At 36.0% G+C, this 266596-nt stretch overlaps 1 protein-coding gene and 1 pseudogene across 2 annotated transcripts; both read right to left on the bottom strand.

Annotated features, from left to right (window-relative positions):
• Positions 1-23684: 23684 nt before the first annotated feature.
• Positions 23685-179124, bottom strand: HMGCLL1 (3-hydroxymethyl-3-methylglutaryl-CoA lyase like 1). Of its 2 annotated transcripts, XM_037843441.1 has the most exons (10): positions 178933-179124; positions 129631-129711; positions 129288-129395; positions 100882-100977; positions 98769-98917; positions 88510-88573; positions 84922-85110; positions 27589-27714; positions 24733-25021; positions 23685-23952 (listed from the first exon to the last, which is right to left on the bottom strand). In XM_037843441.1, the coding sequence occupies exons 1-9, from the start codon at positions 179038-179040 to the stop codon at positions 24920-24922; spliced, it is 1023 nt and encodes a 340-aa protein (XP_037699369.1). In that variant the 5' UTR covers positions 179041-179124; the 3' UTR covers positions 23685-23952; positions 24733-24919. The 2 variants fall into 2 exon arrangements, with proteins under 2 accessions (XP_037699369.1, XP_037699370.1); XM_037843442.1 differs by lacking the exons at positions 23685-23952; positions 24733-25021; positions 27589-27714 and adding an exon at positions 36699-36815.
• LOC119539615 lies at positions 103582-106033 on the bottom strand (annotated as a pseudogene).
• Positions 179125-266596: the final 87472 nt, after the last annotated feature.

Below are 266596 nucleotides of genomic sequence, written 5' to 3'. Positions count from 1 at the left end.
TCGTGTCACTGCTTTCCGACCTTCCGGGTATATACCGAGAAGTGCAATCGCTGGATCGAATGGTAACTCTATATCTAGTTTTCTACGGAACTGCCAGACTGACTTCCAGAGTGGCTGAACCATTATACAGTCCCACCAACAATGAATAAGACTTCCAATTTCTCCACATCCCCTCCAGCATTTGTAGTTTCCTGTTTGTTTAATGGCAGCCATTCTAACCGGTGTTAGATGGTATCTCATTGTGGTCTTAATTTGCATCTCTCTAATAGCTAGTGAAGCTGAACATTTTTTCATGTGTTTCTTGGCCATTTGTATTTCCTCTTCAGCGAACTGTCTTTTCATATCTTTTGCCCATTTTATACTTGGGCTGTCTGTACTATTGTCATTGAGTTGTAGGATTTCTTTATATATGCAAGATATCAGTCTTTTGTCAGATACATGGTTTCCAAAAATTTTTTCCCATTGAGTTGGCTGCCTCTTTACCTTTTTGAGAAATTCCTTTGAGGTGCAGAAACTTCTAAGCTTGAGGAGTTCCCATTTATCTATTTTCTCTTTTGTTGCTTGTGCTTTGGGTGTAAAGTCTAGGAAGTGGCCGCCTAATACAAGGTCTTGAAGATGTTTTCCTACATTATCTTCTAGGAGTTTTATGGTACTTTCTTTTATATTGAGATCTTTCGTCCATTTTGAGTTAATTTTTGTGTAGGGGGTGAGGTAGGGGTCCTCTTTCATTCTTTTGGATATGGATATCCAACTCTCCCAGCCCCATTTGTTGAAAAGACCATTATGACTCAGTTCAGTGACTTTGGGGGCCTTATCAAAGATCAGTCGGCCATAGATCTGAGGGTCTATCTCTGAATTCTCAATTTGATTCCATTGATCTATAGGTCTATCTTTGTGCCAGTACCATGCTGTTTTGGCAACTGTGGCTTTATAATAAGCTTCAAAGTCAGGGAGTGTAAGTCCTCCCACTTCGTTTTTCTTTTTTAGAGTGTCTTTAGCAATTCGAGGCATCTTCCCTTTCCAAATAAATTTGATAACTAGCTTTTCCAAGTCTGCAAAGTAGGTTGTTGGAATTTTGATTGGGATTGCATTGAATCTGTAGATGAGTTTGGGTAGAATTGACATCTTAATGACATTTAGCCTTCCTATCCATGAACATGGAATATTTTTCCATCTTTTAAGGTCCCCTTCTATTTCTTTTAGTAGAGTTATGTAGTTTTCTTTGTATAGGTCTTTTACATCTTTGGTTAAGTTTATTCCTAGGTACTTGATTTTTTTAGTTGCTATTGAAAATGGTATCTTTTTCTTGAGTGTCTCTTCAGTTTGTTCATTTCTAGCAAATAGAAACATTACTGACTTATGTGCATTAATCTTGTATCCCGCTACTTTGCTAAATTTGTTTATTAGCTCTAGTAGCTGTATCGTCGATTTCTCAGGGTTTTCTAGATATAAGATCATATCATCTGCAAACAATGACAGTTTTACTTCTTCTTTTCCAATTTGGATGCCTTTTATTTCTTTGTCTTGCCGGATTGCCCTGGCTAGCACTTCCAGCACAATGTTGAATAACAGTGGTGACAGCGGGCATCCTTGTCTTGTTCCTGATCTTAGAGGGAAGGCTTTCAGTCTCTCACCATTGAGTACTATGCTGGCTGTGGGTTTTTCATATATGCTCTTTATCATGTTGAGGAAGTTTCCTTCAATTCCTACCTTTTGAAGTGTTTTTATCAAAAAGGCATGTTGGATTTTGTCAAATGCTTTTTCAGCATCTATTGAGATGATCAATTGATTTTTCCCTTTTGACTTGTTAATGTGTTGTAATACATTGATTGATTTTCTTATGTTGAACCATCCTTGCATGCCTGGAATGAACCCCACTTGGTCATGGTCTATGATTTTTTTAATGTGTCTTTGGATTCGATTTGCAAGTATTTTGTTGAGGATTTTTGCATCTATATTCATTAGGGAGATTGGCCGGTAGTTTTCCTTTTTTGTAGCATCTTTGCCTGGTTTTGGTATTAGATTGATGTTAGCTTCATAAAATGAGTTAGGTAGTGTTCCATTTTCTTCAATGTTTTGAAAGAGTTTGAGTAAGATTGGTGTCAGTTCTTTCTGGAAAGTTTGGTAGAATTCCCCTGTGAAGCCATCTGGCCCTGGGCATTTATTTGTGGGAAGATTTTTGATGACTGATTGGATCTCTTTGCTTGTGATGGGTTGGTTGAGGTCTTCTATTTCTTCTCTGGTCAGTCTAGGTTGTTCATATGTTTCCAGGAAATTGTCCATTTCCTCTACATTATCCAGTTTGTTGCCATACAGTTGTTCATAGTATCCTCTTATAATTTTTTTAATTTCTTCAGGATCTGCAGTTATGTCACCTTTTTCATTCATTATTTTGTTTATATGGGTCTTCTCTCTTTTTGATTTTGTCAGTCTAGCTAGGGGCTTGTCAATCTTGTTGATCTTCTCAAAGAACCAACTTTTGGTGATATTTATCCTCTCTATTGTTTTTTTGTTCTCTATGTCATTTATTTCTGCTTTAATCCTTGTTATTTCTTTTCTTCTACTTGGTTTAGAATTGGTTTGCTGTTCATTTTCTAGCTTCTTCAGTTGATCCATTAGTTCTTTGATTTTGGCTCTTTCTTCCTTTTTAATATATGCGTTTAGTGCTATAAATTTCCCCCTCAGCACTGCTTTTGCTGCATCCCATAGGTTTTGGTATGTTGTGTTCTCATTTTCATTCGTCTCTATATATTTAGCAATTTCTCTTGCTATTTCTTCTTTAACCCACTGATTGTTTAGGAGTGTGTTGTTTAACCTCCAGGTATTTGTGAATTTTCTAAGTCTCTGATGGTTATTGACTTCTAATTGTATTCCATTGTGGTCAGAGAATGTGCTTTGAGTAATTTCAATCTTTTTAAATTTATTGAGGCTTGTTTTATGTCCCAGCATATGATCTATTCTGGAGAAAGTTCCGTGAGCACTAGAGAAGTATGTGTATCCTGGTGATTTGGGATGTAATGTCCTGTATATGTCTGTTAAATCTAATTCATTTATCAGATTGTTTAGGTTTTCAATTTCCTTATTGGTCTTCTGTCTGGTTGATCTATCTATAGAAGAGAGTGATGTGTTGAAGTCTCCCACAATTATTGTGGAAACATCAATTGCTTCCTTTAGTTTTGCCAGTGTTTCTCTCATGTATTTTGTGGCACCTTGATTGGGTGCATAGACATTTACGATTGTTATTTCTTCTTGCTGAATTGCCCCTTTTATTAGTATGTAGTGGCCTTCTTTGTCTCTCAAAACATCCCTGCATTTGAAGTCTATTTTATCTGAGATTAATATTGCTACACCTGCTTTCTTTTGGCTGTAGCTTGCATGAAATATTTTTTTCCATCCTTTCACTTTCAGTTTCTTTGTGTCCCTGTGTCTAAGATGAGTCTCTTGTATGCAACATATTGATGGTTCATTTTTTTTGATCCATTCTGTGAATCTATATCTTTTAATTGGGGAGTTTAATCCATTTGCATTCAATGTTATAACCGTGAAGGCATTTCTTGAATCAGCCATCTTATCCTTTGGTTTATGTTTGTCATATTTTTCCCCTCTGTCTATTAATATCCTTTATTGTACCCATACCGAATCTCTTTAGTACTGAACCTTTCTCCAAGTCTCTCTGTCCTGTCTTTGTTTCTCTGTCTGTAGGGCTCCCTTTAGTATCTCCAGTAGGGCAGGTCTCTTGTTAGCAAATTCTCTCAGCATTTGTTTGTCTGTGAAAAATTTAAGCTCTCCCTCAAATTTGAAGGAGAGCTTTGCTGGATAAAGTATTCTTGGCTGGAAATTTTTCTCACTCAGAATTTTAAATATATCGTGCCACTGCCTTCTCGCCTCCATGGTGGCTGCTGAGTAGTCACTACTTAGTCTTATGCTGTTTCCTTTGTATGTGGTGAATTGCTTTTCTCTTGCTGCTTTCAGAACTTGCTCCTTCTCTTCTGTGTTTGACAGTGTGATCAGAATATGTCTCGGAGTGGGTTTATTTGGATTTATTCTATTTGGAGTTCGCTGAGCATTTATGATTTGTGTATTTATGTTGTTTAGAAGATTTGGGAAGTTTTCCCCAACAATTTCTTTGAATACTCTTCCTAGACCTTTACCCTTTTCTTCCCCTTCTGGGACACCAATGAGTCTTATATTCGGACGTTTCATATTATCTATCATATCCCTGAGGTCCATTTCGATTTTTTCAATTTTTTTCCCCATTCTTTCTTTTATGCTTTCATTTTCCATTCTGTCATCTTCCAGGTCACTGATTCATTGTTCAACTTCCTCTAGTCTTGTACTATGAGTGTCCAGAATCTTTTTAATTTGGTCAACAGTTTCTTTAATTTCCATAAGATCATCCATTTTTTTATTTATTCTTGCAATGTCTTCTTTATGCTCTTCTAGGGTCTTCTTGATTTCCTTTGTATTCCGTACTATGGTCTCATTGTTCATCTTTAGTTCTTTGTGTAGCTGCTCTAGGTGCTGTGTCTCTTCTGGTCTTTTGATTTGGGTGCTTGGGCTTGGATTATCCATATCGTCTGGTTTTTTCATATGCTTTATAATTTTCTGTTGTTTTTGGCCTCATGGCATTTGCTGAACTTGATAGGCTTCTTTTAGGATTTGTGGACCAATTGAAGTCCTTATCTCTAATTCATCAGATCTACAGCTTCGTGGAGTACACTTTCTCTAACTAACCAGCAGGTGGCGTCCACGAGCCACCTGTTCTCCACGAGCCAGTTCTCCCCTGCTTAGCCTTTTTGGTGAGTGGGGGAGTGAGTCTTGTGGGGTCCAATTGGTGTACCAAGCTTGCGTGTGTAGTTGGTGTTGCCTGCCCTGTATATGGGGCGTGTTTCTTGGCAGTCAGGGAGGGGGGGTGGCCCTAACAATCAAATATCCCTGGTGATCCTAGAGTTTTAAAGCTGCTGCAATAGTCTAATCCTTCAGTTCAGTCCTGCCACAGTTTGTCTCTGCCACTGACCCACAAGTCCTTGGTATTGGCGTATGGCTCCTGAGACTTGCAAGTGGGCCCCTCTTCCAGGCTGTGCACCCCGGGTCCTCTGTTGAGGGATGACTGTGCTATGTCACAGGTGAGTGCCGTCCCCCCAGGGCAGTTCTGGGCTGCTGGGCTGTGTAGGGAGGCTCCCAGTCTGCTGAAATGATGGCTGAATGGGGCTTTGTTAATTCACACTGCTCCACCTTCCCAGCTCTGGGACAATCAGCTGAGGTTGCAGGGAAGGCTAATGTCCACGCCCAGTTTTGTGGTGTGTGCCTGTTATTTGAAGCACTTCCGTCACACTGGGTTGTCTGGGGCAGCTCTGGTCTATGGGGCTGGCGATGGGCAGGAATGTTTCCTGTCCACCAGGACGATGGCTGTGAGCGGACACCCCCCTTTTCTTGGGAAGTTGTGGTGTTTAGTGAATTTTCTCGGCCACTGGATTATTGCCTTTTGTCTCAGAGCTCTCTTAGTTCTGCTCTTGACTTGACCTGCCCAAATTGCAAGTCTTTGAAGCTTTCTGTATTGGGCTTCTTAGAGTAATTGTTTTAGAAAAAGAAAAAAGGATTTAAAAAAAAAAAAAAAAAGGGCCCTCCTCAGAGATCTAATGGGTTATTGAAATGCTAAGAGACAAAGCAACCAGGGCCATTAAGGAAAGGTCCACAGGGCAGAGAGATCAGCTTTTCTTCAGGATTTGCATATGCGCCTCAGGGCCTGAGCTCTGCCCTTCCCCCTTCTATGTTCACCAGAACTCCAGAAATCCTCCGCTTTTATTTTGGAGTTTTTCGTGTTGTTTTTTTTCTATGCCTGTCTCCTCTCTGCTGGGCTGGCTGCTCTCAGATTCTCTGGTGTCTGGTCTCAGTCTATCTATGGTTGGAGTTTGGATCAGTAGAATGAGTTTCCGATAAGGGCTGCCACTGCAGTTCTCCCTTCTCCTTCTCGGCACTGACAGCCCCTCCTCCCACGGGACTGAGCCTGGCAGGGATGGGCGCGGGTCCCTGGCCGCAAAGACTTACAGATTTCACTGATCTCAGCAGTTCCATGTTTTCATGAGTGTTGTATGAATTATGCCCAAAGTCAGATTGCTCTGTGGTGTCCAGTCCACGCAGTTCCTGGCTTTCTACCTACTTTCCTGGAGGAGTAACTAAAACATACAGCTCACCAGTCCGCCATCTTCGAGACTTTTCTGCTTATTTTAATAAGCATTTTTAAAGCCTGGAACTATATAGAAAAAAAAAAAAAGATTCTTCTCATTGGTGATCACTACCTTTTTCACAAGGGAAAAAAAAAAAGTGTTAAACAGAGTTGTAGTTTAAACAGGAACTTAGGTCAAGTTTCTATCATCTATTATTTGGGTTAATACAATAACCTCCTAATTTGCCTGCACATATACATGCTTGCACCCTCCAAATCTGAACCACTATGTGTCCACCTATTGCTTAAAATGCTTGAATGGCTCCTCAGTGATTTCAGTGTAACCATGATTAGGAACACAGGCACTGGAGCAAGCCTGCCTGCGATAGAGCATGACTCCATAAGGATTAGCTATTTGATCTTGGGCAAGTTACTTAAACTCTCTGTGCCTCAACTGGCTTATCTATAATAAAGGAATCATGAAATAAAAGGTTCTCTTTCTTAAAGTTGTGAAGATTGAATTATTTGGAATATATAAAGTGCTTAGAATAGTGTTGGCATGCATTAAGAGCTCAATAAATGTTAACTATTAGTGTTGTTGCTCCTAGCAGATCACATACGAGCACCCCTGACTACCTCCCCCAGCCTCATTTCCCATGAGACTCCCACTCAATCACTCTATGTGTTCTAGCCACAATGGTCTTGTTTTGATTCCTTAGCAACTGCTATGTTCCTTCCCAGCAGCACATATTTGTGTTAGCTCTAACCTCCATCTAGAATCCTCTTTCCTCCCCTTTTCCCTAAGCTAACTCCCATGAATCATTAAGATTTCAGATGGTCACTTCCTCAGAGAAGTTGTCACTGGCCTCTGTGACTAGGTTGGCAGCCCTTCTTATAGCATCATTTGATGAAATTATTACATATACGATCTCACATTTTTTTGCATTGATTATTTAGTTAAGTCCTTTTCCCCCTCTTCAGCATTCAAACTGCATGAAGCCAGACACTAGTTCTGCTTTGCTCACAAGTATGTCAGCAATGCCTAGTGCAGTTCCCGTTACATAGTTAAATGTACGGTTTTACATCATTGAATGAGATAAATAAATTTTAAAATGATTATAAAATGTACCACTTCTAGAATTGAATGAACTTGAATTAAATTCCTAAGTATGTGACAAATGTTTTAAAAAGAATTGACCTTGCTTTGCAATCATATCCAAAAATATATTCTATGTGTTTGAGTCTGATTCAGCAGAAAAGTCATGAAAAGTAAACAGAAAGAATTATTAGAAAATAAATTATATATGTATGTATATATTTAGAAAATTCTGATTATGTTCACTATAATCAGATTTTGATTAATAGTCCACCAAATACAGAGACCATGTGTTAAGGTTGATGGAACACCATTCAGCTATGGATGTTTGAAGTGATGCACATTTGGACAGGCAGCACTTGAAGAAGTTAACTTTTGCCATTTGCATTTTGTCACTATTTACCCACCCTCCTTGGGTGACTGGAGGCAAAAACATACAAAGAATAAAAGATGAAAAATTAAAAAAAATTTCTTAGAGGTAGAGGCAGAACTTTATGAATAGATCATCTTAACATGTTAGGGTATGAATCCTCATCCTCTGCTGCTCTAAGTATATGACTTAGGCACATTCTTTATTTAAGACTCTAAACGTACTGTAGTGGGAACCCTAATATTTCAACTCATGGCTCATCTAATACAAGGACATCTGAGATCTTAGTAATCAAAGTAACTTATAAACATGTAATGGATCAAAAAGTTATATTACCTTACAACATATTACAAGATGTATGAAAAGATACTAAACATTTGTTTATTTATTCATTGTCTGATCTCTGAATCCTCTATTCCCAATGACGGCAAGCATATTTAAAATTGCCAAATGTGTATTCAGATTAACTCGGTCCCTCTGTGATAACTAATCAACTCTTTTAACTTTAAACTCCCAATTGGAGGACCTTCTCATCTCTTTTCCTTATCTCCCCTACCGAGAAGGAGCCTTTGTGCATGGAAGTGCACTTGAGCATGCACATGGCTGTCTGTGTCTTTGCAGATGCCTGCTGTGCAGTGACTGTCTTATCTGGTCTCTGGTCTTACTGCAGCAGAGTCTCCACCCTAATACTTTGGGTTCCTTGTCATGACTTCTGATTGTCTCTGTACATTGCTATATTAAGTAGTACTTGCTTGATTTTAACTTCCAATCCCTTCCTCAGCCATGCCTGCCTTCCTCTAGTGTTCCAGTGCCATGTTGATTTGGCAATATAATCAATGCAGACCTTTACTGAGAGACAAGAAAGAAGGCCCCATCCTGGAGTTTCCCCCAAACTTTAATGGCTGTGGGTATTGTTCCTCAATTCTGCCCGAGGGGATCAACCATGCACGGGATGGACAGTAATACTACTGTCACCCCAAAGAAGGTAGATACTAAAAAGATTTATTTGAGAGGCTTATTATAAAAGCTTTATTTACATCTGATTGGTTTACATGAATACTTTTGAAATAAGTTTAATCTTTAAAACAAAAACATAACACGTGAAAAAGTTGAACGACTTATTGTTATTAAATGTTAATAAAGTTTCCAAGAAAAAAATTTTTTAATCTACATCTTTAATATATCAAGTATCAAGGAACAATATTAGTATTTTATTCGTCAAGACTGTTTAAATAATATTTACAACTTTATGGGCACATTTATCTACATTTGTACATCAACATATTTTTGGAAAGGAAAGCCAAAAATATACACAGAAACATAAGAGAAGAGCAAATACACCCTGGGCCATAATTATATCACTTCTAAATTCTCCTCATTTTCCTTAAACAGTGAGGATAACATAATTCACTATTGTTTTCTAATATGTTCTAACCAATTTGTTGCAATATAGTAAAACTAAACTTTCACAATGCTGGTTTAAGAATTTCAAAGGGAGCAGTTCTTGGGAAGGGGTTGGCAGCATGACAAATTGGACCTCTTGCCTCTGCCTTTCTCTCCCCTCTACCTCTCCAAGATGAAAGTTCCTATCTAATGGGAACATTTATTGCGGTAAATCCTCCATCTTTTTTATGCCATAACTTTAATACAGCTGTAAGACTCAAGTTTACCAGAGTTGGATCTCGTTATACACAAGGAAGTTTTAGAACTTCTAAAACACTACAAAGTCTGGCTTTCCAATGCGGTTGTTTCTTTTATGGGCTTGAAAATGTCAGCTTTTAAGCTCAAACTGAACAATGATTTTTTTGTTCTAGGACCAAACCCAACTTTTCTTAGGAATCAATGAATACTGTTGATTCATTGGTTTTGGAACCATAGAACACCATAATTTAAGGGAAATGAAAAAACTCAGTGCTTTAAGATTTTCCATTATTTTCCTATTACATACATAAAATGGTAAAACTAAAAGCTAGAGTCAACAAGGAGGAAAGGATAAATGAGGTCAAGGGGAATAAGAAGAAAATAAATGAGATGAAGGGAAGTAAGAAGAGAAAAAGGAAAAAAAAGTGGAACTGGGTGTTAGACCTCTCTCCTCTATTGCCGTTTCATATTATCTCATCTATAGTACATGTGGAAGACAAGAGAATTATTATGGCTGGGGCATCCCAACAATAAAATCTACAAAGATTTTGCAGAGCAGCTACTATTCTGATTAGGCCTGCTGTGGCCTGAGTTGCCTCATTGTTGTTTTGCAGGTCACTGTCATTACCATTACCAGGAATCAATCAGGGAAGAAGAAACGCAAATTAAACAATTTCCCCCCAATGGATTCCATTTGCTGGTCAAATGTAAACTCTTTTAATATTAAAGATCCAAGGGACACAGTTCTAGATTTGTGAACTAGAAATAGTTTTTATTCTCCCTAGTACCTGATGTATTTGCACAGCATGGACACTGAATCTATCACCTAACCACATCCCCCTTTATGGTGTGGCTGCACCAGAGTTTCATTTGCACCTGACCCTTAGACAGTATTCTTGATTGTGTGAGTTTTAATGCTATTTCTGTTTTCTCATACCTATTTGGTTTGTCTTCAATATCTCCCTTATTTATAGTAAGAACAGTAATAATAATAGGTGTATCCAACAGGAAAGTTTGGATTATTCTACAGTAACAAGTGATTATGAAATACCAGTAAATTGCAATAACAAATGTTTATTTCTTGCATTACAAGTCCATTGCAATTAAGCTCTGTATATGCTCTGTTGTCTTTTCTCAGAGGCCCAGCCCAACAAAATAACTTTCCTGTGCAAGATTACCAGAGGGAAATTATGACAGAGGGAATGGGGACCCAAAACTTCCATTTAGGTGTAATAGATTATTTCTGCTCACATGTCATTACTATGCCTATCCTTGAGTATCTTGAAGTACACAGTGCACGTTGGCATAAAAGTAACAGCCCCTCTAACAGGTGGATAACATAATTTTAATTTTCCTAATGTATACCAGAATCTAAATTGCATCTTGCCTTTGTTTGAAACTCAACCATTAAGTTTTGGCAAACTGAGTTGATGCAAATTTTATCTTAAGCCTTATTTAATCTTCGCCCCATGTGTATCATGATATTTGGGAAATACATTTTCTGGGGATAACATATGGTAAAACAATCTTTCAGGTTACCTGTTGTGACCCTGATTTTGTATGATGGGGGGCAAATGTGCTTCCGATTAAAAATGTCCTAGGGGGATGCTATTCTTTATGAATTCAGGGTGAAGAATAGCTAAAGAGTCTGCTCTGTGTCTGACAGCTGGTACAAAGCACCTTGAATCAATAAAACGCTTATTCATTCCATCTAAAGTTTTTGCTATTGGTTCACACTGACACGATTCTACAAAGAATTATAGATTTGAAAGCCTCTAATACAGGTTATCTTCTCAAACAGGGCCCAATTTTTCTGGAAAAAAAAAAAGGCCTACATGCTGGCAAATGTCATATAAAATGCATAAATAATTGCACAACAGCTATGTGTGGGCTCTGTTTTAGATGCTTTGAGGGTCATAAAGAAAGCTTAAAGGCATGATTTCTCTCCCTAAATAAAGTTTACACAAAACAAGACATACACATAAGATAGCTTAACATTTAACTTAAGGCTTTGCAGACTAAGGCTTATGGAAGTTCTTCTCAACTTCATAAATTCACTTTCTTTGGAAAATGAGCCAACCACTCACAAACTATCTCCTAGGTTTAAAACTGCATAATGCTAAGCCTAATAAATAGTTCATTAGAGTCAAGTAAAATCTGATTAGAAGGTAATTTATCTTTTATTTTTTTCTTACCCTTCCCTCAACCATAGTCTTTCAGATTCCTCCTTATTCAGTTTATAATCTGGCATCAAGCAGAACAGCATAAAATAATGTTTATTATTCCCTAATTAGCTTTTATTATACATCTCTAGTTTGTTACTGTATCATTTTCTTTTTCTGGAACTTATTTTACAACTTTACTTTCTGATTCATGTATGCACATCCTGATGCACAGGGACAGTTACTACAGAACCCTGTCTCTGGTAGAACATCAACGCTATGGCCAATACTGGGAAATAAGTTGATCCTTCATATTTCCTCTCTCCTATGTCAAAGTAAACAGCGCAGTAGTAAAATATGATATGGTTCTCATTCCAAAGGTTCCTCAGCAGCCAGTCTCAGGAGGAAAAAGTCTGTCCTTTCTTCATATTTATTTAGTCCTAGAGAATCAGGGTGTTGTTTGAGAAACATTTATTGGGGTTAATTACATCACATGATAATATAAATTACTGTTAAATAGTTTAGTCATTTTCATTTCTGTCTTCTTCAACTGAACAAAAGTATAGGTGGAGATGGGGAGGGACCACTTTGTCTCAAGTACTAGACACACGATGTAGAAGAACTCACTTGAGACTAAAGAGGTTGGAGCCTGTAAACACAACTCCCAACCATCTGCCAGAAGGAGCCCCCTATTAACCAACTTGTGTCCACACATCCATATTTCCCTGTGTTTCAGCCCCATTAGCCTTCTTGGAGTTTCCCAGATGCATCACGCTCCCTCCTTCCAGAGGGTTCTGTTTCTACACATGAAATGGTTGTTTCCCCTACTCTTCTGTTTAGCACCCTTACTCTTCCTTCAGATCATGCTCTCTCTGTAGTCACCTTTGGCAAGGTCATAACCTCTGTCATAACTCTTAAAGAATGGTGAACCTTTACTTCATGAAACTTGTTACAAGTGTAATTGTCATTTGAAGATAATTTATGTGATTATTCAATTATCTCCCTCCCCTATTAGTCAGTTCCAAGAGGAACCACTGGTGATTTTACTCATCATAATACCCACCAGCAGTAGTAGAACCTGGACTGTTTGGTGTGGCTGATATAGGTAGTTGCTTTTCCAGGATCCAGTCTCATCCTTAGGTAGAATTACGATTTTGTTTGGGGTGGCAATATGCCCAAATAAAATATTTGAATTCCCAGACTCTTGAATAACTAAATATGATAATGTGACAGTTCTGGCCACTGGCCACTGATACTTGGGGTTTATGGAAAAGGTGAAGTTTTCCTGATAAAAGAAGAAAACACAGCAGGACTGCTATTGACCCTTCTTCCAGCTTTGCATGTGAATGTGAATTTTGTAGCTATACTAGCTATTTTGTGACCATGAGGAAACGATCATAAAGATGAATGCTAATATGCCAAGGATGGTGGAGTGGAAAGAAGGAAAGGGTAGATAGATGATATTATAGTATTTTGTGGTCTCCCTAGGAGGGGATGGACTCTCAATCCAAATTCATTCAGATGTTGAGACTGATGATGCCATTTACACACATACACACCAAAAGGGTATGCAAAGATGTGTTACGCACATATTGAAGCTTTCTGGGAAAAGTATTCAGATACCCAAGCAGGAGGTCAAAAATGGACTTAGGAAGGAAGTAAGGAAGGGGTGATTGATCCTGGGTTTTACTGTGGTTAGGGGGCAGGGCTAGGAGGAAGATTTCTGCTTGATTTAAACTTCCCCACTTCAGTTGTTATCATTTGAACTTCCCCACCAATACCAAGGAAGGAAAGGCCTGGGTTTTTGATCAGCTTTCCCACAAGTGACAAAGAATAAAGGTGTTTGTGGGTGGGGAGATAGGGCTTGAAAGCTGCCAACAATCAAACATCAAAAATGAGGTCAGTTTTTTTTACACGTGTTTTAAATTATATAGGTTATGAGAATAATAACCACAGTCATATACCTCTGCATTTTTGCTGCCTGCAGAGAAACACAATTCTAACTCTACAGAAGGTGCCCAATTCGTATAAATACTGGTTGAATTATGAAGAAATGGATGGGACTTTATAAGATATCCAAAGACTTAGCTTTATAGGACTTTCAGTGTATGCCCTTAAACTTGGACATTGTGACAAAGAGGTGAGAACAGACGTGATAAGCAGATTCATGAAGTGATCCATGATTGTCTATGGATGCTGGAGGTTGACAACAGGTAGTGACAAAAACCAGGATAAGTCATCTGGAGCTACGGGGAATGATGAAGGTAAAGGGTGGGCATAAAATAAACAAGGAGACCAAAGAAGATAGTTTATAAGAAAGGCTTAAAATTGAGATGAGCCTCACCTCATAGAGAAATTCCTTTATAGTTTTCCTCAAGGTATCAATATGGAAAAATTACATCAATTCATGTATTTAGTCAACAAATACTTATAAGATGCTACAATGTGTCAGACACAGAAGCAGCCTTTGTATTTCAGAAGCCCACAGTCCGAGAAAGAGTAACACATAGCAAATAACCACACTGCAGAGTGATGAAGAACGAATAATTTGCCAGGGGAACACGCTGGATGAGTAGCAGCTACCCAAAGGGGGAACAACATCTGAGGCCAAGAAACGAACATGAGGGAAGTCAGGACCTTTGGGAGTGGTGACTAGTTTTGACTAGTTTTGAAGAGGTGTGAACAGAAGCAGTGGAGGGTGAGGTAGGAAGCAACAACAGGAAACCATGCTAGAAAACCAGATTAAATTCATATGAGGAAGGTCCTCATGGGCTATGAAGACTGTAAACTGGGGAACAAATAAATCATGTTTGCCTTAAAATAAGATAAATCTGGCCATAACGATAATTCTGACAAAATATTTCTTATTTAAATAGCTGAAGTAGAAAGGGGAAGCCTTCACTCACGTAGGAAATCATGTGTCTTTAATAATTCATCTCCAATTCAACTAGATAAATTAAGTTGTTCTATATACGAGGTATGAGCAATGAAAGTGAATACAATTTTTTAAAGAAACAACTTAAAGATAGTGATTTACCCTTCAAATTTCTGCCTTGCAATACTTAACACTTATTCAAACATTCTGATAGTGAAGCAGATGTGCTTGTTTATGGCTCACTGAAATTGTCTAATACATGATACTTTCTACTGAAGTGTAAGGTAGAAAATGTCTTTCGTTTCAGCCTGCCTTTGATTTATATAAATAATCGAATAAAATCTGGGTAAAAATCTAGTGAATAAAATGGATAACTGAACAAGTTAATATCATATTTGTTAACAATATGAAACAAAACAAAAACAAAATGTGGTTAATAGTTAAAATATCAACACAATAGAAAAAACATAATATGACTATAAAGTAGTGAAATTTAATTTCATATATGGAAGGGACTCCATGTAATTCCAACTCTAAGAAGATAATGTCATTGACATGGATGCATTGCTCCCAAAATGGCAAATTTGAAGGACAACTTCACTGGCACACATCAAATACCTGATGGTGTCATAATGTTAAGGAAGAAAAATGGGTTCAGGTCAATCCAGTTCTGGGCAGGACAGTAGAGTTTATGTGTATATACAAATTCCTCAGAGGAAGACACACGTTACCCTTTCATCCTAACAAACACACATCCACACACTCCCAACACTTGTCTTCACATATGTCTTCCTTCTTCCTTATTGTCCATAATTCTAACTTGAACTCTTCCAGTTCTCAATACTTATGATGACCTTAGGAGTCAGTAAAATCTAAAACATACTGAGCTTTGTTTAAAGGAAAGTCCACAGGTATGTTTCTCTTTATAACAAATGTGATATTTGTTACCACCTGAGTACAGGTGCTGCTATAACAAAGAATTAGACAGCATTCCACTGCTTTTCCTCATCTCTGGAGTTCACACACGTTCACAGTCTGGATTTTGTGAGCTGACTCCAAGATGATCCAGTTTCATCTGGATTAAATTCCTGGGAAAATCAGACGGTGTTTCCTTGTAATGCTGTAGGCCTCCCTGAATTCCTCTAGAATGTCTGCCCAACAGACCAATACATCGGCATGTACAGTTAGACAGAGGCCACTGATTGACAGGCAGCTTTTTCAGGATCCACATGATTCAAGATAACGGTCTGGCTATCTGTGAGGTGTTGGCCTACCTTACTCCTGACAGGGATCTTAAAAAACCAGCCGGAGAAAGGAAAGTTCAGATCAAACAGTCACCAGAATTTATTGTTTCTTCTCCATTCCTAGAAGGGGATAAGCTATGGCTCGATTAGGTCTCAGGAGAGAAAACTTCCATGGCAGAAAAGAATGGTCACCCCCAACAAAGCACATAACTTCATGATTGGAGGAAAAAGTAGAAGTCTGCCTAGCAGATAGCCAGTCCTAACAAAAAAAAAAAAAAAAAAAAAAAAAAAATAGTGGCAACTCCTGAGACAAAAGATATAAAAATTTAGCTGATCACTTATTCAACTGCCAAAAGAGTGGGACAAATTCCTAATGTTCCTGGAATTTCTGATTTTAGGAGATACAGTATATGGAGACTGAACCTATTATGATTCTTCTTAGACTAATTTATTCAGAGAAAGTTTTATAGTGAGTTCCTACAACAAACTATAGTCAAATGAAATGCTGAAAAGAATTTGCACAGAATATATAGTTGAATGATACAGCACAATAAAGCACGAGGGCTCTTGTGCCAAATTAAAACTATGTAGTTCTAGAGTATGATGGTGAGCTGTCTCTGGGTATCACGCAGGCCCTTTAAGATAATGTACTCTTTAAATGGAAGAGGATAAAGAATGATATGTTATGAGAGCTTCCCTGAGGGTTAAACAAGTCATAATGGAAGAGAAGTTCCACTCCAGGGTAGTGCCATAGAAAGAAATAATAAAAACTGATAGTTAACATTTATTGACCACTTACTAAACGACAGACATTTTGCCAAAAACGTAGAAGCATTGTTTCATGAAATCCTTCCAACAGCTGTATAAATAATGCTTATTATTATCCAAGTTTTACAGGTGAAGGAAGTGAAGTCTAAAGTGAGGATTAAAGATATTAGGTAAATTGACGAAGTCTGCATAGCCATTGAGGCACAGAGCCAAGACTCAAAATCAGGCTCCTAACTCCAGAGCCTGAGAGTAAATGGTGCCAAAGAAGACACAAGACTGACAAATACACATTAAGTCCATTAAATCTCCTCTCTCACTGGGGCAAGGTTGTTTGATGACAATTTCTCTTTCCCTTGACTGATGGATTACTTTTAATCCCCTCTTTTGACTATCCCTAGTGCTCCCTAGTGCTCACTTTAACTTTTTACCCTTATAATAAGCGTGAGGGATGATGTATGTAGCCAGAAACCTGGTGGGATTTTTCTCATACCCAAGCCTCCTGGGGAAATTCTGATGATGAGCCTTTTTGCAGGGTTCTTGCACCTTATGGAGCTGGGGTATGGAGACAAGGGGAGGAATATGCAAGAGGTTGTTGACATTTGCTTTTCATATTCTGTTTCTCCCTTATAAGTCCTAGTTAGGTTGGAATTTGTGGAATGATATGGCTGCCTTAGGTACTCTGGGTGTTAATTTGAAATGATGCTTTGTGGTATGGATGTAAGACATGCAATAAACTGAGTCTTGTACATTTTGCTCCTCAGCCAATTACAAACCTGGTAAACCATTGTTTTGGAAGGTGATTTGCTCTAGAGCAGTGATCCTTAAACTTCAGGGTGCCTGAGAATCACCTGAAGGGCCTGGGAAAACACAGATTGCTGGGCCTCAACCCAGATTTTCTGACTCAGAAGATCTGGATGGGGGCCCAAGGATTTGCATTTCTAATGAAATTGCCAGGTAATGCTGCTGGTCCTGGGGCCACACTTTTAAAACTTCTGTTCTAGAACAGAACTTCTCAACTCTGGCTGCAAAAGAATTTCCTGTTGTACAGTTTTAAAAATGCCAGTTCTTTAATCTCACCCCCCAGATGAATAAAATTGGAATCTCTGGGGATGAAGCTCAGGCACCAGTATTTAAGCTCCCCTTTTTCTCTTCCCCAGTGAATCTAATGTGCAGCCTAGATTGAGACCACAGAGAGAAAGCTTCTATGTTAGGCATGGAGAACTGAGGGTTATATCTATCCTCAAACTTAACCCTGAAATACTTATGAATGAGAAATACTTAAGAACTACTCCAATTGATGAGGCCTTGATACCAACTCATTATGAAATTTCTTATGTCTCTTAATCCTGTAGATGCCAGCTGGTTTAACAGGCTTGCTTTCCTTGATGACATGTTCTAGTGCACTTTTGAATATGCAATGCAGTGCTGGTTCCTGGGATAGCGAGACTAGACAAGTTCCAGGAACTCTAGATGACAAAACTGAGTTTTACTGGCCATAAGTGGAATGATGTGTTATGCATGTGTGCGTGCACCTATGTGTGTGTGTGTAAGTGTCTGTGTGTCAAAGAAAGATACAGAGATAGAAAGGAATCACATGTACTTCATGCCCATAGCAAAGCTGCTTTAATTGCTTATTGTACCTATTGCTTTTTCTCCACTGCAGGACGATTTTTGTTTTTATTGATATTGTTTTCTTGTATTGATTCTGATGCCTTCATTTTGGCTTGATTCATGATTAAACGGATATTTGTTTCTCTTACAATTCTGATTTCTCTAACATTTCCTAACTACTCCTTTTACATGTTTGCATCCACCCTTTAAATCCAACCATTCAACATATATTTTAAGGACTGTCAATAAGCATTTGCTCCCCAACTATTATAGACCAATAAACCCTAAAAAGCTATTAAGAGTTCAGGAAATTTTTTTTTTTAATGCAAAAAAACAAAATATTCAGGGGGAATTTGATACATTTCTTAAATTCCCAAATGTTTGGATTAAACTCATTTCTAATTTTATTCTTCCTTCCAACCAAACTTTATTGGATAGCTACCTGTAGGCCCTAGCACTATGTTCTGGGTCCAAAGGTGAGAGAGAACAACACAGCAATGCCTTGGCTTTCATGGAGCATATATTATGGTGGGGAAAGAAAGAAAAGAAACAACTAAATAGGCAAGAAAATCAAGTTAAAAATAGTATAATGAAAATTAAAATTAAGTTGATGTGAGAGAAAGAGTAACTGAGGACTGAGTTTGGATTGAGGTTTCTAGGAAGACTCACTAAGGAGGTGACATTTATGCTGAGACTTGACTGACAAGAAGGAGCCAGTCAAGCCCAAGCCTAGGGAAAGATCATTTCAGGCAGAGTAAAGGTATGTCCAAGTCCTAACACCCAGTATCTGTGAATGTGATCTATTTGGAAATAGGGTCTTTGCAAATATAATTAAGGACGTTGAGATGCAATCATTCTGGAATTGGTATGGGCACTAAATCTAATAACTGTTGTCATTATAAAAGAAGGAAGAGGAAGATTTGACACAGAGACACACAGAGGAGAAGGCCATGTGAAGATAGGCAGAAATTTGAGTGATGCTGCCACAAGCCAAGGGATGCCAGGGGCCACCAGAAGATGCAAGGAAGGATTCTCACCCAGAGAATTCAGAGTGTGACCCTGCACACTTCTTGGTTTTAACTTCCAGTCTCCAAAGCTGTGATATCACAAAGTTTGTGATAATGTTTTATGGTAGCCCTAGATGGGTCTGAATCTGACTTGTTCCAGGAAGAGAAGCAAGGCAATTGGGCTTAAGAATAAGCCCTCTTAAAAAGGGGTACAAGGTATTTTGAACACACAGAGCCACAGATACCTATTAGAAACTTAACAGAAGGTATCAAATAGTCAAGCACTTCTGAAACTTTTAAAATCTGCAGATGATGTCAACAGATCTAGAGTAGAGCCAAGGGTTCTGCATTTCTCAACAGGTCCCAGGTGAAGCCTCCCTGGTCCTAGACTACACTTTGTGAGCAATTATGATTTGTGAGTCAGAAGTTAAATATAAAGGCAGAGAGGAAGAGCCAGTGAGGAAGCAGCACCCCAAAACAGGGCAGTGTCACAAAAGGCAAAAAATGCTTCAAGTAGGTGGAAGTTGTCAGACACTAAGTGGTAAAGTTAGCATGAGGACTGAGAAATGGACTTGGATTTAGCACACAACCACTACTAGAAACCTTTAATAGAGTAAGTTCACTTCTGAAACCACTCTGGGACTGTTATTATCCATTCCGCATAAGGCAGGTTTCAAATTTCATTCTTCTCTAGCCCTCACACACAGACTCTGATGTGTTAGAACCTCACTTCCCACTTCCCTGAAAAAAAAATAGAGGTCAATTAGCTGGTTCAACTGCTTCAACCACAAATCATCTACCCCTCAAATTAAAAGCAAAAACAAAAACATAGTTCCATCATTTACTCCTGTCTCAGAGAAACTGGACATGGACTCCTTCCTTAGAGTTGTTAAATTATCTGCCTTCAATCCCTTTACACTGTCTCACTGTATGATGTACCCCAAACAAGTTATTTCACCCCATTATTTTGCAGACCTTTATTAGGTTTCCAACAACCTACACCTGGGCTAAATCCTAATCCCAGCACCTAGTGAGAGTCATGATTGGTCTCCCCTAGTGTGACTAAAGATTAAGGAAAGGGCATATGATGATATCCTGGCCAAGGAAACACAGAGGAAATCTGGGATGGGAGTGGGGAGATACTCATCATTGACTAAAAACGATGTGCAGATGGTTACACAGTTCATCCATGCTGAAGCGTGCAACAGAGCTCCATTCCTTTTTGTGGCCAAATAATAACCTACTGTATGCATTTACCACCTTTTGTTTATCCATTCATTTGTAGGGGGAAGTTATGTTGCTTCCATCTTTTGACTACTGTCCATAAGGCTACTCTGAACATTGGTGTACAAATACCTGTTTGAGTCTGTTTTCAATTCTTTGGGGTGTATACCTAGGAGTGGAATTGAAGTTTCTTAGACCTCTTTGAGTATTCAGTGACTTTCATAAAATAAGTGTTTTTATAATTTGAAAGAAAATAAAAGACATGCAGACATGTAAGAAGAAGAAAGCCCCCTGCTGCTGCTGGGCATCCTGTGTGGAACGTGAGGCCTGGAAGTGCTAAAGATCTGGCATCTACAAGGAGCACAAGCCTGAGAGTGAGCCAATATCCTGCGGATGGAAAAGCGGGAAAATGCCCAAACCTATTCCTTAAAACCTTATTCAAGCACTGAGTGCATCAATGCTGCAACTGAAATACCTTTGAAATACTTGCCATGTGATTTAATTTTTGTTGTTTCAGACTATTGGATTAAGCTTTTCTGTTACCTGCTGTTTAAAACAGCTTAACCGAAACACTCCATCATAGAAGAACTTGCCCTTCTACTAAACTGTGAGCTGCTTAAGGACAGGAAATACACTTTTACACATGGCTCCTTTCTCTCTGTCCCTCCCTGCCTCTCTCTCTTTTCCTTCCTCCTTCACTCACACTTCCCTCCCTCCATCCCTGCTTCCCTCCTCGTGGTCTCCTTTCCTGGCCTAATCCTTTCCTCCCTATCTCTCTATTATCTCCAAAACTACTTTTTAAACTCTTGTCACACAAGCAGAAAAACTGTATCTTCTAGTCCAAGAAAGCAATTTGTAAATGACCACTGACATTGACTTGCTTTCTATTACTTTAATTTAGATTTCCGTCTGGTTGCCAGCCCTCAGTTTTATCTCTTCTTTACAATTGTGATAGGGATGATATTTATGGCTTATTTATTCAACACATTTTATTCCTAGATAATCTGGTGACTCTTATATCTGGAGTTAATCATTTCAGAGGTACAGATTACAGGATGCATATATACAGAAATGAATAACCACATAACTGCAGTGAAGATGGAGCTTAAATGTATTAAGTATTACAGTGATCAGAATAAATACAAAAATAAAGGCATTCTGGATTTTTGCAGAAAGTCATAGCCAGCTACCATTTATTTGCTTTGTGAACTTCATGAATCCAGAATTTGCAAAATTTCTAATTTTCAGAGAACTTAGTCTTAAGATCTTTATCTGTAAAGGGTCAGCAATACATACATATGATAAAATACACAACAATTTCTAGAACACAGAAAGGACATTTCTCTTGACTTAAGGGCAGATGTTATAAAAGATTACTTAAACTTGTATTTTAATAAGTCATAATTGCTTTGGAATTCCTAAGCCCTTTCCCCAAGAAGCCTGGCATGGATATATGCATGGGTGGTTGGTTGGATGGGTCCTGAAATGATTCCAAGATTTCCTCATTAGTTGAAATATAGCTTTAGAGTTTTCTGCCTATAGACTCCAGACAACTTTCTGTAATTATCTGATTTTTTTTTTCAAAAGCAGAAAAACAACTGTCATTAAGCTAGCAGAGAGTTTTAGACTGTTTTGGATGGAGGAAGGATACCAAATACCTAAAACACGACCTTTCTGTGGTGAGTATGACCGAGTAGCATCAGAGTGGTAAGTCAGCAGTAAATCTGTATTCTGATCTGGCGCTGGTTCAGCATGTATCCGATGGAACCTGGAGTTTCTGACTACTTGCTCTCTACCTTCTGAAGAATCCGTGGTTTTGTTCCTGTTTGTTTAATTTTAAACTTTTTCTTTTGAAATACTTTCAAACTTAGAGGACAGTTAGGAAAATAATTCAAAACCCTTACAGAGAACTCCAACATACCCTTTTCCCCCCAGATACACGGATCTACTGATTGTAACATTTTGCCACATTTGACATATTCTATCTATCCATCAATAATCAAACCATCGATCTATCCATCTATCTGCCGATATGTATTTCTATCTATTTATCTATCCATTTTCTCAACACTTGAATTCAGATTGTATACATCATGCTCCTTGGACACAAAACTTCCATGTACATTTCCTAAGAACAAGCATGCTCAAAGATCCATCGTTAAGTGCAGTTATCAAGTAAAAGAAATTTAACATTGATATAAATCTTCAGTCCATATTCATATTTTTCATATACCCAAATCATGTCCTTTTGAGCCTTCTCTCTTCCCTTGTCAGAGCCTATCCAGTATCATGTTTTGCCTTTAATTGCCATTATCTATTTAGTTTCTCTTTCCTTCTCCTTTTTAAAATCATGGAAACATATACACAACATAAATTTTTCAATCCCAACCCCTCCCAAGCATACCATTCCATGGGATTTAATTGTCTTCACAGTATTACCCTCCCCACCATCCATTACTAGAACTTTCCCTTCACCCCAAACTGAAACCCTGCACTCATTTTGCAGTAACTCCTCATTGCCCCTGCCCCCCCCCCCACCCTTGGTAAGCTGTACTCTAATTTCTGTCTCTATGAGATTGTAAATTCTCCAGCATTTTCTTTGTGGTTAACATGGAGTTTAAGTTTAACATCTTTTATCTGTAACAATCTCATTTGCCCTGGCCGGCCCATTCTGCACCGCTCACCAGCTCGGCATGGAGCTGCCCTGCAGGCCCAGGGTGGATCCCTGGTCCCCAGTGTGGATTACTCTGGAGGGAACAGAGTGACTCTGGTGGACACACCTACCACTTTAAAGTAGACTTTTTCTTGATTTGTTATTCGCCCTGTTACTGCAGTCCTTTAACTGTTTCTGGAGCTTTGAGAAAGATGTTTCTGCCAGTTTGTGTGGTTGTTCAAAGCTACGGGGTGGGGGTGGGGGGCGGGGTCCTGAAGTGTCTCACTCCACGATCTAGCCAGGGCCAAGTCCATGATTTTATTTCAAAACAGCAACATTTTCCCCTTAGCTTTTTCTCTAAACAGTTTTCATCAACAGATGTTTTCCCAAATATTTCAAAACTGAGAACTCCACAGTTCTATTAGATATGAGAAAAGTCAGTCTTCTCAGAAGATGGGGTGCGTACCCTGCTGTGTGCACTTAGAGGCAAGTGTACTGTTAACTGCCCCAGTATGCAGGAGCATGTACTTTGTGAAGAGATACACAAAGGAGATTTAACTGAGGTAGATCCATTACCAAATGCTATTATCCTTGCTTCCTGCACTACCTGCCCCACCACACTAACACACCAAACGCAAAGACTCGCACTCAGGACTCCAAGACAAATTTGCCGCTACAGGACCTGCTTCCACACCACTTCCAATCTGATGAAATGGCCTCTTTCATAGGAATTTAGTTGGTTTTTGTCAGTTACCAATATGTTTCCCTGTGATTCTTCTTATTGTTGTAATCAGTACCTCTATTATTTTCTTGAGTTTATTTTTACCAAAACAGGAATAATGAATATTTAATAGGAAATTCACAATGCTCACTTTTACATACCAAGTTGCATCCAAATTTATTCAAAGATAAGATAACCCAGTATTAGTGGGTGGGTGCGTGGGGGTCTACATAAATAACAGAGCTGACATTTCAAACCTACAAGTACTAATTCTGACCCACATGATTTGCATAGGATACAGAAATGTTTTTGTTGACATGTCCTCTTTTTCCTCTTCTCAATCTCTAATATTTCAATTTTTTCTATTTCTGGAAATGCTTTCCAGTTCAATAGGTAGAATGTGAACCATCTCAACTTTCAAAACAGCCAGAAAAAAAGTCAAACAAACAAAAAAAAGCAATTTGTTGAAAGTGCCCTGAATCAATGGAAAATAGATTATTTCATGAATTAAAAGCTGTCTTAATATTCTTAGGATCACAATGATATTTCTTTGGGCAATTATAAAAGTGAATTCTGGTACATGTATCAATCTATTCCTATTACTGCAACTTAGACAGCAGGAGGAAAATAGTACCTTATATTTCTCAATCATTGAGAAATACCATGCTGGTTTTTGCTATAATTGATGAAAGGGAAAATATGGTAAACTAAATGCATGTAACAAACATGGGAATTCATATGTTTCCAGTATATGGCATATTGCCATTGACCACAACCTCTTGGAACAAGATAAAGTCATTGAAATAGTTAACAGATGTTAGCCATACTTGAAATATAAAAGTTCTATTGCTAAAAATTATGTAGGGTCAGATGGAGATTTGGCTCTTGGTCCATAACTTAACTGATCTGGCAAATGGAAAGCTGAGATGCAGAGGTATAACACATAATATTCAGGCCACACACTTTGCACACTGTGCAGAAGCTCATAAACTACTGACAATATGCACACTGTGCTAAGCCAGCTTGATTAAGTATTAACACAGTATTTGATGCTTAGGGAAATCTGAAGTCAATTTTCATGTCTACTAAATTAAAAAGTTATTTTTATAAGAGAAAAAAAAAAGAGTACCCCCTTTTTCCAAATTCAAACGCATGTCTGCAAGTTGTACTATTTATTCATAGGTTGTAATTTACCTGATGACTGGTACTGCTTTCCGTTGACTTCATAATCTATCCAGCTACATTCTTTTTAAAAAGTATTTCTTTTTTCCATTCTTGTCTATTACTTCGCATTTCCAAACAAGTTGACAGTAATGATTATCAGATGAATACATGTAGCAGAAACGGATCTTCTCAACCTTAAGTCACAAATTCATTCAAGTCAAGCACTGAAGGAGGCTTGTGCTACTTTAGAGTTTGTGGTTTTATTCACAGCTTTGCAAATAAAGTCACCAGCTTCCATCACTTTGTAAAGATTCACTCCCTGGTGAGGGAAAGAAGGGATACCAAGTAGGAAGAAGGATTAGGGAGAAAGAAGACAAAACAGATTCCTTTCACTGTTATGACGTGTTACTTAACCATTTAATAATCCTAACAAAATGTTGCTCATTACAGACTTTGGGCAACACTGAATCATGTGGCCAACACTTTAGATTTTTCTGCTTTATTATAGCATATCTTTCATCGGACCTCCATATAAAATCACAGGAAAAACTCAATTTAATTCAGGTTGGTATGTAAACTCTAGGAATGGAACTCAAAACAATCTACAAAACATCAACAAAGGACAGTTAAGCTGGTAATGATTTAGAGGAGTTTAAATAAGAACTGATGGGGAAAAAAAACCCATCTTTACACTATAAAGAAACAAACTTGAAAAAGCCATAAGGAATGTAGAAAAGATAAATACATATTTATTTACCATATTCAGAAACACTGAATACAGAGGTAGTTGTAGGTCAAATAAAATGAAGTAGTACTTAGCACACATCTGGATCATGTTTGCTGAGAGGTTGCACCACATGAAAGCATAAATAGGATCAACAAAAGCTTAGGCAAATCCATGGATGACAGATACACAGTTGGGTATCAAGGCCAAGTTCAGGACATGTTCCTCTGTGCTCGGGCTGGGTGCAAGAGGTAAGTCACCACTGAAGTCTTCTCCTAGTGCATCTGCTGTCACCATTAGAAGCAGATAATTAAGTAGGTTAACAGGAGATTTGGCCCTCCTGTAACATATCATAAACTCCTATGTCCTCCCCTCAATATGGACTAGAAAAACTGTGAGTTTAAAGCTTAACAGACTTATGTTTCTTTAAGGATGATCAAGAAAAATATTTTGTAAACTGATACTTGTAAATGATTTTTATAATTTCTTTTTATTACAAAATTGTTCTCAGGATACTAACATTTGCTTTGGTTTGCAACATTTAGTTTTGTTATGGTAATGGTCATAGGTGAAAAATCTGCTAGGCAAATTTTAGTTTAATATCCTTAACTGACGTATTTAAATTTTAAAAATAATTAGCTACATGTATCTTTCAATTCCGAATTAGCATCTGGCAAAGGATCATAGGAGGAGATTGGTTATCTGATGCTGAAGGAGTATAGGATGTTCAACCAGATTGATTGTATAGGTCCAGAAATGGATAGCACAATACTGTGTGATGGTAGCACAATAATGTAAATACACTGAATAAAGATGAGTGAGAGTACGGTTGGAGGCTAGGGGCATATATGACACCAGAAGGAAAGATAGATGATAAAGACTGGGATTGTATAACTTAGCAAAACTTAAGAGTGGTCATATATTTGGGACAGAAATGATTAAGCCACTTTATAAAAGAAATAACATTTATTCCTAACCAGAGAAGATAAGAAGATAGTAAATACCTTTTGGTATTCAGTGACAAGTAAAATCATTATTTCTATAAACATTTATTGAACATCTCTATGGAACAGGCACTGAGATATGAATAAGCTGTAATAATTGTTCTTTGGCTGCAGGGGTAGCTAAACACATAAATTTGATAATTATAAAATTTTGTGGTAGGGTCAGATGTATAGACACTGTAGTGAGCATGAGAATACTGAGGAGAAGCACCTAATAGTTGGGGGCTGGGAGTTAGGGAGAGACTAGAAGATTTTTTGGAACTAGTAGTACTTTACTTGAGTCTTAAAGACTGCCAGATAGAGTAGAGTACGGGGTGTAAGGCCATTCCAAGTGGTGGTGAAAGTATGAGCAAGGATAGAAGACAAACATTAGAATGGTGCAGAAATGGAGTCGAATTAAATTACACTCAACTATAAGTAGAATGAAGCAAAAGGAAAGACAAGAGAGGAAGTGATGGAAAAATCCATTTTTTATCAAGACAATGCTTTTACATTTTAGAAGACATTTTAAGTGTTGAATCACCTGTGGATAGTTTGCTTGTCTTTTATGTTTCTCCTACAAATCTACCCTCCAGAATAACAGGTTATTTTAATAAGTATGTTGCAAAACGAGGTGCTGATTTAGATGGATGTTGTTATAAAGCACTTGACTTCAGGTACTACTTGTAAAGAAGCTTTGCCTGCAGTTCAATGTCTCACATGCTAAGTAGTATTAAGCTCTGTTCTTCCTCTGACTATTTCAAAAGTCCCCTGGGCTCTTTTCCAGAAGCCCTAGTTGTCATTGTGAGGAAATAAAGATCTCATTTTCCTCCTAATCAAGCATCCATACAGGAAAACAAACAACAAAAAACAACGGTAAAATTCAGCAATCACAACAACAAAGACATAGGCTCTAGCTCACAAAGCAGGTAATATATGAAGGCCTTTGGATGTCATGAAGCACTATAAAAATGTTAGATGATAGCATTATTGGTGATTGTGCTATAACCTTAGAACACCCACTAAAGAATTCCCACGGTATTTTCCCACTGTGCATTTTTGGAAATAGCAAAAGTATAATACAATTTTGACCTCAAAATTGCTTCCCAAATCTTAGAAACATTCCAAATTGGAGCTGCAAGGAATCCATGAATATTAAAATATGCTAAAGTAACTTACTGTATTAAGCCCCAGACCATTAAGCATATATATCAAATCCTCAGTGGCTACATTCCCAGAAGCACCTTTTGCATAAGGACATCCACCTAATCCGGATACTGCAGAGTCCACCACGTTAATCCCCATCTGGAAAACAAACGAAAATACCTAAGGCTTGTGTATTTATGGCATGTAAATTGTTGCATTTCTATTTAACCTGTGGCAAAGAGCAAATAAGCAAAAGCTGAACCCTCTATCCAAACATTCCCTTACCCACCTGCTGCTGCCATACTCCCTGGGGTGCTGATTCTTTGCCTGGCTAATCTTGTCTCTAAGGTTTATGGAAACTCTGCTAAAGACCTTCGGAAATGGAATAATAATGGATTAAAATTAAATGGTGTTATTTGTTGATACTAGCACAGCTGTAGGTGGTGAAGCTTGATGAAAGATAAATTCACTCCCAGATTTTATATATTTTCCAACCAATTCTCTAGGATTATCCTGAAAGCACTGCACAAACAACACAAAATAGCTCCAATATCAAACTCAAAGTCAAGGTGCCTTAGAAGACTGATGTCTGTGGCGGGGTAGAGAGCACTGTGTTTATAAACAGGATTTTGTAGACTCAGTTCACCCACTCAATTCACTCAGTCTTTATTGGTCCACTGTTTTGCACACAAAACTCAACCCTGCTGCTTTGGGAGAAGAGAAGAAATATTGAAGGGGCAAGACACCCACCATTAACAATAGTAACAGTTCACATTTACAGGTTCTCACTATGTGCTGGATACTGCTCACTATATTGTATGTGTATTAACTCACAATCCTAAACAAAATCCCCTGAGGTAGATACTATTATATCATCTCCAAATCACAGATTAGAAAACTCAGAGAAGAGGGGTCAAGCAATTTGCCCAAGCTCAAAATCTGGTAAACAGAGTCCCCTCATTCAAGAGAGTTCACACTCCACCATGATATATGGCCTCTGGAGATGTGCAAGTTGGAATATGATATGTGCTTGGGGATATCAGAGTTGGGGGAGAGCTGTGTGAGCGGAAGGAGCTGTGGAAGACATGAACACAAAGGGTCTGAGAAGGGCCCTGGAGGTCAGATTTGGATAATACATGAAGAAGAGAGGTAGGGCACATCATTCCTCAACTGAGAACATGAAAACTTTGGTCATCAGAAGCTATCGAGAGGTCTATTCTTTTTCATTCCTGGCCACTGAAGAAAAAGTAACATAACTTCATCTGGAAGCAGAGACCTTGGCCAATCTTCAAGATCAGTGGTTCTTAAGATTTAGCTGTGTCAGAATCACACATTGCTGGGCCACATCCCCAGAGTATCTAATTCAGGAAGTCTGGGTTGGAACCCAGAAATTTGAAATTTTAACAAGATACCAGGTCATGCTGCTGCTGCAAAAGGGATCGCACATCTATTTTTATAAAATTTTTATTTCAGAAGTTTCTGATTTTCAGAAAATTTGTGAGGATAGAACAACATTTTTCTGCTTATTTCATACCCAGTTTGCCCATTACTTACTTACATTACTGTAAGTAATGTAATTGTCCCATTATTTACATTACTGTTGTACATTTGCCATAACTAATGAACTAATATTGATACATTATTGTTAACTAAAGTCCATACTTTATTCAGATTTCCTTAGTTTTTAATCTAATGTCCTTTTTCTGTTCCAAGATCCCATCTAAGACACCAGATTCCTTTTAGAAACTCATGTTTCCTTAGGCTCCACTGGGCTGTGACAGTTTATCAGACTTTCTTTGTTTTTAATGACTTTGACACTCTTAAGGAGTATGTGTCATATTTGGTAGACTGTCCTTCAATTTGCTTTTGTCTGAGGTTCTTCTCATGGTTAAACTAGTGTTACAGGTTTTTGGGAGGAAGACTGTAGAGATGAAGTGCCATTCTCAACATATAGTATGTAGGGGACATTCTTGTGACATGAGTTTTGACTGATGATATTAAACTTGACAACCGAGCTGAGACAACTTTGAGAGGGTTCTCCACTATAAAGTTATCTACCCTCTTTCCATACTGTCCTTTTTGGAAGGAAGTCACTATGTGCAGCCCACATTTTAAGGGGTGGGGAGTACTTACGTATATTATTTGGAATTCTTCTTATGTGAGATTTGTCTGTTTCCCCCATTTGTTTATTCAATCAATCATTTTTATTTGTATCAGAAGAAACTCATGGATACTTATTTTTTGTTTATAATCTAATACTACTTTATATGTTTTGTTGCTCAAATTGTTTGAGCTTTGGCCATTGGGAACACTTTCAGTTGGTTCCTCTGTTCATTTGACATGCCAAATGGGCCATACTATTTGAACTACTCCTGTTGATTTTCCCTTGCCAGACTGGAGAGGATGTTTTTCAAGGATCACGGGGACAGAATTACAGTCCAACTAACACTGGGATTCTTTGGGACCTATGGCAGGTTTACAAAATGTAGACTGCTTGCACACCTCCATAACACCTCATCATACTCCTCAACATGGGAAGCTCCCAACAGTGCTCCTTCTATTACCAGACCTTTCTTAATCGTGTTCAGGTATAGCCAGAATTGAGAGCTGCTGCATTTTCTGTCTCTTTGGGTGATAGAATCAATTCCATCAAATGGATGTTTTCACCTATAAATGGAGAATGTTTCTGCCTATTTGATATGTCCCAGCGGTGGGCCAATGTTTTAATATTTGTCTTTTCCAACTACTGGATAATAACAGAAATGTCACTACTACAGGGTAATTCCTTATACTTACTATTTTGATTCATAGCAAGTATAAATTGCCATGAATGGGCTAGTACTTTAGCTGGTCAAATATTAACACCTGAGTATGATTGAGCTTGTCAGATCATTATTTGAGAAAGTTCTGATAATGGAAAGAGAACTGGTGAGAGCTTTCCACATTGATGAATGAGGAGAAAGTGGGCATATAGCGGTGCTTCTGTGTGCTGGCAACATTTCATTTCTCAAACTGAGTTGGTTACACAAGTAGCATCAGTTTGTGAAAATTCATTGAACCATATAACTTTACAATTTGTGCACTTTTCTGTATATTCACTCTGCTTCAACAACTTTCAACAACCTAAAAGCAGTGTTGGTGGAGTTGAAGGTAAACAGAAAAACAAACTGGCAGGAGTATAATTGGAAATTATTTTTCTTGTTAGGAACTAGTTAGTAATTGGCCTTAAATTGCAAATATCCATTGACCCCAGCCATTCCTTTTCCAAAAGTTCCTTTCTAGGACTATTTCATGAATCCTAAGTACATAATTAGACAAGAAAAAAAAAAAAAAAGAAATACATATAGGAGGGTGTATATAAATTACTTATGATACATACACACTCACACATCTATATATAGAGTCATCACAGTATTGTTTATAAGAATAAAATTTGAAAACATTCCTAATGTCTCACAATGGGGAATTATGTTAAAAATTACAATGGAATGATAAAATGGAATGATAAAAAGTTATGTTAAGTGCACAGTTAAGGGGAAACAATAGGTTAGAGGATACTATAATAGTATATAGAGTTTTTAATCCCATTTTCCAAAAAAAAGAAAAACAAAATTTAGATAATATACCAAAATGCTAACAGACCTGACCACTGGGTGGTATCATTATAGGTAATTTATTTTATTTTCATTCTTTGTTTTCTAATGCTCCCACAATTATATCAATTACATATATAAATGGAAAGATAAAACAAAAGGTTTCTGTAAAATTTTGCCTGTGGTCAAATGATAGTAAATACATGAAAGAGTGAGTAAATAAATCCAATACTCTGACTTTCTTGGTTAACATCATTATTTTCCAACTAATTGATTTTACAAGGGTCTAAGACAGCAGGGCTTAAATGCAGACATAATCTAGCCAAGGTTACTCCTACTTAGAAAGTGGTCTTTCCTTCATTCCTAGTATCAGATTAGCTCTACACAGGGATAATCTTTCAGTAAATTCTTTGCTCAAATTGCTTGAATCATTTCTAAGTGCAACATATGGGTTAAAGTTTAAACAAGGACATTTAAAGAGAGTTTTTCAAGTATACATTGCCTGTAAAATAGAATATTAAGATATTAGTTCCTTTTAAAATCTCTTTTAAAAAATTACAATACATCTTTAATATTTCCTTTTTTTAAATTCATTTTTATTGAGATATATTCATAATTTTTCCTTTCATACAAAGTCCTCTAGTGAATGTATAATTCTCTTCCTCATAAAGACAGAACTCAATGGAAAATGTCACCGATATGCTAAGTTATTATGCTCTCAATTCTAAACAAGCTCCTTTGGAAGTTTCCATTTGTAACTGTCTAATAAACATTTATTTTAATATGTATATTTCCTTAACATCTACCTTCCTATCCCATTAAAAATATGTAATATGATATAAACCAGTTCTTAACAAGTGCCTAGGAAAGAAAACATTTTTTCTCCTCATCAGTTCTTTATGGTAATTGTAGGGAAAAGATTTGTAAAATTGAAATTATGGCATTGTAGTAAATATCATTACATTTACTATAGCTTGACCATATATTTGAAGAATAATGTTGGTCTACTTCAGCTGACTTTATCATATTTGAGATTATCTGCATTAAAAGATTACTCTTAGACGCTTCCTATCTTTTCTCACCAAACACAAACATTATATTTAGCTTCCTGGTATGTGTGTGTGTGTGTAAGCATGCAAATTAAAGTGTTTGTTGCTCTTTATATCACAAGCACAAAGCATCAATGGTTTTTTGTTTTTTTCAAGAAAAGTCTATAGATGAGTAACCACAAGGTGGCAATATACTACCAAAATCCACTAAATTAAAGCCCAGAGTTTGCATTCCCACTGTGTTCCAGCTGAAGAAAATGGCAAACACATAAATAAATATCTTTATATTAGTCCAATATTCTTTTAAAATAAGGAAGCTTTTAATAATGGTGTAGAGCACATGAAACTGTGGTTCAATATATTCAGTGTATCTATGTTTATTCTTCCTTTGACTTCAAAGTGTTTATAAGCACAATGTGTCTGCTAGGGACTTGGAATACATAAAGTCCTGCCATTCATGGAGCTCAGCATCAGAAATTAAAATTACTAAGTAATTTGTCACTGAGAGGTAGCTTGCCAATATCCAATGAGAAACACTTCTTTCTAGAGTGCAGAGAACTAATGTTCCCTAAAGTAAAACAAACCTGTAACTCAAAAGATCAAGGTGTCCTTGGCTCTTACTTTTACTTGAAGCTCATAATTAAAGCTACCAACCTAGGAGCCCAGCATAGGATCAAACTTTTGAGTTCGATTCCATGTGCTGCTTCCATTGGAGCTTTCCAGATATGTGCCTGAACTTAAAGAGCTGAAGAAAACAGGTAAAATATTAATGATCAGTTTTCTGGAAAATAGTCAGTTGGCTGTAGATATATCATAAGTATCTCACTTCTGTACTACTATCTTAGATGAGTTCTGAGGAATATTAATTTTGCATAGTGCTTGGATGTCTAGATTGTGCTGATACGCTAACTGAAAGAAAAGTAGTATCTTGACTTCTTGGCATTATAAAATATTCCACAAATGAAAGTGAGAAATACAAGAAGAATAAGACTGGTAAATAATTCTGCAAAATGTATCAGCCTCTATCTAGTCATGATTCTGAAATATTGCAAGAATCTAAAATTCTAGGAGTTAAGGTTAACGAGGTCTCAAGAAACAGAATTTTGGTAATGCTACTTTTTTTTTTAAATTCAGTTTTATTGAGATATATTCACATATCATACAATCATCCATGGTGTATAATCATCTGTTCACAGTACCATCATATAGTCATGCCTTCATCACCCCAATCCATTTTTGAACATTTTCTTTACCCCATGAAGAATAAAAATAAGAATAAAAAACAAAAGTAAAAAAGAACACCCAAATCATCCCCCCCCATCCCATCCAAATCTTCATTTAGTCCCTGTCCCCATTTTTCTACTCATCCATTCATACACTGGGTAAAGGGGGTGTGGTCCACAAGGTTTTCACTATCACACTGACACTCCTTGTAAGCTACATAGTTATTCAATCGTCTTCAAGAGTCAAGGCCACTGGGTTGGAGTTTGATAGTTTCAGGTATTTACTGCTAGCTATTCCAGTACACTAAAACCTAAAAAGGGATATCTATATAGTGCATAAGAGTGCTCACCAGAGTGACTTCTCAGCCAGTGTATTTCATTTTGCATCCCCCTTTTGGTTAAGAAGATGTTCTCAATCCCAGGAGGCCGGGTCCAGGTTCATCCCCGGGAGTCATATCCCATGTTGCCAGGGAGATTTACACACCTGGGAGTCAGGTCCCACGGGGGGTGGGGGGGGAGGCAGTGAGTTCACCTGCCTAGTTGGCTTAGCTAGAGAGAGAGGGCCACATCTGAGCTACAAAGAGGCCCTCAGGAGGAGACTCTTAGGCACAGTTATAAGCAAGTTTAGCCTCAGTAATGCTAGTTTTTGAAAAGAACCATTTAAGATAAAAATTACCTTTAAAAATCCTTTATAATATTAGATTTAATTTAAAATAACATGAAAATCACTGATAGAAATGAGGTTACTCTATGAGATTTTACTCAAGGGGAAGAAATAAAGGAAGTGTGTGTGTGTGTGTATATATATGTATACATACACACACACACACATAGATTTAAAATACACTCATTTTCCCAACATTTTCTCTCCTCAGTTTGTTCCTCAAAGCCAATGTTTGTCCAGACAAAGGATGGCAATTACCCATGCTGGAGATGTTACTCTTGTGGCAGGCCAGACATGACTAATGGATCACAGCCCGCTTTCCAAAAAGTCCTGATCTTTGCTTTAAGATGCTTTTCAACCAGTACTCTAAATAGTGACTATATGTCTCACTCTTTCTAGCCTTAGCACATTTAATGAGATTGATTATATTCTTATTTAATTTACCAAACTTCAGTTTGAGATTGAAATGATAACACGTACAAAGAAGGGGATAAGAAAATGGCAAAACAGATAGCAAGCAAATTCTCAATTTCACTAAGACCTGAGAAAGTGATAAAGGATGTTAGCTAACATTTATTGAATGCCTATTTTGTCACAGATATTGTGCCATAAACTTCACATAAACTCAGTGTGAAGAGGGTAGTAATGAATGGAGAAGCTGAGGCTCAGAGCAGGTGAGCAGTAAGTCCTGCCTCACACGGCTAGTATGAGGTGGAGAAAGAATTCAAACCCAGGTCTAAGCTGCAGCACTTAACTACTATGCTCTTCTGCCTAAAATTAATACTAAATATTCAATAAGCAGTGACTATGCACTAGCATGTTGCTACACATTTTGCATGTACTGTTTCACTTAGTCCACACAACTCCTAGGGGAAGGTGTGATGTGGAAGAGAGCACTGACCAGTCAAAAGACTTCATTTTCTTATGAGACTTTCTTCAATATTCTGAAAAGTTTCTACATAACATAGGGAAGTCAATAAGAGACTAGAGAAAGGAAGTGTTTCTTGTCCCAGTAATTGTATTTCCAGCAGGTTAGCCCAAGGAAATAGCAAATATAGGAAAAGATAATATAGAGTATGTTCAAAGATGAAGAGTCTTTGACATTTTCCTGTCCTTGAGTGATTATTATCCCTATTACTTCACTTCTTCAGTAGACATCCATTCTCTCTAATCTACTGACACAAAATAATTAGATCTGTGCTTCTCAAACTTTGATGAGCCTATTACTTTATTTAACAGGTCTGAAGTGGGGCCTGAGATTCAGCATTTCTAAAAACTCTCATGCTGAAGCTGTGGGGCCCCAGATCACACGTGACTGGCAAGAGACTTGAGTTCTTCCTGGAAACAACACATGCCGGTTTCCTGCTCCAGTTACAACAATGGCTTTCTGTTGCTTTGTGCAGTGTTCTTGGAATGAGATCAGCTGAATGCCAGAATCGTCCAAGGTTCTACTTAGAAAAGCAAATTTCTTTGCTCTACTCTAAAACCTGATATTTGTTTCCTTATAGAGTCCAATTATATATTGTTGCAAACTCCAAGATAACTTTTGTGGACAATAAAATTTGAAAATCTCTAGCCTTTTGATTTAGATAGTCACATGTAACAAATAGTGCTGGCTCTACCAAAACTTTGTTCCCTCTTCTTTTGGGACTCTCCGCTAGATGACTTACCAAGCTGCCCTTGTGGTCAGATGCACCCATATGACTGTATGTTAGTCAACAGTGTGTGAACAAAGTGATGCAGGCTATTTCTAAAACAAATCTTTTCAGAAACTAAATGCTCCCTTCCTATTTCATAGTCAAATGCAGATGATGATGAGACCCTAGGGAAAGGTGACTCACAAAGTGAAGAGCCTGGGTCCCTGAATGACCACATGGAGAAGATATGCTCGCTGACAAGAACATGTGCAGTGAACTCTAAATGAGTGATAAACAAACATCCCTGTGTTTGAACCATAATTCATTTATGGGTGTAATATAGCAGTATGGCCAGTTATAACTAATATACCATCTGATATGATGGGATTAAAATCTTGTTTTCCCTCTTTTTCTGCCTTCTCTTTTTTTTTTTTTTTTAATGATTCCACTTATTCTCTTCTATTGGCTTTTTGTATACGTCTTTCTTAAATTGTTTAAGTAATTGCCCTAGGGTTTATAATATCCATATTTAATTATTCATAATCTCCCTTCAAATAATATTGTACTATGTCATATGTGGTATAAGGACCTTGGGACAATTTATTCCCAATTTGTTTCACACATCCTTTATGCTATTGTTTCTTTACCTTTTGCTTTTACATAGGCTGAGCCCACAATACATCATTTCTGTTTTTGCTATAGACAGCCAGATATCTCTTAGAGCAATTATAAATAAGAAAAAAAAACACATCAGATTTTAGCTTCATTTATTCCATTTCTGAGTTCTCTGAAGAAAGCTGTCTACAATAGGACTAGCAGAGAGTCAAGTCATATTTTTTGATGAACACTAACTTTTTGGAGGTAGGAGGAGAAAGATAAGTTAGTGAGAGTGACAAGCAGTTCAGGAGGAAGGAAGCCCAATGTCACAAACTACTGGGGAAAGTTTTCCTAAACACTTAAAACCTTAATGTTGAATGCTGCAGGTGATTAAGGAAAATGACAGCGGAGAACATCCATTGGTTTTACACCACAGACAAATGTTGAAAAGGGTCCTTTCAGCAGAGTGGCCGGTCAGGGGAGGGTTGCCAAAAGATCTGAAAACAAATGGAGAGTTTATAGCTAAGTGCTTAAGAGATGCATTTCAGGAAACCAACTCCGGTTTGAACCTGCTATGCCACTTGTAAGCTGTCTGATATTGATGCTGTTACTTTACCCCTCTGTTTCCCCAACTGTGAAATGAGTATAAATTACAGATGTACAGGCTTTTGAGGATTCATTGAGATTGTTCATGCAAAAGTGCTATCACAGGACTTGGTACACTGTTTGCATTCAACAAATGCTGACTTTAAAAAACATATGGCAAGGATATAGAGGCAGACAGAAAGACATGGCAATAAAATGAAGAAGACAGGGCGGATGTTGGAAGGGATATGCAAATGAAGAAATATCAGGGATATGTGAGACATTGAAATCTGAATTCATAAAGGACAGAGATAATTGAATGGGAGTAAAGAACAATGTTGCACATAGAAGAAAGAAGTGACAGTGGGAAAAAAATCTTACAGTGGTGGGGATGAGGATGGGATTAGGGCAGACATGGGGAGGTGAACCAGGAAATTGATAGGAAAAAAACTGTCCTTTGAGGTAGGGTGAAAGGAGGGGACAGACTGTGGTATGGAGATATCTTAAAGGAATAAGACCAATGAAGTATCTGAAGAAAATAAATTACCAGTCATCTCAGAAACCTAGTAATTGAGTTCATCTGCTGAGAATCCAGCAAAGTGTTGGTCATCTCATTTCTAGCTCCCTGATAATTGCTTATTTCAGCTCCAGCCCCATCCTGTTCTCACAATACTCTTCAATGTGTGCACAAGGGATAGATGGAAATGGTCATGGGGCTGATGTGAAAAGGGAGGGGCCTATCGATAAACCAAACTGTGTAAACAATGTCTATACAGGTAGAATTCACCATTTGTTTTCCGTAAGAATCTGAAAATCATAGATTTTTACAACTATATAATTTAGTCAAAATCCTTTACATGATTCCTTATTTAGAAAGAAATAAGCTCCAGAACTCTTTGGGAGTTTGCCCAAGGTCACATAGGTAGTCAGTTATAGAGGTGGAAATAAAACTTAGGCCTTTTTGTTTCTGGATTTTCATTGGTAGGGAGTTAATTATTTCCAGCATCAAAATGGATGTTAGTGGGAGGCCTATCTAATCTTACAACTAAATATTAATAAATAAAAGAACTAAAAGAACTAAAAGCATGGTGATGCCGACAAAGAATGAACAGTGACATCAATACTCAAAACCATTTGAGAATGTGAAGATCAAGTTACTGAACAAAATTATAGCAGCAAACAACATGTATTAACTTCATTCTGGCATATACCCTTAGTATTTGGCATAATACTTAGACTATACTTTATATTCAAATATTTTGGAAAAATGATTGAACAAATTTTATGCACAGAACAATAATTAATGCAACATCAAGGCCTGGGTTCAGGTATTACTATGTATGGTGATAAATAAACTCGATATATTTTAATTGAAAGCACAATACTAAGTACTACAGATATGAAAATAAATAAAATATTTTAGTGATTACTACCTATATTTTCTCCCTAAACCTCCTCTGGGAAGTAGTTTGTCATAAGGTGGATTTTTAGAGAGTTGTTAGTTTGTTTGCTGGGTCTCTTTATTAATTCTGGCTGCAGATGACTGGACCTAACTTGAGTCAGTCTTCTCCCCTAAATTTGGAACAGAGACAAAGAATCCATTTTTCTATGTGGTGGGATGTTGCGCATATGCGCTATGGGTAGATACTTTTTTCCACAAGCAATGGAGAGTAGAAAAACTCAGTCTATAGTGAGGGGAAAATGTAGCATAGTTGAATCAGAGAAACACACCCTGATTAATGCCTGACATTTTCCTGAGGTTCAGCTTCATTCCTCCCCCCCGCTTTGTTTTTTAACTAACATTTAATGATTGCTGAGTTAAGTGCTTTAAACTACACAATAATCCAAGGAAGTAAGTACTAGCATTTTCCTTCTCTTTTTATGAATGAGGAAACTTAGGTGCAGAATGTTTAATGCAAAGCGCAAAATGTATTTGATAAGACAGAAAGTTGAGATTCAAAATCAGGTGATTCCGCATCTTCTTGACCAAAAGGGGGATGCAAAATGAAATGAAACAAAGTATCAGTGTTTGAGAGATTTCAAATGGAGTAGAGAGGTCACTCTGGTGGGCACTCTACGCACTATACAGATAACCCTTTTTAGGTTTTAGTGCAGTGAAACAGCTAGAAATAAATACCTGAAACTATCAAACTGCAACCCAGTAGCCTTGACTCGTGAAGACGATTGTATAGCAATGTAGCTTACAAAGGATGACAGTGTGATTGTGAAAGCCTTGTGGATCGCAGTCCTTTTATCCAGTGTATGGATGGATGAGTAGAAAAATGGCAGCAAAAAACAAAACGAAAAATGGGGGGGGGCAGGATTTGAGTTTTCTTTTTTACTTCTATTTTTTACTCTTTCTTTCACTTTTTGTGGTACAAGGAAAATGTTCAAAAAATAGATTGGGGTGATGAATGCAAAACTATATGATGGTAATATGAACAACTGCACACTTTGGATGATTGTATGGTATCTGAATATATCTCAATAAAAATGAATCAAAAAAAAAATCAGATGGTTCTGAATCTCAGCCCTTGACCTGTATTCATATTTCCTCCCAGAGGTTTCCATGAGACACCACTGTATCTTCCAAATAAAGGCATCTTTTTGCTTAAGCTGCCTTGAGTTGGCAACCAAGTAGTTACTAATACACCATCAAAGTAATGATGTGGCAGAGAAGATATTCATAAATACAAACAACTATAATTAAAGTGGAATGTCATTATTATTATGAGAAATATTTTAAAAACACAACTATTCAGAAACACCAGTGAGATGGTCTGTATATTTTGTAGTGGAGTAAGTAATGGCATGGGGAGGATGAAGAGGCTTGATGAATAGTTTGAGCCTTGAAGTATGTTGGCAAGGGGGACAGGATGGTGAGGAAGGGATATTCTACAGAGAGGGAGGAGTCTGAGAACAGACATATATGATGAGACTTTTACTGTAGAGGCTGTTGAAGTATGGATGGAAATATAGTTTCTAATCATGGTAGGCCCTGAATGCCTTTCTAATTGGTATGAACTTTACTCTCTAAAATTAAGACCTATTTAAGGTTTATGAACAAGCATACCATCATCAGAATTTTCTGTTTTATTCATATTTCACTAACAAGGGAACAATAACAGAGATGGATAGAAGGTTGAAGAATGTGTAAGTGGAGATAGTAGTTAGAATATTACAACAATTCATCAAGTTAATAGTGATTAAGCAGAAGGAAAAAAGAATGTTTGCTAAGGAACAAATCTGAGATAAATTTAAGAGGTAAAATGTCTTAATGAATGAAGAATGATGGCAGGAAGAGGTGGAATTAAAAGCACTGTGATTTCTAGATTACCCTAATGGGGAGGGTGATCCCTTAACTGGGGTGGGAGATAGCATCAACTCTGGTGAAAGGTAGAAGTTGCCTTCTTGAAAATCATTATAGACATAGAAAACTGGATATTTACCAGATGATGTTTCTTAAAGCATTCCTGATTGTTCAAAACTACCTAATTCATTTTTATCTTCTATTATATCCTCACTTCCACTTGCTCATTTGTATCTGGAATGATTTCGTGGTTCTGGTAATACTCACATTCATGGATAAGCTTTCTTTTAACCCAAAGCAAGGGTCTCCATTGAGCAGTAAAATAATTTCAAAAAGATATGACAAGTGCTTGGTGCTTACTGGGTCCCTGAGAAGAGCCCAACTATCCCCCTTTTGGCTGAGTTCCCAGGGAGCACTGGAAGTAATGAATGACAGAAGTTCCAGATAGGTTTACGGAAGCTCCAGAGCAGAGAGACCTGGGTCCCAGCTTCCCCAGGTGTAGGCTGGAGGCATCACAAGACTCTCAGAATCTCCCCATCCAGGTGGATGGGATGCCAGGGCAGCAGGGCCTGAGTGATGGGCCTGGCATGTGGGACTTAAGGTGGTCTCACAAATAATAAAGTACTCAAATCCCAAGAAGGGATGAGAGAGTGCTGGTGGGCATGAAGCATCTAGGATCATGACCTGGAAGGTGCAGAGAATAAGGGCCATCAACCACAGACCATGGCTGGTGCAATATCACAAGGGCAGAAGCTGAATGAGCTGAATAACCGCATCTCAGACTGGGTGCCCCTCCCCACGAATTACAGGATGGTACTTAAACCCCATTCAAACTTAGCTCACTCACAGGAAGAAGAGGAATAGATGGTCAGAAGAAAATTGAGATACTGCATTTCAAATGAGAAGTGAATGAGATAATTTATATGTATATTTAGCCATTTAACAGGAGACACGCATTTTGGGACATGTAAATCGCAAAATCTGTTAAACTTGTCATTGCCATATATTTACCTCTATATAGCATATTATTACATATGCTAAAAGTATAAAATATTTTATAATATTATCTCACTGTATGAATATTATCACTGACATCCTTGTTGTTCAGTTCAAATAGCTCAGTCAACTTGAATTCTAAATAACTTACCAAGGACCTTGCTAACTCATGAAGATATTATATTGATCAAAATATCTAACAAGATATTTATAGTAGCAATAATATTAAATTTTCTAAGCAGTGGGTACATCTTGAAAAAAGAGAAAAGGCTGAGTACCATGAAATCAGAATGAGTTTTTCTACTACCAGAAACAGCCCAGTTGATGCCAGTTATTCAAGGAAATTAGGAAAACAAAAAGTATGTACAATTATAGTTAAGTATATAGGAGATGAAGCAAGTTTGGAGCAAATCAATGTATCTGGGAAGCATGATATAACCAACGGTTGAGGCAGTTGTGGGTATTTACCTTGGAAAAGACTCAGAGGTACAGGATAGTTGTAGTCACATAGTTCAAGATTATTATGTGGTCAAGAAAGTAGACACATTTTGCCTGATTCCAGAGGAAAGTAGACAGCAGTAGACTTTGGTTGATTATGAGGAAAAACTCTCTAGCCATTGACCACTTCCCAAACTTAAAGGGTTTGGCTCTCAGAAAAATTATCTCTCTGCCTCTGAAAGCACTCAAAGACAATCTAAAGGTTGCTGAGGAGTCCTGGCACTGAGTGAAAAGTCATTGACTTTGATCCAATCTTAAGACTTTCTAAAAATGCTTGGTAAATTGAGCTTGCTCAAGCACATCTAATTCTTTCATAATGTTGTGAACATAGGCAAAGTTCAATTAAGATGTTGAGGGTTTCTGGTATCATAGTTTGGGGCAACACTATTACTGTGGTAGGTACATTCCTTGGCAGCTGAAGATTTCAGAGGCCAATTCTGAGCAAGGATACGGTGCCTTTTTGGGAAGGCCACATGCACATAAACCTCCAGATGTCATACAATTGCAATACCCAGTGCTAACTGCCAAGTAAAAGTCATATAAAACATAATTTTAAAAGAAAAACACTTGTTGAAGATTCTCCTGAGGCGTGCCAAACCCACACATATTTGGTATTTGTGGAAAAGCTGCCAAACACCACTGGTCTTACAAAAGCTTCAATGTGATCTGTAACATATTTTAGGACTTTTTTTTGAACCTAACACATTCAAGCATCTAAAATTCAATGTTACCATTAGTTAAGAATCAAAACAAATATTAAAATAGGAATCTTTAGATCTGAGTCAAATTAGACTATTATTTCCCTCACTAGCTAGATAATTTTCTGGGAAAAAAAAATACCATGTATGAGGTGTGCGAGAAAATATATCAAACACCAGTCATGGAGACAACCAGATTAATATGGTCAAAATATCCTATGTGAGCAAGAATATAGGTCAGGCTTCTCAACTTTCCCAGCAGAATGTGAATGGTTCCATCTGCTCTTATGATTTCCAAGGGACATACCCTGTGATAAGCAAGAGGCTGCTTTGAGAGCACTTCGTTGTCTGTTTTTTCTCTGCTCTTTATCACAGGAACTGACCCCTGCAGCCTGCCTTGCCCAAGCTTCCATATCAGCTGGATTCCTGCTGGATTTAGTCTGAGCTGGAAGAAGCCAAGATCTATCATCCTCTCCGACTGCTTTGGTGGTGTCTCCAGCAGAGCCTGTGTTTCTCTGTGGCTCCAACTCTTCTCAGTTGACCACAAGGCAGGCTCACCATGATTACAGCTCCCCCCCTGGTGTTTCTGGACATTAGGTTCCAGTAACACTGTCCTCTTCCTTTGTTCATTCAGCCTAGGGGCCTCACTGCTGTTGACAGTCTTGATTTCCTACTGTGGTTAATAGCCACAAGTGCCTTCTAAAGAATGAGGTGCTCAAGCACATAATCTAAGAAGACATTCACTTCAGGGCCATGTAAGTAGAAGCTCAGCACCTGAGAGTGAGTGTCTCTTAAATATGGTGCCCTACGTAGCTGGCTTGCTTCATCTTAATCCAAATGCTGCTAATCTCTGGTTGGTTCACTGCCCCATATTTAGTTTTATAATTCTGTCATAGCCTGTGTAACTAATTCCTATATTCAATTCCTTTTGTGTCTTTGGTTATCTTGCTGACCCCTACAAATCCCAGCACCCTCTTCAAGGAGTTGAACATAAATTGTCATCTGCCTAGCCCTCGTCAAAGGCATACAGAGATAAGTGACATTCAAGGAAGACACTTTAAGGAACATGTTGTCCATCCACTTCAAAGTATCTAAGTCCTAGTCTTATATCAATTTGGTTCACCAGAAAGGCCTATATTGGATCTCATTAGCTCAGATTCCGGCAGAGATAGCTTCCCTGAATCCTATTTTGAAGTTATTCTCTTGACATTTATTAATAGCCCTTACAACAATAAAATAAAAGCCATATGAAGGGGAATTTTTTCACATTCATCCTTAAAAAAAACCCCACTGGAAACATTCTTTATTAATTTTACTACATTGCATCCTGTTTTAATCAGGACAATAAGGTTGAATCATTTAACCCAAAAGAAAGGGCAGAAACGTATTGGTCCATTTAACTACACTGTAGAAAGAGTTTAGAAAAGCTAATCTTGGGATAAACCGGAACCAGGCAACATTAGTCTCTCTATATATACCTATCCTCTCTCTCTTTTCCCCCAGTCCTGCATCATTTCTTCTCTCTGTGTGTTGGCTTTATAATTTCATGTCTGACATGTCCAAAAGTCACAGGGTGTTATATAAGAAAAGATGTTTTACATAAGAAAAGAGAGCTCTTTTTCATGAACTCTAGCCAGAAAACTCCTGGGGAAGGAATCTTTTATTAAACCACCTTGAGTCATATGTCCATTCCTGAGCCAATTATTGAAACAAACTAGAGTACAAAGGTTTCCTGAGCTAGGTCCCAAGTTCACCCTTACAGCTAGGAGATGAAGTATGTGTGTGTTGAGGGTGGGGGTCACAATTTCTAGGCCCTCACAAGAATCACATAGTTAGAATGGTGGAGGAATAGTTTCCTAGAAGCATATAGAAGTTATTTTGGGCAGACAATAACTATTCATTAGATGTCTATTGTAGAGGCCACTCAATATGTTCCATTTAAAGGCCCAATACCAAAAAAAGATGAATTAATGTTAAGCTATCATATGTCTCCTTAACTTCTGTTTTTAAGAAACTTAAAACAATGTTTACTGCTAGTTAATGGCAAGTGATCATCCCATCATTAAACAGGTATTTACTGAGTTCCTTCATTTTTCTGGGTGCCAGGTATACAACAATGGATACAAGCATAAAAAATCTGTGGTCTCATGGAGACACACACAGACACACACACAGGTATCCCTCTATCTACTGCTTACGAAGGTTATGCAACATGATAATGTCAGTGATGCAGGATGCAGGAAAGCAAGTTACATGGGGACAGGTGCTAATTTAGACCATTCTTTCAAGGAACACTGCTCTGATGAAGTGGCACTTATCTAAAGTTATAGTGTTCTAGGTAAAATGAACAAGATCAGAACAAGTGCCTTGAGAAGTGAGGGTGTTTGGTGTGTTTGAAGAGCAGGAAAGAGGCCCCTGTAAGTTGAGCAGAGGGAGCCCGGGAGACAGAGATAAAAAACAAGATCAGACACGTAGTCAAGCCATATTTTGTGAACTGGCATTTTTTAAATTATGTTGCTATCATTAGTGCATCAGTTTGGAGACTCAATCAGCTTTTCCTTCCCAATGTTATAGAATAGAATAGCAAAGATCTTTGTGCATTGCACTCTTTTCCATATCACAAACTAGTTTGCTGTTTGATTTGGATAAGTAATCTACAATGTACTTGGGAGCATATTATGAGCCAAAAATCATATGAGGTTATTAAATTCATTGGGATCATATTTATGCTTTCACATAAATTAAAGTGTTTACTTTAATGAAAATATCCTGTAAATGATTATCAGAGATTTCAGTTTATTACTGGCAATACAATACGAACTTCATAAAAGTCTACTTGTTGAACAAGATGTAATTTGACAGTACAGCCTCTTCTCTCAGAACTACTATGGAATAACAGCTCTTAGCAGAGCACTTAGTTTTATGTAAGCTAAAGAATAAATATTGCAATCATCCAATATTTATTGGTTATTGTAGACAAGAAATGGCATGCCAATATATTTAAGATAATGTCTTAAAAAACAATAATCTAATAGAAAAGATATGATGCATATGGAAATACTGAATATAAAAGAGAGGTTGTGAGCAGTTCTACTAAAGATCTGTGGTAGACTGAATTGTGTATCCTGACATAGACGTGTTCCTAATCTTAATCCACCTTCCTGTGGGTGTGCATCCATTGTAATAGGACCTCTTGAAGATATCATTTTCAGTTAAGGTGATGGGCCAACTGAATGAGAATGGATCTTAATCTAGATTACTGGTAGTCTTACAAAGGGAACCAGAAGTAGAAAGTCACAGAAGTAGAAAAAGAAGAGGACATCATCCTATGACATGAGACAGAGATGCAAACTAAGGAACCTCAAGGACTGTGGTAATTCATCACAAGAATGCTACACAACCCAGGAGAATGCAAGCCTTCTAGCCTTTGAAACCATTAAACAACAAATCCCCACTGTTTAAGCCAACCCACTGTGTGGTATCTGTCATAACAGCCTGGCAAACTAAGACAAGATCAATTAGGAAAATATTATAAGAGCTCAAGGAGGAAGAAAATTATTTCAGGCTGTTTAATCAAGGCAGGATTCATGAAGGAAATGTCACTTGAGCTTGAGCTTGAAGAGTAAGAAGATTCTACAAGCAGAGACTGAGGCTTAAGGAGCAGTCCTTAAAAATCAACAAAAATGGTGTTTATGACTGAAGTTTTTAATAACCGTTTCTTTTTTACTGGCCTTTTACATTATCCATGACATAATGCTGGATTCCTGCTGCTCGTAGCACAATTCAATAGAAGAATCCCAAAATATTATCCATGCATTATTTATCAAAACATATTTAAGTGGCTTCTACATGCAAGTCATGGTGCAGGACACAAATAAGAGTAAGAGACATCATTATAAATAATTCTAGCTGCTAAATAGAATGAATTTTATGATAGCATTATGCATATACACTCACACACACATATATAATATATGTATTATAGCATTATATATAGCATTATGCATATATACTTACACATATTATATAACATATAAAACATTATTTTTAAATTTTACTAAAATGCTATATTATTGAATATGTTTTGGGTATCTATAGATAGATCTATAGATATATATATATATCTATCTGTGTGTGTATGTGTGTATTTTTGCATTATTATGTAGTAGCTCCTTTCACTTTCAGGGAATCTTCTTTATAGCTTTATAGCTAAGGTATCTGGGACATCTATAAGTACTACTACATATCTTAATAGAAATATGTGTGTTCTTGCTCAGTATTTCAGGCTAAGACCTCATCTTTTATCAATTACTCACATCTCACATGCCCAGAAGGAATTTATATCAAAGTTTGTGATCCATCTAACAAATGCACACTTGCTTCTGTGATATATAGCTGTACTTTAGAAATTTTACAGAGGCTGAATTCCCAGGCAGTTTATCTCACAAAGGATAACAGAAATCCAAAACTTTAAACAAAATTAAGAACATAGTATAAATATATATGCAAAAAGTGGTATTATTTATTTCAATGAATATTACACCAAAAACATTATTTTCAAGTTGGCATTTAGCTCTAAATGGAATCATTTATATACACAAACAACTCTTCATGTTCACTTTACTTGGGGCAATTGACAGACAATTGAAATTCATAGGAATCATTAAAGTTTCACTTTAACTATGTTTTTTCCTCTTTTTACCAACCACATCATTATAAACATTACATAACACCGGACAAGGCCTGCAGACACAAACATAGGAGCATAGGCTTTTGGCTTTACTTTCAGCTCTTCATTAACTGGATATCTGATTGAGGAAAAGACATTTTTACTGCTTTGGGCACCAGTTTCCAATTTGAAAAGAGAGCAATTGAAGTAGCTCCCTTCTTAATCTTACTTCCAGGGTCTATAAAAATATTCTAAAAAGAAAGGAAAAATGGAATTCATGGTTGCTCTCCTAATTAGAAATGAAATGAGCTGCTTAAGAGCTCTTTATAAAGGCTTAGTAAAATGACATCCAAAGTGCCAGTATTTACACCTGCCAAATATTTTTAGTATACATTTATTGCAGAGACAGGTATGATGTGTTTTGATTAAGTGAATGTATATGATGCTTCAGACATTTTATTCTATTGACAAAAATATGAAAAAAATGTATATTCACCATAAAGGAAAGAGCATTTCATTGTGCTATAAATTTTCATGCTCTTCAGGAGAAAAAATATCCTCTTCTAAATCACAGTTCTAAATGTTTTCAAAGTTATAGACTACTCTGAAAACCTGAAGAAAACTTTATATCCTTTTGCTAGAAAAATTTACACACACATTCAGAATTGTATCTATTGATCTGACCTCTGGAAAGAACACTTTTCTAAAAGAAATCTATTGAATTCACTTAATTGTGGCCCTTCTCCAAAGAGGAAAAAATATTCTATTCTTACTTGTGTGTTCTGAAGTAAATGTGTATCAACATTTTTGTGTCAGTCATTATTCATTAACCCAGTGATTGCTGAAATTTCATACAAAGATAAGTCTTAATGTCAGTGTTCTTTATTGACTGTTACAACACTGGCATCATTTAAACATTTATCTGACCAAATGAAGTTAAGTGGGAAATCTCTGTGAGACGTATAAAATATAAGACATTATATGTTCTCAGGAGAAACAACTTAATGTATTTTAGTAAGACTTTTGCCCTTATGGTGCTGCTACAGGATTTGTAAACAAAATAATTTAACTCTATGTCCTGAAAATGAAAATCCAATAAAGATAAAAATAAAAATCCTCCATTTGTAGAATCTATTCTGTGGTGTTTTTTGGAAAGCAGTGTAAACATCCCCCAAATTATGATCCATTATATCTTTTTACACATCTAGACATTCTTTTAAGGTAGTAAAGGTTTTTTGTTTTTTTTTTAAAGAGTAAAAGGTTTTCTGGAGAGCCAAAGGAAGAATATGTAGAACACATTCTTAAGCTTTCTGAAATCTCCAACTGTGAGTGACACATGTATTGTACTTTGCAAGATTTTTAAAAAATGAAATAAGAAAGATAAATCACATTGCAATTCTCCAAATAAAATAATATTATAACAACCAAATTCTGCTGGTATTAAAAAGGTTTGGTTAGTTTTTTTAATGCCTACTAATCAATTGTGGGGAGGTATGCAGTCACCTACAAGAAAATATTGCTAATATTGGAGTACAGTAAGGGTTAGGGAGAATGGTAAGAACAGACATAATAAGTGAACATGGTAAGAACAAAAATTTAACTAATTTGTTACTTCATGTTATGGTGACTAATAAATTCACTTATTAAAAACTGACTTGTATTGGTATTTAATGAAAATGAAAATCACCCTTCAAACAAGAAAAGGTTTTCATAATTTTATTAGAACTTAAAATAAATATCGCCACAAAAGTAGAGTAACATATCTACAAAGTAGCAATTTATATTTAAATGTAGGTACACTTGATTTGACTATTTGGACTGAGATAAACTCTAGAAATACTCAAGGAATTCATTAAAAATTTGGACACTCTGACTGCCCCAACACACACAGCTGTGTAGAACTATCCAGAAATGCATACTTATGGAATCAACAATAATATCTGACTTGGCATGATAGAAATTAAATAGCAGCATAATCAAAGAAGAATGTAATTCAGGCTGCTGTTTACTAATACAGCAGAAGGCATATATGATTCTTTATGATTGATATGAGTGACGTCCCTGTCAAATATAGCAAATCAAGACCACACAGTCTTTTGGTCCCATTAGATCTGTCACATATACATGTGATGATGGGGTCTTTGGGCCATCCTAATCCAAACTTCAGTCAAAAATTAGAGGCAACAAAAAATGAAGACTACGTGAAATAAAAGATGTGAAAAGAAAAACAGCTTTGCTTCTCTATGCTTTCTTTTTGAAAACATGAGTTAATTCTTGCCTAAATGCCTCAATCTGCTCTTTTGGAATCTTGCCTTCCTCAAAACTCTCATCTTTATCTGCTACAACTATATACAAAATCATTTCCTCCTTTCCTATGCTGATCTGTGTATTCTCACCTCTTAAATCCTGTATTTTTGGCCTCTCTCAATTATACTGTATCTTAACTTCCCTCCTCCCCTTCAATACCTCCAGAGTCCCCTGCCCCCATCACATATCTGCCTTCAACCCCTACATCGAGAATAACAATTATCTGATTTCAATTTCATGTAGGTATTTTAATTTCACAGCATAAACAATTCATATTGTGCCTACAGAATCTTCTTAAACTAAAGCATGCGAATAGTCAATGAAAATGCCAGCTATCTTTACCTATGCTTGATTATTTTGAACATCACCTAAGATTATGTGATCTTCCACATTGTAGGCATGCCTCAGATACATGTGTTATGCAGATCTTATTTACTGCCCTACATTTCAGCTGATAGCTTTCCCAGAAGTGCTTAACTGCAGAATGTATACACAACACTGACTCCATCACAACTAAAAACACTGTTTATGAAAAGAAAAATCATACATGGAAGGCACAAAGAATTTCTCCCCAACTGGAATAATAAATGTGGTCAAAATTCACACAGAAATTATATTCAGTTTGGGGCATATAAAGTCCATACAGTCTTTACTTGAGAAGAGAGATAATGGAGATGTGGTACAAGTGGCCCTTACAATGTGAAAAATTGTACAGACGTTTTAAAATGAATGTTAAAAAAAGAGAAGTAATCATTTATCATTCACTTTCATGCCTCAGTTTTATTTCCTTAGAATTCTCTGTCTACTAAGTGGAAAATTATAGAAGGTTTATGTCCTTGGAATACACAAATTTTCAAAGAGCTCTTATAAGACAATATATTTTTATATTCTGACATGTGTTGCAAAATAAAACAATAAAAGCAGACAGGTGCAACTGAAGACTTTCAAGTATCGCAAACAAAATACCTGCTTTTATTTTATTTTTCTAAATCTAGTAACCCTGAGGCACCTCTCCAGATGGAAACATCACTGAAATAAAGTGAGCTTTGTCTTTTCTTTTTTCTGTTTCTGAATGAATTGTTCCTTTTCCTACTTTTCATACCCTTGCTTTCCTGAGAGAACATTTGAGATATACTATCAGGATAAAATATATACAAGCTTCTTTGAATGTTTTTGAGTCTCATTCCAAGGCTAATGTAGAGGTTTTCTTTTTTAAAAAATGAGAATACAACACAGTGGAAATCAGGAAGCATGCAAGGCTTTAGACTAAATTATTTTATTTTATTTTGATTGTAACTTGACTCATCCTTCATTTTTTGGTTACTTTAAATTTTAAATATTAAATTGGTAATGCGGCTCTGGCACAACTATCTAGAATTAAAGTTTAATAAATTTTTTGTTAAGATATACATTTCTAGGAACAATGACTTAAATGATATTAACTGTTAAATTCCAAAATAATTTAATTCTTTTGACTAGCTAATGTGTATTACCAACTGAAAACATAAGTAAATATCTCTATGTCATTAGAGTTTCAAGAAGGTAACACTGATTTTTTTAAAAATCTCACAATATTATTAAAAATAAATTTAGACTCCTGGTTGCAAGTAGAGATCAAATTAAAGCAGGAAAGAAGTGAAAGACATATACATTTGCATTTTGCTTTCTGCAACATTAAGGCTGGTTAGTGTGATTTTTAATGATTTAGCTACTTCGTTGAGTTTAAGAAAATGTTCTACTTCTAGAAAATGTTCTACTTTGTGTAGGATAATGACCTAAAGGATATTTATAATAAACATAACCTATAAACAAAGTTCATCAAAATACAACGCAATCATATGGCAATAGTTGGGCTTGACACGCTCTTCTGAATGTGACTCAAACACATGCAGATTAATGACCTGGGCAAGATTAACAATTGCATAAAGTTTCCCCTGTGTGGATACCCACAAGCCCTCCTAAAATTTACCATTGGTAAAACCAAATTTCTAACAGTGTCAGAGCTTCGACCCTCAGAACACGGACCTTCCCCTCCCCCTCCCCTCCCCCTCCCCGTTCCCCTCCCCCTCCCCCACCTTCCCACCTTCGAGAATGAATTGTTCTTCATCATCTCAGGTGCTGTGATCCCGCCTACGATTTGGGAATATAATCAGCCCTGGAAGCTGTTTATAAGTCTTTCAACCTGCTACGGCAAATCTTCCCGTCTTGTTCTAAAATTTTTTCTTGTTTACTCTTTGCCTTTTACTCCTCTTTCTGAATTTTAGATTTGGTTATCAAGTTCCATGAACAGGCTGTTAGGGTTTTGTTTGAAGGAACACTGAGTTCACAAATCAAACCTAGGACATCTGCCATGTTTAAGATCTTGAGTCCTCTCATCTGTGAGCATTCCAATTTCTTATTCTTTCCTCTCAGTAATATCTTGTAATTTGATCTAAAGATTTTACATCCAAGCTTTAACATACACTTCACTAGCCTTATGTGGGAAACAGTTGAACAGGAAGTTTGAAGACAGATGAAACCTTGGAAGAGTGGTAACTGAGGGGAATAAATGAGGCAGCAAATCAAGACAAGAGCTTTGTCATCAAGTACCTAAGAAAGTGATGACTGAGTCCCACTTCTTTGAGCCATTTTGACATTCTGAAATGACTTTTTGTGCTTTACGTCTTCTTCTCCATTGTTCCATTACCCCCTGGCATAGTTATAAGCCCAAGTGTTCTCTGTTCTGGAGTACAGTTACTGTAGATTAACAAAGGATCACCATGACACTGATTGACACTGTCCATCCAGTCATTCATACTAAAAGCATGGGAATCTATCATGTATTTTCCCTTTCTCTCACATCAGTCAATCATGAGATCCTACTGACATGACCTCCTAAACAAATTTCAAATCTGTCCTCTTCTCAACTCTATTATGCATGCCCTACAAAAGGCTTCTAACATTTCTTGCTTGAGTCACTAAAAGAGCCTACAGTCTGATTTGCTTTGGCCTATGCCCCTTAAATCCACCTTCTACTGAGCTGCCAGAAAAATCTTCATAAAATAAAAATCCTAAGCACAAATGTAACTTTCCTGCTCAAAACCCTTTGCAGTTTTCCATCACCTACTGGATGAAGTCCAAAATTCCTACCATTGCTAGCAAATCCCTTCATGTTTTGGCATCAGCATATGTCCTCCACATCATTTTCTACCATGTCTCAACTTGAACTTTATATTTCAGCAAACAAAATTTCTTATAGATTCACCCACACTGTTTCTAGGCAGAAAAGGAATTATTTTAAGGAGGTTGGAATCTTTGCCCTTCACCTCCTGATTTTACCTAATTCTTCCTCATCCTTGAAGGTATTGCCTCCTCTAAGGGGCCATGTTACTGGAATGAAAGGATGGCTTCAAATAAAAAAAAAAGGTCTCATTTTAAGGAGCTCTTATACACATGTAAGTTATTTATTCTATTGATTTACATGCCTGCAGTTCAATTCTACAGTCTCCTTATAATATGGAACATATTTTTTCTGTGTGGATGTTTTCATCAAATATTCTACAACTGTTTCAACCATTTGTTTCATTCAGGCTTCTTGTGCACAGGCATCTAGGACTAAGTTGCCATTCTACCTGACTTCATATTATCGAATTCCTGTTTCAACTTACATCCAACTCCAACAAGAATAAACTTACAGAGCACAACCAGAGCCCACTTAAGGAAAACTGGCAGACTTAAGACCAAAAAGCTTCTGAACTTGAAATAACCTTGATTGGTTGATCACTTTGCTCACCATGCTGCTTCCTGAGTGTTCCCTCATAAAGTGCAGGAGTGCCACTCTTTTTGTATCCTTAGATACTGTGGTATCTAGTACTCATCTAATTTCCCACAGGAGAATCAAGTAAGTAAAAAATTCCTCATTAATGTAAGAAATAGTGTCCTTATACTGGAACTGAATATTTTAACAATATTTAATCATTCCTCAAAGGCAGGTAATGAACGCTGAGCATCTACTATGTGCTAGACCCTGTGCTAGAAGCTCTGACAAGCCATGGCACACTCCTCATTAATAAGTGAATGTGTAAATAAGCAATGGAGACACTGTGTGATCAGCACTATGACAGGGGATGTGTCATGTGGATTGGCACACAGCCCAGAAACCCCTCCTGAAGAAATCATTCTAAATTGTGACTTAAAAGACAAATAGGGTTGTCTAGAAGTATAGAACAGCAAGGCATACCACACAGAAGAGTCTGTGTGAAGGCCCCCAAACCAGAGAGTGTGGGAGTGTGACAAGAGATGAGGCTCAAGTGACAGGGTGAGGGCAGCCTAATACAGGGTTTGGAGTCTATTTTGAGAACCTGATTATAAGGTGCAAGGGAGTCACTAAAGACTTTAAGCAGAACTTAAGTCCCTCTGTCCAATGATGTACATCATAAAGTAACAACGAATTCAGATTTAATGATTCTGGAACTGTCTGAAAATGAATGACCTGTTACTCTCTCACAGATACATAAATCTACAAATATACAAAGACTATCAAGTTAAAACAACCAGTCAAGGCTAGCACCTAGCAAAGGACAGTGCCTTACAGAAGTTGCCCAATAACTGTTTGTTGAATTCCTGTGAGGAATATAGAAAATTTCTCTCATAATATGATGTTACCACACTCAATTCAAATACCCATATTTTATTTTATTTTTAATTCATTTTTATTGAGATATATTCACATACCATGCAGTCATACAAAGCATACATTCAATTGTTCACAGTACCGTTATATAGTTGTGCATTCATCACCAAAATTAATTTTTGAACATTTTCATTACCACACACACAAAAATAATAAGAATAAAAATTGAAGTGAAAAAGAATAAGTAAAGTAAAAAAGAACACTGGGTGTTTTTTTTTGCCCCCATTTTTCTACTCATCCATACACTGGACAAAGAGGAGTGTGGTCCATATGGCTTTCCCAATTACATTGTCACCCCTCATAAGCTACATTTTATACAATCGTCTTCAAGATTCAAGGGTTCTGGTTTGTAGTTTGATGGTTTCAGGTATTTACTGCTAGCTATTCCAACTCATTAGAACCTGAAAAGGGTTGTCTATATTGTGCGTCTAAGAGTGCCCACCAGAGTGACCTCTCGGCTCCTTCTAGAATCTCTCTGCCACTGAAGCTTATTTCTTTTCCTTTCACATCCCCCTTTTGGTCAAGAAGATGTTCTCCATCCCATGATGCCAGGTCTACATTCCTCCCTGGGAATCATTTTCCATGTTGTCAGGGAGATTCACTCCCCTGGATGTCAGATCCCACGTAGTGGGGAGGGCAGTGATTTCACCCACCAAGTTGGCTTAGCTAGAGAGAGAGGGACACATCTGAGCAACAAAGAGGCATTCACAAGGAGGCTCTTAGGCACAATTACAGGCAGTCCTCCTTTGCAGCAACTGTCTTGCCAAGGGCAAGTCCCATGGTAGAGGGCTCAGCCCATCAAACCACCAGTCCCCTATGTCTGTGAGCACATCAGCAACCATCGAGGTGGGTAAGTCCAACTCCCTTGCATTCTCCACCAGCTCCTCAAGGGGGCTCTGCATATTTTTTTCATTTTTTTTAATTAACTCTTTTTTTTAAAAAGTAACTATATCAAAAAAAAATTTTTTTTAAACATACAACAAAAAAAGAAAAAACATTTCAAACAAACCATAACAAGGGAGTAAGAAAAAGACAAACTAACCTAAAATAACTACTTTACTTCCAACATGTTCCTACTCTACCCCAAGAAAATAACCTAATATAGCAACATTTCTATGAACTTGTTCCTACCATACCCATCAGAAATTTAACAAACCATAGTCATTCCTGGGCAATTCCAGAGACATTAAATTTACCCACAATAGCTTATCTATTCTTATTGGGTTATTGTTCCCCCCTCATTGATTGATCTCTATCACTAGTTCCCCCTACATTCTACATTACAAACCATTTATTTTATACTTTCAATGCTCACATTAGTGGTAGCATATAATATTCTCTTTTTCTGCCTGGCTTATTTCACTCAGCATTATGGCTTCAAGGTTCATCCAATGTTGTCATAATGTTTCACGACATCGTTTCTTCTTACTCTTTACTGTACGGCGGCCGTCGTAGTATTCCATCGTGTGTATATACCACAGTTTTATTTATCCACTCATCTGTTGAAGGACATTTGAGGTTGTTTCATCTCTTGGCAATTGTGAATAATGCTGCTATGAACATTGGCATGCAGATATCTGTTCATGTCACTGCTTTCAGATCTTCCGGGTATACACCAAGAAGAGCAATTGCTGGATCAAAGGGTATCTCTATATCCAGTTTTTTAAGGAACTGCCAGCCTGACTTCCAGAGTGGCTGAACCCATTATACAGTCCCATCAACAATGAATAAGAGTTCCAATTTCTTCACATTCTCTCCAGCATTTGTAGTTTCCTGTTTGTGTAATGGCAGCCATTCTAATTGGTGTGAGATGGTATGTCATTGTGGTTTTAATTTGCATCTCTCTAGTAGCTAATGAAGCTGAACATTTTTTCATGTGTTTCTTGGCCATTTGTATTTCTTCTTCAGAGAACTGTCTTTTCATATGTTTTGCCCATTTCACAATTGGGCTGTCTGTACTATTGTCATTGAGTTGTAGGATTTCTTTATATATGCAAGATATCAGTCTTTTGTCAGATACACAGTTTCCAAAATTTTTTTCCCCAGAGTTGGCTGCCTCTTCACCTTTTTGACAAATTCCTTTGAGGTACAGAAACTTCTAAGCTTGAGGGGTTCCTTTTATCTATTTTTTCTTTCTTTTGTTGCTTGTGCTTTTGGTGCAAGGTCTAGGAAGTGGCCACCTAATACAAGGTCTTGAAGATGTTTCCCTACATTATCTTCTAGGAATTTTAGGAGTTTTATGGTACTATCTTTTATATTGAGATCTTTGATTCACTTTGAGTTAATTTTTGTGTAGGCTGTGAGGTAGGGGTCCTCTTTCATTCTTCTGGGTATGGATATCCAACTCTCCCAGCCCCATTTGTTGAAAAGACTCTTATGTCCCAGTTCAGTGGCTTTGGGTGCCTTACCAAAGATCAGTCGGCCATAGATCTGGGGGTCTATCTCTGAATTCTCAATTCGATTCCATTGCTCAATATGTCTATCTTTGTGCCAATACCATGCTGTTTTGACTACTGTGGCTTTATAATAATAAGCTTCAAAGTCAGAGTGTGTAAATCCTCCCACTTCGTTTTTCCTTTTTACAGTGGTTTTAGCAATTCAAGACATGTCTCCTTTCCAAATAAATTTGATAACTAGCTTTTCCAAGTCTGCAAAGTAGGGTGTTGGAATTTTGATTGGGATTGCATTGAATCTGTAGATAAGTTTGGGTAGAATTGACTTCTTAATGGCATTTAGCCTTCCTATCCATGAACATGGAATATTTTTCCATCTTTTAAGGTCCCTTTCTATTTCTTTTAGTAAAGTTATGTAGTTTTCTTTGTATAGGTCTTTTACATCTTTGGTTAAGTTTATTCCTAGGTACTTGATTTTTTTAGTTGCTATTGAAAATGGTATCTTTGAGTGTCTCTTCACTTTGTTCATTTCTAGCACATAGAAACATTACTGACCTATGTGCATTAATCTTGTATCCCGCTACTTTGCTAAATTTGTTTATTAGCTCTAGTAGCTGTATCATTGATTTCTCAGGGTTTTCCAGATATAAGATCATATCATCTGTAAATAATGACAGTTTTATTTCTTCCTTTCCAATCTGGATGCCTTTTATTTCTTTGTCTTGCTGGATTACCCTGGCTAGCACTTCCAGAACAATGTTGAATAACAGTGGTGACAGCGGGTGTCCTTGTCTTGTTCCTGATCTTAGAGGGAAGGCTTTCATTCTCTTACCATTGATGCTGGCTGTGGGTTTTCTCTATTTGCTCTTTATCATATTGAGGAAGTTTCCTTCAATTCCTACCTTTTGAAGTGTTTTTATTAAAAAAAAAAAAAAAAAACAAAAAACCATATTTTAATCTTAGGATTTAAAGTAGAAACTAACTTTCCAGTGGAAAGGTGGAATAATTGAGTGATATTCCTTATTCTGATATGAAGGCTAGAAAGACGAATAGCTGAACATTTGAACCAATAGGGAAGGTCAAGAAAATATAATATTTACAGTGCATAATATGTGCCCAGCAAGCATTTAATCCTCACAAGAAATCTGAAGTAGAGTAGTACCATTAATATTCCAGATTTACAGATGAGGAAACATACACATAGAAAAGTTATGTAACCTACCTAAGGCCACAGAGTCAAAAAGGAGGGGGGTGAAGGGGAGGAGGAAGAGAAGAAATGACTTGTTACTGTTTGCTAATTTTCAGCGGACAAAACAGACCCAAAGTAAAGGAGTACAAATTACAAAATCCAACTGAAAACAAAGAATCTAGGAGCTTCTTTGTCATGGGGTTGACACAGGTGTATTTTCATATTTTGACACACTTGGGAAATGAAAATTCTATTCCTTATTCAAATACCATTAAGTTATTTGCAACTAGATCTGGAGGTTTCATATTCATCATCACAAAGTATAAAGCCAAATGTCCCGTTTTTCAGGAGCACCAGAGATTAACAGATTAGAATGTTTTCCACATGTCCATTTTTACTGTCAAGAGAATTTTAAAGAAGTTTTCTGGCTTCCACAGCTGAGCCAGATGTCAGTGGATCCCACAGCGAAATGAAATTGGCAGAGGAGCCTTCTCATGACCCTGGGGTTGTTTTATCAGGGATCAGTTTAATGTCTAAGAGCCGTTTCTTGCTAAAGACTATAAAGTTTTGGGGGGCCCAATCTCCCACAATTACACAAAACTGCTGACTTGGTTGAACCACTGAAACCCAGCAGTATTTCTTACAACTTTTCTCATGTGGTGCTATAATTCTTGTTTTTGTTGGCACAAGGAAAGTAAAGGGTCTCATTTTCCCTGTATATGTCCGGTCTCTGGTTTCAGAAACATCGGGAGAGAATATTTTACCAGCCACATTTTTTGTTGTTTACACAAGTTGTTTATAACTTGTGTAAACAAGTCTTGGTGATTTACCTTATGGGTCTTTCCACTGTGTTTTCAAATGACCGTGGTATGAAAGATATCTGACGGACACTCTCTGAAACAGCTTTAGTAGTTAACACAATGACTTTTTTTTTTTATTAAATAATTGCTTTGATTCAGGAAATCATGGCCAAAAGTCTAGCTTTAGTTATAATGATATATTTCATTCCTTTCTCTTTAACTTTGAATTTCTGTTACTGTTAATGCAAAAAGTATATTTAATATAGACCTAGAGTTTAAATAAAATTATAAAATTAGCATCCTTGTACTCACTGCATAGTTTAAGAAATAGAGCATTACCAATATCTTTGAAGCTCCCTGTTAATGCTTTGCTTGACTGCCTATCTCCACACCCCAGAAAATTTTGCCAATCATTCTCTCCTTTTTCTTTATAGTGTTACAATATACTATGATTGCTGGTTTTATATGTTTTTGAACATTACATGTAACTGGAATATTATTATATGTACTCTTCAGCAACTTGCTTTTCTCCAGCCATTATATGATATTTTAGGTCAGTGTGATTGCTCTTAGTTCATTCCTCCTTATTGCCTGTATAGTATGTCATTGTGTCTATATGCCACACTAAGCTTCCAGCAATTCACCAAAATTACCATTTAAATGTTCCCACCAGGATATCACGCCAGGAGCTTCTGCTCCAGGTAAGGAAATTTCTCCCGTGAGTCTCTAGTTTTGCCTCTCTGCAGATTTTGGGGTGGATGTTTGCCCTGCAACCTCAGTACTCTAATGAATCCGAGAAAAGTCATTTTCAGTTTGTCCAGATTTTTTTTTGTTTTGAGACTGGGACTGATGACTTCCAAGCTGTTTCCATATTGGAGCTACAACTGGAAGTTCAGAATGTATCTTTTTATGTGAAGAAAATCCTAATTTTAATGTTGCTCATCAATCTTTTCCTATCTTTTTTTTGTCCTCTTCATGTTTTATATAAATCTGTTAAGTATTTGCTAAAATAAATGAAAAACATTTTCTGTTATGTTATTTACTTTCACATTTAGACTTACAATCCACCAAGAATTAATTCTGAATACGGTGTGAGTTAAGGTTTAAGATTCTTTCTATTTCTCCCCTATATGAACATCCAGTTGAATTACACCATTTATATGAAAAAAATCATGCTTTTCCCACTGAACCGTAGAGAAGCCTTTGTTATATATCAAGTGACTATATACTTGCGTCTCTAACTAGCTTTCTATTTTGTCCTCTCAGTCTTATATTTATCTTTGTATTGATACTGTGGTGTTTTATGTATCCTACCATTATAGTAAGATTTGTTACCTGGTAGTGTAAGTTCCTCAGACTTGAACTTCTTCCCCAAGATTGTCTTGGATATTTTAGATCATTTTCACTCTCACATTTATTTTAGAATACATTTGTCAATTTCCACTGACAAAAAATCCTGCTGGGAATTTTACTGGGATTGTATTAAAGCTAAAGATCAATTTGAAGAAAACTGATGTGTACCTTACTGAATTTTCCAAGTCAGACACAACAAATATCAACATTTATTCAAATTTTTAAAACTTCTCTCCATAATATTATGCTATTTTTTTCAACACACTATTGCATTTCTCCTTTTAAAATTAATGCTCTGTTTCTTGGTATCTTGAGGATACTGCAATTGTCATTTGTTATAGCATTTTGTAATGAATTTTTTTTACTAGCATATATAGATATACAATTTATTTTTGCGTGCTGTGCTTATATTCTGCTATGTGATAAATTCATTTATCTATTTTAATAGTTTATCTAAAAGTTGTTTGGGATTTTTTGAATAGACAATTATGGCATGTAAAATGATAGTTTTATTTCATGGATAGTACCTTGAATAAAATATTGAATACATATCTTTGTTTTATGCTCAATCTCAGTGGGAAACCTTGGAATATTTTACCATTGATTTGATTTTACTGTAGGTTCTTTGAAGATATATATTATCAGATTTAAAGATTCCTAGTTTGCTAAGTGTATCAGGGTCCTAGTACTGCTGTAACAAAGTACCAGAGACTTGCTGACTTAAAACAAAGAGAAATTTATTCTCTCACAATTCTAGACATGATTTCTAGATGTCAGAAATCATGGGCCATCGTCTCTTCCGTGACTAGGGAAGAAACCTTCCTTGCCTCTTCCAAACTTCTGGTGGCCAGCACTTCCTGGCATTCTGTGACTTGTAGCTGCATGACTCTACTCTTTGCCTCCATCTCTGCCTCTTCTCCTCTTTTTATATGGACCTCATTTTAACTTGATTGCATCTGCAAAGACCCTATTTCCAAATAAGGTCACAGTTACAGGCACCAGGGATTGGTATTTCCAACAGGGACATAATTCAACCTATAACACTATCCATCATATCAAATTTTTTCCACATATTTTGAGATAGTTATATGATTTTTCTTCTTTATTTTATTAATCTGATTAATTACACTGATTCATTTTAGAATATCTAACTAGAATTCCTGGAATAAACCTCAACCAAATTTAGTTGAAATGGATTAGTCTTTTTATATGTCACTGGATTCCATCCAAAAATTTTTATTTAGGTTATCATGAAATAGACTGGCATGTGATTTTTCTTTACTGTACTGTCCATGTAGGATTTGTGATCAAAGTTACACTGGACCAAGAAAATGAACTGGTAGAGTGAAAATTGTGCGACCAGCATGGCTGCATCAAACAAATCACTGGGACCCCAACAGAAACAGCTGCTCCTGGAGCACCTTAAGAATTTGCTACACTTGTGTATAAGCCCTTTTAAAATTATAGGCAAGAAAGAAATGAGGAGAGAAAATATCCCATGGTGGGATAATAGGCATTCTAGTTTGCTAATGCTGTCAGAATGCAAAACACCAGAAATGGATTGGTTTTTATAAAAGGGGGTTTATTTGGTTACACAGTTATAGTCTTAAGGCCTCCTTCACTGGAGGATGGCCAATGGCATCTGGAAAACCTCTCTGTTAGCTGGGAAGGCACGTGGCTGGCGTCTGCTCTGAAGTTCTGATTTCAAAATGGCTTTCTCCCAGGACATTCCTCTCTAGACTTCAGCTCCTCAAAAATGTCACTCTTAGTTGCTCTTGGGACATTTGTCTTCTCTTAGCTTCTCTGGAGCAAAAGTCTGCTTTCAAAGACCATCTCCAAAATGTCTCTGTAAGCTGAAGCTCCTCTCTCGGCTCCTGTGCATTCTTCCCTCTTGGCTCTAGCAAGCGTGATCCTTCTGTCTGAGCTTTTATAGTGCTCCAGTAATTTAATTCAGATGCACCCTGAATGGGTGGAGCAACACCTCCATGGAAACTATCCAACCAAAGGTCCTGTCCACAGTTGATTGAATCATATCTCTATGGAAACACCTAAAGGATTCCAAAATCTAATCAACACTAATATGTCTGCCGATAAAAGATTGCATTAAAGATAATGGTGCTTTCGGGGACATAATACATTGAACTGGCACAATAGGTTACACAAGTTATACAGTCATTTAAAAATATGTTTTCAAGAGTTCCAATTTCTGGAATGATGGATTAAGGACATCTGAAAAATTTGAACCAAGAACACTAGGAAGAACTATAAAATGCAACTTCTTCATAATTCTGGAAATTAAATGTTTGCAACAGTTCTAGAAGTGTTACTTTAAGAAAAATACCTGAATCTCAGTAAGAACTGTGAGCTTTGTCACGTTTTCACTTGCCCTATTCCCATTATCCTTTCTCTAGCTCTGTAGTAACCTTGTAAACTTACAGCCTCACAAACTATGGTAGATGTGAAAGCCAGCATCTTAACAGGCTCTGCAGGGGACAGGACTGATGTGGAACCTCCTTAAAGCCCTATCTGAATAGGATCCTTACTATTTGACCTGCCTAGTAGCTTGCTTAAGTGCTATATGCTCAGAGATTTTCATTATTTAACCTGGTTCAGGGATCATTCAATATATATATAGGGTTATTTATCAAAAAAAAAAAAACAAAACAATTGTTTAACATTGAAGCTGTCTGTGTTGGTGTTACCAGTTTGGGTTAACAAGAGGCTTACCAGAAACCTTAAAAGGAAAAACTGGGGAAGGAAAAAGCCATAGGGATCTTTGAAAAACCCAGCACATCCTTGGAAATCATGAAGGCCACACACAAGTCCAAAGACATGCACTTGCCCAGCAAAAACCTGAGAAGGCCATGATATCTAACCTCTGACTGATATTTTGGCTCTGTGAAAGCAGGAAGTGAAGCTAATGTAGAATTGTAAACTTCTAGATGCAGCTTTGAAAACATGCCCCCAAATGCAAATTGAGGCCCTTGCCAAAGACTGAGAGACTTATACTAATAAGTCTTTTAAGAAAATCTTTGCCCAATCATTAGACTACTACCAACCCAACTGAGCACAGATAGCAATGTCAGTACATAACAAAGAATACATAATTAATACAGGAAAATCATTAAAGAAATAAATAGCAACAACAGCAAACAACAGCAATCAGTGGGGGTATCTGATATACAAAGTTGCCACATTATATTATATGAAACCTTCAATTTTCAATGAAAAAAATATGAGTCACACAAAGAATCAGGAAAGTGTGATTCATACACAGGAAAACAAGCAGTCAGTAAAAACTGTCCATTAGGAAGCTTAGACATGAGACTTGCTACACAAAGACTTTAAATAAGATATTAAAATGTGTTCAAATAACTAAAGGAAACCATGTTTAAAGAACTAAGGAAAAATATGGGGACAATGTTGCTCTAAATACAGAATATCAATAAAGATACAGACATTATAAAAAAAGAGGCAAATAGGAATTCTGGAGTTGAAAGTACAACTGAAATGCAAAATTCACTAGAGGTTTCAATATCAGATTTGAACAGACAGAAAAAATGACCAGCAAGCTTGAAGACAGGCTCACTGATACTATCCAGTCTCAGGAACATAAAGAAAAAAAATGATGACAAATGAACTGACCTTTAGAGACCTGTGAACACCATTGAGCATACCAACATATGCATAAAAGGAGTGACAGAAGGAGAGGAGAAAGGGGCAGTAAAACCATTTGAAGAAATAATGGCAGAAAACTCTAATTCAGTGAAAACATTAGTCTGCATATCCAAGAAACTTGAACTCCATATAGGATAAACTAAAAGGAGTCTATACCTAGACAGTCACAATCAAATTGTCCAAAGAGAAATAGAAAGAAACAACATTGAAAGCAGCAAAGGAAAACTGACTCATAACGTACAATGTAGCTAGCCTCTGAAAGACTTAGATGACTTCTCATTAGAATCCATGGACCAGAAGGCAATGGTATGCTATGTTCAAAGTGCTGTCAACCAAGAATTCTATATCCAGAAAATGCAGCCGTCATGAAATGAAGGAGAAATTAAGACATTCCCAGGTAAACAAAAACTTAGAGAATTAGTGGTAGTGGACCTATCCTATAAGAAATACTAAATGATGTGTTTTAGGCTGAAATGAAAGGAAACTAGCTTATAACGTGAATGCATGCAAAGAAAGAACACCAGCTAAGGTAAGTAAGTATGTATGTGTGTGTGTGTGTGTGTGTGTATATGTGTGTGTGTGTGTGTGTGTGTATATATATATATAAAATTATATAAATTATATATATATATATAATTTTTGTTAACACTTGTCTTCTCCTATCTGATTAAAACAAATATTATAAAACTGTGTTGATGGAATTACAAGGAAAAAGATATAGCCTTTAAGGCAATAACAGTATAAAGGAAATGGGAGGGAATGGCAGTAAATCGGTGCAAATTTTTTGTATATTATTGACATTAAGGTTTTATTAATCCAGCTAGTTGGTTTAAGCTGAGATATTAATTGTAATTCTTAGGGCAATCACTAGGAAAGTAATACAAACAAATATACAACAAGGAAATTAAAATAGTAGGCTAGAAAAAAATCTATGTAACACAAAAGAAGGCAATAACAGAGGAATGGAGGGACAAAAAAAGAAAAAAACAAATAGCAAAATTGCAGATATAAATCCTACGTTAACAGTAATTGCATTAACTGTAAGTAAGATAAAACATTAATCAAAAGGCAAAGATAGGCAGAATGGATTTAAAAAAATAATCCAACTATATGCTGTCACCAAGACACACACTTTATCTATAAAGGCATAATAAGTGGAAAGCTAAAAGATGGAAAATGATATATCATGCAAGAAGACCCAAAGACAGCTGGAGAAGACATGCCAATAACAGACAAACTACTTATTTTTTTTTCAAAATTATTACTAGAGGCAAAGAAGGACATTTTTCAATGATAAAAGGAAAAGGTATATCCATGAAGACATAACAATTATGACCTAACATAATTCACCTAACAACAGAATCTTAAAATACACGATGCGATAACTGACAAAAGTGAAAGAAACAGAAATTCAACAATAGTTGGAGACTTCTATACTTCATTTTCAATAATAGGTAGAAAAACTAAGCAGAAAATCAGCAAGAAATTAAAGGACTTTGACAACACAAAACAACTAGACCTAACAGACATCTATAGAACACTATCCAACAAGAGCAGAATAAGCATTCTTTTTGATATGACACAGTATCATATATTGTATGATTCTATATACATAAATTGTCCATAATAGACATATCCACAGGGAGAGAAAGTTAATTGGTGGTTGCCAGGGGCTGGAGGGGGGGCTGATGGGGGAAATTAGGAGTGACTATTAATATGTATGGCATTTCTTTTGGGGATGATCAAAATAATCAAAGGGAATTTGATGGATGATGGATACATAACTTTGAGAATATACTAAAGGCCAGTGAACTGTACACTTTAAAGGGGTGAACTTTATGGTTCAATAAAACTATTAAAAAATGAATTGAGAAGTTTCCATCTTTTCATATTCTCTAGAGACATTTGTACAATGTTAGTATTATTTCTATCTTAAATATTTTGAATAATTGATGAAATAATCAAAGCAAGGAGTTTTCTCTTTGGGAAGGTTTTTAATTACAGATTCAATTCCTTTAACATTTATAGGACTTCACAGATCTCCTATTTCACCCTGCATAAATTTGTAAGAGTATTTTTAGAAAATTTGTCCATTTCATGTCATTAAAATATTGGCATAATGTTAATATTGTCTTATCTTCAACTAAAAATCTCTAGATTCTATATAAATGTCCCTCTTTTCCACTCTTGTATTTTGTAATTATTTTAAAATTTTTTATTTTTCTAAATCAATCTCACAGTGGGTCAATCAGTTCTATTAATATTTTCAAAATAACAATTTTGGATTTTCTTTGCTGTATAATTGCTTTCTTCCTATTTTAAAAACAGCTTTATTGAGATATAATTGAATACAACTGCATATATTTAAAGTGTGCAATCTGACTGCAGGCAACATCAGATAATGAATATACACATGCCCCCCCAAATTTCATTTTGCCCCTTTTAATTTCTCACTCTTGCTCATCTGCCTCCTCTTCTTCCTTCTTCTCCTACTCCTCATTCTCTTTTTACTTCGCAGCTATCCTTCATAAATTTAAGGCAGTTCTCTTCTTTTCTTAGTGTGCTAAGGATTTCTTTGTTATCCTGGAGGAACACTGAGTTTTACCAAAACATTTCTGTATGCAATGAGACAAAATATTTTCCCTTTTAATCCTTTAATTTGGTGATTCCTAATAAATTTTCTAATATTGAACCAAACTTGAATTCCTGTTATAAGACAAATTTCTGTGTCATGTGTTATATTTTTATATATTACTAGAGTTGGTTTGCTAATATTTTGTTTAGGATTTGACATGAATAATCGCAAGTGAAATGGGCCATAATTTTCCTTTTCACACATTGCCCTTATCTGATATGGGAACTGCGAGTTTATTACTCATAAAATACATTGGTAAACTGTGTATTTTAATATTCTCTGAAAGTGTTTGGGTAATTCTGGCATTATCTGCTTCTTTTATGATCAATGTAACTCACCCATAAAAAGGATCTGGGTCCGATATTTTCACTGTGTGAAAAAAATAATCTACTGATTAGATGAGGCTCTATTTCTCCTTTTTTTTTCATTTCGAGTAATTTGTATCATTCTACAAATTTATATTTTCCCCTAAGTTTTCAAATATTTTAGTGTAAGTTGATCATAATTATCTCTTATCACGCCTTAATCTCTGCTACATCTATAACGTTGCTCCCTTTTTCATTCCAAGTACCTTCTTACCTTTCTGTATGGCATGAAAAATAAGATAATGTGAAGCATTTAAATTAACAACTCAAAATTTCATGGAAACTAATAAAAAAACATCTTACAGAAGTGGGAAAGAAATGTGAACTTCCACATAGGGTTTAGACTGGAGGAGAAAAGTGAAAGAGCAAATAAAATAGAGAGCATGTATGAATGACCTTGTAAGATTGATCTGTCAGGTTTGGTAAAGAGAAATCTTACACATTTAAGCACAGTGACTTCTTTCTCTTTGGGTGAATGAATTTAAAATAATAAATATGTTTTGAAAATAATTCTAAATTATTACCAAAATAGTGTGTTTAATGGAAAAAATAGTACTTAAAAGATGAAAATATTATGTAGAGGAAATCCAAACAAACATGGATGCAGCTTTGGAATCACATAGTTGTCCAAACACTATATATTTGCTTAATTTTTCAATGGTATAGCGAAAGTCACAAAAGCATTAGTAAGGGACCATCAAAGGAGGGTCTAACATGCTGAAGCAGAATACAACTTTGCATTTAAAGTGGACATTTTGTTTAAATCATTACTATAAAACTAGTTCTTATTTAGGCTATTCTTAAATGAGTCAACTGAGGATTTCACTTCAACATGTTGCGGGGAAATCTTCCTCTTGAATTTTATTTTTCACTACAATCTTTCTGACTAAGTTCAAAGACAGGAAGACCATAGCTCTAAGTGTCCTTGTGTCTATTTTTTTATTTTTTACTTTTTATTTTTTATTGAGATTGTTCACATACCATACAATTATTCAAAGATTCAAAGTGCACAATCAATTGCCCATGGTACCATCATATAGCTGTGCATCCATCATCACAATTATATTTTTTTCAATTTTTAGAACATTTTCATTACTCTAGAAAAGAAATAAAGACAAAAAAAGGAAACTCCAATCCTACCATACCCCTAACACCCACCGTCCATTACTGATTCATAGTTTTGGTATAGTACATTTGTTACTGTTGATGAAAGAATGTTAAAATACTACTAACTGTAGTATATAGTTTGCAATAGGTATATATATATATTTCCTATATGCTCCTCTATTATTAACTTCTAGTTATAGTGTCATACATTTGTTCTAGTTCATGAAAGACACTTCTAATATTTGTACAGTTAATCACAGATATTGTCCACCACAAGATTCAATATTTCATACATTCCCATATTTTAACCTCCAACTTTCCTTCTGGTGACATACGTGACTCTGAGCTTCCCCTTTCCACCACCTTCACACACCATTCAGCACTGTTAGTTATTCTCACAACATACTACCATCACCTCTGTCCATTTCCAAATGTTTAAGTTCACCCTAGTTGAACGTTCTGCTCATAAGCAACCACTCCCCCTTCTTTAGCCTCGTTCTATATCCTGGTAACTTATATTTCATGTCTATGAGTTTACATATTATAATTAGTTCATATCGGTGAGACCCTGCAATATTTCTCCTTATGTGTCTGTCTTATTTCACTCAATATAGTGTCCTCAAGGTTTCTTCATTAACCCATTTTTTTTAAGACAGTTTTGTTCACACACCATACATTCCATCCTAAGTAAACAATCGATGGTTCCCTGTATAGTCACTTATTTATGTAATTCACCACCATCACCTCTATCTATATAAGGGCATCTCCATTTCTTCCTCAAAGAAGGAGGAAGAGTCAAAGAAGGTAGAGGGACAAAAGAAAAAGAAAAAAGAGAGAAAAAAACAAAACATGACAGACAAAAGCAACAAAAGGAAAGATAGCATTAAACTAGGGTAGAATAGAGTCAGACAACATCACCAATGTCAGGAGTCCCATACCCTTCCTCTACATCCTCCCCACCATATGCATTTAGCTTTGGTATATTGCCTTTATTATATTAAAGGAAGCACAATACAATGTTTCTGTTAATTATAGCCTCTAGTTTCACTGATTGTATTTTCCCCCCAATCCCACCCTATTTTTAACACCTTGCACTGTTTACATTCATTTGTTCTACCTCATGTAAAAACATATTTGTACTTTTTATTACAATCATTGAGCACCCCAGGTTTCACTGTTATACAGTCCCAGTCTTTATCTTTCATCTTTCATTCTGGTGTCCCACATGGTCTTAACCTTCCTCTTTCAACCATGCTCACAGTCATCTTTGTTCAGTGTACTTACACTGCTGTGCTACTATATCCCCAAATAGTTTTCCAAACCTCTCACTCCTATCTTTTCCTTTCTGTCTGCAGTGCTTTCTTTAGTGCTTCCTGTAGAGCAAGTATCTTGTTCACAAATTCTGTCATTGCCTGTTTATCAGAGAATATTTTAAGCTCTCCCTCATATTTGAAGGATGTTTTTGCTGGATATAGGATTCTTGGTTGGTGGTTTTTCTCTTTCAGTATCTTAAATATATCACCCCAGTTCCTTCTTGCCTCCATGGTTTCTATTGAAAAATCCACACAGAGTCTTATCAAGCTTCCTTTGTATGTGATGGACTGCTTTTCTCTTGCTGCTTTCTGGATTCTCTCTTTATCTTTGACATTTGATAAACTGATTATTAAGTGTCTTGGTGTAGGCATATTCAGATCTATTCTGTTTGGGGTACACTGTGCTTCTTGGATCTGTAATTTTATGTCTTTCATGAGATGGGAAATTTTCATTGATTATTTCCTTTATAATTGCTTCTGCCCCTTTTTACCTTTTCTTCTTCTGGTATTCCCATGACATGTACATTCATGCATTTCATTGTTTTCTTAAGTTCCCAGAGATATTGCTCATATTTTTCCATTCTTTTCTCTTTTGTGTGTGTGTGTGTGTGTGTCTGTGTGTGTGTGTATAGGCTTTCAGGTGCCTTGTTCTCCAGTTCTTGAGTGTTTTCTTCTGCCTCATGAGATCTGCTATTGTATGTTTCCATTGTGTCTTTCATCTCTTGTGTTGTGCCTTTCATTTCCACAGATACTGCCAGTTTTTTTTTTCATACTTTGAATTTCTACCTTATGCAGGCCCAATGTTTTCATTATATGCTTCATCTCTTTTGCCATATCATCCCTAAACTTTTTGAATTAATTTAGTATTAGTTGTTTAAGTTCCTGTATCCTAGTTAAAGTATAAGTTTGTTCCTTTGACTGGGCCATAACTTTGTTTTTCTTAGTGTAGGTTGTAATTTTCTGTTGTCTAGGCATCAGGTTTCCTCAGTTACCCCAATCAGGTTTTCCCAGATCAAAATGGGCTCAGGCCCTGGAAGAAGGGAATGGTATCCAGTTTCCCTGAGGGTGTCTTAGAAGATTGGTGCACACTGTGAGGCCTCAAGTCACTGTGCTTTTCTGCCCAGCAGGTGGCACCTGTCAGCCTGTAGCTCCTGATTGGTATAAGGATGTGTGGCCTGTGGCTGTTTCCCCCCAGGGCTCTGGGATCTGTTTCTGAAAGGAAGGCAGGTAGTAGAGCTGGGCCCCACCTCTTTCCTCTTAGGGAAGATACCCCACCCCCCAAGGAGAGCATTCGAATAGTCTCTCTGCCTGTGTTATACCCTTGTCTGGGTCAGAGTGCTGGGAACTGAAAATGGCTGAGGCTTTTTCCACTGAGCCAAAAAAGGGCAGAAAGCCCCCTTCAGGGCCAGTCTGCGGCCACCCTCTGGCTCTCCAAGGTCAGTCATCACCAAAAGCCTCTGTCTGCTTGTTGGGGATTCGTAGCTTGTATTAAGCAGTCCACTTTGTTAATTAAAACACAGTTGGAGCTCAGCTGAGCTATATTCATTTGCTGGGAGAGTGCTGCTCTCCAGCATTGTGAAGCTTTGCAATTCAGGCTGTGAGGGGAGGAGGCTCCCAGCTTGGATCTGCAGTCTTTATTTACAGATTTTATGCTGTGATCACGGGCATCCCTTCCAAATCAGGTTGGTGTATGATGAGTGGGCAGTCACGTTTGTCCCCCTGCAGTTATTCCACATTATTTACTAGTTGTTCCTGGTTGTTTATTAGTTGTTCCATGGGGACAAACTAGCTTCCACTCCTCTCTATGCTGCCATCTTCTTCCATCTCATCCTTGTGCCTCTTAATTCATCTCTTTTATTAAAGTGGGCTCACAGGAAATTGAACTATGTGAAACCTTAGGTGTTTTGATATTAAACAAAGTCATAACTGAAAGGTACCTCAGAGATCACATGGTAAATGCTCACATTTCACAGCTGAAGAAACTAAGTTTCAGATAAAGGGAACTTCCTCACTGGGTCTGGGCTTCATAAATGGATCACTTAATATGCTACAGGAAAGCCCTTTACTAATACTTCTACAATTCTTCGTGGGAGTCATTTACTGACTGTCAGTCAGACAAGCATCTGCTGAGAACAATTTTATAAATCCTGTTTTCCTTAGGCACAGCATATGAAAACACTTCAAATAGAAATAAATAATACCCTTTCTTACATCATGCTTGTATTTTGGTGCTGCATATGTGCTTGCATTATAATATGTGAGGAGATATGTCTGAAAGTATAGGGTGTGGTTTATTTGAAATATGAAGTCCTAATAAAGTCTGGACAGGTTTAATAAATTTCATGAACCATTTTCCTGGAAGATGAAATTACTAATCCCCTGCAATTTTCATTCTACCCCTTTTAAAAATGTAACCACAATTGATCCTCTTATCCCTTACTTATTTTCACTTTTATATCAATGACTTTTTCACTTTTATATTAGTACAATAGGTCAGTACAATGCAGAAACTCATTTGTTCACATTTGATTTCCTTTTCCTAATGAAAAACAAAACAAAACCAAAAACATTTCATACGTGGAAGCCTGAAGGTAGAAAGGGTATGCAGAAGGATAATTACAATTTTCCATGTGTGCATCTATTGTTTTCACTTACTTTATCTCATCACATTTCAACAGGATTAATTTTAACTCCAATTCTTAAATCATCCTTACTTCTACTACCAGTCTAATCCAAAACTTCTCTGCTTACTAAAAATGACAGTTTCTTTCTTTTTGGATCCTGAATTAGTCAGGAGCCCAGAATTCTGTTTACCATTTTCCCATCCCCTACCACCATCACCCCTATCTCTTTCTTCAAAAATTTAGACCAGGTTTCTAAAACTCAAAGGTTTATAGGGGCAAGGGAAGCAAATGGGATATAAGATCCAGGCTAGATATATGTTCTTAGAGCATGCTTGATTTCAAGGAGCTACTTGCAGCTTAGTTCCAGCCTACTGTAGCCCTGGAAGAATATGAATTCACTTTGAGAGATAAATTAGTATGTCATTAAAATCCACAACAAATAAGGATTTTCATGTGAATTCTCATAATTTAGGAATGGAAGCAATCAATTAATATCTTTCTATTGATCTATCTATCTACATCAGTAACTCTGTGCACCAAAACTGAAGGGAAGTCAATGGTTTCTCAACTTCTATTGAAACAATGAAATAATTTTTAATATTTTTCTTATTAATGTATTTTGATAAATTTTCTTGTGTAATACCAGCATCAATTTCCTAGGCTAATCCACTCTCAATTACAATGGTTTATTGTTTTGGTATATCAACATATTGTCCTGGTTCACTAAAAAAATAAAAAACTGATGGGGGAAACAATATGCAGATTTGCCTTAAGATATTTCCTCACCAATGTTATCTTTTCAATCACATTTTTCAAGTCAAATGCCCAAGAGAGGCTCCTCTTCACCTGCTCCCCCATCACCATTTATTCCATTTTTAACTTTATGCACATATAAAAATTCTTTAAAGGTATTGTGGTTTCATTTCCACTTTTTCATAATTTAGTCCCATCTTCCTACCTACACATTAACTCACTCACCTGTAATTTCAGCCAGGAACACACTTCCCATCTCCTCCTCCTACAGTAAGACACCACCACCATTTTAAATAAACAAACATACACTATCACCACATTGCAAATATTAATATTTCTAAATCACAATTACTTTGAATTAACATGATCTCAGACATATTGGGGACCTCTAATTCTTGGGGAGTTCTGTGTCCGGTGGCTTTTTAAGCAAATTAGGTAACAATGAACCAGGGTAAAATTAGAAGTTGCCTTCACTCCTTTATTGAAGTTATGTCTTAGTGACAAATTTCCCTTCTTTTCAATATTTCAATTATTTTTAGTGAATTCTGATAGAGATATAGTTTTAAAATAATTCTGTTGGTCTTCTTACAGCTGAAGTGTATACTTTTCACTCTAAGATCTGTTATCTATAAAGTCTTGTGTATTTTCAAGAGGAAGGGATCCAAAATGTCTATGTAGAAAAATAAACAGCATTTTCTTTCCTCACAGAAAGGAAACTATATTCTTTTAATTTGGACATTCAACTGAAAACAGTGGGTTTTAGTTACTGAAGCAAATGCTTCTGTCTTTTAGGAGTGTTTACTGAACTGAAAACATTTTTTACTAAGAAATATGAGCTCTATTTAGTTATCTGTAGTTACTGTGAGATCAAAGAGGAACCTAATTCTCAAAGCATCCTCTTCAATCCTCAACTTTATTTTACCTCAGGAAATTGATGTCATAAGAATATTTTCAATATTCTATAAGAAATGTTTCTCCACAAGAAATTCCTCAAAGCATTTATGCATTTAATAAAAATAAGTTTAAAAATTTTAAACACAAATAAATATAAGAATATTCTGAGAAATTTTAGGAAAGATTACAATCAATGAAGAAATGAAACTTGGAGAGATGTACGACATCTAAATGAAGAGAGGAAGAGAGATTGATTGAACACCAAGAAGTAGTTCAAAATTATGAGGAAAAACAGAAGTACATATTACAGAATTTTTAGCCATGGAAGAAGTCTAAAATTCATAGTCATTTAACAAAAAGAACATTACCTAATTTAATTTTGTAAATAAATGAAAACAAAAAAAAAAAAAACCACACCAATTTCTTGGATGGAAAGGCAATATGATTAAGTCAATTCTCTGCAAATTAATCTATGTATTTTATTTAATGGATATTTAGGAATGAGATTTTGTACAGATTATTTAAAATTCAATTAGACAAAATAAATATATAAAAATAATCAAGAAGAGTTTGATAAGAAGACTAATAAAGGAAGCACACCATATCAGACTTAAAACTTAAAACAAAGCCACATTAATTCAAAGTGTGGTCCTGGCACAAAATAAAAGGCCAAAGGGACAAGAAGGGACAAGATGAATTGGGTTTGAATTCTAGTTCTACCTCCTACCAAGTAGAGAACTTTGGGCAATTAACTTGCTAAGTCTCATTTGCCTCATTGAAAAAAAAAGTAATAAAGTAGAAAATAAGAGTTTGGTTGTGGGGATGTGAGGATTGTTATGAGGACAATATAAGATAATTCAGGTAAAATGAAGTATAAAATTTCAATAGATACCAACTATTGTTATAATAGAATGACATTCTAGTGATAGACTCAAGAATATAAAAATATAGTACATGTCAAACTAGATATTCTCTATTGGTGGGGAGAGAATGGATAATGTAATGAATGGATAGTAATGTGTTTATATAAAAATAAATTCCTATATTGAACCTCGAATGCAAATAAAATCCAATTGGATTAAGTATTTGAATGCAAGAATTGAAGCCAAAGAAAAGGTACATAGTCATGCATCTCATCTAAGGCAATGGCTGCAAAAGAAAAATATGATAACCCTTAGTCCTCATTTTACTTAATCCATCTTCAGGATTTATCACAGTTGATCAGCATCTCCTCCCTGAAACATGTCTTTTAGATTCTAGGATTCAAGACTCTTGGTTTTCTCCTAACTCCTAAGCCACTGGGTCTTAGTCTCTCCAATGTCCTTTTCTGCCTGATTGCTAAATGGTGGGATGTCACAGTGCTCCATCTTGTCCTCTTTTCTTCTTTACCATCCTCATTCAGTCCCATGGAATTAAATACTATCTATATGCTGATTACTTCCAAAGCTGTATCATTAACAAAGACCTCTTATCCCAAACCACTTCTTATATATCCAACAGCCTACTTAACACCTCCATCTAGATGTTTGGTAGAGTTTTCAGACATAACATGCCCCAAACTGAAATGCTGATCTTCATTTCCAAATTGTATCCACTCATAGCCTTCCCCATCTCAGCTGACAGCAATTTCATCCTTTCAGTTGCTCAAGTGAAAACTGGTACATCTGTGAGAGATTCCTCTCTTTCTTCCACACTCCACATGTTGGTTCCATCATGAAACTGAATTTCAGACTATATCCAGAATCTCCTTACCACCTCATTAGTTACCACCTTGATCCAAACCATCATCATCTGTTGTCTAGACAATTGCAACAGCCTCCTAACTTGTTTCTCAGCTTCTAAGGTTGCCCCCTCACAGTCTAGTCTCAACAGAAAAGCCAGAGTGACCCTTCTAAAATGCAAGTCAGATCATTCAAAACCCTTCAACTTCTCTCCATTTCACTGAGAGTAAAAACCAAAGGATTTACAATGGCTACAAGGATCCTCTTTTATACTGCCTCTTCATGATCTCCAACCACACTGTCCACTTTGCTGTTTTATGAACACACTTCAGAACCTTTGCTCTAATGGAATGCCCTTTTACCAGAGGTGAGACTGAGTAATGCCCTCATCTTCTTCAGTTCTTTGCTGAAATCTCACATTGTAACCTTACACTGAAATCTTACATTGTAACCTGTCTCCTGTCCCCCATCCCCCAAATTTCCCATCACTGGTACTTGATCCTGCTGTACTTTCTCTTTCACATTTTCAGTGTATTTATCACCAATTAAGATACTTTAAACAGGCTTTTATATTATGTGTTTTTTAAATCATCTATATTCCCCTGCCACATCTTAAGCTACTTGAAAACATGACACTCCATTTTGTTCATGTGCCTAGAACAGTACCTGATAGAAAGTATGAACTTAGTATTATGTTTGTTGAATGACTGCATAAATGAATAAATAAAAATGTAAAGCAAATATGTATTAGAATGTAAAAAGTTAAAGCAACCTTGAAAAATAATTCATATATATTTATAAATCTAAGCACATAAGTGATAATATCTTAAGCTATAAATAGTTCTGAAGAATTTGTGAGAGAAGACACCACAGTAGAAAAAAACAGGTAAAGGATGGGAAAAACATTGCATGAAAGAAATTCACATATTAAAGAACCATTCAATCCCACTAGCAATTATCATTAAAATGACATACATATCAAATTTAAAATTTATATTTTAAATTATAATATCTGATATTGGTGAGGATTGCTGAGTTCAGCTATATTGTATAAATCTAGTAAAGTATAGATTGGAAATATCCTTTCTGAAGACAATGGACATAATGTCTTAAAAGTCTTCAAATATTTTGATCATTTTCTCCATAAATTCCATACTAATTTAAATTTGCAAAAAATGTAAGAATGTTAATCAAAATTGTATTTCATAGCAAAAAAATAAACCAAATGCTCCCAACCTAAAGCAGGATTGTTTAAATTAAGATACACATGTAAGAACACACATACAGTGGTGAGTAGTTTCAGCTTTAAAAGTCACACCTGCAGAAATTTTAATGAGAATATTATTCATAGCATACTAAGCAAAATAAACCTTAACTTTATTATTTCTATAAACCCGACATGAATACACATGCAGGTAGAGCATTCTCTCTCTCTCTCTCTCTCTCTCTCTCTCTCTCTCTCTCTCTCTCTCTCTCTCACACACACACACACACACACACACACACACTAGAATGAGAATGATCTACACTAATAAATAGCAATTCCCCTGTATGGTGGAATTAGAAGTGATTATATTTTCTTCTTTGTGCATTTCTATATTTTCCAAATTATTTGAAAATCAACATGGCATTTTAACCATGGAAACAAAATACCCTCAAGATGGCAGAATGAGAAGCTTCAGGACTCCGTTCCCCCACAGAGGCTTTGAACTATCAGAAATATCTTTCTCAAAACTCCAGAAAACAGTTAAAGGACTGCAGAAACAGGCCAAGCACCAAATCAGGAAGAAGGCTACTTAAAAATCTTAGGATCACTTGGTCTGGCTGGCCCCTTGCCCCGCCCCCGCCCCCCAACGCCACCAGCTCGGCAGGTTGCTGGCCTGCACTCCCAGTGAGGAACCCTGGTCCTGGTTCTGGAGGGAGCAGAGTAACCCCTGTGGACTTACTGGAAGCACACTTGTCTGGTGCAATCTGTCTCGTGGTGGCCTGGGGACTTGCTGTCCCAGAATTTGCCTTGAATGCTTTGATAAAGCAGTCAAATCGTGCTGCCTGGGGCAAGGAATTGATGGCTGTAGGACATAGAGTGAAGTGCCCAGGACCATGAGGAAACTGTTTCCTAGGGAACAAAAGACATTCCTATACTAGCAAATGGGAGAATTTCTAGGTCCAAACACTCTTGAGATGCTCTGGGCAAGGTATTCTCAGAAAGATACAAGGAGGCCTCTATGCTTCAGCCTGGAGCTATTCTCTTAACTCTTTGTATGGCTAAGCTCTGAAGGAGATCACTCTCACAGGTCAATCTGCAAAGACTGGGAATGGTGTTTTCTTTTTACTTCTTCCTCTTTCATTTTAATTTTTTAATTTTTTTGTTAGTTCCCAAACAAAAATTCAAGGAAAGCTCTGTCATAACACTAACTGGATACAACCTTAAGGAACAGATCCCTCAGTCTAAATTCCAGTGATAACACATTAAAATATCAAAATGTCCAGGTTTCAACAAAAGATTATAAAACCTACAAAGAAACAGGAAATGATGGTCCAGGCCAAGGAGAAAATTAAAGCATTAGAAACAAATGAAGAGAACCAGACTTGACACATACCAGACAAAGACTTTAAAGAATGATCCTAAAAATGTTCAAATATGTAAAGGAAAACATGTACAAAGAACTAAAGGAAATCAGAAAAAAACCCTTGGAAAAATAAATTATGTTAATGACATCTGCCAATTTTTCCATGCTTGCAACCTTAGAATCATTATTATCTTTCCCTTTCCCTGACCCTTATTCTTCACCATCTTCTTCTAAAATAGACTTACAAGCCATTCTTCATCCTACTGAACCTGCATTGGAATAACAGCTTTCATTTGTGTCCTTCATTTTGTTTTCATCTTCATCATTTATCACCAGGAAGAGGACAATTACAGTAGCTTTCTCCCTAGTTGCTGTGTCTCTGGTCCCCATACTTTGGCCTTTCTTGTCTGCCCCGCCCAGAATCATAACAGTACAGAATTTAGTGTGATCTTCCTAAAACAAGGCATGAATCCATCATCCCCAGCTAAAAACATCCAGTTGTTGTCCATTGCCTTCAGTATGCAAAAACAACTCTTCCATGTTTTTTGCAAACAATGTTTCCTCTGGGTTCCTGTGACTCTTCACCTGAACCTCCTTCTGCTCCACTGGAAACTCTGTAAAGTCAGGAACCTGAGTTTACTATTGTACTCATACTCCCAAGTATTAGAGCACTTAACTTCTTGAATTAAATAAAAAAAATCATACATATTTTTAAAGATAAAGAATAACCTAGTAGCAGGATAGGAAAATTTCCAAAACTACGAGTGAAGAGCTAACAGATTCTTGACTTTTGTCTACCACAGCTATCAATGATTCCAGTTATGAATTTTTTTTTTTTGTTCAAGTGCTAGGCATATAAGTATTAGCTGTTTATGTTACATCAAGCTAAAATACAGTCATGAGAGTAATAGTTTATGTTCAATACCAAACTGGATGGGTTCAAACTAATATTCTAAAGGAAAAGGTCTGTGTTACATTACTTTCAGGGGAAGAGTATATGAGCATAAAATTTCCTTGTAAATTTTAACTTGCAGGGGAGAAAAATGAGAAAAAAAAAGAAACATGAAAAGATATTAGGAAACGAAAAGCTTAATGTATTTTACACAAATAACAGGGCCTAACAACAAGACTTCCAAATCAAAGCCACATGTGTTAGGGAAGATGTGACAAGTACTTGGTTGCAAACAAGTTATTGAAAACAAGATTAAAATAATGAGATGAGACATTTACAGAATGGTTACAAGAGGTGCTAGAAAAGGTTATGTGTTTTGGAATTTCCATCTCTTATGCCAAGGAAGAATCCTATCATATACTGGCCCCAATTCCTACAAATATAAAAGCCACAGTTAAGTCCTAAAGAGAAGAAGGAGTAGTCTGGAAAGAATAATTGTATGACTAGATGCTATTTTTATTGCTAAAGGGTACAATAGCAACAAGAATTTATTTTAAATTAATTATGACTATTTTTAAAAAGTAAAAATTAACCAGGTTGAGTCTTTCTTTTTAAATCCTTCTGATTAAAAACTTGTATTAATATATGCAAATAAAATAATAACTGAAACTCAGGGATTACTGTTTTACTTGGCTCAATCAGTAGTAAAAACAAAGAGACATCTATGAATCTAATATTTTGAATTAATACTATCACACTAATTAAATCAAAATCACTAAGATAAGTAAACAAGATATTTAGATTAATTAGATCTACCTTTAATAGATGAAGAAAATTTCCTAAAAGAGGTATGGGCACATACTGCAGTTTAGCTTCTATTGTAACAGTCTTTTCTTTATGAGGAAATGAGAATCCAAGGCAATGAGATTTTCCCCCAGAAAGGGGAAAAGTCTGTGCCTTAGTCAGCATAATGTTGATTATGATCTTAGGTTAAAAAAAACAAAGCAGAGTCACCCATTGGGAGGACAATAAGGAATTTCAAGAAAATTAAGCAAAAAGTACAAAATTTGGCCTCATGGGGAGTGAAAAGGCACCAGGCAACTTTGTTCTCCATCTGCTATGCAATCTCCATTTTATGGCCTTTGACTCTCCTTCTCTTTGTACACCTCCTCCCCTAGGGTCATTTCTGATCTACTCAGTCTTTGTTTCTCAAGAAAGCTATTCTAACTAAGACGTGTTAAAGATATTCCTGGGCCCAGCTAGTGGGGGATGGAGATCCTTTCCTATGTCTACCCCGTTAGCTCAGAGAGCGACTCTATTGTAAGTTAAAGGAGCTGTTACATGAGGGAAGGCAATGCTAAAAGGCTACTGAACAATGAATAAAAATAAAAGCAAACAAAACAAAAGCTTTCTGTTGATGAGTCCAGCGTTCATTCTTCTCCCTTTTCCACCAAATAGACTTTTATTTAATAGAAAAAAATGATAATTTTTGAACTTTACCCATTTGATAAGCATTGATGAAATGCTGTAGGAGATACAGAACACTGTTTGGGTATGGTTTCTCTCTAGGTGAGCTTTAAGCTTATGGTCTAAGCATAATCTATTACATAAGGATTAAATACTTTAATCTTTAGCACTGTACAGTACAATTTTATGTGTTATTTTAAAATGTTGATTAATTGAATGCCAGCTTAAAATACCATTCAGTCATCCAAGCTCACAAGCAGATTTCTCCAACTACTCATTAAATACCATGGATTTATAGAAACTAATGAAAATTATTATACCCTTGAAGACAAAAACTAATTAATCACCTATTTCCAAATCAGAGAGAAGTTTATACTATCTAAAAGGCTGTTGGAGGTAAATTAAAAGAAACTAATATAGATGTGTATCCATTCTTCATCACTGGTATAAGAAATATAATCACTGGAAAAATATGAATGCACTTTGTTCATCTTTCTCTCACTGGCTTCTGTGGCTCAGGGCCCCTGTTTACACACACTTGAAATTTGCAGTGACACACTTCTGGTGGGCTTTTCTTCTTTTTTTATCTTTTGATGGTAACTTGTACATTATCCCATCTTCCAATAATATTTTCAACAGAAATCATACTGGATAAAATTAATAATTGTGCAACAGAGCAAACTATGTCATGATTTTAAAACTTTTGTACATACTGAGGTAAACTAAGTTACAGTTTTCTTAACTACTGGTTAGAACCTTTAACATACTATCAAGCATCTATAACAGTGCCTGATAAAATAAACATCTGTTGAATAAGTGAATGATTCACCTTTTAAAACCTCTATAGGAGCATTTAGCTTTCAAGTTCCTTGGCCATATAATCCTTTTTTCATCCCTTGCATACGTATTTCTATTTAGTTGCTTACTAAGTGTGGAAGAAATTAATAATATCTAATTCATGTATTTATAAAACAAATTTGAAATGCAATGCACTATGTTTCCTGGTTATACTCACAAATAATCTGAATAATAAAAGTAGTAGTTGTGATTATTATTATGAATTAAAACTGTAATGACTTCAGTAATAGTAAGTGTTAACCAAGAGCACTGCAACCAAGGCACTGTTACAGAAAATCAGCATCTAATTTCACTTTTATTTTTTCACAATTCAGGAGGAAGGAATCATTACATCCCTTCTACAGATAAGTATCTGAAAAACAGAGAGGCTCATCTGAGATTTTAATAAATTCTCTGCTGGGAATTTTTGAAATTCTCTTTGAGAACCTGAGAAACACAATACATAAAGAAGAAAGATATGTGGTTTGTTGGCATTTAAATGTGGTTTATTAAGAGTCGATATAAAAAGTGAATTCTTTTGATGTAAAAATTAGACAAATAATTTGGTCTTTCTAAAAGAATAATAATAAACATATGTAAAACATTATGAGGAAAGGCATGCTAGCAGAGGCTACTTAAGTTTAAGAGAAAAAAAAGGCACAAAATAGTTCTTCAGGAGAAAACTAAAAAGCGCCTGTTCTACTTTGTCTCTATAATACCAATTAATGTGTGACTATTATTTGTAGTATGTAGCACATTGTTCTGTTTTTACCCAATTATAAAGACTTAAATCATTTCAGGGGAGAAAAACAGAGACTGAGCAGTTATTGGGTATTAAGTAGATTAAACAACTTGTCAACTGGCATTTTACTTAGAAATGTGGGAATATGCAGGACAGTGAAGCTCAATTTTTATGTAAAAAATTAAGACAAGTATATTGGCCCATGTAAGTTTCTCCCATTACTAAAATTTTGCACATTCAGTCACCTAAGTTCCATACTCTGTTGGTTTTGAATGGTTATAAATATCCCACACTTAAACCTATAGTCTCAGAATAATTTTTCTATATTAAGTTAAATCTGATAATTAAAATTGTGTTGTTCCACACAGCCAAATCCAGTTCCATAAGTCATATGTTTAAGTAATAAAAATTACTATAAAACCTAGAAGTCCAAGAAAGATCCCCCTATGACACAGTTGGTATGTGCTTTCCAGACTTGAGTGGGGGGAAGTTGCATTATAACTCTCATTTGTTTCCTACCAGAGGAGCCAAGTTTCCACTTATTACAAGTCTCCTTGCCTTAATATTAACTTCAGTTCGGAGCACTGTAAACTGTGTTTCCAACCCAAAATTAAAACAAATGTTATCCACTCCACATCCACCATCAATTTTACTAGAAATCACTTCAAGGATTCCATTTTAAAAAATGAAGTATGGCCACTGCTTCCTGAAGCCAAGGTGAGCCATGTTCATAATGACATATACTTTCTTTGATTTCTCTTCTATTTAAACACTGGCAAGTGTTCCCAAGACATTTTTTCTCTGCCTTTAAAGTTAACCTGCTTTTTTGTTGTTGTTATGGGGAAGGATAGCAAAATGAGAAGGGGGTACTGCTGGATTCCGCTTACCCAGTGTTGCTGAAAACCAGCACGTGTGCCCTTGCAAGGACATTCCACCTACCACGTTTGATTGTCCTTATATACATTAAATTTCCGTAACATTTAAAGATGATCAGCTGCACACAGGTTCCAGCCAGCAGTAGGGTATATTTCTTTATGTTGACAATGGCTTATCAAACTATATGACTGTGGATGGCAGTGGATGACAGAAAAAGATCAGAAACTCTAAAACTTTCAGCTTTTTAGCTTCCTCAGCACATCTCTGCTTTTTGAACATTTTTTCAGTCATTCATATATTCTAGCCTCCGTGGCTTCAAGTCATGTTGCTTATGATACAAGCCACTGTTATCCTCTTAGCTACTACGTACCCTGTGACTATAAATGTGGCACTAGGGCAATGAAACACAAAGCTGGAAGTATACTATTGCTTTCCCAGGCCCCTTACCTCCCACACACATACAGAGTTTCTGCACATAGTAAGAGAACAGAAACACAGATGCTTACAGATGGACTTCCAACTATCTACCACAGAATCTGCTGTCCCAAGAAACTTACCAAGGACCTTGCTAACTCATGAAGATATTATATTGATCAAAATATCTAACAAGATATTTATAGTAGCAATAATATTAAATTTTCTAAGCAGTGGGTACATCTTGAAAAAGAGAAAAGGCTGAGTACCATGAAATCAGAATGAGTTTTTCTACTACCAGAAACAGCCCAGTTGATGCCAGTTATTCAAGGAAATTAGGAAAACAAAAAGTATGTACAATTATAGTTAAGTATATAGGAGATGAAGCAATTTGAACCCTTAAGGCCTGTGAAGCTCAACTAAAGGTTATGAATTATAAAGGAAAGCTGTATTTTTCGTCCATCCACAGCCAAGGCCATGACAAATGAATATGCGTGCCTTCTCTCTTTGCAGACAGAATTTCTTTCTGGTTTACCCATTCACTGAAGGTGTGTGGTCTTTGGGGGACTCTGGCCTTATCCACGTTCTCATTCGTGCTCCCCATCTTGGACTCAAGCTTGTTTCCTGTCCCCTTCTATCACTGCTATAGTGTAAGCAAATGCCCCATGCTGTCAATCCTGACCTCTCAGTGCACACAGACTACACAAAACCTTAATCTAACAAATTTTCTAAACCTTAGTCTCCTCTTACTATATTAGCCTTCTTTCAGTTCTTAAGACATGATCCTTCCCTTCCCCGAGGTCTTTGTCAAAATATTGATTCATATTGATTCATTTGCTTGGAACATTCTTTACACATGTGTGTGCGTGCGTGCACACACACACACACACACACACCACTTAGTGGGGTTGGCTCTTTCTCCTTAAATAGGACTTCCTCAACTATTAAAATTACCTGGGGTTATCAGCAATGCTTTTCACTTGGGCCTTTTCAAGAGGCAGAAAAAGGTCAGAAAAAGAAGTTTGGGTCCACAGTTCTTTATCACAGAGAACTGAATTAAACTAGCATTCCATATAATAAAAATACACCACACTAATTAGTATTATATTCCTCAAAGTGTTATCTTATATAAGATATATCCATTCAGAGAAATGGGGTGGGGGTTATTCAAGAATTTGCTCAGAGAATAATAAGTTACATTTGTGGCTGAACACAATCTTGATGTGATACCTAATTCTCTTTTGTTTTAGAAACCAGAATACCTAGAGAAGGAAAATTGTAAAAATTCCCAAAGCCAAAAGACCGTGGGATAACAATTTTCTCTTCTGTCTGATTTAGTACACTGTTCCTTGCTTGCTTTCAGATGATAAATAAGGATTTGTGCACATATGTTGCAATGTCAAAATAAGCCCTTGCTGGGCTTGACTGTCACATATTTTTTTTTTTTTTAACTTTTTAAACAACTGAACACTTTAGGACTGTGACATTAAGCTTTACATATTGAGTTACAGCCTCTTTAAGAAGATTTCATACAGTCTAATCTTTAGTTGTCAAAATCTTAGGTTCTAAGAACATCTAATGAATCTATCTGTAGTTAACTTTAAGAAAATAACATTAGTTTTAAAATAATACTCTTAAAATGTGATTTATCTCTATTCTTTTAAATAAATACATTTAAAATAACTGAGTTGTCATTAGAATTTAATGAGTAAATCTAAATCCACCAACTTTCTAGATCTCTTAATTTTGATCATCTAATGGAAAATACTTAAGAAACAGAATTTATGTAACAAATAACCTTGCCAACATTTAAGGAAACAACTTTAAAAAGTCTATATTTCATCAACATATCTTCTCATCATAGAGCACCACATTAGGAAAAGGAGTATTAGTTATGTGATTACAATACTATCCAAACTATTTTTTGCTTTAAACTCCTGAGAGCATATGAGAGTTGAAACAAGCAGGTATAACTCTGATAGGATTCATATTTCAAAAGCACAAATTCATAGATCTTATCAAATCAAATAAATTATAATGAGACCACATTGCACTAAAAACACATGTGCAACTTACAAATATTTCCTGAGATGGTTTTCATGTGTCATAAATGTAATGTTTAAGAATTATATTTACATTTCATAAACATTATCTCAATAAAGCTCTCAACAATGTTTAAAACAAAGTATTAAAAACAAGGGCACATATCCATACACGTGCACACACACACACAGAATAAAAATACCTGAAGGGCTGTAAGTATATTTGCTAACGCTTGTCCATATGTGTCATGACAGTGAACAGCAAGAGCCCCTGGTGGGATTTCTTTCATGACATGTTCCAACATTCTTTTCACGCTTCCCGGAGTTCCCACTCCAATTGTATCTCCCAGAGAAATCTCGTAACAGCCCATGCCATACAATCTCTTAGACACCTGTTGAAAAAGGTGAAGTACTAGTAAAACAGTCACAAACCCTGACGTTCTTCAGCAAATATCATCTAGAGGTAAAATTATCACAGTAAACATCAGTTACCAGCTACCTAGAACTCCCATCCATGGAGAACATATATTTTGGTTTTCTGATCCTTTTCCCTCCTCATCAAATCCTAAGTATTATAAAAAACTTGGAATGCCATTACTGACATTATCTTTTTACAACATTCAAGTTTACTCTAGAGTTATATCTATCTATCTGTATATATTATCAATTTTAAAATTAGAAGTGACAATTTCAATGATAAGAGGCTTACGTTTCTCAAATTTCAATTGGGTAGAAGCATTACAGATGCACTTTGGAAAGAGTATTTCTCAAGGCATTAGATGCAGGATCAAGAGATATCAATATGCATTTTAGCTCTGTCATTAAATAGCTTTGTAATAGATTGGTAGTCACTTAATATTTGTGGCTTAATTTTTCTGGCTTATAGATCAATACAGTTGTGTAAGGCAAATTTTAAAATCCTTTCCAGCTAAATGATTCATGTTACTTTCAAAGACAATATGCATTTGCATGAAGGCACTCCAGTATGTTGACAAAAACATGGTTTCTGGAATCAGGCAGGCCACGATTTCAGTTTCAGCTCCTGTTGAGGCTAATCATGTAATCTGGACAGAAGATTAATCTATTTAAGCCTCAGTCTCTAATATGTAAAATGCAGGCAACACACAGCCCCATTTAGCATATTTCCTAAGCCTTAATGTGCTCATCTAAAAATGAAATTGTCTAGAAATCACCTTATTCATCATCTGGCACATAGTCCCTCACTCATTCACTCAACATATAATTCTTCAGTGCCTATTTTATGCCAGGCACTGTGCCTGGTGCTGGGATATAATGGGGGAACAAATATCAACATAGTTTATACTCTCACTGAACCTTGCGTTAACTGGGGACAGATCTTAATCAATCTCATTCAGGAATGCATAAATAAATGCTAAAATAAGAATTTTTAAAGAAATGAACAGGAACCTAAGAGCACATAACAAAGGAAACTGACCTAGGTCTTTTAAGAAAGAAGGCCTAAATGACAACTCAAGATAAAGTATTTATTAAGTTGATGAAGAAAATGACAAAGAAGGATATGGGAAGACTATTCCAGGTGGAATATCAAATGCAAAGGCTAGTGCATTCCAGGCAGCTGAATATGAAATGCAAGGAATATTCCAGGTAGGAAAAACAGTCAACTGCAAAGGACAGCGTGATGGAAAAACAAAAACCAACAGGGAATGAAATCAGATAAGGCTGGAGAAGTAGGCACGGGGCAGACCCAAAACCTAGCAAACCAAGTTTAGGATTTTTGTTAAGGATTTTACTATAAGAGCAATAAGAATCTGTGATAGAATCTGGAGTGGTGGTTATCTAATCAGATTTATGTTTCAGATAAAGTCCCTTTGTCTGCAAAATCAAACACTGGTTGGAGTTAACTAATCCAAGTTAGCCGTTATTATTGAAAGGCAACTTGGATAAAACATATGGCTTACTCACCTTGAATGCCCATTATAAACTCTGATTCCTTAATGAACAGGTAGAGGAGAATGCGCCTTCAAAGCAGACTGAGAAAGAGAAACATAAGTTGGAAAAAAAAAAAAAACAAACCTAAAGTTTGGTGTCAGGGGAATACAGGGGTGTCAAGGGTATCAGGAAGGAGGAAATGGTCATCAGTCCCGAATTATGCTGAAAGGTCAAGTACGATGATGAGGACTGAAAATGCTCTTGAATATCTTGACACAAGTGGTAAGTGTTGATCTTTATAAAGAGAGCTTTCAAACGTCATCTTGGAGTGTGATGAATGGTTAGGAGCACTTGAGGTAATGGAAACCACTACTCCAGACAGCTCTTTCAAGAAGTTTAGGTGGTGATAAACAGTCAATAACTAGAAGGGGATGCTGAATGAAGAAAAGCATTTTTCGGATGGAAGATGTTTGAATATATTCAAGAGTCAAGGGGAAGATTCTGTTGAGAGGGAGGAATTGTATATGTAGGAAAGGAAAGACTGGAGGCTTGAACAGAGTGAACAAAGATTGAAATTGTCATTTCAGAAAGTAGGAGAGTGAGTTGATCACAAAATATATTGGGATAGCAGAGAAGATCCCTTTAAGGTTGACTATCATAAATTTCTAATGATTCCAATTTGCTTGTTGCATGACTCTTTTCAGCAGTGTCTCACACATTTTGGTGCAGAAAAGTAGAGCATGAGGATGTGTGTGATTCATCTAAGGAGGGCATGGAGCACAAGGCAGAAAAGCAAGAGATTTCGTGAGTAGGCAGAAGTGGACCAAAGTTTTTTGGTGCCTGAAGTTATGCAATTTTGGAAGTGTTCTCTAAGAAAAGAACATATAATTGTAAATAGAAATTAATAACAGAGACTTGGAAAGGTCCCATGCAACTGAAGGACTACAAAATTTAAGCTTTATTAGTTCATGGTTAAGATTCATTTGTTCATCTCCTCTGTGCACAAGCGTCTTGCTTATATAACAGAATATGGGATATCTCTCATTTGAAAATTCTGCAGTAAATTTCAAAAGTTCAAATGAATGCACAAAAGAGGAATGGTTTAAGCCGAACTGAAAGTTTATCCTGCCTCAATTTTGATTGTCTAACAATGCAATCTTCACTAAATTGACCAAAATTAACAACCTTAACCACTTGTTCACATTAACATACTACATAACACAAATGAGTTTCTGAGATAGTCTAATATAATTTCAATGATAGAGCATTCTGTCTTCATTAGCATTAATTAATAAACAAGAACATTAATAGAAAAATGGACTTCAGCAAGCAGGTCCTTAATGAATATAATCTAATGTTGTAGAATTGTTCAGGAATAATAGCACCTTGAAACACAGAAGTAAGATCTATAAGAGCTCAAAGAAACAACAACAACAAAATGAAGGAAGATATTCACTTTGATAAGTGCCAAAGTGTGCAGGAGAAAAACAAAGGGATGCTACATAATCAAAAAAGGTAAAGTTTAACTGTGTATGCACAAACTGCCCCGACATTCTGATGGACGGTGGGCAAGTCACTCACTATGTACTATCCACATAAAAACAAAACACATGTTGTCATTCCTTCCATCTCTGGGCATCCAAATGATAATTCTCAACTATTATTTAATTTTGAACAGTTATAGCCAATATATAGATCTTTGGTGTTAAAGTGAAGCTATTAATTAAGTGATCTAAAGTCTTCAGAGATAATCTCCCATAGCATGCTTCTTTTTAGTCTCTGCCGTGAAAATGCCAAAAATGATAAGGAAAATAGTCAACATTAAAATAAAATATACAACATTTTACCATGATCCAGAAAAGACCAAAGATGTATCTTACTTCTGTTACTTTTTGTGGTGTGATGCTTCCTTCATATGGACAGCCCAGGGCACAAGACACGTACCTAAATTTAAAATACAGAGCCATATAAATATGCATCTGGGAAGAGGCCATTTCCCAATTTTCATTTTATGAAATTAATAAATAACCAAAAATGCATCAAGAAAATTGATTTTCCACTATCCCTTCATTATTATTTTATTGTCAGACCAAAGAAAAACAATTTGGGACATTTTCCATTTAACTTGTATTTTTAGCTCTCTCATAATTACAATCTGATGCCAGATAAGGATAACATAGCAGATATTGGTCTTGTGAGGTTGTTTAAACTATAGCAACATACAAATATTCAAAACAGAAACTACCAATATTATATAGTTTCATTAAATAATTACATGTATTCATTCAATTGTCTTTGAAATCATATGGAGAGAACATGTAGGTGACTAACTGAATTTCTCTCTTTACTCCCATCTGAATGTTTTGGTTTCATTTTGATATAGTCATTAATCAGTCCCAAACTCCTAGAATTGGCCACAACCTCAGAGTTCATCTTATTTTTCTCTTGTGGGTGTTCTTAAATCATTCCAAACTGAAGAGTGCCTGGTCTGTGTTTAAAATGCTCCAAATAAAGATGTTCTATAAGCTCCTTTAGCAAGTCATCCTAGTATAAAAAAGTCAAACCTTTCCTACAAAGATAATGATCTATTTCCATCTTAAATTTCTAAAAATTTAGGAAAAGCCTGTTTGGGATATTTTCAGCTCAATATTAATATCATTTTATTAACTTCTCTGCATAGATTTTTGCAACACTGTATTAAAATAATGCAGCACATGTCTGATGTTTTCAAGAATGAAGCAACCCACATAAGGTAGAGAGGGGGGTGGGGAAGAAGTCTGGAGATCAGTTCTTTGAGTCAAAATGTAAAAGGCTTTAGTTATCAAGGCCCTTGAATGCTACATCAATGAGTTTGGACTTTGAGACTTTGGTTTTAGGGAACTCAAAATTATTAGGTCACGGAGCAACAAGATCAGATTTGTTTTCTAGAAATAATAACTTTTTGGGAACTCTGGAAGTCGACACCAGAAGAAAGCCTGAGGAAAAAATGCGAGAAAAGATAGTATTTCCTTGATTCTAAGATGCTATTGATCGGAAGACACATTATGAATTTCGTTTCAGGTTTGGAAGTAAAAAAATAAAATACATATGCAATGACTCCATATATATTCATTGATCCTAAGAAATAATCTAATTTCAGAAGTATTCAAATATGAGTAAAAGTTACATTTTGGTATTAAAATTAATAAGCAGCTCCATAATTCCAGGTGATCAGTTATTAGGACAGTGGTATGGGAAAGGAGAAAATGGGCTGAATTCAACTAACATTTGAAAGTTATGCTGGGTAGAAAACCCATTTCTCCTTAACTCCCAATTAGTAAAAATTAAGTTTATTGTTTAGATAGTATATCTACATTTAGACCAAAGATAAAAGAAGAAAATATTCTTGTGCAAATATAAAGCTGTAGAAAATGGCTAAGGATGGAAAAAAGAAATATTTTGACATAGATTTTAAAAATTGCAGCTAATGTGATCAAAATATGAGTACATTTACCTTGAACCCAAAACACCTAGATGTGAGTAAATAAAAAAGTGAAGATCCCCTTTAAATGTTTCCCTCTAAATGTGAAAAGCAAAAATAAAACTGAAAGACAAATAAACTTCTCTTGTATTCTCAACCTACTGTTTTGCACAACTACCCCCCTTATTGCCACAGCCCTTTTTATTAAACTTGCATTGTCATTTTTTTTCCTTCTGACAGTGTTTCTAGTACTGTGGCCTCCCAGGTCTACACATACCATTGCATTTCATCTTCATCTGCTATTGTCTTTGCTTTTTAGTGGCCACCTCTTTGACCTGTTCACACATGGAACTATTTTCTCCAGAGTTAATATAATGGTTCTCAACTGTTTCCTTAATTGTACCTTAACACTGAGAAGCAGGAGTTGGCAAACTAAGCTCCATAGGTCAAATCTGGTCCATCATCAGCCTTCTTAAGAAAAATGTTATTGGAATATAGCTATGCCCATTTGTTTATATATCACTTATGGCTGTTTTCATGCTATAACAGAGTTGAATAATTGCAACACAGATCATCTGTCCCGCAAACCTAAAGTATTTACTTAACTGGTTCTTTACAGAAAAACTTTGCTGACCCTTGCTCTAAAGTGAAAACACTTTCCTGAGTGTAAAAATGTCTTAAGCATCATCACAAAGAGCTCCAACCCTCTGCTTTTAGGGGTTAAACATAGTTTATGAACTTCCGATTTCATTTCATTTTTTTTTTTACATTTCAATAGTATGCCTCTTTTAAAAAAAATCAGAGCATCAGTATTAAATTCAGCTTCTCATTTCACTTTTTGTGATCTGGTTCTAACATGTAAATAACCATGTTTTCTTGGCCAAGCCTCTTCAAACATCCATCTTCCAGTAAACTCATCTTAGAGGACTGATACATCCAGAAGTGAGAACAGTGGAGCAAGAGCCTAATGAGATTAAGGGTGAAAAAAGGAGTCCAGAAATCCATAAATTTGGAAACCCAGATAACACAGCCCTCTTCCAGCCCTAGTGCAAAGAAGTCCTGCATTTAGGGGACTTGTTTGACTTTGTTTACTCCAAATGACCTCAAAATTTTGAACCATGAAAACTCCGTCCTTCACCTCCTTTTATTTTAATGTAGCACCACCAAAATGTTGAGTTACATAAAGCTGGTTAGATATTTTCTAAGGTAAAGCTTAGTGCTTGGCTCATCTCAGTCTCTATAAGAGTTTTCTTTTAAGAAATATTTGGTTGAATTCAGTTAAACTTAGTGAATGTTTAACACTAAGTATGCTTGCTGTTGAATTATCCTGGAAAAGGTAAAATAAGATTAAAGATAATATATTGCAAATGAATTTCTGAACTTTATTTAGGGTTCTTCCAGATATTCTTCATGTTCTGGCTTCATATATGAATAGTTTTTTTAAATAAAAGTATTTTCATAGATGCTTTTTGTGAATTCATTATTTCACATTTTCAGTTGAAAAATTGAAAAAATGTTTACCATCAATTAAAACATCTAAGATTCATTCCATTTCATATTATATCTTTTCATATTTATTCCATAAATTTACTTTTGGTTACATACCTGTTTTACTCTGGTACTATATAAAATATGCCTTATAAGAAAAAAACATGTTGAAAATTATTTTAAATTGCTATAAGAGACAACATGCACTAAGAATATACACAATTCAACCAAAACCTGTGCTGAATTAATTTCACACCTTAGGACATCATTAACTTTCTTAAAAGTGCTTACATAAATTACAAATCCACTTCTTGCCTAGATTTAGCAGGGCATAATCTAGCAGAGGAAAAAAGCAATCTTAATAAAAGTCTTACTGCTAATTTCATTCTAAATGACAAAAAAACATTCTTTCCTCAAAAGCTCTAAGTGAAGGCTATTTAGACACGACTGAACAAACACAGCTAACACATATTGAGTATTGCTGGGTATGTGTTATCCTGGCGCACAGCAGTGCAGGAACAATATATAAGGCTAAAACCACGCATGAACCCCAAATAAAACACATGTAAGGAAAGAAAATAGCTTTAACACATGTCTCATTTTTAGAGTACTATGTACCATATTTTGGTCAATGATGGCTTGAATTGCTCTTCCAGGCCAACAAATAAGCTTCAGTTTAACAAGAGAAGCTGGAAAGGGATTTAAGCAAGAAGCTGCCCAGTTATACGAAGATGGTGCCATGTACGCAAATGTACTCTGTAGGGGTAGATCATCCAACAATGGAAGGTATCTGATGTACTAGTCTTGCGATACACTGCCTGCCAGTCGCTGCATATTTAAAAAACAGAGTCCTAAATAAAGAGGTTCATTATCCCATGTAAAACTACTGCCTTAAGGATCAGGTTTAGAACTCATAACGACTGTCCGCCTTAGAGAGAGGGTAGGAAAGGAAACAACAAACTCAGTGCAACAAGATCTGGATGATTAGGTTAACTTGGCAGGCAGGTTGCAAGTTTTTTAATAAATGTTGATTTATAAATCATCTCAAAAAGGGAAAAAAGTGAAAGTTGGCCATTTTGAGGGGGAAGACTGTGATCTACCCTTGAGGCGTTTAGGAAGATTGCCATTTTAAAGGCTGGAAATTTTAGAGAGATAAACAAGCAATCAAAAAATATTTAAGCAAAGGAAAGAATTTTCTAATTGAGCATCTTTAGCAAAGAAATTGGGCAGTAATATAAATGATGCAAGCTCCTTTGGAAACCTTTAAAGTCAAATTGGATTTTCATTGATTTTGGATAAGCAGCAGCAAGTGGTGAGGGTGACAGCAGATGAAGAATCATATGGAATGTTCACTCTTGATTTTTTTATGGCTGTAAGAAAATCTTGTCTCCTCCTAAATGTCAATAAGCATCAATCAGACTTTATAAAGAAGTTATGACTAAAATAAAACATTATCATATCCTACAACTCTCTTTGTCTTTATCCAAGTTATCTGTTATTGTCTATATTAGCTTCATTACTAATTTGACTTACTCTTTGTTCCCATTATTTTGCATCTTCAATTTTCTGGGAATTTGAAAAGAAAGTCAGATTTAATGGTACATGGTTAAATATTTTTGCATTTTTATTGTTTTTCTTGTAAACAATGGATGAATCATTTTGTTTGTTCCTTGGTAAAATGTTTAAAGTACATTGCTTTCAACTTTCAGTACTTTCAGGCTTTGGGGAGCTTAAACCTTAGGTCAAATCATTCTAGACCTAGAAGGATAAATCCTAGGATGTAATCATGTAAAAGAAACTTTCATGGTTTATGCTTTGATTTGCATGGCTGCTGACCCTGTGAATTTATAATATACTTTAAAAAGTATTTTAACATGGAAATTAATAATGGCACTTTAGTGAGTTTCCTTTTTTAACTAAAACTCTCAAAAGGAGAGTGATGATGTGACTCATGTCATTTCATTAAAGTTGATACTTGTCTTAGAGAAAAAGTGATAAATCCTGATAGTTATATTTAATATATTAGGTATGACTCCATGTCTTTAGGTATTTCAACATATAAAGTATCTTGAAAAGCCAATAGGTATTTCTTTCAATAAATACCACCAAAAAGAGAAAAAAATAATTACATTCACCAGAGGGTTTTATTTTTCTTTGCCTTCTTTACTTTTTAAATTTAGGAAAATGCCAGAAAAATAAATTAGATTTGTTTAACATATGTCACCATGAATTATGCATTAAGAATTAAGTTCAAAAATGTAGACATTTCATTCCTCATTCACATACATTGTATTTTCAGCAGTAGTTAGCTGACTCTGCATTTTATGTCCTTGATTTGGCATGGTATCTTTTTTCGAATGTGTCCCAGATGTTATGTAAAGTTCTAAGCATGTATAAAAAATGCATACACGTGCGTGTGTGTGTGTGTGTGTGTGTGTGTGTGTGTGTGTGTGTGTTGCAAAGGAGGAAATCAAACAACAGTTTTCATAATTCTAATAAAAGCTACTATTTAGACCATATGAAAATTTACTATTTTTATAAAATTTGAAACGGTTTTAGTGAGCATTTTTAAAATGGCTTTGGCCTTTAAATCTGACAGCCGGCAACATAAATTTTCTGGATGATGATCAAGCACTTATTGATGCAGCTGTTGCTATAGTAAGACATGCTGAAGCATCTACTGCAGTTTCAATCAGTTGAACATGGTTTATTTTCCTTACATGAGGACCAATGGCCTATCACTTATAGTGGGTAGCTAAAATTTAGATTACCAGTGAAAATAAGATCTAATGAAAACTCTGTGAAAAAATTGGAGAAGAAAGAACATGTTTTCCAACTGCACAAATAAAGACTGAACTCATATTGAAAGAATTATTTCTAAAAATGAATAGTTCTGTAGAAAATTCAGGAATTGTGCTCCAAGGGAACAAAACCTGCATTGAAAATACACATTCGTACGTAGTATAAGTCAGTAGTAAATTTCCACTGCACTTTTCAGATTTGGTTTTACAGTGAGTCACTTCTTGTTCATCTTGTATGTGTACACTACAGTCTTCTTATCAAAGAATGGAGAACTTTGAAATTCATAGCATGTTTAGAAAAAGTTTCTTTATGGGTGGGGCCATATAAATTGTTCAACAATGAACGTTAAAAAGGATTTGGGATTTCTGTTAGAACTATGATATTAACTGCTCATTTCATAAGGGAGGGCTAAGATGATGAAAGCCAACTTCATGCAATTTATGTTTACCATCTTTCAACAGAAAAGAAAATCTTCCTATTTGAAGGATGAGGTGCACATGTACTTTACTTCTTACACTTGTGTGTTATTTCAACTTTTCAATGAGAATTACTTTACTCTAAAGCCCACATTCCGCATTTAAACACATATTGATACAGAAAATAGGGTCTTAAATTTTCTCTTTCTTTTAAAAGAAAGGCATGTTTGAAAATTATTTTTGAATTTAAGAACCTATAGTACATCTCTCCTTTTTGATTGTGGTTACATAAATGTCTAAAAACAAACATCCTTTATTTTCTGTCTATGGAAGTAAATTATCTTGGTTTTTAAATTTGTCTTGTATGTTCTTTACGTGATACACATTTAGTTTAATTACAAAAGTAATTTTGTATCTTTAACAACTCATGTTGGAAGTATGATGGAGACTTACTCTGGGGTGAGGAAAAAAACAGGAGTGAGAAAAGTAAAGAAAACAAACAAGATAGTTCACTATGGTGTAGCCTGTCTCAACATGCTCTCCAAATTATCTAGGCCCAATTCCAAAACTTTTCTAATACCATCATTCCAAGTTGGATTTACTTACTTGCTTTTCTCACTAAACCACTGAATTTTGTATGCCTCTATGAGCTTTGTTCACGTCACCCAGAGGAAGTAAAATCTGTACCTAAGTCCAATTCCAGAATTCAGCTCTTCTCTTACAAATGCTGTCCATTGTAACTTATTCAGATGCTATATTATGTTTATTATACCTCAGTGCTTATAAAATCAATAAAAAATTAACTGGTATCTTAGAAACAAATGCTTTCTTAATAATTCTCAAAGAATATAAGGCCAAGAAGTATAGCCTGGTCTCAACAGATACTGAAACTGAGGGTCCTGGAAGCAGGTAAGAGCAACAACAGGTTTTCTCTTTTCTCCCTCCCCATATATCTCTCATTGCTGCTAAGATTTTCCTTCATTTTTCCATTTCTGCTGACCACAGCCCTGTCTTTGCATTGATCTGCATGTAGCTCCAAAATAGGAATTCCCAAACGGTGAACTGGACAGCAAAATCACATGATCTCTTAAGTCGGATAACCATGTTTGGTATCCTATTTCTAAACTCCTCAGAGAAAACTGGCTTTTGTGAATTTGGGTCAGTTTTCCTTCCTTAGTGACCTGTAAATGGGAGGATCGCCAACCAGTATGAAGAGCAATCCAGTTTCTACAAGAGGCAGGACGATGAGAAAATGATGGGCATTACCATATACCTGCAGGTACAGAAATAATGTGCTATATAATAGAAAATTGTGGAGAGCTGAAATATGATTTGTCTTCCAAACGCATTTTGTCAGTGATTTTTTTTTAAACATACTATACCCACCAAGCAACAACTCCACTTTCCTTTCTCTAGTGTCAAGGTTATTTTAAAAATGCTTGATTCTTCTCTTTTATTAGTTCTCAAAATGATGAATTGGGTTTCTCAGCATCTTCCAATTAGTTTTTTTTTCCCCTCCGTGTCATTTTTTTTTTAATTAGGGAAGTTGTGGGTTAACAGAATGATTATCCATAAAACACAAGATTCTCACACTCTACTTCATTATTGACACCTTGCACTGGTATGGTACATTTGTTAAAATTGATGAAAGACCAGTGTTATAATTGTACTATTGACTATAGTCCATGGTTTAATTTAAGCGTCACTGTTTCTGTTGTACAATTCCATGGATTTTTTTTTAAACGTCTATTCTAGTAACATACATACAACCTAAAATTTCCCCTTTAAACTGCATATAAACATATAATTCAGTAATGTTAATTATGTTCACAGTGTTGTGCTATTAGCACCACCATTCATTACCAAAACTTTTCCGTCATCCCAAATAGAAACTCTGTACATTTTAATGCTAGTGAGGATTTTTAAACAGTTTTCTGCAAGGTGTTATGAAGGTGCTTTGAGTCATACAAAGAAGGTAGGGAAGGTGGATGTTAAAGGGGAGGTCGAATGGGTCAAATGTCCAACTTCCCAGTTCAGCTTAAAGGCTCAATTTTATATTTTACAAACTTTTGAGGCTCTGCATGAAATAGTCTTTGAGTGAAAAGTTATGCTTCTAAAAAAAAAAAAGGTTGAAAATCACAGCATTAGATGATTCTTTTCCACAGGCAACTATGAGTATTTATACAAGCTCTCACTCTAGACTGAGATTAAAAAATGGGCTGCACTTTGATAAGTATTAATAAAATGGTTAACAATGTTAATTATGAGGTCAGTCCCTCATAATTGTACTAGGTACTGCACAGCTGGATACACATGAATAAAAATTAACTGACATTAATAAGATGTGACTATATAGTGATTGCCTTGATGAAGTAAGATACAAATAAGGTTCCCTAATTATATATTATTATTATAAATGGTAAAAGAATATCTAAATAAGACTAAACAGGAGAGGATTGTGGGACGATGGCAGAGTAGGAAACTCCAGGAACCAATACCTCCACCAGTAAAACTAATAAACGGGAAAAAGCCATCTGAATCAACTATTTTGAAACTTCAGAGTCTAGAACACTGGGCAGCATCCAGGGAAGAGTGGGAGAAAGATGCTGGTAAATAGTGGTAAATACTGGTGAATTTCACTCTCCATGCAGCAGCTACGTCTCCCACCCCCAGCCTCATGGCAGGCAGCAGTGACATCCTTATCCTGGCCTCTGAAGCAGTTCGCTGGTGCCAGGGTAGGATATAAAGACCTAGTTCCCCAAGACCCAAGGATGTGGGCTCTGATTGCTGATCACTGCTTTTGACTAGCTACTTCAGATGGTTGGGGGCTCAGCTCTGAGGGCAGCCATGGTTCCAACACACCCCAGGAAAAAGCAGCAGAGGAGATTTAAAGGCAATACCTTTCCTCACAACCATGGAAAACAAGGGTTTCAGTTACTGGGCAAATGCCAAATCACGAAAACGTAGCTTCAAAGAGCGTAGGAAAAGATCCTGGCATCCTTTCTGACCTTTCCATCTTAGACTTTGCAATGGGAAATGGTACAGCTGCTGTGGGAGACAGTTTGGCAGTTCCTTAGAAAGTTAAATATAGAATTACCACATGGTTGGCAATCCCACTTCTAAGTATATACCCAAAATAATTGAAAGAAGGGTCTCAAACAGATATTTGCACACCAATGTTCATAGCAGTATTATTCACAATTGCCAAGAGATGGAAACAACCCAATTGTCCATCAGCCAATGAATGGATAAATAAAATGTGATGGATACATGTAATGGAATATTACTCAGCTGTAAAATAGGAATGAAGTTCTGATACATGTGACAACATGTGAAATATGCCAGACACAAAGGGACAAAAATTATATTATCTCACTTATAGGAACTAATTAGAATAAGCAAATACATAGAGTCAGAAAATAAAATATCAGTTACCAGGGGCCTAGGTGAGAGGAGGAAATGGAGATGTAACGCTTAAACTGTACAGAGTTTCTGTTTGGGTTGATGGAAAACTTTTGACAATAGATGGTGGCAACAGTAACACAACATTGTGAACATGATTAACAGCACTGAAATACACATTTGAATGTGGTTAAAAGGGGTAGGTTGTATACATGTTACTGTAATAAATATTTGTTAAAATCCATAGGACTGCACAACACAGTGAACTCTGAAATAAATCATGAACTACAGTTAATAGTACAATTATAAGAATATTCTTTCATCAATTGCAACAGATGTCCACACTAATGCAAGGGGTTAATAAAAGGGTGGTACATGGGAACTCTGTATTTTATGCATGATTTATCTGTAAACCTATTAATTCTCTAATAAAAACAAAAAGAAGAAAATATACAGAAACAGCAAATGTCTAAATAGCTCATAAATAAGCTTTAACAATACTGTTAAAAAACTATAAAAATGTTTACTATTTAAATTATAAAACTAAGACTTTGCAGGATTTTGTAAGTACCCTCGTACTGGAATATTCATGTGTCTGGCAGACTTAACGACATCCTCAAACTTCTTCATGCTTTCTTCAATCGAACAATTAATATTCTTCTTGCTGAAAGATTCAGATGCGGCACCAAAAACTGATACTTCAGTGGCTCCAGCAGCAACCTGAAAAAAAAAAAAGGAAAAGTTAACAATTTTTAAAAATGAAAATTATAGCCATAGAAGAAATATTAGCATACTTCTATTCTTTAACATTTGCCTTAGAAATTAGATTTCTCTCATCTTCCTACATGCACTCATTTTAAATGTAAAAATATTTTATTATAATGGAATAATTCTAGAAACTGTAACACTCGTAAATCTATGAAGCATGAGAAACACATTGGTGCTGTTCCAATTTAATTTTACCTTCCTAAATTACACTTTTAACTCAAGTACCTTAAGCCTAATTATGGAAAATACTACACACCCCAATAAAACCTCTTCATTTCTATGGAAAGCATTATTTTCAAACTCATTATTAAAATAAGCGACAATAAATGCTTTCTGTTTTTCATCTCTTCCCACAACTCAATAGAAATTTTTTCCCTCAGTTCATCCAGATTTTGCCCAAAACCTTCTTCCTATCCCTCATAATCTAGCTTTTATTGTTTCATAACCTGGTTTCTACAGCCATTCTCTTATGTCCCTCCTGGTTTAAACCTCTTCCCTGTTTTAAAATCCAAAACATTAACCTAATCAATTTTCCCTTTCACCCCGTTCACCATCTTTTCCAATGGCATGCTTTTGAAATGCTACACTTCCTAATTTTCCAACTGGGTCTAAAAGACCCTGTATTAATGCATCTGTAGTACTTTGCTTAGGTTCCTCTTTCTATCTGATGTTTATTAAAATATGAACAGGGGGAAAAAAAGCTATTCTGTAATCCTTCTTATAACATTTTTTTAAATACTAGCTTCTATTTCTCTATCAAATATAAAGTTTCAAAGTCTAAAATAAAAATTTTGTATATTGAATGTCTACTATGAGCCAGTGCTATTGTTAGTAACTTTTGATGCCTTATTTTAAATCTAACAACCTTGTAAACAAAGTATTATTATACCCATTTTACAGATGAGGAAAATCAAGGAGACTAAATAGCTAGCATCATGTTCCACAGCTAACATAAATTCTGGACCCACGTTTTGGACACTGGCCTGCCTGCTTCCCTACCTAATATCTGGCTTCACTGCCTGCTCGTATAAGCTATCCTAAAGAGGTTGTCCTTTCAGTTAATATCTCTTTTCAAGGTGGATATATTCCCTACTTTGTTAGGATTGGATAGCAGCAAGATTTATAGCTTTCTTATAATGGCTCTTTCTTTACAATGTGATAACAAAATATATAAAACCAATTAAAAGAAAAAATAAATGGTTCTAAAAAGACACACTAGTAGGTGATACTCTAACTATATAATCTCATCTATATACAACATAGTCCCAAATCCAAAAGTGGAAAAAATTTCATTAACATCAGAAATAGCTACTGCAAAACATTTGCAATAAATCCATATAAGCCTAACACTTCAAGGTCTTTACTCAAATTGCACTGATTCTTCTTGTATTATTCTTCTTGTAATTATTAAAGTTTCTGTGCATATAAATCTTGAAGTTACAGAAGCTAGAAGAGGAGTAGGGAGAGTCATTAAAGGCAGATATAATGACAATAATTAGCTTCACATAGAGGGAAGAAACAAGAACAAACAGGTGACAAAAATTGACAAAAATAATTATCCAGTTCAATAATATTAATAATTACACTACTGCATTGAGAAAGGTTTGTTATAATCTGTATTCCCTACTTAAGAAGGAAGCAAAAGATACACTTTTGAATGAATTTCATCAAAATGAACATTGTATTTTTTACATTTTGGTCCTTAAAGGGTTACACTGAAAAGGTCATTGATAGAAAGCAATTTAGTCCCTAACAATGCCTTAATGTTACTGATTTCCATGCATTCATGTTACTATGTTAGCATAGTATTTACGTACGGTAATAGGTGAGTTACATATGACACTGTTGGAACTTTGTTAAGACCTTTAAGACAATAAGAGCCATATCGATTTTAGAAAAATTTGTAACACACTTACAGCACGGTGAAAACCCTGAAGATTAGGAGTAAGGACAGGATATCGAACTCCGGGATATTGATGAATGCCTTTCATCACCTCAGTGTGATCAGCCATCTAAAATACATAATAGTTATATATAAATATGTAACTTTGAGTATCTATCAAGCATGCTTTTGGACATTCAGATAGATTATGATAATACATGCACTTATATTCTATTAATTAATGTTTCCATAAAACAAACTATTATCAATGTAGCTAAAAAAAGAAGTTATCAGTACCATAGATACAAAACTATATCTGAGATTCACTTATTCACATAGCACGATCCGATTAAATGACTGATTACAGATATTCAGAATTCTGAACTCCATTACTTCCACTTGAGCAATCTTTATTCTCTTCCTTACTTTTCATGCCAATGCCCCAAAGATTCCTGAGACTAAGGAGAATTTTAAAGGCAATATTATATGCATTTATTTACACATGAAAATTTTATCTGTAAATTGGACCAGTAGTCATAACTTTCAGTGTATAAAATTTTACATTAGTTAATAAAATATAAATTACATGCCTCCATTAGAATAATTTAACAAGGCTGAGATCCAATATGTTACATGGTCAGTATGAGTCATTTAGTTAGTTATGGTCATAATGCTTTATGTGGTACTATCTTTTACAACATGAACAAATGAATGCAGTGGAGTATACAACAGGAAAATTTAACTCAGGCTGTAAAGGTTCCTGTTTTTTTTTTTTTTTGGAATTATGATGATTTTGTTTAATGTGGGTAACAAAATCAATGTATTAAGGACTAAGAATACAAAACATTTCTCCCTTCCAATTTTGAAGCAAAATCGACATCCCAGAAAAAAATGCAGCACACTTCTTCTTTCCTGACTCACTGTCAGTTTCCTGAAGGGCATCTGTACCCCAGTTGAGAAGCATGACCTTAAGGAAAGAACATAAAAAAAAAAAAAAAAAGGTGGACAAAATATTGAAGTACATTAAGTCCACCAATTCTCATTTATAATATTGAGATCTGTTTTCAACTGGAGGACTGAAAGAAAAAGTCAAGAAATTTCTTCAAATTGTTAGTGAGTGAGAACTTCTGCAATCTCATCACACTAAACTTCCAAATGTAAAACGCTAAAAGAAATCCTGTTCCTATTGTGTAGTAAGAATCAGAGTTAGTTCACAGACTGCAAAATGCTTTGAAACTCAATTTATGACAAGTACCCCATTCTTATACGGTTGACTCCTATAAGAATATTAAAGTACTGTTACACCAGACACAAAATACAAGTAATTAACAGGCAGTCTCTTCTGCCCTTCTGTTCCTCTGATGATTATGGAATAGCTTAAGTTGTGACTTCTGGATTTTGGTCTTGAGTAAAAGTTATGCTTATATTTTTCACATTGACAAATTATTTTAAAACATCATACACAATTTAAAGCTTTGTATTTTTCACATCTCTTCCACATGCATTATATCACCTGACTCTCACTATCATGTAGGGCAGAATCCTCATGGAAACTCAGAGTAACTGACTTGCCCAAGTGAAAAGGAACACAATTCTCTTGTTTATTGCCATAGCTTTTGATTACTTTCATTTCAGTCACATTTCCCTACTATCTGAGATAGTAACTGATTTTAAGAATGGTACTGCTGGACACGTTAAATCATACAAGTCACAGAGGACAATATACGGTGCAATGTAGTAACATAAATATATAATCCTTTCCATTTACAAAATGGTTCTACAAATATTCTTTGATGCTTATAAGAACCTTATTAGAATTGCCGTTTTCCAGATAAGAAAAGAGAGGCTCAGAAATATATATTTATATATTATCATATAACTGAGAGTCAGTATCTTTCCTACTCACTAAGGTTGGTTAAAGAGTCTGGAATTGAACAGTTCATTTGACAATCTAGAACTGTACTTCTAGAACTCATTTGCTAAGACACTAGAGAAATTCAGCTATTGTAGGAGGACTTAATGTTACACTTATCTTACCTTGGAAACAGAATTATAGAGTATATTCCGGTTCAGAATGTACTTTGAACAAATACTTCAGAATTACTGTTGACTGGTTAATCAAGAACAACCACAAGCATGTTTGGTTGCTAGTATTACAAAACTTTGTCTTCCTAAGCAAGATAAGGAGCTGAGTCAGTAATATTTTTGCCATTCTTTAAAAGGATCTGTAAGGAAATAAGCCAATGAGAGACAAACTTCACTTCAGATTGAATGGCCTTGGAAGACGAGATGGTGGGAAGCTCTCTCTTTAGGACCTAATGGCTAAAGGGGAGCAGGAGGCACTGATAGGACTACACTCTGGACAGAGGGAGAAGACTGCAGTGAAACACATCTTCCTTCTCAGATAATGTTTTAACATTGACTCCACTTCTATGACTTCTCCTTTTGAACAAGCTACAGAAGATGAAAGGACCAGCCAGTTAAGGTTCAAGAAGAAATCATTAATAACACATCTGCCAGAATCCTAATCTGTCCCTGAGGAATAATGTGCAGAATATAAAAATATCTTGCCTTAAAGCCAGAACTGGTAAAACAAGAGGTGAACGGTTCATGCCAACGTCCCTTCTTTCTTTCCATTGGGTCCACTGAATCCAAGAAACATATTTTTCTTTAAGTGGTTAGTGTTGCATGCTCAATTCAGTGAGCCCTCAAGAATGCATTAGAGGAGTGAGATAAGCTATTTCCTGAAGAGTCCTAATTCTTCAAGCTAACCCAGAAAGATCATCTGAAAGAGTTATGAGATAATATATAATCAATAATTAAAATTAAGTACAACATAATTTTTGCCTAATCTCTCATGTTGCTTGTACCCAAACGGAAACACTCACCATAATGAAAGTTGCCCAAATTGCTGCTATATTTCCCACTAGGAGGATTATAAATTTGCCTCACATCACTTTTTGGTCCTGCTGGAGATTTCCTGGGTGGTGAACCTGAAGTTGCATCTTCACTGGCTCGCTTTTGCCCAATCTCTACCTTCTGTACAGGTTTCCAGGAAAATGTTATTGTGCTCTTGTAAGAAGGAGGAATATGGAAGAGATCCTTAATTAAAACATTGATATTGTTTGTTATTTTCAATGCAACAACTTTAATTTTGTTCTCTTCTGTTTTTAAGGCCTCGCCTGTTTCCCCCTGAAGCGCCAAGCATAATTGTCTGATATAAACTTGTAGGCCCTGTACAAAGTACTGCAGCCTGATTTTGAAATCTTGGAGCTTTTCTGCATTCAGGTCGGCTGTTAAGAATCTGGAAGTTTTTGGCCCAGCTGGTGAAAGCTATACAATAAGCATTCCACATAGCTGAACTGAAGTTTAGGTTCTTCATTACCAGCATTCTCTCCATTTTCTGCTTCTTCTGGAGGGAGAGGCATATACTCCAATAACTTATCAAATAGTTTCCTTAAATTTGTTTCTAGCTTTTCCATGTCACCACAAAATGAACTCCTCTCTGCCAACAATTTCAATACCTCCAACTGTATGTACATTGAGACCTTCCACCGGGGTAGTCAAAGAACTGAGGTTAGGGAGAACCTGCTCACAGAAGTAAGTCACCAACCTTGTGGAATGAACATTTTTAGAGAAGAGGGGTACTGCCTGTTGAGTGCACTGTAAGAGCTTATCCACGCAGTCAGGATCTGAGGGATTGAAGGTTTGCCCCAGGTCAGCTTGTTCAGCCACGATTCTACTAGTTGCTGTCTTCCACTCACTGTCTGTAAGCTTTTTAACCCAGATAGTATCTTCATGAACAGAACAAATTCTTCACCAGTTGCATCTTCTAGGACCTTTTTGGATTCAGTTAGTATAAGCTCCTCTACTTCCTTTGTTAAGACTTCATCTGGTAAAGTCTTAAGTTTGGTTGAAAGGAACTTGATTGCTTACTCTCTAACAATGTCCTCTACTTGAAGCATTTGATTAAACAAGCCTCCTAAAGTCCCTTTTGCATCCATCTTAAATATACTTAAGAGGGCATTGTTTACTAAGTTAAATTCTGCAGTCATCTGTCTGCAAAAGTTGTGTTAGTATGTCTGCCACGTGGGGTAGATTTTCTCCAGTAGCAGTCTGAGGCAGCTCTTTAATTGCTTGACGTTGAATCGATACATCTTCATCCTCACAGAGGTCTAACTGTGCATTGATAGTAGAATCAGCTAATTCAGGAAAATGCTTAAAGAATTTTGGAATAAACTGGGTGGCTAATCTTTTTTCCTTGCTACCACCTTTCACACTGTCCAATATCACTTGATAGGCATCTTTATGCTGGCCTACTTGCTCTGTGGCATCGTTCAGAATGCCATAGTTACGGTAAAGCTCCTCCACTGTGGACACGGTGAGCGACAAGCACAGGGCTTGCTCCTACTGTCATTGTCGGCGCCACTGCTGCTTCATAAGTTCTCCAAACTTACGACCCGTACTATTACCTGTAAAGTTTTCTGAACCTACTAAAAAAATGAATTTTTATATAGGTTATCAGAGTTACCAGTTTGCCACAAAATATAGAAATTAGTCTCTTAAAGCAATAAGTGGTGATCAAATCCTATAATCATCACATAGAGAAATACTCATTGAGATAGCCATGAAGCTTGCATAAATTAAGGCATGAAAAATAAATATAAGGAATTATAAATACACAATGAGAAGTATACAAAATGAGCACGGAGAAAGCTGTGAAAAGTTACACCAAATCAAAATTGGTATCTTCCACATGGGAGTGGAAGTGGGAAGACAATTAATTTTTATTCTCTATATAACTAGGTTTGAAATGTTACAATAAGCACATATTAATTTTAAAGTAAATTATTTTCACTGAAAATATTGTAATCATTTATATTTTTTTCAAATGTGTGTAGCAATATTTACTCTTAATGTTCCCACTGGTCTTACCAAAACTTACTTAAACGCCAATAAGAGTTAAATTCAGTATTTTCAATGAATATAAGTTGGATCAATTAAATAAGTTTTAAAATACATATTAAATCTGAAATTAAATATTTAAGATGTAAAAAGTGACTCCTATTGACTGCCAACATGCCCTATTAACATTTACACTTGCATGTTTCATTCAGTCCAAATAATTTGTTTGCAATTAACATGTGATTGTCACTCACTTTTGTCTTTGGGATTGCATCCACCATTGCCCTCTCCTCAGCTGCATCTCATGCAAAGACCATCTATTTTGTCCATTTATCATGCATAAACCCAACTCTTTCATTTCATTCTAAGCCCATTTGACTGTAATCCATATATTTATTGTAGACCTTTCATGTGCAAAGCCCTGTGCTAGATTCTTTGGGAAAATTCAAACACAGGAAGGTACACTCCTTGCACTGAAGTACTTTTCAGTACAGACAGGGAGATAAAACAGATGCACATGGAATGCTAACAATTCAGAGGAATATACTGGTTGAAAATGAGAGCCCAGATTATAAGAGGTCAGAATGGGGAAAAGTTGGTATGACGTATAATACAGAATGCGGGATATGAACAGCAGTCCCTGAGTGTGGCATGTTATCACTGAAAAAACAAAACAACACAAAATAAAACAAAAAAATGGGCACAGCAATATTTTTGGCCCTTAAGCTCTTCCAGAACCTCACCACTACCCATCAAGACATGAACTGTATTTCCCCTCCCCGTGAACCTGGGTAGGACTGTGATTGCTCCGATCAATTAAGTATAGTGGAAATAAAACTATGGACTTCCGAGGCTAGGTCATAAAAAGGGTACAGCTTCCATATGGCTTTCTCATTTGGGAAGCTGCTGAGGGGAAACCAGCCAACATGCTGTGAGAAAGCCCCAACTGGCTTATTCGGACTGACCGCAGGAAGAGGCTGTATGGAGAGACCCCCATGAGGAGGAACTGAGGCCTGTCGCCAGCAGCCAGCCTCACCCGCGAGGTTTGTGACTCAAGGAGTCTTCAGATTACTTTAACACCAGCATCTGAATCATCAAGCTAAGAATACAGACACTGTGAATCAGAGACAACTTGTCCTCCTGTGCCTTGTTCAAATTCCCAGCCCACAGAATTAGTGAGTATAATTAATGGTTATTTACACCACTAAGTTATGAGGTAACTCATAACAGTTATAAAAACTGGAACACTGAAAAATGGATAAGGTTTGAAAAGAGGAAGGGACGGTTGTAGAAGTGGGAACACACTATCTGGTTAGAGACAATTATTGATGAATAATGGGGATGAAATTACAAATGAAGACAAGGGGGCCACACACTGTGATGTGTCTTTGAGTTGATTCAGGTTATTCTAAAGATTCTAGAATTTATCATGAAGACAGTGAAAAGCCATAGGGAGTGAGTGTTGAATTAGCAGGAGAAGACTAGGATAAATACAGTATTTTAGAAAGATTAATCCAAGGGAAGTGCAAAGGGCAGTCTAGGGAGGAAACAGGCAATTCTCAGGCAATTGTGAGAATCTAGCTTCCGACAAGTTTTGATGTGGAGAAAGAGCAGTGGGAATAGAAGTTCCAAAGAAAAATTAATAGGACACAATGGCTGGTAGTATAAAGGAGATGGCATTGCTAAAATGTGTAAGCCTTGCCATAATACAGCTTTCCCTTTTAAAGATAAACATTTGTACATATTTCAAAACAGTTTTGATTACAATTCCATGAACTTGGCTTTTGTGCTTGATGTTATTGCATTGACCTATCAAACATTTTCTGGCACGCTGAAATCAATCTCTCTCTCTCTCTCACACACACACACAAACACACACAAATGCATATACACACATGCACATATAAATTATAATTTAAAAATTAGAGCACTTAATCCTAATTTCAAGCAGAAAAATAAGTAACTCATACTAGTTTGGGGTCATGTAATGAAATCTAAGATAACACTCTTACTAGAGAATAATGTTAATAGATATTAGTAATGTGAACCCTAACTAAATATAATATGCTTAAACATTTGTTAGAGATATTTATACTAATATAATAACAGAAATGAACAGTGCTTCCCTAATCAATACACTGACTTGGATAAAGCAAGTCAGTAAATCATAAAAGAGCATCAGTGGTACAAAGGAAATTCTAATCTACAACAAACATAGATCACATTGACCTATATGGAGTTATTTCATTCTATATATTATTTAACAAAAATCTTGAATCAATATAAAGAGCTTTAAATAAGAAAAAATAACAATTTCTTTAATACTTATTTTGATCAGGTAGAGCTAGAAAATGAGCAGAAATGATAGTAACCAAATTCCCAGGTAATAAAGGCAGAACTTTGATAATTATTGAAGATATCTTAAAGAAATTATGACAAATGCAGTAACTAGAATCCAAAATGAATCAGAACTTTTTTCTTTTTAAAAATACCCACACTATAGTGAGGTCACTTAGGAAACAATAGTATTCTGTCTTAATTTGGACAATAAAGGCAAGTTAATGTAAAGAGCTTTAGAAAATCCTGATAGGACACAATTTTATTACAATGAATAAAATAGAGCAGGCTTCAATTAGATATAAAATCCTTGCTTTAATTTAATTTTGTTTTACTCTTGGGGGTTTTGTGTTATACCGCAATCTTGATATTAGTTCAATGCCTCAAATGTAACTACTATTCAAACAATAACAGAGCTTTTACTTTACAGGGCTTTGTTTTGACATTTTAAGAAAACCTTTCCACATGTGGTTTCATTTAGCATATTTTTAAGATTTGGCTGTGACTTTTCATTTACGATCATTAAAAAAAACCCCAACGATTTAGTTGATAATGTGTTCTGCCATCATCTGGCCACAGTCTGGGAATAGTGATACCTATGTCTATCTAGCCAACAAAACAGGTCATACCATGGTTAATCAATTTCCTAGCCATCGCATTTTGGTATGTATTCAAATAATACAATAGTTGTGCAACATTTTGCAAGAGTTTCAAAGAGATGCAAAGGATCACAATGATTAGAATATAATAAGCATACAGTTTACAGAATTTTTTATTTGCTACTGACCCATCATGTTGAATTAAATTTGGATAGTCAACATTACACATATTTAAACAACTACCAATACTGTATATATCTGAATAATGTAATCTCTCCTGAAATACTTAGGCTTTAAATGTGTTCTTCAGATAAGTGTAATAGCTAAAATATAGTTCAACAGTTATTAAGGCTTTGTCTTACCCATATGCTTTGAGATTGTTGGAATTTCAAGATAATGCATAAAAGTTTGCAGTAAAAAAAAGATGACAAAATTGTTTCTAATAAACTTAATAGAAGGGAATAATATTAGAAGTTTCGATTTGATTTTTGAAGAGAGTATTAACTTTACAATTGGGGGATACAAAATTTAACAAAATTTGAAAATATCATGAGACCCTAAATAGTGACTTTAAAATCCATTTCAATATTTGAATAGTGATTCATTTCAATATTTTTAGACATGATTCATTTCAATATTTTTAGGCACTATGTAGCTAATATTAAGGGATAGAGAAATGACCAGATACAGTCCCTGCCCTTCAGGAATACACACTTAGATATATGCTTAAATTTTGTATGTGTGTATATATGTATATAAAATATATATAATAAACATTATATGTACACTAAATTGAGAAATAATACAATAATACAATAGCATGTGTTCTGAAGTTCTTGGAGCACAGATAAGTAGGCATTTTTCTTTATATCCAAAACTAGAATAATGAAAAATATTTAAGTTACACCTTTTCTAAGCCAAATGCAAATAACCCAGGAGCCTGAAGCCTGATTTTAATCAGGCAAAATGGTTCATAGTATTACATATATTATTTTTTTATGATAAATTGAACTTTTTGGTGTATAGTGAAAGGAAAGAATTTAAGAACACTAAATTTATAACTTGCTTGCTTATTAAAATACTTCCAATAATTGTGGGGTGAAATGTTTTATAGAAATTAATTCTAAACTTTTTTCAAGTTTGCAATTTTTTCATTTTCAAATCTGGTGAAAATAAAAGCAAAAATATCTATCACTCCTTACTAATCTTTGGAAGAGCAGTTGATTAGGAAAGCAGAATATTCACTGGGTAAAACATTGTTCATTTCCAACTGAATATATGTTGCACTGGATGCATAATTAAAATTAAACAAATATTCATGATTTAATTTAGATGATGCTGCATTTAAAACTTCCCTATTTTTATTTTTGAGAAAAACTGACTCATATTCATTTAGAACTTCGTCACTTATTAACATTTTTGTTTCCTTTCCCAGAACAAATTCAATTATAAATATTGCAGATTGTATAGGTCCTTGAGTTCCAGAGCTGCATTTGTTATTATGAAAATCATATTTGAAATCTCACATACATTTGTGATATATTAAACATCTGCATTTATTAATTTAACTTAATAAAAGATTAGTCACTAAAAAGATTGTAAACTATAGGAGAAAATGTTTTGGTTTGTCTGTGCATCACTATAGAAATTGTTCAGTGCATCTCTGCACTGAACACTGCATTTCAATATTCTTATGTTGAAAATGAGAATATTAGGAGTTTGTTAGCACTTTTCTTAAATGGGAAAAGTGTTCAGAGTAGAATCTAAAATTCACATGAGAAATAGTTTCCTAAGGGACTCCATCATGCAATGTCCTACCTAAGTCCTTTATTTATTCTTAAATTTCAGTAAAATTACAAAATTAACTTGACCACCTCATTTACAGTTAGTTCTCGTAATCTAAATATAGAACTCATTCTCCTCCTATCTCTGTCCTTGTCCAGTCTATCTGACTGAGCCAAGCGTCATAGATAGGCGTGGCATTCACTGTTTCTTCCCTCACTTCACTCACCTCTAAAGAGAACCTTGCCATTTCCAGCTCAAATTGTTTTCCCTACCATGGCTTCTAAGAAGAGTTCTGGACTTGATATCTTGTGGTGGTAGATTAGATAGGGAGCTAGTACCTGAGAAGTGGTCAGATAAAGAGAAAGAGACAGCCGAAAATCTAAATAATCTAAATAGTAATGTGATAGGGGAAGGATAGACTGGGGTTTGAGTGATATGTATTAGCTGTAAGATGCTTTTATTATTGAGGGGCTCTTCGGCAGTTAACAGGTGCAGGAAGTGAAGAAAAAAGGGAATTTTACAAATTGTTGCTTTAAAATTTAATATTTTGATGCTTAATATTCATTCTCTTCAAGCAGCATGCATAAAGCTTGGAATACCATTTTAATTTCTTTAAGTTGCCATGTTATGTTTCTTTACATGTGAAGCATGAAAGACTGGACCGCTGAGAGAGCTCACAACGTCTATGCTCTTTGAGAATATTGGATGTAAAATAAAGTACTCAACTTCACCTTATATGAAAATTATCTCAAGAGTGCACAGTCACCATACTTTACAGAATCTGGCACCAGAAATATGTAAATAGTTGAGGGGAAACAAATTTTAAAACATATGGAGTCAGAAGCTAGTCTGTATAAAATTCTTCCAAACCATACATAAAAGTGAATAAAACAGTTTTCATCAATGTCAAATCCAAATGGAAATCCTTTTCTATCAGGAATATACTCAATGCACATTATATGCAATTAAAAATGCACTATATATTTGTTACTTTTATGAAAATTACAGAAAACAGAATATATCTCAATTTTTCTGTATGAAGGGCTTAAAACCATAGCAGTTCTAAAACAAAGTGTGTCTGTGTGTGAGGTCACATGTCTTTACACATCCCAAAGGATTAGAATGCACCTTGGTCTGACAAATACTACACAATGGGTTAAGCAACAGGAATTTACTGTCTCATATGTTTGTAGGCTAGAATTTCAACATCAAGATATTGGCAGGGATTACTTTTTCCAAAGTGTATTGCATTCTAGTGATAGCAATTCTCCTTTACATAGTGATTTCTCTCTCCTTGTTTCTGGTCCTTTGGTTTCTGCTGACTTTCGGCTTCTGTGTCAAATTTCCTTTGCTTATATGGATTCCAGTTATACAGAAGAAGGACCACCCTGATTCAATTTGGCCTCATCTAAATAGGAGCTTCAAAGACCCTATTCACAAATGAGTCCACGTCTTAAATAATAGCATCATTTTCTAAGACCCTATTTATAAATGGCTTCACTCATCACAGGACTGGGGATTAGGACTTGAACCTTTTTTGTGTGTGGATGGCATAATTCAATCCACAACACCAACAATGAATTATTAAACTGAAAGATTCTTTACTGTCAATAATTTTTAAAAAATCATCATCAATACTAGAGAGAAGACAAAATCATATCTCTATTCTCTCCATAAAAAATATTATAAAGTATTGTCATGTGAAAAGGCGAGCAAAGAATATGCAGCTGAAAAATGTTGGGAATATATATTATGAAGTAACACTAGACAGTTAAATCTTAAAAAGTACTTTTTCTCAGTTTGAATTTTGTGGTATTTGTGGACTTTTTTGTGATTTGATTAGAATAATTTCTCATTCAAAATTAATATTAATTTTCATAGCCAAATTTGTGTTGGGCAATATGTATTCTTTTTCTTAAAGAGGATCCCCAAAATGAGTACACTTTAAGTGTTGGCCATGTGTCCCATAGTAATTTTCAGATATTGGATAGAGAGATGACCTTGAACAGTCCAAAACATATCAGTTAAAGGGAATCCTGCAGTTGATTCACTTGGAGTGATGAGGCATAGATGGTGGACAACTACTCTCAACACTGAACAACTCAGGGTCTAGGTCATATTTTGAACCTTACCAGAAACACAGTCCTTGAAGAGGAAAAAAGATTGAATCATACTTGCTCCTTTGAAAATTCCATATTCCAAAAAGTAGGAATATTGTTGACAATAAGTCTACACTCAACAGCATTTTCAGAGGTATCCAATAGAAAGTAAAGTTACCATCAGAAGGAGAAGGGGGATAGATTATAATATGATAGATTTTTGAGTAGCACAATTAAGATTGGTATCTTTTATGGAAGTGCAAAAAAGGTCAACCAGAAAAAGAGTTGAGACATAGTTTCTGAAGGCTCTCCATGACCCTAACACTTTCCATGACCCCCACCATCATCCAAAGAAAGCTCCATCATTGTCAGCCTAGATTCTTCTCTTATCCTTATCCCTAGACAGTGTCTCTGTCAGTCCAAGCCAGGCATCCACTGTGATATGGAATAAGAGAACCAGGTAAAGGTATACAGGACCTAAGAGGCATGAAGAAAAGGAAGAACGTTTAGAGAAAGAATTCTAAAACAGATGTGGCGTATAAGACACTTGGACAGGTAAGGAAAGGGAAAGATTTTCAAAGTCAGTGGTAGCATATAAATTGGATCCCTTTTAAAGGTGTTCTGTTTGAAGCACAAATGAAGGCTAGAATGCCTTTTAATTACTTTGACATTGAATGCACCTCCTGATAAAAAAATTGCTGCCTAGGCTGGATCCTGTGGCACCCCACTACTTACTATGACTGTAAATGTGCTTAGAACTTTCATCTTGCTAGCTGAGCTCTGTGCAGGACCAGAGTTACTGAGAATCAAGCCAGGCAATTATCTTAGAAAACCCATTCCCACCAATAGATACGGGCATAGCCTATAGTACTTACCACAGGGTCCAGTGTACTTTCTCAAAAACTGTGGTCTGAGGTCTGCCTTGGTCAGAATTATCTGGGATGATTTTTAAAATGCTTGTTTCTGTATCCAACATCAATTTCAATGAATCAAAATCTCTGGGAGTGGCAACTGGACTTCTGCATGTTCAATAAGCTTCTCAGGTGATTCATATTCATGTTTTAGAGTGGGGTGTGGAATAAAAGTTTTGGAGTAGATAACGCCTTCAACCCACACAGGCACTTTGGAATAAAAGTTTTTCTCATGGTTTACAATGAGCAATGTCACTGTTCAAAGAGTTGTGGTCAGATCATACCACCCCCAACTTATTGGGCTTCAGGAAACTGGTGCCATCTTTGATCAGATATCCATGACTACTACATAGCTGAGGAAAGCCTTATAATATTCTCTATTCCCCAACTCAAGCCTTGTTTTCCTCTTCTCACTGCTGAGATTTAAAAAATGGTATTCAGTTAAACACTTGAAGGTCTTTAGAACTCAAGACTCCTATTTCTCCCTAAACAGTTCATCAGTTCTACTTGAATTGCTCTAGGGTTACCTCTAGCCATGGCAAAATGTTTGCAATATCATGCCTTGCTTCTTGACATGCCTGTTGCTTTGCATACATCATGCCATCTGCCTGATTCCATCCTTCCCTTTTTCATCTGGCTAATTGGTTTCATTCATTCTTACAAGCTCTTCTTATAAGACTTCCTCAACAACCAGTCTGATTTTAGATGTCTCCATGCCTCCATAGTTCACTGTGTATGTTTATTACTGTTTTTATCAAATTTTATATAATTTATATTGACCTGTCTCTTCCTGACTAAAGTATTAGTCCCTTGAGAACTCTGCATAAAAGAGGCATTTGGCAAGTGTTTGTTTAATTGAAATTTCCCCACCTTAGTTTTAGCACCTAATTCTAGTTTGACTTCATATTAAATTAAATCCACTTTCAATCATGGTTCTTTTTCTCCACTAGTTTTAATATGTTATTAGTAGTAATGATGGTAATAATGATATAGCAAACATTTCATCTGTCCCAGGCTCTAGATTAAGTCTGTAGGTGGTCAGTTCTTTAGGTGCATTATGTCTTTAAACATTTTAACAACCCAATGAGAGGGCTGGTTTCTGTAGATGTGGAATTAGAATAGAGGGATTAAGAATGAAAAAGATCATCCAGTTAGTGAGTGGGAGACCTGGTATGGGACCCAAGTCTATCTGACTGTAAAGCATGTCTTCTAGTTACTCTTTGATAAAAATATCTTCTAATATCTTCTATATCTTCAGCTCAGTAACCGCTAAAGATTCTGTGTCACAATGTCAAGGGCATATCCCCTAGAAAGAACACTAGAATCTACCCTCAGGTTGAACAGTTTGGGGGCAGGTTTTATCACCTAACTCAGTGACTTCCAAACTGAACTCATCACCAGAACTGTCTGAAGTACGTCCTAAAAGTAAATATTTCTGGGACCCATCTATACAGATTCTAATTTTGTTCTGCAGTAGGACCCAGGAATCTGTAGTTTCCAAAGTTTCCCAGGGATACGCTAAATATCAACAGGTTAGGAATTACAGATTTCAGCTGTGGAAACTTGCTGCTGGAGCTTGAGGGAACCCAAATCAGTGCATTCTAGGCCCCCTACCTCTGCTTCTGTTGGGGAAGCCTGACTATTTTTATTCAGAGGCAAATCCAGGTTCTATGGGCCTGAAATTATTACAGTTTGGAAGGTGACCTCTTTAAAGAAAAAAAAATACAAAATATCTAACTTTTATAAATTTTCCTAAAACATGACACCAGGTGAATACATTGCTAGGAACCTTCCAGAGCTTTGGAAAGGACCTATACAAATACGTCACAGTCATTTTCCTGTCTATATCATATATTGTGATTCTACATAAAGTTTCATCCAGGGAGGAAAATGTTCCACTGATAAAAACACAACAGTCTGAGAAATACTAGTCTTGCTATTTCCTACCTTACTCATATAGATATCATCAAGATAGTTGAGTCTTTCTGAAATACAGACTCACAGTGTCTACAGGGTTCCTTTTCCTTACCACTCTAGGACTACTATCAATAAACAAATGGGGATATTTTGGCATGTCTTCCTCTTGGTATATTCATAATATTTCTGAGTATATTCAAGTTCATCAGTTCTCTGTTTAATAAACCATCTGAAATTTTGCCACAAAGCAGACTTAAACTTATAGACCTATAAGCCTCAGTTTTGTTTTTTCCTTTTCCTGCTCACTGTTATTTTTTTTAATAAATTTTTTGAAAGTTTCTTTGTTTTTGTATGCCACCCCGTGCCACCACCACCCCAATACCCAGGACTGTTAGTGATTCAGGTTCACTGCCCAGTGCACACAAAAGCCAATCTGTGAGACCCAGGTTTCAAAGACAGAAAGAGCTCTATTACAGAGTGCGGTGTAAAGAAACAGAAGACAAAAAGCCAAGCCCCAGATCTATTTCTCCGAACTGGAAAGACTCTGAGGGTCTTATAATATTCCGGTAAAAGGGGTGATTATGGTAATGCGTACAGTGGTCTGAGGTGACTGGAATCTCGGTTGGTATCTTGGTTGAACACACACAGACAGGCTGCATGCTTAGTCACAGGATACGTGTACGAAAATGGCAGCCTTGACAGGATGATAGGTATGATTTTTAATATTACAATGAAGTCTGGTTACTCTAGGTTAAGGCTTGTATGTCTAGAAGGCCAATTCTGACTGAAAATGGTTTTATCTAGAAGAAGAACTAGAACTGGGGTGGGATGACTCAGATTTCCTCATAAATAAACAAGAGGGATTGTTAGCAGGATCATAAGGCCACTAAGTTCCAAAAATAAAAAACAACAAACACAACAGAATAAGGAGTAGACACAGGGTCACAAGATTATCTATTCTTTTGCATTTACAAAGTATCTGAATTACAGTTCAGTATTCTTCTGTACATAAGAAGGTTAGTAAGCACAAGCAGTTAGTTCTCAGTTACAGGACAATATTTATAATTGTTCAAATTAAGTATATAATGTCAGAAGTTATTTGCCTAAAGTCTCTACTGGCCAGATTAGACATAGCTGATGGTATTGCTTTCTATATTCAAGAGTACAGCAGGAAAGACGGATATAGAACATACAATTTCTTCACCACATGCCATCAATTACTACAAAAATGTAAATAATGTGGTTTCGGGCCCTATAACTCAAAACTCAATTTGAGCAGTAACTCCTCTTAAAGGTAATATGTTCGTAAATTAAGTAATGAGAAAAAATGAGAAGAGAGCTCTTTCTGACAACTCTGGGTGAAAATGCTCTATCCTGCTAAGAATAGCCCTGGGTACTATAACCCTGTCTCATTCACAGACTCTGCACAAACCCCATATATCTTAGCCTCAGTAGCACAGAGGAAATGTTGGTCGGCTTGAAGAAGTAAGACAGTTTTAATAAATCACAGTCTACAATAATAAACACAGGAAATCTCTGGAAAATTGAACATCCAGTTGTGTGTGTGTGTGTGTGTGTGTGTGTGTGTGTGTGTTTTCTCCTACCCAATAATATCTTGGCTGCCACTGCTAAAACTTCTAAAGTCCAGAAGCCTTAAAACTAATTTGGTCTGTTGGATAATTTCCTGTACTTCTCTATTCAACATTACCTTTGTGTTCTAAGCACCTTTGTACTGCCCTCTATCAGACTGAATGGCCAGGCTTCTTAGGAGTGACCAAAGCAAGTAGCACATAATCCACAGTCTTCTGTGAATGGCAGGCAAATGTGAAGCAAGATATTTTAATCATAATCTACTGCTGTGTACAAATATAAATGTTTAAATTGCAGAATAAACCCAACCTACCCAAATAGACATGTAGAGTATAAACTGCAAAACCAATGTTCCAGACAGAGGAACCAGTCATTTTATTCAGTAACATTTCCTGGTTTCCTAAGATAAACATAACGAATATGCATTAGTTATTCTTTGTTCAGGTCAATGCCTTTTGTGACCACCCTCCTTGTCTTCCTGAGTCAAAACAATCCTGTTTCCAACATCACTCTGCCCCTGAAGGAGGGGCAAGAAGTCTCAAAGCTCCCACTGTAATTTTTTCCCACTCAACGGAGCTGCCTCTCATATATCATGCCTTTGTGTTTGATAATGACACTGTCAACATTGTTATTTCCAATGCAAGTAGGCAGAAGTGATTTTTTAAATGCTGTATTATCCAATTGTACTCATTCTATAATTACTAAGAAGAGTTTTCCTTCTATACACTGCCTGCTGTAAGCCAGCTCTGCCCTTACTGCACTGATGAGAAGAAAGAGTAAGCCCGGGTAGTACGAGGGAGACTAACTCAGGAAACTAGTGATAAGGGAAGGTTGTGGCAAAAAGGATCATATTACTCTGATAAACAATGCCATCACTTCAATAGCTTGCATGGTCAAAGAATAATGATGTGGCCAGCATATGGATCTGGGGATCTGTTTCGGTGAACAGTACAGAAGGCAGAATTTTAAAAGATTTATCAGAGGGCCAGTGTCAAACTGCTTAATGTATTCAGACCACTAGATTCTATCTTATAATTCATTTCAGATATTAACTTGATTTTAAAACCCCTTTGCATATGTTTACATTTTTAAAATAATTTCATTTTCAGTACTCATTTTAACTTTACAAGGGCCTTTTTAGGTAGATATTATGGTTATCATTACCAACTATGTGTTATTCAACTTTGAGCCTGACAAAGAAATAATGCAGTTTTTAAAAGGGAATGAATGGATGCATAAATAAACAGAAAGTATCCAAGGCATAGAAAGATGAAAATACTTTGCCAAATCATATCATCAAATCATATCATAAATGAGCAAGAGTCGGGTCTCAGATTTTGTACACCTCCACTAGAAAAGACAAGTTAAACAACAGGAAAAACAAAGCCAACAAAAGATCAGAAAACTTGCAGCCTGACAGATCTGTGGGGAAATGACTGTTTTTAGGCTACTAGGAAATAAATGTGCTACCATATACTATAAGCAGAATTCAGTTCAAAATACATCCACCTTGATTAATAACATGTTAAAATTTATCAGTGGGTCCCACATCAGAGCAGTACAAAAATGTTCCAGAGCAGTATTAACACTCTAATGTTATTAGGATGAATTTACTTCTACATGTTAAGATTTTGGAAAGTACTTTCTTAATTATGTGATTTAAAAAGAAAACATAAACATAAATATCTACAATAATTAGCATTCTTATAAATTTTGCAATTATAAATTTGAATTTGTCCAAGATGTACAATGAACAGCATTCTTCAAAAGACTGTCCTACATATTAACAACCAACAAATATCTAAAATCCATAGATGTTACAAAATATTCTATTATTCTAAAAAAAGTAAAATGCCAGTCTTTGAGTCTATATATTCAACATTCAAAAGAAGTGAATTTGGATGAAATTCAAAAAAGTACAATAAAATCAAATGTTTTACAAAATGTTTCTATTTATAGGTATATTCTAATGGAAAAAAATATAATATTTATATTCCTTTTACTTTATCGAATGAAGAGTAAGTGAAAAGTTAGCATATATATGCCCCATTAATATGTAGGTTTTGAAATATAAAGCATACGCATAATCTAATCTGGTATTTGCAATGTAATGTTACTTTAAGTATTCAAATTTATCTTTCTAATTCTCTACGATTATTACATATAACTTCTATAGAACTTTCCAGAAATTTAACTAGGCAATTGAGATCAATGTGTACATGCCTAAGAATTAGGAAAGTTAACTTTATTTTTATGTTTAAAAAGTAACTACAAAGCATAATCCTTTACTAACATATCAACAAAAGCATGTACTTTAAAATCATATTCTATTTAAAAGTAACTGGTGTGTTATGTTTCATTTTCAGTGCTTGTGTACAAGGATCATGCATTCTTGAGCACAGGGGTTATTTGAATACAACTGGTGAGTGAATCAGTACAATATTTAACATCCCAATGCTTTAAATTTTAGAAGTGGTTTTTAGTAATGTCTTTAATTCTACTATGTAAGCAAGTCATAACCGCTGCACACTGAAAGTACATTATTTCCTTTGAGTACAAAGGGCATACTGTGTGCTTCTCCCAAAGTAGACTGCACTCAAGTGGCTTAATCAGAATTCACATAAATGGAATGAGTTTATGCTAAAATAAGACATACGGTGTTTATCACAAAAACCAATCAGAGTAATGCAGAGAAGATCTTTAGAATGTCAGAATCAAATCTTTTTTAGCCAAACTGGGCCTCTATTCAGCTTTTACACAATTATATCATGCAAAAACCTTTCAACTATCAATGCATATAGATAGTTCTATAAAACCAAATTTTAAGATGATTTTAAACAGATACAAATAAATAATTTAAGTATGATCAAAATGGTTTTAAATGTTTCTTTCTTTCACAGGAAAATATTTAGGAAATTTGGTAAACAAGATAAACAATAAAATTGAATAAAAGATGAGATAAAGTGTCTCATTCTAATGGTTTGTTTTGGTAACTTTTACAAATCTATAAATAAATAAAACCCAAGTTGTTAGTCAAAAGGTAATTGATCAAATTAAGCAATTACCATCCTACTGAAAAGGAGCATAAAAGCTAAGCATAATAAATCTTTTAGTGCAATCATAGTTTTTGTCTTAATGTGGAAAAGCACACACACACACAAACAATATAAACAATACAAAACAAAACAAAACAAAACACCGATGTATGCCCTTAACTTGAAAAGCTAAGGAAATCCAACCAAAAGAATTAGACATTATATCTCTTAATTAAAAACTTTGCATTTTCTTGGATAAAGTAGTGGAACTGTGTCTTAGCTAAAGAATAGGTTGCTGATAAACACTTAGTTATATGCACAATGTTAGCAAATCATAACCTTAAAACAAGTTCAAACAGAAAGAAAAATAAAGTCCGTTGTCCTAACCCCCCCCCCAAAAAAAATCATGTTCATATTTCCATGTTCTTTTCTGAAAAAGACAAACAGGTTGTTTAAAAATTTATGAATATGCTTTAGGCAATTTTCTTACCCTATGTGATAAGAGTAGTACTAATGTAATTGTACAACCAAACAACTTTAAAATGCTGCATTTGGTTTAATCATTGCTTGCAAATATGAAAAATAATTACGTACCCATTCCCTGGGTTGGTTACAGGAATTCAGGAACTTAAATCATCACTAATTGTAGAAATATAGTAGGTAACACCCACAAACAACTCTTGTGTAGGATATAAATCAAATTCACTGCCATATTGTAGACGGTATCCCATATAGTAGTCAGAGTACATGTGATTATTTTCATTTAAATGGAGAACACTTTTTTTAACTTTTTATTGTGAAATATAACATATATACAGAAAATTGACAACTTTCAAAGCACGATTTAACAAGTAATTAGAAAGCAAATTTCAAAGAATGTTACGGGTTATAGTTCTACAATTTTAGTTATTTCCTTATTGTGAAGTATAACATATATACAGAAATGTGGTAACTTTCAAAGTGCAATTTAACAAGTAGCTATAGAGCAAATTTTGAAGTACGTTATATATTATAGTTCCACCATGTCAGTGATTTCCTTCTGGCTATTCGAGTACCCTAGAAACTGAAAACGAAAAAGTGTTTACATAAAGATTCTTTATTCATAATCTTTTGTTAAATCCTATCTTGTCAGTTGCCACCCCCCTCTCTCTCTTTTGATCACTTTCTCAATCTTCAGGGATATCTGGGCAGTGACCAACCTAACTTGTTCATATGGAAAAGGGGTGTCAACGTTATGGGGGAGGGGGATGGACCTGGTTGATGTTCTTGGAAAGGCTGGGTTTGGGGACTTATCTGCGGGATTTACATTTCTGAAAAGTAGGTACTCTTCAATATTCTTTAGTATTTTCAAGACTACTGTTGATTAGGGCTTGGTATACTGTGGGCATTTGGAATATCTAGCTGGAGATTGCTAAGAGTGACCTCCAGGAGAGCCTCTTGACTATTTGAAATCTCTTAGCCCTGAAACGTTATTTTGTTACTAAAAGGAGAAAACATTAATGCAAGTTAAGAAAAACGTTTTAATACAGCAATTTAAAATAAAACAAGGTATTTTATGCTAATAAAAAAGTGAGGAAAAATCTAATTGCTATTTTTCACTTCTGCACTATATTGGTATTTGCTCTACAAAAAAAAAAAAAAAAAAGACTTTCTGATATTTATTCTTTCAAAAGAAAACAGGCATTACCTAAATAAGTTAACACATCGAAATGAATCATGTGTACATGCCAGATGCACCAAATGGGTTAAAATAGACTCTGAAAAAGTTTCATTCTGGAAGTTGGAACTTTGCTGAGCCATGGAAAGCATGGCTTCAGGAATGCATGGAAATAGCATATTCTACAATGAAGGCAGTGATTCCTGCAACTGTGTGTGCTCACTGTTTTCAGAGGGGATGGCAGGGATTTGGAATTGTGCAGGAAACTGCAAGCTTTAACTTTTACATTTTACTTTCTGGCTCTTTCTTCTTCCTTCCACCCCCATCTTCTGACAAGAGGGTGATCCCTCCCCAACGCCTGGGGAATGCTTCCTTAACTTGGTATACATGTTTAGAAACTGGTATACAGGGAAACACTGGCTCCACTCCAGGGTAGAGAAGGTTATGAAAAGCCTGTTGGAGGGGCCTGGAGCCTGGCAAGGACAAAACTTGGTAGAACGGACCCAAGGCCCATGGGGTGGTGGGCCAGTGTTTTGAAGTTAATCTCCTTTGTTGGTTGTGGATGTAATCAACTGCCTAATGATTTAAATCCACAAAATGCCCTCAGAGTAACAAGCAGGCCAATGCTTGCTTGTCCAAACAATTCAACACCATAACCTAGCCAAGGTGACACATGAAATTAACTGTTGCACTGATTCACCAGCTTTGTGACTACCTTAACCAGACGTGAAGCTGAGAATGATGTGCCATGGGCTGTGGATGCAGCATTCTCCTCCTCTTCTCTTGTTAGGTCCTCTGGGCAACCCACCTTGCCTTCAAATATCCATTGTGAATCTCATTTAAGATATAGAAAAAATGTTACAAAGGGAAGGGTGGGAATGATGTAAATATTGCTAGTCAGGGCAGGGTCAGAATATACATATTTTTTGGCACCTGGGGGGGGGTGGATTCAGAATATGCACAACTGTCTATCAACTGTATTTTTTATTAGTATGATAAAGTACATGAGATTAATTATTAAGCTGTTTTTAAAATCATGAGTGTGGCAGATTGTAAAAATAACCCCAATGATATTTCCCCTCCCATTTTATATTCAAGAATACCCAACCCCCAATCAAGAAGTGGCATCTGCTCCCTCCCCTTGTAATTGGACAAAGGTTTGTAATTTCCTTGACTAACATACTATAGGTAAAGTAATGCTCTAAGATTTATAAGGCTTTGCTGTATAAGATAAACCACTTTTGCCTGGCTCCTTCTCTTAGAACACTTACCTTTGTAGCCCTTAGCCATCATGTTCAGTATCTAAGGCTGCCATGCTGTGAGAAAACTCAAACTAGCTCATGGGGTGAGACCACAGGAAGGGGGAGAGGTACTCAGCCAACTCTCAGTTGCTCCAGCCACTCGCCCCTTGCTGCTCCAGCTCGAGTCACCATTTGACTGCTACTGCCTGAGAGATCTTGAGTCAGAAGGGCCCAATTGAGCCATTCCTGAATTGCTGATGCACAAAAACCATAAGAAAAACAAATGTTGTTTTAAACCACTAAGTTTTGAGAGTATTTGTTATGCAGATAATTAGAAGCACCAGTGTCAATCTGACTAGGTTTCAGGGATATGTGGCAACTCCACATATTTAAATACGAAGGTATACACACATTCACACAAGTATACAGCTAGAATATCTCCTGCAAGCTACACAGTCAATGAAAAAACACTGACCCTACTGAAGCAATCTGAGGAGGCTGTGGTCCATGCGCATTAAATGCTGGGAACAAAATCGGGTGGGAAACACTGCATGCTTGTTTTCTGTTTTCTGACTGAGCTAACATATTTTATCAACATGGTTATACCTCTCATAGCAAAATTATACCCCATTTAACTTTCAGTAACCACCTGAAGTTATTTACTGCAGAACTTTAATCTGGGACCAAATATTGAAAAAACAGATATTATTTGACACGTAAGAAATTCAACATGCTCCAATAAGTTGAAGAATAAAATAAGCTTAGTATCTTTAAAGAAGCTGTTGTTAAAGAAAATATATCCTTAAACCTCTTATTATAAGCCTTTTTACAAGGAAGTCTTTGTATCAGTGTGTGCTCCTGGACTACCAATTCTGGAGAAAAGAAAAGAATATAGATACTTCACCAAAGAATATTCCGGGTGCTTTAAATTGGCTAGTCCTTGACTGAGACAGTTAAACAGAATCCAAATCTACTGCAGAAATAAGTATGTGGAAGGCTCAGGACACCAAGTAGGACAGGGATTAAGAGGGAGACCCCTGAGCATTAAACACAGTGATAAAATTATACAGAGAAAGCCCTGGGGACTCCTTAGAGCCAAAAAAAAAAAGAAAGCCCTCCAACCCCCCTTTCTCTTTGAACTCCTTGAGATTCCTCTTGAAATCATTTAAAATTTGAAACCCCACCAAGGCAGCCAACTCCAGACAACCTATCAAGCTTCAAGTTAGTTATGTTTGACCCAGTACAAAAAAACAAAACAAAACAAAAAAAAAACTCTGCCGTAAAATAGAACTGAAACTAATTTCCTTTTTATGTCTATTAAAATCTCTTGCTATCCTTAGAAGCTCAAAGCTGCTTCCATTTGCCAAAGTGATCCAGCTTCCTTGCTGCAGCAAAACTTTCAGTGTCCCAAATAAAATGCTGTAATCTGCAAACTCAACTCTGATTTTTGTTTTGACAATAGAATTGTGCATTTCAAGTCAGGCTTCTTAAGAGGAAGTTTGGGTTAAATCTTGCTCTCCTGTCCACGCACCCTCCATCACCTATCTGTGTAAAGGGGCTCTTTTAACACCATGCAGTGGAAACTGAGGTTGTTGTCTGGATAAATTCCATCAGGACACTAATTCATCTGGGGTATAATGGATGAGCTACTCACTGGAACACTTTCCAGAAGGTCTGGAGGGTGAAGTTTCCCTGTCAGGTAACTATGTCCTATAAGCAAAACGATTTGGGGATTGTGTTCTCTTAATTAATCTCTCTCTCTCTCTCTCTCTCTCTCTCTCTCTCTCTCTCTCACACACACACACACACACACACTAACATCACCACCAAATTACTCCCTTCCTTACCACTCCCCACACTCCCATCCCTCAAAACAGGCAGAGCCTGGAAGAGAAGCCAGGACAATGCTCAGTATCAGAGGCCACAGCCTCCTGTATTTTATCAACATAAATTTAAATCTTCAACCTCAATTCTGTAAATGTGTTTTCATTACTGTTGAAGAGCTAATTGTTTCACATGCTCAAAGGAGGGTAGGAAAAACTCTGTGCCTTCTTCCTTGCTAAAATTGTGTCTAGGCTATATTTTAAGTGTTAAATTGACTTTAAACAATTGCTACGGTCTCTTATGTACATTTCCTTCCACTTTTGTAAAAAAAAATCTATTCCCAGCCCTGGCTGATACGTCAAGGTTTGTGAGTCACCCATTACAAATGTTGAAAATTAAACAGAGGGTCAATATTTATAATTGGGACTTTGCACATGATATACAGATACAGTGCTATGCATGGTTAATATAGACTTATTTTTAAATAAATGGTATTCACTAACCTCTCATGTTCATGAAAATGTTTAAAACAAATAGCTAACTTAAAGATGAATGTAAAACTCTAGTTTGCTTTTGAAAAAACATTTTAACCTATTTATAAAAATTTAAATAGCTTACTACTAGCAACTGCATTCCAAAGCTGCAATAAACCTATTTTTATAAACATGTTTTCTTTCTGCTGTTTTTGTTACTCATTCCATCTAAGTGAGAGGTTATTTGGAGTCATTTCAAAGGTTCTTACATTACATGTCACTCTAAGGAAATCTTTTTCCAGATAAATTTTAAAGAGCATATATTTTTTAAGTGGCAGGTATTTTATCATCTCTAGCCATTTAGATTATAGGTGTAGGATCCTGTTTTATATGGCACCCTGCTACCGTGGAACTTTTCACTGTTTTAGTTAGGAAGCCTCTGCCAAATAAAACAGTAGGAGGGAAACTGTAAAAAAAAAGCTTTAAAATGCTAAAAAAAGAAATAAGTGAAAAAGCAGCAATCTAAACATAAACTACAAGACTATTCCCATGACCTGTGCATGAAGAAAGAAAATATAATAAGGAGATGCAAATAAATGAGTACCTATTCAGAGAAATACACTTCATCTTTAGTATAAGCTGTTGTGCTAAAATCACTGTCACAAAACTCAGACATTATTTTAAAATTGACAAGTCAGATGTCATAAAATTTCCTTCTAACCTGAGAGAGAATGACACACAATTTCAAAAGATAAATTAACATTATGAACTAGTTCTGTTGGCTGAAGGCCTTTTGTGTTAGCATAAAAATGATGAAATCAGCGGAATAACATGATGCGATAACCTCCGACTACCCAATGAAAAGGCCCTTGTCAGGCAAGCTTGGTGAAGTCTAAGACACAAAGACAGTTATGAAAACTCAGACTGTAAAAATAGTATAGTCTCCATATCGGCCTTTGAAAAACAATTAATACATTACACAGTAATTGACTAGTATGACTTCAGATGATGAATGTCACACTGTCTTTGATTCAGGCACACTGCTGTTTTATAGATACGTGATTTACTGAAACCACTTTTTTGTTTGGAATGCACAGGCTAACATTAACATTAAAGCTGAAATATACAACATAATCCTTAGTATTTGAAGGACAAAGTATCTTTAATTATTCAGATTGGGCCTGATCCAACAATTAAACTAAAAATATAATTTAACCTTTAGGAAAAAGGCTGTTTATCAAAGAGAAGAAAGTTAACTTCTGTGGAGCCCAAGAACAGTCAGTCTGTCTGTCTGTCAGCCAGGCATTTACTTCATTCACAGTATTAAGCGTGGTCCTGAGCAGGTGCTTGGGACTCTAGAGGTTCATGCCAGGGACCAATTCACATGCCTTTTTTCCCAATCCCCTGTGCTGCTGGCATCACTACTGGGAACTCCCAGGATTCTGAGAGGTTAGTCAGTTGTTCGAGCCAAAGGTGGAATATGGACAGGAAACACAGTTATAGAGGCACTTCCACCTCACCACAGCTGTCTTCAAGAGGCCTTTGGAATAATTCAGTCATTCATTCGATAACAGTTGGAGCCTAGAATTCAGTTCAGGACCAAGCCCAGAATAAATCACATCATCATATGGTTCCATCATGTCTCCACTTAACCTGAGGCCAGGGGCATTGTCCTATTACTGCCCAGAGACAGGCTTCCATCATGCCTATTATGTCCATCATTTCTCTTAGGTAGTTGTGCAAGAATAAGCATGGTCTGGAAAGGATATAAGACTTGACCTTCTAAATGTCACTGGGTATATCCTTAGATGAGTCTGAGGAATAATCAATCAATCAATTTCCTGTTTCCCCTGGGGGTAACTTCAGGAAGACGTGAAGGACTAAATGGGTCTCATACTCCTTTAAAATTAATGACAGCTATGAAAATAGTAATAGCTACCATTTTTCAAAATGACAATCTCAAGGAAATATGTCTAGTCTTATCAATTGTTCATGCCTTCCTAAAGAAAATATGTGTGGCCTTCATTACACAGGACTAAATATGTGAATCAAAGTAAGAGTCACTAGTCCATACAAGTGAATGAAGACCAGTATGCATTGTTCTTTCAGGCTTACTGACTCATTATACATTGCACAGATTTTTATATAGCACCTACTTACTATGCACCAAGCACTGGGGAAACAAAGATGAACAAGATAGACATGGTCCCTACCGCCATAAAACTTACAGTCTAGGAAGTAGATAATCAGAAAATATGTATGAAAAATATATATAATTATAAGTAGTGACAAATGGGATGAAGGAAAATTATAGTGTGTTTTGAGGGTAAATGAAAGGAGCCAAATATTGAACTCCTACTCTGTGAAAAGTGATATATTACTGCTACTATTAGTCCCACTCTTTCTGCTGCTGCTTCCAATATCTTGCAATTAAAAAGGCTCTAATGTTTTAAGCCTGTTACATCACCTTGTTATAACTTCAGAGCAAGGCAGAAATTGAGATACACATAAGTAAGTGTAGATTAAGTGCTATGGAAGAGGTAGGACTTGTAAACAGGGAACAAGAAACAGTGTGATTTAACTGGAGCATCAGCAAAATGAAGTAAGGTAATAGAGGTCAGGCTGGAAAGGAGAGAAGTAGCCAGGGGTAGAGGAACTTGAATGTCAAGTCAAAGAGTACCAATTTTTTCAATGGGGAAAAGGGAACCTCAAAAAACGTGGAATGTGAGTTTGAGAAAGCTTATATTTCTGTATGATTATTTTAGAAGCAATGAGCAAACTGTATAGGGAAGGAGAAACTGTGTTTAGGAATGTCATTTAAGGACTACCACAATAACTTAGATGATTTGGGTCTGGATTATTTCAATGGGAATTGAAAAAAAAGTCACAAGTATAGGGTATGTTGAGAAGGAAGAAATTTTATGGGTCAGTAACTGACTGCATGCAGAAGACAATCCTTTGGGGATTCAAAGTCCATTAAAAGAACAGTTGATCTTTTAGCATAAAGTAGGAGGACAATAATGAGATTGGTTTTGGACCCACTGAGTTTAAGGTACTGATGACACCTTCAGCTGCGGCTTATCAGAGAGAGAAGGACTAGAAATACAGAGCTGTCTTCTTCATAGAAGTGACTGTTGATGTTGGAAGGATTGCCAAAGAAGAGCACGTAGGCAGAGAAAAGTACTGCAGGCCGAACCTTAAGGGAGCCTTAAACTTAGTGGTAGTGAAAAGATAGAAATGTCAAAGATGACAGAAAAGGAGCAGTTAGGGAAGGAACAGAACTGAGAGAGTAGAGCATAATGGAAACCAAGGGAATAGGGTGAGAAAGTAATAAAGTGCCGTTAAGTGGTGGGGAGAGATTGAGGGACCCAAGACTGAGAACAGGCATTGGATTGAGAAGGGAGAGGGATTTATTGGTTACTAACTACTAATCATATTTCAAAGGCCAGAGCCAAAACTCAGAAGTAATGGGTCCTGTCACCTGCCTGGCAACGCTGCCTAATGTTGGGGAGTCTCTATCATCATTCAGGGAAGATTCTAGATGACTCTCTTTCCTTGTTTTGATGAATATATATTACACTCTAGCAAATACAAGTGCAAAAAGAAGCCAAGTAAAGAGATTATATATCCACATTTCTCACTCTTTAATATGGCTTTCTATGGAGAAAGTATCTATCAGACCATTCACCATCTCTTCCCTACAACAGACAGAAAGGCCAAAATACCTGGAGATGTTTGGATCATTCAAAAAGTTGGTAAAATGGTAAATGGAGGACAGGCCCCTAAATTGCTGTTTTAGAGCCTTATCCTCTACTCAGTATAGTGGACCATAAATTCACATATGTTTAGTATGGGATTCCAAATAACGCTTTAAGACTCAATTTATTGAAAATATTTCATCAAAGGGCTTTTTTAAAAATCATATCTCAGTGCATGGGCTAATATTTTGTAAGAAAACAAACATGGTAAATAATGTTTGGTATCATGATGCCTATCACACAATTTACTAAATAATTCTTGGCAAAGTTGAATTAAGGATCTAATTATGAAATTATGGATTTACATACCTGTGGTACCCATCTGGAGGACACAAAGCTGGTCACTTCTATTACAGACAAGCCAGTTTGGGAAAGTCGATTGACAAATTCAATTTTTATATCTGTAGGAACTATAGCCTATGAAAATTTAGAAAGTCATTTTATAAGTAAATTGCATAGGTTCTATTAAAGCACAAACAAAAAATTACTTCCTAACTAAGAGCAAATTCTATTTGATGTTTTATAAATTAAAATAACAATGGAGAACAAATGTTATTATGTAACATGAAATCCATGTCCTTAGAAGCTTAGAAAATATTAATATTTAGATTTATTATTGGAAATAAACTGTGTAAAACTAATATCAAACTACCTTTTCATTCTGCAATCCATCCCGAGGTCCAACTTCTACTATTTTAACATAATCAGGAAATCCAGATAAGTGGGATGATTCCTAAAAGACAAAATACAAGGAAAAGAAAAAAATAACTTTTAGATTGCCACACTTGCACATCTGAAGAGCTCAATCATTAAACGTTGTTAAATAAGGTTTGCATTTTAGAAAGTTAAAACAGTAGGAAATCAATAAAATGAAATCATCCAAATCTCAAGTTTCCATTATTAACAACATGAAATCATTTTTTTGCTTATAACTCAGTGACATCCATTCTAGTTGTGATTAAAAGTCAGAAGATGAATTTCTAAAATATAACTGTGGAATAGACGATTTACCCAGTATCTAAAGACCAAATTTGTTGGGTAATTTTGTATGCGATGATAAACTATTTGCTGTTACAGTTCTTTAAAAAAATCACCCTTTATATTAACAGACTTCTAGCAAGCACAGTCACACAAGATGCCACCCTATATATCCTGAACTAGAGGAGTATGGTTTGGTTTTCTAGCATGTGCCCTGAAAGTTGAGGCTAGAGAAGAAAACGTGCTGTTCATTTCTTCTCTGCGCCACACAGCATAGCTCCTACCTAAATGTGGTTTCCCAGACCCCATGGAAGGCCCTAACCCTCAACACCCCACTGAGAACAGCCTTGCCCTTCCCCATCGTAACACTCCATTCTACCTTCTGCCCAAATATAAGGTGGCAGAGGGTATGGATCCTGGAACCCCTGTGTGTAACCTGGGTTCTGTGAACACACCAGTTTGGAAGGACAGTAGTTTAAAACATGGGAAAAAGAAACAGCCTTTCTAAACTGCATTTTGCAGTTAAACTCCAAAGTATGCTGCATCTTTCCAGACTTGTCCCAACATAGTCTCCTGGTACCTACAGAGATGAATTAAGTGCAGGTGACCCATTCATCAGATTCTTCAAATGAAGAATGAATTGAAGGAATTCAGCTGAAGGAATTGACCTGAATAAGTAAGACCTGTACTTCAAGGGTTTTTTGTTTTGTTTTTCCAGGGTAATGAATTTGAGTTGACCAATTCACATTACCTCACTGTGTCCCCATAACAATTGCTGGCATACACTAATAAAGTGGTTGTTTTGGATTCAGGACTCAGTTCATGTCGATGGCACAGAAAAACGCTCACGGGCTCCTTTAGGGTTCAAAGTTGTAATTTGGCTTTATTAGCACTCGGTGGTAATTATAATGTAGCAAACAGAGCACGGATGTTCCCTGTTACAATGTTTACAGGCCACCTTCCACAATTTTGATTAAATCAGGCAATTCAAATAACCAAAAATTAAATAAGAAGGAAAAGAATTCTCAGTTCTGCGTCTTTTGAGCAGGTAGTGAGGTACGCAGTATTAATTTGGGGTGAATTTGGGGTTCCTTAGCTTAAGGCTCAGTTTTGCATGGCAATCATGGAATAATGCCTCATTTACAAAGTGGCCATAAGGTCAACCAGGCAGTAAAGGACATGGATGGCACTTGTGGAAGGTGGAGTAAATTAGGGAAGCTCACTCCTTTTTCTTATTATCTCCAGTCCTAAGAATGTAGAAAAGAAAATCTCAGAAAACAGAACAAAATGAAAAATAACTAGAAAATCTTAGGTCAATCTGGTCTTATTTTTGCTGATTGTTTCCTGAAACTGCATTTTCAACAGCAATTAACTTGGAGCGTACATGGATGAGAGTACTTCTGTAAAGCAGTGTTTACCAAGAAAAAGAAAAAAAAGAAAGAAACAAAGAAGCATAGTGTTTTTAAGGTGATTAAAAAAAAAAAAATGCTGACTGCAGTTAAAGACCTTGGAAGCTTCCTTGACATCAGTTTATTGTAGCTAGCACAATTAACCAGCCATCTGAAGAATTAAAGCACAGAACACCAACAATCATGGCCAATTCAGTCAAACCATAATATGTGCTCAATTTAAATTACTTCAGATTTCTTTTTGAATCTGATGTTTCTATTTTGTCTTTCTGGACATTAGTTAAGTATTCTTTCTACCTGAATATCTGAGAAAGCAGCATAAAATTAGAATGTGTTCAATAAGTTCAAAGAGTAACGTCTCATCTTTTTAACAGCACAGAAATAAATACATAAATAAATAAAAATAGCACAAAAATAAAATCAATCAACACAAACTTGTTGAAAGTGTGTGTTGTGAGATGACTTTCTTGGTGGTCTTCAGTCTCTTCATGGGCATTACTATCTCTGTATTATCTTTTCTGTGGAGTTTAGAAATACATACATAAACAACGCCTAGTGGGAGAATCCACCTAAATGCCACAAGCACATAAAATCTGATGATTCAAAATTGAGCTCCTTATCTCCCCACCAGAATATGCTTCTTCTCAGATACTCCCTGTACTGGTTTCTATATATTGAAAAAGCTGTGTTCTTTGATACAATCGTGTGGGGGCAGACATATTTATTAAGTTGGAATGTTTAGATTAGGTTGTTTCCATGGAAATGCGCCCCACCCAACTGAGGGTAATAACTCTGACTGGATAATTTCCATGGAGGTGTGGCCCCACCCATTCAGCCTGGGCCTTGATTAGTTTACTAGAGCACTATATAAGCTCAGACAGAAGGAGTGAGCTTGCTACAGCCAAGAGGGACACTTGGAAGAATGCACAGAAGCTGAGAGAGGAACTGGAGCTGAGACAGACATGAGACAGCCGTTGGAAGGTGATGCAGACATTTTGGAGAAAGCCATTTTGAAATGCAACCTGGGAGCAAGCAAGATGCCAGCCACATGCCTTCCCAACTAACAGAGGTTTTCCAGATGCCATTGGCCATTCTCCAGTGAAGTTACCTGATTATCGATGCATTACTTTGGACACTTTATGGCCTTAAGACTGAAACTGCGTAACCAAATAAACCCCCTTGTATAAAAGCCAATCTGTCTCTGGTGTTTTGCAAAAGGGCAGTAGTAGCAAACCAGAATACTTCCCACACATGCTATTCCTTACTTTCTCTCTCATTGTCTTTTATTTCTTTCATACACCTTTGGTATACAAACAGATCTAATTGGTCCACTTACAACTAGTTCTATTTCAGTATATATCCAATACCTAGCACAATGCATGATATGTAGACTGTTCTCAATATTAACTTATTGATTTTTTTAGTGAATCCCTTCTATCACTGGCTTGGTTCAAATTGTCATTCTTTTCTCACCTGTTTTATTGCAATAGCTTAAGTACTCTTCCCTAACCTTGTCTTTCTATGATCAAAATCCTTCAACATCTACCTGTCGCCTTCAGAGAGAACCATAAGCCTAAGGTAAAAGATGTCTCATGTCTGGCCTCTCATCTCTATCACCATGATAGTTCATGCATCCTATGCTTTTAGCCAGGTTAAAATCATGTTATCCTCACTTTAATGTCTGTACACATGACATTTCTGTTGCTTGGAAATACCTTCCCATCTGTGGGAAAAATTATTCGCCAAACCCATTTCCTCTTCTTCATGGACATAGAGCTAATGAAGATTTTAAGAAATCCCAGCCAATGGAACATGAAGGGGAATGATATGCAAAACTTTTAGGTTTGGCCAAGGAAAATATCCCATTCACACTCCTCTATGCTCTTTTCCCTTCAGTTTGCTTGATGCAGATGAATATGGCAAACTTGGAAGCTGAATGATAAACATAACAGTGAGAAAAACTGGAAGGATTATACATCTCTGAATCACTGCATGAGTAAGGGACCCCTCCCAATAAGAAGGTATCATTTTGTACTTTACATGGTTAAGAAATAAATGTCAACACTTATAGGACCTTAGACATTTATCTTAGCTACTAGTTGTGTAGAATGGTGAAGGGTCTGAAATTTTACCCTACTTGTACACTAACAAATAAATTTGTCATGGATACTGGTGAAAGGCAAAAAAAATTCTGGGTCAGACATGTGCATTCACTGTGGGTTCCATTGCAGGAGAGGAACCCCAAGCTTAGAGAAGCTGAACCTTTTATAATGGGAAGTAAACATGTCTGCACTTTGTTCTGAGTTCAATATTATGTTTATTACATTTCATAGTAAGCTCATCTGCCCTTTGCTTTGGAGAAAGACACTATATCTTCCAGGGTTATAAGCAAACTTGCCCTTTGTTCCTGAAAAAGCCACTAATTCTATCATTCAAATCAGTTCCCTATAAAAAAATTCCTTGAAAACATAGTCTGGAGCAAATGCAATTAGTGCCTCTCCTTGCAAAACATGAAGAGATTCAAGAGACCCATAGAGAATGATTTCCCAATTATATCCACCCTTCATTTTTATGCCACCTTTACTTCTGTCAGATTTTCCCATGAATAAGCCACTCTGTTGACCTTTCTGAATTAATCTGACAAATAGAGGCTAGGACCTAATCTGTTCAATTTATCTCATAAAATATTTAATTAAGACCACTCTCAACAGAACTTCAAGCAGCAGGATGAGACCAAGCTGCAGTATTGATTTCAGCCACCTCTTACCCAAATGGTACTAGATCCAGACAAAAAAAAAAAAAATCCCATGCAGTGTTGGCATTTACTTTGTGTCTAGTCTATGATTGTGGGTGTGTTGCCATATTTGGTAAGATGATGAATACAGGTAGCAAGGACAGTAGTGGAGACTTAATCAGCAGCTTCATTCCCAAGGAACTCGTCAGAGTGTGGGCCCCAGATTGTTCAATCAGCAGCTGGGATTTGTTGCCATAGTTCACAGCCTTGAAAAATGGTGTCTTTTTGTGTGTGTGGTACCATAACCAGAACAAAATTTCTCATTTTAACCATTTTTTAAGGGTATGGTTCAGTGGTATTAGTTACATTCACAATGTGCTACCCTCTCTACCATGCATTACCAAAAATTTTTATGACCCCAAACAGAAACTCTGTACCCTTTAAGCAATACCTCCCCATTTTCCTTCCCTGCCCCTACCCTTTGGCACCTGGTAACCTCTAATCTACTTCCTGTCTCTTTGAATTTATTCATTCTACATATTTCATATGTGCTGGTTTGAATGTATTGTGTCCCCCAAATGCCATTATCTTTGTGGTCTTGGACAGAGGTTTTGGTGCTGGTTAGATTTGCTTGGAATGTGCCCCACCCAGCTGTGGGTGGTGACTTTGGTGGGATACTCCCATGGAGGTGTGACCCCACCCATTCAGGGTGGGCCTTGATCAGTGGAGCCATATAAAACATGCTGACTCAAAGAGACTAAACGGAGTGCAGCTGTGAGTGACGTTTTGAAGAGGAGCAAGCTTGCTAGAGAGGAATGTCCTGGGAGAAAGCCATTTTGAAACCAGAACTTTGGAGCAGACGCCAGCCACGTGCCTTCCCAGCTAACAGAGGTTTTCCGGACGCCATTGGCCATCCTCCAGTGAAGGTACCTGATTACTGATGTGTTACCTTGGACACTTTATGGCCATAAGACTGTAACTGTGTAACCAAATAAACCCCCTTTTGTAAAAGCTAATCCATTTCTGGTGTTTTGCATTCCAGTAGCATTAGCAAACCAGAACAACCTCTAACATTGTTCCTTTTTCAAGATTCATTTGACTATTTGGGGCCTCTTGTGATTCCATATGAATTTGAGGATTTATCCATTTTTCCATTTATCCAAAAAAAAAACAGCTGCTAGAATTTTCACAGTGATTGCATGGAGTTTGTAGATCACCTTGGGTATCCTGACATCTTAACAGTCTTCTAATTCATGAACATGGGATTTCTTGCCATTTGTTTAGGTCTTCTTTAATTAGTTTCAGCAGTTTTGTAGTTTTCAGTGTGCAAATGTATTCCTAGATATTTTATTCTTTTAGATGCTATTGTAAATGGAACTGTTTTCTTACTTTCCATTTCAGATTATTTATTACTGATTTTTATTGTTAACCTTGTACCCTGCAACTTTGATGAATTCATTTACTAGTTCTAATAGTTTTCATATGAATTCTTTGGGATTTTCTATTTAAAGGATCATTTCATCTGTGAATAGAGATAGTATTCCTTCTTGCTTTCCAATCTGTATGCCTTTCTTTCCTTTTTTTTTTTTTTTTTTTTGGTCCAATTTTGCTGGATAGAATATCCAATACAATATTGACTGCAGTGGTGAAAGCAGACACCTTTTTCTTGTACCTGATGTTAGTGGGAAAGCTTTCAGTTTTTCACCATTAAGTATAATGTTAGTTATAGTTTTCAGAAATGCCCTTTATCATGTTGAAGAAATTCCCTTCTATTCCTATTTTTTAGTGTTTTTTTGTTTTTGTTTTATTTTTTATGATAAAGGGTGTCAGATTTTGCCAAACAGCTTTTCTGTATCAATTAAAATGATCATGTGTATATTTTTCCTTCATTCTATTAATGTATTATATTGATTTTTTTTTTTTTTTTATGTTGAACCACCTTTGCTCCTGGGATAAATCCCACTTGGTCATGGTGTATAGTCTAGTATGCTGTTGGATTTGATTTTGTTGAGTATTTTGGCGTCTATATTCATAAGGTAAATTAGTCTGTAATATTATTTTCCTGCAAAGTCTTTATTCCTCCTTTGGTATCAGGGTAATATTGGCATCACAGAGTGACTCAGAAAAATCTTCCCTCCTCTTCAACTTTTTGGAAGAGCTTGAGAAGCACTGGTATTAAATCTTCTTTGAATGTTTGGTAGAATTCCCCACAAAGCCATCTAGTCCTGAACTTTTCTTTGTTGGAAGATCTTTTATTACTGATTCAATTGTTTTATGTGTTATGGGTATATTGAGATCTTCTATTTTTTTCTTGAGTCAGTTTAGGTAATTTGAGTTTTTGTAGGAATTTGTCCATTTCATCTAGATTATCTGATTTGTTGTACTACCGTTCATAGTATCCTCTTTTAACATTTTGAATTTCTGTAAGGTCAGTAGTAATGTCTCCACTTTTTTTCTGATCTTACTTCTGTTTTCACTTTCACTTGAGAAGAATATCTATTTTTCTGTTATTAGATGGAGATATATATAGATATAGATATAGAAGTAGATATAGATATGGTTTATAGCATTGTACAAGTTCTCTGTTTCCTTATTGATCTTCTGCCTAGGTGGTCTATCCATTGAAGACTGTATTGAAGTGAAAGTGCTGTACTGAAGTCTCCAACTATTATTGTCAAATTGTCTGTTTCTCTCTTCAATTTTGTCCATGTTTGCTTCATTTATTTTGGGGCTCTGAAAATAGGTGTATATGTGTTTATAATTTTTATATTTTCTTGATGGATTGGCCCTTTTGTCAATATATAATGTCCTTCTTTGTCCCTCATAACAGTTTTGACTTAAAGTCTATTTTTTCCAATATTTATATAGCCACTCCAGCTCTCTTTTTGTTAGTATTAGCCTGGAATATTTTTTCCCATCTTTTCACTTCCAACCCATTTCTGTTTTGGGTCTAAGGTGAGTCTCCATAAGCAGCACACAGTTAGATCATGCTTTTTTAATCCATTCTGCCAATCTCTGCTTTCTGATTAGAAAGTTTATTCCATTTAAATTGAAAGTAACTACTGATTATTATTGATAAAATTATCATTTTGCCATTAGTTTGTTGTAAGTCCTATACCTTTTTTGTCCCTTATTTCCTCAACTGGTGACTTCTTTTGTGCTTAGCTTATCTTTTATACTGACACATTTTGATTACCTTCTCATTTACTTTTCTGTATGCATTACAGATATTTTCTTGTATACCATGTGGTTTACATTTAACATCCTAAATGTATAATGATCTAGTTTGAATTGATACCAACTTAACTTTAATAGCACACACAATCTCTACTCCTCTATTCATCTGTCTTAGTTTCCCAGCTTCAATCACAAACACCACAAAACACTTTGGCTTAAACAACATGAATTTGTTGGCGCATAGTTTTGTGGCTAGGAGAAGTCCAAAACTGAAACAGCAGTGAGGTGATAATTCCTCCCCAATGACCATGTCATTCTGGAGTTGGCTTCTGGCAATCCTTGGGTCCTTGGCTTTCCTGTCACAAGGCAATGTCTTTCCTTTCTCTTTCAGGTTCTGTTGACTTCCAGCTTCTTGCTCCTCAACATGGCTTTCTCTTCATAAAATCTCCAGTAATAGGATTAAAGCTCAATTTCATACAGTTGGGCCACACCTTAACTAAAAATGACATCTTCAAAATGTTCAATTTACAATGGGTTCACACCCACAGCAATGAATTAAGATTAAGACCATGTTTTTGTTTTTGTTTTTCTTCAGGGTACATAATTCAACCTATCACACCATCTTTCCCCTCTTTATGTTCTTGTCATACATTACAGCTTTAAACTTTGTGTGCTCAATAACATAGACTTATGACTATTTTTATGCACTTCTATCTTATATCACATAAGAAATAAAAAATAGAGTTACAAACCAAGAACACAATAGTACTTGAATTTGCGTTTACCTTTAGTGTGGATATTTATTTCTTCACACGGTCTCAAATTACTTTCTACTGTCCTTTCCTTTCATCCTGGAGGACTTCCTTTTGCATTTCTTATATGTCAGATGTGCTAATGAACTTCCTCAGCTTTGTTTATCTAGGAATGTCTTAATTTCCCTTGCAATTCCAGGACAATTTTGCTGGACATAGAATTCTTGGTTCACTTTTTTTTCTTTTTATTTCAGCACTTTGTATGTCATCTCACTCCTTTCTGGCCTCCAGGGTTTCTGATAAGAAATCAGCACTTAATCTTATTGAGTACACCTTGTACATGGCAAGTCAGGTCTCTCTTGCTGCTTTAAGAATTCTCCCTTTGTCTTTGGCCTTTGACAGTTTGGCTGCAATGTGTCTACATGGGATTACCTTTCAGTTCACCCTACCTGGAGTTCTTTGAGCTTTTTGGTTGCATATATTCATGTCTCTCATCAAAGTTAGGAAGTTTATAGCCACTATTTTTCGTTCTGCCCATTTTCCTTTGTCTTCTCCCCCCGGACTCTTTTAATGCATATGTTGGTATGCTTCATGGTAGCCCTCGGGTCTCTTGGGTCCTATTCATTTTATCCATTCTTTTTTTTTCCTGCTCCCCAAGCAGTAACTTCAATTGTCCTGTCTTCAGGTTCACTGATTTTTCTTCTGCCTATTCAAATCTGCTTTTGAACCCTTTAAGGAATTTTTATTTCCATCACTGTACTTCTCAGTTCCAGAATTTCTGTTTGGTTCCTTTTAGAATTTTCCATCTCTTTAATGAATTCCTCTTTTTCTTCATATTTTGCTTTGCTGATTTCCTTTAGTTTGTTGTCTGTGTTTTCCTTTAGTTCATTGAACTTATTTAGAAGAGTTGACTTAAAAAGTCTTTGGTTCAGTAATTGCCATGTCTGAGATTCCTCAGGGATAGTTTCTGTCATTTTATTCTGTTCCTTTAAATGGATCATCTCTGTTTTTTTGTTTGTTGTGTGTGTGTGTGTGTGTGTGTGTGTGCGCGTGCGTTTATTGAAGTTTAGACATTTGGATATTTTGTTGTGTTAAGCAGATTCTCCCCCCTCCCCCCGGGTTTGTTGGTGTTTTGGGTTTTGTTTTTTGTTTTTGATTGCTGAAGAATGTAGTATAAATTGGTCTTGTGTTCAGGCTCTCCTTCAATGCTTAATACTAGGGATCAGGGTACACAAAGGGAGAGATCAATTCTGCACCAGTAAGCCAGGTACACTTATATTCAATTTAGGGCAGCTTATCAGCTCTTCACATCTCAACCAAACTTACAATGTATTTAGCCCACACAAATCTCTAAACTTGGCAGTAAGATCATCATAAATGGTATCATCTATTTTAAATTTTGGAAACCCTGGACTTTGCATCCACAGCAACAGACATGGGCTTGACTCATACATGAAAAAGGTAAGATGGACCTGTCATTTAGCTAACATGTTAGCCAATATTATTTTAGTACTGGGTAACCAAAATAATAATAATAAAAAAAAACCAAACCATAACAAGTTTATATTTTAGAGGTACAGGGATTTGTATTGTTACCTTTGGGGAGGGAAGGGGAAGAAGTTACTTTTCTTACATGACTAATATATGAAAGTTGATGAAATGATTTTTGAGTTCCAAGGAACTGAGTTCAAAAAAGTAGTCTGCAGAAGTTATCAACACAGTTCTTAAAAAGGCCTATAGTCTGAACTTATTTTTATAGCAACAAAAGCCCTGCATTACTGAGGCTCAGCGTATCCTGTTAAATGTGTAGTATATGATACTAGTGAAAAACAAAAGGCACATTATATACAGCAAGGATTTCAAAACATTATGTTGCATGGCTGAGTGTATGCCCACATTTGGCATCAGATTTCACATGGTTCACTTTCATAAAGCAACAACAAAAGCAATACTATCTTGCCTTTATATGTTGCTTTATTATTCCAAAGCACTTTTCTAACCACATTTCATCTATGAAGCTACCCTGTGAATCATGCAGTACTGAAAGAGAAATTAAAAGGCTTCCTAAGGTTACCCATCTAAGTTCCCAGATCCCATTCAGTCCCCTTTACGATGAGATTAAATACATCACCAACTATTGAGTTTTGGTTGAATAAACACAATGAACCATTCTTCAATGCAGAACATAAAAGTCTGCTTTCTCACATTTTTCAGTGTTATATAAAATTAATTGGAAGGCGGATTTTCTTGGGATTTCTCTGAAATCTTTATGATATGTGTGTGTGTGTGTATTACATCTGTAATAATGGATGACTTCTATTTATAAAAGCAACTCTCTTGATGGTAATAGACAGGATTCCTTGCTCCCTTCCCCACTGTATTCACCTACAAGTATGACATTTTTTCCCCTAGTAAACTGACACCTTCTACAGTAGAAATTTCTAGACAGATTTTTATATGTTCCACTCACTTCATTTCTTGAAGAATAATTTTATGTGTAAATAAAGTCTTTATGGAGTTTCATAGCCAATATTCCCAAGGAGAACTGTTATTATGGCCACATCAAATGTTCCCACTACACAGATGAGAAGTCTGAAACAGGAAATTGTGTGATTTTTCTTTTGAAATTGAATTGGACTTCCTTAGGGAGCATTAGATGTCAAATTCTCCAAAAGAATCGATTTTTATCATCTCATCTGAAATACATAATGGTGGCTTTCACAGTAATGTTTAACTCCATATTCTGCTATTTGTTGTTTCTTAGATATTAACTTATTTTTTAACCAAATATTGTCAGAAACACATAAAACATTATCACTGATGTAAGAAGATACTCACAGGCACCTTGGTCCTCTGGAGCAAGCTAAAGAAGTATCTCTCATTGAGTACCTCTTTAGGGAGAAGGACTAAATCAACAAAGCTGGTATTTGAACCCCTCCTTTCAGAATATCCATATTCAAAAGTTAATTCAAAGGTAGTATCTAGAAGTTTATTAAGAATTTATTTCTAACGAAGTAAAAATAAAGTTTATGATGCACTATTAAGTCATATAAAATTCCATGACCAATATGTCTTACTTTACTAAACCAAAAGTTAAAGGACGGAATCTGCTTACTTTTTAGCAACTATTGGACACCCATAAGGAAAAGTGAAATATGTGCAAAACATTGTTCTCAACTGTGTTCAATGAAAGTTTTGACAGAAATTAAAAACAAGCCCTAAAAATGTGAACACTCCTATATAGGTGTGTATACTAATATTTGATCTTGGCACTCAATGGAAAATAATTGCTGAGTGTTTGTGTAGATATACAGTATCTCCTTCTGGAAATATATAAATTTAATGAATAGTTGGATAAATCAAGAGTAGTTACAAAAAATAAGAATATTATATAAGAGGCATCTGCTACATATGGAAGATTGAAATGTATTAGAATTACTGACAATACAAGATAATCTAAAATTATTTATTCAAATCTGCTCCCACCCCCCTCCACCCCCCACACCCCACACCCCCAAAAAATGTCAGGGCTCTTAACATCTGCACTGCGTAAGCTCACTTTCCAGTTAAATAGATTCCAGTTTTAAAAGTGGCTTAAGTAATAAATGCATACATATGTGTTTAATAGTCATCAGATAATTATTGCTTTAATGTGAAAGCATTACCATACTATGAACAAAATGAGGTATGAGGACTGAGACAAAGTAGAGAATATTAAAATAGATTTTGTGAACAGTTTATGAGACATGCATAGTAATAAAATCATAGCACAAAACCAGAAAAGTCAGATGAAGCACATGTAGGGAGAAATAAAGTGAAAAATCAAGAATACTAATTTTTAATGCAAGAATTCAGTAAACCACCCAGTAAAAGCATTAAAATCAATTTAAAGGAATTCAAAAAAGAAAAACTGCTATTCGTTGTTAGGGCATGTGATCCTATACACATATTTATGCTACTTTAAATGGTAACTATAATTTATATATATTTATCTTCAGAAATATTATTTTTGTATTCATGGAAATTTAATTATGACATTAAATAAACTATAAAAACCCAGCCAATATGAGCTATATGATGAATATAGATATTTGCATAACTATTATTATTGCTGTATTAAAGGTTAACATGCTAATAAAATTGTAAATTAGAAAATCAAAAGGGAATATTTGACTTGAAATTTTTAAATAGAGAAAGTTTCTTTTCCTCCGTGTCTTTGCCAACAATTTTTTGAAACTAGTAAAATTGTTTTGCCTTCTGCAAACACAAAAGCAGTTAAATTGATTGATTTTAAAACTGTGTGTGTGTGTATTGTTTTTTAAAAGCTGAAAAAACAGAATATCTCAGGCTAAAATGCCATATGCCAATTTTCATCATGAAAATATTTTCAGGGATGATACATTTCTGAAAAACAGTGGTTTATAATAGAAAATACAACTAACTATTTATATGAAGCTAGTTAAACAAGCAGCATGACCTCATAGCCACAAAGTTTAAGAAACCTATTGGGATGTGTAATTTTGTCAGAGTTATAGAATTCATACTCCCAAGCTGTTATAGCAGGGTATTTGCTGGGGAAGCTTGGTTTATTATTTGGCTTAGAAGTCACAACACATTGCTCTAAATAGTCACTTAAATTTTGGCTGTTATATTACTGGGAAAAAAACAATTACATTGATGAATGTTTGGTTATGCCATGTTAGTTACATAAAATGGTAAGTTGGGAAATCATCAGAAATGTGCTATGAATTTTCAGCTTTGTAATACTCATTATGCACAATAAGACTATTCAGCCACCCACAGAATCCATGCAAACTTTGAATAAAATTTTTCAGATCTTAAAGAAGCTCCTCCACCAAAATACTCAGTTACGTAATGTTTATTTTCTGACTGGCAAGATCAATCAAAATACCAGGCACTTGCATGGTTATAGACATACACTAAAAATTCTCGATGAATTAGTAAATTTATGGTATCATTAAACTTCAATTTGTTTAACAGCTTTTGGTATTTGTTACGGATGAATTATTAAGTCTAAAGGTGACAGAATGAGGGGTTCATAGAAATACTAGCACATGCTAGTGAAACCAGATAAGGTTTCACTATACACTTGGAAATTTTTATTTCTATTATTAATGGGCTATAGCAGATTTTGTGGTCAGTTGCTCAGATTCTCTTTTGGGGATTGAGTCATATCCAGAAGCTAGAGTTTTGGCGACTGACGGCATTTCATTGAGCCCCTTTTAGGAATTGCCCTCAGCTAAAGAAAGCAACCTTTCCCAAGATCATGTCCCCTTCCTGTCAGCATCCAATGAATGGGTGGCTGATGCAGGGACATAAAGACCCACCCCTTTTATCTCAAGGTAGAACAACTCCAAAGAGCCATCCCAGCTCCAGAGACCCCCATGGGACTGAGGTTTTTGTTGTTAACGGCATCACAGTTCAACATCCTTGTCTGTCCAGTCCTACTTCCTTCACTTCCCCACAGGCATTGAATCCAAAGGCAAAACCTTCCTGCTCCCAAATCTTCACCCGAGAATCTGTTTCTAGGGGAATCAGACCAAAGGAAATTGGAGGAAGAAGTGGGCTGAGGAAGTGGTCTCTAAGGTCAGATCGGGGACAAGATCACTTGCTGGGTAATGGTCAGTAAGTCCCCGTCTCCGGAAGAAGGAGGCACACTGATAGTCCCCAGTAATGGAGCAGCAGTGCAGCTGTTAACATACTCACTGGAAGGGACTACTTCTCAAATTTTTAAGAGCTGCAGATGAGATCCTAATTATAAAAATAGCAAAATCTTATGGATGTTATTTGAGACCATCAGTGGATTTGAGAAAGACAGTAAAAGACTTAGGGTGACTACCACCAATGTAAGGCTTGGTGTGAAAATCAGAGAAGACCTCCTTGTCAGTCTATAAAGAGGCTTTCATCTGCTACAGCCAGAACGCAGAGAAAGCTAAGGATCAGACACAGGGAATTATTTATTGAATTCTCCACCTATGCAAATCTGCTCTGCCACCTATGCAAATCTGCTATGCAAAGAGTCATGATTGGAAAAGAGTGGGACTCTGATGATTTAAGGTGGGGATACCCAGGTAAATGAATTAAAAAATCTTGAATCCCCAGATTCCCTTAATCCCTCTAGATGGCAAAAATACATCATTCCTCTCTGTTAAAGTCTGGTGCTACCCCCAGCCCTGTCATGATGAAAAGCAATGCAGTCTTCTGCCTTGCAAGACCACACGTTACCCTTTCTATTTCCATCATCTCTCCACCAGCCATCATACAAAAAACTAGGGCCAGTTCATAACAAAAACAAACCAGGGATATGCTGGAAAGGAACTATATATTCAGAAAGAGCTACTGGCCCTAGTCAACATGTACTGGCAGGATCCAGTAAAGTACATATGGGACTGGATCTTGAAGGTGCTGGATCAATGATAAGAAATTTACCAAAGCAGTAAAGAATGCATTGATGAGAGGGGTGTGAGCGTCATTGGGAAGTTCAATATTGGCTGTTCTCTGTAGGCCAAGACTGATAGTATAAGACACTGAACTCACTGAGAGCAATGGGGATGATAGGATCCCAGAATAACAGTGATGCTTAAACACCAGAAACAAGGAAGGTACAATTAATGAAATGGGTTGAAAGGTCAGGAGCATGATCCAGAGTTGTGGTATACCCAGGGTTCCATAAACACAGGAGAGATAGGCAGCCAGCAAAAGTACTGTTCAATCTACACCAGCAATTTTCAATCAGAAGCAATTTTGTCCTTCAAAGGGCATTTGGCAATAAATGATTGGAGACAGTTTTGGTTGTCACAGTTGCTGGATGCTACCAGCATCAAGTGGGTGGAGACCAAGAATACTACTAAAGATCTTCAAGTACACAGGAAAATCCTCTTCAAAAAAAAATCATCCCTCCCAAAATGCCACCAGTGTTGAGGTTAAGACATCCTGTTCTATACAATAAAATAAATCAAGGATGTATTTGATCAGTCAGCTGTTGTTAGCTGCCTCAGTAAAAGGACATGATACCTGCCTAGTTTACCACCCTGAGCCAGTTTTCAGACAAAAAACCAACTGCTAGAAGGAGAAATCAGATTCCCATGAGAAAAGATCCCACAGTACTCTGGCAATTGCATACAGCAATTCATCTAATCTCTGTCCAAAGGGACCTACAGCAATTTGTTTGAGTAAATGTACACTGGAAAAAGGGAATACCAAACATTTCAAAGACTCTTGGATACAGGCTCCAAGTTGGCATCCATCTGAAGATTCAGTGTCATTATGACCCCCCTGTTAGAATGGGGGAATATGGTGACCACATAATAAATGGAGTTCTGAGCCTCTATCCCCCCACTTGTCATTCTCTAGTACCTGAATGTATAACTGGAATAGACATATTTGGTGGTTGGCAGAAGCCCCTCACCACATTGGTTCATTGGCCAGTAAAGGTAAGAGCTACCATGATATTGCACTTGAGAGCTATCATAATTTTCCTGTGCACCTGAAGATCTTTAGTAGTATTCTTGGTCTCCACACACTTGATGCCAGTAGCATCCAGCAACTGTGACAACCAAAAATGTCTCCAGTCATTTATTTCCAAGTTTCAGAAGCTTTCACTTGTCCTTCCCCTCATCTTCAGCCAAAGAGAAATGACAGAGTGGTAGAGTTTATTGCTATCATTAAAAATCTAAAGGATATAGGGGACAAACACATAAACTAATTTAAATCACCAGTATGGCCTCTACCAAAACCAGAAAGATCTTTTAGGACGACAGCAGACTGCCACAAACTCAACCCCACTGTAACCCCTGTTCTATTGTGCTACTTGTGAAACTTTTGCAAAAGCAAATGAACACTTCGTCAAGTACGTGGTACATAGATACTGATCTGGAAAATGCATTATGTTCTATACCTGACTGAAAATTGATCATAAGCTATTCCCGTTTACTCAAGAAAGACAACAGCAAACATTTATGGAATTCTCCCAGGACTATGTTAACTCTCCAACTATCTGTCATAATATATTTTGAAGTGTTCTCAAATATTTAGACATTCTACAGAACATCACATGGATCCATTATGAAAGGATACTAAATATAAATGCATTAAAAGTTACAGAAGAAATCCAAGGGATCTTTGATTTTTTTTTAAATGTGTGCACCTAAAACAAATAAACAAACAGACAAAAAAAAACAAAACAAAAAGGATTGCTGACTACTCTGTAGAGTTCGAAGTGCCAAAAAGTCTGGCAAATACTATAAGAAGCCTGTTTCCACAGGGCGTATTGGCCTAGCATAGAGAGTAAAAATGCCATGCATGAATGCTACTGCTCCTTCATTTCAGAAAATGTAATGAGACATGGCACTTCTTCACAATGAGTCCAGGCATGGTCTCAGTACAGCTCTCCAGGAATCTATCATCAATGATTGAGTCTAGCATCCAAGAAAAAATCTAGTTGCCATCCCTGATATAATGGAAAGTGTTCTTATCATCATATACCTCATTTACTCCTCTATAAAATAAAAATCTTCATAGCCATGAAGAGTTATGGCAAAGCCAAGCGCAGTCCTATACATATAATAGTCACTAGCAAATAACAGTTACAGGTGTTCATTTTTTGTTATTTATTCACCCACTTAATAGCTAATGGACACCTATCATTTGCTAAACCCTATGCTAGATCTTGATCAAAGAAAAGCCCATTGAGATAAGAATATAAATTATAAAAGAGTTACCCAACTTAAAACATTCTTAAAATAAAGTATTATTATTTTAAAACATTCCTAAAATAAAGATGTTATTCTAACAGCTGCTGTTTCCAACACCACTACTAAAACAAATCTCAGGAGTCCCAAAAATGATAGGCCATACAGTGTGGCAGTGAAACACTGGAGAGAAACCACCTGGCTCTACCACCTACTGATGCACAAACCTGAGATCATTTAATTACTCTTCCTCATTCTCCTTTGTTTAAAGTGGGAATAATAATGGCACTTGACCCACAAATTCATAGTGAAAATTAAACAAGAATATGAATAACAAGCAATAACCACAGTGCTTGGTGAAAAGTTAATACTTGATCAATGTTTTAATAAACAGTTAACGAGATGATGTGAAATATTCTTTTTCCAATATTTTTCCAGAGGGATATCTTAAAATTATTCCATTTATCATTTTAAAATATGCCTCCTGTGGTATTTTGAAGTTATATGTACCTCTGCTGGACTGTTCTTACCCCAGATATCTCCATGGCTTACTCCCTCACTTTCCTCATGCCTCTGCTCAAATGTCACCTAAAGAAAGGACTTCCCTAACATCCTATATGAAACAGTACAGAAAAAAACAAAAGCCACAAAAACAAACAAACAACAACAGCAACTCCTCTCTACGGTCTACAACCTTTAATCTCCATTCTTCTTTAGCACTCACCACCACCTAACATTTTAGATACATATCTATTTATTGTCTGCCTCGTTCCATTAGACTTTGAGCTCCTCAAGGATCTGGACTTTGGTCCCCCAGAACAGAGTCTGGCATATTGAACATGCTCAGTAAACACCTGTAGAATCAATAAATGGATATATAATTCAGCCCATCAGAGCTCATAGCAGCCATGAGGGTTTTTTTTTTTTATCATCAGTTAGTCACACAATAAAAGATGTTCACACTCATGTCGTGGCTTTGAAACTAACAAAACTCTTAAACTATACATAATTATCCCTAATACTCTAAGAAGACAACTAGAATCATTATTTGTACACTAATTGTCCAAGGAAAACCATCAGAAATATTTAGAATGGAACTTGAGTATGGTGAGGAAGCTTCAACAGAAAGAAGGTCAGTTGAACACCTAGTCCATTGCCTTTTGGAAGGATAGGATGTTCCATGGTCTAACGGAAAACACATTTTTCTCTTGTGCAGACTGTCCTGGGAAGTGTAGGGCACAGTTAAAACTTTCCACTGGCATTACTGGCTATCATAGGGTCTTGACCCTAAGGATCCAGTAACTTGTCATTGTGCAAGATCTTGAGGGGGCTGCCTAAATAGGAAGGGAAGGGTTTTGAGCATAGTTAGCAACCCAGCTTCAGCTTACAATGGTCACATGGAATTCTGTGCCTATTAATAACCTGGGCTTCCCTTTCATCCTTTCATTCAATGAGTCCTTATTGACCACCTGCCTGGCATACAGCAGTGAAAAAAAAAAATAATCGAAAGCCCTCTTCTTCACGGAGCCTATAGACACTAAACAAAAGTAAATAAATAAAATATATAGTATGCCAGATGGTGATAAGTGTTATGAAGAGAAATAAATCAAGGAAGGGTAAGAGGAATTTGTGGGGCAGGTAACATGTTGCAATTTTACACTAAGAAGTTACACTTTGAGAAAAGAACCAGAGGATGTTGGGGAGTGGAGGGAAAGGGAAGGAAGAAAAGCTTTACAGATATCTTGGGAAAGAGGCTTCTAGGCAGGGGACACAGCAAGTGCAGTGTGCTCTGAGTGGATTGGAGGGAATGTGGCCAGCATGCTAACTGTTCTAGGAAGAGCTGGAAGGCCAGTGTTAAATGGAGAAGAGTGAGCAAGGAGTAAAGTATTAGGAAACAGATCAGAGCTTAGAGAGGGTCCAGATCAGGGAGGGCCTTGGCAGACTATGGTAAGGACTTTTATTTCCAGGCAGATGGGAACCATTGGAGCAGAGGAACAACTTGCTGGGCTCATTGTAGCTGCTCTACTGAGAACAGTAGAAGGGTGGAAGCAGGGAGCCTAACAGAAAGTTATAGCAATAATCCAGGTGAGACACGATGGTAGCTCAGGTTAGGATGGTTTGGGTAAAGAGGGTGCAATGTGATGTCAAGTCTGTGATAAAGGCAGAGCCAACTAGATTTATTAACCGTCTGATGTGGCATAGGACAGAAAAAGAGGAGACCCTGTGGGTACAATAACTTTCCACCATAAAGAAAATTCATCTCCTGACTCTTGTGCTAGGCAGAACCTTACATCTTGATGTACCCTAGAAATCTGACATGTAAAATGCATAGAAAGATTGTATACTCATGAGAGAGAAACAGTCTCAAATATAAGACAAAGCAAATTATTAAATTTATTCATAATCTGATTCTCCATTAAACTTTTTCCTAACTTCCCTCAGAATGCTACTAAATTTTTCCTCCAAGAAGCCTTCTCCCATTTTATACCGTTAAATTCATTCACTGCAATGATACCATTATTTGCTTTCTCATTTTACCCCAAAACCTTTCAAAATGAAAGTTCACCTCCAGATACTAGTTTATACTAAATAGCCTTAAAAAAGATTTATCATTTCCCAGTCATTAAATTTTAAACTATATAGTTGTGCTAACCCTGTTTCCCACTTTAGCCAGAGCATTTACTTCTGTCTTATCACCTGTAACATCTAACAATCACACCAGCTCCGAGCAAAGCAACTAGGGCAGGAGGTGGCCTGGCAGCACCTCCAGGCTCCTAATAGGGCTTGCCATCAGCAATCTCAGCGATCCAGTGATTTCCAGACTGCTTTTCTCTTACTGACTCCTCACCTGGCTCTGCTTTCTAACACACTGACCTTTACTAATCCCAACTCGAATTCAAATTTGTGTTTTGCTTCCTTAGGCCTCTGAACCCAGGATAAAGTTGCTACTGGTTGTATTATGCTTCCCTGTCCTAGAAGCCAATTTCATTTTTTGATAAACCATATCTTGAACCCCAGAGGTATCTGTAAGGTTACGAATGTGAGCAGGGTGGTGAGGGGTGGTTTGGGACCTGTTTAGTTTCTGATCCTTCTTAAATCACATCACATGGGTATTTGTTCATTCTTTGCAAGTCTAAATCTAGCCCTACTTAAATGCTCCCCGTAGAGGGATGGGCAGTTGGGAACTCAATCAAGTATGTTGCTTACAGAGTACAGTTGGTACCCACACTGTACTTTAAAGTACTTCATATACTTGAAGACGGCCTAATTGATTCCACAACCTCTATCCTCAAGCTGAACAAGCAAGCAGCAGAATCCTTAACAATTTGGCCTTTAGGGCCCAATCTAAATACTCCTTTCTAACACAGGCTTTGGTTGGAACCTAGCTAGAGAAGCCAGTTCTGCGTCAGTCTCTATTTAAAGAGACAGAGAGAAGTTACAAGAAGTTTGCTAAGTGATTTAAGCAGCAGCTTATAGGGAGGGTGAGAAAGAGAGAGACAGTGAGTAAAGAGTACTGGAATATTTAGCCTTGTGCACATGGAATTAAGGAACAATGATATAATTTAACTATGTGAAAGATTACCCTATTAAAATCAGTATATCTCTCCATTTTTTAACATAGGGCTAAACTTAGACGGTGGTTGAATAACTTAGATGAATTTTTCTGAAAATGGGACCGTTAAAATACTCTGAAAGCTTATTGTGAGATAAATGCAAAATTACTGACTTAAAAGTAGGATGGCCATGCAACCCTTTTTGTTCAAGGTGGTCCTGCTTTACACCTGTTGTCCTGGAGTAATTATTAATACTGTCTCCTTTCATTCTCAAAGTGTCCAGGTTTAGATCATAAATCATATGTTCATTTTACTTAAAAGGTATATATAAACTTACTTTAAAGGAACACAGAATTATATTATACATTCCTTCTAGTCTTGTCAATTTATGCTTTTACCAGAATACATAAGCTTTCATAGTGACAGAATGCAGTCACTATCTCTGTTTCTGCTTCGAGTTATCACAGTCCCACCATGTGAATATAATGACCAAGAACAATGACAAATAAGCAAATCCACCTCTCTAAGAATCCCTTGATCCCTGAGCCTTTTTCACTTCTTTGGAAATGTTACACAGAGAGTAAGCTCTAGGCAAACTTGGGAAGATGGAGCCTTGTTTTCAGTGCAGCTTACCCTAGAGCTATCCTTGGTAACTTTTTTTTCTTCCTATCCCTCAATGGGTCCACCAACCCCAAAGTATCCAAAATGTTGCTCTTTTCCAAATCTCATTAAAATTTACCCAACCTAGCTCAAAATGTCCCAGGACCATGATCTTGGGTTTGTTAAATCCATCTTACCTAGAGGTAGCACAGAACAACTTTTGGGCAGACAGGCATTTCCACATCTTTCACTACCAGTGAAACCAACCCTAAGACACACTTTGAGCAATCTGGAATCCCTTAGGTTTTGGCCTCTCAGAGCCACTTGAAATAATCATCCTTAGGGAACACAAGTCAAAAAAGCCCAGGCAGACATGCCCGGAGGCTGGAGAGGAAAAGAGTCCAGAGCATAATTTAAATAGAATTAAATGGGACTTTACAGCACAAAATTTTACTGTGGAGGAAATATTACTTCAGTTAGTTTGCCTCTGAAAGTGCCCAATTAGATTTCTTACATAATAAAGAAAAAGAGCCTGCCTAGAGATTTGGCAAGAGGAGTAAAATCCGTATGGCAGAGGCTGCTGGGCACACAGCTAGACGACACTCCCTTGTGACCCTCACATTTGTGAATTGCCATTAAACTGATTTCTGGCAAATGGAGTATAAGCAAAAGCGTGTCACTTCCTGAGTGAAGCAGTAAGAACTGGGTGCGCCTTCCCCACCGTTTCTTTCCCCAACCTCCAGCTAAATGAAAAGGACTCCTCAGACATGGAAAAGAATGGGCCACAGGAGAAGGAACCCGGGTATCTGAATGACCACATGTAGACCTGCCCAACCAGTCTTTCCACACTGGACTTAGACAAGAAATCGTTTGTGATTATGTTAAGCCACTGAGAATGAGGGGTTGTTTGTTACAGCATTTAGTTATGCTGGCTAATAAAAACCAGTTCTTAGATGTGTTTTGCAGAATCTCCATATATTAAGATCAAAGGATCTATAAGTGTCTGTTGAGAAGGATGCTGAGGCTAAAGAGGGACATTAGCTTCCGTAAAGTTGTCTTACCTTTCTCTGCAATTTCTCACTTTTCCAGGTGCTCTAATGCCCTGCATCAAGAGGGAAAACATGTATTCAGAAGTAAACTTGATTTTGATTTTAAGGATAAATATGAGCCTTTTGGTGGGTGGGGAATGACTAGTTCTCATTCCAGGACATATAAACAAACCACAGAGTGTTACTTACATATTTGTTTATTTGCTCATTTATTCTTTAATTCATTCATTTACAAATTGGCAGTGGAGAACTGTCAACAGGCAAGAAAAATGGGCAGGAAGACATGATTGTTCACCAAAAAAGTAAAAAGATATTTTTGTTTAAAGTAAATTAAAGCAACACTGTCTGCTGCACTATGAACAATAAGTTAGCATGAAACAGCTAAAGCAAAACTACTCATTTGATCAAAGCCTAGGATTTCCATTTTCAAAGCAGAGCTTTTTAGGACTTTAAAGTATGGCCAATATAACCAGAGTAAGACTATTAAGGTGTAACAGCAGGATGCCTTTACAACTCTACAAAATTATTTCCAGTGGTTCTGAATAACTAGACAGCATCACTGTCCTTTACTGTTCCAAAAAAATACTTCCCAGTATGTTCTGTATTATGTGAATCTCATGTTCTGTTTCATGTGAAACCTATAAGTTGTTCTGTCCAAATTCCAATTCCAGTTTTTTATAAATTCAGCTGTGATCTACGGTTCATTCTGCTAAGTCTTTTCCATAATCCCTCCATTCCATATTATATACACACCTTCAGTGCTTCCTTCCCTCCCTTACATCCTAACACCTTCACTTAATCGCCTCTTAATCATTTGCCTGAAAAGTAAACCCTCCAGTCACTTATTGTTTCCTTCCAGATGCTGCTGTGGAATGACTCCCCGTGGACATCACCTAACATTCCATCCATGTGAAGTTGGCTGTGCAGACTGTGATTCCAGCACTCCAAAGCTTTTAAGCTCTTTCTTTCCAAGAAAACTCATAGCTAACACCATTATTTCCTCACAAAACAGCTAACATCTGCAGACTGAAACTTCAAAACAAAGAAAAACTAATGCATGGTGCTGCTAATGTTGGATGCAACGTTTATCAGTCATTTTAGGCAATAAATCAATGTTCTTCTTTTCAATTTCTATTAAAATATAAGCCATAGTGGCAGATTTTCAATTTCCCCTCAGAGGAATAGTTAACAAACAGGTTACACGCAATGACTAATTTTGTCTTTATGCCTTCCAGCAAAATGAACTAAATCTCTACTTGGAAAATAAGTCTCTAACAAAATTCATCAGGTTGCTCAAAAGTTCATTCTGCATATCAATAATTCACTGTAGTAACATTATTTAATTTAGTTAATAATCTGTAATACCCAAAAAACTGCTTATTCTAAAGTAATAGCATGTAATGTTTGTCAAAATGATTTATTCTCAGAAGACTATGTTAACAACTTTGCATATAATTAAGCTATATTATCTTATAAAAATCATTTTTAAAACTTTGTCCCACAATCTCAGTTAATGTAAGTTCGTATTTATAAATTGGGAAATGAGGCCCCCTCAATATAAGATTCGGACAAAACCCAAGCTTCCTAATTCCCAGCTGTTTCCTGTATAGATCATAATAGCCTTTAGTCATGGATTATTCTTCTAGATCAGTGGTTCTCAAATTTTAACGTCTGTAAGAATCCCCTATAGAGCTTGTTAAAACACAGTTACCTAGGACCATCTCCAGAGATTATGATTCATTAGGTCAGGTTGGGTCCATGAATTTTCATTTCTACCCAACTCACAGGTGACGCTGATGCTGCTGATTTGAGGACCACAATTTGAGAACCATGGCTCTCCCTTAAGCCAATTAAAAAACAATCTGTATGATTATTTTTATAGGTTGTTTATAGATTGCTTGTAGATTAGCCCATCACCATCAATGATAACCACAATAAAATCCCTCTATCAGTATAACATAAAATAGATAAAAACCAATTTTTATATCACACGCATTCTATACTCCAAAGATTTAATTATCGAAACAGCAAACACATCATATACCGACGCCTGAGCCCTCTCATTTCAAAGCTTTCCAACAGCACTTTCTAACTCCTTCCTTTCAAACACCACTATTTTATTTCTAAGTGGAAATGATTCATCCTTCCTCACTTGGATCATTCCAAGTAGGCCTTCTCAACATACTTTAGACTAAATAGATGAAATTTTAAACTTTAACTCCATATTTTCAAACAATTCTATAAAAATCTCTTTAAAAAGCTGAAAAAGAGATCAGACTTCAATTAGAGATATGAATGAATGGATCTGGTTAGAACTAAGGTAAATCAGAACACAGAGTAAAGGATGATACTGTCTGTATTTTAAAACTTCAACTTTTGTTTGACACCAAAGGAAGCGATGTTTATTTGGTCCAAAATTTAATTTTCCTGTAGCACACTATCTAATTTAACCTGTCTGATCAGTTTATTTAAACAACCTAATTACATGGAACCTAGAAAAGGGAATGAGATCTTGTTATTTTATACAAGTTAAGATAATACTCAATACATTCCGGAGTATTTTGGGCAGAAAATAAAAAAAATATTTGCAAAGTCCCCTTGAGGGACTGGGAAAAAATGTGGAACTATTAAACTTCCCCACCTGAGGAATTCCTGATATTCTCTCAAGCATTAGGTATTCCCAATTTAATAAGCCAAGCCCTCAATCTTGAGGCTTGTCATTATGAAACTTATCTCTGCAATGACAAAGCTAAGCTTACTTAAAACTATGCCTAAAAGACAACCCCAGAGAACCTCTTTTGTTGCTCAGATGTGGCCTCTCTCTCTCAGCCAACTCTGCAAAGAAACTCACTACCTTCTCCCATACATGGCACATGACTTCCAGGGGTGTAAGTCTCCATGGCAATGTGGGACATGTCTCCCAGGGATGAGCCTGGCTGTGGCATTGTGGGATTGAGAATGCCTTCTTGACTGAAACGGGGAAAAGAAATGGAACAAAATAAAGTTTCAGTGGCTAAGAGATTTCAAATAGAGTCAAGAGGTCGTTCTGGAGGTTATTCTTATGCAAACTTCAGCCAGATACTGCAAATTGCCACAGTATGCCAAGCCCCAACCAACAGTATTCCTAAAAACTCTAACAAATACCTTGTCCCCAGTCTAAGACTTTATAAATATTTTACCTAGTAAATTTACTTTTTCAGAAACATAGGGTCCCAGATTGTTCCTATGGCAGATAAACCATGGAATACAGAAGTTCCAGTCTCTCCAAGAATATCATTTAGTTTCATTCTTCAACCCCATAAGGTCAACACCCCTTTCCAGCTCAAAGAAGTTAAAATGGTCATTGCCCAGATATCTCTGAAGATTGAGAGAATGATTAAATGAGGAGGTATAGCTGAGAAATTAGGATCTTACAAATGATTATGACTACTAACTCATTATACAGATATTTATTTTTAGTTTCTAGTGCATTAGAAAAGCTAGAAGGGAATACTAGAAATTATTGAACTGTAATCCAGTAGCCCTGATCTTTGATGAGGATTGTATAGCAATATGACAAAACAAAACAAAAAACCAATATTGAGTTCAAAAAAATGTACAACCTACACTGAAATATTCTGAAAATGGACTGATAAATTTACAGAGAGAGAGAGAGAGAGAGAGGAAATGATATGGCACATGTAACAAAATATTAAATATTGGTGGATCTGGGCATCTGGGGGGTATAGGGGTATCTCAGAATTCTCTGTATGGGATTTGTATTATTTTTGTAATTGTTCTTTAGGTTTAAAATTATTTCTAAATAAAAAGTAAAAAAAAGAGAGATCTTATTTGCAATGGGTTTACATCCACAAGAATTAATATTGGGTACATGTTTGTGCTGGGGTGCATGAGTCAATCCATCAAATGATCTTTGTCAGTCTAGCTAAAGGTTTGTCAATTTTATTGATCCCTTCTAGGAACTGAATTTTGGTGGTGTCAATTCTCCCGATTGTTTTTGTATTCTCTATGTCTTTCGTACCCACTCTAGGGTTTTATTATTTCCTTTCTTTTAACTTAAGTTTGCTTCCGTTTTTCTAGTACTCAAAATGTGAAATTAGGTTATTTATTTCATATCTTTATTTTTTTAACTTTCCCTTCCCTTCTCCCTCCATCTCTAATCTACGTCTCTCTCTGTATGAATTTGCTGTTTCTTGATATCTCATAAAGTAACATACAATATTTGTCCTTATGTGCCTAGCTTATTCTAAGCATAATGTTTTTAAGATTTTTCCACAGTGCATCACATCTCAGAACTTCATTCCTTCTCATGGCCAAATAATATGCCATTGCATATATGTACCATATTTTGTTTACTCATTTGTTTGTTGGTGGACACTCAGTTGTTTCCACTGTTTCACTATCATAAATAGTGATGACATGAACATTGGCATACAAATCTCTGTCTGAGTCCGTTTCTACTTAGTGTGGGTATATACCTAGGAGTGGAATTGCCAGGATATACGGTGTTTCGGTTTGCTAAGGCTTCCAGACTGCAACATACCAGAAATGGGTTGGCTTTTAACAATGGGGATTTATTAGTTCACAAATTTACAGTTCTAAGGTCATGAAATGTCCAAATTAAGGCATCAACAAGAGGATACCTTCCTAGAGGAAAGGCTGCTGGCATCCAGGGTTCCTCTGTCACATGGGAAGGCTCATGACAATGTCTGCTGGTCCTTCTCTCTCAGGTTTACTTTCTGGTTTCTGTGGCTTTCTCCAAAAGGTCTCTGGGCTTCTGCCTTAGCTTCTTTGAGCTCTCTCCAAAATGTCTCTGCCTTTTATCCTGTCATAGAGGACTCCAGCAAGGGGATTAACACCCACCTTGAATGGGCAGGGTCACATCTCCATAGAAACAACCTACTCAAAAGGTCCCAACCACAATAGGTCTGCTCCCACAAGATTGGATTAAAAGAAAATAGGCTTTTCTGGGGTACACAGAAGTTTCAAACCATCACGTATGGTAATTCCATATTTTATCATTTGTGGAAGAGCCCTATTGATTTCCACATTGGCTGTGCCATTTTACATTCCCACCAGCAGTGCATAAATGTCCAATTTTTCTACATTCTCTCCAAAATTTTACACTGTACTTTTTAAAATAATAGTTGTGGTGGATTGAGTTGTGTGCTCAAACATAGACAAGTTCTTAATCCACATTCCTGTTCTTGTGGCTCATGGCAAATAGGACCTCTTGAGGATGTTACTTTTTAGTTAAGGTGTGGCCCAACTTAATGAGGATGAGTCTTAATCTAAACCACTGGAGGCCTTATAAAAAGAAGAAAGTCAGAAGATGGAAAAGGCCACAGAGGAGTTAGACACCAGAAATCAGTGGAAACCAAAGAGCAGACACAAGAAATGAGAGATGTCCATGTGACAGGAGGCAAGTCGAGGTACCCCAAGGATTGCAGCAAGCCAGCGCCAGAATGCTACAGACTTTGGGCAGAAAGTATTTTCTGGCCAATGTCTTCATTTTGGACTTCTAGCCTCCAAAATCATGATCCAGTAAATTCCTGTTTTTCAGCCAACCAATCTGCGGTATTTATCACAACAGAATGGCAAACTAAGACAATAGCGATCCTTGTGGGTGTGAGGTGGTACCTCATTGTGGTTTTGATTTGCATACCCTGTGGCTGGTGGTGTTGGTCATCTATTCATATGCTTATTGTCCATTTGTGTATCCTCTTTGGGAAGATATTTGTTCTACTCTGTTGCCCATTGTGTGACTGGGTTGTTTGTCTTTTTGTTGTTGCGTTGTGGAATTTCTTTGTGTATTCTGAATATTGAGCCTTCTCTGGTTTGAAACTATTTTGTTTCATTTGTGGGTCATCTTTTCACTTTCTTACAATCTCCTTCAATGGGTGTGCCAGTTTGTAGATATTATATCCCCCAGAAAAAGCTATATTCTCTAATGCAATCTTGTGGGGGCAGATTTATTAATCTTTCTGAATAGGGTGTGACCTTTTGATTGAGTGTTTCCATGGAGATGTGACTCAAACAACTGTGGAGCTAGACCTTTGATTAAATTATCTCCATGGAGATATGGGTCCTGCCCATTCAGGATGGGTCTTAATTTAATCAGTGGAATCCTATAAGAGAGAGGCATTTTGGAGAAGGCTGTTGAAAACTGATGCTTGGAGATGAGGACAGAAGGACATCTGGAAATACTAAACTAAGAGATGCTAGCCCAGAGTTTGCTCTGGAGAAACTAACAGAGGACCCCCAGACAGTTAGATGCACAGGAGTTGAAGAGGCTAACAGACACAAGCCCAGAGACATTTTAGAGAAAGCCATTTTGAAATACAATCTGGGAACAGCAGACGCCAGCCACGTGCCCTCCCAGCTGACAGAAGTGTTCCGGATGCCATCAGCCATACTTGGGTGAAGGTATCTTATTGTTCATGCCTTAGTTTGGACACTTTTATGGCCTCAGAACTAAATTTGTAACTTAATAAATCCTCTTTATAAAAGCCAATCCATTTCTGGTAGTTTGCATAACAGCAACTTTAGCAAACTGGAACAATGGGGGAAAAGGTTTATATTTTGAAGAAGTCAAAAAAAAATCTCTTTACAATGTTCATAGGTCATTACAACATGTTTCTATCCCTCTTCAAATTTTCAATAGTATTTTAGAAATACTAGAAACATTTAAATTTATTACAGTGTGGTGAAAGAAACACACAAATACAAACTATTTTAACACTAAATAATTTGAGCAAATGGGAGACAGTTGTTAGGGAGAGGAATCAGGGTCTGCCGACCTGCTCCTCCTTCCGACCGGCCCACACCATACTCCGTACACTCTAGGTCTCCCCTTTCAGCACTTGTAGAAGGAAGACGCTGGAAACTCAATGCCCAACTTCTGCATTTAGTAGTAGGAGTAGGTCCTGCTGTCCAAACTCACAAGATAGCAAACGTAGTAACTTAACATGGTCTTTCAAATTTGAGGTAATATATTGATGTCATAAGGACACTCAAAGACAACACCAGACCAGGGTAAACAAAGCAGGCAGGACAAACACAGCAGGTGTTCTGAAAAAGGTTATAAAGGGTTGAACGGGTTACTCTATCCTCATCAATGCCTACATGCCTACTTTTCAGTGGTCCATCTCCGTTCCTGATTATATCAATCTCATACTCAAATTTCCTCAGTTGCTCCAAGTCTTAATCTCTTTTAGGACAAATCATCACTTCCCCCTGATTGCTCCACCTCAAAAAAATATGCTTTGACAAACCACTATTTACCCCCCAGTAATAAACGCACTTACACATATACACAAAGCTGCACACAGAAAGACTTGCATTCATACACTCTCAAACATACTTGGATGTGGTTGGTATTTTCAGTGGTTATGTGAATATGCATACACATATTGACAAATAGACATATATTTACAGGGACAAGTCCCTGAAAGATAAATATTTGTGTTCATAAAATTAGAGCAATTAGATTTGTAAACATTGGAACATATTCAAAGTTTTTTAAATTTTGTTTTAGTTGACGATAATTAATGCATTATAAACTAGTGTTCCACAAAAGTACTGATACGTGCCAGTTGGGGGTGGTGGTTGTTAAAGTCAAAATTTCAAAATGTAAACACTCCCTGTAGACCAAATATAATTATGCTCTGCCATAATAGTAATAAAAATAGCAAAACTGTAGAAGAATATGCCCATATGTTAAGGGTTTAAATTACTGTGATTCCTATGGTATAGGGGAATTAGATATTTCACTAATGATAAGGTACAAATCTAATTTTTCACACAAATTTTTCTGTCCTAAAAATTAATGACATATTTTTTACAGCAGGTTTTAGCTCATTTCAACATTTTAAACTTTCTGGAAGAGTTTTCAGCATTCACTTTCTCCTGTCTCTATTGGATGTGGGAAAAGTCTTCAAATACACTTGATTTGAAGACAGAAAAAAAGTCATTGCATGTAATTTGAGTAATTAAATAACCTGATGCCAATTATTAGGTGGCTTCATCAAAAATAGTTATGTACCAAGGATCGTATCTTTATCCTCCTTTCCCAACAGTTGCAGGAGATGCTGGGTTTCTCCTGCTCCTTCCTTTAGTAAAAACAGGAAAAGTGGCATCAAGTATCGTGGGCCCTGTGGCTTCCAGAGACCTGGAAGATGCAGCACTGCAGTCTAATGCTCCCAGGAAAATAAGTGGGCCCCTGAGGAGAGAAAAAATGACGTGCCACTGAAACAGGGCATAGGAGATCTCCTGATCACCTCAACATCCAACACTTTGAAGCATTTTTTAAAATGCTAAGCATAAATGGAAGGATGGCAAAAGCTTCATGAAAGTGGGTTCTTTGATAACATAAATTCAAATGTTCAGTCATAATGTGACTGCAATTCCTGCAATTACTCGTTTCTCAAACGGAAGTACATTCACGTTTTTATCTTAGGGGCAGGGATGTAGGTATTGAGGCAATTGCATATCATTTTTTTTTCTTTGCTTTCTCTTTTCTATTTGATGGTCAGTTGTGTATATTTTGTTTCACTACTTTGACTTCTGTGCTTTTTGTAACAACTGAAACCATCAGAAAACTCTTGTTTTCTATGCTTCAAACAATCCATGTCTCATTATTACAGATTTTTATTAACTTCATAATAGCAGCTCAGCACATGTTAGGTGACTGAGCTTTTTACTCCATTGCTTGCATTATAGTGTGGTTTTATTCTACAAACTGGTTTTAGATGACTTCTTAGGAAAAAGAATAAAGATTCAAGGGTTGATGTAAAGTAAATGGATTTTTCCAACAGAAGTTACCTGAGAATTTTCAAAATCTATATATGAAGTATATGTACACAATATTTGGTACATATGCAACAATGAATTTTAAATAAATTGAGCTTTTTAAATATAACTTTGAGTCCATTGCATTTGCCCAGAATTTGAGACTTACTGAGAAACTAAGGAAAGATATAGTTCTCAGAAATAGCCTATAAAATTGTTTACTGGGGAATGGGGATGGAGGAGGACTGTGTACAAAGTGAAAAGAGAAGTCAGGAAAGATTACAAAGAACCACAGAACAATTTTAAGGCATCTAAAGAACCTGTCTCTGAGTTAAGAGTGCTTCATTCAGGTTCTGTCACCTAGGGTTGTAAATGCTGAGTCTCAAAATGAATTATTAGTGGAAGCTGAACTACATAATCTTAAACATTTGCAAGCAACTGTAGTTTACTTAAAGCAACAGATTAACCTAGAACTTGACACATATATTAAAAGAAAAGATTATCTTTAAATGAGTACAAATTAATTTTCTTCTTATAGTTGAAGTTGCTACTGGTTAATGGACGGCATGATGTTGTGGAAGAAATATAAGTTTTTGAACCTGAAATGTAGGTTCAAAACTAGTGCCTCTACCTACTAGACATGTGGCCTGGGGAGAGTTTTATTAGCTCCCTGAACCTCTATTTCTTCATATACAAAGTGGCAATAACAGGATTTTTGCAAAAGTATAAATCTTCAGAAATTATATAAGGCCTTTAGAAAAAGCACCAGAATAAGTTCATTGTCTAATAAAAAGTAGTTGATATTATTATTTTTGTTGTCATTGTTGCTATTATATCCAAATACCCACTAATAAAACTCTATTGGCAATTATGTAGCATTTTGTATCATATATATTCCTTCATTAGCCCCATGCAACAATCGAACTCTAATCTAGAGCAGATATTAACAATAATATTACCACCACTAAATAATACTTTTGTGTTTAAGACAAATGAGTGACATTTTATTTAATAAGTTATATCTATATCTTTCCCATCAAAATGTCAACATCTATATACATTCTTCAAACAACATGTAGACTTAAGAGATCCAGCTCTCTAGAGATAAGTATGCAAGTTTATTTTCCATCCTCTCTGGCTCAAGTTTTCCTTTCAAAATTTTCTAGAGCATACATTCAGCAGAATTAAGTTAAATTAAATACTAAAATCTTGTATAAGGGAACGGGGAGTAAGTGATAGCAGACATTCATGAGTGAAACCCTGAATAACTACATCTGTTTCTCTGCAAATTTTGCAAATGTCTTTTAAATACAGCCCTAAAAACTAGGCAAAGAGAGCCGCAAATTACTCTCAGCTTTTAGTTTGACCAGATTCACAGCTTTCTGTAAAATGCAAGGCTTGAACCATCCCACAGCATTTTAAAAATCAGGGAATTCTCAGCCCTTAAATCAAAATTCTCCGAAAGTAGAAATTGTGTCTAATGAAAATAAGATTCATATTTTGACATTAACCCACGATCGGCTTCTGTTTCACAGAGGAATAAATACAGATTGAGTAAAGATTTTAAAAAGTCAGTGTCAGACTCTGTACACCCAGTGGGTTACAGATGTATGAAAGTGGTGGCAGAGAGCCACTCCACTTCCTTTAAGATCGAAAAACATTTGGAAGGAAAACGCAGAAGGGAAGACCTTCTGACAGACGTGTTCTCTTTGGGGTTTCCTGCCTCCTTGTTTGCCAAGCTTCCTAAACCACACTGCTTGTTAATAAAGTTCACTAAAAAGACATTATGAAATGCTGACTTCATAGAGTGAAACTTACATTAAAAGTGTTCTTATGTAGTTGAAATTTCCTGCCATCTGCATTTCCCTACTTCACAAACCCAAGGAAGCATGAGTTGGAAAGTCCCAAGCATAAGATGTCATTTGAGGCACTCACTATCAGTGGGAGACAGGCCCACGTGCTGAAACCAAAACCCAAGGCTGTAGTTTAGACGGTGCAATGGAGAACCTGCATAATCCTGAGAAAACAGTCACACTCCTCAATGTTTCTACTCCTGTAAAATGGAGTTATGTGAAGATGCGTGGGAATTAAATCAACAGAAACACATACATGGATGAAGAAGAAAAAGCTAGATGCTACTTCCTCTGACCTTTACAACAGTAGGCAAAAAAGAAAAACAGTAAGTTCTCTAACTACCTAAAAACAACACCAGGATTTAAAAAAATAGACATAGCCATATATGAAAAACAATAAAGGAAAACTAAAATTACTAGTCTTATTATTCACAAAATAATGCTTCTTGATATAAAGACATATATTTACCAATGGGGAAAGACAATTAAGCTAAAAGCACCAGAAGTTTGGTTTATAGGTGTTTATTATATCTAACATTTACAAACTATTTAGTTCTATAAACATTATTGAGGAGCAAAGTATAGGTCCTCTGAATAACAAGTAAATAAAATGTAGCTGCCTCCCTTGAGAAGAGAACAATCCACTAGTGCAAAAATTATATATTTACTAAAGAGATATTTCTATATATTTAACCATATTTGGTAAGGACCTCTGTGTATACACAGCAAACAAAGATGGGTCCACTAAATACAAGTCAAGAATTGGGGTGGGGCAGGGAAGAGGTGAAGGATGTAAGAGAAACATAGCTTTAGCACCTGTAAAAAGTGGCCACCCTTCCTCAAATCAAATTTGAAAAAATAATAAATCAATTTAAGATTATGGGGCCTTAAAAATTAATGTTTTTTTTCCATAAGTTTCAGATAGATAGAGACATAGAGATATAGACTTATATGTATATATTCATACTCATATAAATGTAAAATAAAATGAATAATTCTCCATGATTTCACATATTAATTCTGTCCATAAATCTTCATTCACCTTTTATTCTGGCCATGAGTGCCTTCTATCTGCCTAAATCCCATGTGATCCCCAAATGCACCTCCACTGCAAAGATTACTATCTTCACCCTTAACTTTCCCTGCATTAAATTAGAATTCACAGGCTTGAGTTTTTGATTGAACTGCATATATTATATTTTTCTCCCCAACTATATTGTACTTATAATTATTTATTAAACTTTTTCATATTCCACCACATTAACATGATACTGATCGCAGCTTACATGCATAGTACTGTAGTGAATTAAAACACAATGCAGGGGGAGGAACCTAAGATCGGCGGCTAGGTGAGACAGAGAAAAAAACATCTCCGTGGAAAACACTAGATAAAGAACCAGAAAGTGACCCAGAACACCACTTCCAGAGTAGCACCAGCCGGACAAGTCCTGCTAAAGCCACAGGGAACGTGAGTTTGGTGAAACCAGGAGTATGCATTCTGAAACGAGTGAGTGAGTCGGCTGAGTCCCTCGGCCACGCTGCAGTGTGGAGAAACGGTGGGTTGGTGTTTTTAAAAAAAAAAGAAAAAAAAGAAGCCCGGGAACAGCTGCAGATAAGACAGGAGCGGTCTGGACTAACGCCTCGGTGTCTGGGGTGGAGGATACCCCTTCCCACACCCACTGCTGATTGTCTCGGGTCCAGGGGAGCAAAGGGGAGGCGCACGACTTGCAGCCATCTCCCCAGCAGGCGGGGTTACTACTGCCCGGGGCTGAACACACAGCACAGAGCCGAGCCAAGAAACCCAGCCTGACAGGGAGTCTTTCCCGCAGCACCGCTCACATGACACAATATCGGCCATGGACAGTGGCCTTGAATACACCCACGGCTGATCGTCCCAGAGCTGGGAGAGTGGAGCTCTGCGGAAAGGGGGAAGGTAATGCGTCCCATTCAACCACCTTTGAAGCGGGCTGGGAATGCCCCTACACAGCCCGGTGGCAGAGGGCTTCCCTGGAGGCCGGCGCTCACTTGTGACGTGGCACGGCCCTCCCCACCTCAGCAGAGGTCCTGGAAAAGCACAGCAGGGAGGAGGGAACCGCTCGGAAATCCCAGGGAACCTACGCCAATACCAAAGACTTTTGTGTCAGCGGCAGAGAACAGCCTTAAATCTCCGGGAACACCTGGGAGGTTTAATTGTTAAATCTGCCCTTCCTCCCTAACCATTCAGGCACACACCCCTCATTGAGGGCAGACAGCACCAACAACACACCCAAATTAAGTGCACCAATTGGATCCCAAAAGAGTCAGATCCCCACACACCACAAAGTTGGGGAGAACTGACTTGAGGGGAATAAGTGACTCACGGACGCCATCTGCTGGTTAGTTACAGAAAGTGTATGTCACCAAGCTGCAATTCTAATAAATTAAAGATCAAGTAAAGCAAATGCCAAGAGGCTAAAAACAACAGAAAATCTTAAAGCGTATGATAAAACCAGACGACATGGAGAACGCAAACCCAAACACTCAAATCAAAAGATCCGAAGACACACAGTTCCTGGCAGAATTAATCAAAGAACTACAGACAGACAATGAGAGCATGGCACGGGATATAAAAGACTTGAAGAAGAGCATGGCACAGAATATAAAAGACATAAAGAAGAACCTAGAAGAGCATAAAGAAGATATTGCAAGAGTAAATAAAAAAATAGAAGATCTTATTGAAATTAAAGAAACTGTAGGCCAAATTAAAAAGACTCTGGATACTCATAATACAAGATTAGAGGAAGTTGAACAACAACTCAGCCTCCTCGAGGAGCACAGAACAGAAAATGAAAGAACAAAAGAAAGAATGGGGAAAAAAATTGAAAAAATTGAAATGGATCTCAGGGATACGATAGATAAAATAAAACGTCCAAATTTAAGGCTCATTGCTCTCCCAGAAGGGGAAGAGAAGGGTAAAGGTCTAGAAAGAGAATTCAAAGAAATTGTTGGGGAAAACTTCCCAAAACTTCTACACAATATAAATACACAAGGCATAAATGCCCAGTGAACTCTAAATAGAATAAATCCAAATAAACCCACTCCAAGACATATTATGATCAGACTGTCAAACACTGAAGAGAAGGAGTAAGTTCTGAAAGCAGCAAGAGAAAAGCAATTCACCACATACAACGGAAACAACATAAGACTAAGTAATGACTACTCAGCGGCCACCATAGAGGCGAGAAGGCAGTGGCATGACATTTAAAATTCTGAGAGAGAAAAATTTCCAACCAAGAATACTTTATCCAGCAAAACTCTCCTTCAAATTTGAGGGAGAGCTTAAATTTTTCACAGACAAACAAATGCTGAGAGAGTTTGCTAATAAAAGACCTGCCCTACTTCAGATACTAAAGCGAGCCCTACCGACAGAGAAACAAAGAAATGAGAGAGACATATAGAGACTTTTAACAGACATACATAGAATATTACATCCCAGGTCACTGGGACACACGTTCTTCACTAGTGATCACGGGTCTTTCTCCAGAATGGACTGTATGCGGGGACATAAAAACAAGCCTCAATAAAATAAAAAAAAAAAAAAAAAATGAATTTGTTCAAAGCACATTCTCTGCCCACAATGGAATACAAATAGAAGTCAATAACCATCAGAGACTTGGAGAATTCACAAACACCTGAAGGATAAAAATGAGGGGGAGATGAAAACATTCCCGGATAATCAAAAGCTGAGGGACTTCATCACCAGTAGATCAGTCCTAAGCAGGCTGAAAGGAAGGGACACTAAACAATTGACTGAAACCACATGAAGAAATAAAGATTTCCAATAAAGATCACATGGCAAATATAAAGACCAATACTACTGTATTGTTGATTTATAACTCCACTATTTACTTCCTACAGGATCTAAAATACATAAACTGTAATGATAAATCGGTGGTTTTGGACTCAATGTAAAATATGTAATTCTTGACAAGAACTACATAAAGGTGGGGGAATAGAGGAGTATAGGAACACAGTTTACGTGTCCTATTGAAGTTAAGTTGGTATCAAAGAAGAACAAGATTGTTATAGATTTAAGATGTTAAATTTAAGCCCCATGGTAAACACAAAGAAAGTATCAGAGAATATGACCAAAGAGATGAAAAGTAGAGTAGGGGTTCCAAGAAGTGGGGGAGGGGGCAATGGGGAGTTAAGAAATGAGAGTAGGGTTTTTGTTTGGGGTGAAGGGAAACGTCTAGAAATGGATGGTCGGAAGGTGATAGCATTGCAACATTCTAAATGTGATTAATCCCACTAATGGAATGCTAGGGAGGGGTGGAATAGGAAGATTTAGGCTATATATATATATCTTTCCACAACTGAAAAAAAAAAAAAAAAAAGACAGTCTAAATAGATGACAATTAAATGCCAAGGTCAGAGGAGAGGAGGCTCAAAGGAACACAGATGAGACACAAGAAAAAAAAAAAAAAAGGAAATACAGAATGTAAGCTTTGTATCAATGTTGAATTTCTTGAACTTCTTAAGCTGCATTAAATGAGATTGCATAAAATAATGTTCTTGTCCATGGGAAAGGTATATGTGAATTATATTGTTTGTTCAAAGATATGTGCAGCTTGCTCCCATATGTTCAGAGGACAGAGCAATAGATGATGGGTGTTAGGGAGGGAGGGAGAGAGGGACAGAAAGAAAGAGACAGTGGTGTGACAGGATCTTAAAGGTCATGGATCGGGGTATCGGGGGAGAGGGGTCGGGGTATGATGGAGTTCTATGTATGGGGTTTGTACTGTTTTTGCAACTGTTCCTGTAAGATTGAACTTATTTCAAAATAAAATAAACCACAATAGGGGCTTTTGCATTGTCTTGATGCCTCACCTCTTGGACCCTAGCATTCAGGTCCTTCACTCACCATCTTATACCTACTTATTCAAGAGAAACAGCTTCTCTCTCTCAGGTTTGCGCCACTACCCCACCCCACCCCTCCACTCCCCAACCCTGAGAGTCAAACCTGAACTCACCATTTCCCCCTTTGCTGGATCAACCACTATAGTTCCACCCATAGACACTATAAAGGCACACTTCCCAGGTCCACTGTAACCTTTTGCTCCTGACACATTCCCTCATGCGACCCTGGGAGGCCTGCTGCTGTGCTCTGTTCCAGGTCCTGTGAGTACTAATAAGCCTTCCTTTCACATATCTGCAGTGTCAGTTCTCACTCCTCCTTGCTGCACCAGGCTATCCATATAAAGATCCTTACAACTCGAGTACATGAATGGACTGACTGCTAAAGAGACCAACCAACTTATACTAGTCAGCTTAGGAGCATCGTCCTGTCCCCGCTTAGCCAACAGCTGCTTTGCCAGTGGCAATGATTGCCACTACATTGGATAATGGTTTAGAGCTATTTTAAATACAATGTAGAAACTATTAATGTTATAACTCCTCACCTACATCTTATTTCCAGTTTCTGTTTTTTGAATATTCACATTTGTGATGAACAAATGATGTGAGGCACAAGAGGATTATTTCATCAACATCAGCTGGAAAACACAGAAGTCAGAAAAAAAAAAAAAGACCCAAATGAAAAGCAGAACGGAGAAACAAGATTTCAGAGCACTGCCTTAAGGACAGAAGCTCTAGGGGTTCTATTTCCCACAACCCTTTGTCCCTCCAGCTACACCCTGGTACTTACCACCCTGCAAGAGTACAGGGAAGGAAATATCAGTTCCCCTATCGGAAATGGGTTTGGATGATTAATAAAATAAAGACATGTATGGAAAAAGAAAAGTTCAGTAAGATGCAGAACTTAGAAGAATCAAGAAAATGAAAGGCTAACGATTCAAACAGAAAACTGAACAAAAGAAATTAAGAGATATTTCACAAAAGAGACACAAAAGACTTAAATATATGACAGGATTTTAAGCTTGATTAGTAATCTAGAAAATGCAAATAAAACCATAATGACATACAATTTAAAAAAATAAAATAAAGTAGGTTTGGAAGTCACAGCTCTTGTCCCTTCATCATTTCCTAAAAACAATAACTTTTATTTATATTTTATATTTTTAGAGAGTTTTCCCATTCTTGTTATTATTTGTCTTTTACATAAAAAAAAAAACTTGAAAAACAGTGTAAAAATATAAACCTTCCCAAACCTGAATCGTTTTTAAAATTGCTTATCTTCTCGTAAAATCCTCTAATTAAAGTCTAATTTCTAAAAGAACATTTTGGGAATGATATCCACTAACCAAAATTATTTTCTGTAAGAAAAGAAAATGAAAGTGGGCTAATAAATATTGTAAAGATCCAGGAAAAGAAATTCAAAACCATTAAGTGTTCGTTGAGGAATAAATTCTGATTACCCAGAAAAATAAGTTTATCCAGCCCTAAAAGGAAATTTGTAATTTTTTAGTGGTTTTAAGACTACTTCCTATTTGCTGAATGATTACAACTAGGATCTACACTGTTGAAAAAAGTGCCAGTGATCAAAATGTCCTGAATGATCTCATAAAAGTATTGCCATATGATTGTGCAACAAGGGTAACAAAATCAACCATACGCAGGCCCGGGAACACAACCTCCATACCTGAGGCATCCAGTGAGTACAGAATGAATAGAGTGTGCAAGTCCTGTTCAGAGGTGTTTGTATGTACTTATATTTTAAGCCTAGTCTTGACCAAACACAGTATTTCAGGAGGTTAAATTTGGCTCACCTGCATAACCAATTTGTATCTCCTACTTAGACAAACAATAGACAGGCCAGCAGGAGGAATCTGGGACCCTGGGGACCCTTTTACTGTAAAGGCTTCAAGCAGGCTGGACAATCACTTTCAAATCTCAATTCCTGTTAAAATAATATCCTTCAAATATATGGCTTTGCTTTATCTCTTTTAAAGGCCATCTGCTAGATTAGGGTGACCCATAAAGTTACGGGCCTGCAGAGTCTAGCTCCTTTGTTGATTAGGGGGAAAAAAAAGAAATGAAAATAAAAACCAAGCTTGGGGTGGGGGTAGACACGGAGAAGAAAGGGTCAGGGAAAGTTACAGCACAAAGTGAATAAGCATAAAGGAAGCCAGGAGACTTGGAGGAGCTCAGAGCTAATGAAAAAAAACAACACTGGGTTGGGGGCAGGGAAGAATGTGAAAGCCAGCTGGAATAAGGGAAAGCAAGAAATATAGGAGCCAACAGAAATCCAAGGACAGAAAGTATTGGAGATTGAAGGGAACAGGAAATTTATTGGAAACCAACTTGTTTTTCCTTTTGTATCCAGTGCAATTCTATTCTAGGCAGAACTCTATTCTCAACCTGAAAGAGGACAGAAGGGAAGTCAAAATTCGTAGGAGCCTTTTCATGGGCAGGAACCAGAAGCTCAGAAAAAAACGGGTTGGAGGAAACCTGATAGGACAGCAGATTCTCTGAAAGGGGTGGCAGCACCACCAGCACAATATTTTCCACAATTAAGTAAATTAAAAACAAAAATATTAGGGCCCCAACTCAGAGCTACTGAATCAAAATTTCCAGTACAATGAATAAACACCTCCGGTAATTCCTATCACAAGTTTGGGAAGCACTGATATAGTGGTAAAAATTGCAGGCTCTTGGACCTAGAACTACCCCAGCTCAAATCCTGACTCTGCTATTCACACTACTTCCTGACATTAAGTAAGTTATTTAAACTTTCTGTACCCAGTTAGTTAATCTGTAAAGCAGGCTGTGAGGATTAAAGGAAGTGTTTGGTACATGCTGAGCACTGAATAATGCCAGCTATGTAGCTATAAAAGTCCTTTGAATATGGAGCTCAACAAAATAACTTATCTTAATTGGTAAAAAGTAAAATACAAGGAACATAAAAAAAGGTTATATCTTTTATAAAACACCAGGGAGCACACTTCCTAAAGGCACAGGGACCAGATCTGATCCCAACCCCCAGGGCTTCTGCTCTAGACCTCAGCATCCACCAGCCAGGTGGTTCACTCTCTGGGCATCAAAATGCAAATAGCCTTGACCTCAATCTTTGTTCAAAAGTACACAGAGTCAGTCCAAATTAAAGGTGACTCCATGCTCTAGAGTCCCCATGCTGAAAAGACAAGACTTTCTTGAAATGCAGTTTATCCAGGACTTAGCTGATAGTGAGATACCTGAAGAGACCCACTTCCAGCATGAAACTGCTGAGTCTCATTCACTTGGTGACCCACCTTATTTCACAAGCCTATTCTTTGCAGTCATTTCCCAAGATATTCCCACCAACCATCTAACCCTTCTACATCATCATCCCACATCTCATTATTTTAAGACTCAAGCCTTTCTATTTTTTTCTTCTAGAAACTCAGCTCCATATGTAACAAGCTCCACTACATTTTCAGCATCTTTACTGAAAATTATCATCTTCTGGCTTCAGTTGAGGCCTGGCTTACCCTTCTGGAGGGCAACTAAACTGCAGCCCTCTCATATGGAGACTGCTCTGTCTCTGTGCTTCCTTAGTGACTGAAGGTGAAGATGGAATCTTTAGTTTCCATACTTCTTGCTGACTGTTACTCCTTTGACTTGCACAAACTTGCCCACTCCTTTAAGAACCACACAGTGTGGCCACACTATCTTTTACCCCTGCATAACAATTGCTATCCCTCATTATACCAAAAAGTTCACCATCATTTCCTTCCCTCTAAATCCTGACACCATTCTGCAGTATGTTCAATGTCCTAGTGGACCTTCCATCCAATATTCTAGCCTCCCTGTCCACTGAATTTATTCCCAGTGAATTCCAATAAAGTTTTACTCTATCCTGGCCATTAACTCACATGGTCTTACATAAGGCTTAGTATTGCTGTGGCTGCTCACCTATTAAACCGCTGACCATAAGTACCCATCTTTTCAACTCTCTAACTTTGCTTTGCCCATGACTAATCTTTGGCCTTATAAATATTATGAGTCTTTGGAATTCTGTACTTTCACCTCATCTATCAAATGTCTCATGTCAACCAGAGAGGGTCTTGACAATGGCACTGTGCCTGGCTGCTATCACGCTATTTGAGGAACCATAGTGTAATAATCATAAAACAGCTTTCCTTAAGGTAAATGAGTTCATTCTTTGACATGAACCATTTGCTCCAAATAGCCTTGACATATTTAAATGTGAAATAATAACAAAAATATATAAACAGTCTTAAAGATAAGTAATATAAAGCTATGAGTAAGGCTGGTCCATATGGCAGAAAATAGTATAAATATATCAGTAATCATATTAAACACAACTAAAATATAATTTACCTAATTAAACATGGAGACTAATCAGATAAGCAGCTATAAAAGATATATTTAAAGCAAAACAACAGAGAAATGGACATTTATAGCCTTGAAAGCATTTATTTTTTTAAAAGGACTAAAAACAAATGAGTTAATATTCAACTCAAAATATTAAAATGGTAATTCAAAGAAATTAGAGAAAGATTTTTTTCAAAAGATGGAAATGAGTTAGTAGCAAATCACACATATATACATACAGATCCAAACATAACCTATAAAGACAAGAGGATCAACAAATCCATAAGATGTTTTATGGTTAAACTGATAAGAAAACAAACAAAAACACAGACTTCTATAAAGGCCTGCAGAAAGAGAGAGACACACACAGAGAGACAGACAGAGACATAGAGAGATACAGGGGTTACAGAGGGGGGACAGAGAATCAGAGAATCAGAAGATCAGAAATGAAATGAAGTAAAGCAAAAGATAAGATTAAAAAGAAAAAATTAACAATATGAAAGTAGTTTTATCACTTTAGTTTTATGGGTAAAATAAAAAGATTTGGATGAGATAAAATATCATAAAGGATTTAATCATTCATTGATTCTTTCATTCATTTAGGAAGTTTTATTGAACACCTACTATGTCACCCAAAAAAGAGGGACCAAATAGGACATTGTTACTCTAAAGCCAGATATTGATGTCGGGCATAATAATATTACATTTCATATTCTTTAAAATTATCTTCATTATCTTTCACAACTTTTCTTCATAATGAAAAAGATCATAATGGTTAGATTTTCCATAAAATATTGCTTTATAATGAAACAGTCAAATCTTTTTCTTCTTCCTCTGAAATTTAAATTATTACTCTAAACTATTTGCATATTACTTAGAATGTAATTCAAAAATTTTTGTAATATGTTAAATGTAATATGTTAAATGTTTTAAAATTCTAACTAAATTGCAAAATGGGCATTTTTCTCTTCCATTTTCCCTATTAAATTGTTTATCTTCCAACTAGGGCAAACAAATTTGCTCATAACTTCTCACTGAGAACAACTAGTAAAGCTGGATAAAATATTAACAAAAATTCTTCTTCAATAATGTTAGACAGGTATAAAGTAGGGAGGACTTGGGGACCCATAAACATACAGAAAAAAAAAAAAAAAAAAAGCCTAAGGGGTGAGTACAACATTCAGCATCACTTTTCCCTTAGGGAATGTGCTGATTTTATACAAGCAGCTGAGATATCTAGGAAGCCTTTCAGTAGCTTTCCAGTTACCTTCCAGTAGGCTTCTAGTAGGCTTACAAGGCTTAAGAGGAAAAATTTTGAATTCAAGTCCCAACAAAGAGAAGAGGCCCTGGTAAATATGTTAGGGCCTTTAGTTAAGACACCTGGGAGGCTATAAACAGTACAGACAAAAAGATGATCCCTCACAAATAAAGGTGTGATGCAGTTTCAAATCAGCCAACCCCTGATTTGCTTAAAGTGAGCAATCCCTGTTTCTTCCAGGAGCAAAAAATAAACCCTTTCTGGAGCAGTGTCAAATAACCCAGATTTTTATGTACTGGATGTCCAGCATAAAAAGAAAAAAATTACTGAGCATACAAGGATAGATGTTAAATAAAGCAGACTCACTGGAGATCAAGATATTGGAATTATCAGACATGGAATTTTAAATAACATTGAAAAATATTCAAGAAATTTCTGACAAGATGGAGAATTTTGGCAGAAGACTAAAAACTCTAAAAATAAACACAAGGAAATCCTTTACCTCAAGAATATAATAACTAAAATTAAGAATTCAACAAATAAGATTAACAGCAAATTAGACAAAGCTGAAGAGAGAATCAGTAAAATGGAAAATAGGTCAGAAGAAAATATTCAAACAGAACATGGAGAGAAAAGAAAGGATGAAAAATACAAAAAAGAATGTAAGAAATAAATGAGGAACAGGAAAATTTCTATGAGTCTTCCAATTGTAGAACCAAGTAGAGATAGATAAAAAGGAAAAGAAGCAATATTTAAGGAGAAAATGGTTGAAATTTTTGCAAAACTGATGAAAGCTGACAAGCATCAAGCCATAGATCCAAGAAGTTGTATGACCCATAAGATGGATAAATACAAAGAAATCCACACCTGTACACATTATAGTCATGCTGTTGAAAATTAAAGTCAAAGAGAAAAATCTTAAAAAAAGCCAGAGAATAAAAGATATATCATCAAAAAAACAAGAATAAGATCTGCTATTTTAATTTTAATCAGCTGATTTAATTGTCTTTTGACTTCCATTGTATCTATTGAGAAATCTACCTTTTTTACTGTTGCCATATGTTTAATTCTGTATATAAAATATATATCTATACAATCAATATTCATTTATATTTAATACATTATATATATTTAAAAAACAAAAGCAAAATAAATACAATTCCAAATAACAACAACAAAAAAAAACTGAAAGAAATCATCACCAGCAGATTTTCATTAAAAAAATATATTAAAGAGAATTCTTCTGGATGAAGGAAAATTATCCCAGATCAAAGCATGGAGATGAAGAAAGGAATGAAGAGCAAAGGAAAGGGAATATATGGGTGTAAATATAAATACATATATTAAATACATAAAAATGTATAAATACAAGTACATAAATATATATTATAAATATCTCATATAAAGAATTAAAATTTATGAAAACAGCAATACAAAAAGCAGAAGGTAAATGGAGTTAATATTATAAATGCATTTTCAAGGAAGTTGTAATAGTACTAATTTAAATTATATTTTAATAAGTCGATGTATGTTGAAATCCTTATTATAAATATTAAGAGCACAGTAAAAACAGTGTATAAATTAACAAGCTTATGCAGAGGAAAATAAGTAATAAAATACTACATTATGTCCAAATGAGAGAAAAAATTAATAGCAAACATAGACAATAAACACCTCTTAAGGTATTTAATAATTGTGCCAATGGCTTCATAGTCACAAACTAAAAAGCACAGTCATATTATCTTCTGATTAAATTTAAACAGAAATATAATACACGTTGGTTAAATTCCCGAGACCCTTCAGCACCAAATGCTTTACTTTGAGTTGTAATTTTGCTGACAGCAAACACAACTTGAAGGATTAGAAGCTAATATAAAATAACTATAAATTTAATCTCACAAAATCTACAATTTTGTTATAAGAAACCTAATATGCTTGAAATGTTGTTTGCATTAGAATTTAGATCCTTGGGAATTTTATTATTGAGACAAGTATTAATGCATGAAGAGATTTAGCTACCACTTGAACAGCATCTGGAAATCAGAAAAGGATTACTTTACCAGGAGCCCTAGAATTTAATCAAAAATTTAAAACATACCACTTAAAATATATCAGCTTCATTGCATCCATTTTAACAAAGAGGAATTCAGAAAACAAAATGGGCCCTAAGAGATAGCTTGAATTATAGAATAAGTTTTAATCTTTAGATCAATTAGTGTAATTATCTGCAAAACCAATGCCATTAGCAAAATTGTAGAGACCCAAGTAATTTCATAAGTGGGTCTGTGTCAGAGTAGGCCTTTCATTCATATAGACTCATCTTATATTTGGTAATAAATTATGAAACTCTAAATATTTATTTATACACACATATGCACAATGTTTAATTACATCCTAAAAACTTATCAGGGGACATATAATGGATAAACTGAACATTTCAGGTCTAATGAGGTTATTGAAGGCACAAAAAGCACAGGATAAGGTGGCAGCACAAAAAAGTCTAGGTTTCTATTGCCTAGCACAAAACTTTTCAAAATACAGATATCATGTCTGTCCCACAGGCAGCCACATTTTTTTCAAATCACAGGGCTCCTGCTCATGATGCTCTCGGCAGATTCAAGTAGAAGACGGTTAAGCTGTGTGTGTGGTCTCTTCACAGCCTCCAGAATCCCTATCCACTGTTCTCCCCACCAAAGCATGACTAGGCTCTATGAGGAAGATGAGACACAAACAGTCATGGTTTCCGTCTACTGGCACTAAGACCAAACTCTATTGCCACCACATCCTCATTCTCCTCTCTTTACCATCCACTTAATGAATATTTATCCTGCCAATCACTGTTTGGGGCCCAGAAGAAAGCTAAGCAGGATGTCATGGTCCCACTTATGAGATACTTATTAGCCTAGAAGGGTAAACATTCATTCGTTCATTCACTCAACTAGCATTTACTGGCCACCAAAAACTGGCCAGACATTCTGTTAGTTGCTGAGATAGCTTGGAGGTTTGCTTTCTGGCTCCAGTGGTGCTTCGAGTCTACTAAGGGATTAAACATCAAATAATCATAAATATAAAAATATCATTTATATTATATATTATAAATAGTGCACTACACAGTGATGGTATAACAAGGGCTGTTTATTGTGAGAGTCTGGAAAAAAGGTTTTGAGAAAGTAACATCTGTGTTGCGATCTCAAGATGAATAGAAGTTAACTAGCTGAAAATAGTCTCCCTTGCAGAGGGGAAAATAAGTGAAGATTGTGTTTCCAGAAGAAACATGATTTATTGGAGAATTCAAAGAAGGCCACTGTTGCATAAGTGGCAAGAACAAGAGAGAACAGTTCAAGATGATGTAGCAGAGGGATATGGAAGGATGCAATGAGCAAACCATTTGTGGCTTTAGAAAACATTTGCAAAGTTTTATTACTCACTCTTAAAAGCAACTGGGATCCATAGAAGCTTGTGAAATGGGGGAACAGCATGATTCCATCTGAAATAGAGCACATCTCCCAACTAGCATATAGATGGTGGATTGAAGAGAGGTGAGAACACAAGCATGGAGAACAGTAAGGAGACTACTGCAACAGCTTAGCAGTCCATATGACAGGGAATACCATTTTCAAATTGGTGGTAGTACTGAAGTTGGAAAAATACATGGTTTGTGGAGAAATTAAAGATTAAAATTGCAGGACCAGAGATAGTTTGGGGCAATGAGAGAAAGGAGTTCTGGTTCGTGGCTTGCAGAACTGAATGAATGGTGATGGCATTCTCAACAGTAGAAAAGAGTGGAGAAGGTCCAGGGCTGCAGGGGGTTGGAGAACATGAAATCAATTTTGAAGATATTGACCTTGAGTAGCTTTAGAGATATACAAGTGATGATGTCATATTTGCAGCTGGACGTCAGGACTGGAGCTCAGGAGAGAGATGGGAATTTAAATCTGGAAGACACTGATAAATACACAGTTACTGAAACTGTGAGTTTGGATAGGAAACCCTAGCAGAAGTGCAGACAATCTTGGGAAACCTGAACATTTACCAGATAGAGAGCTCCAAGCATTCCAAAGAGACCAAGTAAGCAATAAAGCCAAGGAAGGAATAATTTCAGAGTCAAGTGTCAGGTGTCAAATGTTGTTGTGACTGCAGATAGGACAATTCATCAGGATAGCAGCTAAAACAGAATTATGTGTAATGCCATGAGAGCACAGAGAGAGGGACATGGACTCTGGAGGGGGAAAAAGATTGAAAAAAAAATGATTTAAACTGGGGTTGAGGGATGAACAGGAGTTACCCAGACAAAGAACTTGTGGATTTAAAAAAAGGGGGATATTTCAAGAAGGTATATAGCTATCTCTCCAAGAGGGAACAAAAAATCTTCATTAGGCTAACAGATGCCCCCAAATCCTATTCCTCATATTCCATGATCAGTTCTCCTAGTTATTTTAATTTACACTGTTTCCATAGCTTAACAGGATAAAGTAGACATCCCACTAGCTGCCTATCCTCTATCATTGTTCCAAAACCCACAGAATGTGTAAATCAAAACATGAGATGGAGAAAGAGAGGTATTACAATATTTACCCAGCAACAAAAATCCTAGGACATAAGTGTTAAAGATTCCTGATTATGTAACATAGACTGAATATGAAAGTTAAGAAAGTTAAGAGAAAAGTTAAAATAGAAAGATCAAAATAGAATATAGTAAAATTAAATAGAAAGACACATGAACATGTGAGACGATAAAGCAATTTTCCCCTTTTCCATTGCCATCAACAGGCTGAGTCAGACGACATGGTTATTTTTTAAGTAATGAGGAGCAAAGCTTCTTTTAAAGAATCCACAAATGATGAAGCCCAATTTGTAAAGCCAAGATAGTTTCACATATTGATATACTGAACAGAGAATACACTAAATGTAAATCCATAGGAGAATAAAAAGTTTACTACCTTAGAGGATTTAAAGCCACAGTTATAGTAAAATTATGCATCCCCACAGAATCATTATAATAATTAATAGAAGTTATTATGTTGGTCACAAGATGAATCAGGAGTAAACATTTTTACATACAGCACCTGTAATTCAAAAATAGCTAAGCCTTCATAATATCCCTCCTTTTTTCCATGTTTTAACATTTATGTAACAATTATAGCTAAGATACTATTTCATGAAAATTTAAACTAAAGCTCTTTAAGGGAAATATATATATATATGCCTTCTCCCATTTACCTGCTGCTTCTGGTTGAGTGCATTAAATCGTAAAGACGTAGATTCTATTGTCTATTGTCTTTACATAGGCTTTAAGGAATCATATATGATTAAATTTTACTCTGAAATGGCTGTTATTTACAATTTTTTCCAGGCACTTTGTTGGCACATTAAAATGTTAGGGATGAATCAGTGGTTTGCTGATCTTATATGTGGGTTTCATTCACTTTTCTGCCTCACATTATGACACATTTGTCGTCTTTTAGTTATACAGTACAAGGACCGAACTGCGCCTAAGGGTACTGTCCTTGGATGTTTGCCTATTGATATATAAATTATATTACATAATGCGTCCATTCAAAGGAAAAACAAAGAAGAAATCATTTCCTTTAGGCGACCTGCAAATGGCCACAGGTAGGGATTTTGTTTGTATGGATCTGTAGGGGCGGGGCTCACGGTGGAAATATGACGGGAAACCTTTTAAGGGGTGCGGCCTAATGGACCGCATGGCTGCAGAAAGAACCCTGGGGATGCGGAGGTTAAAAGGGTGGGGGTAATCAAGAAATCGATAGAAGAGAGGTCTGCTGGCAGCCATGTGCGAGAGGGTGGGGTCACCCTGGGCCGCGAAGTGGTACCTGCGCGGGGTCAAGCGCCCCTGCCACTGAGTCTCCGATCCAGAGATGCTCCCGGAGAAGCTGCTGGTAGCTGAGGCAGTGCTTCACCGCAGATGGCACGTTTCCCATGGCGGGGCCTGGTGCTGCAAACCGCGATGGGAGGGAGCGGGCAGGAGAAGGCTGCGGGGCGGGTACCGCGCTTGGAAACTACGCCAGCTACGGTGCGCGCCCCTACCGTGCGCGGGCGGTGGGGACCTGCTCTGCTCTGCGCACTGTGGCGGCGCCAGCAGAGGCGGAGAGGAAGGCGTGCGCAGGCTGTAGCGCCCAGGGGCAGGGGGTGCAAGAGGCACCTGCGGCGGATGCTGGGAACCCGGAGAGGGAAGGCACGAATAGCGCCAAAGGATGTTTAGTGGTGCAGCGTTTACTACGGCACGCAGAGCCTGCAGGGCTGACTGTATGTGCACACACCTATCCGCCTACTTCTCATCTGATTCAGGTCCTATCAAGAAGAAAAGATGTCTGTAAAAGGCATGGGGCGCTGTCTTTATGTGTGCTTGAGTTTGCTTATTCCCAGCTACAGATTTTCATGCTCAGGGTAGATAGCCCATTGCTGAGCTTACTTGCTTGACTTTATGCCTTGTGACAATAAGCTCTTTTTTTAAAAAAAAAAGAAAATCAATTTACAACTGTTAAAACACATATACAGAAGGATATCAAGAAGAAAAGGCAGAAGGTACTAAAGAAAAAAGGACAGAAGGGGAGATAGCACAAGTATTTGAACTAAGTCAGTGCTGCACTTAGCCCTGAAATGGAATTGAGTTGCTTAAAGACTCATGGCACAACATTATTGAAGTCCTAAAGTCTAATCCGAACTGCAAATTCTAAATAAGCCCATAGGGCATTAGAATATAAGGAATCTTGGGGGAGGGGGCTGCATTCGGAAAATAATCCTGTATCAGACCACCTCCTCTTCCTCTCCTCCTTTCACATACACACTTAAATCGTCCAGCTTAAAACTCCTCACAGCGGGTTCTCCAGCCTGCAACTGATAGACGTATTCACCAAGGAGACCCTTGTGCTGAGATCCTGGTTCTCCCATCAGCTGTCTGTGGCCAGGGATACCAGTTGGACCCTTCTGATAGCTGCGTCAAATATTTGTCAGGAGTGGGCTAATATGCACGCTGTTGCACAACCAGATGAAAGGATCCAGCCACTACCTTGTAAAACATAGTATAGAGAAACTCGGAGATTATTTTACACCAGAACAGATAAACAAACCATCTTTACCACTTGTGTTAGTTTGACTTCCACTAGTAACAGAAATAAAAGTATTTAAGGGCAGAAAAAGGGAAAGAATGGGAGAGGTGTCCTGAAGATCCTTTCAGTGGAACAGAAAGGACAAAGAGGATGAGGGGATCTTAAACCTCTTGCAGTTTTGATCAAGATAGTTAGCTTGGAGATCCTCTCTGAGCTGCCAAAGCGAAGTCATGTAATTATTGGACACTTTCAAGACTCCCTAAAGAACCAAAAGTTCCAGTTATTATTCACCTGAACATGACAATTTTAATAGAACTAAATCTCTATTATGTGTGTTTTCAGTAGGGTTCAATTACTAATTATTTTTCCATCAAAGATGAAATGTAGTATACTATTTACATCAATATTGTCTCTCTGTGTTGTAATTCTATAACAAGAATCATCATATTTGAAAGATTTAAAAGGACACAACTGGTACACTGATATTTTAGTAAGTTACCCTTGATAATGGAATCAATCCGTCAAAACTACAAAAATTTGACAATTCACATTGAAACCAAGTCTAAACCTTTGGAGAATATAACCTCTAACATAAACCAAATATTACATAATACTCTGCTACTAAGAAAAATGCCTGAAAGTTATCTATACTCCTGTTCCAGTTTGCTAATGCTGCTGTTTTGCAAAACACCAGAAATGGATTGGCTTTTATAAAGGAGGTTTATTTGGTTACAAAGTTACAGTCTTAAGGCCAAAAACATGTCTAAGGTAAGGCATCAACAATAGGTTACCTTCACTGAAGGATGGCCAATGGCATCTAGAAAACCTCTGTTAGCTGGGAAGGCATGTAGCTGGCATCTGCTTGCTCCCAGGTTGTTTCAAAATGGCGTTCTCCAAAATGTCAGCTTTCAACAGTTATCTTCAAAATGTGTCCTTCAGCTGCAGCTCTCTTCAAAATGTCACTCTCAGTTGCTCTGAGGTCCCTCTGTGAGCTCTTTTTATAGGACTCCAGTGAACTAATCAAGACCCACCCGGAATGGATGGGGCTACATTTCCATTGAAACATTCAATCAAGAGGTCACACCCTAATCAAAGGTGTCACTCACAGTTGGATAGGTCACCTCTCCATGGAAACACTCAATCAGAAGCTCCCAACCTAATCAACACTAATACATCTGGCCCCACAAGATTGCATTAAAGAATATGGCTTTTTCTGGTAGACATAATATATCCAAACCAGCATAACTGCTAAATGGATTTCTAAATGGGAAAGACCATCGGAAAACTTATATTCAAATCAGTTGACCTAGTACTATACTTTTTTACATAAACTTTATAAAATGAAGATAATTGTTGGCACAGTTTTATTTTAATGTATTTCATATAGAAAATACTTTCTCAAAATTCAAAAGACAGTTCCTATAAATCCCAAACCATTGGCAATTTCTCAAGCATATATTGTGAGAATGATTAATCTTATGAATAAAAGAGACTGAACAGATGTGCGTTTTTCTGGAGTAAAGTTTGATGTTAAATCAAAACATGAGTGCTTTTGCAGTTAATATTAATTTACATCTTTCCTGTTTTATGTTTAAAATGAATATTCTTGATATCTACCCCTCCCACTTGCAAATCTAAAAATCTTTAGGTGAATTGAGAATGGATTCAGCAAACCCCTGTGGTAGTGTAGCTCTCTCTCCCTATCACAGGTTAGGAAACTTGGGCTCTATTAGAACAGTAAAAGAATCGCTTGTTAAAAGTCACAAAACAAGTTAGTGTCACATCTTGAATCTGCTCTTTCTACTAGTCTCACTGCATCATATGACTAAGCAATTCACTGCACTCCATGCATTCAAATGTAAGATTTGAAGATTCATTGCAAATTAAAATGACTTAAACTTCCTGTTTCCTCTAATGACTTTATTGCCAATTTTAAGTTATGTGCAATAACTCTCAATTTTACCTTTCTCTCCTGAATCATTCTTGACTCCCTTCTCTTCTTAACCCCCCATCCTACATCCATTCTTTCAACAAGAGGTGTTAAACATCTTAGACCCTTCTCTTCTCTCCTCTCCCCTCTCCTACTCTCCTCTCTTCCCCACCTCTCCCCTCCCCTCCTTTCCTCTCTTCTCTTCGTTTCTCCCTCTTTCTCCCTACTATTGACCTCGGTCTGCTCCACTTCTCTTCTCTTTGTAAGGTACCATAGTACAGTGGGAAGAGCCCATATGCTGGTTTTAGCTCGCCTGGAATGGAAGCCTGGCACCACCAGTTACTAATTGAGTGACCTGGGAAAATTCTTTAGCCTCTGTTTCATTATCTCTACAAGGATGATGACAAAAGGTCATACATGGCAGAGCTGTTGCAAAGATCAAATGAACTTGAATATATAAAGTGCTTAGCATATGGTCTCTGGCACACAGTAAAGTGCCCCATAAATGGTAGCTATTGTTACTACATTAGGCTGGTTTTCTGTTTAATTTTGCATTCACCAATCTACACTCTTCAGCCTGAGTGATTTTTTGAAAATGCTTATCTAATCAACACTTTTGTGCTTAAAATCCTCAGAGGTTTCCCATAACCTTAGGAGATAAGTTTCTTAAAATGGAACACCTGATTTTATGTATCAGTCTATGGAACACTTAGTTACCTTTCCAGGGAAAGCTCCTGCAACTTTTCTAAACTCATCCTTAATTCCAGAAATATCTAATTATGTGTTATTCCCCAAGTTTTAAGGCTCTCATGCTTTCCTATCTATCGAATTATCTTTCTAATAGAAATTTTGGGAAATACTGAAAATGTATGGAGAGCTCAGTGAAATCACCCATCATCCCATTATCAGTAATATTTTAATTAATTTTCTTTCAGAGAGAAAAAAAATGAAATCACCCTATATATGCTTTTTTTATTCTGCCCTTTTCATTTAACATTGGTTTAAATTCTTTAAAACTATTATGCTCATGACTCTACAGTATTCCATTATGTATAAATATATATAATCAAAATCATTTTTCACAGTAATCCTCTGACTTATAGCTCTTTTATTAATTTATGTTTGAGAGGGAGGTGGGCATCTTAAATATGACCATTTGTTTGTATAAATATGTATTAACTTCCAAAGATAGCATGGCAGAGAAAAATCAAAACTATAGTTGTTTCTTTCCATTTCTATTCATATTTAATTTCATTTTGCTTCATATGTACAGCATTGCCTTGTGTAGTTAGCAGTTTGCTTGCATAAGCTTAATCTTGGTGAAGTTTGTTTTCTATGGAAATTTTTTTATGAGTTATTGAAAAACATTCCTAAAGATTGATTTCACTTTTGTTTGACCAGGTTATCTAATGAGTTCGTTTTGACTGGTCTAGGATCTATTGTTTGATAAGTTATTAGTTGAGGTTCCTGTACAAGAATGATTTTATGAATCCAGAACTTAAAATCAGGAATGAGGGTACTTGGCTTCAGTTTTCTTGCAGGAGTTTAATTTCTCACCCACAGTCTCAAGTGAAGCTTTCCCACCTCCCATATATGGAGCAGTCCTTTAGGACCCAACAGTTCATGCTCACAGCTCAGTTAGTTCCCCTTTTTGCAGGACCATTGACTTAGGTGGCCCTTCTCATGTGGTGATTAAAGCTCCAGACCCTGGCTATCAAGGCCTGTATTCTCTTGTCACTTCCCCTCTTCATATTTGGCACTTGGATTTTTCTTGCTATTGATATTTGAGGGAAGAGAGAGGCATCTCTCAGATAGGCTTAGTCCTCCACGTTTCCCAGAATTCTTACTGGAACTTTTTTCTTTGATTATTGTATTTGTTCCATAACTTTCAATTAATTCTGGAATACCTGTTCCTTGTAATAAATTAAAGGTAGGGACTAAGAGATGATGAACTGAAACCATTGGATTTAACTCAGAGAACCTGAGAATCCTGCAATATAGTTCTGATGTATTGACTAACCCACCAGACAGAAAACTAGACTAAAGCCACACACTCTCTAAACTCACTTCCTTCTCCCTATCTCTTTTAGTTATAAAATTACCACAATAAATTACAGGATTGTACATTAACTATATCCTATGAAAAGGCTCTCAAGAAACATAAAGGGGAGGGGTAGACTGACCATATCAAACTCTCAAGTGGCATGGCATTGGGTAGAAAAGGTCCGGGTAAAATAGGCTGATATTTTGTGAGTCCCTTTGGTCCCAGGGATGACTATTTAAGGATCTGGATGATGACAGTATGGATAGAATCAGAAGCAAGTGAAAAAATCATAATTCTTACAAGTGCCAAACTGGATGTAACCAAGGTACCTACTGGTCAAAGATCAAAGACACATATGGTGCATCTCAAACAATACCGTCATAGAACTTTGACAAGCATCAAAGGAGTAATGCACTCCAGCCTTAAATAACAAAAAGGAAGAAACAATACAACTTGGTTACCAATGCTGAATGATACCTTAGGGGAAGCAAAGTTTTCATCATCTCAGTTTTATTGCTGAGAAATTTAGGTAACTACTCACATATGTTATGTCTGGTTTATCTAAATTGGTGGGGTGGATAACAGAGTGTTTTAAAACATTTTTGGCATTTTATCACTAAAATCAAAGTTCTATTAACAATAGCATTGTTCTGAAATAGAGCATTCTTTTGAGAATAAGTAATGAGATCTATTTTACCAAAATAACACCCCATCCCAGGTGATGGATACCTGGCACTATACACAGAAAATCAGGAAAAAAAAAAAGAAGCCCCAAAGCACATTTCTCCAGATGTAGGAGTCTATTTATTCTTTCACTAATTCAGAAGGATCCAAAAGCATTAGCTTTGCCAACTGTATTGCAAATCAAAAAAAACAGGTATGGACTGTTCATTGAACTGTTATTAGTTCATTGGATGGTTACAATGCACATAGATTCTGACAAAACTTGTGAAAGTATGTTTTCATTCCATTATCTACAAATTCAATCTCTACTTGGAAAATGTTTTCAACAATCAGTTATTATATTTTAATAGGTTATATAAAATATCATCTTAGAAGGTAAATTATATTAACTCCTTCCTATGAACCATATCATTCTTTGAATCTATATCAAGGACTATTGAATGAGAAAACAAGTCAACATTGATAACAAGTATAAAACACCTAGCATTTTGCCTAGTACATAGGAGGTGCATTACTGCCAAGAAATATAAAGATATGGAAATGCTTTTCAAATAGACATCTTTATAAAAGTATCAGATGTAATGGTATTTAACTCAATGATTATTCAATAATGACTTTTATACACAGCTTTAGAACTTTCTAAAGTGTGCCATACTTGGTCTCCGCGGGCAAGGGAAGGAGGATAGTATTTATTACATGACTTGTACTTACCAGGCCCTTTGCTGAGTATATTACATATGTTTGGGGATTATCCCCATTTAACAGATGAAAAATCTGAGGCTCAAAGAAGTTGAACAATTTCTCCAAAGCAAACAAAAAGTGTAAGAAAGGATTCAAGTTTATGTCTAAGTCTTTGCTCTCTAGTTTTCATCTCATTACTCTCCAGAATAAATACTAAGAAGACATTTTTCACATGCATGGTAATTGGCTCCTCATAACAAGGCTTTAAAATGGATGTATTAACTTCCTCTTATAGAACAGGGAACCATGCTCAGAAAGATTAAATATATTTCCAAGGGAGGTTCCTTAGGACTTGAACTTGAACTCGGTCTTCTGACTCTTTATCCCATATGCTTTCTGTAGTCTCTGAAGGAGAAAATCTTGTCCTAAATAGGAAATCCAGGGATTTTTTCAAGTCTCACTACATTAAAACTTCTTTTTCATGGTAACAACGTAAAGTAAAAGAACTCTCGGTGACTTCAGCAGTTAGGTTGTATTCTGTCTTAGTTGATCATTAAAGAAAACTTGCAGAGGGGTACCTCATCATGGTGGTCATGTGTGGTGGTAGTGGGATCTCTCTTTTCATACGCTATTCAAGCCATGGACTTAGCTTTGGCTGTAAGTTTATCAAAACACCCAGGTATCTGATAACTGATTATTATAGGAGTTATGATTTTTGAGCTCTGGATCACTTCTTTTTTCTCTTCATTTTTTTTCTCTTTGGCCCAGAATACTCATTATATTTTTGCTGTTGTTTTCCTGAACTAATGAAGTTTTACTCTTTTAAGGAAGTTTTTTCCATCAAAAGAGTAAGTATTTTCCTTGCCAACAGTGTCCCTGAATTCTCTTGGAAATATAATTCTCTCCAAAGAATTCATAAAAATTGATTGGATAATGGAACTCCTTTATTACTAGAAGGCCGTAACTTCAGAAATGTTTAGTTAAATATTTTAAGGACAGAGATTTGTAAGAGTGCTTTAATAATTGTCATTATTAGGTGCCCTGCATTTTGCTAGCCTCAAATCTCCACTAAATTTACAAATGGAAATACACCAATATGGAATCATATTAATTCTCAAGGCAGTACTCTGTAGTTATTCTGTAATACAATATTAATTTTTATAACCCTTAAAGACTCATATTTAATATTTTAATAACGTTTCATTCATTTATCTAAATTATGTAAGTAACTAAAATGTTATAAACACAAGCCAGAGACTAGGGAGCTGGGGGAAGGATTCAGGGGATGTGGACCTGGAGGACTAAAATAATATTCCTCTTCCCACTCTATTCTTGTTTCTATCAACTTTCCTCCAACATCTTCTCTTTCCATCTTCTTTCCTCAATGCTACAGGAGCATACTTGTTACCTTAGTTACTATAAGATTCCCTCAGCTTTTCCCTATCTCATAATTGGATAATCATGGAGATTTCTGATTCTTGGTAATATAGGTTGCTTAACAGAAACTTAGAAAATGAAATGTAGTTAATAAATTAGAATTAAATGGCGTCATTTGCAATATTTTGAAAATGTTCGTTGGCCTTTAAACTTCATCTTCAACAATCTAATAGTTTAAGTCAGCGTTTCTCAGTCTTAGCATCATTGACATTTGGGGTCTGATATTCTTTGTATGGGGGTCTGTCCTAAACATTGTAGTAATTTTAGCAGACTGTCAGTTCTAGATCTTCAAAGAAAATTTGCAGAGTGGCACCTCATCTCAGTATCCTCTAGATACAGGTAATTTACTCCCAGTTGGTGACAATCAAAACTATCTCCAGACATTGCCAGAGTTTCCCTGGGATGCAAAATCGCCCAAGTGAGAATCACTGGCTTAAATGATGACGTTCTTGATGATGGCTATGACAACATTTACTGAGTGCTTACCATGTGCCAGGTCACCTTCTAAGTGCTCTGAGAGAACACTAATTCATGAGAATGATCCTATTATTCCCATTTCATAGGTAAGACAACTTGTGCACAGAGAAGTAAACTAAGCAATTTAACACCACATGGCTAGTTAGGAGGAGAGCCAGAATTCAAACCCAAATAGCCTGACTTCAGAGCCCACATTTTTGATTGTCAGACCGTAAATGCCTCACTGAAATGATGCTAAGCAAGAGTAAAATCCATCAAAGACATGGGTCATTTTAGGTTTAAATTGTTTTCCATGATTTTGAAAATTTGAACCTTGGAAATGATACTTCTTAGTAATTAACTACGTCTCCAGATAAGTAGGTTCCCTTTTTCCTGAACATTGAGCTGTTGAAATCTCTTTAAAGATGAGATTTTCTAAGCAAGGGGATTTAAAGCTCAGGTCAAAAAGTTAGATTCCTGAGATCCCATCTTGCCAAAACCATACCCATGAGTATGAGACTTGTGAATATCATATGGCTCCTTTCATGTTTTACTACTTTATAGCCAGCAATAGAGTATTCCATTGTGTATTATTAGTTCAGAATAAAACCATGTAATTTAGTTTATTAGAATTTATCCTACGTCTTTTCAGCATTCATATGACATCGTTTCTTTTATTTTCTTACAAACAATGGCCAGGAAAAAACAGTTGAATTCGTTTCTCACTTCTCTATATTAACTGCATATGGCAGACATGATACTTTTTATACAAAATAAAATGAAACGGTTTGGGTTATGGATGATGGTGATGGAACATAATATTGTGAATGTAATTAATACCATTTGATTGTACATTCAAAATGGTTAAAATGGGAAGTTTTGAGTCATATATATGTTACTATAATAAAAGTTTTAAAACATCACTGTGCATATCATATTATACATGATAGACGTATTTACAAATATCTATCACAGAAGTACTTTACCTTCAGTAAATGCAATTTTTCTCTTGCTCCAAAACCTTGTCATAGTTAGTTCTATGCTGACCATATTATGTTAAAAGGAATATACTCTAATAAATAAAGTTCTATATGTAGTCAAACACAGGTAATTTATATAATATTAATTACATGGTATATATTATATTTGTTCAACCTTCTCAGAAAGTTGATTGAAATAAGAATAATATATACTTAACTTGTATTTATTGATTGATTTCCATGTTCCAGGCACTATCCTAACATTTCTTCATATATTAACCAATTTAATCCTCATAGCAAACTACTTAGGAGCTACTACTATTATCCTTAGTTTGTAAGTGAAAAATCAGAACCTCAGAGAGATTAAATAACTTGACCAAAATCATATAACTAGTAATGATTTTGCTGGCTTATAAACCCAAGAAGTTTGCCATTGAAGGTGAGCCTATCAATATTCCTTCCTAAAATGGGTAAATTATCACAACATATTATTCATCATTTTAGTAGGTAGATGCATTAAGTTTAAAAATATGTCTTGTACTGACACAGAAGGAAAAATGTAATTGGTCTCTTTTTAAAAGTTTTACTACCTATAAAATTCTTGACAGCAGAGAGTAAGAATTTTATCTTGTGAAGAAACAAATTAATAATTATAAAAGTGGTTTTGAATCCAGTGACTAAATTTTTACATAGAGTTAATTTACTGTCTCTTCTTTCCTTTTCTTTAGTCCAAATGCCTGGGTTCCCTGTGTCTTCACACCATCTGTGTCAGTGGGACCACATGTTTTAGTTTGTCTGGTTTAGTCCTAGTTTACACTTGCCCTGGTGTCCTGTACAGTTTAGAATTTCCTGAGTTTCTTATTTTTTAACAAAGCATTTTTGTTTAATAGATTAATTAAGCCAGGATGGGTTAGGTCAACTTCTACATTATGCTTCCAACTTCTGCCATAATCTCATTTTAGAAATGTGTTCTGAGAATGGAGTTCTCATTTTAACACATGGTTAAATCTGCAAGACAACCAGCAAAAAGCCTCTCTCTTTGCTTTATCTTTTCCAGATGCAACATAACTGCTATCTCCCTTTCAATGTCGGCATGACAGTGCCACCTGATAAAATGAAGTGTGCTGTGAGAGAAACAGCTAGGGACAGCTAATTCTCTCTGATCTTGGGTGGTTTCTTAACCAATAAATTGATTTTATTACACTGGTTTACCCATAAAATATATATTTTCAAAATAGTGTTTTGAAAATGCCTTTATAAAATAAAATATACACCTATGTATATTAAAACAAATGAATTTCATTACAGTAATTATCTGAACATTAAAAATAACTTAAACACTATATTTATTCATGAAGTTAATCCATTTCTTAGTCATAGTTTTCTCTGACAGTATATCACTGATATTTTCTTAAAAGTGTGTATGCATGCTTTTAAATATGGTCTTGTTAAAAATTTTTCATAATGTTTTCAACATTCTTTTCCAAATGTATATAATTTGTTTAGTAAAACCAAAATTTATTTACTCTTTCATTTGACTCTTCTCTGTTGATTATAATATTTTTATACAGTTACTGAAGTTCCTGAAACCACCACAATGTATGAATAACATACTCAACAACTCGTGAATAAAAGCATAGTGAAAATTTGAGAACTTTATAGAATAGCATTTTTAAATGTTTTTAATTACATTTTCCCATGCATTTAAATTACATATATACTAAAAGGCAAGTAAACAAACAAAACGTAACATATTTCTTTCAAATCTATTATTAGCAATTAGTTCATGAAGCTTATATTGCTAGAAGTTCAATTTTTGTATTAACTGATCATTTGTCAAGTTAATCATTTTATGTTTAAAAACAGCTGTGGCAATTCTATTTACTAAGTAGATGATGAATAAGCAATGAGGACTACTAAAATACACGTAGCCCTTACCTAAAGCCCGTTCTTAACTCATCAACATGAAAAAGCATTTAAATTAAATGCTACAAAGCAAATGAAAAATATGTTAAGATAATGTATTATGTGAAATGCCATGTGAAATGAAATGATACTTGAGATCAGCAACCAAATGGGATATCATTTGCTTTTCCGAATTTCATTTGGGCTTTATGTCAAGGTCAAATTGAATCATTTAGATGTTCTTAATAACGTAAGATCTCCCTTGGAAGCTAACATAATGACAGGAAAATATTGTGATTTTTGGCTTCCATTACAAACACTATGTCAAAAAATTTAATAATATTTTAATAAAGAAAGTCTGGAAAGAAACCTCTTGGAATCATATTTACTTTTATTTTATCAAGTACAAAATATATGGTACCTCTGTGAGACTTCTCTTTCATCACAAGAGTACCAAAGGCATGCTAAAATAAAATGATTAAATGCAATTTACAGCTTCTTGCTATTGAGAATAACTTTTTCCATAATAAAACAGTTCTTGTTATGAGAATTAATCCCAGATTTTCAATGCTGTGATTGAAAAGTATACAGAAATTGATAAGAGAAATTGAAATCTAATATACAGGAAGAAATTGTTAAAAGAGGCGTTTATAAGAGCTCAGGGCTCATGATCCAGAAAATTACATATGTGGAGTCTGTGAAAATTCAAAAACAAATCACTACACTTATTCCATTATCCTTGAGGAATGGAGGAAAGAAACTACCAAGATAAAAACTCAGAAAGGAACATAACTGTCCTTGTTTGGAGCTGTGTGCACCCCAGGGGAAAAAACAAACAAACAAACAATCTGTTCAATCCCTTATGATATCTCCTGCAGATTTAACTGAGGGAGACTAACAAGGGACTTTGAATTAAAAGTATTTATTTTTCTGTTTTCTAAATAATTAGCCATCCTAGTGGCTGTGAAGTGGTATCTCACTGTGGTTTTGATTTGCATTTCCCTGATGACCAGGGATATTGAGCATCTTTTTATGTGCTTCTTTGCCATTTGTATATCATCTTTAGAGAAATGTCTATTCAAGTTCATTGCTCATTTTTAAATTGGGTTGTCTTTTTGTTGTTGATTTGTACAGTTCTTTATATATTTTGGATATTAAACCCTTACTGGACATATGGTTTGCAATTATTTTCTCCCATTCTTCAGGTTGTCCTACATGCCTCCTGTCTCTACCTCTCTCTTGTCCCTTTTGGCCACTATCCACACCACTGCACACAGCTTCTCTCTGTCCTTCACAGGCACATCCCCCATACCCCCAAAAGGCAGCTGCTGCAATGGCAGCTACAACAGCCATCAGCCAGTCTTTCTTGGTATTAGCCACGTACAGTCTTCAGCAGACAGGCAGTGGGACATATAATAAACTTCATTGACCCTGGAGAACAGAAATTGAGGCTTTCTAAGTTTTCAAGGAAGCTTTCACTGAACTTCTTGCAACAGTAAATAAATGCCTTCATTTTAGTCAGCCTAAAACATTTGCACCCTGAAGTTAGCCTACAAAGAGACAAACACCTCACAAGTGGAAAAAAAAGACACTTAATAGTATCTTTGACATTCAAAAACTTTTCATTTTGATGAAGTCCATTTTATCTCTTTTTGCTGAATCTTTTGGTATCATATCTAAGATATCACTGCCAAATATAAAATTTTGAAGGTCATTACCTATTTCTTCTTCTAGGAGTCTTAGGATTTTAGCATTTATGTTTGAGTCCTTGATCCAGTTAGACTTAATTTTTACATATGGTGTGAGGTAGGGGTACAACTTCATTCTTTTCCAAGTGTATATCCAATTTTCCAAGACCCCATTTGTTGAAAACACCAATTAATGTACTTGGCACCCTTGTTAAAAATGGTTGTCCATATATGTGTGGTGTTAGTAAGGATTCAGAGACATAGGAACACCTAATACACTGAATGCACTCTAGAATAGTTCAGCCATTGTGGAAATCAGTTTGGGAGTTCCTCAGAAAATTGAAAATAAAATTGCTATATGAGCCATTGGGTATGATCCAATTTTATATACCATAGACAATTGAAAAAAGGGGCCCAAACAGATATTTGCCCACCAAGGTTTATAGCACCATTATTCACAATAGCCAAAAGGTGGAAACAACCCAAGTGTCCATCAACAGATGAAGGGATAAACGAAATGCAGTATATACATACAGTGGAATATTACCCAGTCATTAAAATGAATGGAGTTTTGATATATGCTTCAACATGAACAAAGATGTCATGTTGCATGAAATAAGCCAGATACAGAAAGACAATTATTGTCTCTTGCTTATATGAAATTCCTAGAAGGAGCAAATTTTATATGCTTCAACATGAACAAAGATGTCATGTTGCATGAAATAAGCCAGATACAGAAAGACAATTATTGTCTCTTGCTTATATGAAATTCCTAGAAGGAGCAAATTTTATGTACCATGGAGACAGATGGTGGGTTATAGGTTACCAGTTGTGTGGGGTAGGGAGGGGTGTTAGTTTAATCTGCTTGAAGTCATGAAAAAGTAGGGGTAAAGATTTTGGTGATTCTAACACAACATTGTGAATACATTTATACTGCTGACTTTGTACACTTGAATTAGGCTAAAATGGGAAACTTTGTGCTGTATGCTTGTTACCACAATAAAAAGTTTAAAATAAATAATTAGTACCTATTTTTTTAATATATATATTTTTATTGAGATGTTCACATATCATGCAACAATACAAAGATCAAAAGTGTACAGTCAATTGCCCATGGTACCATCATACAGCTGTGCATCCATCAACACAATTATTTTTTTTCAATTTTTAGAACATTTTCATTACTCCAGAGAAGAAATAAAGACAGAAAAAAAGGAAACTCAGATCCTCCCATATCCCTAACTCTGCCCCCCTCCATTATTGAGTCATAGTTTTGGTATAATACATTTGTTACTGTTGACAAAAGAATGTTAAAAAACTACTAACTGTAGTATATAATTTGCAATAGGTATATATTTTTTCCCTATGTGCCTCTCTATTATTAACTTCTAGTTATAGTGTCATACATTTGTTCTAGTTTGTGAGAGAGATTTCTAATATTTGTGTACTTAATCACAGACATTGTCCACCACAATATTCACTGTTTTATACATTCCCATTTTTTAACCTCCAACTTTCCTTCTGGTGACATGTGTGACTCTGAGCTTACCCTTTCCACCACCTTCACACACCTTTCAGCACTGTTAGTTTTTCTCACAACATGCTACCATCACCCCTGTCCATTTCCAAACATTTAAGTTCACCCTAGTTGAACATTCTGCTCATAATAAACCACCGCTCCCCATTCTTTAGCCTCATTCTATATCCTGGTAACTTATATTTCATGTCTATGAAATTATAATTAGTTCCTATCAGTGAGACCCTGCAATATTTGCCTTTATGTGTCTGTCTTATTCCACTCAATATAGTGCCCTCAAGGTTTCTTCATCAACCCATTTCTTTTAAGATGGTTTTGTTCACACACCATACATTCCATCCTAAGTAAACAATCATTGGTTCCCTGTATAGTCAAGTATTTATATATTCAGCACCATCACCACTCTCTGTGTAAGGACATCTCCATTTCTTCCACAAAGACAGAGGAAGAGTCAAAGAAGGCAGAGGGGCAAAAGAAAAAGAAAAGAGAAAGAGAGAAAAAACAAACAAACAAAAAACAAAACTTCATAGCTAGAAAGAGACAAAAGGAAAGATAGCATTAACCTAAAGTAGAATAAAGAGTCAGACAGCATCACCAATGTCAGAAATCTCATGCCCTTCCCCTATTTCCCACCCCTCCGTAGGCATTTAGCTTTGGTATATTGCCTTTGTTATATTAAAGGAAGCATAATATTATGTGTTCATAAATTATAGTCTCTAGTTTGCATAGATTGCATTTCCCCCCAATCCCATCCTATTTTTAACACTTTGCAATGTTGACATTCATTTGTTCTACCTCACGTAAAAACACATTTGTACCTTTTACTACAATCGTTGAGCACCCTAGGTTTCCTTGAGTTACACAGCCCCAGTCTTTATCATTTGTCTTTTGTTCTGGTGTCCCACATAGTTCCAGCCTTCCTTTTTCAACCATATTCATGGTCATCTTTGTTCAGTGTACTTACATTGCTGTGTTGCTATTTCCCAAAATTGTTTTCCAAATCTCTCACTCCTGTCTTTTCCTTTCTGTCTGCAGTGCTTCCTTTAGTGTTTCCTGTAGAGCAAGTATCTTGTTCACAAACTCTGTCACTGTCTGTTTGTCAGAGAATATTTTAAGCTCTCCCTCGTATTTGAAGGATAGTTTTGCTGGATGTAGGATTCTTGGTTGGTGATTTTTCTCTTTCAATATCTTAAATATATGACCCACTTCCTTCTTGCCTCCATGGTTTCTATTGAGAAATCTGCATAGTCTTATCAAGCTTCCTTTGTATGTGATGGATCGCTTTTCTCTTGCTGCTTTCAGGATTCTTTCTTTCTCTTTGACATTTGATAATCTGATTATTAAGTATCTTGTTGTAGACCTATTCAGATCTATTCTGTCTGGGGTATACTGCGTTTCTTGTATTCATAATTTTATGTCTTTCATAAGAGAGGGGAAATTTTCATTGATTATTTCCTCTATTATTTCTTCTTCACCTTTTCCCTTCTCTTCTCCTTCTGGGACACCAATGACATGTGCATTCTTGCTTTTCATTTTGTCCTTAAGTTCCCAGAGACACTGCTCATATTTGTCCATTCTTTTCTCCATCTGTTCTTTTGTGTGTAGGCTTTCAGGTGCCTTGTTCTCTAGTTTCTGAGTGTTTTCATCTGCCTCTTGAGATCTGCTGTTGCATGTTTCCATTGTGTCTTTCATCTGTTGTGTTGTGCTTTTCATTTCCATAGATTCTGCCAGTTGTTTTTGAACTTCCAATTTCTACCTTATGAACGCCTAGTGTTTTCATTATATGGTTCAGCTCTTTCACCATATCTTCCCTAAACTTTTTGAATTGACTGATTATTGGTTGCTTCAATTCCTGTATCTCAGTTGAAGTGTAAGTTTGTTCCTTGACTGGGCCATAACTTCATTTTTCTTAGTGTAGGTTGCAGTTTTCTGTTGTCTAGGCATGTTTTCCTTGGTTACCACAATCAGGTTTTCCCAGACCAGAATGGGCTCCAGTCCCAGAAGGAAGAAATGTTCAGTATCCACTTTTCCTGAGGATGTGTCTTAGAAAATTGGTATACCCTGTGATGCCTCAGGTCACTGTGCTTTTCTGCCCAGCAGGTGGTGCCTGTCAGCCTGTAACTGCATACTGGTGTAAGGAGGTGTGGCCTGTGGCTGTTTTCTCCCAGGCTCCGGAGTCTGGTTCTGAATGGAAGGCAGGTAGTAGAGCTGGGCCCCACCCCTTTACTCATACAGAAGACAGACCCCCTAGGGAGAAGTCAATAGGCAGTTCAATGGTCTCTCTCTGCCTGTGCTATCTCCACCCTTGTCTGGGTCAGAGCACTGGGAACTGAAAATGCTGAGGCTTTCTCCACTGAGCTGAAACAGGGACAGAAAATTCCCCTCAGGTCTAGTTCATAGAGACCCTCTGGCTCTCCAAGGTCAGTCATCACCCAAAGCCTCTGTCTGCTTTTTGGGGACTCATAGCTCATAGTGAGCAGTCCACACTCACTAATTAAAACCCCAGTTGGAGCTCAGCTATACTATATTCACTTGCTGGGAGAGAGCTTCTCTCTAGCACCACAAGGCTTTGCAGCTCTGGCTGTGGGGGTGGGGAGGGGGGGTCCCGGCTTGGATCCACAGTTTTTACTGACAGATTTTATCCTGCAATCTCAGGCATCTCTCCCAATTCAGGTTGGTGATGAGTGGATGGTCCCATTCATCCCCCCACAGTTATTCCAGATTATTTACTAGTTGTTCCTGGTTTTTTATTAGTTGTTCCAGGGGACTAACTAGCTTCCACTCCTCTCTATGCTACCCTCTTAGCTCCTAGTATTTATTTTTAATATTCAAAAAGAAAAGTCTTTATTTTTAGCTGAAGTCCCAAGTCTGGAACTAGTAACCACCATTAATTAGAGATAACTTCCAGTCATTACACATGTTCCAAAATCAGCTTGTCAACAAACACACTCCAAAAACTACGCTTTTGAAAGATAGCCAATAAACAACAGCCCTAAGCTCCCAAAGTTTAGCCAATCAGTAATGAGCCCTATTTTGAAAGCCAACCAATCTGTCAGTCCTGCAATTCCAGACAATAGCCAATCAACAAGTGCCTCACTCCAATGACCATGCTCTGAAATACACCCGTCAACAGCAGCCTTACTCCAGTGACTGACTACATTAACACAACTGAAAGTCCTTCAGTCCTTAAACATTCCTCTTCTGAAAGTCCACCAATTCCCAGATGACCAGATTTCCAAAATCTTACAGAGGATCAGCTCTGGCTTTGCTGGGAAGCTGACTCACCATTACAGTGCTCTCTTATAGGCGAATGGAAAGTTAACCATTTGTACCAGATATCTAGTTAACTTGTCATTTTGGAAGTTTTCAACCCTCTCAATTGTTCAACCATCGATAATGATTAGTTATATGAGTTTGGCTTCATAAGTAACAGACACACTGAGGCAGATGTGAGATTAACAAATTAAATCTTTTCAGTTCTTGCTGTGGTTGCTAGCATCTAGTTTACATTCGTGTATCCCAATATGGCCCAAATCCAAACAAAACAAATGTAAATTTCTTGATAAATTTTCTGAACATTGACATTTATAAGTAAGGAAAAATTCCTCTTGGAACACTTTGAGCAGTAAGCAAATGTTAATTCAATATTGAAAACAGTGGAACGTCAGATATAATGCAGCATATTCCAACTAAGTTCTTCAACTAGCAACAAAGAAAGTGATAAAATACTGGATTTTTTTATTAAGACAAATTCAAATATAGAAGATAAGATAATCACAACAGGAGTTTTAATAGTCTTTCACAGTGTGTGTTATCATCAGTCTTTCAGTTCAAATGACTGAACACACTACTACCAGAAATAATATCTGATTCCAAAATTGCAAACAGATTTTCAAGTGCCAGGATAAAATCTACTATAATAATAATAATAATAATAATAATAACAAATAGTAATAGCACCATTTACTATTAGAGAGATTATCAAAGATGTAAATGATTCACATTTTATGGCAAAGAACAGAGGCAAATAATCACAATGCAGGGGAAAAATGTTTCTTTGCTTATGCAATATTTTTTCTTGTAAAAAAAGTTTGCTTATAAGACTATCGAAAGTAAAATCCCTTCCAGGTGACATTTTAGAAACCATATAAAATTTATGCAGACTCTTTTTCTGAGTTAGCAGTTGTCTTAGTTTCTAAACTACTAAGACAAATACCATACAGTGGGGTGGTTTTAAAATAAGAGTTTATTGGCTCATGGTTTCAGACGCCAAAAGGCTTGCTTCCTCTCAGGGTCAGTAGTGATCCGGCTGGCCGGCAATCCTTGGGTTCCTCGGCTTTCAAATTCCAGATGATATTTTAGAACTCCATTAAGTAAAGCCTACAGTATCTCTTTAGAAACAGGACTATACAAATTGAAAGACTAATAGAAACTTTTTGAATGTGTTAAAGAAAGAATTAATAAAAAATGTATTCCTTTAGGTGTCAAGGCTGATCTTAAAAGGGACAACATTACTTATGAACAAGGAAAGAAATTGTGATTTGAAGTGTATAATTGTTATGGCACTTGTCATGAATGTCTTTTGAAATGGATTTCATCCTTGAAGCATTTGGTTCTTCTACAAGGATGTTACAAAGCACTCTTCTAACACAGAACAAGTGAAATCATCATGTGTAGTGTTGAAAGAAAAGGTGGGAAAAACTGACAACAATGCTGTCTTTTGTAGTGGACACCAATTTTAAAAGTTATTTATCAAAATGTGCAACAGAATACTTTCAGTATACTGGCTCATAATACTAATGTTGAACATATTTCCTCATTAATGAATGTTCAGTGGACAAAAGAACAAAATAAGTTGGATATGACAACTGTAGAAGTTATGGTATAAGGTAAATGGAACATAGGCTGTAACTGCAAGGAATTTTTACAAGAAAATTCTACAAATCAAGGAACTGCTAAGGAAAGCCAAAACATGAGGGAAATATAGTTTAAGAAAGAAGTACAGCATTCAAATATTTAGTATTTCAGAAAATAAGAAATAATTTTTAGTATAAGTATGTATCATGCAATATTTTTTTCTTTTGTCTAAATGTATGTCTACATAGGCAATTATTCAAATTTAACTGGGTGCTGGGTATTTTTATTGGACAAATCTGGCAATCCTAATTGCCACAAATGCCCAAAGCTTAGTATCACACAAAAATAAATTATTTTTCTTGCTGATTATGAGTCTCCAGGTCAGCTGGGTGGTGCTGCTGACCTGCACCAGGCTTGGCTAATCTTGGCCTGATTTGCTCCAGCATCTTTAGTCACCTGGTTGGAAGGCTAGGGACTGGGTGTTCCATGATGGCCTAACCCATTTGTCTGGCAGCTGGCTAGCTGTTGGCCAGGACTACGGGGATGATGGGATATCCCTGGCTTGATTTCATGGCAACTGGGAAGGTTTCAAAGAGAAACAGTGGAAGAACACAAGGTTTCAGTGTCTGCTCTTGGAAATGATGCACCATCAATTCCATTGCATTCTGTTGGCCAACGCAAGTCCAACTCACCCTTTGATGCTGTTGAGTCACACTGCAAAGGGCATAGATATAGGAATGAGTGAAGAATTGTGGCCATTTTTACAATCAACCTACCACACAGGATTTAAGCAATTTAGCTCTAAAAACGATTTTTCCATGATAAATCAGTTCATTTTCTAACTGTAAAATTTTATTGATTGAGAAGTGAGTTGGAAATGAAATAGTGCTTAAGAAAATCATCTTAGTATTAATCACTGATTTTGACCCAAGTTCTTAATTAGTATGTTTTATAATATTAATTTCACATAGCAAATAAACACTATACAATGTAAATATTTAAACCCTAAGTAATGTGACTTAAGCTTGATACCTTTTCTTTATTTTTTCACAATTATTTTCCTGCACACACTTTTTTAATCTGGACTAATACAATCTATTTGATCTTAATATATTTCTCTTATAGGTCTTTCCTTAGTGCTTCCATGAAAGTTTTTCTATTTTAAAATCCAAAGAATAAGAGAAATAATATCTCATTGAAAAAGTATCTGTTGCCTCTCTTAAAACTTTTAGATCTAGATCCTTGGCTTGCTAAATAAAGTATACAAAAATTACAATAAAAGAATAGCCTCAGTCAAATAATGTAATCAGCAGGAAGTAAGTGTGCAGAGCATAGAGTACTATAAAGCTGATACGCTGTATTTGACTCTCTGGTACCCAGAGAAATTTTGTAGATAGGACTTTTGGTTTGAGAACACTCTTGTTTACATACCCACAAAAAATTAATATGTAGAAGTAAAAGGATAAGAAGAATTTTTCTGCATGTTTTCAGAGTGTTTCCATTCCTGGAGAGCAAAAACAGAATGTTATACAACCTGTCATTACATTTTCCCTTAAGTCAAAATCTTTGATTATTTTTTTTCTAACATTTCTTGCATTCTCTTCAGTTGCTTAAGTTTACTTTCAGAATTAAACACAAATCAAAAGATTAAGTTGCACAAGCATACAAATGAGACTAAAATTTAGCAACTTCTGATCTAGACTAATGTCTAAAGTGCATGTTATTTGAAATTCAAACGGATGACAGTTGAGGCCTGCATACAATTTTATAAGATGGCATTTCTCCCTTAAAAGCCTGTAAATTTTTTTTAGACAATTGTTCTCAATCTTTAGCATGCATCAGAATAACCAGGGCCTGTTAAAACACAAATAGGTGGGACTAACCTGAGAGATGATATAGTAGCTCTGAGGTAGAACCTTGGAATTTATATTTCTAACAAGTTCCCAGATAATGCTGAAGCTGCTGGTCTAAGGATCACGCTTTGAGAATCACTAGTGTAAGAAACCATTCCAGAAGGACAGAGGAAACAGTATAAAAACAGTATAAAATTATATTTATCACAGCATAAAAATTATATGACCTGATATTCCTGAGCCTCCAGTCTACTACTTCTTTGAACAGATTATTCTATTTTCTAGGGAACAATAAAACTGGCTATCTGTCTGTGCCAATCTAAAGGGAGATGAGACTAATAATTTTTACATAACTAAAAGAAGTCATTAACTTTCCTAGTACAGAATGTTAATCTCCTGTCTGTAACATATTCCTACCTGGTAGTTTTAGATATTTGGTACTGTCTTTGGAACAGTTTTATTTAAGGTTTCTTTAGGTTATAATGAATTTTAGGTCCTATCTCTAGTAAATAAAATCCATTATCTAGAAAATAAAGGATATCTAGTGAATCTATCTAGTAAATAAAGGATAGTGAGACATTTGTGAGCATTCTTGCTCCATATGCATATCCCCCAATCTGAGGGAAGAAAAATAGTTTTGCCATTTTAACTGATATAATATCATGTGTACATGTGTGCTGGTTTGGATATATTATGTCCCCCAAAAACACCATTATCTTTGATGCAGTCTTGTGTGGGCAGGAAATGTCTTGGTGTTGGTTGGGTTGGAGACTTTTGATTGGATGTTTCTGTGGAGATGTGATCACTCAACTGTGGGTGAGATCTTTCATTGGATAATTTCCATGGAGGTGTGGCCCCACCCATTCAGCATGGGCCTTGACTAGTTTACTGGAGCACTATAGAAGCTCAGACAGAAGGAGCAAGCTTCCTACAGCCAAGAGGGACACTTTGAAGAATGCGCAGGAGCTGAGAGAGGAGCTGCAGATGAGAGACAGTTTGAAGACAGCTGTTGAAAGCAGACTTTTGCTCCAGAGAAGCTAAGGGAGGAAAAATGCCCCAAGAGCAACTAAGAGTGACATTTTTGAGGAGCTGCAGCCTAGAGAGGAGCATCCTGGGAGAAAGCCATTTTGAAACCAGAACTCTGGAGCAGACACCACCCACGTGCCTTCCCAGCTATTAGAGGTTTTCCAGATAACATTGGCCATCCTCCAGTGAAGGTACCCAATTGTTGATGCATTACCTTGGACACTTTATGGTCTTAAGACTGTAACTGTGTAACCAAATAAATCCCCTTTATAAAAGCCAATCCATTTCTGGTGTTTTGTGAAAAGGCAGTGTTAGCAAATTGGAACAATATGTAACACATATATGTACGAATTATGAACACTGAACTCTTCTCAGTAGTCTTAGCATTTGATTCACTCAGTTCATGATTTGTGAGACAAAAAATATCCATGCCAACAAATTAGTTTTGTGTCACTCTTGGTGGTACCTTTCCTACAGTCAATCATTCATTTTAGTCTTTATTCCATCTCACTAATCCAAAAGTTATTAAGACACTGAGCTTGCTTAACTATAAAAGACCAAAAGTTATATAGCCTGCTTAGGCTTTTCTAAACCCTATTTGGAAAATAAGTAATTTCCCTTGTAGCTTATGCTTTCTCCAACAAGAAAGTTTTACTTATTCCTACTAGGAGAAAACTAAACAGCAGAAATATAAGAAGCCTCCTGGTTCTATCATCTGTCGAAGTTAGATTGTTTTTTCACTTAAAACATTCAATAAAAAATGTAACTTGATTTTATTCCGTAAGTGCATACAAAATTTATATTGATTCAGTATCTATTCCCATAGAGAAGTAGTTTGTTGTATGTCTGGAGAGTTTGGTGGGGAGAAAGGTCACTCATAAAATTGTCTGGTCCAACATTTCTCTTCACTTTTTTTATTTTAAAGGAAGCATTTAGAGAAAAGGAAATCCAGCAAGGGAGCTAGCCCACTTGCTCCAGGTTCCAAGATCAGTGAATGTTTTATCTAAAGAGTTCTTGCCAAGTTTCCTACTGACAAAGAAGCCCTGAAATATGAACCTTTAAGTCAATTCATCAGAAAACAAATATTACATATAAATTAAATTGAGGGAAAGAAAATCATATGCATTTTTTTTAACTTCCATAGTTATTTTGAAAGAAAACAAACTCCCTCCTACTTCTGTCAAAGTATGTGAGAAACACATATTTTGCACATTTTAGGCTTTCATATTGAATTTAAATTTCTGTATTAATTTGAATTAACTCTTGTGTTTATGTTTTATAACTTTTTATAACCATCTTGTAACTTTATAATTACATTCTCAGAGACTGTGCATTTAATTTCCAAAAGCTTTTCATTAAGAAAAAAGAAAATTCAAAATACTTATGTAGAAACAAAATGATACTTATATAATCTAGAGGTATTAAAAACATTGGAATTTTCAGGGGCTATGACATGCAAAGCTTGCAGCTCTAAGTTGATTTTTTTCCTCCAAGTTTGAACTTAGTAATAAATGAAATGTTTTTCTTTAAAACATTCTAAATTGGCAGAAAACTTATTCTTACAGAACAATTATCACTAGAATAACACCGGCTATGAAGATTTCACCCTCTCTGAATACAGAGATTACATTTGTATTTTATAATTATTAGCATTTATTAAGAGGACAGTATATACCAATGATTAGTCTAAGCATTTTCACATGCATTAATTTTTAGAATCCTGTTCAAAAGTTACCCTTTTTTAAAAGGGGGCAAACTAAAGTACATGAAGGTTAAATAATTAGCCAAAAATCCTGCACTGTACTGTAGTTTATATTATATAATTTGTTGATACTTAATTCCAAAATGTGCTGTGTATGGTGGACATGGAGATCTGCCATCCAGATCCCCTGTCAAGGAAGGATTTGTTGCTCCAACTGCTAGAAATGCTGTCAGCAAACGGCCTTTAGCTGGCAGCACCTTCAAGAAATGCCTCAGCTGAGGAGAGCTGCAGCCCACTTCCAGTGACTCATGAAGGGAGGATAAAAGGCTTGTCCACATCCATCCTCATGGGACTACTCTGGCAGGCCATATTAGTTCCGGGGTCTGTTGTCAGGCTTACATTGAAGCTTGTCTAATCCCTTTACCCAATCCTGCTTCTGTTCCCCTCCTTTTCATAGGTATTGATCCAAGAACACTTCATAATAATATCCTTTTTCATCATTTATAAAAATTTTCTTAGAGAAGATGTGGGTTTACAGAACAATCATGAATAAAATTCAGGATTCCCACACACCAACCCACCACCAACACCTTGCATTGATTGTGGAACATTTATTTGCATTGGTGTGAAACATTTAATTGTTACAATTAATGATAGCTCATTTTTATAATTATGCTATTGAACACCATGGTTTGACTGGAGTTACTTCCACTGCTTATGTAGTGTAGTTCCATGGATTTTTAAAAATTTTTATTCCGTTACCACTTTTAATCATATTCAGATATATATTTCAGTGCTGCTAATTGCATTCACAATGTTGTGCTACCGTCACCACCAACCATTACCAAAAAGTTTCCATCATTCCACATAGGAACCCTGATCATTTGAAGCCTTAACTTGCCATCCACTATCCCCTGTCTGTCCTCTGGTAACCTATATTCTAGATTCTGACTTTAAAAGCTTGCTTATTCTAATTGTTTCAAAACAGTGAGATGATGCGATATTTGTCCTTTTGTGCCTGGCTTATTTCACTCAACACTATGCCTTCAATATTCATCCATGTAATTGCATGTATCAGAGCTTCGTTCCTTTTTGCAATTAAATAATATTCCATTATATGTGTATCCCACATTTTATTTATCTGTTCATTGGTTGATGGACACTTGTGTTGCTTCCATCTTCTGGTAATTGTGAATAATGCTGCTGTGAACATTGGTGTGTAAATATCTGTTCAAATACCTGCTTTCAGTTCTTTTGGGCATATACTTAGTAGTGAGATTGCCAGATGATATAGTTGTTCTATACTTGGCTTTCTGAGAAATTGTCAAACTGTCTTCCACAGCAGCTGTATCATTTTACATTGCCACCAGCAACAATTTAGTGTTCCTATTTCTGTACATTATCTCTAGCACTTGTTATTTCCTGTTTTTTCATTTAATAGCAGCCATTCTAATGGGTGTGAAATGGTATTTCATTATGGTTTTGAATTGCATTTCCCTGATGGCTAATGTCCTTTCATGTGCTTTCTGGCCATTTGTATATCTTCTTTGGAGAGATGTCTGTTAAAGCCTTCTGCCCGTTTTTAAATTGGGTTGTCGGTCTTTTTGTTGTTATGTTGAAGGGTTTCTTTATATATTCTGGATATTAATCCTTTATTGGATATGTGGTTTCCAAGTATTTTTTCCTATTGTCATTTTACTTTCATGATAAAGTCCTCTAAGGAACAGAAGTTTCTAATTTTGTTGAGGTCTCATTTATCTTTTATTTCGTTTGTTGCTTATGCTTTGGTTGTAAAGTTTAAGAAACCTTTGCCTAATATGACATTCTGAAGATGCTTCCCCACATTTTCATCTAGGAGTTTGAAAGTTATAGCTCTTATTTTCAGGTCTTTGATCCATTTTGAGTTGATTTTGTATATGGTATGAGGTAGGGGTTCTTTTTTTTCTTCTTCTTCTTCTTTTTTTTTTTTTTTTTTTTGCAAACGGAGATCCAGTTTTCCTAGCACCATTTGTTGAAGAGACTATTCTTCCCCAATTGAGTGATCTTTGCCACCTGGTCAAAAATCAGTTGGTCATATATTTGTGGACTGATTTCTGAGCTCTCAATTCTATTCCATTGGTCTGTATTTGTGCTAGTGCCATGCTGTTTTGATTACTGTGGTTTTGTGATAAGTTTTATGATCAGGAAGTGTGAGTCCTACAACTTCATCTTCCTTTTCAAGGTGGCTTTAGCTATTTGGGGCCCCATACACCTCAAAATAAATTTGATGATTGCTTTTTCCTTTCTGTAAAGAAGGTTGTTAGAAATTTGATTGGGATGGCATTGAATCTATAATTTGCTTTGGGTCATATTCACATCTTACTGATTTTTAGTTTTGCAATCCACGAACACAGAATATTCTTCCACTTATTTAAGTCTTCTATTTCTTTTAGTAATGTTTTTAGTTTTCTGTGTACAAGTCCTTTATATTCTTGTTTAGATTTATTCCTAGATGTTTGATATGTGCTGAACTCCATTGCAGAATCTGCTTCCCAGAGAACACAACCTGGGACACTATATTTGCGTACTAATGAAACACATTTGTGTCCATGAGTTACATTTCCAATTACATTATGCAATGTTTCAATAAACATATTGAATAAATATCTTTAGGTATTGGTGAAAACTTCATCTCCAAATGGATATTATTTTTTAATCAGATAGCTAATTTTGTTAGTTTAGGGTTCCAATCGGAAAGACTTAGTATCATATCTTGACTTAGAATGCTCATGATAGCTCTCTAATTGGAAAAGCTCTCTAATTGAAAGCCTCTTCTCCAACTCCAAAGGTAATATGATTGGTGATCTCCTTATCTGTTCTCTGCAGTGCCAGTTTCTGCAGTAACAGTGTGTCTATTCTTCCCACTGCATAAATCTTGTGAGTCACTTTCCCACACCCTGACTTAGAAATCCACTCTCAGTGTCACATCATTTTTCTTTTGTTTTAACCCAATCTTGGAATAGTTTTTCATCAATTTCATATATGCTTTGCCATTTCCTTTCAGGAAAATAACAATATTGTACAATTTTTACTATTTACTATTTTAAATATATGAAACAGTATAGGCTATTCCATTTATAATTGTCCTATTGGAAAGGTGAAGGGCTGTAAGTTATTGAAAAATCATCCTATGTATTTACTGCTGTCTCTGCTTTTGACTATCTCATTGTTCATTTTGAACTAAGAGATGAGTAGGGGAACAGGAAAAAGAATCCAAGCTACTGAATGGAGTGCATCCCTCCTAATAAAGCTTTGATTGAAGGATATGGTGAAATCCAAACAATTAATAAAACTAATATTTGAGAAATACAGATGACTTTTTCATGAACATGATGTAACTTCATAAGGGACAAATATCCCACTTATAGTTATATAGAAAATGATTTCAAGGAGACTGCAACAAACAACCTTACATAAGCTCCCAATTACTATGACTTGGAAGAAGCAAGACTTGGTTCCTGGCCAGTGCTCGTCCAGTCGCTGAATCAGTGTTTCATAGACTACCTAAACACAGTCTTCAGTTAACATATTATTATTTAAACTAATAGTTAAGCAGATTTTTCTAAGAAGTTTTTGGCAGGTATCCTATAAAGGGATGGTCTATATTTCGATATCAAAATCACCACAAAAGTAACACTTGCTAAAATCTGTTGCACTCTGTGTGGTATACAGAATAATGCCCCTAAGGATGTCCACACCCTAATCCCTTGGACCTGTAAATATGCTACCTTACATGGCAAAACAGACTCTGCAGATGCAATTAAATTAAGGATCTTGATATGGATAGATTATCCTGGGTTATCCAGGTGGAACAAATGTAATCATAAGGATCCTTGTAAGAGAGAGGCAGGGAGGTCAGAGTCAGAGGAAGGGATAGGGCAGTCAAAACAGAGGTCGGAGAGTGAGAAGGAGGTCTGAAGATGCTGTGATTCTGGCTTTCCAATGGAAGAAGGGGCCATGAGCCAAAGAATGAAGGTTTTCAGAAATTGGAAAATACAAGGACTTAAATTCTTTCCTAGGGCCTCCAAAAGTAATGCAATCCTGCCAACACCTTAATGTCAGCCCAGAGAGACTTTTCACATCCAGAACTATAAGGTAATAAGTTTGTGTTCTTTTAAGCCACTGAGTTTGTGGTAATTAGTTACACAGCAATAGGAAACTAACACAGGCTGCTTGACTTTTTGATCTACCATAGAGGTGTAAAAGAGGATCAGCAGAGCTAGAGAAGCTCAATTTTGTTGTATTCAAGTGGATATACGTACTTTTCACTACTCCACTGTTTCCATTAATGAGATGGTATGGTACAGCAAATTCTGTACACCTAACAAAAAGTTACTTTGACATTTATCAGGGGAATAAGTGGCTGTCAATTATATTCATCAACCATAGTTTGGAAAACTAATAACCAATAATTACAGAAGAATGCCTCCATCTTCCAAGGTTTGCAAAAGAGGCTCACATCAGAGGCAACAACAGCCTCTTCAAAAACATCAACCAGATGCATCCACCTTCCCCATAATGTCAACACCCCTTTACAGTATGAACAAGTTAGTGTGGTCACTGCCCAAATATTCCTGAAGATTGAGACAGTGATCAAATGAGAAGGAGGAGTAGCAACAGAGAAGATAGGATTTAGCAAAGGATTATGAATACTGACTCTTTATATAATAGATTTTATATATATATATATATATATATATATATATATATATATATATATATAATCTTTTTAGTCTCTAGAGTATTAGAACAACAAGAAGGAAATAACTGAAATTGTGGAACTATAACCTATAACACTCTTTGAAATTTGCTCTATAACTATTTGTTAAATTGTACTTTGAAAGTTATTACTTTTATGTATGTACTTTGAAAGTTATTACTTTTATGTATGTATATTTTATTTCACAATAAAAAATATTTTTTAAAAAAGAAGCTCACATGATGAGGCAATATGCTGGACATTATGATGTGCTCCTCAGATCCGCCTTCAAAGAAGGTTTTGTTACACCAGCTTCTGGGAGTGCTGTGAACATCTGTCTGTCCCTTCAGGGATTGTTTCAGCTGTAGAGTCACCTCAGCCAAGGTCTTGCCCATTCCCAGGCCAGCCCACATCCAAAGACATGTCCATGTGGGATTCTGAAGGTCTGGTCATCTTGACCCAACTGGGGACAATGCTGAAAGGTCATTGTAGTTCCAGAGTCTCTTGTGGGGTAAGATGAGATTGCCCTTAGGTCTGACTTCTCCCTCTGCCTAGCTCTTACTTTTTTCCTCTCCGTTTCCTAGGAATTGATACCAAAGGCATTCCTTAACAAACTTCCTGCATGCAAAACACAACCTTAACAGTCTGACTCCTGCAGAACCCAACCTGCAAGAAACAAGATTCCTTGAAATCTAGTTCCACTTCTGCCATTAAGTATTTTTGAGTTGATGAGCTGTTCAGACTTTTTGCATCTCAGTTTACTCATTAACAAGATGCAAGGAAAAAAAAATCCAATTCTGACTTCTACTCTCATATAAAAAAATAATATTTTTAAAAATATTTCTGTTCTTTTAATGTAGTTAACTCCAGTCCTTCTTCCTGCCAGACCAAGACCATTTCTTCCCTTCTAAATACACAGTAATTTACTTCTTATATTAGTAAGCATCTGAGGTATAAATCTTGGCAGACTCCCCAGTTTTCCTAACTAATACACAGTGTTTGACTCACTCTAAAGATTTAGTTGGTCAGCTACGAACTACTGCTACCAATTTTCTTCTAACTTTCCTTCAAAAGTCTTACAGTGTGTCTTTGGATATCTCCTCTGTGAGACACTATTACATAATTACATATATAATCTTTAAAGAAAATTTAACAGCCCTGCACTTGTCTTTGCCAGAGACAAATTCTAAGTTGTCTTGGGTGAATAATTCAGTGGCTCCAGAGACGTTTGTGGATATTAATTTCTCATTTGCCCTGCTCCAGACTGAAGAGAGATTTTGCGATGGGTTTACCTGTCTCTGATGGAGATGAAGGTACTAAGAACCAAAATGAATGTAGGAGAGGGCATCAAGCTAGCTCATATCCTCAAAAAAAAGTTTATTGTAGGACACCCAAGAAGACCATAGTAATTGCAGCAAGAAAATGAAAATGAAAAAGAAAAAAAAAAGCTGACCTTAGAATGGTGAGATAACTCTTTTTTCCCTATCTTTTTAATTCAACATATGCATGAAAATTAAGGAAAAAGTACTATCTTCTTTCAAGTCTCACCTAATATAATTTCCAGGACTCATACCATATGTTATGAGTTGAACTGTGCCCCACAAAAAGATATGTCCTAGCCTCCAGTCCCACAATTGTGACCCTACTTGGAAAAGGGTCTTTGAAAATGTTATTGGTTAAGATGAAGCCAATCTGAATTAGGGTGTGCCCTGGCCCAGTATGACTGATGTCCTTATAAGAAGAGGGAAATTTGGACACAGAGACAGACACTTACTAGAGAAGAAGACCATATGAAGATGGATACAAAGATTGGAGTGCTGCAACTACACGCCAAGAAATACCAAGGGGAGGCATCTCCCCTACAGGTTTCTGAGGAAGCCTGGCCCTGCTGACATCTTGATTTCAGACTTCTATTCTCCAGAACTTTGAGACAATAAATTTCTCTTTCTTAAGCCATCTGGTTTGTAATAATGCTACAGCAATCCTAGTAAACTAAGACACCATAAGAATCCTAGAGTAATACTAACCTGCTGTGTGGCAATTCTTAAAGAAGCATTTAAGCACATTTGAAAGCACTCGTACTTCTATTTTGGTTAGCTAAAAATGATATTATATTCTGATAAATAGCAGGTACTGATAAATTTTGATATGACTTTTAAAATGTGTTTCTTAAAAGTGATTTTTTTTCCAAAATATTCACAGTTCCTCCAAGCTCTTTTTAATGTAATTACATGTAATGCTATATGGAATTTTTAGATGTATTACATAGATAAATTGCACTAAAAGAAACATAAAAAATCTAAGTTTATAATATGAACTAATTCTAATCATACATACGTACACAAGCTTTCCAATTTATTGATATTTATGTTCTTGCTTCTGATTAAGTTAAGATTTGAAGATAACTGTGAGTTTTGTATTTTTGCTGTTGTCACTGACCCATCTTGCCCCAAAGAAAGTATGGGGTTTTATTATGTTCAAATTCTATAGGTAACTTATTACATAATTTCAAACATTTTATTTTAAGATTATAATTTTAAAACTCCAAGTATAATTAGGAAAAAAATGTATCATTTAGTCTAAACAACAGCAACTAATAGCTCTACATCTGGTCAGTTTCTCTATTTTAATGTGTTGCATAGAAAAAGTCATGCTCTATTCCAATGAATATTTTTATGACTAATAATCATAATCATGGATTATATTTTGGTGTCATTTATAAAGGCTGCATTTCATTTTGGATTGACTCAGTGTCAACAAGACAGTGTTTCCTAACACCAAATTATATGTACAAGGAGGCTTATTACAGCATTGTTTGTTACAGAAATAAAGAAAAGCAAAAGGGAAACATATCTACCTCCTCCATTCCCTCCTGAAAAATTACAGTAAAACTAATATCCACATAAACAAAGACAACAGGAAAGGAGATGATAGTAACAAAATGTTGAAATCTGGAAAACACAAATGGATAACTGACCCATCAGACCAGAGACAGCTAAATCCAAAGCTAGGAGTTGGAGAAACTGCAGAACACCAGCAAGGCTTGAGGAGCACAGGCATCTGACCCTTCCAAGGAGTGTGCATGTAGGTGGAGCTGAAAATGGAGATATGCAGGAAATCTTATTAAAAGATTTCTCCCCAGATTGATTACTTGATCCAGTATACTTCAGATAGTTGGAAAGCCTTTTGTGAAAGGACTTGCAGCTTACATGTACTAATCTTAATGTTTGATGAATGAAATGTGCAGCAGGTAATATTTGTGCAACAGGGAAAGATTTATCCATGGACTATTTCTGAAAAGTTGCATGGGAAAGTTCTCCTTAAAAGCTATTTTATTGTTGACTGCAATTACTAAATCATAGATGCATTTCTTCCCATTTAAGGCTTTGCTTCCTTTCTATACAGCAAAACAACTTCCTTTCCCTAGCAATAACAGAAGATTTTAGGTTTAGTCTTGGGAGAAGTTAAGCCTGAGGGTTTCTTGATTTAGGGGGAATGTGCACAGATGAATATGGGATGCCAAAATGAATATAGGAGATTAAAGAGAGATTGGTATAGCGACTGGTAAGACCCTTCTACTTGGACCAGTGGCAGCCAGACTTCTATTTCCTTGAAAAGTTTCTTTCTGGGTAAATTTTATTTAAAAGAAAAGATACAGATTTTGACATTGAGAATATCCATCAAATTGCCGTTTCCAGTTTGGAAACAGTCTGTGGCAGACTATAAAAATAATCCATGTTTTCTTTTCCTCCCTGCATCTTGCAGTGTGTCATTGCAGATCTTCCCATCAAGAGGTGAGTCTAATCTTCCCACCCTTTGAACCTGGGTTAGTTATATGGATTGCTTTGGCCAAAGGAACATTCACAAAAGTAAAATAAACAGATGCTTAAAAACTATTCGCACATTAGGGCTTGGTCTCTAACTGCACTTGGAATCTTGAAATCCACCACATGAGCAAGCCCAATCTAGCCTATTGTAAGATGAGTGGAGGAGAACAAAGATGCTTCAGGCACCTGTCTGCCAAAAACCACACATGAAATCCTAGAACATGAAGCTGTCGTCCAACCTGCTAACTAGCCAGAGAAGCATGAGCTCTACCCCTGTAAAATCAGCTGAGCCAGTCAAAACCCAACCTGAACCACAGAACCATGAGCAAGATAAATATTTATGTTTTAAGCTACTTGTTTTAGGACTGATTTCTTACACAGCAAAAAAAAAACTGGTACACCAGCCGAGGAACCTATTCTAAGGCCAACTAAGAAATTCTTGAACCAAGAACTTCCCCGTAGCTATACAAGACCAAATTCTTAAATAGTAAGACAGAGTCAAGTATGATCTTAACCGACATATGAGTAAAGCATCTAATTTGAAAGACTGAGACCCAAACAGACAATCCAAAGAATTGAAAAGATCTAGGAGGAAAAAAAAAGAGAGGAATAAAGCATCATGAAAATTTATGTAATGTCCTCATAAGAGATGAAAGATTATATTTCAATAAGACACAAGAAGATTATAAAAATAAAATATTCAAAGAATAAAACAGTACAGTGCTCTTGAAAATTGAAAATATTATAGCAGAAATGTAAAGTCCAATAGGAACACTGGAAAATACAATTGAGAAATTCTGCTAGAAAATAAAACAATGTAAGGCAAAGAAAACAGAAGGGAAAAGGATAATAATATAGGAGAATTAGTCTAAAAATCAAATATGAGCAACAGATGTTCAGAAAGAGCAGAGAAAATGGAGAAGAAATTATAAAAGAAATAATTCTAGATTTCTTTTTAGGAGTGAAGAATATAAATTTCCAAATTCCTGCATGATATTTTTCAAATGACTGAGCATAATTTAGGCTGGTGAAGCCAGGTTATATGATTTTGAAATCTTACAACTCTAGAAACAAAGACAAGATCCTAAAAGCTCCAGAGAGGAGAGGAGAGGGAATAAAAGGTGATATACAAAGTATCTGGAATAAAAACTTTATAGGACTGCTAAATAAGTAACATCGGAAACCAAAAAGCTAAAAAGCACTGAAAGTTAGAAACCAGTGAAAGCTTGATGCCTCACAAATTCTAAAGGGAAATAATTTTCGACTAGGATTAGGCTCCCAGCCAACCTAGTTATAAAGGGTGAGAGGGCACTGATGACATTCTCAGGCATACAAGGTTTTAAAGTCTTTACTGTCCATGCAACTTTTCTCAGGGAGTTATTTGAGGAGGTGTTTCTTCCAAAGAGAAGATAAAACAAGAAGGGGAAGAGCCACGGATCCAGAAAACAATGGATCTTTCACAGGCTGATGGGGATGGCTGATGGTCTCAGAGAGAAACTAGCCAAAATGGGGGTGGGAGGATGGTGGGGGCCCAAGGAGGGCCATCTTGAAGAAGATAAAAAGGGCAGAATATCAGATGCATTTGGAATACACAGAGGGGGAGGGAAGGGAACTTTCCTGTTTGATTCTGTACATGCATGTATGATTAGTTTGAATACATGTATAAATTGTAGTGAAATGATTTCATATAAAATAATTGTGCTATAATTGCATTAATTCACATTTTCTATAAAATGATGTCTCAAAAAACGTGATTTTGCTTTTAACATAAACTGTAAATTATATTGCCACAAAGCTAATAAAGCTGCATTTTCTCATATTTCAAATTTAAACTAAAATTAAAACAAGGGAGGTTTTTGTAGGTTACCTATATTTTAAATTATCCAATTTCATGGATTTGATTCCACGACAAACCAAGGAGTTAATGAATATTTTGTAATGACTTATTCACACCACTACAACTAAGAGCATTTTCCCCGGGAAAAAAAGTACTGAGCTCATGATTGTCTTGCCCAAAACCAGGATGCCGTGACAGCCTTTCAGAAGCAGTGCTGTCACAGGTGGAGCCAGGACCCTGCTTTGGTGCCCATGACTCCCAGCAGTACAGTGCCATTCCCATTATATTCTCTGGTATGGAACCAAAGGACACCAATTCTAAAACAGTTGTTTTAAAAATTTTGCAATGTAACAATTTTTTGATTTCCTCTCTACCGTTACTGGGTACCACTCCACAATTTACTCTGGAATTGATTCCTGCATTTTAGGTGCAACCTGGTGGAAAAAAAAGAATACATTTTAATATGCATATATGATATTGTTATAAAAAAGTTTGTATTCCCACCCTGCTATGTTGGGTCTGATGCTAACAGTGTGGTTCAGAAGTTCTGCAGGGTAGCGAAGGAAAAGGGCAAACCACTTTGAGGCAAGGTGTGCTACAAGCCTTACTTTTATTCTCATACTCCTGGAAGGTGCTCTGATACAGTTTCTGTGAACCCTTGTGTTTCCCAAGTATTGAGGTTTTGCTTGTTGTTTCCGTTTGCTAAAGCTGTCAGAATGCATTATACCAGAAATGGATTGACTTTTACAATGGGAATTTATTAACTTCAATTTACAATTCTTAGGCCATGAAAATGTCCTAATTAAGGCATCAACAGGATGATACCTGTACTCTGAAGATAGGCTGTTGGCATCTGGATACCTCTGTCACATGGGAAAGCACATGGCCAGTGTCTGCTGGTCCTTCACTCTCAGGTTTCATTGCTTTCAGCTTCTGATTCCAGTGGCTTCCTCTTTGTGTCCTGTGGTCCTCTCTTAGCTTCTCCAGGGCTTTTCTCTCTACACTCTCTCAACTTTTTCTGTCCTTTATCCTCTCATTAAGGACTCCAATACAAGGATTAAGACCCACCTTGAATGGGTTTGGTCACATCTCAATTGAAATAACCAAAAGGTTGGACCCACAACAGGTTTGCAAAACAAATGAATTGAAAGAACATGAAACTAGCACACTTGTTATTAAAACTTTTCAATGAGGCCATGACTGAAATATTTCAGTCAACACCTCAAGAACTCTCAAGGTAAGCAGTGAAAGTCTAACATTTGAGCCAAGATGAAGGTCATAAGATGTGCTAACAGAAAGACCATAGGACCATTTTTAACCACCACATATTTCACCTTAGTAAAAACATACAATAATACTGACAATTAGAAAAAGATAAAGGAAAGGTCTATTCAATCATATCTAAAAATTAGCATAATGAGAGAAAATTGAGAATATAGCTAATCATAATAAGTTAAAATAATATGGGCATGATCACAGCATCTTTATTAATTGCATGAATATGTTTTAATATATGTTTTTTCATCAAAATTTATTATTCTTATATATAAAATATCAAAAAAGAAAAAGCTTGACATTTTGGTCTAACCTACTAGGACATATTGCCTGTCCTGTTGTAGATGTTTATAATAAATTTTATGTCAATTTAAGTTTTTTGGAGGGACACATCACATAACTTGAGAGACAAGTAAATTTTGGCCCTACTTATATTATAGCACATAACATATCATCATCGATGGGAAGCCACTGAAAGTGAGTAAAATATCTTCAATAATGGATATAGTGGTTAGTAGATGATTTTCTTGGTTTGCCGAGCTGCTATGACAAATACCACAAAATGGAATTTATTGGCTCATGGCTTTGAGGCTAGAAGTACTGGCTCAAGGCTTGCTTTCCCTGGGAATCTGCAGCATTCTGGTGCTGACTGCTGACAATCCTTGGGGTTCTTTGGCTTGTATTTCTGCCCTCTGTCACATAGTGATGTCTGCTTCTTTTGGGCCTTTTGGAAATTCACTCTGTTTACAGGTCTGAAAGCAAAGGGATGGTGGGGTGAGTACTGAGAGGAATTAGCAGTGTTTTACAAGTCAACTACATCAGGGCATTTCATTACAATTTCATCTGGTGAATCTCAGAGGGAGATGTGAAGACTGTTTTCTCTGGTGAGGCAATTACAGGTTTAATTTAGGTGTTTGATGACCCCACCATCATCATGATCAGCCCATGTGTCCCCATTCCAGCTCTCAGGATCCCATTCCTTCCCAATTAATGCCTTCACTTCAACAGCAGACACCCTGCAAGGTGGAGAATTCCATTTACATTGTAATTCAGCTACTTACATCATGAGACTCTGCATTTGGTTTCCAGAAATCTCAACTTTGTGGCTATAAGAAATGAGTTTCTTCCATGCACATATAGAAACTTTCATGTCATTCATGCAGTACTTGAGCTAGTAATTTGAATTTGAGGCCCTGAGTTCATCCTTTTCTTTAATGACTTTGTCTAATGTACTTAGGAATAACCCACCAAGATCATTATACATTTTAACTTCAACATCATTAAACTTTTTAACATCATAAAAATCTGCTAAAGAATGAAATACATCAGAGTCTTGCCTCTTATAAGCATTTGAGTGGAATAGCCAATGGTAAAATTTTGTATATCTCTATTGCTAATTCACACCATTAGCTATCAGCAGTCTTTTGATAACTGGAAATAGACTCATTAGTGCCTTAAAATCTAATCAGATTAGAGAAATAATTCCCTAAACCCAGAACAAATTAAAAAATATCATTAAGACTCTGTTTCTCAAGTACCACTCCCAGCACCAAAATCTGTATTAGTCAGTGTTCTCCAAAGAAACAGAATTTATAAGATATATATTTATTGTAGGATTGACTCATATGACCATGGGGATGGGCAAGTCTGAATTCCATAGGGCAGGCTGCAAGCTGGAAACTTACATGATGGTGAAGCTGAATTCCTCAGGAGAAGCTGGTTGGCTGAAGTAGAAGCAGAAATTCTCATTTCTGACTTCTGAAAACTTTGGTTCTGGCCTTTAAGACCTCCAACTGATTGGATAAGCAGATTCCCCTCAATGCTCAGGATAATCTCTTTGGTTGATTGTAGATGCAATCAGTAGTAGATGCAATCAGTTGTCCATAGGTACAAATCCATCTATGAAATACTTTCACAGTAATAATAAGGCCAGTGCTTTCTTGACAAACAGCTGGACACCATAACTTAGCTAAGTTAACATATGAAATTAACCCATCACAGTGATTAATATACTTTTGTTTAATAAAGTCACAATTACATTCTTGTTTGTACTCTGCTAGAAGCTTTTCAGATAGAGAATTCCTTTGCATAAATTCAGTCTCCTGTGAATTTTATTGGCTGTCTGGGGAGACTAGATAGCTGTAAATAAAACAATTGGAAAACCACATAAGACTGCAGGTAAGAAGCTGACATCTCTGAGAGAATCATCTAGAGTCCTGTTTGAATATCCACATTGACAAGGATTTGAACTTGGGGCAGATGATATTTTTCATGTGAAATAAAAATGCTATTACCTTACAAAAGACTGTAAATATAAATATAAGCAGAGAAGTAAAGTACTAGCTAATTCACTCACTATTAAGTGACTCACTAGGCCACACCAGCCTTAAGGCATATGTGATTTAAATTTATGCCTCACCAAATTACATGGAAAAATTACATGGACTTTTGTGTTCTTGCAAAAGGTCAAAGCCACTAATATAAATATGAGATAACCTATTGTCTAAAATATTGTCAAGTGTGCCTTGAGTTACAGGAATCAAAAGAAAGGGTTAGATAATGTGGATTGGGTGAGTCATTAATTGGTTCATGGAGGAGATATGAGTTGAGAAATCTCAGAAGATTGTGTTTGAGTAGGCAGAGAGAAAATCTTAAGTAGACAAAGTAGCATAATATGGGAATAAAGATTGAAATGACAATGGTATGCTCATGGAACAATGAAGAAATTAATCTAATGCAAGTAGAAGGTAAATGTATGCAAAAATGGAAAATAAGGTTGGAAAATAATAGATGATTATATGCACGATTAATGTTAATCTGAGAAGTTCAACCTTGATGGAGTAGACCTTAGGGAACAACTTTTGGCTTTCCAGCAGGGCAATATGATGCAAGCAAATAGTGTTTTAAGAAGAATAAGCCAACATTACCAAACAGAACAGACTGAAGAGATGAAAAATTTTAATGCGGGAATAATCAAAAGGAAGTTTTGGCATTAATCATTTTGTGAAGTGTTTACTTAAACTAAGTGAAGAGGAATTACAGATCTAAAAGACACTGAAAACACAGTATAGTCAAAATTTGGTGTTTGGATATGGGGAAGGAGAGAGAAAAGTATCAAAAGATAATTTTGCTTTTCAACTGCTTTCCTCAGAAGTAGGAAATATTCTTCTGAATAAATTTGTAAATATCAACACTTTTCACTTTGGGAATTGCTCCAGCCTTTCCTTTAGAAAAGTTGCCATTCATGTCAGTTATGTATTTTTCTATCTTATTACTTTCAACATTTTCATATTGATTAAAGAATTATATTTTTACATTAGATTTATAATTTTATTTTTATTTTGTGTATATCTTTACCATTACTTTTTTATTTAGCTGAAGGAAGGTGAAATTCTGTTGAAAGAAAAAACATTGTTAACGTGTAATGAACAGAAGTCAAACAACGTAGGGTCCTTAATTCGAAGTGTCAATTACGGACTGAGAGCATGGAGGCCATTAGCCAGATGACAAATATTAATAAAATTGATAGATTTTGATCTTTATTGGAATGGGGGGTGGGGGGGTGGGAAAGCAGCATTTGCTAAAACTTCTGCTCAGCCACAACTGTACATCCAGCAAGAGTAACAGAGAAAATGAACAGGAAAGGGAGATAAAAGAGAAACTATATGTCTGAAACGTCAGAATCCCTGAGCAAACTTTTGCTACCTGACTTTAGCACACTTTCTTCAAGCTTACTACTGTGAACCCAGCAGGAATTTAAGACAAAGAGGAATTGGGGAAATGACTTAGAACATCACAATCCATGTAGCAGGAAGTGAAAAATGACATTTCTACAGTGACTAAAATGTTTCTTACCAACATTCCTGGAGTTCAATGCCCATAAAAATGAAGGTGAACACATCAAATCTCTTCCTCAAAGAGATATGTCTGTTAATCCCTTTCCTAAATTCTAAAACTTTACTTAGTTGAAATAATAAGAACCTTTATAACACATTGAGTAAATTACTCATCCATATGTGGTACATTATTCATAATCCGGAAGAAGGAAGATTCCTCCAAGGAGAATTTTAGTCCCTAGAATGTGTTTTACTTCCTTTGTTCACCACCTAATTGGGCCTTTTGTGAATGAAATCAAACATTGCTTAAGGTGAAGGTGGAAAATTGCATAATATAAAGGCAATTTGAAGATGAGGATTTCTAAATATTCTAAAAATAACTGAGACTGTTTATTATATGTTAAAGCGCACATATCCAAAGTCTCCAAGTAAACCAACCTCTGAATATAAAGACTCTAAATCTCCCTGAGGGAGGGTTGGATGTGCCTACAAATCAGAAACAAACTGAACTAAACAAAACACTTAAAACTATATTGTCTGGATAGACAAAATGATCAAATTCTAATCTACTTTTTATCTTTATCTTATTCTCAGGACCTGTGGGTAACTTACAGATAAAGCCATATGTCCAAGACAACAAATATAGAAAAATCAATGTATATACTGAATATTTTTCAAATAAAGTTTGCCTCTCTGTGTCTAATAGTAAGGTAAAAGAGACAATTGAGACCTAGCTTGGAATTATTCATCATACAGCTAAGGGAAGCCCTAAGTCAAGTACTAGTTCATAACTTAATCTGAAACATTACAGAACTAGGGGATGTCAAAAGTTAGCTATGACTAGGAAGCCCCAAGCAAGAGTATTATGTCAGAAAATCTCCTTTCAGTTTAGTGGAAAATACCAGCTAAAAATAAGGAACTAAATTTCATGTATATTATATTTAAATTTTTGTGGTTGAACTGATTGGCATATTAAATGACTAAGACTATGTACATCCTTTCCAAAATGCATGCTAATTATCAATTAGATGCCACGCGTATAGAGGGCCAATTTTTACTTTTGCTTAAGGTTGTAGAGAAAGTGCATCATTTTGAATTGTTTACCAGGTATTATCAGCATGATTTCTCCTTTATTAAATCACTGGGGAAATGTGGCAGGGCAAGAAAAAAGTGACTTCAAAGGCTAAGGCAGAGGACCTGAAAGGAAAGTTCTTTGTCCGCTAGTTCTCTTGACCCTGGTCATTGCTGAATACAAAGAGCGGCAATGTTTAATAAGGCATATGACCATAGGAGTGAAGTTAAAACCCGGGGGAATTAGTGGTGGCACCCAGCTTGTCTGCTAGCCTCACCCACCTTCTGACCCAGATAATAGTCTCATAGGAGGCAGGAAGTTCTCCAACAGTTTGTTGAACACCTAGATAGAAAGAGACTCTATTCTAGAACAATAAATGTAAAGCTCATGATCACATTAAGCACTCACCTTTAGGGTACTTGTTTCCTTTTCCCAAATAATCTGAAATAAGACTTGGGAAATCACACACAATTCAATTCTGGCTATATATTAATAAAACTGAGGAATGATTAGAAATGTTTTAAATTAAAAATAAACATTTTGAAAGATTTTTGAAAAGATCAATGTGTCAGTATTATTCTGTAAATATCATACATGAGATATAACAAAGCATTCAGATAAAAATCATGAAGGAATTTCAATGGAACTTTTAAAGTTAATATGAATAATAAGTAAAATATACATGTTCTCACTAATAACAAAGGATCAAAGTTTCCTGAATATGCTAGTGCAGCTCCCTCAAATTTCCATAAGTTCTTATTACTATAAATGCTTTGTTTCCAGTATTACAGCTGAACTCACAACCTAAATCTTTTAAATTCAATTGCTGGTCAGTTAAATAGCTTATGGCTTATGGCCATATTTCTTGCTTTAAGTAATGAGTTGTTGCCTGTGGGGATGTGTTAAACTAGCATAAGAATAATTAATGCCTCCAGAGAATTCAAACAAAGGAGGTGCCTTGCATTCACACCAGTCCCCCATGCATTTTTTACATTACACTCAGACAAAATGGTATCATTTTTAAATCCATACCATAATAAAGAAGAAAGCTTAGGGACCAAAGTGATGAATGGTTTAGCAAATTTAATAAAAGGACTCAAGCTCTGTAAAAGAAAGTACATTGAAAGGAGGGTCACAGCTATGGTTATTCACTTCTGACAGATCCACCTGGAATATAGGATGATATAAGGGGCTTTCTTCTGTGTCATAAACTTGAAACCCTGATTCACTTGTCCCATGCCAAAGCTGAAAAAAGTATGATAATGAAATTACTTCTCCCACAAACATATTTGAAAAATGACTTTAAAATAGTCAACTGAAAAATGAAAACAAACAGATGAATTTTTTAATATACACATTTGAGGAATTTATTCTCTTCTCTGAAAATCCTTGTTAAAAACAATTTAGATGTTTCAGCCAAAGAACTAGTAAATAGTCCCATCTGATCACATGGCCTCTTATTATCTGACTAGAATAGGAACTCAGGACAAATATCAACGTGACAAACATGTTTCCCTAGACTTTGCTCTACAATTCCATGTGTGCTTTTTCTCATATGATTTAAACTGATCACACATGTACATTTTTATTACAGCATATTTGGCAGAATTGTTCAGGGAACACTATTATGACACCATTTGTTCTGACAATGACTGTGAATCCAAGACAAAGACTCTGAGAATGCATGGAAGGAAGAGTGCACAGAGACAAAAAATGTTATGACTTTAAAAAACAAATAGCAAAAAGGTGGAAGAAAAAGTGCATTATCAGTAGTTACTTTAAATGTAAGTGGATTAAACTCTCCAATCAAAAGGTGAGATTGGCAGAGTGGATAAAGAAGCATGACTCAACTATATGCTGTCAGCAAGAGACTTGTTGTAAATTCAAAGACACAAGTAGGTTGAAAGTGATGGGATGGAAAAATATTCCATGCAAGTAATAACCAAAAGAGAGCTGTGGTAACTATACTAACATCAGATAAAATAGACTTGAAGTCAAAAATGGCTACAAAGGACAAAGAAGGATGGAAGGACACTATATACTGATAAAGGAGTTAATTCAACAAGAAGGTAAAAAAATTATAAATCTATATGCACCTAACATCAGAGCCCCCAAATATATGAAGCAAATATTGTCAGATTTTAAGGAAGAAATATATGATTCTACATTAGTGATAAGGGGCTTAACTACACCACTTTCAATAATGAATAGGATAACATCTAGACTGAAGATCAATAAAGAAATTGAAGACTTTAACACTAGTATAATACAACTAGAGCTACTAGATATATAGATAGAGAGAGAGAGACATAGGTAGGTAGGTAGAAAGTATACTTTATGCAGCAACAGCAGAATGCAAAGTCTTCTCTAGTGCACAAGGGTCATTCTCCAGAATAAATCATATATTAGGTAACAAAACAAACCTCAATAAGCTGAAATTATTGAAATGATACAATGTATTTTCTCCAGTTACAATGGAATGAAACTAGAAATCAATAACAGAAGGAGACCAGCAAAACCCACAAATATGTGGAATTAAAACCATACTAATAAAAGACCAATGGGTCAAAGAAGCATGACAAGAGAAATTAGGAAATATTTGTAGATGAATGAAAATGAAAATTTAACATATCAAAACTTACGAGATGCAGCACAGGCAGTGCTTAGAGGGAAATTTATACATGTATATTTAATGTTTACATTGAAATAAAAATATCTCAATCAAAGACCTAATCTCACATCTGGAGAAACTAGAGAAAGAAGGGTGAACTAAACCCAAAATGAGCAGAAGGAAAGAAATAACAAAGATTAAAATGGAGATAAATGAAATCAAAAATTAAAAAAAAATCAATAGAGAGAATCAGCAAAGCCAAAAGTTGATTCATTGAAAAGTTCAATAAAATCTACACACATTTAGCTGTACTGACAAACAAAAAAAGAGAACTGGTACAAATAACTATAATCTGAAATGAAAGGGAGGACATTACCATTGACACCACAGAAATAAAAAAATTGTTAGAGAATATTATGGACAATTATAGGCAAAAAATTAGGCGACCTAGATGAAATGCAAAAATTCCTTAGAAGCATACAAATTACCTATGTTGACCCAAGAAGAAACAGAAAATCTGAACAGACTAATAACAACCAAAGAGATTGAAACAGTAATCACAAACCTCCCAACTAAGAAAAGCCCAGGACCAGATGTCTTTAGTGGTGAATGTTACCAAAGATTGAATTAACAAAAATTATGCTCAAAATCTTCCAAAAACTTGAAGCATATGGAAGACCTCCTAACTCATTCTGAGTCTAGCATCACCCTAATACCAAAATCAGTTAAAGGTAATGAAAGAAAAGAAAATCACAGATGGATACCCTTCATGGACATAAATGCAAACATCCTCACCAAAAGACTAGCAAACGAATTCACAGCCCATTAAAAGGTGCATACACCATGATCAAGTGGGATTTATCCCAGGAATGCAAGAGTCATTCAACATAAGAAAATCAATTAATGAAATACCCCACATTAATGAACAAAGAAACAAACCACATGATCATCTCAGTTGCTGTAGAAAAGGCAATTGACAAAACCCAGCATCCCTTCTTGATAAAAACACTCAGAAAACTAGCAATAGACAGAAACATTATTGACATGATAAAGGGGATATATGGAAAACCTATTGCTAACATCATACTCAGTGATGAAACTATAAGCTTTTCCCCTAAGATCAGGAATAAGACAAGGATACCCACTGTCACCACTGCTATTCAACATTGTACTGGAAGTTCTAGCCAGAGCAAGACATACCATGTTCATGGATTGGATGACTAAATATTATTGAGATGTCAGTTGTACCCAAACACTTTACAGATTCAACATAGGCCCAGCCAAAATTCTGACATCCTTCTTTGCAGAAATGGAAAATCCAATCACCAATTTCAAACAGGATGGTAAGGGGACCCAATTAGCCAAAAACAATCTTGGAAAAGATGAACAAAGTTGAAGGACTCACACTTCCCAATATTAAAACTTATTACAAATCTATACTTATGAAAACAGCATGGTACTGGCACAAGGACAGACATACACACCAAAGAAATTGAACTGAGACTTCAAAAATAAACCATCAAATCTAAGTCCAATTGAATTATACAAGGGTTCCAAGCCCACTCCATGCAGAAAAAAATAGTATCTTAAACAAACGGTGCTGGAAAAACTGGATACCCATATGCAAAAGAATGGAGGTGGACTCCTACCTCACATCATGTACAAAAATTTTACTTTATATGAGTCAAATCTACATATAAGAACCAAAATTCTAAAACTCCTAGAAAAAAACCTAGGTAAAACATCTTCAGGACTTTTGTTAGGCAATGGTTTCTTAGAGTTTACACCAAAGCATGAGCAACAAGAGAAAAAAAATAGATACATGGGACTTCATAATAATAAAAAAATTTTGTGCATCAAAGGACTTTATCAAGAATACAAAATGATAACTTATGAAATGTGAGATAATATTTGCAAACAATACATCTGAAAAAGATATGATATCCAAAATACTATATATAAATAAATGATACAATGCAACAACAAAAGGGAAAAAAAGCCCAATTTTAAAATGGGTAAAGTCTTGAATATACATTTCTCCCAAAATATATATACAACAGGCCAGTAAGAACATGAGAAGATGCTGAACATCATAAGCCATTAGGGAGATGCAAATGAAAATCACAAAGAGATAATACCTCACACCCACAAGTATGGGTACTTACAAAAATGGGAAAATAACAAGTGTTGGAGAGGATGTGGAGAATTAGGTACACTGATGGTGAGAACATAAAATGCTGCTGCCACTATGGAAAATATTTTGGCAGTTCCTCACAATTTTAAGCATGGAATTGCCATGTTACTCGGACACCCCACTTCTAGGTGTATACCCAAAAGATCTGAAAGCAGGAACTCACAGATATTTGCACACCATTGTTCATACCAGCATTATTCACAACTATCAAAAGATGAAAGTGACCCAAGTGTCCACAAACAGATGAATGGATAAAATAATGTGGTATATACATTCAGTTGAATATTGTTCAGCTGTAAAGAGTAATGAAGTTCTGATACATGCACATGATTGATCTTTGAGACATCATGTTGAGTGAACTAAGCCATGCACAAAAGGACAAATATCATATGATCTCACTGCTATTAAATAATTAGCATATACAAATTAATAGAGTCAGAAAAGAGAATGCAGGTTACAAGGGACTGAGATAGGGGTGGGAAACGGGAAATTAATGATTAATTGTTACAGAGTTTCCATTTGGGATGATGGAAAAGTTTTGGTCATGGATGGTGATGATGGTATCAAAATATTGTTTGTGTAATTAACACCACTGAATTGCCTATTTGAAAATGGTCAAAGTGGGAAATTATTAGGTTGTACATATATTAGAATAAAATCAAGTATATTATATATCTTTTAAAAGGGTAATAGATTGGGCATCAACAACCTACACAAACAACAATAACAAAAATAAAACACTTTAATGCAGTCACCTGGCACAGTGCTTGGGCAAAGAAATTTGCCTGCTCATGTATTATTCAACAAATCCTTTTTAGGGGCTAACAGATGTTAGACATTGTGCTATGTTCTGGCAATAAATAGTAAGCAAAAATAGATGTATTCCCAATTTTCATGGGTTTAATGATTTAACGAGAAACAGAATTAACAATCTCACTAAGGAAAATATAATTACAAACTTGGTAGGTGCAATGAAGAAAGCAAATGTATTCTAGGATAGAATGTAAGAGGACTATGAAGCAAATTGGGACATCACTGGGCCTTGTAGTATTCTCTAAGGATCACTCTGGCTGCAACATGGAGAATAGATTGAAAGAAGGGAGAGAGTCTACACGTGTAACAAATTAGGAGTTCATTTCAGCAGTCCAAGCAGGAGTTAACACTAGCTTGATCCAGTGTGGTGCCAGCAGAAATGGAAAGAAGAGGAAATATTAGAAGGATATTTGTGAGAAATAACTTATCACGCATGAGTGTATGTAGGTGGTGAGGGAGATGCAGGATGTCAAGTGTTACTCCTAGGCTCTGGCATATGCAACTGAATGGATAGAGGTGACATTTCTTGAGAGAGAAAATACAAGAAAAGAAAGAATGTTGGGGCAGGGAATAAGGAACAACTATTTGTTGAATGTACAGTACAATAGAATTATATGACACAGCCCTTAACTTGAAACAGCTTATGACTTCATTGGACATTGTCTCTCAGGGCTGAAAAATGTTCATCCTCCCCCCCTCCATATATATATGTCTGCCCTTTTCTGGAAACAAGAGAGCAATATACCCTGTAGAGATACAATCAGAAACATATGTCTTAGATGTCAAAATGAATGCTTTTTTTAAAGGAAATCAATGATATAATTGCTTAATTGCGAGATGTCAAGTAAGAGAAGAGGGGAGGAAATGCAATTAGAAGTAGGTGATTTTTCCAGATCCCTCATAGATATCTATCATACTCCTTTTTCTACTAAAGAGGTATATACAAAGTACAATTTTTCACTGACAGGTTTACTTATATATTTAAAATTTCCCCATTGTCTAAGGTGTTGCTTTCCTTTTATAACTGAATTATCCTGAAGTTCTCCAGACATGTATCCCTGTTCTTTACTTTGTGCTATAGATGGCACAAGGTGACTCTTTCCTGAAGAGAGCTGAGAGGTAAATTATGATATCCTCTAAACATAAAGTTGCCAAAGCATTTGCCTTAGGACTGGCAGTTGGAAGCTGCTTGATCAGTTACTAATCTTCCTTTACATCTTGGCAACACCATTCTATGACCACATGCCAGAGGGCTGCAGAAGTTAACTAATTCATTTAATAAATGCATCTTTCAGTATTTTCAGCCAAGTTAGATCCTCCCCAATTAAGGGTGAAGCTAATTAGGCATTTTTTTCCACCAGTGGCTTGCACATGGTAGTATTACAATTTTTTAGTGAATTGAATTGTCTCAGAAATGCACCTCACATCCCTGCATAAACAACAGGTATTTAGTAAGTTCAGAACTCCGTCTATGGTTCAGAAAGCTAGAGACAAAGCCTCATGCATTCTCACTATGCTTTTCCCTCTTTTTTTCATTTTTTATTTATTCATCATCTTTTAGTTGCCTCCCCAGTCCCCTCACCCTCCATATTCTAAACAATTTTGTCTTTTCTTATGACTGTGGCTATTCTTCAAAATTAAACACCAACTATAGTATTTGCATTAAGCCTTTTCTCAGTCTCTCTATAGTGATATTACCAAAGGAAAACAACCAATTCTTACTTATCTTTATATCTCCTTTGCTGACACTCAGTAGGTGCTCAATAAATGCTGAGTGACCTAAATACAGTTTAATTTACATTAATTTCCACAATTTAATTTCTAGAGGTTAACTTTTTATGACTGATTCAGCTCCCTCAATACTTATAACTGCATGCCTATAACAAAGTAAAAAAAACAAATGACAAATTGGGAAAATATTTCCAACACATAAAATAAACAAAAGGCAAATTTCCTTATATGAAATACTTTGAAAATTGCTAAGAAAAAGATTTTGTCCAGTAAAAAACACAGCAGTAAAGAAATGAACAGACAGTTAATGGGAAAAGAAATACAAAAGACATTTAAACATCCAGGGAAATGTTCAACCTCACTACTAATTAACATTAGACCTAAGAAATATTAAGGCCCAAAGGAAGGCAGTGTTTATGTGTGTGTGTGAGAATGTATTTTGCTTTTCTGATTGGCAAAGACATAAAAGTTTGAGAACAGTGTTAATCAGAGAGTAAGTAAGAGAGCACTGTCCTATATTGTTTACGTAAGTGTAAATGGGTACAAAGTTTGTAGAGGGAAACTGAGCAATATCTATTTAATTTTAAAATTCAAAAAATATTTTGAGAGAGCAATTCTATTTTTAAAAATATGTTCTATAGCTTTGAATACAAGATGTTCTTTTTTCTTTTAATTAAATTCAGTTTTATTGAGATATATTCACATACCATACAATCATCCATGGTATACAATCAACTGTTCATAGCACCATCATATATAAAAGTAAAAAAGAACATCCAAATCATCCCCTCCACCCCATCCTATTTTTCATTTAGTTTTTGTCCCCATTTTTCTACTCATCCATCCATACACTGGATAAAGGGAATGCAATCCACAAGGTTTTCACAATCACACTGTTGCCCTTTGGAAGCTACACTGTTATACAATTGTCTTCAAGAGTCAAGGCCACTGGGTTGGAGTTTGATAGTTTCAGTTATTTACTTCTAGCTATTCCAATGCATTAAAACCTAAAAAGGGTTATCTATATAGTGCATAAGAGTGCCCACCAGAGTGACCTCTCAAGTCCATTTGGAATCTCAGCCACTGAAACTTTACTTCATTTCATTTTGCATCCCCTTTTTGGTCTAGATGATGTTCTCAATCCCATAATGTTGGGTCAAGATTCATCCCCAGGGGTCATATCCTGCATTGCCAGGGAAATTCACACCCCTGGGAGTCAGGTCTCACATAGAGGGCAGGGCAGTGAGTTCACCTGCTGAGTTGGCTTAGCCAGAGAGAGAGGGTCACATCTGAGCAACAAAGAGGTACTCAGGGGGAGGCTGTTAGACACAACTGTAAGCAGGTTTAGCCTCTCCTTTGCAATAATGAGCTTCATAAGGGCAATCCCCAAGATAGAGTGCTTGGCATACCAAACTGTCAGTCCTCAATGTCTGTGAAGACATCAGCAACAATCCAGGTGAAGAAGTCCAACACTTCCACATTTTCCTCCAGTTCCTTAAGGGGGAAGGGGGGACTGCAAATCTATTTTTATTCTCTGCCCAAATTACTTTGGGATGTGTCACTATTTCACACTAACCTATACAACCTACCAGATCTCACTTCCTGTTCAAAGTTCCATGTAATTAGGGTGTTTGAACAAACTGACTGTAGAAGTTGTATTGTTTAGAAAATACAAATCCTGCACCAAATAAAAATCTCTTCCCTTGGTCTCACATGGATGTTGAAGCCTCAAAACACAGTTTTGACCCTTATCCTTTGGCCCAATTTGCACTCGTCTTAACCAGATCTGTTTCATTCATATCTCTAATTGAAGTCGGGGCTCTTTTTCAGCTTTTTTTTTACAGTTGCTGTATGCACTAATACTGACATTCATATCTGCTGAGCTCTAGCTCTGAGTTTCAGGTGTCACACAGATACCCAACACTCCAGAGACTGATCAGGTTGTATACAAGGGGATCAGCATCTCAGAGTTTGGAGATAGCCATTACAATTCAGGAATAGATGTGACTGCTGAAAGAGCTTACAATCTAGGGACCATTGCAATAATCGTTCCCCTGATAAGCTGTGCTCTAAGATTCAATTCTGAGTTTACACATTGTAGTTAGTCCATATTGGTGAGGCATTACAGTGTTCACCTTTGTTTCTGGCATATTTCATAAGATGTTCTTTTTAGCTTTGTTAGCAAAGTACTTTAAATCTAAATGAACACAACATGGTATGTAGACGTTAAAAAGAATAAAGCACCTAATACCTTGATTCAAAAAATATCAGTAAGTTAAAAAGCAATATGTATAATAGTGATATCGATGGCTACTATATGTTTAATGTATTGAGTAGTGTCAAATCTCCATCTTTTTGTTGTTGGTTTGATTTTTGGAAACAGACAAGGTCCTTTTTAAAATGAATCTGAAGAATATCGTGGGAAATCATGTTGGGTAATGTGATTTTATTCCAAATAAGGGTGTGACTGTAAAGTAAGAATACACTCCCTTGTTGAGTCATTTATAAGTTTTCATTCACCAGACCAGCCACAAGATAATTTAAGTGCACACATTTTCTTAATTAGGCTGTTCCTTTATGTTTTGGATAGGGGAATGTTAGTAGGATTATAGTTGATTGGGGAATATAAGACCTAGGAGGAGATTCAGATGCTGAAAGAAGTGGTGTACCCTCTCTTGATAATTTCACAAGCACATTATCTGCCTCTTTCTCCCATTCCACAATTTTGCAGCTGTAGAAGTTGCTTCCTTATCCAAGCCAGCTCCAAACCTTTCCTTTGATTCTTGCTGAGAAATCCTCTTGGGCTTTTAACTGGAATTAAAACATTACTGAAAAGTCATCTGGCTCAAATCTCAGCTGTGGTGCAAAAGACCATTAGCTGAACTAGTTACATGAGGAAATATTTAAATCATTGCTATAAATCCTCAATACAGTCAATTCTATAACCTCTCATAGTGAATAAATGGAATATTTCATTGCAATGTTACTTTTTCTGAGCTCTGAATTATATTGCACTATAGAAGAGAAAATAATATAATATATCTCCTGGGAAATTGATAAATTGGACAAATTGGTAAATTATTAGTTATACAATCAAAACCCACAAGAAGGGCCACATATTGCTTTACAATAACCATATTAGAACCCACTGCTCCCTTGACTAGAACATAAGTTTCTGAGAATGAAGCAACATATAGAGGCAGAGGAAAGGAATCCCTGTGCTCATAACTTTTCAGCACACAAGCATTCCTTACAGGAATGCACTTTCATAAACTCTCTTTTTTTGGTTCTGAATCAAGTAAACACTCTGCAGTCCCAATTGTATGCTAAAAGTAATGGAGCCAACATGACCTAGCCATGCAAATAATTTTTTGCAAATAGAGCCTAAAAACAGCATTAACTGAAACTGTACAATATGCTGGAAATGGGATCCTGTTTCAAGAATTTAATCCACAGGGTACTCAATAATTAGTTAACGCTCTTCACGGAAAACCACATTTTATCCAGTTAAAGTATCAGAACTCAGTGATTGTACTTTGAAAAGTGCCTAAGCTAAAGTCAGGGTAGGCACTTTTGCTAGGACATTAAGCAAATGCAGTTCTCTTTTCTTACTCCTTGTCATGTGAAAGAAAAAAAAAATACATTATTACACCTAATATGTTAAAGGCTTGTAAAGATTAAAGTCTTTTTTTATTTTTTATTATGGGAGAGCAATAAACTCAAATTATTTTCTCTGAACTCTTGTCTTCAAGGTTTGATTTATACCAAAAGGAAACAAATCCTACTGCATGGGTAGCAGCCAGTTTAGACATCTGCGCCAGCTAAACATTTAAAAATTTTGGAACACCCCTTTAACACACGTGGGAGAAGATCCCTCAAAGACTTTGCAACGAGGGTCTTTTATGTTATACATGAAAGCCAAGAAACATTCGCAAATTTTTTTTTTTGAAAAGCTTGAGTTTCTGTACGTTGTATGCTTAGGTAGACAAGGTTATAAAAGTCATGGGCTGAGTTCCCATTGACCTTTGCCCTGCCTTCTTAACTTTGAAGAGTACTGTGTCTGTGTCTGAAAATAAATGTAAGCGAGCTTCCAGCTGAGGTATTCCAGAGTCTTATCTGCTAATGCTACCACATACAAGAAGGTGGATATGATTTAATATTTAGAAGCCTTTTAATTTACTAGCCATTCACCAAGAAGGTACCTTGCTTCAGAAAGTCTTCATTAGCTGTAAACTGGTCATTCTGATTTTGGTCAACATACTTTTGACTATCTTAGAAGATAAAATGAATACATTTTATTAATGCATTAAAGAAAATAATGATTAATAATAATAAGCATAACTAAAATTTTTTGAGCATTTACAATGTGCCAGGCTTTATATTTATCTTTTTTAATCCTCTCTAATTCTACGAGCTCGTAAATGATATTATCATCCCCATTTTACAGATAAGAAGCCTAGATGTTGGAAGGTTAAGTTGCTTCTCCAAGTACTCAACTAATAAAGTGACAGGTAAAGATGAAAACATTCTCACTTTAGAGCTCTGTTATTAACCATTAAAATTTAAGATGTAATTACTTCAGATGGCCAGAATCTGGTTTGTGTTTTGTTGCTGTTTGTTTGTTTATAGCACAGAGTGTTATAAAGGAAACATATGGCATTATGAATCTAAGCACAAGTATAGGCTTCAGTATCTGCATACTGTTGTTTATTTTTAATCTACTGATGTTTAACGCCACAATAAAAGCACTGAAAATACCAGTTAGTTTTGTTGGATCTTCTAGATATGCAAAATGAACTAGTGTTTTTATAAAATATTGACTACACATTACTAGTAAATAAAGCAGGACTGAAATTTCTTTTTCCTTATACAAAATACTCTAAATGCATCAAATATTTGTTATGTTTCCTGGTTGTTCAGCACCTTCTGAATACCCTAGCTATGTGTGTGTGGTGCTGATAGTGAGGGTATCCCTTCTTCTCCAAGGTAGAACTCATAGAACCCACTTCCACAACTTTCCCAGTGATAAAGATACAGCTTAGACTTGAATTACGCAAGTTAGACTCATCTATGAGAGGCTTTGATTTAGAAGTGAATAACTTGAGTGAGGAGGCTTTGGGGCTAAAATGAAAATTAGTTTGAGTTCCTTATTTGGAGAAGACATACCTGCTGACAGCAGTGGCAGTTGTGGAAAAGTTGAGTTTCTGGTAAATGCCAACTCTCTGCTTATAGTAGCTGATCCCTGATCAAGCTGATTCTGTAACAGGGTTAAAGGTATTGTTCCTGAAACATAGCCTCCAGTCTGACTCTTCAACACTATTGACAGTCCTGCCAGTTATCCAACAGCCATTTAAAAAAGCAGATTTTCTTTATTGGACAGGGTCAGCTTCTATTGCTTATGTTTAAGAATTCTAAGTTAGGGGTCAGTTGTGGGGAAGATGGGATAAACACATGCTAACCTGTCTCTCCCACTGAACACAACTATAGAACCTGGACAGCTGAACATACAGGTCTTTGAAGAGCCTGAAAAGTGAAAAAACAACAGCTGAATCAAGGAAAGACACCAGAATTTAAGGTATCACCAAACCTCTGGTGAATTTACAGTTTCTTCTTTTCATTGTTCTCTGACCTGAACTCAATGCAGCCAAAAAAGCTGAAGTGTGCATAATGGTGGAAACAGAGAAGTTCTGGAAGAAGCCTGGCTCATGGACCAGGACAGGAAACTGCTAATGCCCAGAGAAAGAGAAGGAAACCTTTCAAATGTTACCTTTCTCTGCTTTTTCTCTATTTACTCATATCCATATCCAGGCAATTCCTTGGTGGCAGCAGCAGTAGCAATACTGGACAGCAACAGGAAACAGCAGGATGTAAAACTCAGAGAGAGAAATCTTTCTGTTTGGTTGTACTGTGCCTCCATAAGGATGGAGGCAGATCCAATTGCTTTCCCCTCCCTCTGTCCTCCCACTACATAGCTACAGACAAGGCACAATAAAGGGAGTGGGTGATTTCATGCTAAAGATCTAAAAAGTTGAGTCCCAGGGAACCAGAAACTACCAAGGAGATAGAAGAGAAGGAGGAGTTCAAAAAAGCAATACCATAAAGATATATATGGACACCTGGTTTTCCCTCCAACTTGTGCATGCATGAATACATCATGATTAGCATTTCGCCTAAAGACTCTGCCAATTGAGCTAATGGATAGACTTTCTCCAGGGTCCCAGACTGAACAGTATATCACATACACATAAGACAAATTTAAATAGTACTGCAAAGACTGAAAACTAACCACATTTTAGACACACATCTCACAGAAGGCAGTTTGATACTTGTGGCTTGAAGCAAACCAGGTCAACTTCCTGCAAAAATAAAAATATGGGCTTTCTCCATATGATTTAAAAAAGACTCAGAATCTCATAAGATCATTTTCAAAATGTCCAAGATAAAAATCCAAAACTACTTGAATTATAAAGAACAAAACAAAAGTCTCAACTTATGGGAATGACAATCAATGGACATCAATGACAAGATGATACAGATATTGGAATTATCTATTAAAGACTTTCAAGTGGCTATTATAAAAATGTTCAAACAAGTAATTACAAACAGATTTGAAACAAATATTAAAATACAAAGTATCAGCACATAAATAAAAGATACAAAGAAGAAACAAATATCAATCTTAGAAATGAAAAATAACTGAAATAATAGTCTCAGTTGGTGGATTGAATAGCAGAATGAAAATGGCAAAGGAAAAAGTGAATTAAGTTGGAGATATGTCAATAGAAATTATTCAACTTGAAAAACAGAGAGAAAAAATATTTTAAAAAGATGAACAAAGCCCCTAGGAAGTGTGGGATGACAAAAACATACCTAACATTCATGTCATTGGAGTCCCAGAAGGAGAGGAGAAAAAATACAGGAATGAAAAATATTGGAAAAAATAATGGCTGAACATTTCCTAAGTTTGGTGAAAGACCTGAATCTGCAGATTGAAGAAGTCAAATGAACTCCAAACCCAAAAACAGGCATACCAAGATACATTGTAGCCACATTGCTGAAAACCACATTCAAAGAAAACTTCTTCAAAGGAGTCACAAATGCAAAAATAAATAAAAATATACATTACCTGCATTGGCATAACAATTTGAATGACAGAGGATTTCTTACCAGAAAACATGGAGGTCAGAAGGAAATGGCACAATAATTTTGAAATGGTGAAAGAAAAGAACTGTTAACCCTCAATTCTATATCCAGCAAAAATACCCACAGAAATGAAGGTGAAATAAAGACATTCTCAGATAAAGGAAAAGTAAGATAATTCAATGCCAGCAGATCTCTACTACTAAAAAATTACTAAAGATGCACCTCAGATAGAAAAGAAATAATACCAGAAGGAAACTTGGAACATCAGGAATGATGAGATAATAAAATAGTAAATATATGAGTAAATATAATGAACTTGGACTCTTTTTTGGGCTCTTTTAAACATTTGGTTGATAGCAAAAATGTGTAACATTGTCTAATGGTGTTTTCAACATAGGCAGATGTAATAAATGAGGCATCTATAGCATTACTGGAAGGGTAAAAGAATCTGTGTAGTTATAATATTTCTACATTCCAATTTAAGTGGCAAAATATGAATTCTTAATATATAGTTAATAACTAAATATGTATTTATAATTCCTGGAGCAACCACTAAAAAAAATACAAATATATATAGTCAAAATCACAATGGATAAATTAAAATGAAATACTAAAAAAAAAAAGAAAAAGTTCTAACCCCAAAGAAGGCAGGAAAAGGGAAACAAGAGGAATAAAAAAGACAGAATAAATAGAAAAATAATAAGAGTGGACTAACAAATAATATATCAATAATCGCATTATATGTAAATGGGCTAAACTCACAAACTGAGGCAGAGATTATTAGAACAAAACAAAAAATTGATCTAACTATATGTTGGCTACAAAAACAAAAAACAAAAAACAAAAAAACTCACTTTGAATATAACAACATAAGTATATTTTTAAAAAAAGGATGCAAAAAGTTATTCTGAGGGAACACAAATCAAAGTAAAGCTGTAGTAGCTATAGTAATACCAGACATAGCAGATTTCAAGGGAAAATAAGAACTCCCATGAATACAGAGGGACATTTTATAATCATAAAACTCAATTACCAAAGAACACATACTCTTAAATGTGTATTCACCTGTGGTAAGCAGAATTTTAAGAATTCAATTGTCCTGTTTGACAATCATTACTGACAACTCAGTTTATCCATTGGTTGACTCCTAATAGCTCTTCCTTTGAAGATCTAGCAAAAAGTTGGCTTAGCAGGGTTGGCTTCAAGGTTTCCAGCTGAAATAAACGCTAATATGCAAATTTTGTAGGGAATCAGTGTCCAAAATAAAGTGTTTCTTACGCCACCAAGAGTTTTAAATCCAATTTGAAAGGTCAGGGTTTCCCAACTCTTAGGCACTTTATAAGTGTACAAGAAGGCAAGAAACTAGTTCCCTCTTCTAGTGGTGAATCCAGCTACAACCCAGCCCAAGTGTACAGTCCAGAGGCAAAGTAGTAGAGTTAGTCTAAAGGGCCTTCTGCATTCCTCTAGCATCTGCCTGTATGCTTCCTTGAGTCCATATTATCTGTTCTATATGGAGACTATCCTCTCCCCATGCTTCACGATTTCAAACTTAAAAAAAAAAGAAATAAAATTCAAAACTACTCAGTGTGATAAAAAAATATTAAAATGGACTAGAGATAATTATTTTAAGTCTGTACAAATGCAAATAAAAGTGCTATGGGAAAATAGCAAATAATAATAATAATAATAAAATCATACAAGGAAATAAACAAAAGAAAAAATATGATAGGAAAGTAGTAAAGTTAAAATATTCCTAAGGTTATTCATATACTACAAATCAGATATGAGTAATGTGTACAGAAGATATAAGTAATGTATAACAGAAAACTTGATTTTAGTGGTGATGGCCCTTAAGGAATGATGGTAGATAGTAGTAGTAAAAATAATAATACAATCACAGTGCTAGTAATAATATTTATCAAATATTAATTATGTGTCAGACATTTTAAAAAGCATTTCAAATGCATTATCCCATTTAATTCTCACAGCCACCCTATGATATTGTGGTCTCTTTTGGGATTGCCATTTTAAAGATGAAAACACTGAGATTTAAAAATATTCAAAACTTTCACAGGGATCAGAGAGCTAATAAATATCACAACTAATACTCAATGTCCAAGCTCTTTACTACTGTACTAAAAAAAATTGTTCACATCGATGAATACAAATGGAATAACAGTGAGATCCAGTAGAAAACTTTGGGAGTAAGGAGGGAAGATAGGGACTGCTTCAAAAGTTTCTAGCAGGTTGTAAATATTTGTAAATGGAAATGGCTTCAAGGCATGTTACCATTATCAAATTAATCTACAGATGCCTTTATTTCCATATATCCCAACTCCCACACAGACTTCTGTGTGCTGTTCTGTTATGTAAAGGAAAAGCAAGGTAATTCCATGACTCATTCTGACCTCTACTTATAAGAAGGATACCTAATCTAAAATAGGATGAATGACTTAAAAAATATCTAACTTAATTTAGATTTTAGGCAATAAGAATAACTAATTGCAATTATATACAATATAAAAGTACTAAATTGTGAAAAACAATGGAACTATCAAATGGTATTTACAAATTTACCTTTACTCTGTGTCATCATAATTAACTGAAATGTTAGGCAAAAAGCTAGGCAATCAGGCCTTTGCTGTAAAGTGTGATCTTTATGAGACTATTTTTCCAGATTTTGGAAATACTGGTAATGTGACTATCTGATCACATTCAGCAATTTCAGCAAGGACAATAGGATCGATCTATGAGGAAAAAGCAAGGCTTGGTGTTTAAATGAACTAAAAAAGACAAAGTTAAAAAGGGACTTAATATTGTAAGGGAGTGATGTCCAACAGCTGTTCTCTTTCCAGTGAACTAAGAGAAAGAAGGGATAGGCTTCAATTGTGGCGAGAGAAATTTAGGTTTGACATCTGCTGAGCTGACATAATGGCCCCATGTTCTTTTGGAAGTGGGAGAAATCCACGAGTCCACAGTTGAAAGAATCATTAAGATAATTTCATAAAATACAAAATTCCAGCCACATCAATACATTCTATAAGAAGGAAACAAAAACATTTACTTGTGCCCAAGATAGTTTGCTAAGTAAATATTTTTTGTAAAAGTATTTAAATCAAAATTCCATGTAAACATAGACATAAGGTAGAACTTGATCAGTGGAAGTCATAAGGATGTAATGAAAACTCTATTTACAGAGAATTTAAGGAATAAATTTCATTTTTTGTAAAAAGGCAAAAAATACTAGGGGAACAAACACATCTTTTTATCTGGTCTATTTCCATCCTTTCTGCATACACTGCCTATAAAGATAAACGTTGTTCCACACCCTTGGACTAAATTATGAATCTTCTCAGGTGTCACTGACTATGTTCAAACTGATTAGCATATCATAGATTAATTCCGGTTTTTCATGGCTATAATGACAGATATCTTATTGTGACTCTTGGACTCCTGGTTCCTCAGGCATTTGAAAGAGCAACGATGTGAAATAAACAAGTAATAAATGAATTTAGGCAGGAAACATACATGGTCGTATCAGTTTCCTGGGGCTATCTTAACAAAGTACCACAAACTCAATGGCCTGAAACGATAATTTATTTTCTCATGGTTCTGGAGGCTAAAAGTCTGAAATCAAAGTGTCAGCAGGCGGATGCTCCTTCTGAAGTTGCTGGGGAAAAACCCTTCCTTGCCTCTCCTAGATTCTGGTACTTTCTGGCAATCCTTGGTGTTCCTTGGCTTATGACACAGCTCCAATTTCCACCTCCATCTTCACATGACTTTCTTCCCTTGTGTGTCTTTGTAGCTTTTCTTTCTCTCATGAAGACCCCAGTGGTTGGATTTAGGGCCCACCCTAATCTAGTATGACCTCATCTTAACTTGATGACAGCTGTAAAGGCTATTTCCAAATAAGGTCATGTTGACAGGTACTGAGGGTTAGGACTTGACATTGTCTTTTTGCAGAGGCAAAATTCAACCTACTACAAGAGTGATGGTCATTTGCTCTCCCTTCTGTCATGCATTACCTTTCTGAAAGCCTAAAGATTCCTACAATCAATGTAACCTTAATTATGTCATTCTTTGTATTTGCACATGCACTAATTTGAATTACACCTGAATACAAAATAAAATAGGAATGTCTTGATTTGATTGCTCATTTTAGAATTGTTAGTAGCAAAATAATTTCCAATTTATATAATCAAAAATCTCCAGCTTCTGAACTGAAAATCTCTGGAATCAAGAACTGGATGCTTATCGGGCCACCTAAAGCCAATTTTGCCTAAAGTTTGGCTTTATATGTTTGATTACTTCTCCGTATTTAAGGCACATGCTTTTTGAGAAGTCCTACTACATATTTTTAGAATTTCATCACTCAGGGTCACAGCTGGCTAATGCCAAACACCACTCATTTCCAGACTTTTAATGACCATCAAAGTACAATTCTGCACATCATGGGAGCAGATACTCTGATGCTCAGCTAATGGAAAACATAAAAATAGCCAAAGATAAACAAAAAACAAGGTGCTACACATCTCCACTACTGTAAAGTACTGGCAATAGAGAGGTGTAGTAAATGTTCTTTCAATTCTCTTTCCAAAAAGAAAATGTTTGGCATACCAAAACAGTGTGAAAATTTGAGCATGCCCTTCCAAAATGTCAATGCTATTAAAAATCTGTGGAGGCTGAGTCCATTAAACAGCTTTGCATTGAGGAAGTGTTGAAAGCAAATTTCTCCCTTTTCCTCACCCTTTCCCCATGGCCCACTCCCAAGCATTTCCCCCACTATCGCACATTTGCCTACATTTAACCTCAGAGCAGGGACTTCATGGGATCTAATGTTGAGTAATCTTTACAGTGCTTGAAATATCCAAAACCGTAATAATCCTCATGCACCTCCTTTCAAAAATGCTTGAAACAGACACTATGCACTGAAGCTTTCCAGTTTGCAAAATGGCTTAAGTGTCCATGGTTTCCATATAAGAACCACAGGCAAAAACTTGATTTTAAGAACAAAAATTGCTTCTTAACAAAGAAAATATAGAAACAATTCAAACCGCCTATCTTGGTTGAAGTTAACTTCATAGGAGATGGTTCTCATATGCAGGGGGAAATGCTTTGTCTGCTCTTGTGGTTTCTTGGTACTGGAGACCTAGTTATTACTTCATATACTTGGACACAATGGCAGTTAGCACATAGATATAATGACTGAGAGAAGTGGTATTATGATAGATACAATCTGAGTGCTAAGAAATGTCACATAATTGTTACTTTCTAGGTGTTATCAATTGCAGATAATGGGACAGTTAAAGGCTTTGACTTTTCAAAATCCTTCCTACATGATACTCCTCACAGCCTGAGACAAATTGTGAGTAAAAATTTTCTCCATTTGTATTCACACTTCTCACAGCCAAGATGTTTACTTCCTATAATTCTAGAAACTGCTTTATACAGGTGGTCTACTATTTCAGAAGAGTCCAAAGCCTTTTTTAATGTTCTCTTGTGTATTCCTGTAAAGTAATTGTTCAATGAAAACATGTATTAAATGTGTCACAGAATGCAACAATTTCTACTTTAGACCTATCTCTGTTATCAAATGATTACATAGAGAAGAATAGCCAAGTTTTGGACATAAATCCATTTGTTTTCCCAAATAATTTAATCATATCTACCAAATAACTTAAACTTTCTACACCAGGGCATAAGCTCTTAGAAAGCTGATATCTTGAGAAAACAGAACTCTTCTTTTTTTTTTTTTTTTTTTTTTTTTAAATTTCCCTTCTTTTTTCAAATCACCTGTATGAAAAAAAAAGTTAAAAAGAAAACAAACATACAATAAAAGAGCATTTCAAAGAGACCATAGCAAGGGAGTAAGAAAAAGACAACTAACCTAAGATAACTGCTTAACTTCCAACATGTTCCTACTTTACCCCAAGAAAGTTACATAATATAGCAACATTTCAGTGAACTTGTTCCTACTACAACCATCAGAAATTAACAGACCATAGTCATTTCTGGGCATCCCCAGAACGTTAAATAGCTTATCTGTTCTTCCTGGATTATTGTTCCCCCTTCCTTAATTGCTCTCTACTGCTAGTTCCCCTACATTCTACAATATAAACCATTTGTTTTACATTTTTCAAAGTTCACATTAGTGGTAGCATATAATATTTCTCTTTTTGTGCCTGGCTTATTTCGCTCAGCATTATGTCTTCAAGGTTCATCCATGTTGTCATATGTTTCACCAGATCGTTCCTTCTTACTGCCGCGTAGTATTCCATCGTGTGTATATACCACATTTTATTTATCCACTCATCTGTTGAAGGACATTTGGGTTGTTTCCATCTCTTGGCAATTGTGAATAATGCTGCTATGAACATTGGCGTGCAGATATCTGTTCGTGTCACTGCTTTCCGATCTTCCGGGTATATACCGAGGAGTGCAATCGCTGGATCGAATGGTAGCTCTATATCTAGTTTTCTAAGGAACTGCCAGACTGACTTCCAGAGTGGCTGAACCATTATACAGTCCCACCAACAATGAATAAGAGTTCCAATTTCTCCACATCCCCTCCAGCATTTGTAGTTTCCTGTTTGTTTAATGGCAGCCATTCTAACCGGTGTTAGATGGTATCTCATTGTGGTCTTAATTTGCATCTCTCTAATAGCTAGTGAAGCTGAACATTTTTTCATGTGTTTCTTGGTCATTTGTATTTCCTCTTCAGAGAACTGTCTTTTCATATCTTTTGCCCATTTTATAATTGGGCTGTCTGTACTATTGTCATTGAGTTGTAGGATTTCTTTGTATATGCAAGATATCAGTCTTTTGTCAGATACATGGTTTCCAAAAATTTTTTCCCATTGAGTTGGCTGCCTCTTTACCTTTTTGAGAAATTCCTTTGAGGTGCAGAAACTTCTAAGCTTGAGGAGTTCCCATTTATCTATTTTCTCTTTTGTTGCTTGTGCTTTGGGTGTAAAGTCTAGGAAGTGGCCTCCTAATACAAGGTCTTGAAGATGTTTTCCTACATTATCTTCTAGGAGTTTATGGTACTTTCTTTTATATTGAGATCTTTGGTCCATTTTGAGTTAATTTTTGTGTAGGGGGTGAGGTAGGGGTCCTCTTTCATTCTTTTGGATATGGATATCCAACTCTCCCAGCCCCATTTGTTGAAAAGACCATTATGGCTCAGTTCGGTGACTTTGGGGGCCTTATCAAAGATCAGTCGGCCATAGATCTGAGGGTCTATCTCTGAATTCTCAATTCGATTCCATTGATCTATATGTCTATCTTTGTGCCAGTACCATGCTGTCTTGGCAACTGTGGCTTTATAATAAGCTTCAAAGTCAGGGAGTGTAAGTCCTCCCACTTCGTTTTCTTTTTTAGAGTGTCTTTAGCAATTCGAGGCATCTTCCCTTTCCAAATAAATTTGATAACTAGCTTTTCCAAGTCTGCAAAGTAGGTTGTTGGAATTTTGATTGGGATTGCATTGAATCTGTAGATGAGTTTGGGTAGAATTGACATCTTAATGACATTTAGCCTTCCTATCCATGAACATGGAATATTTTTCCATCTTTTAAGGTCCCCTTCTATTTCTTTAGTAGAGTTATGTAGTTTTCTTTGTATAGGTCTTTTACATCTTTGGTTAAGTTGATTCCTAGGTACTTGATTTTTTTAGTTGCTATTGAAAATGGTATCTTTTCTTGAGTGTCTCTTCAGTTTGTTCATTTCTAGCATATAGAAACATTACTGACTTTTGTGCATTAATCTTGTATCCCGCTACTTTGCTAAATTTGTTTATTAGCTCTAGTAGGTGTATCGTTGATTTCTCAGGGTTTTCTAGATATAAGATCATATCATCTGCAAACAATGACAGTTTTACTTCTTCTTTTCCAATTTGGATGCCTTTTATTTCTTTGTCTTGCCGGATTGCCCTGGCTAGCACTTCCAGCACAATGTTGAATAACAGTGGTGACAGCGGGCATCCTTGTCTTGTTCCTGATCTTAGAGGGAAGGCTTTCAGTCTCTCACCATTGAGTACTATGCTGGCTGTGGGTTTTCATATATGCTCTTTATCATGTTGAGGAGTTTCCTTCAATTCCTACCTTTGAAGTGTTTTATCAAAAAGGGATGTTGGATTTTGTCAAATGCTTTTCAGCATCTATTGAGATGATCAATTGATTTTTCCCTTTCGAGTTTTTAATGTGTTGTAATACATTGATTGTTTTTCTGATGTTGAACCATCCTTGCATGCCTGGAATGAACCCCACTTGGTCATGGTGTATGATTTTTTAATGTGTCTTTGGATTCGATTTGCAAGTATTTTGTTGAGGATTTTTGCATCTATATTCATTAGGGAGATTGGCCGGTAGTTTTCCTTTTTGTAGCATCTTGGCCTGTTTTGGTATTAGATTGATGTTAGCTTCATAAAATGAGTTAGGTAGTGTTCCATTTTTTTCAATGTTTTGAAAGAGTTTGAGTAAGATTGGTGTCAGTTCTTTCTGGAAAGTTTGGTAGAATTCCCCTGTGAAGCCATCTGGCCCTGGGCATTTATTTGTGGGAAGATTTTTGATGACTGATTGGATCTCTTTGCTTGTGATGGGTTGGTTGAGGTCTTCTATTTCTTCTCTGGTCAGTCTAGGTTGTTCATATGTTTCCAGGAAATTGTCCATTTCTTCTACATTATCCAGTTTGTTGCCATACAGTTGTTCATAATATCCTCTTATAATTTTTTAATTTCTTCAGGATCTGCAGTTATGTCACCTTTTCATTCATTATTTTGTTTATATGGGTCTTCTCTCTTTTTGATTTGTCAGTCTAGCTAGGGGCTTGTCAATCTTGTTGATCTTCTCAAAGAACCAACTTTTGGTGATATTTATCCTTTCTATTGTTTTTTGTTCTCTATGTCATTTATTTCTGCTTTAATCCTTGTTATTTCTTTTCTTCTACTTGGTTTAGGATTGGTTTGCTGTTCATTTTCTAGCTTCTTCAGTTGATCCATTAGTTCTTTGATTTTGGCTCTTTCTTCCTTTTAATATATGCGTTTAGTGCTATAAATTTCCCCCTTAGCACTGCTTTTGCTGCATCCCATAGGTTTTGGTATGTTGTGTTCTCATTTTCATTCGTCTCTATATATTTAGCAATTTCTCTTGCTATTTCTTCTTTAACCCACTGATTGTTTAGGAGTGTGTTGTTTAACCTCCAGGTATTTGTGAATTTTCTAAGTCTCTGATGGTTATTGACTTCTAATTGTATTCCATTGTGGTCAGAGAATGTGCTTTGAATAATTTCAATCTTTTTAAATTTATTGAGGCTTGTTTTATGTCCCAGCATATGATCTATTCTGGAGAAAGTTCCGTGAGCACTAGAAAAGTATGTGTATCCTGGTGATTTGGGATGTAATGTCCTGTAGATGTCTGTTAAATCTAATTCATTTATCAGATTGTTTAGGTTTTCAATTTCCTTATTGGTCTTCTGTCTGGTTGATCTATCTATAGGAGAGAGTGATGTGTTGAAGTCTCCCACAATTATTGTGGAAACATCAATTGCTTCCTTTAGTTTTGCCAATGTTTCTCTCATGTATTTTGTGGCAACCTTGATTGGGTGCATAGACATTTACGATTGTTATTTCTTCTTGCTGAATTGCCCCTTTTATTAGTATGTAGTGGCCTTCTTTGTCTCTCAAAACATCCCTGCATTTGAAGTCTATTTTATCTGAGATTAATATTGCTACAACCTGCTTTCTTTTGGCTGTAGCTTGCATGAAATATTTTTTTCCATCCTTTCACTTTCAATTTCTTTGTGTCCCTGTGTCTAAGATGAGTCTCTTGTATGCAACATATTGATGGTTCATTTTTTTTGATCCATTCTGCGAATCTATATCTTTTAATTGGGGAGTTTAATCCATTTACATTCAACGTTAAAACCGTGAAGGCATTTCTTGAATCGGCCATCTTATCCTTTGGATTATGTTTGCCATATTTTTCCCTCTCTCTATTAATATCCTTTATTGTACCCATACCGAATCTCTTTAGTACTGAACCTTTCTCCAAGTCTCTCTGTCCTGTCTTTGTTTCTCTGTCTGTAGGGCTCCCTTTAGTATCTCCAGTAGGGCAGGTCTCTTATTAGCAAATTCTCTCAGCATTTCTTTGTCTGTGAAAAATTTAAGCTCTCCCTCAAATTTGAAGGAGAGCTTTGCTGGATAAAGTATTCTTGGCTGGAAATTCCTCTCTCTCAGAATTTTAAATATATCGTGCCATTGCCTTCTCGCCTCCATGGTGGCTGCTGAGTAGTCACTACTTAGTCTTATGCTGTTTCCTTTGTATGTGGTGAATTGCTTTTCTCTTGCTGCTTTCAGAACTTGCTCCTTCTCTTCTATGTTTGACAGTGTGATCAGTATATGTCTCGGAGTGGGTTTTTTTGGATTTATTCTATTTGGAGTTCGCTGAGCATTTATGATTTGTGTATTTATGTTGTTTAGAAGATTTGGGAAGTTTTCCCCAACAATTTCTTTGAATACTCTTCCTAGACCTTTACCCTTTTCTTCCCCTTCTGGGACACCAATGAGTCTTATATTCGGACGTTTCATATTATCTATCATATCCCTGAGGTCCATTTCGAGTTTTTCAATTTTTTTCCCCATTCTTTCTTTTTTGCTTTCATTTTGCATTCTGTCATCTTCCAGGTCACTGATTCGTTGTTCAACTTCCTCTAGTCTTGTACTATGAGTGTCCAGAATCTTTTTAATTTGGTCAACAGTTTCTTTAATTTCCATAAGATCATCCATTTTTTTATTTAGTCTTGCAATGTCTTCTTTATGCTCTTCTAGGGTCTTCTTGATTTCCTTCATATCCCGTACTAGGGTCTCATTGTTCATCTTTAGTTCTTTGAGTAGCTGCTCTAGGTGTGTCTCTTCTGGTCTTTTGATTTGGGTGCTTGGGCTTGGGTTATCCATATCGTCTGGTTTTTTCATATGCTTTATAATTTTCTGTTGTTTTTGGCCTCGTGGCATTTGCTGTCCTTGATAGGGGTCTTTTAGGGTTTGTAGACCAGTTGAAGTCCTTATCTCTAATTTATCAGATCTACAGCTTCGTGGAGTACACTTTCTCTAACTAACCAGCAGGTGGCGTCCACGAGCCACCTGTTCTCCACAAGCCAGATCTCCCCCGCTTAGCCTTTTTGGTGAGTGGGGGAGTGAGTCTTGTGGGGCCCAATTGGTGTCCCAAGCTTGCGTGTGTAGTTGGTGTTGCCTGCCCTGTATGTGGGGCGTGTTTCTGGGCAGTCGGGGAGGGGGGGTGGCCCTAACAATCAAATCTCCCTGATGATCCTAGAGTTTTAAAGCTACTGCAATAGTCTAATCCTTCAGTTCAGTCCTGCCACAGTTTGTCTCTGCCACTGACCCACAAGTCTTTGGTATTGGCGTATGGCTCCTGAGACTTGCAAGTGGGCCCCTCTTCCAGGCTGTGCACCCCGGGTCCTCTGTTGAGGGATGACTGTGCTATGTCACAGGTGAGTGCCGTCCCCCCAGGGCAGTTCTGGGCTGCTGGGCTGTGTTGGGAGGCTCCCAGTCTGCTCAAATGATGGCTGAATGGGGCTCTGTTAATTCACACTGCTCCCCCTTCCCAGCTCTGGGACATTCAGCTGAGGTTGCAGGGAAGGCTAATGTCCACGCCCAGTTTTGTGGTGTGTGCCTGTTATTTGAAGCACTTCCGTCACACTGGGTTGTCTGGGGCAGCTCTGGGCTATGGGGCTGGCGATGGGCAGGAGTGTTTCCTGTCCACCAGGATGGTGGCTGTGAGCGGACACCCCCCTTTTCTTGGGAAGTTGTGTTGTTTAGTGAATTTTCTCAGCCACTGGATTATTGCCTTTTGTCTCAGAGCTCTCTTAGTTCTGCTCTTGCCTTGACGTGCCCAAATTTCAATTCTTTGAAGCTTTCTGTATTGAGCTTCTTAGAGTAATCGTTTTAGAAAAAGCAAAAAGGATTTAAAAAAAAAAAAAAAAAAAAAAAAAAACGGCCCTCCTCAGAGATCTAATGGGTTATTGAAATGCTAATAGACAAAGCAACCAGGGCCATTAAGGAAAGGTGCCCTGGGCAGAGAGATCAGCCTTGCTTCGGGATTTGCATATGCGCCTCAAGGCCTGATCTCCGCCCTTCCCCTTTCTGTGTTCACCAGAACTCCAAAAATCCTCTGCTTTTACTTTGGAGCTTCTCGTGTTGTTTTCCTTCTATGCCCGTCTCCTCTCTGCTGGGCTGGCTGCTCTCAGAGTCTCTGGTGTCTGGCCTCAGTCTATCTATGGTTGAAGTTTGAATCAGTAGAATGAGTTTCCGATGAGAGCAGCCACTGCAATTCTCCCTTCTCCTTCCTGGAGCTGACAGCCCCTCCTCCCCCGGGACTGAGCCTGGCAGGGAGGGGCGCGGGTCCCCTGGCCGCAAAAACTTACAGATTTCGCTGATCTCAGCAGTTCCACGTTTTCATGAGTGTTGTATGAAGTATGCCCAAAGACAGATTGCTCTGTGGTGTCCAGTCCACGCAGTTCCTGGCTTTTTACCTACTTTCCTGGAGGAGTAACTAAAACATACAGCTCACCAGTCTGCCATCTTGCCCCGCCTCCGAAAACAGAACTCTTCTAAGGTAATATTAAGTAGTGGTTAAAATGATTGGCACCATCCAACATAATCCCTCTAGAAAGAATACTCCAGGTCTATCTTTTGTCTTTCTCCTCAAAAATCTCTTACCATTACCCTTGAATTCAAAATGTAGATGCAGTTGTAAAGACTTCCGAACCCACTGAGCATAGGGAAAGATCAATAGCCTAAACTTTAAAGTCTCAATACATCTTCCTATAGATAAAAAAACAAGCAAAACAAAACAAAACAAAAACAGGGAATGCAATAAAAGGAAACATAGGAGATAAATTTAAAGGAAGTTGCTATTCTGTTAAACAAAAACAAAAACAAAAAAACAACAAAAAGAAAAAACAACAACAACAACAAAATGCTGAAAAAGAGCCCAGACTTCAATTAGAGATATGAGTAAAGCAGATGTGATTAAGACTAGAGCAAATCGGGCCAAAGAGTAAAGGTTGAAACTATGTTAAAACTTCAACTTCCATGTGAGACCAAGGGAATAGATGTTTATTTGGTGTAGGATCTATATTTTCGAAACAATATAACTTCTACACTCAGTTTGTTCAAACACTACAATTACATGGAACTTTGAATAGGAAGTGAGCTATGGTAGGTCTGTATAGATTAGAATGAAATAGTAACACATCCTAAAGTAATTTGAGTGGAGAATAAAAATATATATTCGGGGCCCTCCTGAAGAGATGGGGGAGAATGCAGAGTTGTTGGACTTCTTCACCTGGATTGTTGCTGATGTTCTCACAAACACTGGGGACTGACGGCTTGATGTGCTGAGCCCTCTGTCTTGGGGCTGGCCCCTATGAAGCTTGTTACTGCAAAGGAGAGGCTAACCCTGCTTATAATTGTGCCTGAGTGTCTCTTTGTTGCTCAGATGTGGCCCTCTCTCTCTAACTAAGCCACCTGGCAGGTGATCTCACTGCCCTCCCCACTACGTGAGACCTGACTCCCAGAGGTGTAAATCTCCCTGGCAATGCAGGATTTGACTCCCAGGAATGAATCTGGACCCAGCATCATGGGATTGAGGACATCTTCTTGACCAAAAGGGGGATGCAAAGGAAGCAAAATAAAGCTTCAGTGGCTGAGAGATTTGAAATGGAGTCAAGAGGTCTATCTGGTGGACACTCTTACGCACTATATAGATAACACTTTTTAGGTTTCAATATATTGGAATAGCTGGAAGTAAATACCTGAAACTACCAAACTCCAACCCAGTAGTAGCCTTGACTCTTGAAGACGATTGTTTAACAATGTAGCTTACAAGGGGTGACAGTGTACTGTGAAAACCCTGTGGATCTCACTCCCTTTATCCAGTGTATGGATGGATGTGTAGAAAAATGGGGACAAAACCTACATGAAAAATAGGGTGGGATGGGGGTGGGGTTGATCTGGGTGTTCTTTTCTTTTATTTTTTATTCTGATTCTGATTCTTTCAGGTGTAAGGAAAATGTTCAAAAATAGATTGGGGTGATGAATGCACAACTATAAGATGGTACTGTGAACAGTTGATTGTACACCATGGATGCTTGTATGGTATGTGAATATTTCTCAAAACTGAATTAAAAAAAAAAAGTTGCTGTTAATCCTGATCTGTAATTTTGAGGGAATCAACCTATGTGCAATAACTGGAAATGATGTAATAATAAAACTACACCTAAATTGTCAGGTAGAGCACCTATGAAATCTGGTAAGTCTAAGCACCTCTGAAATCTGGTAAGTTAATCAAGAAAACAGAGCAGCCTATGAAGGGAAAAGGGTTATCTTTATGTCATGCTATCCCATTGATTCAGTCATTCAGTTAGAAAAAAAAGAAAAACCCTTAGTTTTTTATAATTTAGAAATGCAATTATTTCACTGACTTTCCATTCCATTACTGTTATTACACACAGCCTAGAAAAGACACAAGGTTTTGAGGGAATTACTTTATTAAACACCTAGAAAACAAATGGGAGGGGGGAGGAAAAAAAAGAAAAAAAGAAGGGAGCAGACAGGTCTTCAACACATAAATTTAATAAAAAATTATTAATATTTATTGGTATTTTCTGCACTATTAAATAATACTGTTACTATCAATAAACCCATTGCATGGCCATGAATCTTACGGGCTTGCCTCAGGTGCCCATGGAATTCTCTAGAGCGGTGCTTCTCAAATTGGAATGGTTATTTAATCATGGGCTAACCTGCTCACATAATACAGGTTCTGATTTAGGAGGTCTGCACTCCCAGGAGATGCCAATGCTGCTTTCTGAGGACTACACTCTGATGACACTGCTCTAGGACACGTTATCAGTCCAACTGAAGATCTTAATAGCATCTTTCTTCCTTTTCCCCAATAGGTTATAATGGAGTTAAATATTTTCCCTAATAAAGCTTCGAATGAGGCCTTATTTTCTCAAACAATAAGATCCCTGCTCTAAGCAGATAGCATCATCAAAGTGACATGAAAAAAAAAAAAAAAATGAAGCTATTCAATAAGCTGAGGCCCTGCAATGTCATCTAGGTAGACATTAAGCCCAATGAAAGGTTTCATAAGGGCTTTTTCAAACAAAGAAAATTATGGAATTGAAACCTGTCTACCTGCAATGTATAGAAGTATGATTTTTCAAACAAGTTTTAGCAACAGATCTCTTGTTTTTCAACTGAAACCCCTCAACCCACTTTATATTCAATACCCAAATATGTGAAACAGATAAATGGGAAAGAGTTTGTTTCCTTAGGCATTGTCAATGTATATCGATGCTAGTTAAGTACCTCTGGGAAAACCTGGGGTACGAAAACAACTTTTCCAGTAGAAAAGTCCTGTTTCCTTAAGCCAAACCTGAGACAAGAGCCTCACAAGGAAAACCAACACAAAATGAGCCTTTGCTAGTCAATACTGGTTTTCAGCTCAATTAGCTCTTTCCTTCCAGTCCATTTACCACACTGCCAAGAGTAATTTTGCTGAAATATCACATTTTAGAGGCTACTCTCCTACCCAATAAAAACTTCTGTACTTGTACTTCCTTAGAAAATAGCATATTTTCATTAGCTCAGCATTCAATATTTGAAATTAGACATGGATTCTAATTTACTCTGTGATACATATCCTTTGTCCAATCTATGTTTTATTTTCTCAAACTCCAAAATAAGGACATATAATTAGGTTGGAAGAAATTTAGAAAAAAACTATTAGAATAAGATGAGGTTTTTGTCAAATGATTATTTGTTAAGAAATAAATTCAGTAATCACTTTTTTTTTCACAAACTTTTTACTTTGAAGCGTCACTGAAAAGTTTTTTAATTTCTTTTGTCTTTTGTTCAGAAATTTTGTTGGCTTTGAAGAACTTTATACTTATTTAAACTTTTTACTTCATTTTCATTCAAATATTATTGCTTTCCCCAATTCATATTAGTCATATTAAGTTACATTATGAATTAATATGCATGTTATACCCAAGAGTTATAAAATACAAGTTCATGAATGGAAATAAAATAAAATGAAAAATTTTAAGTACAAAAAATATCAACAAATCATCAGCACAGTTACAATGGACTGAAAAAAATTGTGGAAAACAGAGGGAGGGTTTGTTTTGGTGAACAGTCTTTCCAAATAACAGATAATTTACAAATTTTATTATTTTAATATTTGGTTTATTGACTTTGCTCCATTACTGTTGTTGAAATTTTAATAATATATAATATAATATAACATACATATAAGAAAATTGGCAAATATAAGAAGACTGTTAAAAAGTTACAAGTCTGTTCAAAGACAATCATTCTTTGCACATAGTTTTGTATCCTTCCAAATATATTTCTATATATAAATCAATGGGTTAACGAAATTGAGGGTTGTTTTGTCCCAGGCACTGTGCTAAACATTTTACTTATAGAACCTCATAGAATTCTCATGGCAACTTCAAGTGATGGGAATTATCCCCATTTTTCAGATGAAATAACTGAGGTTTAGAGAAGTTAAGTAACTTGTTGCAAATTATTCCATCGCACTGTTATAATTTATTTAGTCAGTTCTCTATTTTTGGAAATTCATTTAAAAAATTCATTACTGCACATAGCTAAGAGTAAGAATAATTGTCCAAAAATAGTTTCAAATAAAAGATTAACAAGAACAAAAAAACCTTATTACAGTGCTTGGACCAATTCTCACATCTTTACTTTAGCCTCTTTTTGTCTAGCCCAATATTGCAGCTTTAAATATATAGGTATTTAAATAATAGGTATTGAAACTCTGCTAGATGTTATGTTTTCTTATTTAGTTCCCACAATAACTTTGTAAAGCAGATTTATTAACTCCCTATTACAATGGAGAAAACTGTGGATTGGGGAGGTTTAGAAATATGTCCAAGGTCACAGGGCTAGTTCGTAATGTACTCAGAATACAAGCCCAGGTCAGTCTTATTGCACAGCTCTTAACCAGTGTGTCAAATCGATTCTCACCCCACCGGAATTTCCCCAAATAACAGAAACTTCGAACAACAGCAAACTGGTGCTCCGTCTCCTCAATTTTAAATCCCTCATTCCTTTATGCCCTTGCCAAAACAACGTCTGTGTCCCTTAATCCTAATTGCTTAAGGAAATTTACATCTATAACCCTCATTTGAATTTAGTTGTCTCCAGGTCTGTCTTTAATTTTGCTCGCATCTGTGTCCTATATTACTGCACCATAGGTGCATATTTTAGCTGTTCAGTAAATATTCAAGTGGCCACAAAGATAGAGGAGATAAATTAACTGTTTCTTTGGGTTCTTTTAATCATGATGCAAAGTTCTTTTTCATGTTGTTAAGGATTTGATTTTCTTTACTAGGTAAAGGCATCACTGCTGAAAAATAACTTTGGTATTGAAGGTAATCTAGTTAATAAAATGTATTTACTTATTGAATTTTTCATTAATCGTTTCATAGTAAGTGCCTTTCACTTTGTGACTTTATATTCTGTTTTCTCATAAAATAATTTTGCCTTAGCCAGCCACTTTCCTTTTGTTAGTATTATTTCTTTTTCTTTACTTTCAAGCAATTTGTAATGTGCCTTCTATAAAAAGGATATAACTAGATATTTTAAAAAATCCATGCAAACATACTTCATTTTTGTCTATTGATCTTGTGAACTCACATCAGTACTAGTAGGTTTGTTTGTTTTGGTGTATATTTCATTGGCTATTCTATGTAGCTGAGAACTTTGTCTGAAACAAATAAAACATTACTTCTTTCATTCCAATCTCCATGCTTCTTGTTTCTCTTTCTTGCTTTTTTCACTTGCTAGAACATCTAGTACAATGTTGAATAGAAGTGTTAAGAACTGACATTTTGTTCCTGATTCAAGGGGGAAAGTATTCAGTCTTTCACAATTAAGTACGACAGCAACTATAGGTTTTTATTTAGATGCCTGGTTTCAGGATGTATTCTACTTTTCTTATTCTTATATATACATTTTCTTGAAATTAGCAATGGGTACTTGATTTTTTCAAATGCTTTTGATGAATCTATTGAAATGATAGTATGTTTTTTTCTTTATCAGTTTGTTAATATGGTTAATTATAATGATTTTCCAATGTTAAACCAATCTTCTATTCCTGGGATAATACCCTATTGGTTGAAATGCATTATCTTTTTTATATATCGTTGAATTCTATTTGCTAAAATTTTTATCAGTTTCTTTCAACTATGTTCGTGAGGGATAATGGTCTGTAATTTTGTCTTCTATAAATGATATTTTTTGGTTTCAATATGCTGGTTCATGAAATGACTTAGGAACTGTTTCTTCCTCTTCAATTTTCTGGGAGAGTCTGTGTAGAATTGGTATTATGTCATCCTGAAGTGTTTGGTAAAATTCACCTGTGAAACCATCTGGCCTCAAGTTTTCCTGTGGAAAGGTTTTTAGCTGCAATTTCAGTTTCCTTAATAGATGTAGTGTTATTGAAGTTACCTAATTTTTTCTTGAATGAACCTTGGTAATTTGTTTAATTCAGTTTGTTCATTTCATCTAATTTGACAAATTCATTGGCATAAAATGGTTCAAAATATTCCCTTGCTATCCCTTTTGACAGCTGTAGAATCTCTAGTGATTCCACCTCTGCAGTGTAGATATTGAACATTCGTGTCTTCTCTTTTTTCCTTTTTTTCTTGATAACTCTAGTAAAAGTAATAAATTTTAATGATATTCTCAAAGAACTAGATTTTGGTTCATATATACTCTATTGGTTCTGTTTTCTATTTCACTAATTTTGGCTCTGGTGTTTATTATTTCCTTTCCTCTGTGTGCTTTTGGTTTAATTTGCTGTACTTCTCCTCCTCCTTCTTCATTCTTCTCCTTCACTTCCTCTTTTGCTTTTTTCTTCAGTGTTTTAAGGTGAAAACAGAGATCATTGATTTGACGTCTTTCATGTTATAAATTTCCCTTTTCAGACTGCTTTAGTAGCATCCCATGAATTTTGGCATCATGTGTTTTCATTTTTATTTGGCTAAAAGTAATTTCTAATTTCTCTTTCCATTTCTTCTTTACATATATGGAAGTGTGTTATTTAGTTTCCTCATATATGGGGATTTCCCCAGAATAGGGTTGTGCTATTTATTTCTAATCTAATTTTATTATGGTCAGAGAATATATTGTATATGACCTTAATGCTTTTGTATTTATTGAAACTTGTTTTATACCCTAGAATGTAGTCTACCTGGGTAAAATTCTGTTTCATAGAAAATAATGCGTATTCCTTTTGTTATTGGGTGACATGTTCTATAAATGCCAGTTAAATGAAGTCAGTTAATAGTATTATTCAAGTTTTTTTTTAAATCATTCTAAAATGACCATTTTTACCCCACTAATATTTTCTGCTTTAAATCTACTTTGCCTACTATTAACATGGATACTCCAGCTTTATTGACTATTGTCAGTAGAGTTCATTTTTTTCACCTTTTATGTTTCATCCCTTTGTTCTTTACATTTAAAGTTTGTTTCTTGTGAGCAACAGGTAGTTGGTTCTTGCTTTTTAACCCAATAGGCAAAGTCTTTTAATTGGAGTGTTTAGATAATTAGTAATTAATGTGATTATTGATATGATTAGGTTTAAGTCTATCATTTTACGATTTGTTTTCTATTTTTTCTATCTGCTTTTTGTTCTCTTTGACCCATCTTCTGCCTTTTTCTGGATTAATTGAATTTTTAAAATTATTTTTGTATTACACTTTATCTTTTGTTGAATTTATTAGCTATACTTATTTGTTTGTTATTTCAGTGGTTACTTTAAGTTTTATGGTTCTCATGACAGTCTATCTTCAAATGATATTATACCCCTTCTCACACACTTTAAGAACCTTCAATAGTATGACATTATTTCCTCCCTCCTAGTCTATATGTTATTGTTTCATTCATTTTATTTTTCCATACATTGTAACCCCCACGATACATTGCTATTATTTTTTAAACAGCCAATTATCTTTTCAAGATATTTAAATAATTTTTAAAAACTATTGTTTATTCACCCATGTAGTTACCATGTCTGGTAATTTTCAGTCTTTTCTGTAGATCCATATTTTCATCCGGAGTCATTTTCTTTCTCTCTGGACAACTTCTTTTAACATTTTTTGTAGTGTGAGCCTGCTGGTGATGAATTCTTTTTACCTTTGGATTCCAAAAGTAAAACTTTTGGTTTTGAAAGATACTTTAGCTGGATACAAAATTCTAGGTTCCTCCTCCCTGCACGGTGGCTTGGAAGGCAGTATGCTGGGGTAAGCTTAAGTCTCCCATAATTTGTTTCCTATATCTCAGGAAGCACTGTTCTTTGACTGATGCCCACTGTCTTTAAACCTTTGTTTTATAAATCTGTTCATTTTTAGTTGTTTCAAATGGGAGCATAAATCCAGTCTCTGTTTCACTATCTTGACTGGAATCAGAAGTTTCAGCTATTACTTTTTAATAGTTTTACTTTATTCAGCATTTTTGTATTTACAGAAGTGGAAAGGCTAGCTGCCTTAGCCATTCAACCATGTTACCAGAAGTCAACTTTGTTCCCTATATGACAGTATGTATTAAAAAAAAGTCCTCAAAAGGAAATAAGTAAAAGTTACATTTAACTAAAGGAAAGAAGAATTAAGCATTCTTAGAGCCAAATATCATACAAATTCTTTTCTTTTAATAGCCTTATTTAAAAATACCTCTTATAAGCTCATAGTATTGTAAAAAAAAAAAAAGAAAGAAAGAAAAAAAAAGAAAACAAGTAAAATCCTTTAGTGTTTCAAAAAGAAAAAGTTGACTAAATTATAATTAAAAGATTCAGAATAAAACTAAAAAAAATTCTTAATCAAAATAAATATAATATCTCTTGAAAAATAAATTTGACTTTTAAAAAAACTCCCTAGTATTCTATATGATAAATACAAGTAATAACATGACATGAATCTTTCAATTATATTAATGTTATTTTTTTAATTACCCCATTACTGATAAAGTCCAAATGGGTTATCTGGGGGTAAGTGGCAAAGATTCTTTTTAAAATAATATTACAAACATATTTTTAGATTTGGTAAGTGGCTTGGATAAGGATAAATACTGACATAGTAAGAAATCCAAAATAGTGAAATATTTCTTTCATGAATTACTTGCTGTGTCTTAAATAATGTAGACCTAATTTAATTAACCCTACCCTCAAACTCAGAAAAATATATACAAACTACTTCATTTATTTTATTCATCATACGTATTATATTTAAAGCAAATAGCAAAATGCATTCTATGCATAAAGTCAACTCTCCTACTAGTGCTTGGTGTAAACTTGTGTTTCAATTTCTCATGGGTGATGCACCAAATCTACCAACAAGAATTCCCACTCATTTTGCTGTTCTTAAAACAATTTAAAATCAACCTCTTGGCAAGTTGATTCCATAACATCCTTCTGTTTCTCTTTGTGTTCTTAGTATATTCTAGATTGAAATGCTATAAATCATTCCCTTCACTTCTGTTGCCCCCTACTATTTTTCCTTTCTGAAATATGAAATTTCTTAAGTTTATTGACTAAAGCTCTTACAAGCTTTGCAGTCCAATCTTGTGTGACTTACTCTAAGATGACAAGAAAGAAGTTAAACAAAATAGAAGCATTCCATGCTTATTAATAATGGCAAGATTTATATTTTTCGTCTAAGTTACATATTTGGAATAGTGGAGAGCATTGCAAATTAAATGGGGAGCATTCTCTTCGTGAAAGAAAAAACGATTTGTTAATGATTTTAGACAGGAAGAAATTTATTTTATCTTACTCCAGCCTGTAGAAAAGCATTTCCTTTTCTTTTATGTGGCCTAAATTAAGTAATAACAGCAATACTCTAAGTAGAGAAATCGTGGAATGGGCCCCTTGCTATTGTGAGCTGATATTAATATAGAAGAGAGATTTCATGGCTGGAAGGCATCCATGATGTTAAACAGGCCACGGGGCTGTGAAGTGCTGAGAGTGGTCATGCCGAGCAACAGGCCACAGGAATGCAAATCATCCACAAAGCCAAGAGTGAAGTAGCAGGTGGCCTCGCCCATTGATCTGATGTCAACACACTGCTCAGCTAAGGCCCTTTTAACATCTGGGAAGGACCACTATCGCTTTTAATTGCATGGAACAGAAGGCACACACACAGTGTTCTTTCACACAAGAAAAGCACACAGTCAAAAATAAATGGTATCTTCTACGATTTAGGGTCACTCTCATTATATAAATAAAGTTAATTAGATTGTGTTGAGGTTTTAATTTCATGTATTTTCTGTACATTATTTCAGCATTTTTGAGAAAAGATTTCTTTGGCTTTTTGGTAAATGACCAAATTTTCATGAAGGGAAAAATATGCTCTTTTGGCTGTCTTATGTTAGTACTTTATACCTTTGAAATATTTCCACTATAAAAAGTTTTGGTCTGAACAGAACACACCTTCTCAAAATGAGTTTATAAAAGGTTAACCTATAGCAGTGGGAAGTGTCAGCATATGGAGTTAAGTCATTTTCTGAGGTCTGAATCTCTAGCCAAAACTATTTGTAACTGCAATTCTACCTGTAAGTTTATACACATGCACATACATTCACATGCACACTGCCTATGTCGTTTTGCAGAATACATCACTGTTAAACACTACTCCAACCACCACTCTAACCATCATTTCAAGAGTGAAATTTCTTAAAGATACTCAGCATATATCATAAATATTTAAATTAGAAAGTTGAGTCAGGCTAGTAGTAAGGGTTTCAGAAGGTCTATTAAGAATTTCACTAGAATGATGAGTTATTTAAGTTTGCATTTTCCTCCTTTCGACATCTTTGAAAGGCAGAATTTTAGTTTCAAAAGTAAAAATATTCAATGTCTGTATGGGAAAATACTGGGTTTTGTTGGAAATGGGGTAAGGTTCTTCTACACAAGTAACTGGTTCAAATAAATTCTAAATTGGTAACCTATGGCATAATTTTCACTAAGACACTAGTAGAATACTGAGAGCATCACACTGAAAACTTCTTGAAATCAGGGATTTTATCTTTTATATATAAATCCAAAGAACTGTGCCAAACAATAATAGGTGCTTAAAACATGCTTGTTAAATGAATGAGTGAGTTAATGAATGAATGAATGGGGATGCTTTTGATAAGTGCTAAACACAAGTAACAGTATAATAACGGCACACAGCATGAAATAAAATACAGTACAATACACATAGGAAGATGAAACTCCCTCCAGTCCAAGTCCAAAAACTTGATCAGGTTGTTCAAGATTATTCAAATTCTAGTTCTATCTATATTTTGGTTAAGGTCCTGTTATTCCTTTCTATTAATTCAGTACTCTGTCCCTATGTTTTCATCTTTTTTGTGTGTCCATCAGATGCACTCATAGAACTTCTTCAAAATCAACATATTAGAGCCCCATTCCAGACTCATTGATTCAGGCTATCTCATTTGAGTGTTTGGTCTATAAGCCAGATAATAAAATATTACAGATGACTCTTATGCCCAACAAATACTGGAAACCACTGCTTTAGCCACATTAAATTACACACTTCTCTCCCAACAAATACATTTCCTCCGTACATTTACCTATTCTCTTCATTCTTCTTCAAATGCTCTTTCCCCTTCCATTTCTATTTAAAGCCCAAATATGCCTTGAAACTTTTATATCCCTGTCTCCAAAATTAAGCCCCTGAAAAAATTAATTGTTCTCTACCCTCTCCTAAATCACTTTCTTTATGGCTAACGAGACTATATTACTCCAGAACACTTTGTAGCCAATTAAATTTGGTTTCAACACCTCAACTGCCAGGAGATCCCAATGTAAGTCAATACTAGAGAACTGCTGATGTCATCAGGGATTGTTGGGGACTTAAACTAAGCAGAAAAGGTCTTCATTAAGACTGTCTGAACCCTCAAGCCCTTTCAAACGACTCTTCTCCTTCCCTTCAAAGTAGAAGTCTTGAGATCTCCAGCCATAGCTGAGTGTCCACACTCCTTAGGCACAGCGCATACTAACCCTTCCAGATCCCTGAGAGGGAGGGACCCAGGTCTTGCCCTTATGGGTTAGGGAGTTTTCACCTCCTACTCAATTCCTAAAATTAGTTTCCCAACAGGCTTCAACCTCCAAGAGATAACATCTGTGGAGGGAACCAAGAAGTTCCCCCAAACACTAACAGCCTCTGCTTTTTCACCCCACTATAAAAAAACCTGGAAGTCAGAACACAAAGTCTGTATACATTATTGGGTTTTCTCAAGGAAACAAATGTATCTCTCATGCTTTCCTGTTTCCATGACAATAAAAATACATCACAAATTAACTTCTTAACATATTTCCCTACTCACATGTTTTCACCAGTTACATAAATGGCTCTATTTCTAGAATGTCATTACATTGTTAAGAGATTCATAACTCATTCATTCAAAATCCTTACTAACCAACTACACTGTGATGAGCACTGTGTTAAATACTAGTGATAAGGGAAAAAATAGAACCTATAAATTCCCACCCTCGTTATGCTTATAATCTTCTGGGAAATTCACACAAATAAACAGGCAATTATAGTAGCATCCTGAATACAGTACTGAGAAGTACAGAGGGCTATGGCTATAAATGATAAGAGCATTTAATGAAGGTTTCACCTTTAGAACACAGTGCCCATAGATAATTGTGCTTAACATTTACTTTATAAATTGAGTGATTTTTAGAAGATTTAACTTAATCTACATTATGAATGTCCATAATCACCCATTCTTCAAGGTGGATATGCTTCCACTGTGAGGGAGATACTTAGAAAATTATAGAGCAGTTGGAAGGAATTCTCTTTCCTATAAGATTAAACTCTACTGCTTTGAAAATTAATATATATCTTTAGGAGAAAGTTGTTTGGAAAGAGTCTAATGTTATTTTCTGGACTATGAGCATAAAAACAGTGTATAAACATCACTCTGGTAGGGAGATATCTATGATATCATAATTGTACCGGGGTCTCTTTGTGACACATAGAGAGTTAAAGCCCTGCATGCCATCAGCATTCAGTAAGACCAAGGATAAAATGGCCTTGGAACTGTTACTCTCCAGATGGATTAATTTAGGTTTGATGGTGGGAGGATTGTGCATCCTGGGGCAAATAAATCCTGTGGATAGAAGATGGGGTGTCGTAAAAGGTAATAGATATTTGCATGATAGAAATTAGAAGAAAAGCAACATTGGATGGAGGGAAGCAGGGGCAATTGGCAATAGAGAAAGCTGACTGCAGTAAAAGGGTGTCCCCAAAAGCGGGCTAATTTGGGTATACAGAAAATCAATTTAACAATAAAACTATTAATATTCCCCTCCTATGTTGCATTCATTAAAATTTCCACAAAACTTTGCAGAAAGTTTGATAAAATCATACAATATTGGGTGGTGGTTATATGGAGAAAGGGGTAAGCTAGCAAATTGGAGACATGCTCCCCCACAACAAATTCTCTGCTGGTTCTCTGGTGGGGAAAGACGTAGCTCTTTAGAGAAGTGGGTCTGACACTCCAACCAATGACAAGTAATAAAGTGAAAGGTTTTCCATGATGGAGCTGAAAGCAGCTTGAATGGGCCCACAAAACTGAGGAGTGACTTCAGAATATGCAGCTCAGGAGAGAAATAAAATCACCCATCCCACCCACCCCGCTAATACATCTTGGAAGAAAGGAGGTAGGTAGAAGATTGGTTACCCTAATTTACCTTAAGCAAGCTTACATTTCTATCCCTATGTTTCTTAATTAGAAATATAATAATACCTTGCCAGTTTAGCTTCAGTGAATTGATAAGGAGAGGAAATAAATCAGTAAAACGAGTATGAAATTCTGTAAAGAAAGATACCACTTCACACCCACTAGGATGATTATTACTGAATTTAATAAAACAAATGGAAAATACAAGTGTCAGTGAGGATGTGGAAAATTTGGAACTCTTATGCATTACTTGTGGGTGTGTAAAATTGTGCAGATGCCATGGAAAACAGTTTGACAATTCCTCAAAAAGTTAAACTTAGAATTTCCATACAGCCTAGCAATTCCACTCTGGGGTATACAGCCCAAAGAACTGAAAGCCGGGGACTTAGATACTTGTACACCAATGTCTGTAGCAGATTTATTCACAAGAGCTGAAAGGGAAAAACAATCCAAATGCCTGCCCACAGATGAATAGATAAATAAATGTGAAATATCCATATAAAGGAATACTATTTAGCCTTAAAAAAAAATGAAGTTCTGATACTTGCTACAACATGGATGAACCTTGGAAACATTATGCTAAGTGAAATAAACCAGAAACAAAAGGATACCTGTTGTATGATTCTACTTATAAGAAACATCTGGAATAAGAAAATTCATACAGACAGAAAGTAGATTAGAACTTGTCAGGGGCAGGGGGAAGGAGGAATGGGGAGTTATTCCTTAATGGATATAGAGTTTCTCTTTGGGGTAATAAAAACATTTTAGTAATGGAAGACGTTGATGGTAGCACAAAAATGTAAAAGTGATTTTTGATATTGAATTGTACACTTAAAATGGCTAAAATGGCAAAATTTATCATTTATGCTCTATATATGTTAAAAGTATTGCACATGGGCTAGTTTAATTCTGATGGTGCATAGCAAAGATTGGGATCAAGTTTAAAATTTTAAAGTTCAAGTTACTAAAATCCCAAATAGAGTTAATGAGAATGTGATGGCCTGCTGAGAATTTCATACATGTTGATGTGAATATTAGTAAATAATGAAAGAGGAAACTTACAGAAATCTGTCAAAACTGCTGTAGAAATAATTCACGTATTATAGATTTTTATCCTTAGAAAAATGTGTTCCAATGCTCAAATATGCATGCTTTCTTTTAAAAACTGTATTCCAAAATATTATATGCTAAACTAACCCCTAATTGTTGCATCTCAACCTGTCTTTCATATTTATTGTTACAATGACTCTGTATCTGCTTAACTCCTATATTAGCCATGGTAGATAGGTCATAGGTACTTCTGAAAGAGGATATTTATTAAGGGTTTGAAAAACTATGTATAACAGATTCTGTCCTGATTAAATGTGGCAATAAAGATCCTCAGATTTACTATTATGGAAATAAAGTTTCTACTTAAGAATTCATGTATTTCTTCAGATTTTTTTTTAACTGATTGATTGAAAATATTAGTGACATTTTATTATCTCCATTCACTGCAAGTTGGAACCTACATCATTTTATTTATCAATTTATACTGATAACAGTCCAGGAGGGGCTTTTTGTATAAGAAGTTTGGCACTTAACTACATCTTTGACTAGAAATTTATGTTGTGTGTCAAAAATCTATTATATTATTCAAGTGTGCTAATAAAATATGTCTGCGCCATGCTAAAGAGAAAGTAGTTGAGAAAGCTTGATTCAAGCTTTATAAAAAAGGTATGATAGTTTCTTCTGACTCTTCGGGAAAAGGGCAGTCTTTCTAGTACTCTCCCCCATCCCCTGCTTCTCTGCAGTATTTTTTTCTGAATCTATAGAAGGTCTAAGGGGTTTGGGTCAGCTCAACACGGTGGAGAAGCAAACCTTATGGCCACATAGTGCCCTCTGTATCCATGCTAGTTTCTACTGCAGAGTCACAGGTCTGATTTGGCCCCTGAATGAGTCACTACCTAGATACAAATTGTTGAGCCTAAACTTTGAAGGTGTGGTGCTGATTCACACTGCTAGAATCCATGGTCTAACCTTTTGTCTCTGGTCACAAATAATTCTGTCCACACAGTGCATGACTGGCCATATCTGCACCTCCACATTCCTGCATATGTGCATTTAGTAGCTTCTGAACTCCCTATAAATAGTATAGGCCATGCAGAGCAACACAAGGCCCTCTATCTGATCACCTGTATAACCATTACTTCATTATTCCTCCTCATGTTAGCTCATGGCAGCTTGCTTGGAGTTGCCTTCCTAGGGCTCTAAATTTGCAGTAAGGAAAAGTCCTTTTAGTTTTGGCCTAGCCCCCTACAAAAGTGCTTCCCCTCTATGGGATTTGGTTTGGAAAGTAGATATCAGAACACCCATGATTGATACTCTCTTCCCTCACCTTTGTCTTGATGTTTCATGGTTTTATGGGATAAAATGGGAGGGCTTGACACTTCTTGTTTGATAGAGTCTTGCTCTATGTCAACACCCCTCTTTTAGAAGTGGAAATCATTCTGACTTCTTATCTGCAGCCATTAATGCTAGATGTAACCCAATATACCAAAAGGATAATATCCAAAAATATCATTCCTATTGCAGAAGAACATAGTTTCATTAAAACTTGAGTATGCTGCTGAAGTTGATTTTTAAAAATAGATTCCTGCATAAGCTACTCAGTGACTACACTAGAGAAAATATTATTCACAATAATATACATGTATTTCCTTAAAATGATTATTTCTTCCAACACCTCAGCCATCCCATCTGTCTTTACTTTAGCTATAATTATGTTGCAATAATAATTGTTCTTTCTAGATAGAGCACCAGATTATAATAGAAAGTTCAGAAACAATCCTTATTTTATAGAAATGTTGGTCCATAAAAAAGATGGCTTTCAAAGTAGAGAAACAAATAAATACCCCCAAATTAATGGTTGACTATTAAAGAAGAAAGTCAGGTTGATATTTCTGTGTTTGTCATTACATATACTTAAATAAATGCTGGATGCAATAAAAAGTGAAAACAAACTAAAGAAGCCATGAAACAGAAGAAAATATAGATGAATATGTATCAGTCTTTTTTAAAGGGGAATATTTTTCAAGCATAGACATTAGGATTTATTCTGTCACACTGATATGAGGCACCAATCTCAGCACTGTGAATAAGGCAGGGAACAAAACAGACATAGTCCTCGTCTTCATGAAGCTTAGCGTCTACTGTGAGGTGAGGGTGGGAGGAGATGCATTAAAGAGCCAACTAAAATAAAATATCAGGAGTTGGCAATATGGAGGGAAATAAAGCAGGGAAAGAAAGAAGGAGGAATTGAAATTGTATATAGAGATAGAAAATGTCATTCTAATAAAAAGACATTTGACTGAGAGCTGATGGAAGTCAGGGAAAGAACAGTGGGATGCTTGGGTGCAGAACACTTCCAGCAGAGGGAAGAGATTTTAAAAAGACCCTACAAGCCCAGCATTCATAAGGGAACCGCAGAATGAGAGGCAGAAGGTGTCAGTGGCAGGAGAATTGGTAGTGGTGGTGGTGGTGGGAGTGATGGTGATGGTAGTAATGACGGCAGTGGTGGGAGAGGTGGTTGTAGCAGTGGAATTGGTGATGGTGGTGTGGTGTGTGCTTGTGTATTATGCATGGGGACAATCACAGTCCATATTGAGTATGATAAGACCTTTGGAACTTACTCTGGCTGAGACGGTACACCAATGGAGAATTCTGAGCAGAGACTGAAAAGATCTGACTGACATTTTAAAAGAAACACCCTAGCCACCATGTAAAGTAAACACTCTAAAGAGAATAATTGTAGAGTAGGTGCAGGAATACCAGTTAGAAGACTATTGTTATAATCCAGATGAGAGGATGGCAACTTAGACCCGAAGAATATTTGGATTCTGGGTTTATTTTGAAGGTTGTCTGACAGTATTTGCTAACAGAATGGAGATGGAATTGGATACAAAGAGAGAAGTCAGGATGATTACAAGGTTTTTGCTTGCACTACTGAAAAAAGGAAGTTGTTATCTACTTTGAAATTATTAAGTTTGAGATACTCATTAAACATCCAAATGGAGATATATGAGTCTGAAGTAGAAGTCTGATCAGAGATAAAAATTTAGATCAGCATTTGTTGGTATTCATAGTCACAAAAGTAGATGAAATCCAGGAGGTAATTACAGAAAGACAAAAGCAAATTCTCCTGGGCTACTCTCACAGATGGAGTTCAGAGAGAGGTTTGCTTGCAGTCCATTTGGAAATCTGTAAAGCAATTTGAAAGAGTAAGTATTAAATAAAAAGTATAAAAAGTTAGGGCTTGTGTTTTGTATTTCATTTTTATTTAATTTTGCAGAAATAGTAATCCATAACAGATTGGATATTACAAATCAAAACACAGCTTGATCTTCACCAGAGATACTTTGGGAAGCCAATGATAGAGACAAGAAGATAAAGGAGAATGGGCAGAAGAGACTGAAAAGGGGTAGCCAATGAGGTAAGAGTAAAAACATGGGAGGAAAGTGTTGGAGGTCAAGTGAGGGGAAGCTGATGCTCATAGGTCCACAAGATGACCTTGGTGATTTTGAAAAGAGATGTTTCCTTGGAAAGGTTTCCATAGAGAACAGGAGAGGACATTGAGAGAAAATATAATCTGTTCTTTAAAGCAGTTTTGCCCTAAAGCAAAAAAGTGGGGTGGGATGGCAGCTCTAAGTGGATCTGGCATCTAAGAAGGAACTTCTTTTTCTTTAGATGGAACTTAACATGGCTTTGTTCCATCTTAAAAAAAAAAAAAATGTATATCCAGAATGAACTACTAGTGAGCGACAATTATAAGGCAGACAAAGAGGAAATCGTTGCTGGAATTAAGTAATGATCAGGGAAGAGGGACTGGGATCAAGTGAACAAATACAGTATTGGTCTTGCAGACGATCAATGACAGAATAAGATAGGACCAGAGGTTTGGCGAAGTGTTCCTCACAGATGCACAAAGTTGATAGGTGCGGTATTTGGGAAGTGTGAAAGTTCTCTGCCAATTGCTTGCATTGTCTCCGTGAAACAGCAAGATCCTCAGCTAGCTGTGAGGAAGGGGCAGCATTGCTAAAGGTTTGAGAAATTTTAATGTGACTGCGACAAAAAGGAAAGAGGTCCAGTGGAGGTTGGTGGTCACGAATTCACTGTGAAACCAGTTAAAATGGCTGCATTTTTTCCCATCATCATGCGGCAAACACCCCTAGAGTTGGATCCAACCAGGACTGTGTTTTGTTTTGTTGTTTTGTTTTCTAATAGGCAAAGGGTATAATAAGAGAGTCGAGGGAGTTCAGTTTGCATTCTAGGGGTTTTCTTGTCATGGTCGAATCTCAGCTTCATAAGGAGGGAAGTCAGGCTTTGAAGGAGCTGTGGAAGAGTGAAAGGTAATGGGGTTGATGGACAGAGGCCCTGTGGGGAAGAAGAGTTACTGGAGATGGAATATTAGAAGGAGTAAACCGGGGAGGTGAGAAGTGGGGCATGCTTCAGTAAAAATTGTGTAGTTTGTGCAGTTTCAATAAAAATGTCTAAATATGACAATGGGTGTTGGTGGCTGTTTTAAGTGTACATGAAAAAATAATTTGACTAAATATGTACCCAAAGTTGTATATAAAAAGCATTATAAAATTATAATGCGAATGATAGATAAAAAGGCTGCAGCATATATGATAAAGGGTTAATACATTTAACCAATAAATATTTCTTTCAATTCAATAAGAAAAGAAAAATATCCCAATAAAAACTGTCAAATGCAGGTTTAGGCAATAATCAAAAGAAGACATACAAATTATTGACAAATACACAAAGAAAAATTCAAACAAAAGCATCTGTAAAATTGGTAAAGATATTTGTAGATTGTAATACCCAATGTTACAAATTTATAGCAATATAATCATTCTCATACAATGCTAGTGAAGTGTAAGTCAGAATGCTTTAGTTTGCTAAAGCCGCTGAAATGCATTATATCAGAAATAGGCAGGATTTTAACAACGGGAATTTATTAGTTTACAAGCTTACAGTTCTGAGGTCATGAAAATGTACAGATCAAGGCATCATCAAGACGATATGTTCTTCCTGAAGACAGGATGCCTGCAATTCTAGACTCCTCCATCACACGGCAAGGCACACGGCAGCGTCTGCTGGTCTCTCCCTCTCTTCCAGGCTTTGTTGCTTCCAGCTTCTGGTTTCAGGGGCTTCAGCTCTGTTTCTGTGATTTTCTCTCTCAGCTTCTGTGTCTTCCTCTTATAAATGTCTCCCGTAAGAGGATTAAGACCCACCCTGTATGAGTGGGTCGCATCTTACCTTAAGATCCTATTCACTAAAAGATCCTACTTACAATAGGTCTACACTCATAGGAATAGATTAACTTTAAGAACATACTTTTCTGGGGTCCATGGAGTCTCCAAACCATCACAGGGAGCAACTTTGTCAAAACCCTTTTGGCAATTATTTTTAAGAACCTCAAAAACATGCATACCCTTTGATACACTATTCTGTATATAAGAATTTTTTCTAAGGACAAAATAAAAAATACATGTTTTCAGTCATTTTTATTTCAGCACCTATTTAACATTATATCAGTGAAAAACTGAAACTATCTTAAATGTTGGAAACACCTTGCAGGCAATGGTTACATAAAGGTAGAGACAATGAAATACAGGGCAGTTTTTGAACATTATTTTCAAATAAAATTTAATAACAAGGAATTTTTTTCATAATAAAATGCTAATTAACAAAGCATTCTACAAAACTGTACATACATA

The sequence above is a fragment of the Choloepus didactylus genome, chromosome 7, assembly GCF_015220235.1.
Source record: "Choloepus didactylus isolate mChoDid1 chromosome 7, mChoDid1.pri, whole genome shotgun sequence".
NCBI lineage: Eukaryota > Metazoa > Chordata > Mammalia > Pilosa > Megalonychidae > Choloepus > Choloepus didactylus.
This window is presented reverse-complemented; position numbering and strand designations above follow the sequence as displayed.

Excerpts from the sequence above, each read along its gene's own strand:
- HMGCLL1 (XM_037843441.1), bottom strand. The coding sequence starts at position 179,040 with ATGGGAAACGTGCCATCTGCGGTGAAGCACTGCCTCAGCTACCAGCAG. Across the intron at positions 129,712-178,932 it reads GGGCGCTTGACCCCGCGCAG|GAATCATCCCACTTATCTGG; the intron begins GTACCACTTCGC and ends TTTGTCTTTTAG. Across the intron at positions 129,396-129,630 it reads ATGGATTGCAGAATGAAAAG|GCTATAGTTCCTACAGATAT; the intron begins GTAGTTTGATAT and ends AAATTTTCATAG.